This window comes from Tetrao urogallus (assembly GCF_951394365.1).
Source record: "Tetrao urogallus genome assembly, chromosome: Z".
Taxonomy (NCBI): Eukaryota; Metazoa; Chordata; class Aves; order Galliformes; family Phasianidae; genus Tetrao; species Tetrao urogallus.
In genome coordinates, this window is record NC_136816.1 from 74,752,385 (window position 1) to 75,040,742 (window position 288,358).

The 288,358-nt window shown below is 43.1% G+C and overlaps 4 protein-coding genes across 8 annotated transcripts in view; 2 read left to right on the forward strand and 2 right to left on the reverse strand.

The window, feature by feature from the left end:
* Positions 1-5,907: 5,907 nt before the first annotated feature.
* Positions 5,908-35,456, forward strand: ALPK2 (alpha kinase 2; the record flags this gene model as incomplete). Its single annotated transcript, XM_079548405.1, has 10 exons — positions 5,908-7,272; positions 11,089-13,960; positions 17,425-17,572; positions 20,150-20,277; positions 20,369-20,404; positions 22,170-22,444; positions 22,547-22,635; positions 27,083-27,300; positions 29,885-29,933; positions 35,222-35,456. The coding sequence occupies 10 exons, from the start codon at positions 5,908-5,910 to the stop codon at positions 35,454-35,456; spliced, it is 5,415 nt and encodes a 1,804-aa protein (XP_079404531.1).
* Positions 35,457-60,971: 25,515 nt separating this feature from the next.
* On the reverse strand, positions 60,972-194,737 carry NEDD4L (NEDD4 like E3 ubiquitin protein ligase; the record flags this gene model as incomplete). 4 transcript variants are annotated; one of them, XM_079548116.1, is made up of 31 exons in its annotated part: positions 60,972-61,074; positions 61,628-61,700; positions 62,783-62,879; positions 63,423-63,530; positions 64,064-64,123; positions 64,449-64,509; positions 65,978-66,051; positions 67,776-67,871; positions 68,645-68,715; positions 69,495-69,616; positions 70,828-71,057; positions 72,387-72,452; positions 74,125-74,183; positions 78,758-78,812; positions 80,989-81,066; positions 82,349-82,546; positions 83,573-83,692; positions 84,166-84,297; positions 88,746-88,805; positions 90,127-90,201; positions 92,187-92,363; positions 93,129-93,261; positions 95,785-95,951; positions 98,192-98,294; positions 98,397-98,458; positions 101,358-101,408; positions 126,039-126,092; positions 128,204-128,242; positions 133,357-133,438; positions 165,481-165,554; positions 194,690-194,737. In XM_079548116.1, the coding sequence occupies 31 exons, from the start codon at positions 194,735-194,737 to the stop codon at positions 60,972-60,974; spliced, it is 2,928 nt and encodes a 975-aa protein (XP_079404242.1). The 4 variants fall into 4 exon arrangements, with proteins under 4 accessions (XP_079404242.1, XP_079404243.1, XP_079404244.1 ...); XM_079548117.1 differs by lacking the exon at positions 88,746-88,805; XM_079548118.1 differs by lacking the exons at positions 84,166-84,297; positions 88,746-88,805.
* A 6,212-nt stretch (positions 194,738-200,949) lies between these two features.
* Positions 200,950-214,849, reverse strand: TXNL1 (thioredoxin like 1; the record flags this gene model as incomplete). The annotated part of the gene is made up of 8 exons (XM_079548544.1): positions 200,950-200,979; positions 207,490-207,594; positions 208,725-208,897; positions 209,749-209,818; positions 210,174-210,296; positions 212,120-212,293; positions 213,255-213,351; positions 214,752-214,849. The coding sequence occupies 8 exons, from the start codon at positions 214,847-214,849 to the stop codon at positions 200,950-200,952; spliced, it is 870 nt and encodes a 289-aa protein (XP_079404670.1).
* Positions 214,850-225,003: 10,154 nt separating this feature from the next.
* Positions 225,004-288,358, forward strand: part of WDR7 (WD repeat domain 7) — a gene marked incomplete at both ends in the record, with an annotated part of 101,344 nt that continues 37,989 nt past the window's right edge. Inside the window, 20 exons of one of the 2 annotated variants that reach the window (XM_079548647.1) lie at positions 225,004-225,165; positions 226,169-226,275; positions 227,873-227,951; positions 228,239-228,413; positions 229,743-229,819; positions 231,672-231,791; positions 231,965-232,110; positions 232,623-232,725; positions 233,486-233,624; positions 234,132-234,380; positions 235,823-236,043; positions 237,577-237,772; positions 239,227-239,441; positions 243,259-244,028; positions 244,589-244,677; positions 247,846-247,935; positions 249,348-249,466; positions 251,395-251,518; positions 259,818-259,931; positions 277,340-277,561. In XM_079548647.1, the coding sequence (XP_079404773.1) occupies positions 225,007-225,165; positions 226,169-226,275; positions 227,873-227,951; positions 228,239-228,413; positions 229,743-229,819; positions 231,672-231,791; positions 231,965-232,110; positions 232,623-232,725; positions 233,486-233,624; positions 234,132-234,380; positions 235,823-236,043; positions 237,577-237,772; positions 239,227-239,441; positions 243,259-244,028; positions 244,589-244,677; positions 247,846-247,935; positions 249,348-249,466; positions 251,395-251,518; positions 259,818-259,931; positions 277,340-277,561 (3,514 nt within the window). The remainder of the gene's footprint in view (positions 225,166-226,168; positions 226,276-227,872; positions 227,952-228,238; positions 228,414-229,742; positions 229,820-231,671; positions 231,792-231,964; positions 232,111-232,622; positions 232,726-233,485; positions 233,625-234,131; positions 234,381-235,822; positions 236,044-237,576; positions 237,773-239,226; positions 239,442-243,258; positions 244,029-244,588; positions 244,678-247,845; positions 247,936-249,347; positions 249,467-251,394; positions 251,519-259,817; positions 259,932-277,339; positions 277,562-288,358) is intronic. The other variant, XM_079548646.1, reaches the window with a different exon arrangement.

A 288,358-nucleotide genomic window follows, 5' to 3' on the forward strand; every position in this document is an offset into this window, starting at 1 on the left:
TCTTGGAGGTCTTTTCCACCCTTGGTGATTCTGTGTTTTATTCTTGCATAAGAATGGCAGCAGTGCAGAAGATTGCCACTCCTGGGAAGTGTATTTGCATGTCAAATCTCCTCATCGTCTGCTTGCAAGGTCTCTGTTTTTACACAGAACATAAGAAGAAAGGGTAACAACACGGTGGGGGAAAAAGAAAAGCAAGAACTTGGGAATTTCAGAGATCTATTGAGAAAAGCTGTGCAGAAGTGCTTCCTTGAAATCAGCACAGGAAGTCTAGAAGAGCACAAATCTGTTCTGAACTGCACTGCCTGAATTGCTGGACTAAAACTGATGTGTCTGAGAATTTCCACTTCACCTGTCATCAAGCTGTGCTCAGATGCCTCATCAGGACTTGGGACATTCATGGGCTGCAGCTTGAAAAGCATGCAGTTTACTAAAATAGACATGAATGCACCTCTAGTTTCCTTTTGATTTTAGCACTTCTACTTTTCATCATTTCAAGGTTTCTCCTCTTAGTGTCGGCCAGTGGTTTAAAGTTTTATTTTTCTGGAAACTGAAAACTGAGATTTTCATACTCTGGCTGATGCACAGAGCCTTCAAAAATACATCACGGGATTCTTGATTAACAAAGTGAATTAAGGAGTACAGACCAAAAAGTCAGTAGGAAATAATGATTCAACTACAAATTTCATATTAGTCATGACAATGTGCAATAAAAAAACAATGTGCCTGTTGCAGGTGGACTTGCACATTTGTAAGCTTGTGCACAGAAATGCAATCAAATTTAATCCTTGACCAGTTAAGTGAAAAGGGTTCACCAGATGTTGCGAGGCCCAGCAAGTGTTGACAATGGCAGCTAATTTACTAAAGATGCATAAAGTCTGGGGAGGTTACAAGCACTCATTATTTGTTTAGCTAGCCACTTTTCTTGAATTATCAGGTATCCCAGACCCAGTGTCATCCTGGAATATGAAAGCCAAAATACCAGCTGGGGGAAGAGTATTTCTTAACGTGAGGCAATTGAAGGTTGTCAGTTCCGTTCCTTCCATGTGCTGAGTTAAGATAACCCTGCGTGGGCTGGGGCAGGTTCTTCTTTCCCAGCCCTTTGTGCTGGGTGGGCGTGAGGCCGGGCATCTGCAGGACGCATGCAGCTGTACTCACGTGGAGGTTTTGATGTCAAAGCATGTTTGCATCGGTCACTGAACCGTTGTACTGTGTGAGATACAGACGTGGACCAGGTGCTCATTGTGCTTATCCTGTGCTGACGCAGAATGGTCCCTGGCACGAGGACTGGTGTCCTATGATAAGAGGGCAGGCAATCTATGGGCACGGGCAAGTGCTGCAGGCATGGCATGCACAGGTGCCTCTGAGTGATAGGATGAAGTGAGTGTGGGCAGTTGCTGAGAACAGATTACACGGAGAAAGGTAGAAGACAAGAGGAAAAACTTCAGAGATATCAGAGGGAGTTTTTTTGCATTAACTCCAGAAGCAACAAACAGGAAAACACAAATTTTTCTCCTAAACTTATGAAACGCGCGATCTTTTTGTAGAAATACCCCTGTGGATTAAAACTGCTTTGAAAGGATGAAATCCCTTCTGCTCATAATGAAGCAAAGTAGGAAAAGACTGTGATACAGGAGAGGAAAATTAACTTCCACTATTTAACCAAGTTTTGTATATTTCTGTCACTTAAAAAAACTTTGCCAACATTTGAGCTAAGCTTACAGTTCCTTAGGAAATAATTAGGGGCGGTTTTGTGTCCAGGACCAGCTGCAAAATGGCTGATATTGAAAATGAAGGGCAGTTAAGAGATTGTTTCTTCTCGTATTAAAGGGTAATTTTTCAAAAACACGTTTGTCTCAATTGGAATAAATAATCAAATATTTAAAATTAAAAAAGGTTTCAAGACAAGGTTCAAGTTGGAGAAGAAAGTTGATATCTACACGAAAATTAGATCAAAAAAATCTTTTTTTTTTTTTAAATATAAAATTGGAATTTCAAACCAAGTGTTCTCTGTAAATAAGTTTTTAAAAAACAGTATGGATTTGTAATGAAGTATTGATTTTAAATGAAAAAGCATTTGTGTGTGTGTGTGAATAATTTAGTTGAATTTGTTCTACTGTTTTCCTTATGGAAATGTTGACTGACTGTTTTAGTCATTTCTATACTTGTTACCAGCCATTCTTCTGCTTAATGTGTTACTTTATCTTCACGGCCTGTTACTGCCATGTTAATCTGACTGTTACAGATTTCTGCCAGTCCTGTTTGCCCAAAGTCATGTCCAGCTGCAGTTTGCAGCTCTCAAGCTGCCATTTTCATGTTGATGCTTGCATTTCCTTACTCCTAGGGCAGTATGCTCAGTACCATCCCAACCGAGATGCAGAGAGAAACACACCCAGCAACTCGGCCCTAGCATCTCCGGGTTGCCAGGCAGATACAACTTCACCCATATGCTTCATTTCCATGGGAGACTGCAGGTGGTTGTGAAGCACTGTGTAAGGCATGATCTACATGTAGTGGAGGCCAATCTGTTTGATGGGTGGAGGAAGGGGAAAGGGAAAGCCAACTTGTCCGGGTATAACCTCTCCTTTTCTCTACAGCAGGTGGAAATGCAATGGCAGCTCGTTAGAGAACCAAAACAAGAACCTTCTTTCCATTTGCTCTTCAAACCTTAACTACTCCTCCCAGCTCTCCTTCTCTGTCCTCCTGTTATCGTGTACCTGACTCAGCAGATGGTGTCATTGGTGACCAGAACAAGACCTGAGTCAGGCAACCAGAGCACCCTTATGCCTTAAGTACTCTCTTGTCTTTCCACCAAAGATTCAAAGCCTAGTTTATGAGGGGATTTGAGCTCGTTTTCAGGTCGTTAGCCAATTGCTGGTGATAAACTGTTATGACCTCCAGTTCGTCTTTCCTTGGTGCATTTTGTTTAGTCTTTTCTGCGACATGTTCTCTTGAAAAGCAGAGAGTATCATACTAGCAGTTCTTTTTACAGATTTTAAGCCAGTAATTGAAATTAGAATTATATCTAATGCCTCCTATTTTCCCTCCAAATTAAAAAAGAAAAATAATGTTTTCGTCTTTGGTGGAAAAGCATAATTTATTGCCATTTTCCCTATGGAGCATTATTTTCCTTTAGTTTCCATTGTTGGATCTGACAAAATGCACAGCAATCTAGTATAATTTTCATATCAATAAATCTGACAGCATTTTTTCCCCTTAATGTCAAAATGCAGCTGAACTAAGATAATGATAACTGTGTAGTACAATTGCTTTGGTAAAAAGTATTCATGAGCCAATACACGTTAAAAATTGTTGCCAAGGCTCTTTTCATCTGTGGAAATTGCTTTTAAAATAATTTATTCCCTCAACAAAAAAAAAAAAGAAGAAAAGAAAAAAAAGAGGAAAGAGGCATCTGGCCTTCAGAAAAGCAAAGATGAAAGCAGATTTAAAAGAATGCAACAGGGAACATTAGGCAAATATGTATTTATGAGGTGATGCATGAGTGCTGGGGGTTAGTTCATGGCCCTGTAATCAAATGGATGATGGAAAGAATAATCTCTACTGCTCCATCTTTTCCTGTTAAATATCTGTATTTCTCAGAGTTGAAATGGAAAGCAAAATGTGATCATAGATTTGAAAGGTTGAAGATAATGGCACCCATCGCATTCTTCCTCCGAGCTCTGGTTGCATGTAGGGTCTAAACTGATGTTCAGCACTTGCATGGAGCAAGCGTAGGGTATTGGCCCAGTCAGCAGGTGCCCACATAATCTAAAACCACCACAATAAGCATGAATTGTTTTCTTCTTGCCACCTGAGGCAGGGAAGCCTCTGTTGCGATGGATCTTGAAACAGACTGCTTCTTGGGCTCCAAGGTGGCGCGCTGGGAGGCATCAACCTCCGCTCCTGCCCAATGCCTCCATGGAGATCACCAGAACAACCGTGTGGCTTCTCCTCCCCATCCCCCCTCCCTTTCTTCTCTCCTCCCCATCTTCGTCTCCCTTTCTTCTCCCCACTCCCTCTCTTTTTCCCTCGGAGGACAGCATCCCATATCCTTCCCTTTAAATTCTCCTCATCCTGCTTTTCCCCTTCTAGGAACTCTCTGGAAAAGATGTCCACGGTAGGGTTTCCTTGAAGGAAATGAAAATATACCCAGCTGCACTATGCTGTTTACGAGAGGCAGATTCCAAGCAAGCCTTGTGACCACCTTGCTCTTTGGCCATTAGCTCCCCTCGTATTTTCTTACTGACTTTGATGGGTGTCTGCAAGGAGCTGTGGCACCTTGCAGCTGTGAGAGGGAGCAGGGAAATGTCGCAGTGGAAGAAGCTGGGAAGGAAAGGGAGAACGAGCAGAGGTGTCTTCATGTCATGTAGTCAGATGGGCAGAATGGCAGGGAAGGCTTTCCTGCTGTTCCTTCCTTCACATTTAATACTCTGTTATACAACAGAGTTATATGTGTTATACACATTTAATACCTCTGTTAATACAAGCAGGACATCATTTTTCAGAATATGTAGTTTGGCATCCTTTCTGAGATCAAATGGTTTACTCCGGTGGGGGAATTTGTGGCCTACGGAAAAGATGTAGTGAAGAATCACCCAGAATGCCTCTAGCAGTGTACAAGTACATGAAGTACCTAAAATTCTAAGATTTTGGAATCTTTTGAAAAATAAAAGCTTTGTTTGTTTGTTTGTTTTTGCAAGACAGATGTTTGCATACTACTTAGTTTTTTTAGTTATTTTGTTGATGGAAGACATTGGGTGTATTTCACTTTGTTTTTGCCCAAGTTCTGTTTTGCTGTACCATTTTGCTACTGCACAACTGTTTGAAAGAAAGATTTATTCAAGAAATTGGAGTTGGCCAGCCTCATTCCATTTCTCTCACCATAGAAATGGCAAACATCAAGCCACAGAATAGCTCTCAGCACAAGTAGCCCAATAAAATGTAACCAGATGATTTCTCCAGGTATCGCTACAAACATATTTTAGAATTCAGAATCATTGAATCATCCAGATTGGAAAAGACCTTCAAGGTCGTTGAGCCTGTTCATCAACCTGACCTACTGAGTCCCTTTACTAAATCATGACATTTAATGCAACTTTGAATTGCATTCCACATGATACTTCCTCCCCACCTATTTCCTTCACATGTATGTTTATATGTATACACACATACACACATGTCTCTATGATGCCAATGTGACTATCAGCACAGCAGCTCTATGGTACCTGTGGAAGCCACGCTTCTATCAATATTTGCATTGGTCTGCATATGTCTGTTAGCATTTAGAAATGTCTACATGACATGCATGAAAGCATATTCTGTGCTGCCGTGTATTTGTGCAGGCAGGCTGAAGGATTTTGCTTCCCAGCACAAATCACTTTGGACAGCTGCAACGTCTCCCCTGTGAGTGGCTGTGCACAGCTAACTGGATTACAGCTACCGCTGGTAATGCTTGGTCTGGATTTTTAAATCACGGCGACTCCTTTTTTGGAAATGCTTGAACCTGTGTGGCAGTTTACTGTCTGTTAGAAAATATGTCATATCATTTTAAAAATAATTTTAAACTTAAGATTTCTCTTATTTGCAGGTGCACAGAGCAAGATGCTGCACTTTATGGGACAGCGTTTGGGAACTGTTTGACAGCTAGGCTGACCTGTTCAGCTCTTGCTGAATGATGCACAAAAATCGTGGCTTCCCCAGAATTCTTGCTGACCTGAATGACTCTGAGGGAAACTTGAGAGTAAAATGAGCAGAATGAGGAACATTTTTCACAGCACAAGAGTTATGCCTACGAGGAATACCCCACGTTAATTTCAACAAATTTTAGCTCTTCAAAAATCAGTGTTTTATTACGCAAGAAGCTCGAAAGTATTGTTCAGATGTGAGGAATCCTGAAAATACTTGCATAACATGGAAGACAACACAGGTGTTGAAAACTTATTTAACACGGAGGAAAATACTTGCTGTGCAAGGGATATATCACAAAATGGTGATGTCGTAAGTAATTTTAACAGCATGGTCTGTGCCGCTGCTGGAAAAGCAGAGAAAAATTGCAGCAGACAGGTGCATTCCCACCCTACAGATCTGTTCAGTGATTGTACAGACAACTGCTGCCTTCACATGGAAGACTTTGTTTCTGGCCATTCCCTGGCAGATGTCCAGGCATGTGAACAGACTGAACTCCACAGGTCTCTAGCCAGGAGCACCCTGCTGAGTGAGCGGGACGGTCCTGTAGTAAATCTGAATTATTTTGTAACAGATGATTCTGAAAATTGTGATAGTATTCTGGAGATCTATCCCAGTATAAGTGATGACCTTTATGATTATGGCCTCGAGTTCTTAGAATGTTCAGATGTGCTGACGGTACGTGACAATGAAATCTGGGAAGAGAAATTACAGTTTTTATTAGAAAGCGATGATGAAGACGATTTAAAGCTCAGTAAGGATTGTGATGGGTGTGCTTACTTCCTCAGTGAAATGCCGTGCCTGTTTCAAGTGTCAGATAACACTACGCCTATGGATACCACCATTGGCCTCTGTGGTCATCACTCAAAATTCAAAGGAGTAAATGTAAGGAGAGACCCCTCTACTTACAGCCAGTCCACTCTGCAGACGGAGATGACTCTCACTGTTGGACAACACCGAGAGAAAACTACTGGTTTGAAAGACAAAGAGAACTGTAAAGTGCCAGTTGCACCTGCAGCCCTTGAAAATGACTATCTTAAAATGGAAGAAAAAGATAATGGAAGTGTTCAGTCAGCTGCAGGTTTCTCAACCGATAAACCACGGAGTGCGGATAATGCGCATGCAATGGCGGACTTCTCTGCTGGTGACAAAGGTGCTGCTTTGACAAATCTGACTTCAGAAACAATGACAGGAGGCAATATAGACACAGACTTGGTGGGTGAAAGCTCACTGATACCAGAAGAAGGGAGAAGAAATTTGTTGGAAGAAAATGCAAGGCATGCTGTCTCTACCTTAACAGAAAGTCTAAGAAGAAACCTTTTAAAGTTGTTGAATCCTAAAGAGCTTTGCAGATATGTAAGTAATATAGGTCAGTCTTTTCAGACTGCAGCAGAAATTGAATCCAGCGCTCTGTTCCCAAGTCAGGAAGGTGTCCTTTCAACACAAATCTGTGAGGAGACAGAAAGCTTGCAAATGCAGGCTGGTTTGTGTCATACAGAAGAGGCAGATAAGGACTCTCATTGGGAACAGAAAAGGACGTGGGATTTGTCTGAGCAAAATCAGGTGCCATATGAAAACGTCTCACCCAGGGTAAGTAAAGTGTTTATCATTTGATAGTAAGAGCTGTTCTACTGATCTGAATGGTTTTCATCCCTGTTTGTCACAAAATAATGCAAATTTAAATTACTTTGAGAGATACTATTCATGCACTTCTGAATGACAGCTACGTCTGGGAAGGAAATCTGGTTTTGAAAAAGGCCCAAATAATCCATAAGCTGTTCTAATTATAGAGTGAGACTGATAATAGTAAGAGGCACTAATGGGACTCTGGACAGCTGGATAGGGAAATCTGATATTTTGGCTATCGCACAGGTCTTATCAAAGCAACGTTTCTTTCAGCCAGAAAGTTTCTCACATCTCTTTTGTGAGCAGAGAACAGCTTGATTTACTTTAGTTTATATTCAAAGAACAAAATTGTCTCCATTTATGGTGCTGGAAGCTTTAAACATCGACAAAGGTTTACTCTGAATTTATACCAAGGAGGGGAATTTAATCCAGAGCATTAATGTTACGGAAATAAATCGAGCTCTGCTTTTCTTTTTAAAAGTAAAGCAATGAAAAGTTTAGACATTCTAGTGGAAATGTAAAAAGCAATAACACATCAGGCCACCAAATTGATGCTCTCCAAGGACATACATATTTTATGTAGTTGGAAATTGACGTGGGAAATCAGCATGCTGACAGCACTGTATCACTGATACGGTGCTCCACCAAGTTTCCTAAGTGAGAATTGGGTCAAACCTTTTATTTCTGATAGTGAAGCCTGAAGATACATATTTATAAGTATTAAAACATACATATTCTCACTTTACTGATTTTAAAGTACATAGCCGAGTGCACAAAAAAAAATAAAAAAAGTCATAAAAAAATAAACACAAGCTTTTTCCAATTCCACAGCTCTGCCTCATTTATATTCTTTAATAATGTCTCCCAGCTGAGAATCAGAGATTGACCATAATCTGGTCACTGGAGTGCCTTAAGCAATCAAAAGTCGCTAAATTCTTACGCCTGAAAAGCATCCATAAGTTTCTCTGTTTTTATGGTACATAAAATTCCCATCACATTTTAGCAGCGCATAATGTACTTACAGACAGAGAACAGTCCCCTACTGAAATCGACTTACTGATAATTTCCTGATGTTTTGTGCTGCTGTGCTTTGCATGAGGCATTTTTTCGCTTTTTCCAACTGCAGTACAATAACTTAAATACCAGAACTAGTAAAGAGCAGCTTACACTGGTGTAAGTTCCACGGCCAGGTTTCAGATTGGCTAGTTAAGATTCTTTCTACCTGCAGTCAATAGGGATTCTTTGGGCATCCATGACTAAAACTCTATATTAGTTAAAAATTAAGTAGGACAGAAATGCCTGCACAGAAATGGGCTATATATTACCACAACCCCAAATCCGGGATTTAAATCACGAAGAGCATGAGGATTAAATTTAGAGGTAAATTCCAAACTCTGTGATCTTGACAGGGAACCAAATAATCTATCCCATCTAGAACCTACTGTCCACGACACAAGAAATAGGTGGGCAGCTTCTCACAAGACCCGTACAGAAAGCCAGAAACTCGTCAACAATCTGCTACTGTAACCTAAGAAAGGCTAGAGAGAATCAACCTCCTATTGCAGCACAGAGGTTTACGTAGAAGCCCACGGTTGCATTAGCTGGAGATCCGTGTTTGAGACAGATCTGCTGGGGACATTTTGTAGGAAAAATCATCGGTAACCACTTTTGAACAGTTTTCTGCTTTCCTTCTCTGTGGGATGGATCAGATCTGCTTAGAGCTACATAGCAGCCACAGAGCAACAGCACTAATTACTCTAGGATTTACACTTCCTTTCTTTCCCATTCCCCTCAATGCCAAGCAGCCTCTTACTGGAAATTGCAGTCTGTCCTGTCCAGCTGCTGTCCTGAGTGACCTCCTGCCATTAGACAGACAAAGTGGGAAGCTGCTGACTCTTCCTGTGCCCTTCCTGGTCTAGTGCCAGGTGAAATTCTGTATTTATTTAATGTTGCAAAACAACCTAGTAATACAACAAAAAAACCAACGGTATGGGCTGTATGATATTACACACAAGAGAGCCAGGAAGCTTCAGGTCTGCAAAGTTTTCATTCAAGACGCCATCCTTACCTAGTATTCAGCCAGCACCCTCAGCATGAGATCCTCCTGAATTTCATTCAGGGCCGGCATCATCTGGCCTACTGAATGTCAGTGATTTGCATGGAATCATAGAATCATGAAGGGTTGGAAAACCCTCCAAGATCACGTAGTCCAACCATCCACCTACCTCCAATATTTCCCACCGAACCATGGCCCTGAGTGCTACATCTACCCTTTTCTTAAAGATCTCCAGGGATGCTGACTCCACCACCTCCCTAAACAACATGTTGCAGAGCCAGACCACTCTTCCAGAGAAGACATTCTTCCTAATACTCAATCTGAACCTCCTCAGTGCAACAAGAGTCCATTTTCTCTCATCCTATTTCTGTTACCTGGCAGAAGAGGCCAACACTCACCTCGCAACAGCCTCCTTTCAGGGAGTTGGAGAAGGCAACAAAGCCTGCCCTGAGCCTCCTCTTCTCCAGACAAAGCAATCCCAGTTCCTTCAGCTGCTCTTCATATGACTTGTGGTTAAAGTCCTGCTGGAACTGGGAGGTTCAGAGAGATTCCATGGCATAAGCAAAATTTTTACTGTCTATACTGTTAGCTCACGAAGAATGGTATGTTGTGGTACCTTATTTATGGAGGATTTTTTTCCCGCTGTTCATCCTGCCAGATCCTCTGTTCATCCTGCCAGAGATTCTCTTTGCTGATTATTTTGTTCTCTATCAAGTCAGAACAGCTTGTTCTCATAAAGTTTGAGTTACAACTCAGTTTGATTATCCTTAAATTTATATCACCTCTAGATATTTCTGAATTTCATTATAGCAAAGTAGGGAAGGAAGACTGGCACAAATCATCCATGTGATTGGGTAGTCTGGCAGCGAACAAGAGGATTTTGTCAGATTCCAGGGCAGCCAAAACTGCAAGAATTGCATAGGCCAGTGAAATTGTCCACTGTGGTACTGGCAAAGATTTGCTGCTGTGTGATATCCTAGGAGCTGCCATGTGTGATGGAGAACTGCAGTTCCGCGTGTTTTGTTGAGGGGGCTAAGCTTAGTGAGTGCAGAAATGCAGCTGTGCACTGTGTTCCAACACTGCCGTGAAAGAGAGGGTGTGTGCTGGGAGCAGCAAGAAGAAACGTGGGGATAAGTAAGGGAAGGAAGGAATTGGGTTATACATCAGAAGAAGAAAAGGAAATCGAAAGGGTGTCTGTACATCTGTGATAGGAATCAGTTCAAGGGGGATCAGATTGAAATCCAGCAAATGGTTTCTTGAAGGCCAGTGAACAGCTGTCAGATAGGAACAGGTTTAATGGCAAGCAGTGAATACAATGGGTGAGGACTGACGCCCCAAACCACTGATGAGTAAGAGTTACTACACATGTTGGGGGCCTGTAAGGAAGATGGAGAGGGATTTTATCAGAGAATGGATAGGATGAGATGTACAGATTTAAACTAAAAAGGGGAGATTTATGAAGGCAGTGAGGCCCTGGCACAGGCTGCTCTGAAAAGTCCCTAGAGGAGGTGCTCAAGGCCAGGCTGGATGGGGCCTTGGGCACCCTGATCTGATGAGGGACAAGGTATTCATAAACTGTGGGTATTGACAAATATAAAAACTGAATCAACAACAGCAACAAAATAACCAGATGCATTTCAATTCAAGATTCTGGTTTGGGTCTGTGCCAAGCAACAATCCTAATTTTCAATTCCATCATGTTTCTTTTTCTTTCTTATTTGTAGAAGCAAGGTGACAGTCTTAAAACCTGTGCCCAAAATTGTGACAGACAACGTATAGAGCCTGAAACAGAAAAGGAAGGCATCTTCATGACTTGCGAGAGTGTAGGAGTCATCCATTCAGCTTCAGAAGCACTCTGTACCGAGAAGACATCACAAGCAAAAAATGCAGATTTACAGGCCTATTCTCAACACGATGCTCCTTGTGATAAGAGAGAGAGTTGTCACCAACAAGTCTTCTGGGAACAAGGAACGGGTATTAGTAGTAATGACAACAAGTCTAAGAATGACACTCCACCTTTTCCTTTACAGGACACAGACTCTGTTCCTGATAAACAAGAATGTTTATGTGCTGTTCTCTCTTCTGCAAAGCTATGTGATGAGCCAGGGGAGAGAGGGCAAAGGTTTGATTTTGACTCACGTGACAGCAATGACACAGATACTCTCTGCAGTATATCATGTGATGCATCCCTGTTTGAAGCTAATCCCCAGTCAGTTCTGGAATCTGGAGAACCTGGGTGCAAAGGAGAAGCCGATTTAGCTGCAGTGCATGACAAACTGTGGAAACTTTTTCACGAAGATGACTCAGACTGTCAAATCCCATTTGAAAACTGTGGAATCACAAGTTTAGAAATGAGGCCGACAGATACCAGAGTCACAGAAATGAACTTCTTGCAGGAGACCTGTTTTGATCATCCTTTGCCTCAAAATCTGATAGAACGGCAGGAACCTATTACACAACCACCTGCTAGAGAAAGAACAGAGAAAGAAGACTGCAGTGTTTCTAATATCCTACCGAAAACAGATGAAGCATATAATAGTGTATCCAGAGGAAATGTTTTTCTTACAGAAGCAGATGGTACATGTCTAAGTTCTAGCAGTGGAAATAAAGCAGAAACACTACCTGTTTGTACTTCAAAAGATGTCTTAAATAGAGAGGTGTGTTTGGAGAAGAAGCCAAATCAAATAATAACTGACAGTAATGGATCCATTCGAATGACAGTTTCTTGGGAAGGAAAGCTTGCTGTTAATAACACTTTCCAGACACGTGATGTGGAATCCCTTCAAGTATTAAAAAGTACTCAGAGTAGCAATTTAGCAAGTGACAATGAAAATTCAGCCTCTTTGTTAGATAAGTCACACGGGACAAGTAGGCAATTACTTCACACTGAGCAGAACATACCCTTGGTACATAAGACTATAACTAAGAGCACAGATGAAGATGACTGTCATTTTAAAGACTGCTATCCAGCAAGAAATAAACTGACATATTTCCCTGAAGGGAAATTTGTTCTCCCCAGTAGTTCCTCTGGTGAAAATACCCATCAGTTTACACATGGAAAACACACTTCTGTTAACGCCATACATGAAAGTTGTGAAGGTGATGTGCATGAGAGAAGAAATCACTCAGACTTGAATGCACAAAATGGCACTAATTCTGGCAGTTATCATCTTTTTAGAAATGATGGCTGTCAAGATGTTCCAGTTGTTTCTAATGCAGAGAAGTACAGTCACCTAATGAAACTGCCCAATTTGATTAAGACTCCTGAAAACATAACATGTAAGAATCTACCTCACAATGCATGCCAAATGACGGAATTACAGGAAAAAGAAACTGCATTCACTCCCTCTTCTGAGAATCCCTTATTAACACATTTTTGTGTAGAAGTGCCCCAGTATGAACCAAGTGAAACAGAAAAAGAACAGAGAGGCATTTGCATAGCTGATGAACAAAGGGCTGAAACTTCCTGCAGCTCAGGAGTTAGAGACGTTTCAGAGAGTCAGCCTGCAGCTTCCCCTCCCAACATGTCAGAACAACAGGTATTTTTCCTTGACAACACCTTTAAGTCTCACGAAGAGCTAAAACCAGATTCTTCAAATAATGGGAATGTAACATCAGCATTAGTAACTATCCCACTGCCAAGAGCAGTTCAAAATGAGTACAGCAACATAGCAAACGATGATTACAGAGATGTCAGCAATCAGATGGACATCCAGCAAGTAACCGTGGGAGAAACATCACCATTCTTCATACCTGTAAATCAGTCAAAGGGCATGGTTCACAGTTTGTCAGCAATGGGATCGTCTGGCACAGGAAGTCAAGCACAAGCAGAATGCACACAAATTGCTGTCAAAGTAGATGAAAAAATGAGTAAGTTGGGACCTTTCTGCAAAGCATTGCAGGATGAGTTCCACAAGGTACCTGAAGCACACAAGGAGAGAGCAAACTTGAGTGAAAACAAGCAAGAGATTCAAAGAGCTATTGAGTACAGCCCAGACGATGCTGGAAGGAAGTTTCCTTTGCACACTTTAATTAGCTCCAAGGCTCAGAGACAGACTAGCAATAATATCACTAAGCAGACCTCTCCTGATTTGACCTCTTCCAGCAAGCTGACTGAGTTTGACTATTCAATTAAGCCTACTCAATGTCATAATGATGGAGAAGTCATGACACCAGAGACTGCAGCAGATGGTTTAGCTGGTTTGCCACCAGTTGATTCAGGAGACAACCTCTATTTTCAAAGGCAACCACCCTACAGCACTACTCAGCCATACTCCCTCGTGTTGACCGCCTATGATCCATTCCCTGTTAATGCAAAAAGGCTAGAGAATCAAGAAAGATCAAAGTCCTGCCAGACTTTACCAACTGTTGCTGAGCCTGAGCCCATCAAATGTAAACAACACATAGCAAGGAGTGGGAATGTAGCCACTGGGGCAAAGAAGAAATTACCTCCAGCAACACTATCAAAGAAGCCCCGACTGTCAGAGAGAGGAAATGCTAGTAAGGACCCTAGCTGTGTTAAAAGTGAGGCCAACATCGTCTACAAAGAAAACAAAAAAGAGCAAAGGAAGCTAATTTCAAAAAAGGATAGCAAAGGTAAGAGAAAACTGATTTTTGTTTCGGTCCTTTCCCATCCTTCAGTCTTCAGTAGGAAGTTAATAATGGTTAAACACACTGCAAGCCTTCTTCAGTCAAAATCACATCAATCAGAAGTGTCTTGCCATCACTGATGTTAATTTCTCATTGTGATGACTTAACTGTTGGTATCCCTGTGCCACAGAACTGATATCTCCCTAGAATCCTTTTCCTACCTGGCAAATACATTTATCAACTTCATAGCCTTTTTGAATTAGCTACTTCTTTGTCGACTCAAGTCAGTGATTATAGAGGTGGATAGCATGGTGGTAGCACATGACAGCACAGTATAGCAGCTGCTAGCCCAGTACCATCACGTTGTTATGTTCCTACGGGCAGTGTTCCCAGTTATGCTCCTACACGGTGGCTCCTAAATGCAATTACGCTATCTTGATTTCGAAATGGTTTTATTGCTAGCAAAGTATTATTGTTACTAGTAGAGTGCCACTGATAAACATAACGTTTTGCAGTTCTATCTGATGACTGATGGCTGGTTCTGCATTCCTTTTCACTGCTATTGCTCAAAAATGACACTGATGAAATTAGCATTTTTAAACTGACCTTAAAAAAAAAGCACAGAAATGAAATGAGAAGAAGGTTGTTTATCAGGGCTCCTAGGAGATTGCTAATGGATAAAACGAAATGCAGATGGGAGCAGCAGTGTAACAGCTAGACAGATGAGATGTTTGTGGTTTCTATGGATACTTTGCAAGGATCAAGCTCTTTCTTTCACCTTTTAATGTTGCTTTTTATGTTCATATGCTGAAATAATTTTAAAGATCAGATAAGACTGAACGGTGACTCAAGGTAAGCTAAAAAACTGTGACGCTTGTCAGAGATTCTAATTAAAGTGCAGTCTGATCAGACTTTAAAAAGCAACTTTATTCACGTGTCCTTTGCAAGTGTGTTTTTGCCTACAAGAAATGACTGTGAAAGGGAATGATGGGAGATGAGCTACACTGAGCAGGAAAAAAGGCTAGACATGGTGTGAATTTGTACAAGGAGGTCTGCTAATATGTCTGCTGGCCCAAAAAGGGTAACTGGAAGCACAGAGCTCTATCAGAAATTACCAGAGAACCTCGTGTATGGGAGAAGGAGAGACACATTCCTTCAAAGTATAACAAGAAAACAGCTGAGAAGAGCCTAGCTTTTCCAGGTGTCTAAGTCTGGACTTGAAGAATGTTCTAAACATTTAGCTTTTCATTGTTGAGCTGGATTTTCTTCTGCTTCTCACCAGCTGCAGTCCAGATTGAAGTCAGTGTGTGTTTATACTTCAGAGTGTCTGCATGGTCCTTTTCCCAGCATTATGGAGAGGCTGGTATGCTTAGCGTGGCATTCACTGAGGACATTCTCTTTTATTATTATTTTCACCTCTAACAGAAATTGCTCTGTGGCCAGGGCAGGAAAACTGGAGCCTTTCGTTCTATTTCCAGTGCTGTCACATACTCTCTGCGCCATTTCAGCCCTGATTCATGAAGGTTCTTAGGCCTAAGGACTTAAGTGGTTACTAGGCAAACATAGCAGTGAATCCCAGGTGCCTGACCCCTTGGGTCGGATTCAGCATTCCTTGGGCATTAGAGGGGGAAAGTTAGGCTGCTGGCATGGGGATTCCTAGGAGAGAAGTGTCATGCCAGCTCATTCAGCTTGCAGCAGAATTAACACGGCAGGAAACACGACACCCAGCATGTTGCATCCCTTACGCCTGGCAGGGATGTCTCACTCGAGTGCAGGGATGTGTCATGAATTTCCCAAACCTCTCCCTAAGCGTATGTCCATTCCCTCTCACAACAAAAATAAGCAAAACCCATTTCTTAACTTCTTTTCTCAAGGCAAAGAGTGACTCTCCCCATCTCTCTCAGGCTTTGTGACCAGCACCGTTGCCCAGGATACATCATGCGGGCTCCAGCCTACACCCCGAGCCTGGGTTCCTGATGCCACAGCCATGTGCCTGAGCAGGGAGCTGAGCCATCAGGGCCTTCCCTGAGCTGGGCAGGATATTTTCCTTCTGGAACCTCAATAATTGATTGTCTCTGCACAGTGGTCCATCTTTGGTAAAGGTACCAAGTCCTGTGACTGGAAAGTAAGGACTGGAAAGCAAATGGCATCCTGTGCTCCATCCGCAGAGGGGTGGCCAGCAGGGACAGGGAGGTGATTGTCCCCCTCTGCTCTGCTCCTGTGAGGCCCCATCTGCAGTGCTGTGTCCAGGTCTGGAGCCCCAGTACAAGAAAGACAGGGAGCTGCTGGAGAGGGTCCAGAGGAGCCACAGAGATGATCAGGGGACTGGAGCACCTCCCCTACGAGGACAGGCTGAGGGAGCTGGGCTTGTTCAGGCTGGAGAAAAGAAAGCTGCGGGGTGACCTCATGGCAGCTTTCAGTACCTAAAGGGAGCCTGCAAACAGGAGGGGAGTCAACTCTTGGAAAGAGTAGATAACAGCAGGACAAGGGGAAATGGTTTGAAGTTGAGGGAGGGAAGATTGAGGCTGGATGTCAGGGGAAGTTCTTTGCTATGAGAGTGGTGAGGTGCTGGAACAGCTGCCCAGAGAGGCTGTGATGCCCCGTCCATCCCTGGAGGTGTTCAAGGCCAGGTTGGATGGGGCCCCGGGCTCCTGGGCTGCTATGAAATGTGGAGGTTGGTGGCCCTGCGTGTGGCAGGGGGTTGGAGCTTCGTGATTCTTGAGGTCCCTTTCAACACTGGCCATTTTGTGGCTCTGTGACTCTGTGACTTGCTTTAGATGCAGGAAATGAATTATTTGGAGAAGGAAATAAAGGCCACTGCCATTGCCAAGTGCTCTTGCTATTGGTGGAGCCCATATCTAACCGGTGAGCGTGGGTTCCTCCCTCCAGCTGTGTTTGAAGGAAATGGGACCATCGCTGCACCTTACAATAAAAACCAATGCTGGCAGTGTGGATTAGATGTGTCACAAGAGCACCCTGCAGACCGGGTGCCTCATGGGACTTGGAGTAGTTTCTCTCAAAATCTGTGAGTGGGTTAAAAAATGCACCAGTTACAAGAATTCAGCTAGGTGAATTCTAACGTTGTAACCCCATGGTGTGCTGGACCTTTGTGGTGTCTGTTCTTGTACCAACAAAACTAGCTACCCATTCAGTCAGTGAGAATGTGTTCTGAGCAAGAAGTCATTTTATGTTGTTGCCCTTTCAAAATAGAGCTTCCCTTGGTATTATTCCGTAAATTCAGAATGTCTTTGCATTGAAAACATTTCCACTGACTGTGGGGGCACTGAATTAGTCTTTTAAAACCTCTGTATTTTAAACCCTTGGGTCTCTGTACTATAAAAAAATGTGGCTCTTTACCAGTATTGCTGGATTCATGTTGTTAGTGTGTGCAGAACATTCTGGAATTCCATTAAAATTCCAAAACGCTCTCATGATCTTCCAGTCCTAAATTACAGCTCTTCTGTTTCAAGCTCCCAAGCTGCTGCAGAAAATCCAAGCGGAGCTATTCCCCGACTGCTCTGGAAACATCAAGCTGTGCTGTCAGTTTGGAGATATTCATGGAGACTCCACCATTACATGGACTAAAGACTCCAAGCTACTAGCTCAGCTGCAGAGAAAGTAAGTGAACGTTTTTGTCAGGCTGACAGCTTCTGAATAGCTGCTGTGAAAATACTCTATTGGGCAGCGATTGACTCTTTAAATGTAGTAATAGCATCAGTATTATTGGTGAAAAAAATATATTAACAGAGTCATTAAAAAGCGTATCTTCACACAGTGCATTCATTTGTTCTAGTTTGCATTCCATCACTCGTAATTCCTCTCAGCTCATTCATAACCAGTCTCATGGAACTTTCAAGTGCAGTAAAAGGTCATATGAAGTTTCAGTCTCCAGGCCAAGCGATATAAACACGCCTGGTTAATGTGGCAGGCTGTCCTCGTGTGTTGGAAATGAACTGCTGAACCAACTAGCATGCAGTGTAGAGCTTGAAGTGATCACTCTTTGAACTTCATATTCTGTATCAAATGCAGCTTGAAGCTGATTGGACTAAAAGACAGAGTTGTACTTCAGGAAAATGATCTCTCCCATCAACGCAGCCAGTTAACTTGACACCAAGTGACTAGAGGCAGCGCAGCGAGAAGGGTGGAAAATAAAGGCCTCTTGAGGTCTTTATCGGGATCATTTCCAGCGTGTCCTAAAAAACCACATTTTTATGAAATAAGTTTTTTTTCCACTGTGCAGTAAATTTTTTGTAAAACGTAGTTCTTGATATTCGTTTGTGTTTCAAAAAATCAAAATCAACACTACTCAGGGCAAAAGAAGGAAAGATGTTTCCATCAGAAGGCACGATTCTGCTTAATCTGGAATTTTTATAGCAAGGCATCTGCTAAGATACTATTTTAAGTGGAGAGCAAATATGAATTTTTGAGACTTCCCATGTCATCCTGATTCTTGTCATTTTACCCAAACTGTTTTTGATTATTGTGTTATCACGTTGGTTGTGGATATTACCATATAATATTATGTGCTAGGTAATTTCGCTGTGTTTTAATGAAGAAACACTGCAATGATGAAGAATGAATTAGTTTTGCATTGTTAAACACGATATGTGATAACAAATCAGAAGAGACTCGTAGTTACCATATTTATTGCACAATGTTCAGTAAAGTTCTCCCTTTAAGCCTCCCTTTAATCGAAGCTGAAATCCAACCAGTAGTTCTGACAGTTTTGTTTGAACCCAAGCACTGTTTGTTCCATTGGAAATATACATAAATCTTTATGACTACATAATGTGGATCATATATATCTTAACTTTTTCTATCAATAGGAAGTAATTGCAAGAAATTATGCAACAAATCTTTAAAATTTTATTACCTGTCAATATATTGGAAAATGTATTGAAAAATACATACTGATAGTGACATTAATAGACGCTAAGTCAGTTCATTTAGAAACTAGTGTTGGGTAGAATTAGTTCCCCAGTGTTCCAAAGTTCATGAAACTTAATGCTGGCAAGAATACCAACAAAACTGTGCACACCTTCACTAATTCACTTCAAAGAAGACTTAAAACACAGTAGCCCAGTCTCCATAATCCATGTGTGGATTGTCTGCGATTGCTGAGAAGCACTTCCAAGGACATCCAGTGTGGTGCAGTTGAAGATCTTTGTGGTTTAAAAGGAAAACCATGGCACTTAGACATAGCACTGTTTCTCTGTGGTTTTACTGCTTCCAGAGTTAGCTTGCATCTGTAAGTACTGCATCTGCACTCCTGTGCCACTGCACCCTCTCCAATAACATTTGTTGGTGGTCCATCACTGAAGCTGCATACACAGATGTCAGACGGCAAATATCTAGCTTGAAAAATGAAAGCAAATGAGTGGGAAATACTGAGTGAGAAATTACAAAGATGGAATGGGGAGGGGCACAGAAGAAAAGAGAATACAAAGCAAAAACTGGACATTATTGGAAAAATGGGGGGAAATCTGTAAACACAGGGAAAACAGACAAAGTATTTCTAAAACTGACGCCAGCTGAGAACAAGAAAATAAAAATTGTTAAGCACATTGGCTCCAAAGTGCAGCAGAGTAATAAGTACATTCTTAATTAAACCTCTTCTTAACTAACCCGGATTGAATTCAGTCAGCAAGTTTTAATACTCACTCCTGCACAAGATTTATTGATGTACATGCCAAAACTTAATCATATAGTCGGCTAAACTGAAACTTTGCTAACTTGTGCAAAGCCAGGATCAGGCTTGGTTTTCAGTCCGCACAAAGCCTATTGCTTCCAGTCACATCAGTCAGTGCTCCCTGCCACTGCTCAGTGTTTCCAAATATTCCAATGCACAGTTTTCCAAATATTGTATGGATCAACAGGAAGATTTATATTTTCTTGTAGCACCATTGTACTTTATGTATATGCCATGATATGAATGGGAATATTATATTAATATGTGATTTAATTCTTTGTATACAGATTTAGTTGAGCTAGTTTATCTCAGGGTGTAGTAGGAAAATCTATTGTGAAGCACTTAATAGAATGAATGCTTCTAAGAGGCTGAAATAAATAAAATATTTTATCTTCTTGCACCTGTTTTGAATAAGTCTTTACGACATAGACAGAAATTTCAGGGACAGATACATGGAAATATCTTTCAGAAATATTCACATGAAAAATGAACATATTCTGTTCCAGTGCCCAGGATGACTCTCCTGTCTCTTTGGCAATAGCTAAAGCCAGTAACAAAGACCAAGGAATGTATTATTGCTGCTTGAGTAACACATACGGAAGGGTGACTGCTGAGTTCAATCTGACTTCTGAAGGTAAATACTAGTTTATAATTCATTTAGTACTAACGACAATGACAGTTTCCATTCATATTTCTTGAAAGTCTCTTTCTTTGTTTCTTTGCAGTCTTGGAACATCTCTCAAATTTTCAGAATTTTGAAGGTAAGCATGCACATCTAGTAAATTGTGTGACTAAATCTTTGTTCCTTCTTCCTTCCAAATAGAAAAAAGGATGAAAAAACATAGCCAAAATAATTAGCAGCTTAGTCATCCAAAATGTGCAGGCTCTTGATTTTGAGGTACAAACTATTCTCAAATCTTTCTACATTCAGTCGGACTGGGTTTATTGTTGCTTATTGTTATCTAAGAATTTACAAAGTTACTAAGAAGCTGCACTGTCCTAGTGAATTTGGCCCAAGACATAGAGTGAGCTCTAAGGAGCTTTTCAGACGTGGAACCCTTTGAATAAGGAAATGAATAGCCATGCTAAGACAGTTGTAATGAACTGTAGTTGATTAGCAAATAGCTGGAGTGCAGTAGTGTAACCAGTTTCAGCTGAGTCTCCTAATTTGCCCTGTATCATGATTTTGGTTTTTATCTCTCACCCAATTATAGGACTGTATCACAATTCAGGCTGGAAGGAACTCTAGGGGTTCATCTTCTGTTCAAAGCAGAGTTAGGTATGGGGTGAGACCAGGCTTCTTACGGCTTCATCCAGTGAGGTCTTATTATTTTGGGTAATTATGTGAATACAGCTGTTTAGAACTTGGGCTTGAATTCTGTTGAGGAAAGTGCATTTATGAAGGTACAGGGCACTGTGTAAATTGATAAGCCTATGCATGATACTGTCCAGGTGAAAGTTCATTGGAGATCTGAGGAATACTCAGAATTCAGATCTGTGGTTGGACTTGTAGGTTCTTCAGATGATGCGTAGCTTTGGGTTCAGCTGTAGTATACAATCCCTTTAAATTTTCAGGCTGAAATGCAATGACCAAACACGTCCAGGATTCTACAGATCTGCAGACAGTCTGCCAGAGACATTTTAAGAGTTTTGCCACAGTAAACTATGGGAAGCCCATGTTTTGCTAGATATCTTTCCTTTTTTTTTTTGTACTCGACTTTGCTCTAACATCAAGAATAAATTCCACTTGAATTCATGGGAGTTCTGTTGATGAAATACCTTCATATAGGATAGAATGGTTTGTGCAGGGCGTCAGAGTACACACCATGGCAGTCTATTCAGTTGAACTTGTCTTTGTAACTCGTCTCTAATGTGATGCACTAGCATTTCACATTTAGTAAACATCATTGCATCATGGGGCACAATACTGAGTACACAGAGACATAGATGCACACAGTGTACAGAAAGCTGTTTTGGCAGAAAAACTGCATTTGAACACATGGTCTTTGCAAGGCACCTGCTGTGTAACTTTACTCCAAGACACAGGCAGGCATTATGATTTGGAATGCTTTCCCCATATGTTATCTTGTGTTTAATCACACTCGGCATATGTCTCGCTGTGCTGCAACTAAAAATAGGCAGTGCATTGTAAATTGGTTTATCATCCCTGAACATGCTGTACTAGTAAAGAAGTTTGTTCAGCCAATTGTCTGTGGGGTTTTGTTGTTTGTTTGTTTGTTTGTTTTTAATTTTTTTTTCTTGAAGAATAAGATGAAACATCTAGTTCCTGGTTAAAATAAACACAGGGCTTCTCATGGAGCAGGACTGTTTCTTAAAGGAGGGGGGACCCAGGCCCTTAATAATGCAAATGGGGCCACTGTTTCCATAGTTTCCATCCTCTTTAAATATCTCTTTAAATATCTATTTAAATATCTAAATACAGTGAAACGCATTCATCCTCCCATGTCCACCCCCTTCCCCTTGACTGCAGAAAGATGTGCAGAACAAAGTGGCGTTGTGTTTCAGGTGTGGAAGAAATTGAATTCATGCAACTCATGTTCAGAGAAGATTTCATCTGTGACAGCTATTTTGGTGGGAACCTGCATGGAATATTAGCTACAGAAGAGCTTCACTTTGGTGAAGGCATGCATCGGAAAGCCTTCCGAAGTAAAGTGATGCAAGGCCTCGTGCCAGTTTTCAGTCCTGGACACCCCTGTGTTCTCAAAGTGCACAATGCTATCACGTATGGGACCAAGAGTAAGGATGATCTAGTTCAAAAGAACTACAAACTAGCACTGCAGGTAAGGTTTCCCAGCCCTTTGCAAGTGGAAATTGTGGAGAAAAGCTGTCTGGGAAATATTTAAACAGCTGACCTGTCAAATGTTTTGCATAATATTCCTTAGGAATGCTACGTCCAAAATACTGCAAGAGAGTATGCGAAGATATATGCAGCTGAAGCTGAACCTTTGGAAGGCTTTGGAGAAGCACCGGAGTGAGTACCATATGTAAACATACAGATAGATGTTATGGTTTAACCAAGCAGCAGCTGTGTGTCATACAGCTATTTGCTTACTCCCAGTGGGAATGGGGAGAGTGAATTGGGAAAAAAAGTAGAACTTGAAGATTACTAAGATGGAATAATTATATGTGTGTATATATACATATTTATGTACAAAATAAGTGGTGTACGAAACAATTGCTCACCACCCAATGCCCACAGAGTCTCCAAGCAGCAGCTGCCCCCCTGTTTTATGTTGTGGTTTTTTTTTTACATATATCATATGGTTTGGAATCCCTTTGTCCGGCTGAGATCAAGTGTCCTGATTCTGTCTCCCAGTCCCTCACTGTCAAGACAGTATGAGAAGCTGAAAGGTCCTTGTCTCTGTGCAACCCTGCTCAGACACAACTAAAATATCAGTGTTATCAACAGCGTTTTCCTCCTAAAGCCAAAACACAGCATCATACCAGGCACTACGAGAGAAAGTCAGCTCTGCTCTAGCTGAAACCAGGACAACTGGCCCGTGTGTGCAACACCTTCCCACTGTCTGCTGAGTGTGATTTCTAAAGAAGAAAGGGAATAGTTTCTTTCATATCAGAAATTTTTAATTTACCCAATATGTGTACATCAGTCTAACAACTCAGTACGTACTCATCTCTGCTGCTGAGGCTGGGAGATGACACGTAGAACATTTGGCAGTAGATCTTATATGAAGGATTTGCTGTTCCAATCTCAAGCTACTATGTAGGGTTGAGTTTGCAATGGATGGTTGAAATTCCATCTGCCTTGCTTATATATGCTTGACAGCAGGCTAAACCTCCATCTCCTTTTAGACAGTTGAAGATTTTCTCCTGTGCGCTGATTACTGGAAAAAAAAAAAATAAATTAGAGCTGTGTTCTCAGCAGCATCCACAAAAAACTCAAGTTGATTGGCTTAGGGTCCTATCCACAGACAAGGCATAAAACATTTTATGACTCATCTTGCAGACTCAAACTACAAAAAGCTAAGCCTCGCTAAACAAGTGTAGCATGTGGTTTAGTACTGCACCATATCTCCCCCTCTTCACTTAATTAGCAGAATTTCTATTCACATCATCCACAGTGGCAGCCATTTCATGCTGCACCAGAAGGGAACAGGAAGGCTGGACCAAGTCCATCTGAGTACTTTGTGTGCAGTGCACATGCTCAACACGGCTGCATTATTTTATTAGTAGCTCTTAGATTAAACTGTCAGTGCAGTGAAGTGGCAGTGTGTTAGGGCAGGAAAAAAAGGACAGACCAGAGAAAAAAATGAAGCTGTTATGTAAGGATTATAAAGGAAGCTAAATTGTCAAAACGACGTTTCACAGGGTGTCCTTTTTTTTTATTTTATTTTTTTGTAATTATGCAGTAAGTATGGACTAATACATTGACACTGCAACTGCTTCTACACAGACACAAAAGCTTCTCCAAACAAATCATTTCAGCTCTACCTACAAAGCGACCCCTAGAAAGGCTCCTCAGAGCAACCTTTTCAGCATTAGAAAAAGCAGTGGAGATAGCAGTGAAACCTTTCAGGGAAAACATTTGTGCTAATCAGCCTCCTTTTTGGAAATACACTATTCTTTACAGAATTTCTGTTCTAGAGATTTCTGTAGATGTGGGATATCATTTTAAAATGAAAGAAAAAGCATGTACTGCACAAAACCTAGAAGTCTGGCACAAATAGTAGGCACATGAAAGGTTCAGATCTGATTGTTTTATTCTAAATAATTGGTTAGAAGACATCAGCTGGAGAGAAAAGAGGTAAAGTGCATGTGATTTTTTTGCTTTTCTGTTCCTTTCAAAATACTAAGTCTTGATCTTCTTTTTCTAGCCAACCCTTGTCAAAGCAAAATTGTATTTAAAGGAGTATTTTATAAGGAAAATAGAGCAAAAGAAAAGTCATTTTCATTCTCCAGAGTTCTTTACAGTTAAAGCTTTAATCTATCTATGCACGTCTAACTATAATAGAAAAATGAGAGAAGAACAGAGAAAGCTCTGCCCTATAATAATCTGTGGACTGGCATCTCGACACCTATGAAGGGGCAGGACAGAAAGAGAGAGAAGAGATTCTGTGGTCTTAAGGTTACTTTACAGTGGAGTTCTACGAGCACTTCTATTATCCCTGGACCTATTTCTTTTCCTTTCAGAGTTCAGTGATATGAAACTACTCAGAGTCTTCTGTAATTGACTGTGGCTTAGGACTAGGAGACTTACACAGAAGTACTCTGTTTATATATGGTTCTATGACCCATGATTGATTCTTTTAGTTATCCTTTTGGTGTATACAGGACACCTCCATGCATTCATAGCCCTGACATTTTCACCACCTAGTAGAGGTATGTCTGGAAGTAAATATACCACTCCTTTGGAAATGTTTCTCTAGGAGATAAGGCTGTTTGTAAGAAAGCAAGTAACTGGAAACCTGCTTTTGTAAAACTAATGACAGTCATTTCCCCCATTTGTTCTGAGACTGTGTCAGGAGTTCTTGTGAACTGGCTGGAAAACATGGTGATGTTCCGTGACAAACTTCAGCTGAATGGCTTTCCAAAATTATCTTACCTCAAAGCAGTATTTAATTCCACTCTAATACACACAGATGTGATTTTTTGCTTACTTCTAAGATTTCAGTGTTGGAGATTTGTACTGCAATATCAGGAAACTGCCTAATACGGAGTTATCCCAGCACAAACAAAAGCAGACAATCTGTGAAGGCGTTTACTGCTTTCCAGATAGCAAGAGCTCTGCTAACCAAGTATCATAAGCTCATGGAAGCACAAAATGTCCTGGGTTGGAAGGCCCAGGTCCACTCCTAGCATGGACTAATTGCCACCTACCAAATGACTATGACCCCCATTCAGCCTCACCTTGAGTCCCTCCAGGGATGGAGTAACCCACACTTCTCTGGGCATCAGTGCCAGAGCTCCCTGCTCTTTGAGTGAAGAATTTTTCTTCCTAACATCTGACATAAATGTCTCCTCTTTTCGTTTAAAATCGTTCCTCCTTGTTCTATCACTACCTGCCTGTTTGAAAGTTGCTCTCCTTCCTCTTGATTAAAAGCTTCTTCTAAGTTCTGGAAGATTGCAGTGAGGTCTCCCCAGAGCCTCCTCTTCTCCAAGCTAAACAAACTCAATTCCCTCAACCTTTTCAACGCCTCAACCTCTCTCTCCATAGGAGAGGTGTTCCAGTCCTCCGAACATTTTCATGGTCCTTCTCTGGATCCACTCCAACAGCTCTGCATCCCTCTTGTACTGGGGACACCAGGCCTGGACACAGTACTCCAAATATGGTCTCAGAAGGGCAGAATAGAGGGGGACAATCCCCCACCTGGGATTTGAGTACTGTGGATCTCCTGGAAAGAGTCTGGCAGAGGGCCATGAAGATGCTAAAGGGCCTGGAGCATCTCCCCTGCTAGGAAAGGCTGGGTGACCTGAGTGAGAAAAGAGAAAGAGCCTTGAGAAGATTGAGAGGGAATCTTATTAATGTTTGTAAATATACGTGTAGGAGTCAAACAACATGGCCAATCTCTTTTCAGTGTACTGTGGGGACAGGACAGGGAAAACTGCCTTAAACTGGAGCGTGGCAAGTTCCACAGCAATATGCAAAGAACTTCTTCATGGTGAGGGTGACAGAGCACTGGCAAAGGCTGCCCAGGGAGGTTGTGGATTCTCTTTCTCTGGAAATGTTCGAGGCAATGATGATCTCTGGAAGTCCCTTCCAGCCCCTACAATTCGGTGATTCTGTGATCCATCCTGCCCTCTGCCTTCCCTCTGTTGATGCAGCCCAGAATACTGTTGGCCTTCCAGGCAGCAAGTTCACATGGCTGGCTCATGGCCAGCTTTTTGCTCATCAGAACCCCAAAGTCCTTCTCCACAGGGCTGATCTTGGAGCACACAGTAAGAGTTGTTCTCTTACTCTGTACGCATACCTGGGATTGCTCTGACCCAAGCGCAGCAACTTGTACTTGGCCTTGTTGAACCTTTTTTGGTTCATATGGACCCACCTCTCAAGCCTGCCCAGGTCCCTTTAGATGGCATCCCTTCCTTTTGCTGTATCAACTGCACCAATCAGCTTGGTGTCATCAGCAAACTTGGTCCCACTATCTGTCTCACTGATAAAAATGTTAAAAAACACCGGCCTTAAGAGGAGCCCTGGGGGACGCCACTCATCACTCCCTCTGCCTGGAAACAGAGCCACTGACCACAGCCCTCTGGCTGTGACCATTCAACCAATTCCTTATCCGCTGAATATTCCACCCTTCAAATCCATATCTATCCAGTTTAGATCGGAATATTATCCAGATCTCTCCTGTCTTGGTAGCTGTTCCTTCGCTCTCTGTGATCACTGGCTAATTTGTTTGTCTTACTCTTTCACTGACTGAGCTTGGTGTATTTTATTATTTCGTATCCCTTAATTTCAGGATCATTCCTATTTTTCTTGTTCATCGTCCTGCTAACAATATCCCCTATGCAACAGTGGAGGAGGAGCTGATTGGGGAGTTTGTGAAATACTCTGTCAAGGATGGCAAGGAGATCAATTTCCTGAGGAGAGACTCAGAAGCTGGCCAGAAGTGTTGCACCTTCCAGCACTGGGTGTATGAGAAAACCAATGGGAACTTGCTTGTCACTGACCTGCAAGGTGAGTTATCTGAGCAGGGCAATAAAATGATTATATTCATAGTCAAACTGCATAGATGCTGAATTTCCAGGGACCAACTTCTGAATGATATTCCTGGCATTTTATGGCTCCTTCTGTAACCATGTAATGGGCAAAGCCTTCTCCAGATGGGACCAGTACCCTGGCCTATAACTGGAGATGTAATCAGGGCGTCTCTACATGTAGGTGTGGAGACTGAGCTGTTTTTGCTTGGGAGACTTAGGACTGCACTACAGGGGTACCTTACATGGGTTGTATGCAGAAGCAGTATTCCCATGTTCATTTGGTTCATCTTGTGCTCAATCGACAGATCTGTTTTTTTGCTACTTAGAGTGTATGTGTGATTTGAGTCTGGCAACTCTGCACCATGCTTCCTGGAGCTGTGTATGCATGCTATTGCTCTGTTTCCCATGCAGGGATCTCTTATACTCTTAAATCACCTGCAGACAGGGATTATGAAAAAATCTTAAGTACTCCCACAGCCCTTATTATCCTAATTTGTGCCTTACTGGAGAATTTGTCTGCCACTCTGTTAATTTCCTGTCCCTTATCATGTTACTACTTGAATCATTTAGTAGCAAGAGGCTAGAACAATGCTCAAGTCTGGATCTGTTATGCAAACAGAAAAGTCTCGTACTTCAAGTTTTCAGTGAATGTATTTATGCAATAGCTGCCACAGTAAAAAGATAGTGCTGTGTGTGAGCTCAGAGGCATTGCAGCAGTGCAACCACATAACAAAAACTACAAGATTAATTTCATGGTGCCATCCCTCAAATTGAAAAACAAGCTGTTGTACAAAATGTTTTACTATTCTTAAAACTTCAGTTTCAACTACTGTAGTGCCTAAATAGAAAAATTAGTAAAGGGGACACTGAAAGTATTTTTACTGAGATCTTTTTCAGTATCTCATAGACACTGAGATTTACTCTTTGCAAGAGCCTTTGGCGAAGAGGAGGAGTACTGCAAATATAGATTTTTTCAGACAGTTCAGATCACATGTATTCTTTTCATACAGCGTCTCTTGCAGGTCAGAATAAAAGGCACAAGAGAGAGAGCTAGGATATTTTCCTTTTTAGCTTCTTCTGAGTGCAGTGCACTTACCTGTGTGTGTGTTACCCTGGAGAACAAATCACGTGCATGATTCTCCACTGTGTTAGCTGCAGCAAAAATGCATTGTGCATCTACTGTGACATTTGTCAAATCAGCAGAGAAAGGGAATTTTAACCTAGATTATATTCCTGCAAACAGCAGTTTGGAAAAGGAAAAGAATTCTACACCCTTGTTAGAGTTGTTCTTCCACATGTCCTTTCAGTAAATCAGAACACTCAATATGAGTCATTTGGTTTATGAAGCCATCTCCCAGTTGTTAATGAAAGGCCTTTAGAATTAAAGATTTTGGGCTGTAATAACATCCTATTAGTGCACTTTTCTTATATTTAAATACTTACTGTCTGCTCCTCGCTCAGGTCCTGACTAGGCTTCAAAAAACAGACTCCTTAAAAAAAAAAAAAAAGAATGGAGAAGAAATAACACTTGTGCCCAAACACTTGGCAGCCTTATCCTGAGACTGTACACAGCACAACGTGTGCATATGTATTTGAAACAGAGAGAGGCAGGCCCTTGCTAAAGGGCAACAAAGAAAGGTGGAATCTTAAACCTTTTCTCACAGTGTTTAATGTGAGAAGGCAGAAAAATCAGGAATATCTAAACAAGATGACTCCTCAAATAATTTAAAGGGAAAACAAAGTCTTAGTCTGGGGGAAGCAAAATAGCAGAAATGATACCTGAATCTCTTGCAGGATTATTGCAACAAAGACAATACACCTGTAGTTGCTGAAAAGAAACAACCTTGTTCTTTTGCCGTCTTGTTGTTCTAGTATTTGGCTGCATTTTTCCAGGCGTAGCAGTAGAGATTTCCAGGAGTATTCTACAACAAAAAAACACATCATTTTCCTGTACAGTAAAGATGGGCACTACACAAGTGGATTCTGTATATAAACAAGTAAACAGGCATACTAGGGGAAAAAAATGAGGTTTGAAGAACACTGAAGGATAAAAGGATTTTGGCTCCCTCACTCAGCAAGTGAAAACAAGACAGCCTGATCAGGTGGATCAGCAAAGCAGATGAGGTAGTCTTACTGATAAACATTGTGGCACAAGCTTGCAAAGCACCAAAACCACAAATCCGAAAACAAACAGCCACCTCAGGGCATGTGCACAAGGAAAGATTTGGGGTATTTCTTAAAGTACATTCATGGAAGTGTATCCCCTCTGCCAGTGACTGTCCAGCTCAGGAAATGTATCATGCTCTCTTCGTTTTGCTGTCTGTAAATTACTGTGATGAGATTGACATTTAGAAACACCTGGTGCTACAGAGCATAGGCTATTTTTAATCACTGTACTTTAAAATGTTTACAAAGAAAAAAAAGGTGGCTAATATTTAAAATGAAAAACATAGACTCAGTAAAGAATATTGAAGGGCTCTATGTATGGCTTTCTTGAATCTGAAAATATTCCTCGAAGTTCTCATGTAACACAAGCTGTCTGTTTCCTTGATGTCTTGTAGGTGTAGGAATGAAACTAACTGACGTTGGCATAGCAACATTGGCCAAAGGGTGAGTGAAAAACTCCTTCTCAACAGCATGGTTTTGCTTTATGCATCAAACTCTTCACACTGTGAATATTTTGGAAGAAAGTGCAGTGGAATTTATCCTTGCTTTAATTTTGGAATAAAGCATTCCTCGTCTGATGCTTTTAACTCCTTTTTGTTCAGGCTTATGGGAATCCTTCCATCAGGGAAACACAGTTGTTTTACTCTAAAGGCACGGATCTACACTGCAGATTGAGCTTGGGCTTTGCTGTATGCCTCCCTTAATAAAACAGTCCTATTCACAGTGCTTTCAGGTGATTTACAAAGAGACTACTTAGCACATTAGCTGGAGGAAAGTAGGGCTGAAATAAGCAGGGCCAACACTGGCTTCAGTCTGTGCTATGATGGAAGGCCCTGTGTTTGTGCTGTCCAAGGCTTCTGACCACAGAGGAAGTAGTTCTGAATCCAGTGTGCTTTCAGAGCACGAGCTCCAGTTGGGCTTGCAATCACTAGCACCTCCCCCAGCCAATGCAAATGCAAGTTCTTAAGCATACCTCATCCTACTACCAGATCCTGCTGCCTGTGGCTCAGGTGATTCTTCTTCCCTTTGACTCTTTCACTGGAAAAAAAAGAGGAAATCTAACACTGGGCTGGAGGTTGTAGGGAAGGAGATGCCCTGAGCAGCAGGGTCAAATTTGTATTGCCCTTTTTTTGCAAGGAATTTAAAGGAATGGTGCTGGGACTGCATGAAGGAACTCAGCTAAAATCCCTCTTGCAGCTAACAAAAGTGCCAGTGCTTTAGAATACATGTTTACAAAAGAAGCTTTTATGAAAGATTATTTTCTCAGTTTGGAACTCTTCAAGTTGGTTTTTCCGCTTTTAGCCAAACAGAACAGAATGTCTTGAGTTGCAAGGGACTCAAAATGATCACTGACTCCATACGATGCAGTGACATTACCTTGTCTTGAGCCTGTACTCTTGTCAGCTGCATGGTGGAAGGAAGGTGTCTGTTTAGCTTTGTATATACTGCTTATCTGATGAAAGGAGGAAGTGTGTTAAGAGATTTGATGGTATCTCTTGGCCTTCTCTCTCAAAGGTAGCAGTGCTGAGCTATAACAAAAGATCTTTTCATAACCCTTAAGGAGGCCCATTTGAGAGTATTTTTGCAGTGGCTTCAGACCTTTTAGGAAAATTTAAGCACAGGTGTAAAGATTCAAGCTTTCAGTGTTCTAATATTTTTTGGCTTCTGATTATGTCACCAACAGTGCCATTGATAGAAATGGGCAGCAAAGGCAGCTGTTTAGATCAGCTGTATGCTGGAAAGGCAAGGTGAGTGAGGGGGCAGAGGCAACCAAACACCCTGGTCCTGCTGTTGTCCTCTTCATCTGCACAACTGCTTGAAATGTCAGGCCAGGGGCTGCTTGTCCCAGTACAGAGCACAGCAACATTGATCACTGTGGGGAAAGAATTGTCACCACTGTCCTTCCCATTTTTAAGTCACGACAAGAACACCAAGACTATTCCCCAAGTTTGCCTGCCTCCCAAAGTTTGCCTGTTCCCCAGATCTCCCTCTTGGAAGCAACTGAGATAAAGAGTATAGAAAAACACCCCGCTGGCTATTTTTCTTATTCAGAGGCCTTTCACTTGAAAGTTGATGCTATGTTGTTTTTTTCCATGATGCAGTGACATCCAGAGATGTAATGTATCACCTAGTGATTTTCTTTGTGTTATCATTTAAAACTCATTACGAAATACGCACTGATTCAAGCCTTTATTCATAGTGGCTGCAAAATTTTTCATTAGAAAAATATACTTCTTCCAGTATCAATTTCTGTAAGAATTCTTTCTAATGACAATATATTATTCTTCCCCATGCAATGCCAGCTGGCTCTGTTGTGTGTATTGCCACCATTCTGTTTCCTGGCACCGTACACAGCTTTCTGGGTAACTGCCAGTGACAAGAGCTTTTAAATTCATATTTGGTGCAGTAAAAAAACCCTCACAACATCGTTTATTTAAAAATTGACCACAGCATATGCTGGGAAAATCCTTTCAAAACTTACATTGTTTCGCTCTTTTAGCTGTAGATCCAAGATGAAATCATTTGAAACAGCAGATGAAATGAAGTTGCATCATCCTGTTGTAAAACAAAGATCATAAAAATTTTATTTGGGCAGCAGTGTTTTCTGGAATCAGAAAATTTGTGGAAAGGCCTTCATTGATGTCATCTGGCTCAGTATGAGCAATTTCTCCTATAAAAATGCATACTGAACTAAGGAAGAGGAAGGCGAAATGAGAAAATAAGTATACAGGGCAAGCTGCCATAAGGATCACCTTGGACATGCATAAGGGAATATGTATTCCCTTAACAAACAATATCTTAAAAATGTTGATTGTCAGTTTGTTTGACATTTAGCTAAAGATATTGATAGACAATAAATAATGTCAGATCCTGTATTTTTCTTTAAGACTTCTTTCCCAGAAAGGACAGCTTTGCAGTAATAACCTGCCATTTGATGTTTTAATTAAGCAAGCTTGGATGTGGAAAACAAACAAGTACATAGAATGCATAATTAGAAGCTACTGCTGCCTTTGGTAGTGTGCATCCATGCCCGTGGATGATGAAGGAACATTCATTATACACATCATATATGGTGTATGTTGGGGAGAACATGCTTAACTGTTGGATGACATCATTGTCTGATGCATGGGAGTTGGAACTGGATGATCTGAGGTCCTTTCTAACTCAAATCATTCTATGATTCGGTTATTATATAATTCTCTGAACTAGAGTTTAATGTATTATTCGGTTATACTTTTAACTGTATTCTTAGAGAAGACACAAAGCTGATTTTAGTGGTTATTGCCTCTGCAAATTCCTGTAGTCCCCTCAACCATTCTTAGCAGAGGTAAGGAACTCACTGATGACAGGCCCTCTGTCTCCAGTTCTCTGAGCCTGTACCGATGACATCCATGCAAAACAGAAACACTCAGGAAACGCTTCTGTGATCCTTAGTGAATGTAAAAACATCCATATTGTTTCTGCTTGGAAAGGAAACTAAATACAAGGCTAATTTTGCTCCAACACTGAGCTTGTGATCTGGGGAAAAAAGGAAACTGGAAAAAAAATCCTGCCCGTGTGCTTGTATGAGAACCAAGATGACAAGTAATCTAATGTCGTGCTGCAAACTGGTACCGATGACTTTGCAGAAGCCAACGTGCAAACTATCATCAGTAATTCATGGTCATTATTTTTCCCCCAGTTTTTCTTGTAAACCAAGTGTAATAAACAGCATATACTAAAATTTCATACCCATGCTCAGCATTACTCATTAACTTATTATTGTTACAGTCCAGGTTCTTTCAAATCTGACTTCTAAATGAGCATTTACGTATCATCTCTTTTTCTTTTCCCTCTTTCATGTAAGGCTGTGGAGAAACTGATGTTTTCAACATTTAACATCCTCCGAAGTAATTCTTTTATCCTTTCTGTGGTTGTTTTAACCGTAACTGGGAAGCAAAACAGCTGGAAGCACAGTTTATCTGATGCAGTGAATTAGCTGCAGTACAGCTTCTGTCAATAGGGGGCAAAGCCTAACTGAAAACAGAAAAGCATGGAAAATATTTTTAATGCAGCCACTGGGGTGCACCAGAGTCAGGAAATCTGTCCCTTAAGTAAAATATTTTGCATGTTCTTTGGCAAACGTACACGAAAACAGGACAACACAGTGAGTAGCTGTTAAATGCAAGCTGTGAGCTGGTTTAGCAGCTGTGCACAAGTGCCAAGTACTTATCCAAGGATGGTAAATACAAAAATGAAGGAATCAGGAGCACAGTAGCCTGTGCTATGTTGGTTAACACCAGTGCTGTTTTCCAGGTGTGGACCTGAAAATCTGGCTTCAAGATATCGATTGGTTTGGCTTGATCCAACATGGCAACGCCAGGCACTGGGGAGTTTAAGCTTGAGAATAAATTCAGCACTCACCTTTCAGTTTTGTGAAGGATTTAGTTTTGACTAGATTTGGAAGATGGAATTCTGTCCTCATTTCATTCATCAGGCATCTAGTCAGTGAATTATAAGAACAAGTTGTACAAAAATGCAGATTAAATTTTTTTAAGGCCTGGAATAGTCAATAGGTTGCTGTTCTTGAACAGAAAACATGAGAGCAGTACTGTGGAATTTAGAAGCCACTCGCTAGCACAGACCTTCCCCCCTGCTACATGCACCACAGGCTATAACTGCACAAACACTTTGAATTAAGCTTACAAATCCTGCCAAATTATAACAGGGCTGCAGTCGTTGTGCCTGTGCAGAACCAATGATGCAGTCTGGAAGCACACAAGGAGGAATATCTGGAAGCAATGACTGACAAACAGCAAACAGCTGGGAAATCTCAGATGCAAACCTTTGGTTTCACCTGTCTAGTTTTTCTGTGGTCTGCTGTAAGAGCAGGAGCTGCTTGGAGGCTGCAGAGCCAAGCTGGGCTTGATGATGACTCTCAGCTTCCAAAGACGAAAAGAAATGTTATCTAGTGTCTGACAAAAAGTTACTCCTTTAAGAAGTAGGTGCAGCTTTTAAAAAGCTGCTGCATGCTTTGAAAATCTGATGCAGCTTAAACAGCAAGTGTCAGAAATGAAAGACAGCAAGCAGTGGCAGGGTAAGGAGAACAGGGATGTATGGGCTCTGTCCTCTGGGTTTCCCAGCCTGCAAAAGAAGGGTGGGGTAGCAATGGGAGATGGTGGCTTGAGAACTGTGGAGACTGGACAAGGCTGCTGACTCAAGTAATGCTCTAACATCCTTCTTCCCTGAGAGTCTTGGTTCATTGAGGTCTTGTAGTCAAGCCTGGCTGAGGGAAGAGCATGGCAGAGAAGTTATATTTGAGTTTGGATGAAAACAGCCTCTGGTTCAGTTAGCACCTCTTTGTTCAATCTGGTCTCATCACGACAGTCAAAAACACTGATTATAGAGAATGGTGTAGAATGGATTTCATTTGTGTATTTCTGAGAAAAAATTAGCCAGAAGGTAATTATTTTGCCGACTAAATAAAATGATGGAGAATAGCCAGAACACAACCTGCTGACCTGAATCTTCTCAGCCTTTTTCCCTCTTCTGCCACTGCTCACGATCAAGTTTTCTTCACATCCTAATGGCTCTGACTGAATCTGTTAGTGCCTCTCAAAGTGGTATGAGTGCAAGAGACTTGCTTAGTATGTTCAAGTTGCTTATTTGTCAACAGTCATACTCTGTCTCCCCTGTGCTGGAAATGGGTCTGGAAATCCAATTTGGCTTTGTTTTTTTCTTTGTTGCTACAGATACAAAGGCTTTAAAGGCAACTGCTCGATTTCCTTCATTGAGCAGTTCAGAGCCCTCCACCAGTGCAATAAGTACTGTGAGATGCTGGGTCTGAAATCTCTCCGATTCACTCATCAAAAACAGAGGAAACCAACGCCCATGAAGAGCAAAACTCTACCAAACTCACCAACTATTAAAAAAACAGTGTGCAAGAAAGTGAGAGAACCTAGGGACTTCACAACTTCAGAGCACTGAGTAGCACTGTCCCATCGTATGGAAACTCCTTGTGGGGATATGTAATAGTGGTAGGCACCAATGTTCTTACCAGAGAATAACATTTGGGGATATTGTTATGAAGTCATCCTAATGCTGATGCCAGCAACAAAGAAAGGAGATGATTCTGTGATGTAGAAACCAGAGATTTAACACGAAAGCAAGATTTTGAAGATAAACTCAGCCACCTGCCTGGATTATTTTACAACTGTTCTATGCACTGGTATCTGTATATTTTGAGTCTTGGCCATTGAATGAGTCTCTGGGGAACATCTTCCCTTCTGTTTGTGTGTGCATGTGAACCTGTGGTTCAGCTGCAATGTAAACAACAAAATGTTTAAGATGCCACTTAGTAAAAATTTTGGACAGTATTGTTCGGACTGCTTTCTAAAAGGTTTTGTCTCTCCCAAATCTTTGCATGTTGTACCACAACTGTATAACTCTTTTCATAATAATGTTTTTTCCCACTCACATGTCTTCCAATACAAGATAAAACTATTCATGATTGGACATCTGTGCATTCTCCACAAGAAGATTTCTAGGATCTTTAATGTTCTCACAATGTGATGTCATCAGCTTAAAATTCAGTAACGTGTGTGATTCCCCATAGCATTCCATGCTTCCCAAGGAAGCTTCCTTGACTCTACAGTATCCCTGTGGCACAGTACTGGATGTGTACCAGTCCTATTGTAAGATAGAGGCTCAGAGTCTGCATGTTGCCGAACAGCTAGAATGTGAAATAAGCCATTGGAGATGGAGGGTATTTCAATATCTTGCAACATAAAGAATAAGTCAGATGGCTTTTCTGAGTCGTGTGGAGTTGTTTTTAAAGGAGCATGGGAGGTATCTTGGGACAGTACGTGACTGATAAAGAGTTTTGATTTGTCCTTATACCATTTATCCAGCGTACCAGCAAAAGGCAGTGTGCCTCCAGATTCGGCAGGTTTGCTGCCAAAGGAGGGAACTATGCTTGTCAGAAACTGCAGCATGTTTCCTGGATGTTGCCAGTTGGAAACCCAACCTACAGTGCTTAGCACCTGGAATAGAAACACCGAAAACATGGCAGGCTTCTTATCCCTACTAAATAACGGATGGTGCAAGGAACCCAACACCTGAATGCAAATCTGGAGTGCAAGGAAGGTCAGTGCTGAGGGAAAGAAATTCTGGACTACGTTCTGCTTTGTATTGATGAGCAGTGGGTGTCAAGTAGGAAACAAACTGTTTGGGATTAATTGACACTAGGAAAAGAAACTTCTCTGACTGCAGTGGAGATGTAAACGTCTAGAGTTGTTGTCCTCTTGAGTTATTGCAGTTACACCTTCAATTACATTGAAATATATTGACATTAATAGCTGCAGAAAGTAGATAACAATTACCCTTGGTTAAAGCCAACTGAAATTTATAACCTTGCCCTCCTGTGATTCTCACAGGTTTCACAGCTCTGAGGCATTTCTAAGGGTAGTAGAGAATTGAGTCTTTGCCTTTTTTTTTTTTCTGCTTTACAGAACCACAGAATTCTGGGGGTTGGAAGGGACCTGTAGGTATCATCATCCCTCTCTGGGCAGCCTGTTCCAGTGATCCCCTCTGAGCCATCTCTTCCCCAGGCTGAACAGTCTCAGGTCCCTCAGCCTTTCATCACAAGGGAGATGCTCCCCATCACCCTGCGCTGGACTCCTCCTGGGAGATCCCTGTCTTTTGAATCAGGGAACCCAGCCACAGTATTCTGGATATGAACTCACTAGAGCAGAGTAGAGGGGGAGGATTGCCTCTCTTGACCTTCTGGCCACATTCTTTTTAATGCACATCAGGGTACCACTGGCTTTCTTGGCCACCAAGGCACTCAAGGCATTGCTGGCTCACCCTGCTGTTTCCTTGTTGGGCCACCCTATTTCACACTTGCTTAGCTGTCTGTTCTGACCTGCAGTCTGTCTTGTTTGTCTGGCAAGTAGGAAGTCTTTGTCAGGAGTATCTTCTTCATGCCGGTTCCTCTCAAAAAATCCTTACTGACATTTCTGGGTCTGACAACAACAATAAGCAAACTCCAGTGTGCGTATCAGAAATAGGTGGGAAATGGTGCTTGATAGACTAGCTTTCTGCCTGTCTCTGTATTTCCATGTCAGATCTGTGGGGGAAAAAATAGGCTGTTAATAATTGCTGTCCCTTGTAGACTGATAATTAGGCACTCTTCCCACTTACTCCTGCTGTTACAGAACATACAAATATATCCATGTATGCTGTATCACAGAGCATTTGAGAAAATTGTTTGAGAAAGAATGAAAGCTGAGAATCTAATCTTAATTTTATACAAAGACCTGGACCATGAAATCAGACACACATGGATGAAACAAAGCTACGGAATGTCTCTTTTTAAAAAATAATTGACTGCATGAATATCACGTTGGCATTGAGGTTTTAGAGATAACTCCCTGGAGGTGCTCAAGGCCAGGTTGGATGGGGCCCTGGGCAGCCTGGGCTGCTATGAAATGTGGAGCTTGGTGGCTCTGCGTGTGGCAGGGGGCTGGAGATTCGTGATCCTTAAGGTCCCTTCCAACCCTGGCCATTCTGTGATTTTGTGATTTGTGTTGCTATAGATAAACTGATAATTTAACCTGATCTTTCCCAGTTTTAAGCAGATTAAAAATAGCCAGGCTCCAAAGGAAACATTTTCAATAACACCAAATGGATTTCAGAGTGTAAATCCATGTCTGCAAAATACTAGATGTCAGTTATCTTTTTGCTACAGGTGGGTGATACACGCCGTACCTTATCACCAGTGGAAATTGGCTGCCTCAGTTCCTTTTGAAATTGAACCTTTAGACTTCTGAAAATTCCTCCCCAATGGTCAGAAGTGTTCAAAGGCAGCAAGTTTCAACTGCAGGATTTGTGTCTAGTAATTTCCTAGATGACTGTATCACTGCAGCCCTTTGATACGTAATCTCAGCCTTAATGCACACATCAGCTTCACAAATTGCTTGGCCCCAGGTCTCCAGGGGAGGCAATTTTTGAAGGCAGCTGTTTCATTTCGCATGTTGTGCCTTGAATACTTACCCACTTGATGCAGAGACTGAATGGAAGGCAGCATTAGAAAAGACTGTTTCCCACTCCATCCCTCATAAACCATGTAGTAATAGAAAATTGCATACAATTTGTAGCAGGGGAGCTTTTCAGAATAACTCCCACAGCTCAATCTCACATAATCCAACAGTGAACTGTAGGAATACATCTACATTATGTCCTTTTTTATTTTTTTTTTGCCCTTAGAGAAAGTTCAGTGTACCCAACGCTTGTGTGGGTGTTGTAAAAGTCATGTCGCCCTATAATAAAAAGCTCAATAAATAGGCTGTTATTTGGAGTTTCAAGAGCACAGCAGCTGCAACAGGGAGAGAGTGTTAATCTATACTGCTATAGAGTACTAGGGGAAGGTTTGAAACGGATTTCACACACCAGTGTTTGAACACTTTATAATGGATTTTCTTAGTAATATCACAAGTGGAACCTTGGGAGCCTGTACTGCCGTTCCACCAGTGAAGTACCAGCAGTGGTGACTGATATTTTGCATTAAGCTGTGGTGCTACAGCCAATTGCAGAGCTAGTCCAAACTGACAGAGTTAATCTACTGCTCTGTCTGGATGCTGTTCTAAGGCAAGTAACAGATGAGGTTCACTGAGTGGGAGGAGAGAAAGAACATAAGATGTTCTTCGAATAAGAAAAATTGCAATACCAGTAATCGGGAGAATGGCAAGCAGGGCTGGCACAAGCTCCCTAGACTCTGCAGGCATAATGAGAGTGGGAAGGGATTTTATTCATTTCTCTCTCAATCAGAAGTTGAGAAGACAAGGTGCTGCTGTGAAAACATTACCCAGAGGGTCGTGCAGACAAGGTCACTTTCACTTTCCTTCATCAGAGTCAGAGAAAAGAGAAGGAGTTTCTGCTCTCTTGACCGCCCCCCAAGCTCACATGCACAAATATTGCCTCAGCTAGCAGGAAATTGCCTGCAAAGGCCTTTTATAAAATAAACCAGCTCTGCTCATTTCACTATGATTCTGCCATAAAATTCTGTGTGAAATTACTGTGACCTAGTGAGTCTTCGGCAGCGCAGTGCTGGCTCTGGGAGCCTTTCTGTTGCAGCTGTATTCTAATTGTGTTGATGGATGACTGAGGCTGTTTTGTAGCAGTGACAGAACAGTGTGCCTTGTTGGTGTTAATGCTCAGTGCTCTAACAAATGCCCTGTTCTTCTGTGTTTGTGCTGCATGTTTCGAGGATGGCCCTCTGCATTCTGTTCTTCGCCTGCTTCTTTCAGAGAAGAGATAGGACCCAACCTTACACTACATGGTAGCCCAGCCCTTATCTTTCCTTTGCAAAGATCATATGTAGCACTGTAAAATAAAAGGGAACAGAGCCGAAAGCATTTGAAATCTGAATAAATTCCCAGATAGATGTAAAAGCTTTTTATCAGAATTTTGAAAGGCATTTTGTTTGAAAATCACAATCATCTCAGCCAATTATTGTTTGAAACACGTGTGTTTTACTTTGGTGCAAAAATAAGAACCAGGCTTTGAGTTCACCAGGTAATTGGCTTCAGTACTCTACAGCAACAGTCAATCCAACAGGAAAATCTCAGTCCAACCTTGTTTCCCAGAGGCAACCACAGCTGCACTGACTCCAGTGAAATCAACATTCCTAACACCGGTGGTGTGATTCCTGTAGGTGACTCTTGTGTGTTCTGCAATAGGGATCTGGAAAGGCACGTGGCAGGGTGTGCTTTTCCCACGTACAACTGTGGGTCCGTTTATAAAAGGAGCCTTCCTGAAATGAAGAAAGCTTATTTATTCCTCAGTACAGCAGATAAAGGTATTGCTATAATTCACTAACTTCTCTGACTCGAAGTCTCATCTACCAGTAGCTATTTAGTGTGATAATGGCGTTTGATAGATTGGACACAAACACCATTGTCACACTCCACAGCTCTGGCAGCAGATGGTTAGCCCATGGTAGTAGAAGTAAAGGCACACAGCATGGAGGCTTCGGAGATCTGCAAAACACAGAAAAAGACCACGTGTGGGTGATACTTAATATGTAGCACCTCAGTGTTCTCACTGAGCATGAGAAATAGGACTCAGCGTTTTTGTGTCAAGTAGCTGCAGTAATCTAAAAGATAAATATCTAAAAGATAAGTAGCTTTAAGTGTGCTTTTATAGGCAAAGGAAATGGACAGGCGCCTCGAGGAAGTCATTGGTCTGGTCTTAAAGGATTTTGGAGGGAGGGAGGAATCATCCTCCGCAGGGACTGGTGCCTTTCTTACTGATGGACTCAACTCAGTAAGTGCTTTTCTTGTATAGAGTTTTGTTAGATCATAAAGTCAGTGTTTGTTTCCCATATGCATGTCTTTGCCAGCACCTTAAAGCCACCTCGCTTAGAAGGCAGCAAGGTGGTCTTTGCTTCTCCTCCTCATTCATATCCAACAGTGAAGTAAGCAGTGTTAGTGAGGTACACAACTGTTTCCTCTTCCAGAACAATTTCTTTGTTTGTTTGACAGGACAGAGTGCTTTTCCATATTTAACCTGCAAATCAGGTAACATTTCTGTATATCATGCCTATTCATGAGGATTGGTCTAAGAGTACAAAATGCTTCCTGAGGATCACCTTGTGCACAGTGATTTGCTAAACCAGTTCAGCTGTGTGTCACCAGCACATCTGAATATTGCAAAGATTCCGAATATGCAAACATTCCGAAGAGGAAACAGAGAAAGAAGAGCACGGGGAAGGAAGCAAATTAGAAAATAGAGCCTCGATAGCCCTTGTACCTTGCTCTTCTCTGCATCCACTTTCTCCTCAGTCTATAAAGCGTGTCACCTAGTGTGATGCCTCTGCAGGAACATTTTGGGTACTAACTGGAAGAAACAGTGACCTATGCAGATAGAAAGTAGCTTTGTGAGCATGCAAGCTGGGTAGTGAATGTTCATCAGTATCTGTGGTAATTCACTCCCCTGGTACTGTGTGATTCTCACACAGCAACATCCTTAGCACCTCTGCTTTATCCCCAGAACCATGTTGGCGCTCCCATCACGCCTTCCAGCCGAGAAACGAAAGGGAGAGGTACACACCTGTATCACTGACTCCTCTTTAAAATCTGAATATTTGACAGAACTGAGTCATGTTGTCTGAATGCAGTACAGCTGTGAAGGAAAATCACATTTCTGTCCTTGTTCAGAGCAAGCGGTCACTGATCTAAATATCAGCTTCTGGAAGAAGGAGGAAAGGAATTCCCTAGTGTGAAACAGGGCATGCTGAAGCTGGTGAGAAGTGCAGGTCCTTCTCTCAAAAGAAGAGGTTGTGTATGGGCAGCTACCACCACTGAAACATTGGAGCTGGCTGGGGGGAGGACAAGGCTCTGAAGGAAAAGGTTCAGCACAAGAACCTGCTCTTCCAGATGGAGTACACATTGAGGGCTGCCACAGGAACAGCAGCCCTGGTTTGAGAAAGTAATATGGAGTGCAGCAGCAAATGGTGAACTTAATGGCCTGGGGGCTTCCAAACGCTGATTTCCATATGCAAATGTTCAGATAGGGAAGCTTAGCTTGCTCCATTCTACAGCAATCAGCAGAGGAGAGATGCACAAACTGTCCTGCTGCCCACATGGATTGAACACACCTGAACCACCAGCACACCCTTCACAGTGTAACAAGTATTTTTTCTGCAATCCTAACCTTTGGATGCAACTTTTTGTTGTTTGTTTTGTTTTTCTTTTTTTTTTTCTTCTTTTTTTTCAGGAAACTTTCTCATAAACACAATCTATTTCAACCTGTGTGGATCTGCCCATGCAGACTGACAGTCTGTGGAGCTCTGGACCAGCTTCACCACTGATTTACAAATGCATATAATTGAACCGATGAATAAGTGTGACTTGGCAGCACAAGCTGAGTTCTGAACAGCCTGTGGCTGGCAAATAGCAAACCTATGAGTGGCTGTGAGCTGCTTACCGTGTCAGATTGCTTTGGGTTTCGAGCACGATTATTACAACTGCTCTGCTATGCCCACCCTTGCAAGGAAGTATGCCTGTAGATGCTTGAGCAGGCCTGAGACTTATCCAAGTGCTTTTCACCTTGTACTGACTTTAAGTCTCCACGTGCAGAGGGGGAAATGCACACATAGAGTGGTGGGGTGGTTGCAGACCCAGCCACACGTTGTGCCACCAGGAAATCACAGCTACAGAGGAGCCACATCCAAAGGAAAGGAAAGGGCCTGAGCACATCCCATGCATCAGAACGGCACTGAGTGCTTTGAATTAATGATGGGAAATGCACAGTTACACCCGGAACACTTGATATCCAGTCAGGGTGCTGCTTGCATTTGCATACTTGAGGTCTGTGAGGATATTTTTGATGAATGTGTCTCCGCTTTAGCTACTGATAGTTGGAATCAAAGCCAAGGGGATATACAAATACTGTACATTTCTCCCTAACTCATCATGGTAGCAGTGGTCTTTCCCCACCTTTACCAATACACATTTTACTCAGAATTAAATCTGTATCAGAGAAGAAAGGTAAAAAAAATTCTACTCCATTTAAGCCCTCCAACCAAAAGTGAGTCAGATCTGGCATATCCAGAGCCACAAGCCGCAAGGCTCTGGCAGAGGCACCTCAGGGCTTTGCTGCAAAATACAGATGGCAGCCAGATAAAGAATGCAACTGCAGCAAGCAGCTTCATAGTTCCACAGCTACATGGAAAAGGGAATATTTCCAAGAATAAAAGGTAGCGAAAGAAAGAAACACGGCAGCTTTCAGTATTGCAATGGAGCGAGAAAACCAAAGCAACAAAGGAGCAGCAGTACGGGGAGAAAGAGAACACGCGCTGTCACAGAAAAAAATTCTCCTTTTTGCTTCTCTTCTGTTATCAGAATGTTTGAGCGACGAAGAAAATTGCAAGCGTGAGAATTTTTCAAGAAGCATAGCAGCGTGGGTCACAACATCTGTCCTTTTCATACCTTCAGGCTTGGAAGCATCCCTGCAAGCTGTGAAGCCTGGCTATGTTTACTGCCAGCTGTGTTTTATTCCTAAGCCAACCTAATCCTTTAATAGAAAGTGTAGGCTGAGATCACTGTGTCCACGGCATTAAACCTGGCTAAATCAAACAGGCCATTTGCAGATCATGTGTTATTCCAAAGTGCTGCCTATTCGAAAGACACATGCGCTACTCTCTTTCTGTTAGTCCGTTTCATCACTCCTTTCCCTCACGTGAATCGAGCATGGGAAGGCACTTACCGTCGCAGACAGGGGTCCTGTGTTGTGCCATTGGGATCTGTCAGAACTCAGGTGCTGCTGTGTGACGTGTTGCTGAGTATCACTGTGCCCGGGTGGCTGGAGAACCTGGCTTTCTTTTACGAGATCACAGCAGTGGCCAGCTGTTCAAGGCCTCTGTTTCCAGGGGACACCTTTGCCTTGCCCTTTATGGGATCCTGAGGTTTTAAAGTAAACAATTCGTTCTCTTTCTGATAAGTCGTATTAAAATATTGATCTGGGGGGTGGGGGATGGCTGTCACTGCACAGAGCCAGGATCACCTTTATTCAAAAGGAGTAAGGAATGGGGGAAAAGACACTGAAAGCTCCCTTTTCTCTCCTTTTTTAATGTGGGCTTCATTTTCCAGCGTCCCTATGACCTGGGAAAAAAGCCTGACTTCACTAAGAACAGTGATGGCTAAATCTGGAATTACACACAGGCTTCAGGACCTCATCCAGATAATCAGCAGCCAGACCACTGCGTAAACCTCCAAATTTAAGGTGTTTTTAATTGCACATTTTTGGTGTAGGCTATTATGGGATCTGAACCTGAACATAAGCTGGGGTCCCATTTTCAGTACAGTAACCTTCCTGAGAGTTAACCAGCTGGTGCTTCACTGCTAATGTTGACTGACATGCTTCTATTCCACTAGAATATAAATATTTTGTAGCAGACTTGGGGAACATTGATATTGAAAAGAAAATATTGGAATTATCAATACAACGCCTCACATAAGCAAAGAATCAGGTGGCTTTACTTATTTTGGATGGATGTGTCCATTTGGCAGGTGAAAAACACTGGAACATCAGATGTGGAAGGAAATCTTTACCTTGCATTCTTCTTGCATTAAAGCTTTAGTTGCTGGCAGACCTCAAACAGAGCACACATACATTTTCTGTCCTTCTTAAGGACCTCACCACTGCCAGAATAAGATGAAACCATTCAGTGCATATGAACTCCAGGAATCAGAGCTCTCTTTCCATGAATACTTACCACTGCCTTTATAGTTCAAGAATAATTTTTTTCCCTTACGAAGAACTGCAGAATCTATCATAATTAGGGCATTGTGGCGACATGTTTCTCTAACCTTAGTTGTAAAAGCAATGTTGTTACCTATTGCATGTGATATAACAGCATTGCTGTACCATTTCCAGTTTTGTTGAAGATTTTAATTAACAGCAAGCACAAGTGAATAATGTGACAGGTGACAGGTAGTAGGAAAGTGAAGAGTGAATGAGACCAGAGAAGAAAGCATGTGCTTCATCCTCAATGTCAGGGTGTTGGAGAAGGGTACTGAATTAAGAGTTGGTAAGAACACAGTCATAGACTGCTTGTTTTTAGTGAAGAATGTCTCACCTGGAATAAATACAAAGAAGGTGGAATTAATAGTGGCAGCAGCAGCAGTAGTAGTGGTGGTAGTTCATGGTCTGTTCAAATAGTAAAACAGGATCTGGGGAAAATACTTATTTAGAAATTACTGCAAACAGCACACGTTGTTCTCAAAAGGCAGAGATGCATCTACATGAGGTCTGTCAATATGCTTGTTGAAAACAAGAGAGCAAGAACACCTTCATGAAAAACAAAACAGAATGCCACGTGTTCTCCAAACACAGCAGAGAAACCCCAGCATGTCCTGGGATTTAGTCACAGGGAAACAACACTTGCTCAGTGTTTCTGGGGTTGTGCTTCTGAATAGAAGCTCTTCTTGAAATGGTAACCTGCCATTGTAAGTGAAGAACAGCCCACTGCATGCAGAGCCACTGTTAAGAATCTGAAGCAGCACTGCAGCATTCATTAGTGTTGCAGTCCGGTTTTAGTCCAATTCTTTGTAATTAAACGCCAAATTATTTGGAAATTCCTGAAAAAAAAAAACCCAAAAAGAAAAAAAAAAAAACCCAACCCAAACCAAAAAACCTGCTTTGTTCAAATGTCAGCAAAGGGGACACAAGGACAAACAGTGCAACACACATTGCGCGTTCATCCGAGGGCCAAATTCTTGCCTTGAAAATACGTAGGGATGACCCAAATCAAAACTGTCGTTGAATTTCAATCTGACTTCGAAGGTGGCATTGCTCAGAGCAGAGAAGTGGGCCCTCTGACCCCCCAGCGTCCTTTCCAACCTAAAGGTCTGTGATGACTCTGTTTTATGTTGCAGCTGCTGTTGATTTGTGTGCCACTGTGTGAACACTGAGATTTGGCCCATCCAAGGGCTCTTTCCTGTCACCTGTCTCATATAAGATACAGAGGATGTAAAGTGCAAAATCGAACTCTGAGGAATGTAACCATTTCCACACAGAAAGAGGGAAAGAACCCCCAAATTGAAGGAATGATAATGCAGAGGTGTGTGGGTCGCTCTGAAAGTAATGCCTCCTATTTATTTACGGAGAAACAACAACAGACACAAAGAGCACAGTACCACTATTTGATGGAGCAAATTCTCAACTACAAAGCAGTATTTTTCACCATAGTCACCACCATTAGGCAATTCACATGGATGAGATGACCAAGATGCTCTTTATTTCATGGTGTGAGAGCCGTATATGGCTGTCCAGAATATGGCTTGCCTTTCATGTTGCTGTTGCCACTGTTGTGAACCAACATAAGAACACAGGAGGCATTACTTTTGGAGCAGCCCTTCCATAAACAGGGCTTTCCATTCTGGGAAGTTTTTCATGCTGGAAAGTTTTAACAAACAGTAAGAAACTGTTTAAAAATATGTTTTGAAGTTTTATCTCAAACTGGAGACATTCAAATCAGAATTCCTTTACGTATCCTGAAAGGAGCTCCTCTCATCCTGCTTTTGTTCTTTTTATGCTACGCTCAAAGTCAGGATAGTATAAAATTTCCATGAGGAAAAAAAAAAAAAAAGCAACAAAAAGGGCCATGCTGTGCAAGAGGAAGTGAGAGCTTTCTCTTCCCTGCTGGGATGTCCAAACACTTCATGCTATGCAGCTTACTTGCCAAAAGCCTCAGGTCAATGCTGCAATTCTGAGCGATGGACAACTGGGCCTTTGGAGGGGAAGGGCCTTAATGTGAGAGATTCTGACCTGAAAAACACGATGCTGTGAAATGTAGAGGTGTAAGATGGTACTACAGAGGCACCAGCCCAAGGAGAATCCCATTTTGCAGTCTTGTGGAACAGATATGCAGAAATTCTCTTTCCTTGGACTCCAGCCTCAGAACATAGCTATTGCAATGAGGATTATTCACACGTGTGAATTTGAGCTGTGTCTGTACAGATCTTCACCACAGTTCTATCTTTAACGAGCATAGAATCAATACTCACAGTTTTATGCTGACATAGAGTTGGCTAATCCATCTGTAGAGAACCTCACCAGTTTCCAGGTGTGGGCATAGCTTGGTTTAAAACACTCAGACTAATCACAGTCCAAGTTTTAGATCAGATGCTTTGATGTGTGAAGATGTTGAAAACTGACCTGTATTGAGTTATGTCTGAATCTTCCCTTTGGTGTAAGCTATTCACTTCACCATAGCTATGCTGATCTTCGTCTCTTTTGGATATGACCATATATAAACATTGCTACAGGAATTCTTGGTTTGAAAGTGGGCAACAACGATGTTTGTTTATCTTTCTAACAGAAATTCTTACAGTATTCAAGGGGCAACAAACTTCATGAACGTTTAAGGATGTTTGCTTTACCAGCATCACCGCTGTGGTACAAAAGACAAGAAGTGAAGTGCATGTAGTGCTAGGGCAACTTATATCGCAGCAGTGAAAATGACATGACCTTTCTTAGTCAATGGTAGGGGTTAAAGATTACCCGTTCTGGTCATTCTGACTACTAGAAAGATTAACTTAAAGCAGTATAAAGTAGAGCAAAGGTATTTAACCTGGAAGCCGTGATCTCTCCTGATTACTTCTCGGGCTCAGTAAACGAAATTGATTTGAATTTCCCAATCATCAAATTCATTTCATCAGTTCTGGATCATCCTGGCGTTCCCCGTTAAATCTGACAGGTCAGGCATGAATACATAAGGCTAAGGATTCTCTTCAGGTTAAAGGCGTAAAGCCTAAATGTACTGTCCTTAAAATCTGTCTGCTTCCTGAGCAAAATGGCTCTGGATAGAATTAGAATAATCTCTGTGTGTGCAGATCCTCTCTCCCTTCCTGGATGGCACAGGAGGTCCATAGGCTTCCCTCTCTACGTCTGTTCTGAACTGGGGTATCAGTTCATTGTCCTGCTATATGATTTCTTTTGCTCTGCCAGTCCTTAACTGTATAGAATTTAGTCACCGTGCCATGAGGTTTTCCACTCCTTGTACCACCCCTTTCAGATACACTGGATGCAGAAAGTTTAACCTTAGATCTGTAAGTCATAGAGACATAGAATCATAGAATGGCCTGGGTTGAAAAAGACCACAGTGCTCATCCAGTTCCAACCCCCTGCTATGTCCAAGGTTGCCAACCAGCAGAGCAGGCTGTCGAGAATCACATCCAGCCTGGCCCTGAATGCCTGCAGGGATGGGGGCATCCACAGCCTCCTTGGGCAAAGTATGAGATAATTATTTCAGAACTGCAGCTCTAAGTCACTTAGGAGTCCAAATCCCAGGAGCAGTTAATCTTCAGGACTTGACAGAATAAGCCAAACCTTTGCTCAGCCAATGCCACCTACATAAAAAGGAGGCAAAGAAACAAAAAGGAAATAGACAACGAATACAAAAAGATGAAAACACAGCTCGTTCCACCTCCTCTGCTCTTAACTGCTATTTGCTCAAACTTTTCCACAAGTGGTGAAGTTCATTCTGGGTGTGAATGCTTACAATGTGCTGTGCTTCAGGTGAAACTTTTCTGCTAGTACATTTTGAAAGAATTTGGCGTGGGCTTTGACATAATCTTTCTTCTTTTTGTCTTTCTATAAAGGACAATTTCGGGCTCAGAAGGTTCGGGCTAAAAAATCAGGAAAACAATGATTTGGTATTTCTGTGTTGAAAAGATGACCAGTTCTTGTGCCGTCAGTTTGGCCACGTTGATGATGATGGGAAAAAGAATTCCTTTTGTGTAGGGCTATGCACCAGGAGTGCACTGAGCCAAGGGGTAGCCAGGAAAAGGATACTGAATACAGCTTAGGAGTTGCTTTTTTCTCTCTTATTTGTTCATACAATCACAGAATGGCCGGGGTTGGAAGGAACCTTAAGGATTATGAATCTCCAACCCCCGGCCACACACAGGGCCACCAACCTCCACATTTCATAGCAGCCCAGGCTGCCCAGGGCCCCATCCAACCTGGCCTTGAACACCTCCAGGGATGGACGGGGCATCACAGCCTCTCTGGGCAGCTGTTCCAGCACCTCACCACTCTCATAGCAAAGAACTTCCCCTGACATCCAACTGAAATCTTCCCTCCCTCAACTTCAAACCATTTCCCTTTGTCCTGCTCTTATTTACCCTTGTTCCTCTCTATCTGTCATAATTAGTAATATCAATGCTTTGAAGACAAAAAGTCTTTTGAGTTTTGACAAAATCAAGAAGTCTTGATCATTTGACATGAAAACTGCAGACAGCTCACTAGCTAAATGCAAACATTCCATAAACATCATATTTAGTCTTACTGCACAGTAGTGATCCTTCAGGTTACAAATTCATTTACTGTCCCATGCAGCAAGAAGTTGAGTTTCACATGGCTGTTCTAGGCCTAGCTGTCATAACTCTGCTGAACAGCTGTTGCAAAGTCCTGTTTTCAGGACCACAGGTAAATAATCCATGTTTCTTTTTGCTTGTTTGTCTCTTCGGGTAGTTGCATTCCTGTTGGAGTATGTCTGCAGGGGAGGATACAGGAGTTCTGGGTGCAGCTGATTCTGATTGCTCAGATGAATGAAGGTGATGAAAGTCAGGCATCACGACTCTCTTTGTGTGCCAAGAGATTTCTACTGAGGAAATAGGACTAACGCTCATCCTGTGAAAAGAGTTGAAGAGCTCTTGGAAGAAAAGAAGTAGGTTGTATTTGTAAGTGGTGACTGCTGTGGGAAGGATGTTCTTTCGGAAAGCAAAAGCTGGTTTTCAATTTGAAACCTATTATGAATCCACTGGCTGTTGAAAATAGATTTATGAGTTATACACTTGTTGGGACAAAGTGAAAATGAGTAAGTCTTCAATATTAGCCAGCGTGAGAGTGGCTCAGAGACCTTTCTATAAGCCTCAATCCTTGGATCCAAGGTGGATAGGTCTTCAGAACACTCAGTGTTAATTGGAAGTTATATAGTGCGCTGAGTATGAAATAGTGACAGCATTAGACTACCTGAAACTGCTCTTCTGGACTGACTCAGGTCGAGGAAGCTCGCAGTTGATGAGACAGGAAAGACTTGTTCTAGGCTTCTAATCTTCAATTGTAATGTGAACACTCAGTGGTGCCAGTACTCAGCAATTACAATTGCAGGAGTTATTGTTCCCTTGCCATGTATCAGATTTGATGCTGTTTATAGAATGGACATACGTGGGTAGAAAGATGGGTAGAAAATGAGCTGGATTTGAGGTAAATTGCCATAAAACTTGCTTCCCTTCATCTTAATGCCTGGAAATATGCATAAAATTGCTGAGGGTGGAAAAATAAGTAAGTGTGATGTGAACTTAATCAGAGTTGGTCTTACATTGCCTGGGCAGTGAGACAGGCTGGGTGCTGCACCTTGGACATTTCTTGTGGTTAATACTGCAGGAAGGCTTTCCTAGCAAGGCTATTCAGGGCAGAATAGTGCAACTTTCTTGAGTTCAGCTCCTGGCAATCTGTGTGTTTGCAGTTCGCTAACAATGCAGCCTGCAGTGGAGCTCCAAAAGCAATTGGTTGAGGTGCAATTCCAAAGCCAGTGTTGACCAGCGAGGCTTAGGCATTTATATCCCAGCAATGCACAAGGTCCAGGAGGCCTGGGCTTTGCTAAGGACCCATCTGGCCTTTTTGCCATCATTTGCAGCATGTGTACTTAGGTGTTCTTGAAACAGGAACACTGACCTGGAGCCTCAGTAGTTGAGTGAGTTGAGTAGTTGAGTAGTTGAGACGACAACTGGTCGTCTCTGCTGTTAGTGAGTCCTCCTTGCCTATAAACCTCTCACTGATGTGTTACAGGACAGCTGTAGAGTTTCAGACCTCCATGCAGGCACCAAGGCTTTCTCTGTGTGAAAGCAGTCTGGCTTGTGGTGAAGCTGAAGAGGTTGGATTCAGATGGGTTTTGTGGAGGAGCTCCTACAGCCTGTATGGAGTTTTGAGGACCGCTACTTAAGGGTGCATATCTCTGAACCAGGAGACTGAGTTTGTCACTCTCTGGCATGGATTGAGGACAAACAACAGATGTGTCCTGCTGTGGAGCGTGCTGTGTCCTCTGCCGTGCAAGGGACGGCTCTGTCACAAATGCCTACAACAAATTGTTCTGAAGAACCACGTCTGGAGAGCAGAAAAGCTGGCATTTCAGACGCTGAAATAGTGAGAGGGAGGTGATGTCACTGAAGTGTTGCAGGATGTAAGGTGTGGATCGGTTATGTTACACCAACGCCTGACTGCGTGTCAGATTCTTTATGGAGTAATGTGGTCAAATCTCAAAAAGGAAGCTGATTATAAATAATTTACAAAGGTGCACATGAATGAAACACCGGAATACTTGCTGCCAACCCATCCAGCCCACTGGAAGGGGTTGGCTGCCCAGGGAGGTGGTGGGTCGCCGTCCCTGGGGGCGTTCAAGGAACATTCAGATGTTGTACTGAGGGATGTGATTTAGTGGTCAGTGTTGGTGATAGGTGGGTGGTTGGATTGGAGGATCTTGGAGGTCCTTTCCAACCTCGGTGATTTTGTGATTCTATCATCTGTCCTGGGTTGAAATGGGTTTAATAAGGGAAGATCTCAGGAAATAGTGGCTCTTTCCTGCCCCATGGACCATATTTAACTACAGTTCAGTACATGGGCCTTTTATACTGCAGTGGATGGCAGCTGTTAATGTTAATGCTTCTTGGTATCTTGCATATAAATCCTCTGTGGAGCCCTGCTACACCGGAGTCCAAAAAACAGCACCTTTTTTAAAAATTGCTTTTCAGTCTTTAATGGCTGTGCTTTTGCTGATGTTTGACAACATCCTACCCTGTCCCTCACTGGAAACATCTGCCATGAAAACGGAAACATGCAGTACTGTGGCCCTTCCCTACATGTTTTCACAGACACCATTGATGTGCTGTGTGCAAACATAGGCTTGCTTTTGGAAGAGACAAGCTCCACGTGAAAACAAAAGGGTTTCTCACCTCTCCTTGGTGTGGGAGTGTGGTAGGCACTGGTTGATGTAGGACACCTGGTTGATGTAAAGCTATTAGGAATTAAGTGCAGACAGTGGGAATGGGCTGCCTTTGCTGTTGCATAACAATTTGAATGGCCAGAACTTTGATTGCTGTGACTGCACTGGTTTGCCAGGTCATACAACATTGTGATCAGAATGCACTTAAAAGACAAATTAATTTATAACGTCTTCCTTTCCCTCCCCCCCCCCCCCCCCCCATTGCTACATTTCTTAATAACTCATTTCTTTGGTCTCAGTGGTCTAAAGGGAAATAGGTTTGACAAGCAAAACTAGTTTGTAAAATCACAGAGGTAGGGGAATGGGGAAGAAAATTAGTTTGCAATAAACACCCACTTGAAATATTTATATATCAAAAAGAAAAAATGTATTTTTTGAAACTCAACTGAGTTGTGACAGTAATCTTTTCTTAAAGCAGAATTGTTCTACTATTGTTTGTACAGAGGCTGTATCTCGTATCCACAGCACAGCCCCCACAATGCAGTATGATTCTGCTCCTTGGCTGAGCCACTGATTCCATCTTGCTTTTGTTTTGCAGAACAAAATGCCTGCATCTAAGTTACAGTTTTCCTTAAGCTGCAAACTGTTTCAGGTACACTGAGTCTTAGAGGACTCATCTTGAGCAGAAGCATCTTGAATTTTTTGGCTTTTATTTTAAAAGCTAAAGCTTTCCACTGGTGCAAAATGAAAGTACGTGTTCCACTCTTGTAATTTCCCTGTTGTACTGGAAATCAATTCAACACATGCAGTAGTTGTTTCAGTAATAACAATGGATAAAACTTTTGAAAACAGAAGATAGACAGGTTTGAGTTTATATAAAGACCAAGTGGTTAGTCTTATGTTGAAATGGAGACTGGAACTCTGCAATTTGCAGTAATTTCAACACTCACTTTCATGGCTTATTCAGGGATTCAGAGATTGAGAAGCATAATCTGCAAGCAGAAAGAATACATTTTTGATTTTATACTTGCAGAATACATTCTGTATGAAATGAAACTTGCAACTCACCTGCTGCTCCTAGAATACTCTTCAAAACTTGCTTTTCTTCTGAGGAAGTTTATTATGACTGGAAATGAAAAACCATGCCACATGTACCAAGCCTGGTTTCATCCCCAGTGCAGAGCAGGTTGTTTCCTCCTGACTTTAGCTGATGTTTTTTTCAGCTTACTTTCAGGCAGTGTCCTCTGCAGCTGCCCTTAACCTGCATGGCACTGTACAAAGGTGGCATTTGTGGCTGCTCTGTGAGATGAACAGACTCAGTGTGCTGCTTCAGGGTCAGAATGGACCCTTTCTCCAGAGTTTGTTAAAGATTACTCAGTCTGAAATGCATCGAGAGCAAGGCTTCTCTTTGATTTGATCATTACTGCAGGTGCTACAACTGCAGGACTTGTCAGCTCTGCTCTGTTGCTAACTCGTGTGAGAGGGCTTCATTTGCCATAGTGGTGTTTGATGATGCCTGTTCTCTAGCCAAACTCAGTGCACCTCCGACATCTGTGAGCAGGCTCGGTCTATGGGGGTTTGTTCTGCTTTGGCTGTTGAGTTTTATGGACACTGCACTGTTCTTTGTGCCTGTGGAATGAAACTGACTATCACTGCAGTGCCCGGGCTCTCAGCAAGGCGCTGAGCTGAGGTATGCGCTGATGCAACACGGTCACTGGTGCAAGGGGAACACATGTGGCAGTGCTGTGCGACATGCCTTCTGGTGGGGAAAATAAGCATCCATTTCCAGCGTTGCTGATTCAGGCTGTAACATTCTTGTGGGTGTCTCCTTTGAGCCATTTCACGTAAGCAGGCTGGGGAATGTTAAATATTAATCGTTCTTATCGGCCCTCTGTAAGCAGCAAGTCAGAGCCCTGTTTTAACTCCAGGTAAATGAACAAACGGGCCGGGCTGATTTCTGAAACTAAGTGATGTATGTAGCAAGATTCAGCTCGTTTCACAATTCTTAAACGCTAGTGGAACATGAAGTTCCCTTTTAATTTAGGATTGGTGAGTAACTCAGCCAGAGACAAGTAAATTGGATGCGCACAAGCTGCCCTAGCTGCGTGTTGGCATATGTTAGGTACATCACACACACAGTACATTAAGTAAGGAAAAGATGGGATGGGATTGTGTCAGTGTGATCTGGAGAATGCAGCCTCTGATGAGAATGGCACTGAAAAATTCAAGCAGAGTGTGTTGTCTCTGATACCCACGTGTAATTTCCTTCTGAACAAACAGTGAGAAAATACCATCGCTCTGTGAGCTGCACTGTGAGATCGTATGATCTAATGATGCTTCAGCTTGGAAGGGATGTCAGGATCATCACAGAACGGTTTGAGTGGGAAGGGACCCCTAAAGGCCATCAGGTCCCACTCCCTGCAGTGCACGGGGACACCCACAGCTCCAGCAGTGCTCAGAGCCATCCAGCCTGACCTTGGGATCACCAGGGATGAGGCACCACTGCCCGTCCGTGCAGCCGGTGCCAGGGCCTCACCACTCTTACTGCAAAAAACTTTATCCTCAAGTCCAATCTAAATCTCTCCTCTTATAGTTTGAAAACACTTCTGCTTGTCCTATTACAACAGAACTTGCTAGAGAGTCTGTCCCCTTCTTTCATGCCCGGAAGGCCAACTATGTCCTGGGCTGCACAGAGGAGTGGCCAGCAGGGACAGGGAGATGACTGTCCCCCTCTACTCGGCTCTTGTGAGGCCCCATCTGCAGTACTGCATCCAGGTCTGGGGCCCCCATCAGGAGGATGTGCAGATGTTGGAGTGGGTCCAGAGGAGACCACAAAGATGATCAGAGGGCTGGAGCATCTCCCCTGTAAGGAAGGGCTGAGGGAGCTGGGCTTGTTCAGCCTGGTGAAGAGAAGGGAGACCTCATTGCTGCCCTCCGGTACTTGGGGAGATGGTATAAGCAGGAGGGGAACTGTGTTTTTACGTAGTCTAATAGTGATAGAACAAGAGAGAACAGATTGCTCGGAGAAGCTGTGCGTGTCCCATCTCTGGAAATGCCCAGGGACACGGAGAGGGCAACCTGAGCTGATGGGGGGCAGCCAGCCCACAGCAGGTTTCTCCTCCTCCAGGAGAGAAAAGAAAATGGAGGCAGTTGTCAGTTTTGCATGCAGAGGTCTACAGAAGTCTTCCAGCACATTTTACAGTATTGTTGCACAATGATTTGGGATTTTGCCATACCCCTGGCTCGAGGTTTTGGGTGCTTTTGGCCCTACCTCAGGCTGCCAACAGCAGGCAGTAGCCAAGGACAAGCAGACAACCTGGTGGGGACCAGCTGGGCTGACCGTGTGGTCACTGCACCCCTGTCCCCTGTATGGACAGATAGCTCAAACAGAGCTATTTAAACAGATGCCTGCAGCACAGATAAAAGGTGGTATGGGGATGTGTGTGTATAGGCACTGAACCTCAGAGGCCCCAGAAAATGGCATTTTCTTGTTGGCCTCTGTCCAAGTAGAAAGCCTGATTAGTTATTTCTGTAGGTTAATTTTAAGCATATGCAGCAGTCAATCAAGCCCCAGATTTATGCTAAATATGACTCCTGCTGCTGTTAGATGTTACATCCTGAAATATTCTGATTTTCTATTTTCCAAGGTCATTCTCCTTCGTGCTTGTCAGAGGAAAGGCCTCTGACACTCTGAAGACCGTATTTGTTTCCCTTGCAACTGTGGCTTGATGTGGACTGCTGCAATCCCCCTAGCAATGCCTTTGCACCTCAGCCTACAATTTTCCAGTTCATATTCTTCTGGTGCACCAGAACTGTCCTCATAGAGGTGAAATCATGATTTTGACTGATGCTTGTTTTAACCCAGGGGCACAGCTGGGTCTGAGTTGAGGAAATGTTATCACAGCTTCTGTTTACATTACCACTAACTAGTGTATGCTTACTATTGTTGAATGTCTGCGTGCTTGACTAGGAAGCTGCTCAAAATTGGGCAATTTTCTTAAAAATGATTTTTCACAGAAATAATGCTCTGGAATATAGGAAGTGACTGGGATGGCAGAAGATAGAGAATGTTGTTTGCAGCGCTCAGTTCTCAGCTCTGGGAGGAAGGATATGGCTGGATTAGCACAGAATATTAGCCTCCAGCTACTTCAAAGTGTTTTTTCTTTTTTTCTGTACGTAAAGAAACCTTTAAACCTAAAGATTCCACATTGGCATACTGAAAGAGTTAGATCTACAGCAGGGCAGCATCTGTCCACTGCGTGGGACTAATATTTGTCTGGTATCGATCCAGTGTCCATCTCTGTTATTCTTTAACTTTAGGCCAAGGTTCAAAGTTCTGCTTTTAGTTTAAAAACTGAATGCAGGAGGAGGTCACATCCACTGTCTAATCAAGAAGTGACAGAGATCTGGGATAAAAACACAGCGACCTGGAGGGCAGCTCAGTACCCTGTTCTGAAAACCTCTATGCCGTAGGCACATGTAGATGTCTACCCACGCTGCAGTACATAGCCTGACAAAATGGGGCAAGTAATTAGTCCTAATTAGTAGAACAAGCAGATGCCCCAGGTTTTTGGCACCTGTTTTTGCACACAGCAGAAATGAAGTGGTGGTTACAACTTGTGCACTTGTCTTTGCCAGCTTGATCTTTCAAGGCGAGATAGTACTGCACTGCTGGAAACCATGGTACAAGTATTACCTTCTTATCTTTGCTATTTGCAAGCGCTATTGTGCCAGAAGATGATACATTTTTCATGGACCAGAGTGCATCCAGGTCAAGCTCACTGTATTCAAGTCCAAAGGAGAATTTCAATTTTACCAGGCTCAAGCTGGCCAAAGATTAAATTTGAAGTTTCATGGTTAACCTGAGTGCACTCCCTGTTAATGTATATCATTGCCTATTTGATATTCAGAGAGCCTTATTTTGGGGACATAGCTCAGTGACAGGCTCCCTTGACTTCTGCAAAGCCAGTGGCAGTGGGGTGTTTCTCTGAAGGCTGACTGGGGCAGTGGGGTGCAGAGAGGCCATCAAGAGGAGCTGTGTCCTCTTTGTGTCAGTAGGAAACCCAACCATGTTTCACTTGTAGGCACTGACCAGCCATCATGCATCATCTGGGAACTTTTTGCAAAGACCTCAGCTTGCTGTCTGATCACAATACAGCAAAGCAAGGTACAACACCGAATGTCCAGACTTGCAAACCTTCACATCTAGTTCCTGTTCAGGTCTTGTAATTCCAAGAACTGGAAAACTGCATACCCTGATGGTCTGAACTTGGGTAATGGAAAATGCAGCTACAAGAAAGGTGGCTATTATTTTCTGCTGTGCTTTCATGGTGCACCCTTCTGGAGATGGCAGACTGTCTCCTCCAGCATTCTTGTAATGAAACTCAGGAGGTGTGCAGTGGATGGGTGGGCAGTGAGGTGGACTGAGAGCTGGTGGCTGGCAGAGCTCACAGGGCTGTGATCGGCACAGCCTGGTTGGAGGCTGTCAAAGCAGAGCTCACCAGGGGTCAGTGCTGGGTCTGGTCTCGTTCAACATCTTCATCAGTGACCTGGATGAAGGGATAGAGTCCAACCTCAGTGAGTTTGCTGATGATACGAGGCTGGGAGGAGTGGCTGGCACACCAGAGGGCCGTGCTGCCATTTATCAGGACCTGGACAGACTGGAGAGGTGTGCAGGAAGGGACAAGATGAGGTTTAACAAGAGCAAGTGCTGAGCCCTACACCTGGGGAGGAGTAACCCCATGCATCAGTCCAGGTTAGGGGCTGACCTGCTGGAGAGGAGCTCTGTCCCTGCCGTGCTGGTGGTGGGCTGCAGCATGGACATGCCTGCTCTACACTGCGACTGCAAGTTGCCACGAGTTTGCTGTAAGGTTTTGCATGAGCCAAGAAGTAATGGCTCGGGAAATAACATATTGCTGTTTATTAACATGATAGAAAGTTTTAAATTTGAGTCATTTCGTGGTGAATGATCTGAAGTGTGTTCTGTGTGCACAACGCTGGGGTAGTAAAGCTCTGTGCAGCAGAGGGACTGGGCTGAGCAGTTCCCTTCCCCTTATTTTGGTGATGATACTGATGTAGCCATGCTCATTCGCAATCTGAATCCCAAAAGGACGAGGAGAGGTTCACTTTGCAGTGAGGGGAGCTGTTGTGCTCCAAAGCTGCACCTGCAAAGTCAAAAAGCAGTGCTGTGTAGTAATAGTGCAGCTCATGAGGACACTGAGAAGTAATGGGCTGGCTTCCTGTTATGGTCACCTGGGCAATTAGGAATAATTTTGTTGATGAAGTGTTGAACAAAGCTGTTTCTTGAACAAAAGTGACTTCTTTTCTGATGTGAGAGCTGCTGTAGGGGCTGTGACTGCAGTGCTTTGGGCACAAGAGGCGCAAATGGCATTTTTAAACTATTTTCATTAATTGCTAGAATGCCAACATAGCACGGATTTCAGTGTGAGCTGCACAAGGCTAAGGGCACTGCACAAGGGCCCACTCACTGAGACAGAGTGTTAAAAATAATTAAGGGAAGTCATCTCCAATGATCACATGGAAGATTAAAGTGATCCCACAAACAAATTTCCTTTTTAGCCTGAAAGGACTTTAAAGGAAGCATCAGTAAGGGAAGAAGCTGGGAGGGATCTGTCATGGTTTGATGATTATTGGTGATCGGTGTCCCATAACATCATGTAGTGCACCGGGAGTTTAACTGTTTAACTGTTGATGTAAACCGCTGACAGGATCAAAGCACGATCGTGATTCTGAAATATCCTGATTTCTGCTCCCATCTCAGCTGCACTGCTGCTGGGTCACAGCCTTTGCGTGAGGCTGGATTTCAGTTCTGCCAAAAAAAATCTCAGGAGTGCTTTCAGGTATATGGCACCGGGCATTCATGTCTATAGGTCTATAATGTCTATCTGTGCAGATGCTTGGATTTCATAGCATCATAGATTGGCCTGGGTTGAAAAGAACCACAGCGCTCATCCAGTTCCAACCCCCTGCTGTGTGCAGGGTCACCAATCCCCAGACCAGGCTGCCCAGAGCCACATCCAGCCTGGCCTTGAATGCCTGCAGGGATGGGGCATCCACAGCCTCCTTGGACACACTGGTTGCCAAGGAGGTTGTGGATTTACCCTATCCTCTCCATCTCCCCACCCCCAATAAATCATCGTGCTGTTTGTGTTTGTTTACCTACTGAAATGCACTTATTTCTCTTGTTCAAGGGTTTATGAGTGCAAAGGGTTTATAAAGTGCAAAAGGTTAGAAAGGGACGTCAGGAGAATTGGTAAGTCTGGTGTTCAAATGCTAAAACACCTTCATGCATCTGTTAGCTCCTCAAACCTTTTGCTGACATGCACACAGCACTTGCTGAACGTGATTAGCATTAAGCCTTCTTTTCAGTGGCCTTTTGCCCTAAGATACTGCTCTGCTGAGGTCCACAGGGTGGCTGCTCCGTGCCAGCAGCAGGCAGTGCCTCTGGCGGGTGCTGCAAAGCGCTGGGCAGAGAGGTGACCTCCTGCTTCCACGCTGTACCACCTTGCTCCGCAAAGCATCAGGTGGGCTCCTGGGGAAAAGTGCTGCACAAAAGGCAAAACTGACCCCACCTGCTATGCAGCCAATGCAGCCATACCCTCACACCTCCTGCCGCAGTGCTGTAGCCATTTAAGTTCAGCGGGTCAAATACGAATCTTTCACTTTTAATCCATCACACAAGAGATGCAACTCAAGACATTATAGTTTAGGCATGCAACATGTCATAGGTAACAAAACTGATTAGATAGATAGCAGTGTCTATTAAATAAATCTTTGTGATTAAGTAAAAAATGAATCACAAAAACAATTGCTGAGGAACATGTCTGCAGGCTCAGCTCTACAGCTGTTTGTTTTTTTCCTCTTATACATCAGCAGCAGCCAAACTCACAATTGATAGATATTGCACCAGAAAGACATGTGCAGTGAGAAGGAACATAATCACAGTAATGTTTATGATAAAAAAAAACACAGATATGACTTCAGTGTGTTACATAAAGTGCCTTTAGAGTTGGTGCAGTTAGAAACAAAAAGATACCGTGTTTAGATATCATTAGCAAATGCATACAAATAGGAGACAAAACAGATCTGTTTTCCATCACGCCAAATCACACAGTGCCAGGTTTCCTTCAAAATGCCTCCACTGCATACAGTAAAGAGGAAAGGATAACAAAAGAACCACTACACAAAGATAATGACAGGGTTAAGCATATTTTCCTAAATGATTAATGCCAACCCTACCCCAAAATGTTCTTCAGTACATGTAAATATCACCAAGGAATAATGAGGCAATTTCTTTATTGAACATGAGATTTGGCATGCTATGTTATGACTGTCCCTCGACTCATAACTATTATTTATACAAAAATGCAACATAGAATCCATACCTCTTCCAGATACAGAAAAATATTTATGTGCTCTTAATATAGCCAATATAGAGAAGAATTCCAAGATAACTATCTCCTATTTTCCTAAGAATTTGGGAACACAAGGCTCAAAATGAGCTTGAAAAAAATGACACTGGCATCAAGTCTGGTAAGAAATTAAGAAAAAATGCTCATTTATCCCCCACGTACATGAAATTTAATTGTAATGAAATATAATCTGAAAATGTCTAAATCAATTAAAAAGTAAACATGAGCTGTAACACTATCCCTGTAAAATGATTAATTTCATTCATTGTCATTAGAAATTATGCAAAATTTTTATTAAGGGCTCAGCCTACAGAGGCACAACATAAATACAGTAAGTCCTGCTGAAATGTAATCAGAGTACATATAACCCCATAGTAACTGGCTGTGGAAATGCCAAAAAAGCCTTCCACAGACCAGAGTTCAAGATTCTGCATTTAGGCCACGCACTGTCAAAGAGTTTGCTCCAGGAACCAGCGCCGTGCAACGGTTCTGCCACAGTCAGAGTCCAACGTGGAGGAGTGGAAGCGCAGCAGAACGCGCCGAAAGGCGGGAAGCAGTGCCCTAATCCACTCCTTCAAATCCTTGTGCATTTTCAACTGCCATCAGGAGCTTCTCTCGCAGGTCGTCGAAGGATTCGTAAAGAGGTAAGTCTAAGCGATTAAAGCTGAAATTCAGAAGGAAAAGGAAAATGGAGTTAATTAAACACCTTAAGTGCCTTTTTTGAGAGCAATGGAAAAGGTTGAATAACTTGGGCGTGAGACAGGAGCATATATCCAACTGGAGAAACAGGGGCTGTGCACACCTAACCACTGCCAGCCGTTTCCCATGGGTACCATGAGGCCAACCTGAGAGCTTTCGGAAACTATTCACTGTCTTCTGAAAATAGGAAGGTTTCTGCTCTTAACCACCCCTGAAGAGGAAAAAAACTGCTACGTAAAACGTGGAAAATAAATGCATGGATCTGCATGAGGATGAATGAGCTGTGGATACACAGGCAGCCAGCATGCACGTCCATCAGCCAGCACCAACCACATCACCTTTCTCATGTTTCCATGTGTGTGTGTCTGCCTGCCCAGTCCGTGTGTTGATTTTCTATCTGTTAAATAACATCTTCTATTCTTTTTAGGACACAAACATACTGTGACACGCACACCAGACCCACCTGCACTCAAACAGTCTCATGCACAGATGGCTGAACACACACGCTCTGGACTCACCATGTGTGAGCTCTGGGCAGTTTATCAGGAGTTCCCCATTGCTCTATTGTAAACAGCTGAGGACCGTTTGAACCTAGTTGGAAAAAAAAAAGAAACTTGAGTTACTGGACCCTACCGAAACGACTTCACTTGCTGTATGAAAAATCGCATTGCCCCGTTGTACTCTGATTTTAAACTTCCACTTCCAACTGGTACAAAATACTTTGTGCAAACACCGTTAGGTCAAAATTACATTAAAGCAAATAGTGATGTGGATATATACTATTTCCAAATGCAGTTAATTTAGTAAGTTCACCGAGCTACTCTTTGGTTAGAGCACATACCATGTGAAAGAGGTAAGCTAGACTGGTAACACTGAAAAAAAAAAACCAACACACTTGCATAGACCTCCAATCTCCTCTTCTCTATGTGCTATGAGCTTCACTACAGTTGACATTTTCTTTGAGGGATTTGATACTTCCTGGGCAAGGAGAACATCAACAGAACACCCATGGTGAACATGGGGACAAAGGGAAATGGTTTTAAGTTGAAGGAGGGAAGACTGAGATTGGATATCAGGGGGAAGTTCTTTGCTATGAGAGTGGTGAGGTGCTGGAACAGCTGCCCAGAGAGGCTGTGGATGCCCTGTCCCTAAAGGTGCTCAAGGCCAGGTTGGATGGGGCCCTGGGCAGCCTGGGCTGCTATGAAATGTGGAGGTTGGTGGCCCTGCCTGTGGCAGGGGGCTGGAGATTCATCATCCTTGAAGTCCCTTCCAACCCTGGCCATTTTATTATTCCATGATGAAGCACTGGCACAGACTGCCCAAAGATGTGGTGGATTTACTGTCCTTGGAGATATTGAAGGTCAGGCTGGACCTGAAATTCTGAGCTCAGACTCTGAGCAACCTGATCTAGCTCTATGTGTCCCCTTCACTGCAGGGCAGTTGGAACTAGATGACCTTTAAAGGTTCTTTCCAACTCATACGATTCTGTGATTCTATGAACAAAACTACGCTTCCCTTCCAGTGCCCACATTTTCTCCAGCACTGCTGGCATTCAGTGCAAGGCGTTTTATATGGGAGTAAAGGTTGGCCATGCCCGTGTTTCAGCAGTGTTTGTGCTCTCCTGAGGAGCCACCTGCAGCATGTGATCTGCAGGCAGAGGGCAGGAAGCTTACCGTAAAGTTCAGCAAATCCATTCATAGGCACTCGTGACGTCCCAGTAACAAACTGCAGTAACCGAATGCGTTTTTCTGCATCCATCAGTAGAACAGCCTGTGGAGAAGCAGACAGGGTGACTTGTCGTGGCTGAAGGTGTCATTGTTGAAATAAGCAGAACAGAATTTGTTTGTATTACATGGTAAGAAATAGATATCTAGCTTCAAAGGACAGCATGCTACGTTCTCTCTGGTTAAACAAGAATTCTTTTCTGCTTATAGCAAGGAAAGTGACAATGCCCAGGCAACAGCCAGGAACCACAACTGCCATTCGTCTGTACAAGGTGACTCACAGTACTTCTGTAGTACGGGGAAAACTGTTCTCCTAGTTTTCCTGCAAATACACACTATTCATAGAAGTACTGTATTTCAGAAAGATTACAAAGCACTTTAACAAAACCAGAGAGAGAGACTTTGTCAATCATGGGCCATTCCAATACAGACTCCATTAAGGATGACAACTGCCATTTCCAGCATCCACCAACGTGTTTTCCAGTAGTTTTTGAGAAGAAAAAGGATTTCATAACTGACTCCACAACACACTAAGGGATCTCTGACTTCCAGGTATAGTCAGAGAAACTGAACGTGCTGAGAGCCTTACCTTCCAGAACCACTGGATGACAGGATGATTTGGGCAGTAGCCATTTTTGTAGATTGTGTGTTGTCTCCAGTCGTTAACGTCAACATCCCCAAGGCCACACATCAGTAACTAAATATGGAAATAATTGATGCGTTGTTAATTGAAGATAGTACCAGGACTACCCTGAGTGCTCCATCAGAAAAACCACCTCTCCTCTCCCTCTGTTGCCTGACCTCTCAAAGTTAACACTATACAAATGCAAATACAGACATAAAGTGGTACTGAGCTTCTCTTCAGGAGAATTCTCAAAGTTTCCATCACTTTACTGGAGAAACACTGTGCAGTATGCAGTATGTATGCTTCATGTGACAGTGTCTTTTACAGCATATTTGCTGAAACGTGACCAGCATATGTCATTAATGCAGCAAGCTACTTGCATTCTTTACATATGCATGTACTAAACCACCTCATTGAGTAATTGATACTTTCTCTGCTTTTACTTGATTGATAGATTTATTAATTTTGGGGGAAAAAATCCTCATTCCCCACGAACGCAAAGAACCTTTGTCTCCAAACTCCACGACGACCAGTGAACTGAGATTGTCAAACATCTTTGCAATGAGCATTACCAATCTGTCGCCTCTGGACATAAACCAACTCACCTCTAGTTCATTTTCATCAAAAATTTTAATCAGATCGATAGGAAGAAGTTCTGTGAATCCCTAAGGGAAAAAGTAAAATTAGCAAACTATGTATAATTATGGTTTTATCTGATAGAACTTTCGGCTTTGGAGAAAGCTGTGAGCTAAGTAAGTGATGGAGGGCAAAGAAGGGTTTGGAAAACGAAATATGCAGTTCCTGAAGTATTATGAGTTTCTAATTTAAAAACTGCTGTTTCAAGCTCAAATAATGACAACTTGAATGAGAATGATCTTAGGAGACCAGCAGAGCCTGTGTGGTCATGCACAACTTCCCACTCCTCTAACCAGATACTGATGGATGCATACATAGTTTGGGTAAAAAGGAAGACAAAAAAGAGAACCTTACCTCCAAGAAAGCATTCATTTGTTTCTGAACTCTGTTTACAAATCTCCACTGGATGACCAGGCTATGGGAGATAAAAACATAAACACATTCATTAGAAGACTAATTAGCAACCCTAACAATACCAGCTTCTCATTTACAACTTTAGGTGTCTCTCAATCATACTTTTATATTAGAGAAGCTGGGCTGCTTTTTATTAAATTATACAGCCTACAAATTCTATAGTCTAGACCCTGGATAATGTACTTACTGTAAGAATTAGGTACCTAAATTATGAGGGTTTTTTTATACATTCCAGAGCCATGAATATATTTGTGATATCTGTGATTCTGTGATTACAACTGCAGTTTCTTTCCTTTTCTTTTTTTCCTCTTCTTTTTTCCCTTGTGCACCAACTAGAACTCCTCAGTGATAACACAACTCTTGGAAAAAGCACTAGAAAAAATTAAACTGCATCAAACACTAAGAAATGAGTGTATATAACCACAAGCATGGACTCTGAAGTTATAAAAACACCACATTAGCATTTATCTAGAATTACTGAGGTGGAGGTGCAATTTAGCTCTTTGTTTTGGCGCACACCTTTTCAAAGAGCTCTTCTTTATTGCTTTACTACATGGAGATGGCAGAGATGGAGAGTGTTTATGGCATCTAATACTTTGCATCCGTAAACCAACAAAAACTGCCGAATGCCTGAAAAACTAAACTGCTGACGGCGTGAATATAAGCTGCACAGTCAAACTAAGAGCAGAAAACAAATAATAAACGGGGAACTTGTTATTGTTTTGCTGTTACAGTCACTTTGCTGCAATACCACACTGCACAGGAGGTGAACAAAGTGCAGAGTATTCCTCTTAAAGGAGTACTTAAACACGTGCAGAGATCCTGAACCCTTCCTTGAATAAAAACTAAAGGGGAAGCAAATGTGACCTCAGCAACACCATGCCCTGTTTTCACTCTTTTGTCTCATCAGTTTATTGTTCAGATCTGCACTTATTCTTCATTTGCATTCTGTGATAGCACTTCATCAGGAAGAACTGCAGCCCAGGGTGGAAATTTACTGCTTAGGAGACCCACAAAGCAGAGGCAGTTACCTAGGTGGGCAGCCAGTGCAGAAAATGAGGCATGAAATCAGGCCAGATTCATATGCTGCTGTAATGTAATTCTTGTATCCAGGAAATGCCATCTTTGCATCAATTTTGGAGGGTGCTCAGAACGAGTAATTTAGACTGGTGTCTGCAGCCACTGGGGGCAATTCCACGCCTCCTTGAGTACTCCTTATGCCAACACATCAAGAAAATACTGCTTCCTACTACATGACACAGGCTGCCTTAATTAGAGTAATTCATTGAACAAAGAGGTTAATATTCCAACTTCCTAGTAGTGTGAACAAACCGTGTTAACAAAGTGATTTTCTTTTAAAAGGACTTCTGACAATTCTTTGTGCTACAGTAACTGCAGTGAGGTAAATTCCAAAGCATTACCACTGTCTGTTGTCAAACTCAGGGTAAACTCTACAAACATGTACGTACTCGATGTATTCCCTTTTGTTCTCATTTGTTACCATGATTTCTGACCCATTTGGCTTCAGGTCGACTTGATACGTCTGTATTTTAAAGAAAGAACAAAATACAACAGAGCATTATTATTTCAGGACATGCTTCTCATGAAATCCACCACCCCCGAGAGGCATTTTACAAGTAGGACTAGAAAATTATTACACTGCAACAGCTGATGAGACATCAAAATATTTCACGTTTAAAGATGACGTAATTAGGAAGAAATGATTCTATGGTCACTCTTCAGAGTAAACTATTTTGCAACTTCTATTGCAAAACGTCAGGTAAAATTGGGCAAAGAAAACACATCCTCCCATCTTCAAAAGGACAGAAAAATGCCTTCTAATTCTTCAAAGTGCTGGGAAAAGATTATTGGCACAGCTGGGGCAGGGAGGGCTGGAGGGCCTTGCCCGCCCCAGGTTGAGTTTGTGATTAAGATCTGTGAACTTACTAGAAAGAGAGACATCATTCTCTCCTCTTCTGAAGGACGCTTTCCATCCTTTGTATCTTGAAAATACTTACTTACTCATTTGTGAGCACTAGCAAAATCCTATTCTTATCTATCACATATCAGATTCATCTTCTTTTTCCTTTAATTCAAGGAAGATTCTGGTGATAACTGAAGTATAAGCAAACACAGTAGCTTACAGCAATGCAAATCTTTCCCTCTTACATACTGAACATCTGTGTGGAAGCAGTACAATCTCCTAACCAAGTTCCACAAGTTTCAGCAGCACTGTGCTGCCTGAGACAAAACAAGCAGAGAGTGGAGTCTCCATCCCTGGAGGTGTTCAGGAAATGTTCAAATGTTGTACTGAGGGACATGGTTTAGTGGGAAGTATTGGTGGTATGGGGAAGGTTGGACTGGATGATTGTGGTGGCCTTTTACAGCCGTGGTGATTCTGTGGTCTTATGACTTCCATGAGTCCCCAGAGTTTTGGCACCAGTAAGTAGGAAGTAAGAGGAAAATGCAGAAGCAAACAAATTACTCATTATCTGCCATGTTTTACAGCTTCTGAATGGTTGAGAAACATCCTGCAAGCATTTACATGCATGAGGCATTCCAGTCTCTACCCATCTAGCTTACTCTGCAGTACAGCAGATCCTACCCTGATATTACTGAGCTTCAGGCTTTTCTGTGATAAAATCTGTCATGCAGTTCTGCCTCTCACGAGCAGTATGATGGAAACAAGATTGTATCAGCTGCTATTGGGATTTATCTGTAGCTCACTGAGTTAGGTAAGCTGAAACAGGATACAGCCAAGAGGACTTAAAATTCCATCATCATTACTGGTTCTCAAGTGTGACCAGAACATTTTTTGTTGTAACAGAAACAATTGTGAATCTTTGCAAAACAAACAGACTTCCTTTTGTTGTATCATCTGCCTGCACTATTAAAAGAGTCTTAAAAGGGTACTCTGCTGCTTATAATTCTACCTCTTCTCGTGTTCTTTGAGAACATCTTCAACTGTAGAACCCCACACAGTCCCAGGCTGAGTCCACTTCTAATGAGGATTCTGTCTTTTATTAGCCTCAAATGCTGCCTTTCAGCAAGGCACTGTGTTGCTCATGGGCAAGAATACAATCTCCTTCTTTGGCATCTCAAGACTTAAATAGTTCAGTAAGAAAGTCAAAGTCTGCCTGTATTGATGATTAACATGCAGCAGTCCCAGTTAAGTCCACAACCATGAGATACTGCCCAGTAGTTAATTACTTTTTGGCAATGACCAGTAAGATGGAATTATAGACTTCTGGGTTAGTGTTTACACACCTGTCCAAAGTTTTCCTCATCTATGCAGAACATGAGATCCAGCTCCGTAGGGTCATTCTCCAGGATCCACTTCAAGGAGTTGTAGTATTCACTGTCCTACAGGAGATTAAAATTAAACAAGGTTTGAAAATAAAGACATTAAAGAGATAAAGGCGCTTAAATCTAGAACTCCAGGGGGCTGCAGAGAGCTTGGAGTCTGTTTACTGGTACAGCTACTGTAAAGGAGGATATGACTGATCTTTGTGTTTTTCAGCTGGTACAATTTCAGATTTGTGTAAGTTCCCTTAGCTGCTTAGTAACTAAGGGTTATTATGCAATAAACTGATTGTACATATATATTTGGTACATGTGTATATGGCAACATGTAGTAATTGCTTAAAGAATACCTCTGTGATGAAGCTGTTGTTTTCAACACGATACACCACTTGATTACATCAATATTTGTGTATTATAAAATGACTGATTACATTGTTATTAGTAAAAGTTAACACTTCCTGAAAGGGCTGCATCTTTGTTATGTATAAGCTTCACAATTAAAGACTGATGAAAGGGAGGGAGAGAAAGAATCATAGAATCATAGAATGGCCTGGGTTGCAAAGGAGCACAGTGCTCATCAGTTCCAACCCCCTGCTGTGTGCAGGTTGCCAACAGCAGCCCAGGCTGCCCAGAGCCACATCCAGCCTGGCCCTGAATGCCTGCAGGGATGGGGCATCCACAGCCTCCTTGGGCAAAGGTCTCTGTTCTGGGCATGGGTACAGAACAGAGAGAAAGGTGAAGGAGAAATTAATTAATTTATTAATTAAATTGATTTCCTGAAAGGAAAAATCCTCAAGTAATTTCTAGTGCTGGTAAGGGTGAAACGTCCTTACCACTGATTCCATGTCTTTCAGCGTTATTGGCTTCCCCAGCATCATCTTGTAAAAAGGTCTGATGAAGAAGCCTAAAACAGAGGGGAAAAGCATTACTTCCACCACTCTGCATTTCCACCTTACTCAAGGACAGCCTGCTGTAAGACAGAGCACCACACATTTGCAAAGAAATACCCGCAAGAAACCTGAGCTGTAACTGCTCAGGTTAACAGCAGGCTCATTTTTAATTCAGACACAGAAAGTCCTTCTTTTAATCACAAGAATTACACCAATGCAATTAATATCAGTTCAGTGGTAGAGGCACAGAAGATGGAGCGCTGAGCTGAAGGTATTCCACCTGTCCCTCTTCTCTCAAAAACAATGCAGTGTTGTAGGCATTACCACTAACTAAAATGTAGACAGTCTGTATCACTGCTTGCTTGGCTATTCTGGGATTCTGAAACCCAGCAAAAAATTTAATTAATTGTTACATCAATGAGAAACAGATTTACAAAACATGCATGCTGCAGTTGGTACCCATGCAACTGTTCCAGCTTCAGCTGTTTTGCATGGAAAGGCCTGATACAAATGCAGTGGTCATCCTTTACCATAGAGATTATTTAGAAAGGGAGATTAACAAGAGTGAAGAAGGAAGCAGAGCTTTATGAGAAATGCTTTGGGTGAGCAAGATGCTACAATTTTGACAAAATCTCCGTTCAGAGTAGGAATACAATTTCCAAAGCTTCCAGTTCAATACTTTCATTCTAACTTTATTTCCAGATGCACTACACTCTGACACACATTAATTATCAAAGTGATTTATTTAACAAAAGTCCAGCTGCAGTAGCATAGCCACAGTGCAGTAACTCACCATCCAGCAGCTTCCCATGATACACTGCCAGGCCAGCCACTCGTCCAATAAATGTGAAATAAGAAAGGTGATCTTCATTACAAAGACCTGAATTAGGGTTAATCTGAAGCGTGTAGTTGTCCCTTTTTTGAAGAAAGCAAGAAAAAAATCTAAATCATCACATCTTTGAGTAAACAGATATTTAGGCATGTTAATAAACAACGTGAGCTCAGGGCCACTTCTTGTCTATGCTGCATTAATGGTCACAACGATGATCTGACAAAGGTTCCTCATAATCCTCCTGGTTGTGGGGTTAAGTACAATTAATTTTAAATTCACCTTTTCCATCTGTGTGCGTGGTGGAAAGTTCAGGGAAATACTGCCTCCAGATTCACTGGTTATAAGCAGGCCTTCCCCAGTATGTTTTTGCTGAACTTTACAGCACAGAATCAATCCACTGTGAATGTTCACAATTTAAAACACTCCTTTCCATGAAAATGAACTTCACATGAGAACAGAGTTACTTTTAAAGGACCTGCAGCAACTTAAACCACAGTAGTGCTATTGCAAAACACACCACCCAGTAAACTATTAACCCAGGGGCATTCTGAGCTAGCCTGTATTTCTCTAAGCTGAGCTTCCCTCCAAAATCAGAACGTGTTTTTTCCGAGACACAAATGTGAGAAAACTCTCACTGCACAGCCTTTGTTCATCTATTTTACCACTCATTCAACACTCATAAGAGAAAGGAGTGAGTATGACACTGAGGTGAAAACGTAAGAACTGTTGCAATGAAGAAATCCATCCCTCCTGTGGTTAAGCGCACGGTGTGGGATTACAGAGGCAGACACAAAAGGAATGTGCTTTAAGCAGGAGACTTGGCTCTCTCATTAACATAAATGAACCACTGAGGGTTTTAAAATTGGACATGAATGCATCTGAATTCATGCAGGACCGGTGTTGTGCAGCTACTGAAATGTAAACGAGAAGCTGTTTTGTGAGCTAATTACAAAGAAGCAGTACAATTCTGGAAGGCAGGTGTTTTATGATGCTCTGGGAGGGCACAAATAGTCTTTTGTCTGCATCACTCCACTTGCTACTGCTCGCCCCAGAAACTGCAATTTGTGCTGCTGCCAGTAAGGCAACACAAAACACTGTCCTAATAGTGAGAATGCTTTATGTGACATGAAAGGTCCTCAAGAAGGACAAAAGAAATGAGAGCGCAGATCTGATTGACAAGAGTGCACAACTGTGTCACCAAGGATGACCTAACTACTGCCAAATGTAACCTCCCTGCTCATGCAAAATCTAATGCATACTGCTTGCAAATGGAAAGATTTTAATGAACACTTACGTTGCTGAATATTCAAAAAGACCATAATATGGGTTGAACATCTCCTTGGACAAGAGAAAAAACCACTCTCTGGCCACACCTCCATAGTCAAGTCCTTTTTCTGACTCAAATTCAATCCAGAGCCTGGCCTTCAGTACATCAGGTCTTTTCACAGACATAATTCTTCTGTAGGACTCCTCAAAAATATTATTCCTGTGTAGCTTCATCTCAAATCTGTTTGGTATATCAGCCTGTGTGAAAGGAGAGTACATTTTACTTATCAGTCTGAATACACGATCTTCAGGGAATTACAGACTAGAGGTTAAAAACTAAAGGATGGATTTGACATCTGAGTGTGCCAAGTTTCTCCTTATGCTTGTTTTCCAATACAGGTTGACAGATTACAGTGAACTGGGTATGTTCCAGTCCCAGGGATCAGAGATTTCTATGATACCTGGTAAAACACTGAAAACAACATGAAATGCAACAACAAAAAAGAGAGAACAATATTAGTTTTATTGTGTTGAATTTAAAGGGCATGACAGCTGCAAAGCCAGGCTGGATTTGAGCAATCTGGTTTGGTGGGAGGTGTCCCTGCCTAGCGGGGTTGAAATGAGGTGATCTTAAAGGTCCTTTCCAACCCAAACTATTCTGTGATTCCATGATAACAAACACGATGCTTCATGTTGCCCTTTCACTTGGATGCCTGTAAAGGCCAGAACTGTTCCACGGCGCATAAAGCAGAACTGAACAAAATAGAACAGGACTGCCAAAATGCTTGAGAATTTCTGTCTGAAAAACGAGAGCACTAGTAGTCATTAAGATTTAGCCCAGAAATTCAAAAAGGCAGGACAGAACTGGATAAAGCATATGAAAACTGAGGCACAAGACTGGGTGAACTCGTGACAGTTACAGGCAGGTACAGTTCTCCTGGTAAGACTGACCCGACAGCAGTGTGTCAAGAGCTTTGCTTTTTTTCCTGCAGGTGCTTACTGTGTCCATCTGGTCATTGGTCAGAATGCACACGGAAGGAACTACCAGCAAAGAGAGAAAGGCACTGGCGAGCCCCATTGCGTCAGGGCTCGTGCTACAAAGGCTGTCTGCAGTGAATCACCAGTTGACCCCAGGTGTGGGCCAATACCTACTGCTCACTGAAATTAAAGGAGGTATTTTTGCAGAACAGGAACACCAGAAGCTTGTGCCTGACTCAGTAACGCTGTGGGCTCCACTCTACCAGCGTTCTCCAGCTCTGTCCTTCAAATCCACCATTAAAGATGAAGGAGAAATGTCAATCAGTAGTGAGTAGATGACATTTCCTTCCTCTGTCATCACTTTGGGTTTCTGTTCACACCAGAAAATGAGCGTCTTAAAGATACGTAAATGTTTTTGTTCAGAAATCCACCAAATTCAAACTTTTCTTCACTGTCTTCATTTCCACTCCTTTGAGGAGTATGGCAACCAAGAATCACTGGCAAATGTGCTACAGCAAGAAACACTCATCTGTATCTACCCTGAGGACAACTCACTTGTTCTCCCCAGACGTAACAGACCCCAGCACAAAGCAGCACGCTTATACTCACGGGTTTCTTCAACTTCTTCCTGAAATAGTCATACTTCTGTTTGAACTCCCTAGAATATGGAACCGCCTATAGAGAGAATTGTAAATACACATTATTCTAGGTATTGTTTGTTGTGCTACTTTATACTTAAACAAATACGATATAAATTTGAAGACACGCTATCTAGATATGTAACTCACTGAGTCATTAAAAAAAACACATGCATGAAGTACAGAACACCAAACCTTCTCAGTGTGTAAGCTGAGTTAAGATGTACCAAAATTTTTACCCGCATTTTCTGTTTATCTACTTAGCCTCTTTTCTTTTTTATTTTAGGAACAGAAAAGAGCAAAAACTATTTTTAACAAGGAGAAAAATGACTGGAATGCAATATTGTCATCTGTGTGTTTCATTAGGAAACAATAATACGTCATGTGGTATTTTTACGAGTTCTAAGAATGAGTGCTGCTATCAAAAGCTATGGATTTACACAGTTGGAAGTGCTAAGGATTAAAAGGTGTTGCACAAAGACAAAATACAAAGAATTTTGAGAATGCTCCTTAGAACAAGTTGTGAGGCTCCAGGTAGAGCTGTGAAATGAATCATAAGGTACAGGATGCAGCATATACCCACACAGCAGTGCATGTCCATGGCCCTCAGTGAGTGAACCCCATTCTCATAGAGGAAGTGATAAAACTACTATTGCTCAGCTAGTACAAAACTCCCAAGATCTTCTGATCAAAGAATGAGAGCAGATGCCCCTCACGCACAGCTCTGTACCAAAATACACGATTCGAACACAGTGCAGCGCCTAGCACAGAAAGTTTCTGATTGCAGGATGAGAACAGAATAAAATGAGAACCAGTGAACTTCCACGCATCTCAGCATGAAACCCCACTCAGAGTATTCAGCCCTGCAGTTTCAGAGCGGATGGAGCTTTGCACAGAAACAGCACAGCAATACAGACATTAAAAACAGTCACATAAAGCAGTTTCTATCCTGCTAAAGAGAGAGCCCTCTTCTCCTTTTGCTGAAACAGACGTATTCTGAGATTTACTGTGACAAACCAATCAAGAATGTTTCCTAGACAGTCAAAATCATATGGTGTTGGCTTGTGTAGGAAGAAAACATGCTGCAATGCATGAAAAATGCCATACCTCGGTAGCCATCAGTAGGAAAGACTACAAGAACCACCAGCTTTGAACCTACTGCCTGAGCTGGGAATGATGTGCATAGCACACCAGTGACAAACAATGACAAACAGTGATTCCTCATGAACCCCACTCTGCTTTGGACCACTGGCAGCAGGCTGGAAAAGTCTCCAGTGCACCGCAGTGCATGTGAAACAAAATAGGGTTACTGAGTGTCACCAGTTCTGGGGCACCTCACCAGGAGGGCACAGGACAGCAGTTGCCCTGCCCTTGGAGGCTCACAAAATGCTCATCTGAGTCTCCCTCTGGACAAAGAAAGCCAAGGTTGGTCCTGCCTCCTGCTCTATTCACCAAGCTGCCAAGAGAAGTGTGGGTGCCCCATCCCTGGAGGCCACGGATGGGCCCTGGGCACCCTGAGCTGGTGGGAGCACCCAGCCCATGGCAGGGGCTGGAACTGGATGGGCTTTAAAGACCCTTCCAATCCAACCAGGCATCAATTCTGTCATGTGGAATACAAGCATGACCTGTTGCTTATTTACAACTGCTGCCTACACCAAAGGAACATGAGTCACAGCACTTCACGCCAAAAGAACCACAGCAGTACTTACAGGACCAGTAATTGCTGGGTTCTGCAGTCTGGGGTCTTCCCACTGGGTAATTTTATTATCTGTAAATAACAAAATAAATTATATTATTACTACTTTGCTACCGCACTGTGAATTTACGTGTTTGTTGTTTTTTTTTCCCCTACACATGTTTTTCCTACCACCACTTCCACAGCTCAGTATTTCAGGGTCAGAAAATAATGCATTCACCCATCTCCATCAAAATCCCATCACACTGTTTGGTCAAAAAGACTCGTTCAAAAATGCAGAAGTACAGCATAATTCAGTGTAATTACACTGCTTTTATTTCAACACCAGTAGTAGTAAACATGTTCTACTTGAACATGATCTTGGATTCAACTCATATTAAAAATACAGACTTCATGGCTGAGGGGAAAGAAACCCAAACACTTTGTCCAATGGTAGATGAAGTTTACTTATTCAAAATTCTGCATAAAGAGGGCCAAAGTTTAGGAATTTTAAAGCAGTCTGAATTAAATTTGGAAGTGAAGGGATAGCATCTCTTCGGAAAAAAAGAAGTCCTAGACATTGATTTTAATGAGAAATTTATAACATCATTAAGTACACAGTATGGCATAAGGAATCATTCAGTTTAGACAAAGTCTATTTTGGCAGTAAGGTAACAGAATTCAGTTCTTTTCAGCTACAGCTTTCAAGAGCACCAGCAGCATTGCATGGTCATACAGTGAGGTTATACAGGACCACGGTGAAACTCTCTGCCTCCAGACAGCTGCTCCTCACAAGATTCTGAACACAACAGAATCACGACAGAATGATGATGTTGCAACAAGACAATGCTCCAAAAACCAAACTAAATGCCACCTCCAACGGCAAGGCTTGAGTCGTATTTCCTGCACTGCAAGGGTAATAATAATACATCTCTTAGGTACACACTTGGATTTATAAACTGCATATTAAAGGAATAGTCAGGATTTCAGGTTTTGTAACTCTTGGTTTGAGAATAAAAACACTAAGCTTGAAGAAAATTGCTTTTAAGGATACTACAGGTAAAAGCAAAGAGCCAAGTCCACTTGTTTTATAGTAACACAGGCACTTTCCACGTTTCTATAGTCAGAAAAGACCCCTATGTTTTGAGCACCCCAAGTTATTTTTAAAATGGACTGGATTTTGTAAGCTGCCTCTCATTAAAAGTTACTAAAGAAAATTCAAAACCATCACAGGGCACACTCCAGCAAACTTGGCCTAGCAGTTAATTTCACATTAAATTACTGTCTTATTTTCCTTCACACTTTATGGCCATTATGGAGGAAGGCTGTCAGAACGACAGCTCTGGGAGCCACACATTCTGCACAGCTTGCTGCCTGCCAACAGGCTGACTCCTGGGCTGGCCTTTTCATATGGCTGCTTCTTGGTCAGTAGCATCACTTCTGCAACATTTACTGCTTTTATACCAATTCGTTTTTTACACCTACTTGAAAGTGACAAGCACAATGATGGTGGTAAATTTCTGTGACATCAAAGGCAGAGCTGGGAATTACTTTAGAGATTTTGTCCATTCTCTCTTACTGCTCTAGGATATGTTTAAGAGCACGAGGTGTCACTGATCAGTCATTGCCTAAGCTGTTTTTCAGAATATTACAGCAATAGGGACTTCATATTACTTTCCTATGACTTCAATGCCCATACAGTGAGAAGAGCCCAACTCGACCCACTGGAGCTGGAACTGTAGCACAAGACTCCCTGTATTACTGTATTGTCCACAGTAGATGTCAATATCAAATTAACTCCTTTTGCAGCACGTTTTAAAAGAGCTCTCCTGGTTCTTCACACAAACACAATACTCTCTCTCTTTCCTCACAGATCAGGCCTTTGGGCTTTGAAGGATTTCCTCTGTTCCTTTGGTTCCACTATTCCCTTGACGCTTGGGACCCTGCGCTTCATTGCCACAGATGTTACCATTGCTAATCAGCTTAGGAAGATTACCTCTGCTCTTATTTAAGATGCTCCTGCTGATGCACTGCAGGATAAATTAACTCGCACTCAGCTGATGTTTTTCATGTCTCTTTCAAAATAAATTCTGCTAACTCTTCCTATTCTGAGTTGTACCTTGGAATTATAATAAAACACATTCACACCGCACCTACACTTCATCACCACCATTCTGGTTCCTAATCCTGTTCCAGTGAGCTCGTCTTGCTTCTCTTATGTTGCTGTTTTCTACTAATACATTGTGCACATTCTCTCTAATTCATTCCTCAGCATGCTGAAGAACAGGGAACCCATTTAGCACATCCATTCCTCCTTCAGTGAACCACTGGTAACTACGCTGAATTTGGTTGCAAAGCCTTTGTGTTGTTCTTCATGATACCTTCTAAGATGTAGAACATATTTTCCTACATGGCTCCTAAGAAATCAGAACAGCTTACAACTAAAATCTGAAAAGAATCATATTTTCAGACCACTACGTTAAAGTAGCACCTAAATTATCTTTTTTGTGCTTTACAGTTCTTAGTTTGTGACATGCTTCATAACAGCTTGTGCTGCTCCACAGTGGTCCTTTCTGTGCTGGCTGCAGTGAATTTTATTACAGTCTTTCTCAGGGATGAGAAAAACACGAAACAAAACTGGGCAACAGTGTGAAATAATCATGCCTATTACCAATTCAAAAGCATACCTGGGGAGCCAGGACATTAATAGCAGCATAAATGTTGTAAGTTATCTGATTCAGCTGTATTCTAGTAATGAAATGGAGTACATTTGTTGCATCTTAACTGAGCCAGTTTATCATAGTGCTGTACTCTCAAGACTTGCATGCTTCCAGAGCAAGCCCAGCTGGTTGCAGCCACGGCTGACTTCAGCATATGTTCTCAAGTTACTCGTGAAACAATTAAGAGCCACAAGGCTCTGCCACAAAGCTGACATTACGGCCAAACGCCACTGCACTTCCTTACAGACTGTGGATGCCCCGTCCATCCCTGGAGGTGTTCAAGGCCAGGTTGGATGGGGCCCTGGGCAGCCTGGGCTGCTATGAAATGTGGAGGTTGGTGGCCCTGCGTGTGGCAGGGGGTTGGAGCTTCGTGATCCTTGAGGTCCCTTCCAACCCTGGCCATTCTGTGGTTCTATGATACTGTGGGAAGAAATGCTACAATGGTTGTTAGAGTCAAATAAACTGATAAACTGCTGTTTGCAGTCATTTGCAAAGCACTGAGCACAACTTCATCACAAAGTCTGCTGTAATGCCCCTGGCATCACCTCTAATTCTGAAGTCCCCTGGTAGTACAATGGTGCCAACAATGAGATTCAAGGGCAATCTGATAGAAGCAAATAGTGTTGTCCAAAAAAAACCCCACCAAAACAGGCCTAACACCCAAACAAACAACACTCATAAATTCTGCAAAATTGCTAAAGAAGCTCGGATTGGGAACAAAGAGAGGCTTCAGGTGCAAATACACCTGTTTTTATAAAAGCATCAAACTATTTGAGGGAACATATAACATCAGCACCCCATTTTTAGAGACTGAATAACTTAAAGTGAGGGAGTGCCAGCAAATATACAGGTATCTTAAACACTGAAGTTTTATTCTTTGACCTTTCTGTGGCATAACTTGCCAGATTTATTTCCAGACATCTACTGGTAGGAGCAATTAAAAATTAAGGAAGAGATACAGAACACAGCAATGCTGATGTCTGAAAGGGCTAATCTCTTTCTTTGTGAGTGTGCTACTTCTGATTTTTATTTAAAATTATGTAACTCACTTAGAGGCAAAGATGGTTTAATAATGATTCAGTAACACAAAACTGTAGGTATGCTAGGATTTAATGCTACTGAAGGAGAAATCCTATGCTAGGATTTAATGCTACTGAAGTTCTGTCAAATACACAGAATTGCTGGAGGTTTTAGTTGAGTTTCGTGGAGCAAACAGACACTCTTCCAATTGTTCTGAGTTACTACCTCTGTGAAGATTATCCTGTCAGTAGAAATGCCCCATTAGAAAGCCCAGTTCAAATTTTAAAAAAAAAAAAGCTTTTTTGTGCTGCTTTGTTTTTAATCGACAAGAACTAACACAGTTTTTCTGAGGGGCTGCAGTAAGACAAATCTACGCTGAAGCATCACCTACAATGGAATTTCACTAACAGAAGAACTGAATAGATATCAGTTGGATATAGATATCAGGCTGGGTGCCATATAACATGCTTTAAATATGAAATAAGCTCAGAATCAATGCTGCCACAAGACCTCAGATGAGAAGAGAGAGAGTATTACCAGTGTTAATTTACTTGCTGCCTATATGTGGAGCTGTGGCCATCTTACTTTCTATTCCTAATGTACATTTTAATTTATTAAAGTGCAAATAAGCCATGGGATCATCAACAACAACAACAAAGAGTCCAAAATATCAACAAGAACAAAAGAAACCACAAAGAAAAAATGTTAATGCTTCACAAGTCAGAGAGGGACAAAGCTTGATGAGCCAATTATAAGCAAGCTTTTGGTGAATGTACAGTACCGTAGGAGGGCACTAAGTCTCTGGTATCAATGTCTCCACATATCAACACCTGGCTTCCTAAATGAAGAGTAAAATTACAAAGCTTTCACTTCGATATTTATTACCTCCCTTTGTCTAATTGCTGCAGTACCTGAGTGCTTACTTACTATGATCTATATAAAACGTTCTTCCATCCAAATGTATCCTTTCTTCCCAACCAGGCTGGAAATGGGAAACAAAAAAACAGAGAAAATAAGTGAAATACTACCATTCTCATGCAGCACGAAGCAATACATTATCCATGCCAGCTTAAATTGTCTGAAAGATGCCTGTCAAGTAGAAACAGGTGTTCTATGCCAAGGCCAATAATCTGGCATGATTCAAAGCATTCTCTGTTTATGCAAATGATTATATCCAATACGTAAGTATTTTTTTAAGGCTCTGAAGTGGAAGTTTCTTGCATTGGGGTTCACATCCATTTCCTACAGTGAGAAAACAATCACAAAGAATAGGCTGCCCACCATTTTTCAGTTCTGAGAGCTTCTCCTTTCACTTCTGAAACACCTGTGGGTTATTTACTGTAAATACTGAGAGTGAGACAAGGATGGCTCACCTAGTGTTCAATTCTTGCCTTTCTCTCCATTCCCTTTTCTCAATTTTAGTAATGAAAGGAGAATACATGGCACGCTGCTGGTGGATGCAATGCTGTCTGATCTAGTATTCACTGCACCTACAAGCTGTATGCCAGCTTCAGCCCTCTACGCAACACAGAATAGAAATTATTTCACTTCCACCTTTTCAAAATTACTTTTCTTCAACTCTGCAATCATCACACTGGGAAGAGACTGTTAATCAGTGAGTGCAGTAATTGGATAAAGATAATGGCTTTAAACTAAAGAGCACAGAATTAAACCAGATGTGAGGGGAAAACTCTTCAGAGTGCTTGAGGCCATGGATGGACCATGGGTAGCTGAGCTGGGGGGAAGCCAGCCCACAGCAAAGGTTGGTTCCAATGCAACCGTTCCATGGTTCCAGCCTCTGTCAAAAATGGCTTGTTTAAGCCTGTTACTAACTGAACAGTACCAATAATATATGTCAGGCTGCCTTCATTTCGCAGCACCTTTTTACCTCTTGGAATTAACAGGCTACTTACTCCTGTTCAGTGCCTCCCACCAGGCAAATTTGTCCTTGGAGAAAAACTACAAATATCAGTTACTTCCATAGCTGCTCTCCTAAATGCTCCATTACTGCTGTATTTTAAATCAGAAAATTCATTGTAATAAATAGGTTCAAGTGAATATAGCTCTTAATCTGATCAGAATTCTGAGATATGAGCCCTGACAAGTTGCCTAGCTTGACTTAAAAACAAGGCATAACTTTTTGCTAACCAAGACCTGAAGAGGGAGACATCTGGATGTTTCAGAGGAGGATGCCTGTGCCCCTCACTGCTTTTGTCACCTGTTGCCCATAAGCAGTGCTCCCTCTAGTCTGCTGGCAGAGCAGTTCTCAGTTAACTGCAACCCAGCTCAGTGCAGATCAGTACGACCAAAGACTCACTATTCAATCTGTTCAAAACCTAGATAACTTAATGTGCCACATCTGGAACAACAGGACAGCCACCCATCCTAAAGACAAAACTGTCTGCAGACATCATGTCTGCAGTACCTGCTGAGACTGCTGGTGACAACTAATGGCTTACTGTCACTGCAGCTTCCAGTGCTGCAAATACAATTCCAGTGGCAATTTTTCAAAAGCATGTTCAGTGCATGTAAGGCAATTAACATAACACTATTAAGGTCTGCAGCTTAGAAAAAGTGTCAGCTTTCACAGGTTATCCTCTGACATAAAGATACAGCTCATGAAAAACAAAGCAAAGCTCTGTATTCGACGTGCAAATCACTATTATGCACTGGTTACCAATATGACAAAGCCTTTGAGACTAATACAATCATTTCCTCTGCAGAATATGGAAGTTTCATTCAAAAATCAGAATTGATTTAGATTTCTGAACACCAGTATATACTGGTAACAGAAACAAAGTTCACTTTGAGCAATGTGCTTCTTTTTTTTTTTTTTTCCTAAAGCAGTTAATTATCAGCTAGTTAACCATTAATTGTCTAAAATCACATGTTCAGAGATAAAAACAAGGTGAGTTTCTTCAAAGCTCAAAGCTTCAGATAAACAAAGAAATGTTTAATAACCGCAGAAATACTACGGGCTGGCTGCACAGCCTGACTCATTCCCTGATAAGAGTTGTTTTGGTGTAAAAAACATTGCTTTAGGATCTCCATAAAAGTGATGAGAGCAAACAGTATGCATATGCATACAGTACAAGACTGCAACAGCAGATCAGTTCTTACAAGGTAGCAGGTATACACCCAAAGACATTGTCACTTACAGGAAGGGGGCCCAAATCATTGGGGTTCAAAGAAGCTTTTGTTCTCAAATGCACTGGAAATTTCAGCCGTGGATCTTCCTGTAACAGATACATGCAACCATAAATGCAGCATCTGCATAAAAAGTCATACACAGCAGCTGGAACAGCCACCTTCCTACATCAAAATTATCGTTTAAGTTTTGCGTTCCTGAGAATAAAATGCAAAACCCAAACATATAAATAAAACATGTCATGTTTAGCCTTGCCATGTACTTAATTAAAATTAATAAATTGTGATGATTTTTTTAGATGTTAAGAGGTAGGGTGGGTAAGACTTTATTAAGGGTGTTCTTTCCAGAGGCCTGTTCTTAGCAGAGCATGCATTCCTAAGTGCCATTTAGAGTCATCCATACAGTTTTGTCTCTCAAAACCTCAAAAGAAATAAGCCATTCTCTCATGAAAAGGTTGGAAAATGATGTAAATGAGCCTCTTACATTTTTATTAACCCCAGATATCACATGAATGAACAAAAGATGTAAAAAGAGGCAAGTAAAATAGGTCACAGAAGATCAATTTGGAGTCACAGTGATTGAGATCTCCACACATAACCTACCCACACGCATCTGGGAACATGATTAAGAGCCACCATTTGAAATATTTCCTTTAAAACAGTTGCTGCTGGGAATTTGAATAACATCTATAAAATTTAAGTTCCACTCGTATTTAAATGGTGACATGAAATGCTGAGTCAGCTTTGACATTTTTTCCTACTTTAATTTTTCCCCCACTTGCTGACTGAAAATGTAGAATTATTGAAAAACAGATCCTCATGACACAAAACAAATAATAAGATGGACTCTGCTCCAAAGATGAACATACATTATTTAAACAGGAAACTGATTCAAGAATTACAGGCAGCCTCAAACTGAACACCACGCCAAATCTCCATCACACTGTATGCCAGCAAAACCCAAATTTGAGGAATTTAAAAGGCAATACCTGTATGCAATGGTTTGCCAAGTATAAAAAGCTCAAGCACAAAGTGCTACTGTATGGTAGATACGTGATACATAAATCCACCAAAAACGACTTCCAGTGGTTATGTACAAATAAGATTCCTTTCTCTGGGTGTAGCAGTGGCACCACTACAGCCACTGCATCAAATCTGCTGTTTCAGACGGTGGCTATGGTACACCACTGCATGGAGGAGTCAGTCTCACCGTGTTCAGCTTTATGAAACTCCACGTGACAAATCCCTTGATCGGAACTTGCATCTCAAACACAAGACCAATTCCAAAGCGAAATAGAGGGTTCTACAGCCCGGAAAACAGAGCAGCAAAGACAAAGCCATTTGAGGTTCATGATCTCGAATTCCCCTTACCCAGGTAGTAGTTTTAGTATTGTGATCGATGAAGAAGGGCCTGCCGTTGGGTGCTATCCGCATCTCCCAGCCAGGAGGGAGGAAGCTCTGCGCAACTTTGTGCTGTGGCTTGGGAGAGTTGTAGGGAGAGGGCTGCGGAGACTGCGGGTTGGAAAGGGTGTCCTTCACAGCTCTGTGCACCGGGGAGTCCTTCATGCCCTGTGGTGTGGAAGGTACAAGGATTTGCCAAATGCCACTTCATAAAGGAAACTGGATACAACGTGATATCACGGCAAGAAGGTTTTCATTCCAGCTGCAATTTACGCTACTATTAAGCACTATCACTGATTTCCTAGAATGCAGGAAAGTTATCAGTAATTAGCTGTTCCTCGTCACTCATTAAGATTTTCACTTTGAAGGGCAGAGACTTTTATCATATCCCTATGCGATGATAATGTCCGCTTTGATTACATATTTTACTAAAGCTGATCTGTACATGTCAACATTCCGTTTTAAAAAGGAAAAGATACAAGCAATGCTTTGCACTCTGCAGTGCAATAGATGCTAGTTCAAATAGGAGAGTATGCTGAGTGTGAAGTGACAGTATCACAGAATCATAGAATGGCCTGGGTTGAAAAGGACCACAAGGATCATCTTGTTTCAACCCCCTGCCACAGGCAGGGTTGCCAATTATCAGTCCAGGCTGCCCAGAGCCACATCCAGCCTTGCACTTCTTAATGGATGTCTCAACTACAATTTCAGAAAGAACATTTAAATGTGGCTTTAAAACAAGCAAGTGTAGGTTTAGACTTCTTATATCAGCTTGAAATTACAGGTTTTCAACAATTTGTCCAGCAGAAAACGTGGGAAAGGACAAAAAAGGTGCTGCACTTTCCATTAGAAGATGAAGGTTTTCGTAACTTTCTCTCCTCAATGCAGCCATGTTTAATCGATTTGTGAGATCTAATCATCCAAGAAAAACACAAATAATCTTTGATTGCACGTGCCAGACAGACTATTCATTCACATCATTCAATGATCAAAGTTAAGCGACGCTACTGTATGATGTGAAGATTCAGGTGGAAAAATGTTAGAAGAAAACAGCAATATGTCGAAAATAACACTAAGAATGTTATAACAACAGCAATGCTGTGCTGCATAACTGAAAGGGAGCGAAAAAGTTATAAAGGTAACCAAGAGAGAAGTCAGATACAAGTGGTCTGTGCTGCTAACAGTGCTTCTCACCTCGAGTGGAGCAGACAAGGTGACCGTGGGTGAACTGAGGCTGCGGGGCCGTCTGATCTGCGGCTCACTCAGATGGTTGTTGCTGTTTGCTGCTGATCCAACCATGCCATCTTCTGCAAGCTGTTTTAGATGCAAAACCAAGTTAGCCAGTCATCAAGACTGCAGTTCATCCAAAGTCAAAGCAATTGAAAACGACTCCAGCATTCAGGATCGTTATTATGACTACTACAGTCAAGCACATTATTTAATTTTAATTCCATAGCAAAGACACAAAACATCTGGAATTATTAATTAAGCAAAAGAACTTTCAAACTCAAACCTACGGAGACTTTTGTCTTTATTTGTGTTTGGTACCTCTCTGCAAATGCCCTCCCTTGTAGCATCAACTTAATCTGTAACTACTGAAGTTAAGAGAAGCATAAAAACAAAAATCCCAACTGCATTTTTTTATGATTATCCCGAACTGTTGTGACCACGCTTATTTTTTTTTTAAATTTGGAGTTCTAAAGAGCTGCTTCCACTGGAATTATACTCAGTGTGATGCCACCTAAATGCACGCAGTCTAAACAGAGCAACGGAACAGATCTCCATACCTGCATGATGGGCCGTGTCCAGGTTGTGGTGCGATTGTTGTGATTGACATAGTAAGTACGGCCCTTTGCATCCTTTCTTTCCTCCCAGCCTGAAGGTAAGCCTGGCGTGGTGTGGACATAGGCCACTGAAGGCTGCTCAACAAGAAATTACCATATTGTTATTTTTTAATTAGCTTAAGAAATTTAACACCTGTTCTTTGAAAAGAACTTGTTGATGCACGTAATTCTAAGAACTATCAAACATACAGAAAATGTGGTCTGAGAAATCATCTAATACAAGCTCTTCAAACCCCTCTGAGTCAAATAATAGTTTCTCATAATAATCTTTCGATTCACTCTTGCATGGATTCAGGTCTCTTGTTCCAAAACTAGCTAAGCTTACATGCCCTCAAACTTTTAAATTGGCGTGTTACATATAATGACAAAAAGAAACCTTGCATTGTAATGATTTTCCCTTAAGGTTGATTTTTCCCTTTACATTGGTGTGGATAAATAAGAAAAGGAAGTGATCACGCTTTCCAGTCAAGATCTCTCTAGTTCTGACCTCATCTCTACCACGGGATCTTGACTCAATTGCAGCAAACTGCTGAGGGCTTAAAAACTGAAGTCCAAACATCTTCTTAGTTACAAACAATTGCATTTAGGGTTAGGTGTCCTGAAGTAGAGGATACACACTAAAATTGAGCCCAAACTTTAGAATGAAAAGATACCGTTTTTCTAATTTAAAAGTTGCACAACAGAGACATCGCTGAAAAGAAAACATAGAGACAGTGAGGACAATGGCACCAATTATCATTAGACAAATCATGTCACTATTCAACACAATAGTTACGCTACAAGAGACATTGTCTTCTGAGGTTTCTATGGGCAGCAAAATATTCAGTGATTTATACAAGTAGACATTTGTTTCTGGGACATACAGTTAAAAAATACAGCGTACATGAGTAGCAATGCCTTTGGAGGGCAAAAAGCCTAGGAAAAAAATTCTAATACTGAACCTGTCTGCACCTGAAGGCACATTTCAGGAGGGAAGATGCCCAGGGAGTCAGATAACAATTCCAAATCATTATTCATGTCTTTAAGCTCTGTCACTCTCTAGTTTGGGACTCTTTTTCTCTGTAGACATCACTTGCTTGTACTGCTTCTGCATTCAGCAGGACAGCATTCTTGCTCTTGAATGCATGCTCTCTAATGAAGCAGATTCTGCTAACGTCTCATCAAGGACAAGGCAGGTGCAAGGTGCTATTCAGCATCTGCACCTTGCTATTTAGATCAAAATGCATTTATGCACTTGGTTCAATCAATAGATCAATCACATTAAAATATATAGTCACATTTTATGTATCAGGGTTCTATAATGCTAGAGATTGCTCTGCTTCTTCAACATAGCTGCCTTCATGGCAGAAGAATGGTGAAATCCAAAAGATCTCATCACGTGCTGGAATAAAGAGGTGTTTGAGCTTCACTGTTCTATCAATTTCTGCATGCCTTCCTTCTTCATCAGTTTCACTGATCCCTCTTTTGAAGCCTGAGTTTAACCACTCCAGACTCAGCCATTTGTCTTTGCCCAGCACAGTGATGACAGACCATAATTTACAGTGAGTAATGATGACTGCTGTGGGATTTTGAGTGTTTTGCCCACACCTGAAAGGCAGCTTCTGTTTCAGAGCTACTTCATATGCAAAGAACCTAAGTGCAGGCAGGAGAAGTTCAGCAATACAGGCAAATTACTGTAGCAAAGATATATTACTGAATTTATCTTTTCTCCTGCTGTAGAGGACCTGCTTTAGCACAGGGGCTGGACTTGATGACCTCTAAATGTCTCTTCCAACCCCTAAAACTCTGATTCTGTGAAGATTCAGTCCCACAGAGGATCAGCACACAGACATCTCTGAGCTCTTAAATTTTCACTGTTTGAATGTAAATCAAATTTTGTGAGCACTTTTGGAAGGCAACTGAAAGGCAAAGCAGCTGTGGAGGAAAACAGAGCAGGTTAGAAGAAATAACTGTAGTGGAAGAAGTCTTAAAAATACTGAGATCTCTTGCAGGAAAAGAGGATGCTGGAATATGACAGTGAATGTTATTAAGAGACAGAAGATGTTTAAAGAAGACTATTCACATCTTTTGTGTGATCTTTAAATAAAATCAAGGGAAGAATCAGCCTTGGAGATGACCCATTACCTCCACATTTTGAATTGCAAGACCATAGGCATTACAGCACAACTAAGGCAGCTTGGATAACTGCCTGTTTCCCTAGGCTCTCAGCTTTATTCACCATGCCTAACCACAAAGCAAAAAAAGAAATTACTCTTTCAGTGTCCTTATAAACAGTGGTTTGTGTGGTATGATAATTCTATTTAAAAATATTAATACAGTGGAAAACTACTACTTAGGGATAAAACATGTGAATGACACTGCACAGCAGGATTTGGTAACTTCTCAAGTCTCAAAGGTTCTCAGTAAATTATTTTTCTCTGCTTTACACTCTTTGCCCCAGCAAAGTGATTTACAGCAATCCTTGTTCTTGCTTCATATTCTTAAGACCTCTTCCCAGGGCTCTTGCTTAAATCGGTATGTTTGCTTTTTAGCAGAGCAGTGTAGTTGACACAGTGAGCTGGAGAACCGTATGATGATCAAGAAAAGAAATCAGAAAGGAAAATGAATGGGTTAGAAAGCTGATGTGGCACATTAGGAGACAGAAAAAGGAAAACTGATAAGGAAGCTGAGTAATACCCTCTGAAACAAACTCCAGTTTATTAATTTCCAGAGGAGCCAAATGGTCAGTTCAGGCAGCTGATGGTTGTGATAAGGAGAGCACCTTCACCGAGACTGTTCTGACCACTGCTACGCTGTTAACTGGTGGTCATAAGGACACAATAAGTGTTTGAGTACAGTCCACAGGCCAAATTTTAATTAAAAATTAGACAACTAAGGTAGCTGATATTCTGGGTTGTAATAATACAGCTTCTATTTGTGGCAAGATGGCATGATGCAAACAATCAGCTTCAACTGACTTGGTGCTGGGAGTATACAGAAACACTAGAAAGATGCTCAGCTTTATCATCTGATCTTCCCTTAATCAGACTATCAAAACAACTCCAACTGCCAGCAGCCCTTCTCCTTCCTAGTGGCTGGGTTAATGCAACCATGTGCGCCACCTGCGAAACAGAAAGCTTGCCCTTCAGTCTTCCTGCCATACTTCAGATACCAACATGAAGATATTTTACCACACAGAATAGAAACATGGGTGCTTTATCAAAAGGCTTATTTGTGATGAGTATTAGAGGAAGTCTGAAAGTAAAACTGAACTGCCCTAGAAACTTCAGCATCGACAAATCCTACATATTTGTCTACATATTTGATGTCCCTAAAGGACAAAAAAGTGGCAACCTTGGAAGAATGTGCATCTGGATTTAAATGCGAGAAAGAATTCATATTTAAGTCCTGAGCAGTCTGCGGATTTGGTATAGATGTATATTGAATGAAGACAGGGAGGGAAAGGTTCCCATTAATTAAGCTGCAATAAACTTACATTGGAGCTACAAAAAAAAAGAGATATTGATTATAAGATAGGGAAGTACGAACTCAGCTTTAGCAGAATTAGCAGAAAGTATTACAGTTTTAAGAAGTATGATCAACACAAGATCATCTACTAATAAAAAAAAAACTGAAGGAGGATTTTCAAGGACACAAAAAAATCAGAATTTGCAGGAACTGAATACCAGCATGCTCCTCTGATTCTGAAAAAACAGTAAACACAAACACCATCACAGAATGCTGCATCAGAACACAAACTGAGGCCTGACACCACTGCATACAAACAGGAAACATACCAACTTTGATTTACATCCCTGAAGTAAATTATCTAAGAGTGCAAATACTCATGAAAGCCAATTATTACTGTCAGTGGATAATGCATTCTATGCAACAATTTGTTTCAGACTAACGGAATGAGACTTTTTTGGCAAAGATCAATATAAGTGAAATCTGCTTGTCTTTAATTATGCAGAAAAATTCTTTCAGAAAAGCATTTCAAGAACTTCACCAGACGAGCAAAGCAAAATTTCAGCCTTGCAGTGAGGAATAACTGCTGGAAAATGAAAATTGGCTGCAATTAAGACCACTACAATCCATAATGATGTATCATTGCACAGTTCTCAAATTAAGATCAATCTTATGAATCCAAATGAACCAGTCTAACAGAGAGTAAGGGAAGACAGAAGCACAATGAAAGATACAAGTATACTGAGTTGATATCTTTAAACATTGGTTATTTCAAGTTTTAAAGAATTAGGCATTGTATCTCGTTTCTTAGAAGTTTATGGTATGTTTTTGGTTAAGCTTTGTTAAAACTAGCATATACAAGTAATAAAATAGCCTTAAACTGAAGTTAGAGTGAATAGAGCATTATTTGAGCAAATCTGAAGCGTAACAAATAAATAACGAAATAAATGCAACTACTGCTTCAGTGGCTGTATGTCAATTATCGCATTGCTGCCCTGTGAAAAAATGTTAATTACTGTACAAGACCTAAATTCGCCCACATTTCATTTAGAGATAGTGTTGGATAAAGATATTACCGTTGATTCCTCACCACCTGTGACAGTTGAAGAACGAGCTCTCCTAGATTGGCCACTCTGCTGTTAAATGATAATTAATGTTACAGGTAAGTACACTTGGTGTTGAAGGACACAGTTTACTCTTACATCTTGAGGAATAAGGAATCATCTACAATCTAAAATTTATTGAAAGAGCAATTAGGTTTAAATAATTTCAAAGATGATGTAGAAAAAATTAAGCCATCAATCACTGATAAACAAGAAAGAACTTGACAGAAAAATCACCAAAGGAACTAATTTCAAGAGTTCTGGTATGAGCAGTATTGCTAAGGATGACAAGATCATTCACTCTGAGTGTAACATGATTAATTTCCCTTAGAAACAGAATGGATCCACTTTGATCATCAGAAAAAATTAGATCAAAAGTATGAAATCGGCATTTCAAATTTTCACTAAGGATTAATACAGTCAAAATCAACACAATTTAGAAAGAAGGTATGGATTTAGTTGCTGGAAGATAAACTATCATTGGTTCAATAAAGATTGAAATCAAGAAATGTCCTTGTAATAATAGAGCAATGATTTCAATTATTCTGCTAAATAAATGAATGCTCTGCAATAGCAAACTGAAAGGTGGATCACGACAAGGCCCCAAGTGACTGCATGAGGTAAAGAAACTCATACTCCATGAGGTTATATTAAATTAAGCAGCAGACCATCTCTGGATCAGACTTCGTTAAGTGACAGTTTCCTCTAGTATGGAGAGAAGACAGTTAAGGCATAATTGTACTGAAAACCACACAATTGTTTATCCAGGGAAGAAAGTAAAGAGGTGCATCATCCTTCATAAGCACTCTTTTGAACAACAGCCATTGCATGCAACTCCAAGCAACAAATGTGGATACACCAAACATACAGAACACACAGAACAAAGAGAAAAATACTGCAGTTACAGTTAATGTCTAACCAATAACAACAGAAAGAAACAAAGGAGAGACATCAGCTTTAGCAATGAACTCATCATAAGCTCTCTACTTAATATTTTCACAGAAAACTTGTGTAATCTTTTGTGTGTGTGGATTGATATCCTATCTGAAAACACTCATGGGAAGGTTTTCTCTCTCCACCTCATACATCAACTGAACACAAGTGTTTAGTAAACTACATTTCTGTGTTAGGTAACTGAAGTCAAACATGACTACACTCTGTCTCAAAACGTTTTTTCTCTCTTTTGGAATTTCTCACTGTACTTTGACACTATTTTAGTTTCCAGAATGATTTAAGATAGCCACACGTCCATAACTGCACTAGATCTGCCTAGAACTGATCTAGGAAAAGACACCATTCAGAATCAGATGACGTTAAAAGAAGAAGAAATAAATAAAAATTAGCTTTCGTTTACCAAAGATAATTGAGACTGTTCAGCAACTGTATCTGTTACACTGCAAGATCTCAGTCTTGAGGAAGGATCTCTTTGCTGAAAAAAAAAATAAAGAAAACGTCTGTAAGTTTAACTACTTTCAAGTATCTTGGAAGACACCTTAGAAAACCTAGAGGGAGAACAAGCAGCATAAGGAAGAATGCAACTCCTGGCTGAATACTGTCAATATAGTCCTTGGAAAATCAGTACATAAGAGCTACTGGAATCTCACACATGGCTTACTGCACTAGGTAACCCTTGTGTCTGTTCCTTGATGTGGGCACAATGAGATGCCAGTAACACATAAGATGACACCCTGAGCCTGTGGTGGGAAAGCAGGACGCTCTGCAGAACCTTCGCTGGGAGCCTTGCTGAGATCAAAGCACCTCTAGGTACAGCCAGCAGCCTGAGGATCTTAGCCAGGTTCATGCAAAGCCAGACTAGATTTGGGTTTAGGGAAAGCCCTGGATCCAACAGCCTGCACAGTCACTGAGCTGATCTCACAGCTTTTGGGAATTTGGGTCAAGAGGAGATGTCAAGCAGGCACATCCTGTGTTTAGCTGGCAGTGCCAAACCCTTCCTACCACCCTGCTCAATCCGAATGATGTCTTTTTGCTATTAATACAAATCTCAGAACTGGGCAGATTTGCAAGCCCAGAGTTAAGTGCTGGATCAGGCCAGTGAGCTCTCGCAGAGGCCAGAGCCGTGGGAACAGTCACAGACACAAGCTGCTGTGGCAGATCCTCTGGGGCCATGGACTGAACACTGCTGACCCACTTAATCTCTACGTGCAGACAGAATAATTTCAGAGCTGCTTCGTTTTATTCCTTTCAGTAACACAACACCCAGTTCAATGGGTAGTGTAACAGACACTAAATGCCCTGACGATTTCTTCCTTAGTAAGTGTGGTCTTATTAAAATTTGCACTGCAGTGGTAAGTAAGATGTTATTTAATGGCTCATAAAAGAGCTACTTTGTACATTACTACTGAATTATTTTAATTCAGATTATTTTGTAGCTATACCACTTATTATTTTGTATGCACAGTAAATATAGGCCCTGTTCTTGACACTGATCCTACTCGATTAACATCCCACCCTTGAGGTGAAGGTCACTGGAACCTGCAGTTATCTACAGAAGCAGACTTTGTGCAGATGGCTGGCAATCAGAGCCATAATTTGCTGAACTAATCTCTATATAACATTCAAGTCATTGTATACATTGCATAGGTTCTTTGTGAAAAAATTGCACCTAATCAAGATTCTATTTGATCAGAAAAAGAGTTAAGTGTGATCACTCGCACACCAAGGAAATGATTAAATCTCAACACAATGCTCTCTTTTATATTTACAATTGTTTTCTCAATCAGAGAGGCATAAGACATTTCAGTTGAAAGCATGGTATCCTTACTTTTTGTGGTATCCTAAGTGTCCAACTAATAGGTAACACACACAAACAGAACTTATATTCTCTTCTCACCTCAAGCAACCTGCTGTGGTTCTCCAGACTAGTTATTAATAAATCCACAGACATTTCACCATAACTACTTTCTTTCAGTTCTAATCCTTTGTTAGTCTTGTGACAATTAACCAGTAAACTGTGATGGGGATTTGTAAAATTCCAACACATTCTTCAGCATAAATACGCACAGGTAAATGCCAAGCTGTGATAAGTTATCACATAATAAAATGGGTGATGATTGGAGCAGTATTCAGTCTTTCCTCTTTCTTTTGGATATTCCTAGCTTGATGCTCTCTAATATTACATGATGCATTTTGTTTCACTAAAGGTATAAGAGCAGTAGGCTCTCAAATTAAACTCATGTAGGAAAATAAAAAAACATTAAACCTAAATAAAGGTCTGCTTCTACAGTGAAACTAGGCTGATTTTGTTTTTTTTAAAGATGCTTTTAACAGAGAATTCAGTTTTTCCTAAGACCAGCAATACCTACTCATCCACATAAACAATTCAGGATTATGTAAAGCTGGCAAAAATCAGTAAAGTAGTAAAGATGTATACAGAGAAAGCAGCGTGTCACGTACAATCAAAGAACTCAGCTGTTCCCCATTAGAGTCTGGAGTGATCTGAAGCCTTCTGTTCAGTTCCTCAGATAGCTCCTGAGGACTGCTACGGGATACAGGAGATGCAGGAGGTGGTGGCAACGATAAGCTTAAAGAATCCCCAGTTGCACTCGCCTCCTCTGAAATGGCTTCCCAAGGCTGACAAAAGAAAAGAAGCTGCATTAACTATTTAAAGTCAAACCAAGCCTCTCCTTCCCCGTGTGTTCCAGGCAGCCACCTCACTGTGGCAAACGCAAGTGTGATCATCAGCATTAACACTTAATGAAATAAACTAACCCCTTGTGCACACAAATAGTTGTGTTTCTCAGTGAAAACATTCATAAAAACATTCAACATAAAACATTCCTTAAGGCTGAACGGGATCAGAGCTTTACACAAAAAGTTTACTTAAAAACATCTACCAAAATTCATTACGTTGTTCTCTCTGTAGATTAAAAACACTCATTAACAAGATCTCTTGAGTTTTAAATAGATCCAATTATTTTTCGGGGGAAAAATAGCCTGTTTTCCTTCTAAATTAAGACACAGAAGAAAACTCAAACAAATGGCAGTTCCATTTGGTACATTTCACTTCTTACAAACTTGTCTCATTGTTATTCAAAGCAGATTATTGAAAGTGCTTCATCTTCTTGGAGATAAGGAGCAGTGCTTGCTATTACAAATGCGTGTCATTTACATGGTACTTAACACAGTGCATACTCTACTGGCCACCTACAAAAGCGTATGTGCAGGAAAGTGTAACTGTCTAGGATTTTTACTGTGTCTCCAGTCTTCTGCTCAGTCGATTTCCTTAAAAACCATGCAAAACCGTTCCTGTTCACGGTGCATAGTAATTAGCTTACAAAATGGGAAACGTTTTGGCCTGAGATTGGTGCAATTCTTAAAAGGAAGACCTCTATATACCTCAGGAATGTCTCCAGTCTCCATAGGTTCCGGTTCCAAATCCTCACTAATGTGTCTTCGAGAGCGAAACCGCCTATGGGCTGCTTCATGGTTTATTTGTCTGATGTTGTTATCTGAATCAGATCCCACATCACTGGACAGTGGGGAAAAGAAGCGAAGGAGAAAAGAACAAGAAAACAATGAATCTTAAACTCATTAATGCTTTTGATTATAGCTAAAAATTCATTACTCTTGCACATGTCAGGCTTCATAAACAGGAGGAAATTTAATTCTTTAATCCAAGTGAAATAAAACCAAAAGCATTTCACGAATGCCATGTAAGACTGGAAATTAACATTCTTTGTACAGCGGAGTTGTTAAACCAGAAAAATGAGTCCCCACTGTAAGATGTTAACCCCTTACAACTTATCCTTTCCCAGCATGACTAGAACCATTCCTGACACAGACATTTTACTTCTGCCCCCCTCTTTATGCCAACTATTGCTTTTCTTTTTGCAATAGCCAAAGCAATAACGAGCTGTTACTGGCTACAACCACTAGTTCAGCTCATATCTGCAATGGTTGTAATGGGGAAAAAAAAAAAAAATTCCCTTAATGGTGTCCCTTCCTGACTTGTGCAGCTTCCCCCTGTGCATATCTCTGCATCACAGTACTCAAGGGCTACAACAGGTTGTTAAAAGGCAGTATTCCATTTAAAGGTCTCCTTCGGGATGAGGGACCGTAGCTTTTAAAGAGATTTATGTTCAGGAAGCATTTATTTGAGAAAACATTTTAGCACGGCAAGACAAATTACTCAACTGACACAGACTATACAATAATCAATATTCTCTCTTACTGACTAGATTAGTATCTGAGTTACTAGTCTTAAACTGAGAGGCCAACACTATTGATTCTACTATCAACCCCACAAGAACCTTCCACTCCTAGTGGTCTCATAAATTTACAAAATCAGAATCACTTAGTTTGGAAAAGATGTCCAAGATCATCAAGTCCAGCCGTTAAAAACCATCACAGCCAACCCTAATGCTCAACGAGGCACCTAAGTGCCACATCTGCACATCTTCTGAATACCTCCAGGTATGGTGCTTCAACTACATCCCTGGCCAGCCTCGTTCAATGCCTCAGAACCCCTTCTGAGAACAAATACCCTAATATCCAACCTGACTCAGCACAACATGCGGCCACCACCTCCTGTCCCATCACTGTCACCTGAGAGCAGAGGCTCCCAGCACAACTTTCAGGAGTTGTAGGCAGTGATGTGGTCTCCCCTGAGCTTCCCTTCCCCACACTGACCACCCCATTCCCTCAGCTACTCCCCACAGCACTGTGCTCCAGAACCCTCCCAGCTCCGTTCCCCTCTCCAGAGATGCTCCAGAGCCTCCATGTCTTTTTTGTATGAGAGCCCAACAATGAACACAGCACTGAGGTGCAGTTTTCACCAGTGCTGAGAACAGGGGAGCAATCATTTCCCTGCTCTTATGGCTACACTACTTCTGACACAACACAAGATGCTGTTGGCCTTAATGGCCACCTGGGCACAAGGCTTGAAGCATCACTCTCAAATTTTCCTTTGTTTCTATCTTAAAACAAGAGACAATAAAAACCCCAATGTTACTTAATTTGCATGAGTATGGTGTCCACCTCATTCTTTATCAAGCCTAGTAGTGATTATGCATTCCCAAATCACTTGTGATACTGACTTTTTGGTCATCTTAGCTACTCACCAACCTGAAGCCTTCAAATTATACACCCATCTGATGCCATTTTCCAATGATTATTATTTTTTTATATGTGTCAGTAAAGCATTTCTGAAGCCATGTAATCTTCACTTCATTTACCATAGTCAGAATTAAAGGAGGTGCTAAATTAAATAATTTATAAAAACTGAAGTTTTATAGGCAGTTACTGATACCGTTGTGAGATGGATGGCATTCACTTGAGAAAAGTAAAAGCTGCTTAACAGATAGCATTTAAAAAAAAACAGTTCAAAATCTGCTGGACAAAAACTAATTAAATTCTAATTAATTAACCTAAGATAATCTAATTAATCTAGGATAAACACGTCAGGCAAAAATAACAAAGTTAAATACAGAAACACACACATAATACAACTATGATAATGAACATGCAAGAAAGAGCAAACAGCACTTGTAATAAGCAACAGTGGGAGAGTAGTAGCTACAGAAAGATAGTGAAAGATCACAGAATCACAGAACTGTAGGGGTTGGAAGGGAGCTCCAGAGATCATTGAGTCCAACCCCCTGCCAAAGCAGGTTCCCTACAGCAGGTCGCACAGGTAGGCATCCAGGCAGGTCTTGAGCATCTCCAGAGAAGGAGACTCCATCTAACTCATTATTTCAGTACAACTCTTAACATTTTCAGTTAAACACTGCTACAGCATTATAAACCTATTTATAGGCAATGTACAATGAAGGCTTGAACAGGAACTCCGCATTAGCACAAGCACAGAAAAGCAGAAGAGGATCTCCTTAAAATCAGTCACTCTAACTTAATTAAAACTTAAAAGACCTGAAATGCCTGTGCTTGCATTTTTAAAAAAATACTTTGTCAATAGTCTCTACAGAAGAAAATAATTTATTCTCCTTAACTTTTGCACATACCCACAAACAGGACAAAGCACTACAATGCCACTTACATCAAACTTGGTCGGTGCCATTGCGTGGTTCTGTTGTTGTGGTTGACATAGTAAGTCCGCCCCAGGTTGTCAACCTTTTCCTCCCACCCAGGAGGCAGTGGAGGAGGTGGCAACTCCTCCTGGCGCTGAGACGCAGAGTCACTGGAATCAACCACATCCCATCCATGCTTAGGAATGAGAGCAGAAGAGATGTTAGAGCCCAAGTCGAAGAGAGAAGTTGTATCAGTATTGCTCACAAGGGTAAAGATTCCTATTTTTTTTTCCTATTTTTTAAAATCTAAGGCAATGAGAAACGGAAGAAACTTCATGATTACAGCGTGTGCTACATTTCAGTGACAAAAACACTAAACTTCTACCATTCTATTGAATCTATAAGTTTGGGATTCCCAAAATCATTTGGGTGGGTATTCCTCCTGGTAGCCAGGTGCAGATCTCCAGTCGTGAAGCCAAAGAGAGCCAACTGATAACTTTTGAACTCAAGCTGTGTCCTTTTCCTCGTAAAGGATAACCACTGGTTTTCTTTTTGCTTTCCCACTCTCCCAAAGCACACAGGAACTTCTCCTGTTCACCTCTGTCCTGTCTTTCCGACAGACTCATCTGTGATTTGCCAAAGGGTCTGACAGTTGCTGACAGCAGCAAAAAAGTCCCAAGAAGGTATGTAAAAAGTCCCAAGGACAACAGGCAGATGTCCTTATCAGTCAAACATGCCTTTTCTGGGAAAGATTAAAAAACAAGCAAACGGAACAACCTAAAACTAATTTTACTTCCAAACGTGTAACACAGCTTTAAGTATCCACTGCAACAACATTGTATTTTATTCCTGTTTCAGAAGACTTTAACACATAAATCTACCTGAATTCAAACTAAAATCTAATTGCCATAGGGTATCCTTTCCAGGTAAATACTGCAATTCAATTACAGATAAGAAAATTCCTTCCCTGCTGCTGTTCAGAAATTAGAGTTAGAAGTGTTCTGTTAAATGAAACACAGAAGCTTTTCATTACCACTGATTTACTAGAAATGCTGTTTCTGTGGGACACTGCCAGGGCCTTGTGGCATTATCTTATGCACTCGAGTCAGGAGGACCTTACTCACACAGGTGACAAAAAGTTATTTTCAACAGCAAAACAGACAATAAATAATGTTCAGAAATAGAGACCTGTGGGTAAAGAGAGCATCACTGCATGCATGCTGCTGAAATTTTTTTTCTATATGGGAGACTCTATTCTTGAAACATACTTTCCAGACTAGTTTTGTTAAAAAACTGCTAGTAAGTTCAAGTCAGTTATTTAGGCACCAATTATGAGATGTATTATTTACATGAAAGAATCCATTCACTAACGAATTTAGTAACTGTAAGCACAACGGAGCCTTTTACAGTCTTTTTACTTCAATTATCACAGAAAAATCAGATTACATTAAAAATATGGTCATTCTGTGAAATTCACAGTTAGAGATTACTGTTTGTTTTATAAAATATGTCTGAGTGTGACACATATATATATATGTATATAAACTTCTCAGATTTTTATGCAAACTGTATTATAAATACACATACACACACAAAATACAAGCATATTTACACACACATACACACACCATTTTTGTACATGATGAGAGAGAAATTAAGCTGAGTTTTGAATTTGAAAAGTGCTGAAGGCGATGAACTGAGGTGCTGCATTACTGCGTGCCCTGAGACACCTCAGCTGCCTCTGCACCAGCTCTTGGGCAGACCTCCTGAGAAGCTGCACAACACAGATGTATGGCTTGGGACAACAGCCCTCCTTCTCCAATTACAGATGACTGCCCATTATTAGTAATTAAAGCAAACTTGGGCTAACATCCACTCTGTCAGCTCTAATTACAGTAATTCTTAAAATGGATGATGGTGGTAGGAGTGCTGGGAAGTCTTTAAACCTGCTGTACCCACATGAGCACTATTCTCTGTAAAGCTGGTGCTGCCAAGAAAATAAAGAAAAATGTTCCAACAGCTAACTTGGACACACTACAGAGGAAGACATGCTTAGATATTGAAAACAGACCATCACACTTATGTCAAATATGAATTATGTGGATAGACTTTTCAAATTCTTCTGCTCTCTTGGCGTGACTTATGCAGCCTTGGGAATGCTCATGAAAATGGAAAAAAAAAAACCACACCATAACTGAATCAGAGAGACTTCAGTATTCATTGTGCCACTGGAAACAGTAGAGAAAATATCATCCTATGGTTTTGAAAGCATGGGAGGGGAAGAATATGTTGAAGCTAAACTAACACCATCATTTTATCTTTCAAAACCACAACTTCTTCTAAGATTCTATCTAAAACTCTAATAACTTGCACACCTCCAGATGCATAAGAATGACAAAAAGAAGATATCAGATAGTGACCTCTTGATTGTCTTACCTCAGACTCATCCCTTTGATCGCTATTTTCTTCCTCTTGGCCACCATTCTTGGGCATGTAAGCCATCTTCAGTCTCAAGAAACCCTTTACACGAGACTTGTGACTAGAAGAAACGAAGTTACATTTAATTGAATAGCTCTTCAACAGCTGCAAGTAATAAACCTTGAAGCAAGAAATGTTTTAAAATACAAGTACAAATCCTCACCTTCTTGGTCTGAGAAGGAAATCCTTAAATGTATACGGCCTTTCCATGGTTGGGTCTTCAGTCTACAAGCATGTAGGAAAATGACAACTTAAAGGGCTTGCCCACAAGCACAGTAGTACATAAGGAACATTCACATTGCAGACATTGCTAGAGAAGATTCTACAGTATGGGTTACCCTGGGTGGGTGGGTGGTTAATATATAGCTGCACAAGAGGTCCACTAGATGTCACTGCAAATACCAGCAATGGGCTGAACTCTGCCTCATCGCTGCATGGAAACCCACACAGCAAGATCTGGAAGATCCCATAAAGCAAACCCCTGCCAACTTTCTGCTGCCACCCAACAGCACTGCCAGAGGAGGATGCATCCACCTGAAGGGCTGTTTGTTATGCATATTAGGAAACTATTAAAAAAAATACAGCTCAGCTAGCTTTTGTTTCTTATTTCAAAGCTGTTTAGACTTTGAAAAACAGTGAGAGGTTGAAATTCTTTATGGGGCAGATCAGTAATATTTGCAGGTTGACAGGCTGCGTCGTCTGATTTACATTCAGCTGGAAGTTTCATAAAGCTTTAAACCTTAAAAGAAATTCAGATCTGCTGCACTCGCCATGTCTGTGAAATGAGGGCCATTATTGGTGCAGAACTAGAAATTTAGAAATGAGAAGGCAAATACGAGAGGCAGAAATCCATACACAGATTAAATCTTCTGATTTAAGGGGTGCACTAGTTACTGTATGGCTGGGGCTATGAAATTGGAAGTATGGCCTGTGTTATACTGAAGATGTAAGCACATGCTACAATGAAGACCACATTTACAGAAAATTTTCTTAATATGAGCACAACTAGAAGAATGTTGCTCCCATCTGCCAGCAATTACAGAAAATGATAGCATATCTACAAAGCCCTTACAAGCCCTATCTTTACTGACAGGAATACTACTTGTGTGCAATTCCTTTACTAGACTTTTGTAGACACAGGATAATCTATCTCCCAGGTATTACCTCAAAGTCAATAAACAGTAAATTAAAAATGAATTCCAACTCATAATCACAGATTTTACGTCCAATGCCATACAGATTAGCTTGTCACAGAACATCCTGCAAGGCATTTCCTGCATTAAGTTTCTACTTAATCTGTCTGAGACAGACTTCCCATTTTCTCAGAGATAGCAGCTTTTAATCAAACCAACAGCACTGTAAAGCATGCCTGATTATATAGTATTGCCTTTTAGTAGTCTCATCTCTATTCAATGTACATTAAGTAAAAGGTGTGTACTTTAACCAAGTTTTGCTGAGAAAGGTTGGATAAGGTCAGAGAGAACCAGGATTCTGCCAAACAATTCTACAGCTAAAAGAAAACATTTGCTAGTGAATATATCACAATCTCTCCTATCAGTGTATAGGAAGGATGAATGAGGAAAACACTGATTAAAATAAAAAGTCACAGAGGATGTTTCCGTGAGCATCAAATTAGTGCAGACCTTAGAAAGCACAATGTAAGTCACTGTTACAGAGTTTGAATACATCTGCATGGGCAGGAAAGCACCCTCTGCAGACACTGCTGTGTGCCTCTCAGTGCAATGGTTCTGAGATACAAATTGCAAGTATTTGCAAGGGAAATTTAGAAGAAAACACTTTCTGGAGCTAAAGAAGTTATCTGCAAACATGCAGAGAAGGGATTTTGTAAAGGAAGCACGTTCACTTTCTAGTGAGCCTCCATGGAAAGAAGTGGGGGGTACTAAGTATAAACTTTTCTCATCTTAGCACAGTTGAATTTATTCTGCAGTGAAGCAGCTAGGAAATTTTAATTTATCAGTTTCTATGTAAAGACAGTAGAAGTCTAAAAACGATTTGAAAGAGTAAGTGTAGCATTCCATTGTTTTGAATTAGAGAGATGCAAACTCAAGTGCCAGCTAAGACCACAGAGAGGACAGTGAAGCTTCCTGTGTATAGGAAGAGTCAACCTCTTATGCAGTGTGGAAGGAAGAAAGCTGCTAATTTCTCAAGACAGTTCACAGAAAGTGTGTGACATGCCTGCAGCTCTCTCAACTTTCGTTCATGATTTGTAATAACTAAAACTAATGGTCACTAAAAACAGAACTGTAAAATACTACCTGACTCTGCAAAATAGGCACACAGTAAAACTTACAGCATCATTTTATACTTTGCAGCACATTTCCTCATAAATACCCACCATCACAATCACAAACATCCTGATGTTTAGTTATTTGCCTTTCATTACAGCATCCCTGTCTCCAATCCAGCACTGTCTCTGGCCTTTTCAGCACGTGCCAACCCGAGTGAAACAGAAACAGATGTGATCGGGGCCCACCTACTGACAGCAGAAGCACAGAGCTCTCCCTCAAACTTTTTCAGTACTGGCACTGAAAGCTTTCATGCACTGCAGTCTGTAATAATTCTGCCGCCGTCTTCATTGGACTAAGATTACATTAAGGACAGTGTTGAGCAGTTTCTGAATGTTGAACATGTTATATGAAAAGGACATCTATGAAAACCTGATGATAGAGTGATAATCTTATCCCATAACCTTAGCCACGCATTACGTAGACAAATAAATGGGACCAAAAAACATTTTTATTTTCTTCAACACTTTCAACAGAAGTTCAGGAAGAAATGGAGCTTGGCTGTGTCATTCATCATCTGACTAAGGCCAGACAAGGATTTTAAGAAAGAATCAGGATGAGAAATGGACCAGAAGAGAAATCTAGATTTTGGAAACGTCAGTGGGCACCAGAGAATCACCACCTCCCTAGCCTCTGCAAAGGGGACAATTGCAGACACCTCTGCAGAGCAGGGCTCTATTTTTGTGAGATTTTTCTTTCAGCTTCTGTGGCTCTATTGGGAATATGTGCTTTAAGTTGAATTTATTTCAGTAAATTGTCATGAGCTTTTAACAGCTGGGGATGACAAAAAAAAGCACACGGACCAAAGCATTTCTTACCGGAAGGTGGCTAAGAGGCACATCCACCTGGCCCAGGAAGTCGTCTCTAGTCTGTCAAAGAAAAGAAAAAGCAGAAAATAAGCAATTTTACCCATGAGGTCCTCTTTACACCAGAGAAGTACAAAAGGATGAACACCAATCCAGTCACAATGAAGCAGGAATAAATACAGTTCTGAACAATTCAGCTATTCCAACAGAACGCTCTGACACTTCAAAATGGCTTTTTAGTCCACAGCGTGGGTGTTGAGTGCTGGTGAAATTCCAGTGCCTCCTCTAATGACCTATGCATAATTCAAAATACAAAATGATAATCCACTCTGTGCATGAATTCTTGGCTCAACACACATTTAAAAAGCAGGATGACATAGCAGTTCAGCATGTGTTCCTGTCCAAGCTTGGTTACTTTTTTACCTTTAGTTTAAGGAGAACCTCACATTCACAACTAATGGGGAAGGAAAGAAAAATTAATGTCCCACCAGTGAAGGTACAGCTGCATGAGTTGCAAACAGTTTCCCCTCAGCTAAGAGCTTGTAATTTTACCAAAGAGAAAGCAAGAAGTAGAACTTGTTGGCAGCCTCATCCCTCCAGCGCCCAGTGACACCTGATGACGTCTAAACAGGTGGTACCCAAGGGCCAAACCACCCATCCACACCTCCCACCTCACACACCACAAACACTGACACAGCGCTTCTCACAGCACTTCTGGCAATCACGGAATCACAGAATGGCCCAGGTTGGAAGGGACCTCAAGGATCACGAAGCTCCAACCCCCTGCCACACGCAGGGCCACCAACCTCCACATTTCATAGCAGCCCAGGCTGCCCGGGGCCCCATCCAACCTGGCCTTGAACACCTCCAGGGATGGACGGGGCATCACAGCCTCTCTGGGCAGCTGTTCCAGCACCTCACCACTCTCATAGCAAAGAACTTCCCCTGACATCCAACTGAAATCTTCCCTCCCTCAACTTCAAGCCATTTCCCCTTGTCCTGCCGTTATCTCCCCTTTCCAAGAGTTGACTCCCCTCCTGTTTGCAGGCTCCCTTTAGGTACTGAAAGGCTGCCATGAGGTCACCCCGCAGCCTTCTTTTCTCCAGGCTGAACAAGCCCAGCTCCCTCAGCCTGTCCTTGTAGGGGAGGTGCTCCAGCCCCCTGATCATCTCTGTGGCTCCTCTGGACCCTCTCCTTCAGCTCCCTGTCTTTCTTGTACTGGGGCTCCAGACCTGGACACAGCACTGCAGATGGGGCCTCACAGGAGCAGAGCAGAGGGGGACAATCACCTCCCTGTCCCTGCTGGCCACCCCTCTGCTGATGGAGCACAGGAATGTGCTTGCAGGGACAGAAGAAAAGGAACAGAGCATGTTAGCAGAGGTGGACAAAGAGGATAACTTCCAGAGGGAGAACACATACTGTCATCACTCAGTAAATCCTAAAAAGAAACAGCAGCCAACAGTTTTCTCACCTCACCTCACGAACAGTGAGTCCTGATCAATACATACAGTGGCAGTGGGTGCAACTGTTCTAGCAGAAAACGTCTGCATCCTGACCACACAGACATTTCTGTTTGAGCTGTGTGCCTTCTGAATGCTGCTCAGGCATTACCTTTCTCACTTAGGGACACCTCAGAACTGACACAACACTGAGCAGCTCCTACAGTTAGCAGTTGCCAGCACTATATACTAACGCATAAATAAAAAATAATTCCCTTTGAAACCAGTTTATCTCAAAACCAGAAGCAAACCATGCCTGCGCTACCCTATGCTTATCCCCATTTTCATACCTCACCTAAAAACGATGACTTCCAGCACCTCAATCTAAATTTGACTGCTGAATATGACATTTCCAAAGGAATGAAATTTTGGCAACAGACAAGACATACAGTAATTAAATAACATACATGCATTTGCTTTGCCAATCACTGTGCTGGATTTATGTCTGGTATTCATTAATCTTCTAAGATATTGATTTTCAAAATAAAGCATCTTGCATTAATCAAAAATCAACTGTCTGTCAGGGAATACAAATTCTGGCAGATCCTGTTAATGACACCAGATATCAGCCCCACTGAATTCCAAAGAACCTGCGTTTATTTATACCCCCACTATGCACAGGATTCCAGGAAGTGCATGCTGCTGCTCTGAAGCCAAGTTTACATATTCCTCATAGCAGAGCATTAAGTTTAATATTAAAATCCATATTTTATATGATAACATAATAAGAATGCTGTTTCTGTTACAAAGATAGCATAACCCTCTGACCCCTGGAGACGGACACATGGCTGTGCAATATACTCATACAGCAATGCAAAAAGAGCACCTGTACAAAGGAGCCTGTCTTTTCCATATTTAAATAAAAACAGCAAACAGGCTTTTAATTATGGAATTGTGATTATTAACTCACTCACTAACTGCTGGAAAAACCTGGCAGCATGCTTTGCTTTTAGAGAACCAACACGCTTCTCACTTAACACTGGCAAACACCACCCATCTTTCACCTCCCTTCAGTGGGATTTCCCCAGTGTCAACTACTTGGAAACAAACACCTATCCCTATATCTGTTCATGCAGCTTTTTTTTCAAGAAAAGCAAATCTCACATGCATGGAAAACCTCCAGGCTGGTTACTGCCCCTCTGCTTTGGGACAAAGGCTCCTGCAGCTGCAGCAGCACTGCGTCCAGCACTCTGCGCAGGCAGGGCCAAAGCTTCAGCTCCTCCTGCTGTCCTGCAAGACAAGGGCTGGGGGTGGGGGATACTGAGGAGGGACAGAACCATGACAGCTGACCTAAACTGGCCAAAAGGATACTCCATACCAGGTGACATCATGAGAAAAAATTACAGACGTGAGGGAAGGCGGCTGGGGGTGGGCTGCAGCTGAGGGGTGGGCTGGGCATCAGCCAGTAGATGGTGAGCAATCGCGTTGTGCATCACTTATTTTGTAATAGAGGAACATTAGGGCTGCTCCAGAAGTAATGCCTCCTATGTTATGGTGCTGGTCCACCATGTCAGAGGCAGATGTTGGTGGGAGGGCAGTAGAGGTTGAGCCTTCCCACCAATATTCCCCTATATCCCCTTACAACAAAGGGGCAGACTGACAAAATGGTGAGACCTCCTGAAAGCTTTATTTTTATTTGGCACTCCACATTGCAAGTCAGCAAGTATTTGCCACTGTCCTTTCTCGATTGGAATTAATAGAGGACCAAAGACTAAAGATGCCTGAAAGTAACAGAAAAGCTCATGATTACTGAGATAGTAAATCAGTATTATTTTTTAAAAGCCATATTTACTTTATGTGGTTTCAAAGAGAATGCAAAATCTCATTACTCCAGATTCTGCCCTATTTTCCTGCTAGTTCTCTCATAATGAAAAGCAATCATTTCTGTTCTGTGTCGGAGGCAGAAAGACACCATCTATTTAGGAAACCCGAATCTGTCCAACCGTCCCCCTTAGTTATGCAACCATCTTGTAGAAAAGTAATACTAGTGCAGAAGTCCTTAAATTTCTCTTCGGTGTGCTCAAAGACAGCTGGCATATTGGGCATTCTCTACACTACATTTTCTTGAATGCACACAAGCTGCTCCAATTACATCAGTCATCAAATCCCAAGTGCAGACACAAATCTCACACGTCCAGCCAATCACAATGGGAAAAAGGATGTGTCACCTTGTTTGTACTGATGATTGCTTAATGATCACCAAATGCAAACACTATGGCTGAGAGATGTGTCCAAACACTACCTGAGCTCCAGCAGCTCAGGGCTGGGCCCACTGCCCTGGGAGTTTACTAAGTGGAATTGTCTGTAGTCACCTGAGGAGGTATAGAAAGGAGTCCGTGCTTTTTACATACAGAAGTAACTCGCGTTATTTCTGGCTTTTGAGACACCACCTAAAGTTGAATTTATCTGATTAAAAATTATCAGAAATAATTACTTCTGAAATGGCTAGAACTCTTCTCTGATTTTAAAAGGTCGCATTTTTACTTGCATCCCAAATGCCGACAAAACAGACGCTCAGAAATGTGGTGCTCTTAAAGGCGTAGCCAAACAGAGAGCAGCAGTTGCAGAAGCTCCAACTGACTGCTTTCAGATTTGGAAAGGCATCGCACTGTAAGATGTTTTTCTCATTAGCAAAGCTGCCCTCACAGGGAGGTGCTCCAGCAGCAGAGCAGACACCCCGCTTCCAGCCCCTGCGCATGCCCATACATTATTCATATCTTCTGCAGATCTCACCGATCAAAAATTAAAGACGTTTCAGTAATTCTTCCTACAAAGCAAAATGTTTTAGAAAAAGTATTTCATGTTGCAGAATTGCTTTACTGTTGAATGCATTATTTACTTATCATGAATGGCTCTACTGAATATGAATATCCATGAAAGTTTGAGCCAGAGCCAGAGCTCAGTACCAAATAGTGACATGGAGATGGTCCAGCATCTGTGTCCACCTGCGAGCACACAACCACAGAACACAGAACACATCCTGGCAGCATGGGTTTCTTACTGTAAATCAAAGCAAACGTATAGCAAAACAGCAGACCGTCAGTTCATTTCCTCAACACTTACCCAGTTGTTCATTTGTGCAGTAATAAAAGGACATTTACTGTTCCTTTAATGGCCTTCACAGAAACTTCATGCAGGAACAGCCACTGCAGCTACTTTCATTTAAGTTTCCATCTTTTCTTTCTCACTGCAAATCCAGCTCTGTTGTCATAACAAATTAATCTGAACGATGCCTTTAAACTATGGATTTGGTTTTTCAGGAGGAGTTATTGGGGAGCAGCGCACTGGAACACCAGGTAAAGCAGGCACATTAATGAGTGCCAGTAGATTTGTATGCAATATTCTGCACTCGCCAATGACACCCCACAGAATACTGCTGAACATCCAAATGAGCCTGTTCTCATTCAGCCGTATCTAGCCCATTAAGACTTCATTACTGAAGCCCTCCGGTACTGTTTCCATCCATTATGGGTAGTTAACGACAAGTCACTGCACAGTGGCTCCCGGGATATCGTGTACACTTGCACAGGCCTCCTCGTGGCTGCATCTTATCTCTGACAAGATAAGAGCACTAACACCCAGGCAGAGGCCCTTCCCTGTGCTGCACATAGCAGCACTCCGAGCAGCTGTTTCAGAAAGCAGGCAGCACCACTGCAGTTGCAGATGAGTGAGAAAAGTCTGTTTCCCAGTAAGCACAGACAACCGTGACAACCAGATCCTTATGGAAATGGATTAAGTACATAAGCATAAACGATTTAAATTCTAAAATATTTGCATTCTGCTGCTACTGCTTATTTAAACCCACTCAGAAGCACTGGGCACTTATGCCAAAACTTGATGCATTCCTGAAACGTGAGCAACATGCCTAAAAAGCTGTGGACAATGGCAGGGTAAAGGCAGCGAGTTAAAGATTTATTCCCTTAATTACAACAACAAAGCTTCTCTGCTGGGTCCTGGCTGTATCCAAACGTGGGCACATGGGAGCTCTGTGTCCCGGTGTGTTTCTCAGTGACAAATGGCACCCTGGAGCCTGCAGCATGCCACAGGTGTAAGAGGGCTGCAATCATGAAGAGAGTCGTGTGGAAGGTGGAAGAACAGGTGGACAGCCTACCAGAAATTGAATACCCTGGGACAGTTCTGTTCCATAAAATGGGAGGGGACAAACGAAAAAAAACAACAGAGAACACTGAAATTTGCTGCAGCAGTGGGTTCTACTCGCCGTGCTGGGCTGCCTTAGCTCTCACAGATTGCTTTCTATGTTAAATCCCACTTAATTTTCTGTTTCTGAAAGCTGATTGTTTGGGATATTTCAAAATATAGTTATGAAATTGACACAGAACTGTGACTTTTTTCAGTGGCTGTCAGGAACTTTTGTTAGCAATCGTATCATACCTTATCAGGACGGAGCAGTACCAAGTGTAAAGAACATGGGAATCTTCCATTTGGAGGATGACTTAAAATGGCGAGATCAGGGCTACTGGATGGTGTCACTCCCCTACATCTATGAGCATCTGCTGGAAAACAGCTGCTCCTCATTAAAAGGATTTATGGCTTTTGTTAAATAACAGACATACATACATAAATATGTCAGGAACAGACACACAGACACCTCCAAGATAGGAACAACCAAACCACGGGGAAGGTGTCCCAGCTGCCTACTGCTGTGCTATTCACGAGCACTCTAGCAACTCTACAAACATTACTGAGTGACCCAATGCTTTCTGCCCTCTATGCTGTACGTCTGTGATCCTCTTGAAATTAACTGTGCATTGGCAATGGAGCAAGAAGTGGAGGCAAAAGCATTTTTTACACTGGGCTTGTATAAGACCGCACAGGATTCACTGGGGAATGACTGCCACGTGTCTATGAAAGACATTAAAATTCTTCACTCTCGCATACTAAGAGGGATTGAATCTAGAAAACCAAATTCAAAGTCGAAAGACTTTAGGTGGAAAGCTAACCTTGGTAAATCAGAGAGCAACATCCAGCCGGGCAGACAGCAGAAGGGCTGTGACCAGAAGATTATGGTGTTCCCCAAAGCACCAGGAGCTGCACTTCATTGCTGGGACTTTCTCAGAGGCCCAAGTTCTGCATGTGCTCAAACTCTTTTTGCAGTACCTCCTGCCTGCACAGAGCAACACATGTCCCATGGACAGAGATGCTTCCAAGCAATGCCACAGGGAACTGATGGAACAAGGATGCATGAACTGGCTATGTCCTAGCAAGCATACTTTCTCCTTTCAGACTCACTTGCTGTGCAGGAGAGCACAGGTAACACTCAGAAACACGCAGCTCACAGAACTACAGTGAATCAATTGCTGAAAGAGAGCACACCTGCTAATGATGGGAGTGGGTGAGGTGTGCTTGGGACACTCTGCAGTGGGGTACGACATTCAGCAGATTAAAAAGAGAAAAATGAGCTGACACACTGCTCGTTAATACTGCCTTGTACTGCAGACACCATGAACTGTGCAAAAGACCCACACCTGCTGCCACGGCTTCTTCTCCTACCAGCATTGCTTGGATTTCCCCTGCACTCACCTGCTTATCCTTCCAGCCATGCTCAACCACCAGCAGGAGCTCCTCCACCATGAAGCCCAATTGCCAAGGAGACAAAGAAAACGTGGAAGCATCAGGAAGCAGAGCGGTGAGATAGCAGCAGCACAGCAACTGCAAGCAGGCTGGCATTTAGTCAGGCGAAGCTGTTCAAAGCCACTCAGTAAGTTACTTTAACAGCCTGATCTGAGCAGCACTTGTGTTCAAGAAGGCATGCACTTGGCAGTATCTGAAGTAATACTTGTTCTTTAATGATTTTCCTAATGTTTAGAAAAAAATGCAACGGACAAATAACCTTGCAAGAATGCTAAATGCCACCTATACTTGGCACAGGAGCATTTTGTATCTGCTATTTGCACTGAGCAGGAGCTGCCATTCTCTGGCCAGAGAGAAGCTGAAGGAATGCCTGTGCTGAGGCATAGAAATGCTGATTAATGGACAGTTAATGTGGGTTGGCTTCATGAGCTCTTCAAAGAAATGAGCAATTCACAAAGACACATGCTCAAACACCTCCTCTCCTGCCAAAACAAAGAACCTCATGAAAATAAGACCAGCTAAAACTCAGAGGTTGGAAATAACACCTTTGTTAGTATCGGAAAGGAGAGCCAGTGTTCCATTTGCCTTGCTGGTTTCTCGTGTTTTCAGTTCTGAAACACATGCCCATGCCCACATGGGTCCTGTGAGACCTTGGGCAGGAGCCACTTCCCCACCGGGGCTGTTGTGCAGAACGCAGTGCCCTGGTTTGGAACCATGGTTTACGACTCCTCAGAAGTGACCTTTAGGGGAGCTGACATAAACCAAATCTGTGTTATTTCCCTGGCTCACGTATTATGTCAGGAGATCAGAAACACACTATTTTTAACTACTTCATTTGTTAAACAATTTTCTTCTCTCCCTCCTGGTGGAACACAGGAAGTCATGAAAATTCAACTTAGAATACTGACAATCCCAATTAATTAATTCCTTACAAAAAAAAAAAGAAAAAAAAAAAAGAGAATTACAAGTTTATGCTGCTCAGTTCAAAACAGCTTTTCTAAAGTCTTTGTGGGAGCAAATTATCCACTTAGATGGCAGCCAAACAGTATGCATGTGGCGATACAATTTCTCAGGGTGAAGAAAAAAGACCGGGGTGAAAATGTTGAAGGTATTCTTATAATCAAATACCGACTTCTTGGTGTGTTCCCTGCATGAAGAGTGGATGCACATACGGCTACTGTGGGTTATAACAAAAAAAAAAAGAATGGCATGAGGGCCGGTGGCTGCAGAAACACTTGCTACGTATGCCTGGCCTGTAATGCTGCTTCCCACAGAACTCAGGAACCATACAAAAGCAGTAAGGGCTCCCTGCAGCTCCAGGCTCTCAGAAACACAACAGAAGGGGGAGAACATCACATCAGCTCCGTGGCGAATGGCACCAGCACTGCACATCCAGGGCTCCGCATTCCTCTCTCTCTCCTCCTCCTTCTGCATCTGCTTTGGCACCCGGCACAGCAAACCCAACCGGTGGCTCTGCCCGATCTGCACAGCCCCTGAACCTCAGTGCTGCGGGGCAGGAGGGCATGGCTGTGAGGCTGCTGGTATTCTGTCCAGCACCTCTCAGGTTCCCAAGCACTGTTCACTGGCTCTTTAGCAAGAGGTATGGGGGCTGCGTGTGATAGTCTGCTGACTAAAACAGGTGTAAATAAGTAAGTGAGTGAAGCAGCAAGCATTTCAAGCTGTTTGCAGAGAGCAGGTCACATGGCAGCTCTCAGAGACAACAGGCAGTGCAAACCCTGCTCACAGACCTATACAGGAAGCCCCTGTTCTCCTACACTGAAATGCATTCTCCAGTTAAACTGTCCCCTCCATTTCCATGTGCCTCCTGCTTGCGAGAGGAAGCGTCTGAGGTACGACCATACAGCTTTCCCTGTCATAATACCAGATCAGGAGCACACTGAATGAACACTGAAATAATGCCTATTTTTCAATATCTGGATAAATTAAGGGGGATGTTTACATTCAAAAGATACTTGCTCCTACCGTGTCATCAACACTCACTGATTTAATAGGAAACTGAATTATCTCACTTTTTTTCTGCAGGCATACAGCCTGCAAATCTGGGCAATTAATTGATCCAAAGGCATAGCATCCACAAGTCTGCGCAGAGAGAAGCAGCAAACTCTGCATATAAACCCTTCTCCACCCCGTTTGTTTTTATCTCTCTTTACAGGAAAGTAAATAAGAGAATCCTGGCCTAATGCATTGCTAGTTCTCTGAAACAGAAGCACAGCAAGGCTTCCTGGTGGGAATAGCAAGGCACTATGCACATGGAGCTCTTCCTTTCAGTTCTCCCATTACCAACACAGTGAGCAAGATTTGCTTTCACTCTGAGATTCTCATTAATGTGGCCGAGGAATATGAAAAAAGAGTGACATCAGACAAAACAGCATCAGCTTCCCACATCCAAGTGGCTGCCATAACGGTTCTCAGTACTCAGTTACCTACGAAGAACAAAAAATTGTATTTCCCTCACATAGCTAATATCCAGCATTCTAATACAGAGAATTGAAAACGGGCAACAGGCCTAAAGCAACTCCAGAAATGCACGGATTTCTGAAAACCCCTTTTGTTTTGGCTGCAGGCATCAAATAGTAGCTGCTATTTTGCATTTTATAATGCATGTACTACCTACAGCTTTCAGAAATTGCTAGCATACAGCCTCACTTCAAAGGAATAGCTCTTGGATGCGATTTATTTCATTGTTGATTTTTTTAAGCCTAGAATTTGACTCACAAAAGCATATCCTGGATGCAGATTACATCCACAATGAAAACCAAAGTTTTAAACTCCACTTTCATTAAAATTCCAAACATTGCTAATATTTACTTGCTCTTTTTCAGTGCTATACACTGAGAGATGAAAGCTGTAACAGAGTTGGTGCCAACTTCCATCCGCTGAAATCCAGAATCTAAACATTCATCTTACAATGCCTGTCTTTGAGGTTCTTAGGGAACTGTAGCATCATTCATTGTGGGATCAGGAAAAAATAACATATTTTGAATAAAAATCAATGCATCCAGCAGTCAACTTCATCACATCTCCATCAGCAGCATTTAACAAATCCTTAGGGGCTCAGTCACACAGAGAAGTGTGCTCATGAAGCTTTGTTTCCACACCCAGCAGGTTGCTCTGTGCTTTGGGGTGCACTGTGCCAGCCCCCACTGCCCACCTCCCCTTCTGCCCCTCCATATCCTTTTAAAAGGGCTCTTTGCTGCTCTGCCTGGCATTGCACCTGGGCTGGAATTACTGCTCTGCAATCAGTTGGGGATTTCATCCCCACTTTAGTAGGTACACATTTACACATGTATACATTTACATGTATGTTTACCTTGCAACTTGTGTTAGCAAGAAAACAAAATACAATCCCCACGTGTGTACTTGCATTCATCTGCTGTAGAACACCTGAAAACCAGCTGCACTGGTGACAAACTTACAATTTGAGGGAGGCAGCCTTCCAGATCTCTGCAAAATAGGCCCTGCCTGCCAGTGGGCAATTTTCCCACAAAGACAGTTTATATGAAGACCTGAACAGGCTTCTTTAACACAGCACCATTGGTACCTGAGAACTGGACGGCTGATCCTGGATCCTGGGCTCCATCAGCAGAGGGGTGGTCAGCAGGGACAGGGAGGTGATTGTCCCTCTCTACTCGGCTCTTGTGAGGCCCCATCTGGAGTACTGTGTCCAGGTGTGGAGCCCTCAGTACAAGAAAGACATGGAGATTTTGGAAAGGGTCCAGAGGAGGGCGACTAAGATGATCAGGGGGCTGGAGCACCTCCCCTATGAGGACAGGCTGAGGGAGTTGGGCTTGTTCAGCCTGGAGAAGAGAAGGCTGCGGGGCGACCTCATGGCAGCCTATCAATACCTGAAGGGAACCTACACCCAGGAGGGGAGTAAACTCTTCAAAAGGGCTGACAATAGCAGGACTAGGGGAAATGGATCCAAGTTGAAGGAGGGAAGATTTAGGTTGGATGTTAGGGGGAAGTTCTTTACGAGGAGAGTGGTTGGGCCCTGGAACGGGCTGCCCAGGGAGGTTGTGGATGCCCCGTCCTTGGACGTGTTCAAGACAGGTTGGACGGGGTCCTGGGCAACCTGATCTAAATGTATATGTTTGGTGGCCCTGCTAGGCAGGGGGGTTGGAACTACATGATCCTTGGGGTCCCTTCCAACCAGGGTGATTCTGTGATTCTGTGATTCTGTGGATCTTGGTTCTAACATCCTGCACGGATTTCAGATCCCTGCATAGCATCATCTGTTGCAGAAGATGAAGTCCTGACAATACAAAAACTGTCTACTGTCAACTAAGGTTTATAATAAATGAAGACCAACACGGCAGCACCACGCTGCTGGGGATTCAAACATCCTTTGGTTTATCAAGTGTGCTTGTGAAGGGACCCAAGCCCTGCACTGGGGAACAGTGGCACTGCATGCTTCCACTGCCTATCATAGATTGCACTCTGGCAAAAAGATCCTAAATTCCCATTTATGCACACTGCAGTTCACTTGGAGAAATCCATTCATTTCATCTCTCATACTTAATTTTTGCAAAATACAAACACTTCCTAACTTTGGACAAAAAACAGCTTGTTTTTTGACACTACATAACAGCTTGTTTTTTGACACTAATACAGACCTGGAAGGCCAGAAATTCACCACACGCAGCTTATTTGCTGCTCCCGAGAGAAAAAAAGGAATAACTTCTATTAAAATCTCCTTTGCTGCAAAATCCAAGTGTACCAACAAGTGGTGTTTGACCAGGTGCATTACATGGATGCAATGCTAATGCAACTAGCATCTGAGGACATCTCTGTGTTGAACTTCACCTCCTCCTTAAGAAGACCGAAGGTTAAAAGGTCACAGAGTATCTTGTGAAATTTCTGAACCGGAAAAGAAATGCTGGTGATCTGCATTAAGGAGGCAACCAAGAGCTCCTACCAGTGCTTTGGAGCATGAGCATATTCATGTGGTTTTTTTTTTGTTTGTTTTTTATTAACTTAAAAATGCAGAGAAAACTGCAAAAACTCAGCTTGCAATTCACACATTCAGAAAGATGTTCTGCCCAGCGTTCAAAACACATAGTACAGCCTGCTGAATTCTGGAAAGCTGCTTGAGAATAAACACACTGCTACATAACTGCAAGCTGCATCCCCAAACACACTACAGTCACTCCCAGCAAGTATGGGTCACTTGTGTTTATAATAATTTAGCGGGCTGGCAAGCTGTCTCTGATGGGGCTTCTAAAAATAATGAAGTGTTGGTAACACGGGTGCTCCGCAGCCCCACTTCCTGATCCTCAGAAGAGCCACGTGGAGGAGGTTCTGCGCCAGCAACAGAGTTCTGCTCCATTTATACTGAATCTGAAACGAGTGAATGTCTTCTGGTAACACTACACCACGCTTGAAGCAGATTTGAGCTAAATGGTTGGGATATTTGTAACCGAAAGACTTTTCATCGCAGATGTACTAAAATATAAGGATATTACTGGTAGAATGCACAAAACATGAGCTGTGGGGTGTGTGTCGACATCCAGGATACGTGCAGAATGTAGTGGGTGTAATTCTTGACTTTGATGATGCTTTGAATTTTATTTAGAAGCATGGAAACATTTAAAATAACTGATTTAATATAACTTCTTCAGATAACATTGCTATAAACTTATCACAGAATCACAGAATGGCCTGGGTTGAAAAGGAGCACAGTGCTCATCCAGTTCCAACCCCCTGCTGTGTGCAGGTCACCAACCAGCAGCCCAGGCTGCCCAGAGCCACATCCAGCCTGGCCCTAAATGCCTCCAGGCCTGGGGCATCCACAGCCTCCTTGGGCAACCTGTGCCAGTGCCTCACCACCCTCTGTGAAAATCATATGTGGATATGTGTGCTTTGTTTACAAGGCATGGAGCAGAAATAAATTAGTAACAGCTCAAAGCAGAAAATCCTTTGGATAAAAGCAATCATGAACTGTTGTAAACTGACTCCTTGTGGAGGACAACTGTTGGCCAAATGCATCCAGGCTGGATGTGGCTCTGGGCAGGCTGGTCTGCTGGTTGGTGACCCTGCACATAGCAGGGGGTTGGAACTGGATGAGCATTGTCGTCCTTTTCAACGCAGGCCATTCTATCATAGAATCACTTAGGTTGAAAAGACCTTAAAGATCATCGAGTCCAACCACGACCTAACCATAATACCCTCACAGCCCTCCGTTAAGTCATGTCCCTGAGCACCACATCCAAATGGTTTTTAAACACATTCAGGGATGGTGACTCAACCACCTCCCTGGGAAGGGAGGATATATGAATAGGCAAGCCTATCCAGGGCTTAACAATCCTTTCTGTAATGAAGTGTTTCCTGATATCCAACCTAAACTTACCCTGGCGCATGATTCAGATATCTCAAATAGAGATATTTGACAAATATCTCTAATGCTGAAGCAGCTTTGTATAATACAAGCATTTGAAAGACATGCCCCAGTGTGTTGTTTCCAGCGATCTGCTGAACACTAAAACTGATGCTGACAACACAACCTGCTGTTGCCTTGCCTCTGTCTGTCACGATGCTACTGCTCTTTGGGAGTGCAAATTCCTTCTCAGCAATAGGGTTAAGAATACCAGCGAAGACACTGCTGATCTCCTTCCTGGAGCACTGTCCACACTGGTCCTGCTGTGCTGCAGGCTGAGAGGCAGCACACTGCACACCTGAGGACAGCAATGCTGCTTTGGGAATGACGATACCAAGGTCTTCAGCCTCAGAATTTGCTTTTCCCACACTTCCTGGGCAGCGCAGCACCCAGCTGGGTGCACACAGCAGCAGAGGATTTGAAGAGAGGGAAAGTGAATTTTTTTTCCTTCGTGTTTATTCATTCTTTTTGGCAGCAGAAAGCTGCACAGTCACACTGCTGGCTTTATTAACATCATTTTTTCTGCACAGAACAGTAAATAATGCCATCCTCTTAAATGAAAAAAGCAAACCAAAGCAAGAAGATGAAAGCACCAGATTTTAGATGGATGCATGCAGCAATACATTTTGCAACAAGTTTTAATCCAGAAACAAAGGCAATGGGATAAATTTGGATTTAGGACAGTGTGTGAATAACAACAGTCACAAAACGTGTGACTTCAACTCAATTTCTTTTCTCAAGCAGCTGAACAGTGCAAAAAGCAGTTAACACCGTATCTGTTTTATTACGGGTGGTTTTCTGTGCCCAGTGCCCTGGCTGGCACCTCCAGCACTACAGCTGTGTCAGCATTTCCATTGTAAATTGTGGGCCTTATAAACTCAGCTTTACAGAGATCACTGCATACTGGAACTCAGCATACAAATTTCCATGTAGGAGCAAGTACTTTATTACTGCTATGAAACCAAAGGTGGTTTTATTTCCAGCTCTTTTCTTCAAGAATTTTTTTCCCTGTTTACTTTACAGAGAAATACTGAACGATACAGCCTGTAGCAAGAAAACCAAGAATGAAATCCAGAACAATTTTCCATGAATCTCTGGGGATGGGTAAAGACACTGTGGTTAATTCCTGACTGTACTGTGTATCTATGTGACTGAAGTAGATACACAATATACATATCCTAAATGTGCTTGCAGCAAATTTCCCACAGCTAGATAGGATATCACAGAATCTGTGGCCCCAGGGGAACAGCAGCCTCACCCCTACCTGCAGCTGCCAAAAGCATTCTCATCTGCACAGCACTGAGGCACTGCAACCATCTGCACTCCTGGTGCAGAAAGCCCAGGGCAGAGCTTCACAGCTCTATTCACTGAGCTGATGTAATCATCTAGCTAGGGCAGGTAGCATCATTACTGCTCTAGAAATGCCCGTTAGGGTCCAGACAGCAGTCCCTGAAGGAAGTCTCCAGATCTGGACAAAGGATGTAAAAGGATGGAATTACTGTGTGTAGCACCAGAAGGCAGAGCAGCCTCTGAGGAGCAGAGCACGTCTCACACTATCCATCCGCCACTGTGTGTGTCCAGTGAGTTGTGCTGGTCCAGGATCCACGAAGGGACTCAGACAGCTTTCGGTTTTCTGTGCCAGAAAAAGCTCTAATTCCTCACTATGCAAACCCTACAACATAATTTAGCAGGTAAGCAGCTAACAGTGTGACTTTCCTTGGTGCCTGCCATATCGAACCACGTGGCTCTCAGTAGCTGCTGCGAGGAGGCAGGCAGCCCAGGGACACAGAGCAGGACAGGGCAGCCATGTGCCAGGGGGTTTCAGGTGGGGCACAGGGAGCAGAGTGCTGCTGGGAGCTCCCCACGTCTCATGCCGTGCTGACACTGGGTAGAAGCAGAGGAGCAGAGGTAGCTGGTGTAGTTACACAGAATCACAGAATCACAAGGTTGGAAACGACCTGCAAGATCATCTAGTCCAACCACCCTCCCATCCCTGTTAGGAACAGGATGAGTCTCAGGTCCCAAGAAGTATCAGCCTGGGGCTAGTTAAGGATGACGAACCTTACGCTGTGCACTGAGCACTGTGTGAAGGACAGCACTAAAAGGAAAACTGGGATTTCCCTCCTCCAGGGACTGGGCTAGCACTAGATCCTGAAACAGAACCTCCTGAATGGTTCCTTGAATGAGGGAGGGCGAGTGGGAGGTAGAAATCTCCCTTTCATTTTATTTTATTTTTAAATATTCCCACCGGTTTTTCTTGTGAAGATCAGCAACACATAACCCACTTACTGTCCCAGCACCATCTCAGGAAAGAGATTTTCAAGGCATTACCATAGTTTACACCAAAACATGGAAGGATCTGTTTCATTGAAACACATAGATCAGTTTGCATATGAAAGAAAAACAAATACAGCCCAGAAGCAATTTTCATCCTAACCCAAATGTCCCATGGTTTGCAAATTCCATGGTAAAACACGCAGTATTTATTCCTGTTCTGCCTCTCACTGTCGTAAAACAGCATGGACAGCCCTGGTATAGCTCTGCCAACTCCTGGGTGGAACTGTCACAACCCAAAGGGATCCAGAAATCTGAAACAAATGGAAAGCAAAACCACGGAGGAAGCAGTGCCTACAGATGGGGTCAAAAGCAAATCCATCAACCCTGAAGGACTGTAAACGATACATTTATTTCACTGACTTTCATGCCTTGCAGTGATTTGGAAGTTTCTTCCTTAAATATCACTGATAACCCACGTGGCAATGATACAGAGGAGCAAAATTACTAAAGCAGTCACTGACAACTGTCCTGAAAGATACATAATTCTGGAGACTGACTACAGAATTAGTGCTCAAGCTAAAAAAGCACAATGCTTGTTTTCATTAACTAGTCTGTATTTTATATTTGAACTTTCTCTTCCAGTGTGTAGAACTAAATAAAGACTGTATTTCAACTGTCTGATTCTGGGTCAAGCAAAAACATCCCAAGACTTCCACATCATAGACTACAAGCATGTGGAGCACTGTGTGGCGACAGCTTCTGACCAAAAATAGGGAATAATACAAGCTCACAAAAAGTTAATTGACATTCTTCCCGTTCACCCCTTTACTTGACAGTACATGATACTGGATATCACAATCACATCTCTTTTCTGACAAACTGCTGTCAACACATGCCACTGATGGCTCAGCTATTTGTGCTTTCATGGGAGATCCATACACGTTTACGTAAGTTCTAACAGATGTGATATTAATTTGAAGTCAAACTGCGGCAGAAATATTGTTGTATGGCTTCACTGAAAGAAAGTCACTGCAAGCACTGTGCTCTTCAGACATCCACTTCTATTCCTACACAGAGAAGTCTGTCTTTACCACAGACTCAATTTAGCATTATAAGCTACCCTAGTAACACAGCTGAACACCAGCAAATAGTCCCCGCTTCGATCAGAGGGTTCATGGACATGCATTCCCTCAGGTCACACCAGTGATGAATAACCCACAGCGTGACTGGTCAGAGAGGTCAAACTCACAGTGCTTCTGCTGGGACAGAACCAAGGATGGTGCTGACACGTCAGAGCAGCAGCAGCATCTGACTGTGTGGGTCGCTACCTTCCTTCACAAAATTTTGTCATCTTGGAATTATTTTCCAATTCACGGAAGCACTGTGGTAAGAAGTTAATAGCAGGCACTTACACTAAGCTGGTATCACAAGTAAGGAGAGTGGTGAGGGGAACAGCAGAACGAAGAGAAGCTCACAGCTTTCCTCTGCAGAGGAAACAACTGTCAATTGAGGAAACTGTCATCAGAGGAAAAAACTGTCAGAGGAAACAATGTCAAAAGACATTGTGTGCCATCATCATATAGCAAGGCATTAAAGCACTTTATTATGTAAGAGTTGAGATTTTCCTCATCAGCAACAGCACTGTGGTCACCTAACTGTCAGCTGCTAACTGCTGATTTCACGGGAGGGCTCCTGCAGCTCTGCCCCAGTGCAGTGTTCTGCACACAGGAGCAACCGCTGCTCTGTTGATGAGAACTGCTCCTGATAGGCACGGACCTCACCATGGCCACAGCTGAAGGCAGTGCCTTCACATGAGAGTGGCTTCATTAAAATGCTGCAATTCCCCGCTGACATCCCAGACATCACCAAGTTGTGAAAGGTGCACAATGTGTAAGTAAAGGGCAGAAAAGTGCAAGAAGCAATGCTGTTGCCTTCAGGAGAGCACTCTGCGCTCACAACAAAGCTCATCCCAACATTATTTTTAAGGAAGGAAGGAAGATACGTGCCGACTTGTGAAATGTGGGCTGGCAGAGCCAGGACTTGTCTGTGCTGTCTGCCAGCTGAACGCAGCTCAGCACTACCACAACATCAAGCACTTTCCATTTTTTCAGTAACAACAAAGATGCCTTTGTCCAGTCCCAAACAGCCATCCAATACTTTGGATTTCTGAAGGGTTCCCCACAGACAGAGATATGCACTCCGATCCCAAGCTACAGACAGTTTGTTTGCTCTGTGCCACAGGATATATGTACACAGCATGTAAAATATCACAGCAGTCAAAGGAGTCTGCAAGCATGCTGCCACAAGAAAGACAACTGGGCATAAGTGTGTCCCTTAATATTCTCTGACAACTCATTATGAAATGCATCCTGCTTGTCCTACGACACTGCAGACAGCAGACACAGAATGGCCATAACCACTCAGGAGCAGCAGAACTGCCGACGCGCGCTGAGTGTTTCACTGCAGATAAATACGGCAGCAGCAGCTGCTGCCTGCAGCCCCAGGCCCTGGATCCACCACGTACACACAAAGCCATGTAAGTGCAGGGTGCCATGTGGTACCCTCACAGCTCTAAAGCATGGCAGTGTAACAGAGCACACGCTGCAGGCACAGCCCTCCTCAGCACCTTGAGGTGCATATCAGCAATGGCACACACCTGTGGTTTATATGCCGATAAACCACACCAGACTTTCAGCAGAGCACCCTCACTGCCTCCACTTCCAATGGACCTGCCAACCAGCCACCCTGGGCTTGTTAGAAATAAGAGAAACATCGCAAGATTTACACTGCAATTTTATTTTATTTTATTTTTTTGTTAATTTGATTTTTTTGCACTGAGGAACACACTTTCTCTCAGAGTGAGTGCCCCTGCAATTGCCATGCTTCAGGGATGGCCAAATTGATTTCATGCGGTAACTAAAACCAAGAGCATGAAGGAACAAATTCCTTAATTCTCTTCTGGAAACAGTGAAGCACATCTTTGGTATGTGACTCATTACCAGAAAAGTGACTCTGGGGTCTGTCACCTTTCAAAACAGGAGGATCCCTGCAGGGGCACAGGGTGAAGCTATGGGCACACCTCCACCAGCTGCCCCAACTGCCAGTGCTTCCACTGGACCTGCCCTACTGCACCGACTGATAGAGCCAGCTGTGGTGGTCCTCCAGGAACTGCTAGTACCCAGAGATCAGTAGGAAAACCAGACATATATTTTTAGTGTGAGATAGAACACAATGTACTGCACCAATGAAATTCAAATGAAGAAGAAAAATCAAGAAAGATTCTGCACACCAGAGTTTGCTGCTGAAATGTTCTAGGTTAGCAGGAAAGAGACTGTGTGCTACTTGTGGAGCTGCTAGCTGAGAGAAAGCGAAGTGAAACCGTACTTCTTTGTTTAAAGATCTTTTTCAGTGTTTATCTTTGTTAACACTTCGCTGTAATTTGTGATTTTCTATGCATAATAATAACTGAAGGGCTCAAAAGAAAGTTACACCAGAATAGCTCGGAGATGCCAGCTTCTTGACAAGAAAGCTGCAGAGTCATCATACGGCCTTGCTGCTGCAAGCAGCTGTCTCTCCGTACTGCATTTAACTGAACAAAAGCACAGCAGAATGAGAACATAGGCAGCGAAGACCCAGATCTTCCCCAGTGAATCTGTTTTCACAGCTGGAGACAGAGAGCTTGCTATTCTATATACAGCATCACTGAGCTCAGGAACTCAAGTGGGCAGTGTTAAATTGCACAGTAAAGCAATTTAAGCAAATGACTAATCTAAACCCTTCGCTTTCATTCCTGCTTTGGTCTTTTAAAAATGGCTTAAAAACATGAAACTTCAGACTTCATTTGTTACAAAAAGAAGGACCAGAAGATGAATCTTGGCACCTCAAAGTAAAACCAAAGCAAACAGAACTGACAGCACAATTTCCTGAGTCGTGACAAGCTGATTCTATAGCAGTTTGATCAGGACTTGCAGCACACAAAAAAAACACGACATGCTCTTGACTTGGAGAAGGCCAAAAGCAAGCAAAAAAGCCCCTAACCCTCTTTTTTTCCCAACTTCTTGATACCTTACCTGCTAGGCCACTGTCTTCATTAGACTTACCAGGGGATTTCTACAGCCTTAGCTCCTACTGCACTACAATGCAAATTTTTAAAGTCACAGAGGTACACACATGAGCACTGTCCTTAAACTTTATCAAAGTATTTGTTTTCAGGCTACAAAGTGCACAAAGAATGCCTTATGCAGCAAGGTTCCAGCCAACGAAATTAACACGATCCCTTAATTTCCCATTTGATTGTTCTGATTATAAAGAATCTGATGTGCAACATGTGACGTTAGGATCTCAAAATATTACAAGGCACATAATCACAGCCGAGAGCAAAGCTAAGGCAGATCTGAAACAGAGATCACTGGCGGCCGGTTCCAGAGAAACAGCGAACATTCTAGCACTAAGAAGGGAGCCCTCCAGTTGCCTCAGGTTTAAAAGCCTTTGCACAGTGATTCGGTACGTTGTTATGAGCAGAGCACACTCAGCATCGTACTCACCGTGGTGCTGGCTGCCGCAGGACCAGGGGTGCCACGACACTCTGCACCAACAACTGGACTTTGCTCCTCGGGATTACGGGTGACAAGGATTCGGAAGTGCTGCTGCCTCGTGTTTTGATCTGGTCTGATTTTAAACAGGCATCCCTTCCCCTGAGGAATCTTCTCTACTGAATTGCTTCTGGATATTTCTGACCCGCTCCTGCCGCTTCCATGCAGTTCTGAAGTCCGCCCATCACCTGTGGGGCGGATTTCCTCCGGCCGTGGTTGGACGGGGTAGGAAGCGCTCCTCTCCAGCTGAATGCGTGGGTACCTGACCAATCTGTCCCCTTTTGTCCCAGTAAAGCCGAAGTTATACTCACCACCTGTACCACTCGCCTGCGGCTGCTGTAACTGGAGAACAAAGAACTTTTTCCCCGAATTTGCTGACATGTCTGGCACGTGCTGCAGAGACCAGCGCCGGGGCTCAGGGGTGGGAGCATTATTTTGAGCCTCGGAACCAAAGGGCAGCAGAGTAACCTGAGGCACATCGGCGCTTGAAGCACGATGCTGAATCCTCACGCCGCTGATGTTCAGACCTGAAGCTGTTTCCTTTGCCTCATTCTCATGGGCGGCGGACAGAGCATCGTCGCTCTGGTTATTAGGAGGAATAGTACGGAATATCCTACGGTTACAGCGAAGGGTTCCATTCATCTGCTGCCCCAACTCCTCCGTCTGCCTGGGTGGAGAATCCTCAGGAGTCGCCTCTGGGCTGCTCTGAGAGGAGGAATGGTTTTCAATGGGGGACGCATAATGCTCCCTAACATCTGAGGCTTTGCACAGGGGAGTCTCCTCGGGGGTCTCCGGGGTCGCGCACTCATCTGCAGCCTTGCGCTGGAGAGAGATCTGCATCGAGGAGCTTCTTGTGGGACGTGCGCTGATGCTGTTCAGCAGCTGGGGAATAAACATGGAGGTGCTCCTTTTCAAGGAGCCCACTTCTTGGAAATCGCTGCCTCCGCCGTAATCTGCTCCGTGTCGGGAGAAAGCGTGAGGGCTGCTTCTTCTCGGCAAAGTGTGGAATGCCATGAAAAAGTCATCTTCTCTCTCCCGGTCGAGGATCTCGGATTCGGGGGCTGTGTTGCTTCGTCCAGAGCCAAAATGAAACCGCAGCCGATGGGCCATGGTTTTACAGAGAGAAGAAAAGGAGAGGGAGAACGGCAACAATTCAGGCGCTGCCAGAAGTTAAAAACCAAAGACATAAACTCCAAGAAAAAGTGTCCCATCTGCCAAACTGTTAGCACTGCAGCACTGATAGCGACAGATAGCAGAAATAGCCCAAGTGGCAAGCAGCATTCCAGGCATGATTGGGTAAGAGCAATCAGCGCTCCTACACACTGTGACATGGGGTAGGATGGTGGCAGTCACGTGGCCCGGTTCCCCCTCTCCAATCTAAGCCAGTGGGGGTTCTGTTGTTTTTTTTTAATGCCAGCGAGAGCCTGAAACAGCACCTTCCCAGCTGCTCCTTTTCCATCAGAGCGCAGCTGACCGAGGCAGCGAGCACACTCGGCGCCGCTATAAATCTAAATCACATCGTACCGCACGGCGCATTCGCACAAGGAGCAGGAAAGTTAATGACAACACAAACGCCGCGGTTTGGTTTTAGGGCTGTAAGTCAACGCCACGTGCAAATAAGGAACAATATTTCAAGCTTAACTTTTTGGTGTGTGTTACAGCACGAGGCTATCATGGCAGAACGTGAGTAAATATAGCACCGTTACGCTTTCAATTTTAACTGCGCTTGTGGCACAGTTAAGTAACAAGCTCCTTGCCTTTAAAAAGCCACAACTTTCACACTGCCCCTATGAGTGCAACGCAGCCTAAGCGAGCCCGCGCAGTCCCTTTTAATCAGTAAAAATTACAGCAAACGAAGCAACCCTATGCACGGCAAAGATTTCTCACTCAATAAAAACAGCAGAAACGCGCAAAATGACAGGAGGCAAAGTTCCTTTTTCAGTTTTACTGGGCAGTAAAGACGAGTGAAAACCAGGGACGGGTGTCGCATTGCCGTTTGGTACCGATTTGTCTTAAACAGCACACAGAAACTCTGCCCATTACTGGCCGGCCTCCAGTGGGAAAGTTAGCAGTACTACCACGGGCGTGATCGCAGGCACGGAATACAGTTACACTGTGAGAGCCAAGAGACCTCAGAAGCAGAACAGACGGACAGGATACATCCAACTGCAGAACAAACACCCTAAATATGCTCCACTGCAATGCAGGAAATTGGTGACTGGGGGATCCTGACAGCCAAAGGGCACCCACCATCGCAATGGCTCGCACGTGCTGGGGATGCACGGTTAGCTAAAAGCACATCTACAAGAAGAGACAGCGTAGGATCAGCTCAATGCACAGACATCTGTTCCTTAGGAGAACTCTGAGAAGTGCTGTCAACAAACTATTGGTGGCAGGTCAGTGCTCTGTCTAGATGTTTAAACCTCTGTTTGCATGCAGCTTGCTTTCAAAAGACAGAAAGTGACCAATCAAAGAGAAATGGAAGCATCGAACATGGCAACTGCCAGCAGGCAGCACAATCCCCTATTGTTCTAAATGGACCAGGAGCCAACAAGAAAAACACAAATAGCTTCTACACAGCCACAGTGTTGTGGAGCTGCCTTGTGCAAGCACAGGTGTTGATTTTATCTTATTTTTCAGGTAAACCGTTATCCACAGTCTCTTTTTGCTCTGAAGAGGAAGACGCACCATACATCCTCTGCTCCGATGGGGGAGAGAAAGGATATACTGCAGAGAGGAAGTGCTCAGATAATTTTGGAATGTGAAGAAAATAAAGTTTTGGGGGGGTAAAAGACATGAAAGTGTTGACAACAAGTATTTCACATGAAATCTGCAATTATTTGCTCGGTGCCTTGCTCTGTCAATACAACACGATGGAAATTTGCCACTATAAACTTGTGTACTTGTTCTCCTTGGCCAACTGTTCCACAACGCTTTCTGAAATGAAACAGCAGCTCCTCATCCCCAGGTTACAGCCTGCAGAAGCAGGATCACACAAAGAACAACCAGAAAATGGCTCAACAACACAGTAACACTGAAACGGTCAGTATGTGGCCAGTGCCACAGAAAGGAAACCCAGAAATCCTATAAAGTATTTCAGAAAAGGGTACACTGAACCTTTTGGTTCTCAGCTCTCAGTGCACAGCCGAGTTGTAGTCTTTTTTCTAGGCTGTCACCTCTTTACTGACACACATGGACATCCCCATGCATGCCACTGCCCTCTGCAGGCAGAATGAAACCTCTTCCATGAGCTTCTGCTCCATCCTCCACATCAGCACAAACTCACCCCAACCACCCTTGCAGCTGCATGCACGCCACACAGGCTTAGTTTGGAAGGGATCTCTTGAAGATCAACTAGATCATCACACCCCCCCAGCCATGGGCTGGTTGCCTGACATCCAACCAGGCTGCCCAGGATCCGGCCCTATCACATGGCCTTGAATGCCTCCAGGGATGGGGCATCCACTACATTTTTGGAGATCAATAATTCCATTCTTTCTATTTTTGTTTGGAATAAAAAAGATCCTCACAACACCAGTCCAACAAGGCAAGCAGGTTCAGTAGACAGTGTTCAGTAGACAGTGACTGCTCTGAACCAAGAAATCTAAGGCCTCATCTCATGAGCAGGAAAATGGTGCTCCAATTTTCAGCAGACAAAAATTAAAAGTCATCCACACAACTTGCCATCTCATTTAAAATCATGTATGCAGAAAGTTGTCTATTTGGCATGTCTGTGTGAAAAATGTACTCACTTCATCACAACAAGAGCAACATGCAGTAAGTTTTGGGAAGACTTGTCATCTCAGTAATAGTGGTTGTATCAGACAAGCGAGCTTCAAGGCTAAAAGCCCTAGCAATATGTTGGGTGTTACCAGGGGCAGAACTGAACACAAAATGCAGAGCGTTACTTTGCTATTAACTAAAATCTTCAAGGACCCACGTCTTGTGTAACTGACTATCTCAAAAAGGATTGAGTATTAAAATGTACAGGAAAGAGATGCTCAAGTGATCAGGGGATGAAGCAGTTGCTTTATGTGCAAATAACAAGGCTAGGACTGCTTTTCAGCTCACACCAGAGAAGCTTCAGGAAGAGTATGATATAGTTTCCACCAACAGAACATTTAGCTTAAGGAGGACCATTCTGGTCTAAACCAGTAGTGAATTTCTGTGGTTAATGTTCCATTAACCCATAAAACAAACACTCTGTATGCTTCAGTCTGTGCAAACCTTTTTTATGCTTCAACCATGTAAACAACAGAAAACATACACCTTTATGGTGTGTTATGTTTCCATCAGCTGTGTTGCACAGCTCTGGGAAACAAGCAAGACAGGTACTCACCAATCTGTTCTCATCAAACACTTCAAAGAGGAGGCGATGATTGGTTGGGTTTACCTAGGAGAAAATCCAAATAATACTATTTTAGCTTCATTCACTCAGAACAGTATATGGACACAAGTTTATAAAATGATTAAATGAAGGCAAGCAGAACAGAACTGATAGATTTATATAAATCCTTTGCTTCAACTGACTGTGAGAACATGAACACAGAAGCCCAGACTGGACAGAACACCAGAGCTCAGACTTCTGGGTTCCATACCTGGAAAACTCAACTAAAATGTAGGGAGCAAAAGCTTTAATTCATTTCTTTCAGAATTTAACCATCATCTCTATTTCAGCCTCTCCATCTGTCACTGTTTCTGGCCCATTTGTCACCAGTGGGTGACATCCCATGATCATGTCCCTGGGGAGAACCCAATGGAAGGCAGAGAACCTACCCTGCTCATGTCTGGCATACATGTCTAATACTTCTTTACACAACTGTACCTCCTGGAAATAATTTACTTGGAAGCAAATTTAAGCAAAGAGACAGCTTTTCCAGAAAAACCTTATATGCCAGGTTACTATGTCTGCTTGTTTAATTAAGCTGGCCAGGGAGGGGACACCACCGTCCCTGGAGGTGTACAAGGAACGTGTGGATGGACATGGTTTAGTGGGGAAATATTGGTTGTAGGTGAATGATGGGACTGGATGATCTTGGAGTCTTTTCCAACCTTCATAATTCTATGACTCTGTGATTATAAGGAAATTTAGACAAAATATTCCACAATGGACTCCGTGGGAGTGGAAGAAGAACTCTCAGTTCTGAAAAGATCAGAGAACTTTGTCACACAAGGGAAGGTGCATCACTTTAATGTTTGCACTTATTTTTAGCATTTTCCAGATGTTTTAACAGAACTTCCATGAAGTCTATCTGTAATTTAAACAACACAAATTGTGGCTGTTTTGGGTATTCTCTTTCTCAGGAAAAACTACACAGTGAGCAACACAACCTTGAAAACTATCAGTAAAAGATGATAAACATGAATAAATTTTCTTGTACTTCACTTTAAAGCATTTGACTTTGTCCCTTACAGTCTGTCTCACAACACAGCATGCTGCAGACCAGGGTCTACCAGGACAGACTTACGGAGGCAGTCATTCATTCCTGAAGCTCTGGACACCAATCGGGGTGAGCATCAGCTGTCCTTACATACAATAGCAGTGTAAAACTTCCTGACACCCTTTCCTGTGCCACCTCTGTGCTTTTTCCCAGCAACACTGGGAAAGGCATGGGACCAGAGAAGTGAACTCAGTGCCTGCAGACTGCATAGCTCAAAGAAACAGGTACAGGTCAAATTATACAAATGGTAAAAAATATTTATCTAAAGACTCTGTTAGAGATTTAGGTGTGTATTAACCAGTTGGCAAACCTTGAAATGCTACCTGGAACACATGTAAAAATGATAAGAAATCCCATCTGAACCTCAAAAAAGCACTTACTAATAACTACACTGATGGGAACTATTTACATATTCCTGTTAGCAAGAGAGATGAACGCTAAGGCTGTAAACAGTGCTTGATGGGTCACTCATTTTTAACAATCTACAATGACTACGCCTGTTCTCAAGCAGCTGTTTAAGATTAAATTTTAAAACCAGTGAAACTTTACCTAACCTACTTCTGTGAAAGCTGCAGCTGCAGTAAAATAAATCCATTCTTCCTCAGAAAATATTTTCAGCAACTAAGTTATCAGTGTTCTCATTTCTGTTATGTTGGTTTTGAGGATCACCATTTCAAATCCTCTTTTAGCACTGTCAAATATTAGAAGTGATCACTTCTTATGAAAAGTCACCTACAAACTGAAATGGTATCACTCAGTTTTAAGTGAAGGTTACCTTCATTTTAGGAATAATTTGAAAAAGACAGAAGTCAAATAAAAGAAAAAAAAAAAAGGTGTGTCCTTGTGATTTTATTTACTTATTTACCGTAATAGCTTAAATTTCATACGGTTCTTGGAAATGGTTCTGATTATCTGCTACTACATTAACATTTTAAGACCACAGGAAGCATCAGGATGAACATTATTTTTCACAAAAACATATAAACAGTGAACAAAAAAACCATACAAAATACCATGTGATTAATTGTACGTTACAGTGACTGCAATTAAAAGTGATACTTACTCTAAAATAAAATTCTTCATTCCATTTCGGATTTAGTGTCTATAAAAGAAAATAACATATTAGGATGCTACAATATCTGCAGGTTTGCAATTTCGCAGCCATCACAACATGCATGCAAGTGACAGTTTTTTTAGAAAACACCAGGGGAAAAAAAAGTGTTTCCTAACAAAACAGCTCCAACACTGCTGTCAAATGACTTAGAACCGCTCTACTAAATAAACCAAATGTGGGAAGGGATTTGAGTCAGAAGAACTGAAAATAGATGGTAAGTATAAATGAATCATATTCACAGAATGGGACCCCCCTGCCGTGGGCTGGCTGCTCCTCAGCTCAGGGCTGCCCAGGGCCTATCCACGACCTTGGGCACCACCAGGGATGGGGCACCCACAGCTCTGGGCAGTGTTGGGGTCTCTTAGAAAGGAGAATGAACAAAAGGGAAGGTTACTGCCTCCGAACAGACACCATACTCTTCCTAATTGCCCCCAAGCTTGAAGAGGATTATAATTTTGCTCTAATGATCCAAATAAAACCCACAGAATAAATGATGTTCCATTTGCAACCTGAAGGGAGCTCCAGCATAAAACCATAAGCTGATAAAAAATTCAAAGTAGGAACACTGATAACTGCCATACTTCAAATCTGGATAAGTTGAAAATCAAGCACGGTCTGTCCCCAGGTTTTGTTTCCCTGCTGAAATGTTAAGAGCTTAAGCAGAAGAGCTGCTGGGGTGTAACTGGCTCTACCCACCAGAGGTTTGTTGGAGCAGAGAAGGCAATCGGGCCGTTCATCCAGAACTCCTTAGCACGGATGCAATGCAATTACCCAGCACACAGGGGCTCAATGTGCACCACTGCCCTGCCGTGTGTCCCACATGCACCCGTGGTCGCAGTGCTGACAGCCCACAACCTGCCTTTCCCCTTGAGTTTGGGCTGAATCTCAACCCAGCAGATACACAATTAAGAATCTGTGAATTCAAATACTGAGATTTGAAAACTGCCTCCTAGAAAATCTACAGAAATAAACAAATTATTTAATGAAAAAAAGTCCAGCTATTAGAGGACGGGGTAAGGGAGAGAGAGAAGTTTCCTGCTTTTTTGCCATAAAGAGCAAAAATGCATTCACTAAAGCAATGAAGCAATAAATAAAACAAATACAATGTTTTAAATTTGCATTCGTTCACTGCAGTTGTTCTTGGCAAGGGAAACTTCTCATCTAATCTGGCAACTGGAATTAAGAGCATTACTGCTAATCAATAACGCATTAATTCTGAGTACTGCTTAACCACAATTACCAATTTCAAGAAATAATGATGTATTAGGCAGCACAATTTTTAGTAAACAAGCAGGTGACTATCAGAAATTGCTTTCACCTTCACTAATCCAACAATTGATAGGTTGAGCCAGAAAACACAAGAGCTGGAATCACAGCCGAGGAGAAAAACATTTGTACAGAAAGCCTCCAGAAATAAATGGGTGAATAACTGCTTCATAAAGGATATTAGCAGGGAAACAACAACAAAAAGACTCACCAGCAAAGAGCTACGTCCTAAAAAGGGCAAGTATTGCAGAGATAAAGGACTGCCAGGAGTCAAGCTGAGTTAGATCTTCCACGGGATATTAGAACAAACACCAGGAGGGTTTTTCAACCATATAAATATACAGCAAAGAGATGCTGCAAAGCAATGAAGCTTTAAGAGGAGATGGAGGAAATTAAGCTTCACTTTATGGTAAGGGCAGAAGAGCTAACAGGGATCTGCTCGAAAGTATCTGGTGAGACGAAGCTGATATGAAGCCTTCAAAGCTCAATGCAATCAAATTGAGGAGACCACATGGTCACCTTCAGAAGTGACGTGTGAAGTCACAGGACCAGGGACAAAAATGTTAAGCCATACCTTACAGGACTGTGAGGCCACAAACGGCAAACAGATGTCCTGCTACAACAACAGGCAAAGAGCCTTTCCAGCTTTCAATCCGAGCAGAGCTCCAAAAGAAGCAAGGCTTTGCTCAGGTGTTGCAGTTGGAGGAACTGACCGTGTGGAGGGAGGTTAAAAGTAAACAAAGCACCTCAGAAATGCAACACAGCCAGATCGTGCCAGATGAATCTGAACCTTTTCTCTGATAACTTTACTTTAGCAGAGTGAGGAAGCAGTTTAAGTTGAATCCCGCTTGGCACAAGAGCAGGTCCAGCATCACACAGGAGGAGGATGAAAGTGCACCCTTCTGCCTTCCTGCCAGCCCTCCTGCAGGGCTGGACAGTGCCACAGAACTCAGTCCCTACACCAAGGGAGGCAAAACTGAGTAGAAAATTAAGGATGAGATGAATAGCGAGATACTACCATGATAACAGACCAGTTATGGACTCGGAGGTCACTGGCAGCGTCCTTCAGAATCACTCAGGGGAATGATTTCGCTCAATATTTTAACTCAAAATGAAGGCATGCCACAATGTTTGCTGTTGATGAAATAAACAACAGAACCTGTGAGCTGCAAAGAAAGAGAACTGCTCAGAGAGCAGACAACTCGAGGTGAAATTCAGCAGCTCAAAACAAACAACTGACGAGAAGTTTCCGCAAGATGAGTTCACGTTTCTATTAGGGAAATGACTGAGAAAGTGCAGGCTGTAAGTGATGGTTACAAAGAACAGTGAACAAAGGCAGATGCAATCCCAGGAGCACCCTCAGCTCACCCCCACCTCTGCAGCAGCTGAGCAGTGCCCTTCTCTCCTTCCCAGGGCAGCGCTGACACCCATGAGCTCACCACTGCCCTCGGCACAACCAGCGCAGTGCTCTCACATCCTCACCACGTCTTGTGCTAATGGTGGTCTTCTCAGCTGCTTTCCTATTCTCCTGCCTATCACACATCCCCAAAGCTGGTAGTTATCACCTCAGCAATGAGGTTACAATCTTATTTCCAATCTCTCATTCCAATCACTCATAACTCTCTGCACTAAGGCTTTGCAGCCATCACTTTTCAGACACGTGGGAGCCAAATACACCATCTCTTCAGGACTCATGCTTTTACACCAGCAACCCATCCAAACACCCATCCAAATAAAGGCAGCGTTATTCTAGTAAGAAAAAAAAGATATAAAAATAGATATAAGGCAATCTGCTTTGGCTATAACACCCAGAGAATAAGCACATTGCTACTGGAAGGAATCAGGAATTTATTAAAACCCTGGATGGGATCTCCATCTTTTCCTAAGAAGAAGGAAGAAAAAATTAAGTATCATCCCTGCCACAGCTCCCACTCCAGCACGTCCCTTCACAGCCTAGCTACAAAGGCTCTCTCTCCAAAGCCAAATGATCCCTGCACCTTTCTGACCATCCTGCATCTCCACTGCCTAACAAGTCCTATGCTTCTGAGTCACACAATAGTTGAGGTTGGAAAGGACCTCTGGAGGTCACCCAGACCACCATCCTCCTCACACTGAAATTCATTTCATTGAAGGGAAAGATGAAAGAAGAGAATCTCCCTCCCATCTACAGGCATCTGCCTGTTACCAATAGCTACCATACTATTTTAAGAGAACAAAAACATGCAGCAAGGACCGGACTTGCCTAATGAGTTGTCTGCAGGGCAAAGCTGCTCCAGTACTTCTGACTTCCACCCAGTTCTCTGCAGTGCAGACGGGTGGTTCAGTGGCAGCCCCAGGTCTGCGCCCGTATCACTGCTGCTCCAAAATCTCTGCTGAGAGCAAAGTCTGAAGACGAGAAGAAACCTTCACCCGCACCCTATTTATTCTCTTCATCTAACCTTTGCGGTACACGGATACAGGTGTACTGATGTCAGAGTTTCTGGTGAACACAGTTGTTTTGTAGTAAACAGTCAATCTTGCATTCCAGCAAGAACATGATGATTATTATTATATCACAGGTAAAACAGTCAGGTATTATATAGCCTGAAAGTGACCTAAGTATTTTCCATCAATATGACTCCACAAACAGAATCAATTCTGTGCAAACACGCTCCAGGAAATGGCACAACAACAGACACAAGCTACCAAAATGAGATAAGAATATCGCAAGAAAACTTCCCACATTTGTGTACAGAAGTGGCAATAAATCTTTCGCCCCTAATGAGGAAAAAAAAAGCACAGTCCACATTGTTGCTGTATTAAGTAAATAGGTACAGCTGCTTTTCAGAAAAAAATTATGTTTCTCACAATTCTGTATGTTTAAACTTTAAACAAAACAAAGCTAGATAGGCTATGAGTAGTGAGTAAAGCATTATAAGGAAGTCTTTAAAAGGAGCATGTTTAAAAGGTATTATGAAACAATCTTAAACTGGAAGCCTGGAAACTTTCACCTTCTGACACGATGCATGTCCTGAGCTCTGTGAAAAGCTCCAACTGAGCCCTTTGTGGGATGCAGGGTGTCTCAGCAGCGACTGTAAATGGCACTTCCTTGATGGAGGTGTAAAATCCAGACATTTTGCTATTTGGGTGACAAAATCTTCCTCTCTATTCTGCTTTGCAATAATAACTTAAATTGAATCACTGCCCATCCCAAGCATCTTCATAAAAATGCAAGTCACTGTTTTCCTCTTACTTTTCATAAAGGTTGTGACTTCATTCCTCTCTGCTATTATTACCAGTAAACTTTATTTACAAAAAACACTTTTTAAAATTTTAGGGCATTTCTGTCTCTGCTTCATTTCAAAGGAAATGAAGAAAAAATGCATTTTCAGTACATTTCCACACTTTTCTGACCATCACCTCTCATTTGGTTATTTTAAACCCCCGTGCAAATATTTGGAAGACTGAAATTTTGGAAGAGGGCATTTAAAGAATGGCCTTTTTGCCAGAAGTCAAATAAATGATGACCAGAGCATCTTGGTTTTTTTACTTCAAATGCTTTTCATGAAAACAGGACTTTGATAAAAGAAATGGGAATGATGTACATGAGAGTCGGTAAGCCAAGCTTTGGAGAAAATGCAACATATTTGGTGTTGGTTTTTGTTTGTTTTTCAAACAGACACATTACACATACTGAACATATGCTTGCACTTATTTTCCCATTTTGGTGTGAAGGAAAAGTGCATTAAGTTTAGATACATGTACATAACAACTTAAGTAAGAGTTGTACTATATTATAGAAGCTTGTTCTGATATTCTTAACGTTTCCAAAGCAAAGAAATAAAGTATACACATACCTTTTTAATAGTTTTTGTCTGCACCAGGGCAAGTTCTCTGTTCTCATCTGCTACATACAAGGAAAGTTTCACGTAGGGGTCACTGCAAAAGAAGATAGCATTCAGTGGGAAAATACTTTTACAGCCAAATATACTTTCAGTCTAAACATCTCAATACAAATTTGTCCCTTAACTGAATAACTGAGCATCTTTAGTGGAAGTGTTTTTTACTGAAACGTCTCAAAGAAGTGTTTCCACACACTCTGCAGACACCTTTCACAGCTGTGCCACGGAAGGAGCTTGCCATCACCCACCCTCCATGGCCTATCACCATCACTGCACTGCATCACTGCCCCTCCAGCCCATGCTCCATAATCAGCAGGGAGACAGCAGCCACCAGGAAGGAGTGATGTGAACAGGAACCCCTCCTGCTGGTACAGACATTGGGAGCTCTCTGCCTACAGTTCTGAGAGTTTGTAACATTAATTTTGGGACAGTATTAATAAAAAATAATCAGCAACTGAGTGTTCATTATACTGGCTGCTTAACTTACTTGCAAAATAAAATTATATGGTAGGATGAAAACAATGCAAGCAATAGACGAGGTGTCACGATGGATTGATTATCGTGTCTGTTCATGCACATAAGTGCATCTACTTACCCTGCAATTAAATTAATCATCAAGCACCAAGGTCTGAGAGAAAACAAAGCATCACAGTGATTACCAAGAAATGCTACTGCTACTCTGAATTCTTAACCTACTGTGCTGCCTATATTTACTGGCAAAATTGCATACTGCACAGAGCAATACGAAGCAGGCATTCATCATAGCAAATCATGTGCTTTCCAGCTTTTAGAGATCAGGGCTAACAGCATCCAGCCAAACGCCCAACTCCTACTGCTGGAAACCCAGCAGCAACTATTGGGTTTGTATGTTCCAGACTGTGCTGTCACTGAACTGTAGATGGGGAGTGATGCAAGAAAAGCATCATGGCCACTAACAGCTCATAAACGCATTCTCATCTTGATCTCCAGTAACAAAAGTGGAGAAGTAAACATATTCACCCCATAAGTTCCAGGTTACTCTCATCCTTCAGTGCTGAAGAGTAAGAAAACCATCGGAAGAGCACTGTGAACACCCTCTGGAGGAATATCTGGTGAAAACCATGACATCTTTTCTTTGGGAAAAAGTCATCTACAGATTGTGAATAAAAGAAAGGTCTACCAAAATAAAAACAAGGCATGGACTGTGTGTGGGAAAAAGAACAGAACTCTTCTTCCTATGTTATCTTCATTATTATCACAAAGTTCAAAACAAAACCATCTTTAATGATGAAATTCTTCATTACTGCTCCTAGGAACAAAAGAGGACTTCAAAAGAGTACTGGATGGATTGGAGAGGCAATGCTCATAAGGAATGCAGCTCTAGTGGAACAAAGAGCCAGCACTCTATGCAGTCATAGCCATGGGAATTTCAGTCCTCTAAGTGGAAAACTGCATCTTCTGTGAAAGATTTTTCAGTGATTAAAGTGCAAATGTCCTTCTGGAGAGAGGAAGCTGTTTTTCTGATGATACACAGAGTATCCTGTAGAAGTCATCAGTCAATGTCACACAGGCACTGCATATATATTGCGCTGTATTGTGTATAGGCAGAGGTCTGGGTGTCTCTGCACAAACAAATCCATTTCCCCACTTCTGAGAAAAAATACACATTTTTGCTGTGGTGAAGTCACTGGAATTATACCTAAAATTACTATGTAAAAAACACAGTCAGTAGCAACTTGTCCAACCCTAAGGTTTCCCAACTATATGTTTTAATGCAGACTGTGAAACCTTCGGTGCAACTACTGCTTCCACACGCAGATGCACATTTTCTCATTACTGTGAAATGACTGCCATTAAATTGAAACATATTCACTGAGCAGGAAAAAAAAAGAACCAGTGCAGAAAGTAATATGCTGAAACTGGTCTTCAGGAAAATACATTTCCCATTTCCCAAATTCATGGCAGCTGCAGCCAACCCCTCTCCCACCTGCAGACCCTTCCCAGCACAGAACAGCTGCCCACAAGAATGGAATCAGGCTGAGGAGCCCAGGCATATCTCTAAAGTGACTTTATCTGCCCAAAAGGAGGACAGCTAACTACGTAAAACTCTAAGTGCCTTTGTCACGGGACTAGTCTCAGGTGCACGGACCCCTAAGGAAGGGTATCTAGGCTGTTCACACAGCAATTTCAAAACAATGCTGAGGACAGCTCCACATACATCCATCGCCAATCTGCTCTCTGAGCAGGAATTTCATTTTGCAGTGGGACAGCACTGAAGATGAAGCAGAGCACTTGACAGTAAGCCATGGTGGCACAGACACCAATAGACCTCATGTTCTCAGTATGGTTTATTATTGTATCATTTGAACGACTACTAGAAACTGTTTCAGGCTCTATGGAAGCATCTGACCCTACAGATTAGTGGCTCTCAGTGTGCAGTACATAAAGCAAGAAGAGGCAATAGTTTTATCTAAATTCATACTGTTAAATTATTTATCTAAGTAGACCAGCGGTATTTTTGGTGATTGTTTAAAACCACAGTCCACTGATCACCACTGATAAATAGACCTGACAGCAGAATGCTGCGTGGCTCCCAGGCGGATCTGTAAAACCATTTCTGCAATGGAGGACGTGCTGAGCAAGGCTGGCAGCAGACTGGACAATGTGCATTTCAGGAGATGGAGCTGCGAGCACCATTATGGCTGGGCAGCTCTAGTCCCCTCTGCCTTGCTCCTTGTGTTGCATGCCATTTGTCAGACGAGTTCTGGTGTTTGGAAAATATTGCTGGTAATGCTGGGGAGGCGGGAGGGGTAGTATTGTAGATACACTAGAGCACTGTAAAAGAATACGCTTACAATTGAGACCTTGTTTACCATAAACTGAAAAACAAGACATAGATCAAACAGATTCAACCAAAACAGAATCAACCCCAAACCTAACATGGTGTACCCAGCTTTTTCCCAACTAAACTCACTTTGCTTTACAATTTGAGATTATCCATCAGGTCTGGATGGCAGATGTGCTGAACAGTGCACTTTCAGAAGACAAGAACATGTACGAGTCATGGCTGAAGACAATGTGTGTCAGTTACACCCCAATGCACAAAGCAGTGCACTATCTGGTCTCTCGCTTTGAGCTGAGCAGTTTTCCCTGTGACGTTCTACCAGGTGCATTTTATGCACCAGCGGGCAGCATGGACAGAAAGAAACTCACAGTGTTGTCAGGTAGCTCCCATGACCTGAATTAAGCCAGCTCAAGCAGCTGAATGCACAACCAAAACACAGCAGTTATTTCCCAAACATCCATACTTCTCCACAGGGGCCTGGTAATGCTTTTTGGCAAAAGAACTCTCAACAAAACACTGAGATACACCTGTGTACGTTATGGTCCTATGGTTTTAGCCAAGCACATGTGTTACCACTTGCTGATCCCAGAGTCCGTTATTAAAAAAAAAACACACACACAAGTGGGCTGTTCCTGTTCCCCTCAACCAACATCTGAAGATCTCTGCACTTGGTATATTGCAGCAGACGCTGAAATTAACAAAGCTCTTGCCCCAGTTGTAAGCTTGCATGTCACGCCACATACACGACTCATTAGCTTAGATTGTCTTCCATGCAGAAAATGCTAAAATGTGAAAACTGGATATTTAAAAGTATATGGGTGCTCAATGAACCGCCTAAATTTTCTTTTAATTAATACATCGGACAAAAAATATCGGAGTAGTCTGCATCATCGTACTGCAGACTTGTCCCTTAATCCAGTAGATATAACCCTTTTTTTTCCTTCTTCTTCCAGTTTGGGGGCCACTCCCTGGCTCCCAAACACTGGTAATTACATTTAGCTCCTCTGCACTGCATGCTTCAGCAAGCCAACCCAACAGCATTGTGAACATTCTTCTGCATACTTCTCAGGGAATGCAAGAGAGTTTGCAACAGTCATAAATACAGTTAGGCAATTCGCTGCAGTTACATCATCTCTTGTTGACTCGAATATATCTAATATCTAACTTCTTGCATTTGGAAGCCTATAAATAAATAAATCAGTTAAAACTTGTTACTCATATCTGTCTCAGATTGCAGTTTGGCCTCATTTCTCTGAAAAGACGGCAGAAGCAGAGCTCTGTTAACAGAGCAAGGACATGAACAAAGCCCTGTCCAACTCAACATTAATCTTTCCACAAGGATAAGTCCCGGATCCAGTCCCAGATGACTGGAGGAAGAGTCACATCGCTGCCATTTACAAGAAAGAGAGCAAGGAGGACCCAGGGAACCACAGGCCAGTGAGTCTCACCTCTGTGCCTGGGAAGATCATGGAACAGATCCTCCTAGATGACATGCTTGATCACATGAGGAACGACCATGTGATCCGAGACAGCCAGCATGGCTTCACCAGGGGAAGGTCATGCTTGACCAACCTGGTGGCCTTCAATGATGGAGGGACAGCATCGGTGGACAAGGGAAAGGTGCCTGATGTCATTTACCTGGATTGAGCAAGGCCTCGGATATGTTCCCCCACCACATCCTTATCTCCAACTTGGAGGGATGTGGATTTGATGGGTGGACCACTCGATGGGTAAGAAACTGGTTGAGGATGGTCATCAATGGCTCTGTGTCCAGGTGGAGGCCAGTGTCCCCCAGGGCTCTGTCTTGGGACTGGTGCTCTTTGACATCTTTATTAGTGGCAGCGATGACGGAATCGAGTGCACCCTCAGCAAGTTTGATGATGACACCAAGCTGAGTGGTGCGGTTGACACGGTGGAAGGAAGGGATGCCATTCAAGGGACCTCAACAGGCTGGAAAGGTGGGCCCATGTGAACCTGATGAGGTTCAACACAGCACAGTGCAAGGTTTTGCACTTGGGCCGGAGGAGTCCCAGGAATCCATACAGACTGGAAGGAGCGGTCCTTGAGAGCAGCCCTGCAGAGAAGGACCTGGGGGTCCTGATAGATGAAAAGCTGAACATGAGCCAGCAGTGTGCTCTTGCAGCTCGGAAACCAAATGGCATCCTGGGCTCCATCAGCAGAGGGGTGGCCAGCAGGGACAGGGAGGTGATTGTCCCCCTCTGCTCTGCTCCTGTGAGGCCCCATCTGCAGTGCTGTGTCCAGGTCTGGAGCCCCCAGCACAAGAAAGACAGGGAGCTGATGGAGAGGGTCCAGAGGAGCCACAGAGATGATCAGGGGACTGGAGCACCTCCCCTACGAGGACAGGCTGAGGGAACTGGGCTTGTTCAACATGGAGAAAAGAAGGCTGCGGGGTGACCTCATGGCAGCCTTTCAGTACCTAAAGGGAGCCTGCAAACAGGAGGGGAGTCAACTCTTGGAAAGGGGAGATAACGGCAGGACAAGGGGAAATGGTTTGAAGTTGAGGGAGGGAAGATTGAGGTTGGATCGGGGGAAGTTCACAGAACCACAGAATCACAGAACTGTAGGGGTTGGAAGGGAGCTCCAGAGATCATCAAGTCCAACCCCCTGCCAAAGCAGGTTCCCTACGCCAGGTCGCACAGGTAGGCATCCAGGCAGGTCCTGAACATCTCCAGAGAAGGAGACTCCACAGCCCCCATGGGCAGCCTGTTCCAGTGCTCCGTCACCTCACCGTAAAGAAGTTCTTGTGCACATTCGTGCAGAACTTCCTATGCTGCAGTTTCTGGCTGTTTCCCCTTGTCCTGTCTCCACTCACCACTGAAAAGAGTCCAGCCTCGCCATTCTGCCCCCCACACCTTAGATATTTATAGACCTGGATCAGGTCCCCTCTCAGTCTTCTTTTCTCAAGGCTGAACAGACCCAGTTCACTCAGCCTTTCCTCATAGCAGAGATGCTCCAGGCCCCTCACCATCTTCGTGGCCCTCCGCTGGACTCTTTCCAAGAGATCCCTGTCTTTTTTGTACTGGGGAGCCCAGAACTGGACGCAGTGCTCCAGATGAGGCCCCACCAGGGCAGAGCAGAGGGGGAGGATCACCTCCCTCGACCTGCTGGCCACGCTCTGTACAATGCACCCCAGGATGCCATTGGCCCTCTTGGCCACAAGGGCACACTGCTGGCTCATGGCCGACCTGTCGCCTACCAGGACGCCCAGGTCCCTCTCCGCAGAGCTCCCCTCCAGCAGCTCATCCCCCGACCTGTACTGGTGCATGCAATTATTCCTCCCCAGATGGAAAACTCTACACTTGCTTTTGTTAAACCTCATCTGTTTTTTTTCTGCCCAGCTCTCCAGCCTGTCCAGGTCTTGCTGAATGGCAGCACGGCCTTCAGGCGTGTCAGCCAAAGTTCTTCGTTATGAGAGTGGTGAGGTGCTGGAACAGCTGCCCAGAGAGGCTGTGATGCCCCGTCCATCCCTGGAGGTGTTCAAGGCCAGGTTGGATGGGGCCCTGGGCAGCCTGGGCTGCTATGAAATGTGGAGGTTGGTGGCCCTGCGTGTGGCAGGGGGTTGGAGCTTCGTGATTCTTGAGCTCCCTTCCAACCCTGGCCATTTTGTGATTCTGTAGGTTAGAGAAAACTAGAGAAGAACCACCAGAAACCTGTGTCTGGGTAACATCCAAATAAAATCACCAAACGTGATTTATATTCTAATCTGCCTTTTCATCTGAATTCCACTTCTTAAAATTAAATTCCACTGGGAAATGAACAATCTTTTGAACATTTGGCCAACAAACTGCTTTTGCATCCTCATATCCAAGAAAAGTACTTCACAACAATTTGTTTTGTCAAGTTTCTGATAATTCTGCATCTGTTACGAAACTAAGTCATTACTAGCAAGCATGCACTCTATTCAGTCAAAATGGGAAAGAAGGAAACCGTTCTACCACCTCAATGTGTTCCTCTCTCTTGTTGGAGAGCTGATGTAGTAACACCAAGCAAAGAGGTGAAGAAATCAAAGAATGGGAAAGCAAGGAAAGAAGTAGATCCACAGTCACTTACATAACCACAGTAATGAAACAAAATATAAATAGAATCCCTGAGAACAGACAAAATGTCAAAGTTGCTACAGAAGCAAAAACTGAAGGAACTTTCTAGTAGCAAAATACACTGTGTACAGTCCGACCTAAAAGCAAATATTGTATGTGATATTCTAGGTGAGCGTCACCTTTGCAAAGCACAACTGCTACTGACAGACAAGATTCATTAGACAACAGCATGAAGATCTGCAAAACTGTTCAAGGAAAATCTGCACGAGGACAAATATAGCACCTGATCTGTTCACAGGTACTGTGACAAGCAAATTGGAATGAAATATACGTGGAGATGAGGAAATAGCAGACTTCTGTGTAACAGCAGTAGAGGCACTAAGGAGACACAGTCCTGGTTATGTGGATCACAGAAGATACAAAAATGAGACACCTGCAGAGACTGCTGACAAAAAAACAACCATGTGGGGTACAGGGAACCTCTGTGCACAGCAAGCATACTAAAAACTGTGCAAAGTTGTATGGGCCAGCTACTGTCACCCTGAAATGGATGGATACAAAGGGACCTTCAAAGGTCCCTTCCAACTCTAAGGAAGAATCCCTCCTGAAAAGGGAAGGGGGGAAGCAGGGGATTTAAAAAAAAAAGAAGTATTTCCTTGATTTTCATATGGGAGAAAGTTAATTCTTAAGACAGCACTACAAAACACCCTGTATGGCACTCCTGGTAACCACAATTATAAAAAAGTGATGTATGAGAGTTTCCATTGTGCTCTAAAAATAAGTTGCTAATAAAGTATGTCATTCCACAGTCCGGTGTAAGCATCAGTCTCTGGCTTGAATCACTACTGATTTGCATCAGGTTTTAAAACTGAATTCTACATAAATTTAAGAGCATGACACTAGATGAGTAGAAATAAGCCCTCCAGGTTGTGCCGATGACATCACACATCTGGCAGGTATGTTTGAGTTAATAACAATTCCATAATTTGCTTCAGAAAATTCCTGTGGAAGTCGTTTTCAGACAAAGTACAGAGTCTGTGCTGAGAGAAGGTAGGAGGCCCAATGAATAAATGCAGCAATGTAATAGCACAAAAATTAGTCTGCGTGGATTTAAAGCAGTATCAGTGCTAAAAGGCAATCTTAATGAAGTCAGCTACATGATAAATTGAACAAAATCACAGACTTTGGGAAAGCTGTTGAAAGCTATTAACGTAGTTAGCATCTAAATGAAAATTCACAATGGTGCTCCGGTAGCATTACTGTAAAGACTGGAAGTGGATTCAGGAAATGGAACAGAAGCCTGGGGACAATGCAGATGGCAGCTCCTATAGACAGCCTCTCCTGACTTGACATGGCCAGCTTTCAAATGGAAGGGTTACAGCACCAGGAACAACAACAAAGAAAGATGACGAATCAACACTGAAAGCCACAGAATGCAAGCAAGGTCACCACAACCAGGAGGCTCCCCATTAATGAGACAGCCCATTATAACCGTTGGGCATAATGAACCTGCATTTAGTGGAACAAAGAGTGATGCTGCAATACACTGTTCAAAAATGATGCGTCTTAACAAAAGAGAAGCCATTTTTATAAAGGAGATAAAGGGGGAGGGGAGGAAGTACATGCAAGTTTATTTTACCTGCTATAGGACTCCTTCCCAGATGGTGCTAAAGAAATTATGTCAAGTGCCAACATCAGATTCATTTGTAATAAAATACAACAGCAGCAAAAGGCAGAGGAACCATCAGCAGCAGGGAAGGTGACTGGCACAGATATCCTTGCAGGCAGTATCAATGCTCTGAATTTCTTCTACAATGCCATCACCCACTAATACCACCAATACCAGTGGATATACTCAGTGTGTGCTATCAGGTATTCAAGGATCCAAGAAAGATTTTGTACAAAAAAAAGAAATGAGCCCAGTCACAATGTTAATAGTGACCAGAGATGAATGGGAGTTGAATCCTTAGTCACTCATCTATAAATATTCCCTTTTACAGAAGTCCCAAAATGCTTAAAAGCAATCTATCTTAATGTGATTTGCCTAAACCTAAGGAAAATGTCAATACCTGCCCAGATCAGCAGCGTTTTGCAGCTGGTCACAATTCTTAGAGAATAAACCGGAATCCTAAGATAATTAGTTGTGTACACAATGTTATGTTAATCACAATCACAAGGCAGAGCAAAGTGGGTTTGGCAGGAGACATCTGAAACATCTTAAATGCTTTTCCTGACCTTCCAAAGTCACACACACATTTGGAATTACCCATTTGTCATCTTTTCACCAGCTCCCATTGTCTGGCATTCTCTTAAATCTCAGACAAGTGTAGATTTATAATTATCATTTCTCATTACAATTTCAGCTTGAAAAGGCACAACCGAAAAGAGGACACCTGAAAGCACTGACCAACACCCCCTAGAAATGGCATTATTTCAGAGTATATAATACTGGTGCCTATGACCAGTTTGTTATTCCTTTACCTAGTCTGCAATCACATCTACTATTTGTTCTTGAAACAGCTTTGAAAGCAGGTCTCGAAGAACCCTTTGCCAGCGATCCAATTAATTATTTCTTCATTTTAAGGCCCAGAAGGGGGTGGAGAGCACAGGCATACATGAAAGAACAATGCAACTACAGAGCCCCGCACTGCTCTATTTTTGCTGAAAAACATGAAAACGCCTCCCCAAGTATAACATTTAGTTTCACTTGTTATGCAAGTGCATGCCAAGCTTCTCACATGGAGGCAAACTCCACCCTCCAAAACAGCTGCCTTCTTCCAAAGGAATCAGGTCCTGAACAAGCTGATGATTTAGCTTCTGTAAACCTTCCACTTGTGCTACCCTTTTCCCAGCTCTGTTGCACATACTTGTAAGGAACTAATTATCATCCCCTGTAATCATGTATAGAAAATTACTAACATCTTCAAGCTTAAAAGCAGAAAAGGCTTTTTTTCTTGGAAGCAGGTCCAAATTCCAACTTTTCTGAGGTCATAATGGGCCATCTATCTATCTTACTAATTATCACCCCATGTAATCGTGTATAGAAAAATACTAACATCTTCAAGCTTAAAAGCAGAAAAGGTTGGAAGCGGGTCCAAATTCCAACCTTTCTAAGATCATAATAAGGCCATCTATCTGGCTGTTAGTCAGAACTCACCCCATTTCTTCTCCCAGTTGCTGAGTCCCACCAAACCTACTTTCTCTCCTTCAGTGCCCAGCGATAGGAAGACATAAAATCCTTCCTGAGACACTTTGGGACTTGCCAGCAGAATCCTTCACATCCCTTTGCAGGAAGAATGAAGCATACACCACCCACCCTCCTGCAGCAGGCTGAAGCTCTAAAGCACCTCTGCCGTTGGCAGAGCAGCCACTGCCACAGCTGGCTCCCACGAGTTACACTTGGCCATACAATAATGCAGCACAGAAGGCCTACAACTGAACTAAACCTCGGCCACATCTGAAGAGAGGAGCATAAGCAGAATGCATTTGGAGCAGCTGATGTCCTAGGCAGTTGCAGCACCACTGGAGAGCACTGCACAGTATTCACTGTACTCATCCCCTCCCTACAGGGGACAAGGGGACCAAACCAGTCTGCCACCTTCCATGCACGAGGGATAGAAGACAGGGCAAACAAAACACACAGGTATGATGGGAGGGACACCAGCACAATTAGACTTGCAAGAACTCACCTGTCAGGTTCTGTTGTTGTTTTTCTTTTTGCATGCACATCTGTTTCCCCAGTCCCAAAAGTGGCTCGTATTTATTCTCACTTTGTAGAAAGTAGAAAATGCAAGCACTGGCACAGAAACATCATTCCAATTACTCAAGAGAAAGCAAACTTAGGACTCCATGTTATACTGAGATTTGTGCCTTGAGAGCAGCACATGAAAAGCCATAAGATGTGCTTGCTGGGCAGACAGCACCAGCTTGGGATGTGGCTGAAGGCTGCCGTGTGTTTCTCCAGAACTGCTCTTTTAACCTGGTAGGACTGAAGGGTATTACTTGAGAGAGCTTTCTTAGGGACAGGCTCAATATTTCAAAAGCTGTGCCATACAAAACTTCAGTGCTAACAACCATGAACATCATCTGCTACAAACACCTCAAGGTACACATGCTACAGGTACAGAACTGGATCCACAAAGCTACCAGGATAAGCCCAACCCACAGCAGCTCAGCATTCTGCACGAAGTCACTGACTCCAAGAGGACACCCAGATCAACTTTTTGTAGGCTGCAGTCCCCACATTCTATTACAAATACACCTTCATAGGCAATAAGCCTTCAGAAATAATTTACAGATTTAGATCAGTAAAATGCAGTCTTATTCTCCTCACAGAAATCCGGAAGCCAGGTGAGCAGCCTTCATCCCCAACACCAACTGCTGATTGCATCTGGCAAGAGGAAGGAAGTTCCTGGAAAAATGCTTTGCAGGAACATGTAAAAACACTTAGAGACAACACTGCGCACACAAGTAGAACAGCAAGAAACAATCTTAAAAGATCTCTACCTTTTGCATGGTGATTTTGAGATTTAGACAGACGATAGACCAAAGTTCAAAATCCACACTATTAAACAAGGTTAGGAGAGGAATTAAATACTTTTAGCAAAGTTATGTGAAGAGCAGTGAAAACTGAATCTTGTAGAAAATAGTATCTTTAAGAGTTTCTATCACTTTCATCCCAGTAACCATTTTCCCCGATGAATTTTTCTATTCCTGCCACCGTAAGTAGAGAGAAGTACAACAAGGACATATAGAAAATAACTACAGAAGATGCTTCCACACATATTAGCTGTTCTTTTTTTGATGAGCTTTCGGGGGGGGGGGCGGGAGGTTCATCTTTCTGCGCATACTTTCTAAATACAACTAAAATGTTTTAGGAGGTTTTCTAAAAGAGAAATAAGGCAGATTTTGTTCTCACAGTCATGCAGAAGGCTCTTGTACTGTGACTAAAGCAAAGTGCTACATTAAAGATAGTTCTGTTTTCGGGAGGAAGAGAATTCCTTACCTTACACTTCACCAAAACGCAAAACTTGCAATCCACTGCACGTAAGTAAAAATTTCACCTCTCTGTACTGAGACCCATTTTACGGGCCTCCCATTCTCCTCCCATTTTTTTATAATTTATTTTCTTTTCCAAAGGAAGGCTCACACCTCAGCTGGCACCACAAGCCGTTTAGCAGGGCTGCACTCAAAGAGCTGCCAGAGATAATGGTGACTCACATCATAGACAGCTGCAAAGAAGTGCCCGTGGGTGAAAAAGGGAGTTAAAAATCATATAGCAAACTCCACCTCCACATACAGTGCCTCCACCTTCCTTGGATCTTACTTTAAAATGCAGTGTTCTAGTAATGAGTAACAAGATTTTTCTTTTTTTTGCCAGAGCATGTAAGTTCAGCTTTGTAAATGTTGTAAGAAATATATATTATATATATACACACACTTTTTGATGTTATATCAAAGATGGAAGTGCAAACATACAGTTTTTACCCCATTTTCCTTGAGTCCATTTTTTGTGACCATAAGCCAAAGGTAAACGAATTTTCTCTAACGGAGAACCTGCATACATCAGTCTCAATCTGGATTCCTCCTGTATTGTTACATACGAAAACAACTCACTAAGTTTAAAAAACCATTAGAAAAGAGACAAAACCACAAGAGACCCCTCTGAGTGGCACCTGACTTTTGGAAGAAGGAGTTCCCAAGAATTCCAGGCAGCATCTAAAGCAATGATGCTGCATGCTATCTGTGCTGTGGAACAGGCTTAACCAGCTTTGCACAAGCGGACCAGGCTGCAGAAGATTGCTGTTTTGGTCAAATCTTCTGCTGAGAAGAGCAAAGACTGGTGTTAGCATGACTGGGACCTCTTAGAACAATGAAAGCCTTAAAATGTCCCTGAAACCATAAACATCATGCCACATGTGACAGTGATGCTCAGCCAGAGAAGGAACTGCAGGTGTGAACTGTCATCCCACGTAAACCCAAATGCAAAGTGTCATCTCAGAAGGGAAAGCCTGGCCCTGCAGCAAGGCTGCTGACCTGAGAAACACATCATTTTCTCGCTTGAATTCACTGGTGGAGATCACTGTGAAGACCAATCCATCAACAGCCTCAGATGAAAAATCCAAAACTCAGAGGTTTTAAATAACAAAAGGAAACTCAGGATAGTCTGTTAGTATGGGCTTTCCACTGAGAAACTGGGAGCTGGTTGTCATTTATCTATAAACATTCAGTAAGCCTTCTTCTGCAAGAAGTCACTGGGAAAGTAAATAATAGCCTCACAGCAGAGGAAGGCAGGTGCTCAGGATGGGCTCTTTTCAGCAATCCCATTCCTTTCCCAAAAGAAGTCTTCACCTGAACAAACAGGTCTCATCTAATGCTTTTTTTTTTTTTCAGTTCCATTCAAATCCACCACGTAGGTTGAAGAGCACTAAGAAACAGGAGAGAAGAACACACTGCTGGAAAGCAGTTGTGCAGCTGCCATAGCACAGCCTGAACCGCTGCAGCACACAGCTGCTGCCTGGTGGGCCTTGCTGAGTTTATTTCCTGCAGATGGAACATGGCTTATTTCCTGCAGTTGGAAACAGTGAAGCACTGACCTCTGAGGTGACAGAAGCTGGTAAGTTCCACCGAATTTCAAAAAGAGGCCTGCTGCTCTCTTTTATTAACACACACATTTACAAATCTGTAGTTCTTATGGATTGCAGTGTCACATGAAGCAGCTAAATAAAGGACCAGCTTATTCTCCCACCTAGTATAACTGATCATTAGAAATTTAAATGAGGATTCCAAATGATACTTAAGTCTACTGGGACACCTTCCAACACTGAGGTCTTAAAATGTGTCCCTGAAACCACGAACATCACACAACAGGGAACACAGCAAGAGAGGCAACGACTGCACTTTGTTATGCTCCATGCAAACAAAACAAACCACAGAGAAGGCAGCAGATGAAACACAACACCTGTGAAGCGATGACACCAGAGATCCCATAGCTGCAGATCCAGCCTTCAGCTATTTCAGAAAAGCACACATGGTCACAGAATGCTGTGTGTTTCTCTAACCAGAAATGGATGTTTTAGCAATATCAACTTGAGTCATAACCAGTCACATAACCAGTTTTTATGGAACCAAGTCAAGCGCAAGATGAAGGCAAGTTAAAGGAACCAAGAGATCTTCCAGCAGCTTCACCCGCACCTGTGGCTCTCTGCACTGCCTCAGACACAGCTGCACAGCTAACTGTGCCTGCTCCTTGTTACCCACATCACCTTCCAGCACCCCCAGCAGTGAGCAGCACGCGTTGGTGCATGCAGAATTGACACAGCAATGAGAAATGCGCTCACAGATCCCCCAGTCCTCAGCCAGATCCAGTGCTCTTCCCTTCAACTCATCCCCAGCTGACATCGGTCACACTTTTTGGTTAACAAATGAAAAGAACAGGTTGCGGAAGCTACTCCTTTCCCTCCACGGCATTGTTTTCTATGTAGGAAAGTGCCCATGAGAGGAACAGCCCTGAGGTTGCTCGTCAGACTGGACTCACTGTTCTGCAGCATAAAACACAACACAGTGTTACTCTACTGGGTCATGGTATAAGCCATATTGACAGAATGCAAAAACACACAAAACATAACAGATAATCAATGGAGATGAATTACACACAAATCAGAGATGTCAAATTCATTATACTGAATACCAGTACGAATGACAGCATAATGCAGCAAAGAATCAAAAATGAGCTCATTACACTGTGCAACACAACACATTTTAAACCTTGTCTTTACACACACAGACACAGAGAATGTGTGCGGAGATATAAACTAAGAATTCCTAAAATGAATGGCATTCCCACTACAGTTAAATTCTGAACTCAACCTTCACAGTTCTTGGGTTGTGCTGTACAATGGCAGTGGCCACATTACTGCACAGTGCTTGAACAGAACACAACCCTCACCTGAGGAAAGGCAGCTTTTTCTCCTGGCACAAACACAGCTACCAATTAAAGGCAGCACTCATTTACTACCTACAAAATAGATTCCAAGACTGCAGTTTAATTAATTTTCCTTTCAGACTGCAGTTCTATTAAATTGCTTTCCACAGACACAGCGGACACCAACCCTAAGTTGCCGAAAGTTCCCAGAAACCAGCATTTGTGGGTGCCAGGGGAAATTACTTAATTAAAAAGGAATTATTAGTAAACAACAGAGTACAATACTGACTGCTATGCCAGGGCAGTGTAGTACGGCCCAGGCAGCAGCACTCTGATGGTTGCCCCTTCCCCCAGCCAGCATCTCCGCCTGGCCATGTCAGAAGCAGTGCCCCGACCACTGCTGCTGTAACCACACTCACACCATCAGTTTCTTCGAACTACAGCACCATCTATTTCAACGAGAAGCAACACCTGTACAAAGCTGTCTGGCCCTTCTCCCCCACCCCACCACAAGGATGCCAGAGGATGCCCACAGGGACACAGCTGTGATGGCTGCACCTTTGCTGGCTACATGTGGACAGGGTTACCTCACCCCAGCCATGTGTTTTACCCATGTTCAGCCTCGATTTGCAGATGGAATGATTAATTTCCTCACAGCCTGCTCTCAGGCTCCAATTTCCATGGTGTTGCAGTATTTCACAGGCACTAATCCCACCCTCCCCGACGCCCATGGAAACCAAGCGCTGGTATTTTTCCACACACTGACAATTAACCCAGACGCTGAGGAGAGGAGAAGGAGAAAAAAACAAAAACAAACAAACAAAAAAAAAACAACAAAAAAACCCACTAGTAAATTTCTGTGCCTCTTTCTCCCGCCTGGATGCTCACAGGCCTCTTCCTCACACTTTTCACTGCTCTGCCCCTTCTCCATCGCACCCCCATGACCTGGAAGCTGCCTCAACCCTTGGAGCTGGTGGCACCGACATGGCCACCCTCCACACAGCCCCTGCACCAAGGCAAGCTCAAAATCCAGTGTTTGAACACCACATGGCATCCCACAGCATTGTGTGATTATATTAACGCTGATTTGCAGATTGATGTAAGCACTTTCTGCACTCCGAGCTGAGCAGACATGAACTGCAGTTTGCGTCCTCTCTGGCACTTGGCAGACAGCACTGTGAACCAACTCCACGCACAACACTCGACACAGAGCTGTTTTCTGCTCTGTCTGTCACCCACAGCTCCTCTGCTGGTTAGAAAACTGGCTCAGCACATGCCCAGGAAGATCGTTGTGCAGTCTCCAGCCACGAGCACACCTGGATCCGCATCTCTGCAGCCAGCACTATGTACAGAAAGTTTTTCCCATGTTCAGACAGAAATTCCCTTGTTTCAGTTCGTGCCCTCGTCTAATCTCATCTCCGGGCATCACCAAGAACAGTCGGGCGCCATCATCTTCCTGACACCCCCTTCCAGATACTCCCACGCAGTGATAAGATCCCCTTCTCTGCTCTGGGCAGTTCAGACCCAGCTGCCCCAGTCCTTCCTCACATGAGATGCTTCAGGCTCTCAGCATTCCAGCAGCACTTTGCAGGAGTCTCTCCTTGTCCCTCTTGCACTGGAGGGCCCCAACTGGGCCCAGGACTCCAGATGTGGCCTCCCCACTGGGAGGACCACCTTCCTTGACGTGTTGGCAACGCTCCTCCTAACACACCCAGGGGACCCACTGGCCTTCTAGGCCACCTGGGCGCGCTGCTGGCTCATGCCAACCTGCTGGCCAACAGGACACCCAGATCCTTCTACATAGAGCACCTTTCCACCCACAGCTTGTCCCAGGTAGCTGTCACCACATCCCAGCATAGTCTGTTGCTGCAGTCACTCCTGCTCCTGCCACAAATGGTCCCAGAGGCCCTGGGCAGAGCGAGCCACTTTCAGCAAGCCATGCATGGGCTAGAACAGCTCGGAGGGCAAATACACAAGGACAGTCAACAGCAGCAACAATCCTCACTGCGGAGAGCAACCTCTTCAGTTGGGATCGCACCAGTGACACTCAAAATTCCCATTCTCCATAGCTGCATTAAGAAGGCAGCTATAGGATGAATAAGCAAACCTTGAAATGCACACATGCGTTTCTAGTAACAGAAACACATTCCTCAGAATTACACTTAATGGCAGCGTTTTGTATGCAGGAGATGGAGAAAAAGCTAAATCGAACCAAGAAAACTATTCCCTATTTTAGAGTTAAGAAATTTGCCATGAATCATCACAGAAGATTAAGTTCTTAGCTACAGAGATGGTTATTTGTCGTAAGACTGCGTGTATTAAGATAGATTTGAGAAGAGCTTATGTGTACAGGGCTTCGTGGTCGCCTGTCAAAGCTGTGCAGCTACATCTGTAAAAGAGAAGGCAGCTGCTTTCAAATTAAGGAAAGAGACTGCAGAAGCGAATTATCAGAAAGAAACGATTCATGAGCATCAATCAGAATTCACCAAGAGGATGAGCTTAGCTTTGTCCATGCACGCTATTACTCATTGCTGCATGAGGTTCTGATTAGGTTCACCATCAGACTTTCCAACTTCAAGAAGGGCCTGGGGAAGACTAGGGAAGTGCAGTGCTAAGATAAGTAATTTCCCCCACACAACTACTTCACAGCCTTCAGCTCTCTGCTCAGTAAACAGACGTCTCCTTGGGCATACCACTAGGTGATACAATTAAGAAGCGTGATCTCCTAAAATGATTCATTTTCCAATTCTGGTCACAGAACTCAATAACATTTCTCAAACACAGGGCTCTTATGTAATCCCAAACTAACTGGTCTAGAGACTAATGGATCCCAAACATAATGCTGGATCGCCACTTACAAAATCTGTATGCTGACAAATAAACCAACCTAGTTTTAGATTGAGAACAGACACCACGAAAAATTATCCCACACAATTTGAGACAGGTCTAAGGAGATAAGTTTGAGATCAATCTATAGATAGTGTGTATTTGAATTTTGAAGCCTAATTTAAGATAACCAAGATATGTAGTGATACTAAAAATTAGTGAACTTTGGGGTAGGGAGAGGTTTAGGTTTTCACACCCCTCTATGTACTTTTATCAAACTGAAGGAAAAGGATGATTTTACATGTTTTATATATCTACCTCAAAGGAGGAGGTTATTCAGTTCAAACAAAGATCATTACCCACAGACTTCCTTGAAGAGGTCCACAATTAGGAACATTTAAACAACAGTAGCAGGCTCCCTCCAGACCAAAAAAAACTGGATGCACAAGAGAAACACACACAGCTGGTAGAAAAACAATACAATTATTTTCCATTATCCAATTAGAATCAGCTCTTGAAAACCAACCCTGGCCTCAGGTTTCAATTCCAAAACAGAAGTTTGGGGAAATCCAGTTTTGACCGAAATCAAAACCTTGTCAAACAAAAGAATATTCTTAAAACCCTTCCATATGCTATGAGCAATGCACCAGCCTATGCTCACTTCTTTGGTAACGTATTTAAGTTCAGAGAGATGCCACATGCCTACTAGAAGAGGCAGAAACACTTCATTACTATCAGTGGCTTAAAGAAATAAATGTAATTGCATTTATTATTCATTGATCTGTTTCCACATCAGTTCATTCATTCAGCCTTGACTGAAATAGAAATTCATATATACATATTCACAAAGACACAGCTTCAGAGCAGCACTTTTCACGTATCAGCTTCAGGGTACAGTACACAGGAGCCCAAAACCGCAGTCCTATTCACACCACTTGGAAAAGAAACAGACCAGGAAAGCCCAACTTTGCTCTCCCCCAGGGGTCCTCTGCTCTTGCTACACAGCTTAAAATGCAATGCTAAGATTCCTGATAGAAATTACTGAATTCAATTCTAACTCATCTATTTATGGTAGAACAGTTTGATGATATAATTACTTCTCAGAACAAGAACAGCACCTTGCTTTTGTGTGTCCCAGAAAGCACTAATCTGATAGACCGGCCACTTCTTAAAGCCGTAACAAACACCTAAGCTAGTTTTGTCATAGGTGCAGCAAGAAAAAGCAAGGACACAGCATGCACTTTTCCTGTGCTTCTGCCTCCCCCTCTCCTTAGGTTACACCATGAGGGCAATGCACTTGCACATGCTCATACACTCTTTGTGGTTCTAATAAGTCTACTAAAAAAGGGAACTGAAAGCTCCGTCTGCTGCCCTGTCCTTAACACACCCGATGATGATTTCACAGTGAAGCCCTAAGAAAGACAGATGGGCTGCTTCTTGGCAGTGTGTCCAAAATAAAGCTCCTGGCTGAAGCACATCACTTCCCCCTGCCCTGGTACAGGAATGCTATCTATAGAGTATGTAATAACGCACAGATGCCTGGGGGGAAAAAAGAAAAGAAAAAGACAAAAAGAAAAAGCTTTAAAGCAAGAGAAATGTCAGCTGGGCAGCCACACAAGCAAGCACCACTCACACTCAGTGGCATTACAGGTGCTTGGTCTAAAGGCAGCCTGTGCCCATAACCCATCCCAAGCAGCAAGCCCCATAATTCGGGAGCCGTGCACAGGGAGCATGCAAAGGACTGCCTGCACCCTGGCACCCAGCCACAACCAGCAGCCTGGGGGCAGGAACAGAGCAGAGAGTGGGTACAGTTCCCTAGTTAAACTTCCACCAAAAATCAATTAATAGGGCTAATCCACGATTCATTGTGTCCAACACGTGGAGGGAGGAACCCTGGTGGAGGCTTCTCCTGTCTAAGGTAGCGCCAGCCGGCATGAAATAATGATTTGTGTGCCATTAGGTTCAGGATCATTAAGATATTATTTAAAAACTCTTTCAAAGGCGGAGCTCACAAGCTTGCACAGGCCAAGATGCAGTTGTATCCTGTTGTTTATCCTTACAAAGATTAACAGGGATAAAGGAAACTTCCTCTACAAAGTCATCCTGGCTGAAACATGCCTTCTGCAAATATTACACCTTCACTAGGGTTTTCCATAATGGAAACACACAGGGAAGACAACCTGGTTCTTTAACTCACTGTCAATGACAAAGACACAGAGAACTTGCTGTATTTCAACTCACACTGGGTCAGCACAGCCCCGCAGGCTACACAACAACCAATTGTGGAAAACACCAAGAAACTGGCTCCCATTAACCAGCAGGAGGGCACCCTTGTATCCACAGATATGGTCCTCCTGTCCACCCTGCTGCAGCCAGGTGATGCCCCGTACCTTTGAGCTAGTGAGCAGCTTTATTCTCATTCATTTTCAGTCCAATCACCTCCCTGAATCCCCCTGCAGGACACAGTGCTGCCAGCTTCCTGTACACTCGATGGCACTCAGCAGTGACTACTGTCTTTAAAAAGTGGTTCATAAACAGGAATGTGCAGTAATTCAACTTTGTATGTGCATCGGTAGCCAACAGCTCTCTCAGACTGAGTAGCAATTCCTTCACTTGAAATTCGGTGCTACTTCTGCTAATCAGAAGTACTGATCAGCGTTACCATCAGAAGGCTCTGGGGTGAAACACCTTCCACCCACATCTGTGTGGAAACAGCCTGAGGTGCAGAACTCATAGTGGAAAATAAGTTCTCTATCCCCACCAATTACTTGTAAGTAGCACAGAAATCCTTGTAGGGGAGCTCAGGCATGTTGGCAAATGGTAACCATTGGACAAGGAGCAAAGACATGAAGTTAACAGCATTTTATCTGCTCTCTTAGAACTCCTTCTGTGCACCAAGAGCCCACAGTAAGCTTAATAAAAGTGAGGTGAAAACTTCTCACACAAAGGTGTTCAATGAATCTAGGGAGGAAAGTTACCAACTTCACACATAACTGCTAAGGAGCAACCACCTACTGGCAACACATCTATGGGAAGGATCACAGAATCACAGAATGGCCAGGGTTGGAAGGGACCTCAAGGATCACGAAGCTCCAACCCCCTGCCACACGCAGGGCCACCAACCTCCACATTTCATAGCAGCCCAGGCTGCCCAGGGCCCCATCCAACCTGGCCTTGAACACCTCCAGGGATGGACGGGGCATCACAGCCTCTCTGGGCAGCTGTTCCAGCACCTCACCACTCTCATAGCAAAGAACTTCCCCCTGACATCCAACCTCAATCTTCCCTCCCTCAACTTCAAACCATTTCCCCTTGTCCTGCCGTAACCTACCTTTGTGAAGAGTTGACATCACATTTCTTTCCATACATCTTCCTCAGTATTTTCTGTGAAGCACACACTGCAGCAAATGCACCTGTACCTGCTCCAAGATGTAACCATCTTAGAGGCACTTGCAGAACTGAGTGGAAAATAACCACTTCAAAAGGTTCTTAAAGATGTTTATTTATGTTCATTTTTACAAGCCTTTGAAAATTTGGAATTACTAATGTTTTTATTGAGCAGCTCCAATGTTATTAATGAGTTCCTGCATCTATAGTTCACTTCCCTCCTCCACACATTTCTGATGTAGTTACTGCTAAAATAGCCATATTTGTTTGCAAAGCAACTTAATTTGCCACCTTGCAAATGAAGAGTGTTCTAACATGGTTCACACCAGAACTGTTGCTTTTCCACTCTACACAAACAACAAAAATACTGCAGAATAAAACCTCTTTGCTTCCCTCAAGTGCTTTGCTTCTCTCGAGCATTGCTCCTTTAGCACTTCAGCACATCCCCAGGATACAAAGCTGGGTATCACAAAAAACTGTGTGACTGAACACCATTACTTCTACTGGCAAAACCAAGTGCCAATCCCCTTGAAAATGACCAAAATATCACCCTTTAAGTGCATCAAGAGCATTGCTCATTGGCTGCTGTGGTTTCGAGGTTGTTATTGCTGGCACTGAACACATACACTGACCTGGCTGCTCCAGTTCACTGGCAGCACTGAAGCTTTAGGAAAAACGCTTCTGGCAGCTTCCTCATTTTTGACATAGTCACATTGGTCAGCCATCGGTCACTCAGATCTATTCCACTTAATTATTTCATGTAATGAGTACTAGAGGATGAAAAAGCAGAAGCTCTGACTCAAATACTTTAGAACAAAAAGGCCTTTCCCTAGAATATTTTGTCCATATGCTCTTTTCTCTTTTAAGATCAGTTTCAGGTGAATGTGAGGCTGTAACAGATACCAGGCAGCTGGAAAAAAACCAAACCCAACAGACTGGCTGAGTACAAGCACTCACTTTGTCGATAAATGAGGAGTATTTTAAATGCGAATACGTGTTTGCAATTTCTCCAACCACAAACTAACGTGCCGAGCAATTATACGACGGAAATTATTTGCACCACATTATCCCGTACCCTCAAGCAACATCGGAGTACAGTACAACAGCTACTGAAGAAGGCACCCGGTGCATCCTGACAGACACCAGAGATAGGAGTAGATAGAACACTTCTGACAGAAAACACTGCTGACTGAAAACCCACCTTCCTCCCAGTACAGGTGAGAGGTAAAACCTGAGAGCATTCTCTGGTGCCCTCTGCTGCCAACTACCAAAACGACACCAAAAACACACCAAAAACACATCAGGGTGCTCTTCCATGCCTCACTCCATCCCCACATGAGACCCAACCACTGCGGAGCCCTGCAGGAGCCTCACTGTGAGACACAGACCCACTGCCCCAACCCCAGAATCACACCCCTGCACCCCGCGGGGCTTGTACTCAGTGTCCAAACGCTCCCACACCTCAGATGAGGCTGAACTGCAGTTTCTAAAAGTCAAGATTTTACACAAGGAAGTATCTATTCTCCACCTTATTTCTTTTTGGCAAGTGCAAGGCTGGGGTCTCTTTTGGAGCATCCCCAAAGCCGCTGGGGCTGAGTACAGGGCTGGGGGGGTTCTTCTGGTGCAGGGGGGCACACAGGAACCCCCAGGGCCCTACGCAGCCATTCAGGCTGCAGTTCTGCCAGCATTGCCCTGCAGTTGTTATTTAACTGTGCTCAATCTGACGCACAGAGATGAGCAGAGCGCTGACGCAGCATGAGCCTGCTTTGCTGTCCAAATGCATTTCCACAGGGTGAGCCTGCACGCACCGCTGCTCCCCTCCGCACGTCGGATCCCTCTTGGTTTTGTCTCACTAACAGGTACAACTGGAGCACTGATGAGTAATGCTGGCGTACACTTCCTGCCTTGTTCGCCGATTCAACACAAATGTCAGCATGCTGATCGTCCAGCAGGGTTATCTGATGGGGAATGGATCGACATTTGGAGCTATAAAGCATGGGAAAAACCATTCTGCACCCACACAGCCAGGCATACTTGGGACCGGGTGAGACTTACCGACAGGCTCCTCAAACGATCAGTACCGATGGACCAGACGCTTCAAAATGAGCTCATACTTCACACAGGCTGATATTTTTTTAAGCTCTCTAGTTCTGTTAAAAAGAAATCTAAAAAATGCAAAAGAGCTGCATGTTTTGACACCAATTTTCAAAAACGTCATGTTTTTTCAAATTCTAACTTGAGCTAAATAGTGTCACAGAATCACCGAATGGCCCAGGTTGGAAGGGACCTCAAGATTCACGAAGCTCCAACCCCCTGCCACACGCAGGGCCACCAACCTCCACATTTCACAGCAGCCCAGGCTGCCCAGGGCCCCATCCAACCTGGCCTTGAACACCTCCAGGGATGGACGGGGCATCACAGCCTCTCTGGGCAGCTGTTCCAGCACCTCACCACTCTCATAGCACAGAACTTCCCCTGACATCCAGCCTCCATCTTCCCTCAAAGAAAGAACCTATGAAAAGTTTTGCAATAAACACTTCACGATACTTCAAGCATAGGACAGAGGGCACCTTTCCCCCAAGATTTTAAATATTACAAGGTTTTAAGATTTCTAATTGTAGACACAAACTCCTTACTCCGTAAGAGAAACAAAATCCTTTGTCAAATTCTATTCAAGCTTTTTGTTGTGGCAAAATAAAATCATGAAATTTAAATCACTACGCACACAGCAAACAAGCACTGAACTCAAATCCTTCGGGTTAATCCACCTCCTAGGGCAGAATATAAAGAAGACTCAGCCCATTCTTTATATTTTAGCCTGCTTTTTTTACAATATTTCAATGAATTTAATAATTTTCCTCTTTCCTAACAGTTTATTAGAGCTTTGCTTAGCATCTGGAGCATTCTTCCTGCTTTCAAGAGACAGCAGACAGCAGCCTCAGACTATCAGCTCCACAGACATCATCTCTGAATGTCCACCTACACACCCTCAATGAATAAGAATTCTGAACAGTTTTGCTTAGGGGAAAAAAAAAAAGACCAGATCTGATTTTAGTTAACTAGTGATCGTGCTGCCTTCCTCCAGGACAGCCTCACCACGCAGTGCTTCACCATCAGCCTCACTAACCAACTTCTGAGTTTTTTGTCCTTTGGAATGCAAAGGAGCAAGTTGGTCCAGATTTGGTGTGGCTCTGTGCTGGTTTCGTTCTGTTCCCTCTGCTCTGTAAATAACACCTTCGTTTCCACTGCACTACAAACACTTGCAGTTTGTCATTGGTATCGAGCTGTCATTTAGAAGGCATTGCCCACAAACTCTTCCCTGCTCCCTGCCCCATACGGTTCTTTAGCAGAGTGATTCAACATTCAGCAGTGCTGAATCACTCATCATTAAGGGAAGTAGAGACGGTGGTAACAGGAACTCAGCAGAGTTTCACCCCAGTGCTTGACAGAGCGCTCATGTGAGATCGCAACATTCAGACAGTCTTATTTGATGCTTATTCTTGTTCAATTACCATAGCACATGAAGATGTGAAACCCAATCTGAATTGCCCGGCGACCCACTGAAACTTGGAAAGTGAGAAAAATAAATAGCTGCACTGCACACAGAGCAGTGGTACAGAATGAGTGTACCGCTCGCTGAGCAAGGCGAAAGACTTCCACTTATCAGTGGCACTGCCACTGATAATAACTAAATTCCAGGGGAAGATTTGTATTGCCTTGAAAAACACATTTCTCAGTGCATTAAACCAGCGGGAAAGTAGTTATCTGCACTTTTTTTCCCCCCAACTAGAGAAAGGAAAGAGAAATGCGGTGTGCATATAGGGCTGTGCATAGTGAGCACTGCTGTCCTCTGGTGCCCTTCCCAAACCCTGTATGATGACTACTGTTGGGCAGGACCCATCCTCCATCTGGCTGAATGCTATCCCCAGAGGCATTCCAGAACCATGGAGATGTGGCACTGAGGAACATGGCCTGTGGGCATGGTGGGGTTGGGTTGATGGTTGGACTTGATGATCTTAGTGGTCTTCTCCAACCTCTGTGATGATATAAATTGACATGATAGTGATAGGTTGATGATCTTGGAGGTCTTTTTCCACCACCTGGCCAAGTGGCTTTGCTGAATTCAGTACTTTGAAAGATTTGCCACGCAGAGATCTCCAGCTCTGTTCCACCTCCTGGAACTCCTTGAGCAGCACACATGCTGTTTTCACTCAGGAACATATGCCCTTCAGCGCTTCTGAAACATTCCTCCATAACTGCCTCTACAACTCTGGACTTCTCATTGGCAAGATTTCTGAATCACAGAATCATACAATGGCCTCAGTTGAAAAGGACCACAGTGCTCATCCAGTTCCAACCCCCTGCTGTGTGCAGGGTCGCCAACCCCCAGCCCAGGCTGCCCAGAGCCACATCCAGCCTGGCCCTGAATGCCTCCAGGGATGGGGCATCCACAGCCTCCTTGGGCAGCCTGTGCCAGTGCCTCACCACCCTCTGTGTAAAAAACTTCCTCCTAATATCTATCCTAAGCCTGCCCTGTCTCAGTTTAAAACCATTCCCCCTTGTCCTATCACTATCCACTCTATTCACTCTTGTAAACAGTCATTCTCCCTCCTGTTTGTATGTTCCTTTCAAATTCTGGAAGGCCATAAAGAGGTCTCCCCGGACTGATTGTTGATATCGAAAAGCATTTTTGTTGAGCCTTCTACAAAATGTAACAGCCTGGGTTCTATCTATTCTTACATGCAGCACATCATTTCAAAGAAAACACAAGATATCGGCAGGTTCCTATTCGGCTGCTTGCCGCAGCATCCACCAGGGGGCGCACCACGGAGCGCCGGGCAGCGCTGCAGGGCAGGGCGCTGAGGACCGGGCTGGCACCAGCCAGGTTAATTAACGAAAACTTGGGTTAATTCCTGAGAGCAACTCATTGCAGCTGATTTGTCGGTCTCCTCCGGTAGAGGAGGAACAACAGACAAAACAGACTCCATTTGACATTCAACCCAACGGTGCATATGTGTTGGGTCTTCCAAGGGTGTAGCTTTTCCACGAGCAAATGCAGCATACAGCATGCATCCAACTGAGCTAGAATTAGTGACACTGGGCATGACAGAATAGCTGGAAGGTAAAATCTGCTCTCTTTGCCATGTTCAAGGCACAATCACAGGTGTGGGCTCTGCTTCCACTGCCAATCTGCATAACAGAAGACGCATGAACCGAAGAATTCAGCCTGGTTTCAAGCAGCCTTCCTCCCAGCAGGAGCACACTGTGGTTTAAAGAGCCACCAGAAGCCTGGAGCCTGACCGACCCAGCACTGACACAGCTAAGTGACATCACTGCCTTCAGACACAGCAGGCAGGAAAGGAGGGCAGGCCTGCAGCCGGCCTGTGCCACTTATCACTGCACTAAACTCCAGGGGGAGATTTGTACTGCCTTGAAAAACGCATTTCTCAGTGCATTAAACCAGCAGAAAAGTGGTTATCTGCACTTTTTTTTCCCCTCCAACTAGAGAAAGGAAAGAGGAATGCGGTGGGCATGTAGGGCAGTGCAGGTACAAAGCACAGAGGGATCCACACCGAGCTGCCGCAGTGCTGCTGGAAGCACGGCTTCCTGCTAGTCAACAGCACTCTGCATTTTATCAGAGAAGCACTTCACCTTTCTTCACTTCCCGACAGCCGCATTTCTCACTTACATCACGACTTAGGAGGCACCAGCAACTAATTAATTCAAATAGACCCTTTTACACAACGCTGCTGCCTCCCAAAGCTGTTACTGTGATCTGCCAGTGCCCTACTGCACACAACCAATAATCATCAGAAGACATTTTCTTCTCATTTACTCATATAGCGTTCACTTTATTACTTGTGAAAGCATTTATGTGTGCATGCAGAAACTGCTTTTACAAAGCGTGCCAGGACTGTGCTGAATAACCCAGCAGCCAGTCCAGCACTGCATTTTTAATTTATTTTGGGGTGGACGAATTCCAGTCTTAAAAAGTTACTGAAGATACACAGTACGTAGTGATACAGTGATTTATCTCTTTCTCCAGTGTGGTTTAAAGGTGTACAGCAAAAGGGTAAAAAAACTTACGAGTAAAAGGCAGAGCACTGCTGATTGCAGGTTATGGCAGATCTGTTCCACCAGTCAATACAAAACTATTCACTCATCACAGTGGCACCAGGAGCTGCCTTCTGGGCATTCTCAGAATCCATAAACCTATGTTATAACCAGAAAAGGACAACCTTGCTGCCCATTCCTTTCCCACTATTTTGGGACAAAACAAATCAAAACCACATTGGAAGTACCTTCAGGAAAAAAAAAAAATGTATTCATCCACTGCAGCAGGCTGCTCAGCAAGTGAGTCCGAGTCATGAGACAAGAGCTTCCAGCCAGAGTTCAGCAGTATGGGAGCACATACAGGATTCAGGAGAGGAAATGCCCTTTTATTCTGCACAAACTGTTCATGCTCTAACTGCATTTATGTGCAGCAACTCACAGAGAGCAGCTTTGGTCATGATGGCACCCATGGCATCCTTGTAGAGTGCAAGTAAAAAGAAAACAATAATTTGTTCGGTATGTTCTGCAATTAAGATTAATTACGTTATAATTTGTATTACTTGACTGCACACAAGAGTATAAATCCTAGCTGAATTAAGACTTAAGAATGTTTGAGAAGTTTAGAGAGGGAATTAAGAGGAAATAAATGTACAGTAATGTTTACATTGTAATACGGAATATGCCAGGTGGTAAATATTCGTGCCAGTGCACCAAAGAACAATGCAATGCAGTACTGCTCTGAGTTAAGCACGCAAGACACGCTCAATCCTCAAAAAGCCAGTGTACAGTTGCTACAGTCCCTGATACACTGTGATGTGATACATCTGGCAGTGTTGCAGGGCAGAACACAAGGCAAAGGGGGGCAAGCTGCACACCAAACCACCTCCATCCACCAACCACCACTGCTCTCGGAGCAACCCCAGCTGCACAAGGAGCTCACCACACCAAGCCCTCACCTTGGGGAACTTATAGCTGTGTCCAGCAGTACATCCTGAATGAACTGTGAGTATCAGTTTCTATTCTATCAATTTCCATCAATTGATGGAAATTTCATCATTTCTGAACACTCGTAAACCACTCTTTACTATGAAAATGACTTCGTAAGCCAAGAAGAGCCTCAAAGAAGAAAAACCAGAAGTACCTGGTCCTTTATTGTTGCTGCCTTCAGAAGAAGGCAATTGTTTTCCTCAGTGCTCTACACTGTAAATTTTCCCTTGGATTTAATCAGGCAAGAAATGGCCTTTGCACCCTGTGAGGCTGCAGCTGCTGTTCTCTAATGGCACAGCTGATTAACAACTGTAAGGAAAGGCAGCTTGCTTTAGTTTCAGCTGGGACAGAGCTGTTTTTCTTCATAGTGTCTGGTTTGTTGCTGTGTTTTAGAAGAAAAACACTGTTGATAACACACCAATGTTCTAGTTGTGGCTGAGCAGTGCTGTGTGGAGCCAAGGCTGTTTCAATCTTCTCAGTTTCTCCTATTGTCCTGCCAGTGAGGAGCCTGGGAGGCACAGGGGGACGGAAGCAAAACAGCTTATCTAGATTGGCCAAAGAGATATTCCATACCACACATTATGACATGGAAGGGAAGTTGGAAGGGTAGGGGGGGCTCATTGGAACACAAGGGCAGGGCCTGGGACTCATCTTTATAGCTGGGTGGTACCTTGCCATCCTGCCCCAGAGCTCAGAGCTGTGCAACAGAGCCGTTGAGGGCTCACTGGCTGCTGGGCTGTACTGTGCTGTCCCAAAAGGTCTTCAAGTGATATTTGGATTAGTTTATCACTTGGTGCAGTCATTTGTCCAAAAAGGAACACTGCAAAGAACAGGAATTTGTTCTTAAAGATTGCTATCATATGTGAAAAGAGACCAAAAGACCCAAAGCCATGCTTACCCATAACCCAGGATGTGCCCACAGACAGAACAACACACACAAGTCCTCATGTTATTATTGGGGTACACCACAACCACAGCACACACACAGGGTGAAGGTCTCAGCCTGCTGCACCGCTGTGCCTTTCAGCACTGACAACTTCCCTTTGAGACAACAGTGACTGCACAGCCCATAAATTAGCCTTGTCTCAGTCTGCAGCTGGATGCACTGCTGGGCATTTTTGGGTTTTGCCTTTCCCAGTGCAAGGCCCATTCACCCTCACCACATCCCTCAGTTATTTCGTCCTGTCTGAGCCCACTAACAGCAGTCCCAGCGATCCAGCAGCCAGCACATCATGCTTGCCACATCAGGTTATACTCTCTTCCACCTCAGAGACCCATGGCTGCATGCTGAAAGCCACGCCACCACCACCAAGCTCCTTCAAGCTGATGTTTGTTGCTCCTAAGAATTATTTATGGGAAACAACAGCATATAGGCGTTAACATCTGCACAAAAGAAGCACGTGGAGAGAGACTTATGGCTATGGTTATTTCTTAGGGATCTTGAATGCACTCCTACACAAGGAAGAACCATTCCTCCCAGTCCTGCACTGGAGTTGGTCCTGCACCACAGCGCTGGAACGACGTTGAAGCTCACACTAAAGATGCAATCAGCATGAAACTTTAATATCTCTGCAAGGTAAGCAAGGCTATTAAAGCAAACAGAAAAACAGATGGAAACTTCAGCCAAATAAGAAAGCGTACTGAAAACCCGCCAGCGCAGCAATACAAACATTTCACTGTGTTTATAGCCACGATGCTGTTAGTTTCACTTCTACTGCTTGAAGTGAGAAACATTCCCAGCTTCTGTTTTTAACTCTCAGTTTTGTGGAAGTCCTGCTGGCTTGAGACCAAGGCCCCCACCAACAGAACTCTGCATGAATTTTACACATTTTTAAGGTTTTGCATTTTGAAAGATTTGTTTTTCCTGTGTTTATCAATACCTGTATCAATACTGTGCACATTTTAATTCTCTTGAACACAACACCCTAAATATGATAGAATTACAGAATGGCCCAGATTGGAAGGGACCTCAAGGACCATGAATCCTCAGCCCCTCCACCACACAAAGGGCCACCAACCTCCACATTTCACAGCAGCCCAGGCTGCCCAGGGCCCCATCCAACCTGGCCTTGAACACCTCCAGGGATGGACGGGGCATCCACAGCCTCTCTGGGCAGCTGTTCCAGCACCTCACCACTCTCATAGCAAAGAACGTCCCTCTGATATCCAACCTAAATGCTCCCTCCTTCAGCTTAAAACCATTTTCTGCTATTATCTACCCTGTGAAGAGTTGACTCCCCTCCTGTTTCACAAAAGTTCACAAAAGTTCTTGGAGGAGATGACACAATGCCAGGGATTCAGCAGGGAAGTTTCCAGTGTGTCCTTCAGTGAATCCTGTGACCACTGAAAAGATTCCCACTTCTCTCATATTACGTCTATGGATTTGCCACTGCACTTCAGTGCTTGTGTAAAGTTCCCTTTAATGAGTTGATTGGTTATTCCAGCCACTGGCTCTGCTTTCTTCCAAAGAAGCAATGAAATTTAAAGCTCTGTAAACAATTCAGAAAAGTTCCAGCCAATTAAATATATCAAGTTAATAAAAAATCTGTATTAGTATGTCTAGGTCAACCCAGCGCCTGCTAACAGCACTCCTCCTGCAGTGTGACCCAGCACACTGCTCACAGAAGGGCTTTGGGTCTGCTCTGCAAACATATATTAAGGACAGCTACACGTATGCTAGCACTTTGCTTGAGCTCAGAACATAAAACAGCACATTCAGGAGAAAAAAATTAAAATATAAAAATACAAAGTTTTGTCTTAGCGTGCTCTGCACACAGCTAGCAAGGTAACTGTTGTAAATTTCACCAAAAAAATTAACGGTGATTTAACTTTTATTTGCTTGTGATACAGTCAGAAATTAGAGTAATTTCAGTAAGGGCTACATTGGATACCACTGGTTTCAAAGTGATTAAAAATGTCTGTCAATAGATTGTAGTGTCTGCAGTAATGAGCTCCCTCACAGTTGAGCGTGAGACAGCAGGAATGCCAAAAAACCTCAATTAACCTCCAGAAAAAAAATACAATGTTTTCTGGCTACTTCTGGCTTCAGAAACAGCCTCTCTCCGTCACTCTGTGATTCAACTGTTGAAATCTTTATTTGCACAACAAGCCCAGACTGAGAGAAAACCTATTCCTGAAGCCTATGACTAATAATTTCAAAACAGAAGACTTGAAAACACAAAGTGACCATATCTGCATCTTTAAAGGGTAGACTGAAAACTCAGTTTTCTTGTTTGACAGCTGTTATTTTGGCCTAAAGTCTCCACGTCAGTCTGTTTGCTCCATATTTTAGCATACAGACAAACAAGAAGCTATCATAGGAAGACTGCCTTATGCACAGCAAAAACTTAATCCTGGCCCTTGTGCCAGGTCCAGAGATCAGGATGATTTAAGACAACTGGAAATAAAGCCCAGACTCACCACTACCTAACAGAAAAGCCCTAGGTCTGCAGAGATGTCTATGCATTCTCTCCCACATCAGCACGTAGGGCAGCACAGGCTGGTCAGGAGGAAATACTCTCATTGCCTCACTCCTGTAAGAGGTACCATCCTTAAGAACTGCAGCAGCAGCACCTGGACATGTCCAAGGGTCCAAGAAAACTCAAAGTGCCTTTGCAGTCACCTGGCACCAGAGTCCTGCAAACCAGTGGGGAAAGCAGAGCTTTCTCCCATTCAGACAGAGGGAGCTGCTGGCCTTCAGCCTTTTGTGCATTATGGGAGCAGGCAGCTGGCAGTAACATCAATACTGCAAACACTGCTGCAGTGTGAATGCTCACACAACCAAGGAACTGAGATGGCAGCTTCCAGGGGCAGAAAGGGCTGTGAGTGGTCACCTACTGCTAACTGCAACCCACTGTGACTAACAGCTGTCCTGCCAGCACACACTGCATAACTTGCACCAGTTGTGAGCAAGTAACGGGAGCTCTCATCGTATTTACCAACAGTTAGACAGTAAGTTTCCCTGCTCTGCTAAGTTTATTCTGTTCAAAATCATGAAATACTCCATGCAGAACACTCACCTGGCTCCGAAGATGTCTTTTTTCGCCAGATCAATGCCAGACACCACTTTCACCCTGAGGATACGAGACTCCTCCTGGTAATAAAAGAGAAAGAAGGTTTAATACTTATCCTGTTAATGACTGTGAAGATCAGCCGTTCACAGCAGGTTACCCTGTGAATGAACTCACAGCCTTCAGATAGCAGAAGTCTTTGTTAGGTGGAAAAAACCTTCCCAGCAAGAGATACACACTGATCTTCCCAAGAATAGCAAACACGAAGAGCTTCCAGTTGCACCAGGAATTAAGAAAATAATAGCAGATACCAGTAATAACTTAATAGTAATAACAGTATAACAATATTAAAACCCAACGAAAGCACTGCTTATCGAAGCATCTTCAAATCCTAACTGATCCCCATTCCAAATTTGAAGTGATCAATTCTCCACGTTCATTCATTCTGCTCAGACTCTCGGTGTGTCTCTTCAGACACAAGGGAAAATATCTGTAAGCTTTTTGTCCGACAGTGCGAATAATCCTCGCAGGAAGAGACGTCTAGGGCTTAAAAAATACATACAAGAATAAGTCCTCAGAACGCAATGGTTTAAACCTGTCCCACCTGCTCAGTAACACTGTCCAAAAACCGGTTTCAGCTGCAGGTGGTGGATTCAGCAGACGCACTTTGCCCACTGCACTGCCACCAGGACGTATTTCTAGGACAGACGGTGTCCCAGTGGGCATGGCTTTGGTTTGTGCCCTCGTGATGCTCCTGAGGAGCACAGGCATCAACAGTATTTGCCTTCTCTCAGTTCGACCTGTTTATTTTTGTTACCTGGAGGCCACTGAAATTCAACCTGGGAGGGGTTCTATAGAAACAGGTTCTGCAGTCACCCCTATCAGTTTTGCTTTTTTCTCCTGATAAGCGCTCCAGAACTGAGAGACGTGGGATTCAATTACAGTAATTTGAGACTCCATTCCTTGAAGGCCATTTGGGAAACAATAATGCTCCCCCACAGGTACCTCCTGGTCATGCTATACCTGCCCTGTTTGCCTTGTAGAGCCAACAGCAGCTGTGGGCCTGCGGGCCCTGATGCGATATCCTAAAGCACCCAGCATTCCACCAGCCAGGAAAACAAGGCAGTGTGTCAGTGGAGTCACAGCAGTGCATATTGAATTGATCATATTTTTTAATGTTTTAACTCTTTTTTCCTTCAGTCTGTTAATGTCAGTAATCATATTTGGATTACAGGATACATCCGACCTTTACTTTCAATAGACGAAAGGCAATGGACTTGCAAACTGGGATCGAGGGCATTCCTTTGGTAAGAGGAGGAAGGTTGGAAAAGCCATCAGAACCACACAGTTCTGACCTCGTGGAGAAACAAAGGATAAAAAGCTATGATAGTAAATGAAGAGGGATCAACAGAAGGGTTTCTAACAGCAGCTACACCACAAATGCTCCTCACACTTCCTCCATGTCATGTGCTGCTTTACTGTAGCACACCTCATTTCTGCACTGACACCAGCTCAGTGCATCACCTGTATGGAAAGAGAACGCCTGCATCAGGAGGAAGGCCAAATGCTGCAGGATCTGGGCTGCAGGTCCACAAGACACAGCAGAAGCTCCTTCGGGCAATCCAAACACATTCTCAAAACTGTACTTTAAGTCACACTTCATCCTTTGAAAGAAACCCCGTTCCCTCTCTGCATATGCGCTCTGAATCTGCAACCCTGCATTTTACTAAGCAGGAAAAATGTTTTGGCAAGTAAGCGTTCAAATTTCCAGAAGCATGAAATAAACGCAGCACTTTAATTACATTAAAAACATCTCAATTAGTAACAAAGCCTCATCTACCTACACTCAAAGTCCTTCCCTCACTCAGCAAGGTACCTTCATCACCCCCGCTGTGTGCAATGAGCGAGGCACGTGAAAGGCAGAGAACATTTTCTTCTTGTGCCCCTTTTTCTTCCCTTATCCCCAGTGTGCTGTGCCTTGATAGAGGAAGGAGTTAAACATTCACAGCAATAGTGCCTGCCCATAACAATTAGATACAGAATTGCTTGATTAGACACAGTGGGAGACCTGGAACAGATTACACCTGACACAGGTTTCTGCTCACCCTCCTTTGAAAGGCTGTACAAGAAAAATAGATTTTCTCTTTTGGTTTGCTTTCCTGAACACCCAGGGGACTGCAGAACATCATCACTGAACACCAGAAATCTCTGAGACAGAAGATGCAAACCCCAAAGACACTGCTCCCTTCTCAGCATGGAGTCGGGGCTAATCTTCAGCTAAGGAGCACCCGGGCTCACTGCTGCTGAGTGAGCATTGTTTACAGACACAGTGATTTCAGCAGGAGGTGTCAAGACACACAGCTCTCCCTGCAGTTCACTCCATTCCCACCCAGGCATTTCTGCAGTGAGGTCAGTGTGTGGAACCAGCACAGCCCACAAGCCGTGCCTCTGATCACCTACATCACCCGACAATATTCAGCGAACTCAGAAAATGCTGACCTGCCTTTTAACTTTAATCCAAACATCTAGATTTCCAGGGAAGTTGTCACATAGGAGCACGGAAAATGTCTCAGCTCAGTTACATGTCATCTGAATTCGGTCTGCAGATTAAATAATACTTAAACGGCTCAAAGTGCTCATGTATAGGCACACGGGTACCCAGCCTGATGTGCCCTGAGAGGGCTGGTCTGTGTCTGGTGTGCAGGGAGAATCACAGATCATTAATTAAGGCTGAAAAAGACTCCAAGATCCCCAAACCCAACTCCAACCCATCCCACCATGCCCACGGACTATATCCCTACACAGAACTATAGAATCATCAAGGTTTGAGGAGACCTCTACGATCCCAAAGTCCAACCCTAGAACACCCCCACCATGCCCAGCGACCACGTCCCCAGCTGCCACATCTCCATGGTTCTGCAATACCTCAAGGGTCAGGGACTCCTCCACCTCCCTGGGCAGCTGTGCCACTGCATCACTGCTCTTTGGGAGAAGAAGTTGTTCCTAATATCCAACCTGAACCTTCCCTGATGCAACTTGAGGTCATCACCTTCCAACCTGAAGAATCCAGCACAGAAAGGGTCAAGGGAACACATCTGGAAGGATGAGGAGAAGAAATACCTTTGGGGAGCTCTTATTGGATCACACGCGTGAAAGCATGGGTGCAGTGAGGGTGGTGGATATGTGGTGGAACACACAGTTCAGGACCTGGTTTCAAATTGAGTAAATGAACAAGACCATGCAGAGTGGGTAAACAGAGCTGACCTGAAAAGAGGGATCTACGTCCAAAAGCTTGTCTGCTTTTTCCAATTACAACCGCAATCAGTGTAACAAAATATATCCCAATGAAATGCTGTAATAAAACATATTGATCCTGCTCATAAACCTCGGTCTGCTGAGAACAATCAGCCTTCAGAAGAACTTCTGTACGAAGAGCATCGGCAGCCTTCAGCGTAAGCAGACAGATGGAGAAGGCATGAAAAGCGCAGGAACTCGGGGATTATGTGGGGAAGGTCAGCAGTTTGTTACACATTACATACTGCTCTGAAAGCATCTACACCAGAAAGCGCTGAGTTCAAAAAACTAAAGAAAATGACATGATTTTCTACATAAAATCATCAAAACTTGCCCCCAAACACTCAAAACTCCGGAAGCTTGACCAAAGGCAAACCATTTTTTCTGCTGAACCTATAAAAGCTTGTTTAATTGGCCAGTGCTTATCCTAAAGTGAAAGAGATGCTATGCCACAAGAGAATACTGTAATCACAGGAGTCCTCTTCAGATAAGCAGCTTTGGGTCCCACAGTGGTATGCCATGGAGCAGAAAGACCTTCTCCTGTCTGAACATCACCGATATCAATCCAGTAGTAGAGTACTAGTACCATTTATTTGGCAGCAAAACATGTTAACTGAAAAAACTGTGTGAGCCATTCATCATCCCATAGCGGTGTCCCCTAGCTCCCATTTTTGGTGGCTCCAGCATCCCTGGATTAGCAGGGAGGGGACACGGAACCAGGCTTTTTTTTTGTTCCACAAAAGCACTGTGGAAGAAACAGCCAGTTCACACCACTCACAGAGACTCCCCCGGTTACCCAAAGAAGTCTGGTGCTCCAGGGGCCCTTCACTCCCCTCTGACAGCACAGCCCTGAGAGCAGCCATGGCCACACTCACACGGTCGCACACAGGAACGCCTGAACCCTGCACTGCCTGGCTCCCTAAGCCAAGAGTGGGAGCTTCAACCTCTCGTTTTGCCCTCAGTAACATACAGAGTGCCCTTGGATATTTCAGTGCTATGATGCTGGCAGTGATTACCAGCACCATCCAACCTGCCATGCCCATCTTTACACCGCATCCAGCACTCCTGCTGGGTGGCTGTACAAAGGGCCCTCCCTGCTTTGGTGGAGCACACCCCAAGCAATCTGCAGCTGGGGGGGAAGCATTGGGCTCACCACACAGCACATCTTTCCCTGCCACACTGTGGGACTACTGCTGGCAGCACTGCAGGATGTGCTCCTGCTCTCCATGCCTCACTGTCAGAGCCGTATCCACACTCCCTGCTCACAGCCCTCACCTCAGCCTCGCAGCTGCTGCAGTGGGGATGGATGCCATAAGGCACTTGGTCAGGCATTATGTTGAGTTCCCCTGCTAGACCCATTCACGCTCACTTCTGCTTTGCCCAATGATTAACACGCAGTTTACTCGTTCCTGCCTCCCTGAAGATGTCAGAGGTTACATACTTTCCTCGTATGCTGTGGGAATGGTTTACAGGGGCAACATTCTGCCACCTGCAGCTCAGGCTGCTGTTCTGGAGATGGCAGCTGGGTGGGGGGAACCAATACTGGGCTCAGTGCAAGGGAGACCAGAGCCAAGTGTGCAGCAAAGCAGCACCAACAGCAAGCAGGCCCCAAGCACCTGGGGAACAGGGTGAGGGAATATAGCATGCAGGTGTGTTACAGACCTGTGAGACTTCGTATAAGCATACGTATGCTTATGTACGTGTATTTATACATATGATTCACATTTTAAAATCTGCATTTAAATGAACACATTTCTTCTCTTCAGGCACTCTGAAAAGCAAAGCCATTTGTAAGACCTATGAAAGCATGCACATAAATAACCAAGCAGCCTTCCAATCCTCAAGATGCTGGCACCAGGGGCACCACACCATGCCCCATATCCTCCAGGTGCAGCTGTCCCATACAGCAAGGAGGGATGACCTGGTGCACACACAGCATGGCACAATGGCCATGTCACCCAGGGCCACCCAAAAGACAGATTCTTGAACACAGACAGACAGTAATCCAACCTGACAGAAGATGAAAAACTAGAAGTCAGCTTCCCATGGGACAGAAAATCCCATGACACGTTTATAACGTGCATTAAAAGAGCGGTGCTGACATTATTGGTTCAGGTACAAAAAACGAACAGGCAAGTTTAGAATGCACTGCAGGTCTGGATCAATGCAAACCAGGACTGGAGCAATGCCCTACGGAGTGGAAAGGAACAATGGCACACTGGATGGATGGAGCATTTGGTATACTCTTCCAAACCACCAGTGAAATGCTGACCAACCCACCTACGAAACAGTGACCAAACCCCAACCAGCGCCCTCAGCAGCAACACATCCAGCTCTCCGGGATGCCACTGCTGCTCACTCTGCTGACCCAGCCCTGGGCAACCCCACTGCCCACACCTGAGGCCCTGGAGCGAGGCAGGTGCCTATCCAGCCCTGCACACCCACTCGCACTTACCGGAGGTGCTGGCGGTACCGGTGACCGCAGGCCCAGCCTGCAGCTCAGTGCTGCACCACGGCCCTGCAGCACCGATCAGGACACGGAAGCTGCACTGGTGGAGGCCATAAATTTCCATCACCGAGGCAACGAGGTGAAAGGACAGCAATCTAGTGTTTCACCTGGGGAACATGTAACGTGAAATGCTGGTTGTTTTCTTCCCCTCTATAGAAGAGGCAATTTTGATTTCAAGCAGAGATAGGAGGCAGCGAGGTAAGTTTCCACTGAGGAGAAGGAATTCAGCCAGCACCAGAGAGCTCACTGACACTGCAGGGCTGAACTCCCAGCCTGGTGTCACCCCAAGTGAGAAAACTCACCTGGAGCAAGGTGTGCTGGGCACAGAGGAACTGCAGCAGCACCCAAGCAGAGTGTTCCTTAATTCTGTGCTACAGCACAGAGTCAGTGGCAGTCTGCAGTTTCAAAGCAAAACAGAATATGGCTCACCTGCTTAAACAACACAAGTATTTTCCATAAAGAGCAAAACTGATGACGTTAGAGCACCCCTAAGTCTGTCAGCACGAGGCAGGTGGATCAGCCCACAGAAAAGCCACACTGATTTCTGTTCTCCTTTGTGGGTGGATGGCAGCAGCCCACACCAGAGCTGGGCAAGAAGAGCATGGGATGCAGCTGTGTCTATGACGGAGGCATGCAGAACAACAAGGATCCAAAGCTGTGGAGCTGGACCACACGGCCTTGGAAGGTCTTCCAATTCTGCGTCTCTTACCACAGTCCAGGTCCTGCAGGGACACCATGAAGCGATTTGCTGGGGACAGTGCCAACAGCACATCATGAACCGCACTGTGATTCCTGTGCTGTCTCACCAATGCAGGGGTCTGTGTGGGCAGCTCGGCCAGCAGCCCCTGCTCAGATCCCACTGCTGCAGTGAGCACAGGTGCAGGGCATGGCTGCACCTCCACTCTGCTCAGCTCAGGGCAGCAGGTCTGGGTTGCTGTTTGCTGGTTCCAGCACAAGCCAAAGCTTTGTTCAGCAGCTCAGCATGGAGCAGCTCCTCCTGCTCTGAGCTCAGGATGAAGCCAAACGCTGCCTACTTTCCCTGCAGAATTCTTCACATGCATGGCACGGAGCAACTTATTTCAAAGTGGATTGACACATTTTGTCTAATACTGATCTCAGAACTGCAGAGATGAGCACTGGAAGCACGAGGAGGAAAGAAGAACAGCTGGGAGCCAAGGGGCATTTAGGGTCAGGGAACGGCTGCACAGCATCACAGGGTAACTACAGCCCTCTCGAGCTACACTGAAAGGGCTCTGGTTGCCCTGTGCCACTACAATGACACCGGGCCAGGTTTTGCTCAACACGGCATGGATGTGTCCCAGAAGCAGCAGGGATGAAGCAAACAGCAGTGAGTACTGCAGGAACAACGGAGCGTGGGAACCCGCAGCTTACACAACACAACCTATCTGATGTTTTGCAATAACACTGCCTACTCTTAGGCCTCAGCACTTGGAGGCAAGGTGTTCACGTTTTTCCTGGCCAGACCTCCCAGCCCAGTGCCACAGAGGGGGGCTCAGACCCCCCACCTCCTAGCCCAACCCTGCAGAGAAGGGCTCGGAACAGAGTACTGAGCTCACCAAAACCTGTTTACAGGGTATTTTTAGCACACCAGAAAGAAAAGAAAAAAAAGGAAGGTGAGCTCCAGGTGAACTGTATTCTATTTTTACAAAAAGCAGTAGATATTTTTACTCCTCACAGCCAGTATGCTTGAGCAATTTTAGCCAGCGTGCTGAACCAGGTCACCTGAGGTCTGCAGCAACGCCCAAATGGATGCAGAACTGCTGTCAGGAACGCCGGAGCTGTGCTGCAATGGCTGAGCTGTGCTGCAGCACCTGCCCTGCTCTCTTACCCTACACTCAGACCTATTTACGCCACTCACCGAGGAATGATACCAGCAGCAGCACTGCTTTCTGCACACAGTAACTCACCAGGCTCCAGCAGAGCCATACATGCTGTACTGATGTCTCTTAGACCGAGTAGTGCCAGCAAAGTAAATAAATCTCCATCCACTGTCACCCTGTGCTTTTTAATTGCCACATAGGCAACCAGATCCCCTGTCCCCAGCTGGGCACAGACCTGCAGTTCCACCATCCTCCACACCAAGCACTGGCTCTGATCGTCCCAACTACACCAAGAGGGACCTTCCAAAAACTTGTAATAGCAAAGCCTGGCACAGAAAGCACCATTTTTTGTAGTATTTTCTCTTGGAAGATACAGAAATTCAGCTGATTTTAAAAACTTGAAGCTTTTATTTAACAAATACCTAACTTACTGGCATGCAAAAACAAGCACAAACTACCATAAAACAAAACAGCAGTGCTATTACAAGTGGGATGATCACATTATGCTGCCTGACAGTCATAAAAGCTGTGCCAATCACAGAGAGTGAAAGGAGGCCAGCGGTGTTACCTTCAGATATTCATTATCCTTTGGTCGATGTCTGGACAGATCTATTACCTTCGAGCACACAGAAGAGAGCAGTACTTCAGAACTTATCATTCAGAGAGAAATACAAAAGCCCAAACTGTCAGCACATGTCCAATAATTTCACCCAGTAATAAAGAATGGCTCCAATTCCCAATTAAGCACTTGCAGCAAGATGTCATATGTTGAAGCATGAGAGCTTTCACAGCATCTTCTACAGCAGGAGTAGGTTTTTACTTCTCACTAACTCAATCTCACATTGGATTTTTTTTTTTCAGCTTCTTTCGTGGGTGCTTTTTGGTATGGTGAAACCCTGGATTAGCTCAAAATTGAACCTATTTTCAAGTTAAGAATTCTGAAAGGCACTTAAAACAACTGTGATTAGGAATCAAGCCAGAGGGCAGAGCAGGTCTGAAGTAACTGTGCTAAGTACCATGCAGGCAGCAAAACATTAAATCAGACTTTATTTGTAGGCAATAACATGCATATGACTTCAAGGAGACCTATGCTAGCACGAGGGACAAAGAGCAACCTGCATGTGCTCACAGCAGAAGGGTGCTAAGGAGGGCCAGCTCCTGACACCAGGCTGTTCCAACAGCACCGTGCCCTGCACCACCTCCCAGCTGGATTTCCTCTGGGTTCTGCTATGAAGCTCAAATATTCACAGTACGATGATATCAGTACGATTGCTACACAGCAGGACTCACAGTCACTGACAGGTAACCAACATGCAGCAGCACCGAGATGGCTTCAGAGCTGCTTCTCTGCACTCATTTTCTCCTATCTTGGAGAAGAGAAAGCTCTATGGAGACCTCATTGTGGCCTTCCAGTACTTGAAAGGAACATATAAATGTTCCTTTTATATCCTTATAAAAAGGATAATAATATCCTTAATAATAAGGATATCCTTTATATCCTTATAAAAAGGATGGAGAATGACTGTTTACAAAAGTGGACAGTGACAGGACAATGGGGAATGGTTTTAAACTGAGAAGGGGAGGCTTCGGTTGGATATCAGGAGGAAGTTTTTCATCCAAAGGGTGGTGAGGCACTGGCACAGGCTGCCCAAGGAGGCTGTGGATGCCCCATCCCTGCAGGCATTCAGGGCCAGGCTGGATGTGGTTCTGGGCAGCCTGGGCTGGGGGTTGGTGACCCTGCACACAGCAGGGGGGTCAAAACTAGATGAGCACTGTGCTCCTTTTCAACCCAGGCCATTCTGTGATTCTATGATATTTCAATTCTGTCTCACAAAGTCTGTACAGACCCAACGTCACACAGGCAAACACGAGGGCAGGCTGTGAGGAGAGCAGCACACTCCCATGCAACATGGAGTTAAGGACCTTCAAGAAGCCCACCAGCACCTGCAGGAAGCATTCCCTGCTGCATTCTTAAGGATGTTAGAGGAACACCTCCAAAAGCACAGTAGCTCTGGCAGAACACTCTCACTTACTGCAATTACTGGAATGCAACACTGCACTGCTTTGTCTCGCTCCTCACTGCACTGCTCTTCCCCATGTGCAACTGTAATGCAAAATGGAAACCGTAGGATTCACCTGACGGCTGTTCCAACCTCAGAGTCTTTATGGTGAGCCAGATGGGTGAAGGCCCAGCAGACTTGCACTTGGCAGAACAGCAGCAATCAAGGAGAAAGGAATTACACGTAAAAAAACACATAACTAATGGTGAGTTGCATATGTCTGCTTTAACATTTATTCCTCAGACCGCGTGCAAGATCTCTTAGAAAAAAGAAATTCCTTATAGGAGATAGCAGTGAGATGGGCCCACATGAAGAAGAGGCAGAAGCCACATCTGTACCCAGCTTACAGCATGCTTGTTTCACATCCTGAAAGCTTAAATTTAACTTTTGGTGGCACCTGCTTCTGTACTATGCAAATATTCTGAAAGTCATTTATTTAAAGCAAGTTTTATAAAAATTTGAGTATCTGGACCATAGGTATATGGACCATAAATGGGCAGCTTTATCACTGCTGCATTGTTTAATGAAGGGATGAGCATTCAATAAAAATGTAATTCCACTGATAAACTGTAATTGGAGGCTCATTTCTAAGGCAGATAACATTGGTGATGTGTTTAACTGTATGTGCCCACAAAGTGAAGCTGCAGCACGATGGCTGTGTCACGTGGAGTGCTGCACCAGGCAGTGCCGAGAAAGAAAGACAATAAAGGCCACTCCAAGCAGCAATAAAATACCCGTGAGGCTGTCAAAACCTCAGCTGCCCCTGAAAGGAGAGCTTTTTACCGCAGCGCTTCCATCTCAGAAAATACTTTATCAAGCACATTTCCAAGAGAACTATGAGAAGGCATTTGTCACTGTGGGGATCCGTGGCTCTGAGGACCCAATGCTGCTTTATCAGCCTAGACATTTTATCATGGCTCCAGCAATGCAGACATTAAAACCAAGGAGGGGAAAAGCTCTTGCAAGCAAACAGAAAAAAAAAAAGAAGATGTAAAGACACAGAGATCCAAGCTTAAAAAAAATAAATAAAAAATTTGATTTTCTCCTCTTCAGCTCAAACCAAAAATCAAATGCGACTGCAATGTTAATAATTCTGCCCTTCTATTATAAAGTACTAACACTGGGTTGTGACATTTGCTGCAATTCATGCACACGTATCCCACCACGGCGATGCTAAGCACAGAGAGAACAATGCCATAGGCAATTAGTGCTCAACTAACAATGTGGTAAATTCAGCTGTAGGTAATGCGATGTAACCTGATTCATCACAGTTTGTGCAAGGACAAGCGGGGATGTTATAAAGCAACGCACAGTACTCCCAAATCCTCAGAGCTACCCAAAAGCCATTTTGGAAAGATGAGTGAACTTTGCTGGCACTAAACTTCATTCTACAATTTCAGCGCTCAGTGCATTCATTTACTACAAAAAGACTTTGTTTGAAGCTTTGTTCACAGCAAGCCTGATCAACTGTGACAGTAAAAGGGATGAAATAAGGCTGAGGTTCTAGAACTTCTCTGGGAGCTGGGTTCATGCTTCTTAAGAAGCCTCACCCATTCCTTTGATGCCCTATGACTGCAGCCCCCGAGCACATCAAAAAAAATCTTTGATTTTACTCATTCCTACCTACCTTTCTATTGAATCAACAGCACTGCAACACGATTCCACAATGCATCTCATTTTATTTTTAAGATTTTCCAAAAGCTCTGAAGGCCTGAAAGTCGTGCTCCTCTGGAAGCTGCATGCACCTTCTGCTCCTTGAATAAGTTAGCCTTGTGGCAAAAGTAATGATCATGTGCATGTGGGACCTTCAAAGAACAGAGAAGACAACTTCTGAATATGAAGGTCAGCAAATAAGCAATCTTGCGTGCCTCTCGACAAGCACAGCCTGAATCCACGCTGTTTAAACGTTAAACAGTTCTCTTGCCCTTCACTTGAGAGCTACATTACCCAGCTCTCACTCAGTCTCTGCATCAATACCTGAACACTAGAAATAACAAGTGAGAGTTTGTTGGGGTTTTTAAAAGCATACTGATGGGAAAAAAAAAAAATAAGTCTTGCACTTCATGTTGACCATGGCTTGCCCCAAATGCAGTGGATTTTATGTAATGAATCAGGCTTTAAGGTCCTGCTCATCCAATCTCAGCACAACGCACACAAGTGTTTTTTTGTTCATTATGGGCTGCATCCACTGGAATGGTTCCAAATACTGTTCCTTAAGAAAGCATTCCATCTAAAAGATCTTAAAAAGGCAAGAATTTGGGGGGAGGATAAGGGGAAGAACACTGAAAAACCCACATTGCAAAGTATTGCATTGGGGTGGACCCCAATGGTTCACACCTCTTTGCTGTTTGTTTTTGTCTTTTTAAACAAACACCAAAACTTCTCTTCAAAAGCTAAACAACACCAGGGAAGCACTGTCTGATGCAACCTCCTTCATTTGCATCTCATTTGCAGAGCAGGAGCAGCCTACTTAAAGCATCCCTAGGTTGTGCAAAAAGTAATGCCTCCTATTTGTTTTCACAGAAACTACAATAGCTACAAGAGCGCCGCAACACTATTTGATAAAGCAAAGTCTCAGCTGCAGCACACTGCTCTTCTGCACAGTCACCACCAATAGCTGCACATTTTCACCAGTGATGAACACTGTGTGCTCACACAGATCTGCATCCACAGAATAACATCTGAGGCATCACTTTTTGAGCAGCCTGACAGTGGGACAGGTCTGTGTGCACTGAGAGGGGAGAGCTTGACCTGGGTCACCCAGGCTGGACCTAGCTGCTCCTGTCACCTCACCATCAGCTGCTGCTTTTCAGAGAGCTGTCACAGCTCAAATGGAGCAGGCTTCGCTTTAAGCAGAAAGCAGGAATGCTGATTCTCAGAGAAAGATTCCATTTTCCATTTGCACAGTTTGTTTCCCTGCATGAATCACCCTATTACCCAACAAGAAACGAAATTAGATCCTTCAGCTCTCAGATGAAGTTAATAATTAACGTCACTGTGAGAGTTTCCAGTCTTCCCCGGTGAAGGAACTCCTTCCAACACATCCACGTTGCTGCTGCCAGCCAGCCCAGCAGCCCGGCCCTTGGCCTCTCCACTGCTGAGCCACTGTTGTGAACCCCGTTTCAGGCACCAGGCTGTATCCTGCAGCAGGACTGCCGTGTGTTCTTAAGGCACGTGTGGCTGCATGTGCTGCTCCCTGAGGGCTTTGAGGTGTGGAGATGAATTACTGCAGTGGCGGTCTCTGTGCCGATTAGAAGAAGAGAAACCAGCCCTTAAGCTGAGCTGATGTGCACCTCCATCAGCTCAGAGGGATGCACTCCCACCATAACTGCATAGTGCTCTGGTATCCTGGTTTTGCTTTCCTGCTTCCAAGGTGGTCTCAGCACCGTGGCTCAGAGGTGCACAGGCCAAAGTCACTGCCCGTGAGATGCAGCCTTCTCCCAGCAACCGGCTGCAGGGGGCAGGGAGCAAAGCTGGCCCCTCACAGCTCTGCTTCATCATCTCCCCTGCCGCCCAGTGCTCCTCCCAAGGCTTTAGCCACCAGCTTTTTTCTCAGGCCATTATAAAAATGCACTTCTTGGCACCAGAGCCTACAGGGATAGAAACACAGGGTGTCTCCAAAGAGCACTCACCGCAGCAGGCCAGGACCACAGGAAGGGTCTGACGCCAGCTCTGAACTGCGTGCTGCTTCAGCTCCCCTGCTGCTAGACCTGTATCTCGCAAACAGGTGGAGCTGCATGCTTGGTCAAAACTAAAAAATCACCTCTCTGAACACCGTAACATGGATCCACAACCTGTAAGAATGCAAAGATATGCAGTTTGCAGTCAGATGGTGTGCCACTCTACTCAGAATTACTCATTCCCCCCAAAAACGTATTCTGAAGATGTACAACATCCACACTGTATGGGCTTTAAAAAGATGAAGTGCTGGGTGCTGCCCTTTGGGCACAACAGCCTCACACATCGCTATAGGCTTGGGGTAGAACAGCTGGAAAGCCAAAAGGAGGACCTGGGGGTGTTGGTCGGTGCTCAGCTGAACGTGAGCCAGCAGTGTGGCCAGGTGGCTGAGAAAGCCATCGGAATCCTGGTTGTGTCAGCAGCAGTGCAGCTCGCAGGAGCAGGAGGTGACCATCCCCTGCACTTGGCTCAGGTTTGGGCTGCACTTCAGTGCTGTGTGCCGTGTAGGGTCCTTGCTGCAAGAAAGACATTGAGGCCTTTTAAAGACCACCTGGTGCCACTCCCTGCAGCGCTTAGAGAAACCCACAGCTCCACCAGGTGCCCAGAGCCCCTTCAGCCTGACCTTGGAAATTGGGAAGGATCAAGCACCACCACCTCTCTAGGCATCCTGTGCCAGGAACAACCCCAGGAACAGCTGGAGATGTGGATAAAATTCAGATAATGCACGGGACCTGCTTTGCTAAAATTGCATTAACACAAACATAATCAGTGCACGTGGCCAGCAGGGACAGGGAGGTGATTGTCCCCCTCTGCTCTGCTCCTGTGAGGCCCCATCTGCAGTGCTGTGTCCAGGTCTGGAGCCCCAGTACAAGAAAGACAGGGAGCTGATGGAGAGGGTCCAGAGGAGCCACAGAGATGATCAGGGGACTGGAGCACCTCCCCTACGAGGACAGGCTGAGGGAGCTGGGCTTGTTCAGCATGGAGAAAAGAAGGCTGCGGGGTGACCTCATGGCAGCCTTTCAGTACCTAAAGGGAGCCTGCAAACAGGAGAGGAGTCAACTCTTGGAAAGGGGAGATAACAGCAGGACAAGGAGAAATGGTTTGAAGTTGAGGGAGGGAAGATGGAGTTTGGATGTCAGGGGGAAGTTCTTTGCTATGAGAGTGGTGAGGTGCTGGAACAGCTGCCCAGAGAGGCTGTGATGCCCCGTCCATCCCTGGAGGTGTTCAAGGCCAGGTTGGATGGGGCCCTGGGCAGCCTGGGCTGCTATGAAATGTGGAGGTTGGTGGCCCTGCGTGTGGCAGGGGGTTGGAGATTTGTGATGCTTGAGGTCCCTTCCAACCCTGGCCATTCTGTGATTCTGTGTGTGATTCCGTGCAAGAGAATAAGTTGAAGTAATTTAGTAGAGAGGTTATTTCCCATGTGAATTCAAACCGCATTTCAGGACAAAGAAAAGTAGTTATCACCTTATTACATAAAGGATGTAAGATCAGTGCTCAAAAATGATGGTAATTCTATGGACAGCAAAGGAATTGGCCTTTATAACACACACATTATTTCTGCCTGGCAGCAGCATACTTGTGAAACAGTGAACTGGCTTACTTGGGGAACAGTGTTTGCTTGTTTGTTTTTAATATTCATCTATCCAACTGCAGAGCTGCGTCAGCATTCATTAGTCTATATGCTGCGTAGAGTAGATGAGCTGCATCCAGATCCGTGTCTCACCTCCTGCATGCAAACCAGTGAGCCGTGTCCTCCTCGCTCCCACGGCACCCAGAACCACTGGTGGCCATATCTGCACCACAGAAAGGCTGTTAATAGCCTTTAATGGGATACACTCAGCTTACTGACATAAATAACAGGATTGTTACAGGACAGAGCTCAGAGATTAGCTCAGCCACTTGTTCCTAAAACGGTACTTGATGTTGACTAGACTGAGAAACACTCATTAAAATATTCACCACTCATTATCCAAAACAAAGGACGGACTTTGTGTTCTGCCAGGCATTCTGGATGCAGAACGTAGCTCAATGCATGGAACAAAGGGCACATTCAGAATCCATGTATTGCAGGAGATGTGTAATAAGGTCAGTCATTCATCATATCAGAGCAGGACCTTGTCCGGGAGAAGCACAGATGCAAGTTCTTGAAAGAGTCAGAAAAAGACAGGAGCAGAGGGCATGGCAATTCAAGATTTCTTCACCAAGTTACAAAGCAAGAGAACAGCTTTCACCCTATTTTTTATGGTCTCCCTGGTACTGAAGGGCCCAGAAGAACTGGGCATAGCACTCCAAATGTTGTCACCAAGGCTGAGCAGAAGGGAAGGATCCATTCTCTTGACCCGCTAGCAATAACATTTCGAAGGACTTTTAAGAGTGAGAACAAGAGAAATGGAGCACTTTACCTTGCATGGGCCACTCATGGACAACTCGGTTAGATGAATTTGGTAACACAATATAGAAGGATAAATGGAAACACTTGTAAAGTGAAAGGAACTTCAGCACAGTATACTTTCCCCAGGAGATCACATTGACTTTCAATCCTGTAAGGTAACCTACACAGATATCAACAAATTACAAGCAAAAAGACAGCTTCCATATTAATAACAAACAAAAACACTGACTCAGATGCAGTGGATTCTGAGTGACTAGGCTGAAATATGTTGGGTTAAGCAAACTGCACTTACCATCAAAGGGTTCCTGCCTTCACCACCATGCATTCCCAACACCTCCCAGCATCTGATCTCCCTCTCCTGCAGCCACAAAGGCCGATCATCAGGCATGTCTGACAGAAAACGTGCCCAACAGAAGAGATTAACTGTACGCCAGCTCAATCCATGGAGCTGATTGGGTTTGCTGCCTCGTAGTCACTACACCTATGGATGGGAAAGGGTCAGGTCAGACTGATCAGCTGCAACCTGAAAAGACATGACAGCTGGTCAAGCTGATGAACTTAAGCAGGGAATGGCATAGCTACAGGCTGGAGAAAACAGCACCAGAGAGGAAAGGCACGAGTCCCTCCCAGGAAGCAAAAAACCAAAATGGGATGAGAAAGTGACTAACACAGTAAATAGGCCCAACAGGCAGGCTGCCAAAGATGCAAGGTAGTAAATAAGAGTGAGATATTAGCATTAATCACTAAGCTTGTAACCTTTTGCAACAACCTTGTCTTCTTCCATTTTAATTATCTCTAAGAAAAAAGCATGGCAGCTTTGTAGCCCAGTAATTTTCCAGTTAGCTCACACTCCACTCAAGCAGCAGCATGGCCAAAACAACCAACACTAAAATTGCCAATCAGATGAAATAAAGCAAGGACTCTCACGAGCAGTTTTTCCTGAAAACACTGCTCAAATGAAAAGGGTCTGACTTTCGCATGTTGTTACTCTTCTCAGCAGCAGTTATTTCTGATTCTGATGCCCCTGAAGTCCCTTCATGGCTGTTAACTTCCCTAGGAACTGTAGGGGTTTGGAGAGATGTTGAAGTGCCACCACCTCCATGTAGAGGTGCAACATGCATCGGCCTTTTGTCTTCTGACACAGCTGCCATTTGAGCTCAGAAAACTAAAAGGAAGGGGACAAACTTTTCCATTCCTTGCTGCTGCTGGAAGGTCCTTCACCCACGCCTTCTCCATACAGCAGGCCACAAAGAATCACAGAGTGCAACCACCAAATATGCAAAGCTGAACGGGATCGCCAAGTCCAGCTCCTGTGCCCACAGAGCACCACCAAACCCAGTGTCCAACAGCAGTGTCCCAGCTTCTCCTGGAGCTCCAGCAGCTCGGGGCTATGTCCACTGTGCTGGGGGTGTGACTCCATGCCCACCACCCTCTGGGGCAGTGCCATTTCCTAACCTCCACCTGACCATCCCTGCTGCAGCTCCATGCCATTCCACGCATATTCCTTCACAGTGTTGGTCAACCCAACTGTTCTACTGGCATGCAAAACCTACTAGAGTATTTGCTGCTCTTTTCCAAGTATTTCAGCATCCATCAGCTGTAAAGTACCATCGCCCAAAAGCGAAGTCAGAAAATTGAAAAAAAGAAAATAAAATACACACCTTGCCCTGTTTTGATGCAGCTTTCAGCTATTTAAAGCATTTATGTAATACAAGGCCCGCACAAAAAATCTCTCAAGGCAAAATACTTCTCTCAAGTGACCACCTACTGCAGCTCATCCCCTGTATCCACTTAACAATATACACGTCCTTCCATTTAACTCTAAGCCTCCATTTTTCTAACGGAGTAATCTCTACAGTCGATAAAGCATTCACTAGGCTCCATAGGACCGGAGGCTGAGGCGACACTAATGGCCAGTCCAGCAGTGGTGAGGAGCTTACACCTCTTCCAAAAAGAACAATGACTGCTGCCTTTGTCTAAAATATAAAGAGAACAGAATGCAACCAGAGATTGGGCACCAAACCCAAAGGTTAATAACTCCTTTTCAGGCATCAAACTTGAACAGTAAAGGCCAGATAAGCATCAAGCATTTCTTCATAACCTGGCATTTAATAACTACAGGTTCCTTGTTTATCTTAAATATGTAATTGTCGTTAATTATTTTGTTTTACAGAAACTTTTGTTTCCCTCAATTAAAAGAATCAGAATCTTTCTTTTAAATTGTTATTTCTTAGTTAAGAATCTTGGCAAATTCTTACTGCCTTTGTTTCTCAGTGCAACCAAGCAATAAAGTTCTTGATACCCACGATCCAGCAGAAGTCTGACAAACACTTGCCTCCTACAGGGCCACAGGAATCACAAAGCAGCTCACTGCAAGCCTCCAGCCCAGTTCTACAGACCGTGAGAGGGCTCTGACCCCTCCAGCCCTCACCCACCCAGGCATGTGGAAATTCCTCTTCAGGTGGAACCTTCCTGGTTTGCTGGTCGTTTCTCCTTTCTTCTCCCAGAGGGGTCAGCACTGCCCACATGGATGGCTGCTGTGTGGCAGAAGGTGCCCCTCTGCCTTCTCCTCCGGCCTATGGGGCAACCTATCCCCATACCACATGCTCCTTCCTGCAGCCACCCTGACATCCATGGCACTGACTGCCTGGACAGCAAGGATGAGACTGAGGCACAGAGCTTCAGACACATGTGCCAGCCACAAGCTTGGTGAGAGGGAGCACAAGGGCCTCGTTAAGCTGAGAGTTCATTAGTTACCACGTGTAAAGCACTGCTGTTGTTTGCTTCCACTGTTCCACATCACTCCGCAGCACCTCCTGCTCCCCACAGCTCCCCACAGGGTCAGCCATTTCTGCAGCTTGCATGCCAGGAGGAAAGGAGGGGCAGCTGTCAGAAGGCAGGGACAAGATCAGGACATCCAGCAGGAAAAAATACAGACAGCACTTCTACTTGGAAAAAAAATAAAAGGGGGAGGGGAAGACTGTTGTTAGGCAAGCACATGACTTATGCGAATGTCAAAGGAGGAAAATTCAGGAAATGCAGACAAGATCTGTAGATGGCTTTTCTCACATAAGGGCCCTGGATTTCCAGAGACATCACGGAAGAAACACAAGAGCAGCTCTCAGTGACCGCACACTGCCCTTGCCGGTGACACGCTGCAGTCTCCAAGTGCTGGGGAGCACTGAAGTTCCCCCAGTGAGGCTCTCAGGCACACTGCACCCAGGGACAGGGCCCAGCACTCAGCACACCTTCCCATGGCCATCCCAGTCCTCCTCTCAGTCCCCAGCAGCACGGGGAGCTCAGCAGGCAGAGGGCATCTGGAAAGCAAAACGAGCCCAGGACATGCGCAGGGAATTGACTGCCTGACCCAGGTGGGAGCCTCAGGTCAGACCCTGGCACGACAGAGTCAGCAGGGTAACAGCCCCAAGCCCATTGCTAGGATCACCTCCAGCCACAGCAGTGCCTTGGCTCCCCGATACCATTGGGACAGCACTGGGATTCCATCACGATGCTGAGCGCTGCACGCCGAAACCAGCTGGTACTAAAATGCAAGTTTCCACAGCAACGCCAACAAGGACACACGGTGCCTTTGTCACACATTCCTGTGCTGTCACATCCTATCAGCAGATGCACTTCAGCTCACATTGCTGCACAGGGCTGAGGACCCTCATTTCATTTCCCAAATGCTGCAGTTGCGACGTTCGAAGCACACATCCTAAGCCACCGAAAATCAGAGGTGACTGTGATGTCTAGTGACACCCATTAAAGATTACATCCCTCAGACTCCCCTTCGTGGGTATTCTTCTGCACCGCGTAATGGCTGGGCCTCTTGTGCAAGCCTTGGAAATCCCAAACAAAGCCTGTGTCACTCATAGGGCACGGACGAGCCAGAGCAAGCAGCACTTGGTTCATGAGCTGCTCACCATAGCTGGGAGGTGGAAATGCACTCACACCACTTACATGTGCTGAGTTACATCTGACTGTCTCCAAGTGCAGGAAATGCAGCCCGACAGTGTGGCTACAGCACTCAGAACAGAGCTGGCTAGGCTCAAAATAACATCACAGCACATGGCAGGAACACAGCAGAACAACAGTGCATTTACGCTGTCAGTAGGACAAGAGAAGAAGGCAGATTTCTGCTAGATCCACTCACACAGGTGTATAAGCATTTTCTTTTTAATTACTGTCATTTAAATCAATCAGAATTCAATGATGTGAAATCACGACTGAGGTCCTTAAAAAGATGCACCAGTTCCAACCCAGGTTCTGGACACATTCTAAGAGGAAGAGGTACATTTCTGCCATATGTGGTCAAAAGATAACTGAAGTGTTCCACAAAATTTAAAAAAATATTAAGCCATTTTAACTTTCTTAATTCTATGGATTATGTGGACGTCTGTTAGAAGTCAGTTCTGAAGAACCCATGGCTCTGACAGCTTCCACGAGAGCTCTCCCAGAATCTTGCCTTAAGAGAAGATACCCAATGGGTGACAAATGGCCTCCCTGCTAATTAACACCTGCTTAGTTAAGGCTTATTCACAGCTCTTTGTCTTTGAAGTCCCAAAGGAAACCAGCAAGACAAACCCAGTCCTTCACAGCAGCACTTCACACCCACCTGCATCTCCCAGGCTGCCCCTGAATACAAGGCTCCTCAGCCCCAGGCTAGGTCCTGGCACTACCCACCCCATGCTGATTGCAGATCAGGCCTTTATCCCAGCCTTACTGGTGCTCAGCTGGGCCCCTTCCTCCTGCCCAGCTCCAGAGGAGCAATGTGCCCCAGCAGCGCCACAGGCCCATATGAGCCATATGGACAAGGAACCAAACAGGTCCATCCAAAACCCCTGCAGATCTTCTGAGCAGATGGTCACCGGATCAAGGAGATGCCACATTATATTTGTATTTTCAGCTATTACTAATGGAGAAGAACACACAAATCCATAATCAATCGGTTAGCCAACACAAAGCTATCTCAGGGGAGCCTTCCAGAACACAAATTCTAGGAAGGAGAAAAACAACGCTCTGAGAAGCTGCTGCACTACCTCAGCAGCTCTGGAGACTTCAGTGATTATGCACGTGATTAGGACTGGAGGTCTCTGCTGCTCAAAGCACAGTCAGTGCTGACCTCAGAGCCACTGCTCTGTGTCCATCCGGGCCGTGGCAGGCTCCAGCCATGCCCCAGCACTGAGCTGTACTGCGCACTGAGGAACGGATGCACAAAGATGTACGTGGCAGGTAGAACACTGAGCATTTCTTTGACAAGTTAAAAAAAAAAAAGCTGCACAAAGTGCACGTGCAATTGTTACTCGTCAAGACTTCAGTGAAGCTACAGTGACAGAGCAGAGGAAGACTTCTAGTCAAACCACAGGTCCCCGGTCAGCACCAGGAAAGAGAAAAGCACCGAGGCATTCTCAACCTGCTAATGCCCTGATAACGACTGGGCTTGGCTCATACCGAGTCTCTTACCAACCATGACTGTTAGAAGACGATTAGCTTGACAACTGCCAGCAAAAGGCCACAAGGAGACCTAGCCAGGGAACTGACAACGTGTTGATGGAGGAGACTGTAAGGTTCACAGGCGGGGAGGTGTTACTGGTGGAGAACTGAGGAAATGAGACACATCAGACTACCTCATAAGCCTGCTCTCAGTGATGGCTGGTGAATCACCACTAGGGATATCACCAGGACACAGATGTGTCACCATTCAGACCAACCCGCCCTGCAGGGGGAAACGGAACTGCAAAGCTCCCCGGCACCTGCACCAGAAACAACGCGCCTCCTCAGGCCAGAGCCCTGCCAGCCAGCCTTACTCACCCACTGCTTCCACAGGAGCCTGCAGCATGGTGTCTGCTATTTTTCCCACACTTGAAGAACGTAACTTTGCTCTAAGGACACTGGAAATGAGGAATTAAACATTAAATGGTGCGCCTTGACCAGGCGGAACCGGAACAAAACCAATAGATGGCAACGATGAGAAGTAATGCCTTCTACCTCCACAAACCCTACTGCTGATATTTGGGTTTAAAATATATTTGCAGTCATTAAAAACAGTGCAGGTTCCTACTCAGAAATGCAGTGTATTGTAAGCAAGGCAGTAAGCTGCTGCTTGCTGCTTCAAAAGCAGCAATTCTGCTGCTTTGATTGAAAGCTGAGCCACCATCAGCAGGAAGCAGAGATGCAGGTTTGTCTGCACGCTGTGCCTCCCGCCAACCACTGCCATCAACACGAACATCACAACGGGAGCCTGTCCATTTACCACCACTCCTCCACCACTCCTTTGACTCCACATCTCCAACAGCTACAACTCTCCAGCACAGCCAGGAGATGGGCAGCTGTCTGCAAACAGCAATGCATATTGATTCACAAAGGGCCTGAGATGAAAAGAAGAAAGCAGGCACTCCCTTCCAGCAGTGGAAATCCACTAGGCTGGTATCTCTGATAAACTGCATGCATCTGGCGGCTACTGAACTGATCCTGATGCAGGGAGAGCAATCAATTTCAAGGTCTTGTTTGAATGCCATGCAGCAACAGATTTCAAGTCCCCAGCAGGCAGCAGTTCAAGCCTGTGCCCTGGACGAGCACAGCACAAAATCAGCTCCTCACACAGCCACCACTTTTCCAACCCTTTTCCTCCTGGTCACAGCCATCCTGTTCCTTCCCTGCAGGCACACCTCATGCTCCTCTAACAACAGAAGGAACTCTCCCTCCTTTACCTAGGCGAATTTGATGATCAAGGGGAGAGAGATGCAGAACAGAACCTCTTACAGGAGAAGCCAGTTCAGCTTCATTTCAACCCATTTTCTTTCTCCACCACGGATGGTCACCTCACCTCCACTGAGGCTTTTCCCCAGCAGGAAACTGTCATTTCCATCATCTTTAGACTGCACTATTTTTCAGTAGTGTAAGGCCTGGAAAGCACTGAAAAGAATGCTGAACTCAGCAGTGACATTTGGTGATGTACTAGACACAGTGTCAGACTAAATCTGAGATGACAATCTTCTTGACCCCACCAGGCCCCACATCCAAACCCTTGGCAGAAGTAGAATACATTGCTAGAAGTACTACAGCTGGGCAACAACAGCAGATCCCCACATGGCACTGCTGGACACAATTCAGCATGCTTCACGGGCAACCACATGGCAGCACCTGGAACCCACCTGACTGCCTCCTTCCAAAGTCCCACTGCAATGTTGCCTGAGTCCAAGAGCTCATCCGGAACAGCACACAACCACTGCAGCTTTACTGCCAGCCAGGAGTTGGCTACTATACAGCTGATTTCAACTCTAAACATCTGTAAGATACAACAAAGTACATATACAGGCGTAAGAACTGGAATAATGAAGAAGATACCCCTTAGTTCATAAGAAGTATACAGAAGTATATACCAACCAAAGATAGACCTGGGCCAGCAAAGGGCTTCCTATACTAAGAGGAAACACAAAGAGTAAGATAGAGACAACACTAAAATGCTGCTACCTCCTAGCTTCCGTGCACTGAGAGCTCAAGAACCTGTCAGAGACAGGAACTCTGTACCTCTGGACTCAAAACCAAGGCAGCGAGGCAGTCTGTTTGCAGCGGGGAATTGGGCTTCACTCAGCTGTGCTGGTTTGACTGCTGCGGTTTGATTTGCAACCACAGAATTGAGGTCTGATGACTGCAAGACTTCAGCTGCCACTGTGTGACAGTCAAACCATCTCATAGGCTGGGCATGAGGAGGTGTGAAGACAAATCTACAGTTCAGCCAGTACTGGGTTTTTTTTTTCCTCAAGAAGAAATATTAATCTTTTGAGTTTATTCAAATGGACAGAAAAAATAGTATTGAGTGAAGTGCCTCTGATTGAGCAAAAGAAAAGAATGGATTTTTCACACAGACACAGCGAAATTAGGGAATAAATGTAGTGCTTAGAACGTGCAGAAGTGTTCCTACTCCGATTTCCTAACGAGGAAAAAGTGAAATATCTTTATTTCAAAAGCTGATGTGGTAAAGTCAGTGATTTCCATCCACAGCATCAGGCAGGACGTGGGGCCGATGCTCTCTCATCCTTCCCCGGCAGGGCTGACTAAATAGATAGGGGAGACCTGCAAACAAAGCTCAGCAACAAAGCCTTTGGCTCTCCTCCCCACAGCACTAATTCCTTGCTGCCTGTTTATCTCCCGCATCATTTCATTACTGGGAAATAAAATGCTGCCTCTTCCTCTGAAAAACTTCACCGCAGCAGCAGAATGGAGCTCAGCGCCGCGATGGCTGCACAGTGCACGTGGGCACCGCGTCCCAGGGCAACGTGCCCAGGCCCTCACATTGGTCCCGTGAGGAAGGGGACAGCAGCAGAGCAATCAGGAACCACCGCAGGCCTCCTCCTGCTGGAGCTGCCCCCGTCCCCCCCACCCTCCCCACGCAGTATGATAACCTACACAAGGGCATTCAAAAAAAAAAAAAAAAAGAAAGAGTAAGACTGGGAACAATTTTCAACTGAAAACAAACACAAAGGCACAAATTACGTTAGCATGCTTCCAGCCTCAAGCCAGGATTATTCAAAACTGAAAATCATCACGGGGGATGACAGAACGCTTCTGCATCACTCTGTAGGATTCTGTTACTCTGCAGCAGACAAACTATATTAGAAATAGAAAATCTATCCCAATTGGCACAGCACCAAGAAAATAACACCAGTCCATGAAGTCAGACAGGAAAATAAGGCACCGTAGCGTAACACAGCGCTGCTCATTCATGGAGTCATTCCTGCCTGCATTCTCAGAACTGCAGAGATTTCTTTTGATTAAGCAAGGTCCCTAATTCCTGGAAATCAGGATTCTGACAATTACCTACATCCTGCCAGAGCATGGGAATTGGGGCTGAAAGCACAGAGGGAGGAAAAAGGCACCACGCTTGTTTCCCAATCTAAACATCATTCAGTAAGTCAGATTTTACAATAGATTTTTTTTTTTTTACACTATTTGAAGTGCAGTTGCATTCCAGGCTTGTAAAATTTAACCACATCTCTTATCCTACAGTGCATTAGCAGGAGATTGCTGCTGTTCTGAGCAGAACACCCTTTCGTGAGGTTTTCTTCCTTCTTCTTGGGAGGGGAGAGGCGAAAACAGGGCAGCAGGAGATGGAGCACTGCTGTTATTCATACGAACCTCATGCTGTCATGCCATCACGACAGCAGGACAAGCACTGGGAGCACTGCAGTTCTGAACCCAGCAGAAGGTGAACCACTCGCTGATTTTCACGATGAGATGGCAGCAGCTCACATGCCGAGCGGTGCTGTGCACCAGCAGTAAAACCACATTCCTGAAAGCATTTGACCTGCCGGCCACATTCTTACCAAGCTTATCTGAAAATAACTGAGTGTTCACAGGGTTGCACTTCAGTTCTTTCAAAGAGGGACAGCGTGGCCGAGGAGCATTTCTTCCAGCGCTATGGAATAACCACCTTCGATGTAATAAAAGCGAGCATTTTAAGAGGAAGTAGCCACAAAAGCAGAAGATGAAGGCCTTTATGAACAGGGCTGGCATTTGCTGTGCTCACTGACACCGGGTGAGCCTGCAGAACCGAACAGATCAAACCACTGCTGCACTGATACTGCGTCTGACTTTCATTGAGCCGAGCAGCCAGCAGTGATCCAACCCCACTGCTACCCAAAGGACAGAGACTGCAGCTCGGAGAAAAGCTCCAGTTCGTGTGGCACAGAGTTTAATTAAGCGAAAGGTTTTAGCCCCATATAATCCTCCAGGATAATGAAAAGGGCCAGGTTCAGGCTGACAAAGTTGCAACCAGAGTTCACCCTGCTAGTTAGCTACCAAGGGGTGCATCCACTCATCACAGCAGCAGCGCACAGCTGCCCCACACAGCCCCATGGCAGATGCTCATTTCATCTCCATCCATTCTACAGATGGATGAGAACAGTGGCACCAAGCCCCAGCGTGGCCTCTGGGATCACACAGCACCTGTGGAGATGGCCTGTCATAGAAGTGTAGACCCACAGAATGGCCCGGGTGGAAAAAGGCCATAACAACCACCTAGTTTCAATCCCCCCCCTGCTATGTGCAGGGTCACCAGCCATCAGACCGGGCTGCCCAGAGCCACATCCAGCCTGGGTGAGCCTGCCTGGTACACAAAGCTGCATCTGGCCTTCAGAGGATAATTACAGCACCCCATCAGACCTCTCATCACCGGAAGACACAGTTCCAACCCAGAGCCACAACGCCGTGCTCTTTCATCCCATGCCACCCTAGGATACCACTTCCCTCATCAGCTCATATGGTACAGCCACCATCACCGGCTCTGTGTCCAAAACAAAGACGACAAGAGGCCGTGCCCGTCATCCCGGTGCAGCGGGACCTCCTGCCGCCCAGCACCGCGGCACAGCCTCGCAGCGCCGGGCCGGCTGACATTCAGCACCGCACAGTGCCCTCCAACGGCCGGCCCGCAGCACCAGCCTCGAGGCCACGGAGAGCCCGCACCCCCCCGGGGCTGGGAGAAGCGCAGCCGATGCGTCTCACTGCCGAGCCGCCGCTGGTGCGCAAGCAGGGCCGTCCGCTGGAGGAATGCTTCCTTATCTGTACTTCCTAATCGTCATTTCAAGCTCTACGTGCTGGCGATCAAATGCTCTTGCAGTCTATAAGAACAATTCAGGAGGGTTTTGCTTGTCCTTCTAAAAAGTAAACGCAAGGAGTGAGAAAGGCAAAAATACTGAGGATTGCTGATACCAGCCAACGCCACTGCTGTGCCCTCCTCACTCTGATGAAAAAGAACCGATGAGCTCAGAGCAGAAGCAACACAACGCTGCTATTCAACAACAGAGCAGCTCCTCTGGATGGGGACCATCGGGGCACAGCACTGATGGCACTGCAGTGCAATGCCAGCACGCTGCCTCTGATCCCATTCAGCCATGGTGGATAGATTCCTCCCCACACGATTCCTCCCCACACACAACGCCTTGCCACGCTCATTTCAAGTAATGTATGCTTAGGAAATGTATGGCTCGACCACCAGGCAAACCTGCAGGAATGCAGTGCTGAGCTCCACCAAAACTCTGCCTTGTCAGGGAATCAAGCAGAGAAAACACAGCCTTTTTTTCCTCACTAATCAATCCAGTTAATGGGTAACCCGTGCCATAACATGCTCCTTCCAAAGCCTTCACGGCCCATCCCACACATGGGTGTCAACAACAACAAGGGTGGCAAACACCCCTGGGGACACCATCCCACAGCAGCAAAGCCACTGAGAACACGTGAGTGTATCTCTCTCACACACACACCCCACTGCCACAGCATCACCACGGCAGGTCTGTTCAAGTCACAGAAGCTGAACGGAACTTGCAAGCAGAAGAGCACTGGAACTCTGGAGAGCAATCAGTAGGAATGTCTTCGCTTCTACCACAAGATAGATAAGGACACAGGGAGGAGACAAGATGCTGTTTTCTTTCACACGTTCAAAAGTTACAATGAAAAAATACTTTCCTCAAGGTTCTCTTCTGAGGATGCATTATTTATTCAACTGCATTTTCAACTAAATTTCTTCTCCAAAGAGCGGTGATGCAGTGGCACCCAGCTGCCCAGGGCAGGGTGGAGTCCCCATCCCTGGAGGTGTGCAGGAGCTGTGGGGACATGGACGGTGGGCACAGTGAGATGAGCAGGGTTTGAAGGCTTTCTCCAGCCTTACCGATCCCACAAGCTGAATGGTCCTGATGCATTCAGCAGCTCAGGACCTCCCTGCGCAGTGCTAGAAGCTGGGGCAATTTCTGATGCCTCTGCACACCAACTCGACCAATGCTTCAGTACGTGCTTGCCTTCAAACCTGCTAAGTCCTGCTGACATGTACATTATTTATGTGGAAATTAAGCCTTTGCTTAATTATTTGTAAGAGATATTAACATTTTATGGGAAGCATATCAAGCCAGTCTATCCCACATTTAAGCATCTGCTTTTCCAAACAGAATACTGGGACAGGCAGCCTGGTATTTATAAACAAAGTAGTTCTAGCATTTGTAAATGAACTACATAAAGTACAAAGTATGAAAGGGAACAGCAAATTATATTTCAGACTGAGGTATGGATAAATAAAAATAAATGACTCTGCACATGGCTTGGCCCCCCAAGACAAGCAAAGACATCTTGCTTTTCAGAACAGATGAGGCCAACCCATCTGGGCTAATGGGCAGCCGTTGGCCTCTGCAGCCAACACTCAGTGAAGCCCAGAACACACGTGTGGCTCGGCTGCTCTGCACGTACCTGCAGGAGCTTGCAGCCAACCTCAGGAGTTTCTCCTCTTCTGGGGCTCTGCGTTCCAGCGATGGCTCTGCTGGGCTGCACAGCACCGCCTCCGCTCCCTGTGCGTTCCCTCATCCTTTTTCCTCTTTCACCTATTACCATCTGTGGTCTCTTCTCGTGTTTTTAGAGTACCACTGCCCTACTCTGCCCACCGACAGCAGCACAGAGAACCAACTCTTGGTGCACGGGCACAGAGAGATGGGGCGACCCGCAGCCATCGCTGTAGTGGGACATCACAGCAGTGCCGAGGAGGGAGGCGGGGAGCAGAGGTGTCGGTGACAGAGGCAGAGTAGCAGCCAAGCAGCACATTCTCAGACACCCATTTGGTGGTTTTGCTCCCAGGTTTCCACGTTCCCAACTCGCCGACAGCGTCCCGCACCCACCCCCAGCGATGCGCTCCGGGATCCCGCGTCGGAGACCCCGCGTTCTCCTCTCTCCGCCTTCACCCCACACACAGCATCACACACGGAGCCCCAGCCCTCTCCAAACGCCCACCCCAGCCGGGGAGCTTCACTTCCACCGGCACCCACCGCGCCGCCAACCCCACGGCCATCCGCGCTGGGCGCAGCTCCAACAGGACGGCGCGCAGCCGGGAAGCGCCCGCAGCCGGCAGGTTTGCGCGGAGCCCCAGCCCCGCGGCAGCAGCCGCCAGCCCCGCGCTCAGCCCAGCCGGGCCGCCGTGCCGCTCCCATCGCCGCTCGGTTCCGCCGCGGATCGCCCGTCCTCTCCCGGCTCGGGGACACCGAAGCGAAACCGCGCATTATCCGCGATGTTCAGCGCTCGCGCCGGACACACGGCACGCTTTGTTCGTGCGCCTTCAGCCCGGCAGCGGTGGAGTCGGGCCGTGGAGCTGCCCCCGACCCCCGAGCGGCCGCGGACCCCCTCGGCTTCGCAGCGCAGCGCCGCTCGGGGTGCGGATTGGACACCGCGGGAGCGCGCAGGGGCGCGACCCGCCAGGTGCCGCACGGCATCGGATACGGGTACGGGTACGACCCCGCGGGGCGAGCAGCGGCCCCGGCACCGCTCCGAGGCACTGCGGCAGCGCTACAGCCGCTCCCGGCGCCCTCCGCATCGACCCTCGACCTTCGCCCGCGGCTCGCGCCGGGTGGGGGTGAGATCCCCACACCCTCCCCCACGGATGGGGCGATGGACCAGATCCGACCCGACCCACCTCCTCCTCCGCCAGCCCGTACACCGGCTCCACCGCTGCGGTCGCCATGGAGCCGCCGGGCGGGCGTCCCGCGGGACCCGCTCCGCGAGGGGGTTCGGCGGGGGATCGCCGCCCCGGCCCAGGAGCGCCGTCGTCGTTGTCCTCCTCGTCCTCCTCCTGCTGCTGCAGCTGCTGCTGCTGCTGCGGCGGCTGAGGGCGGCGGTGCGGCCGAGCGCCGGGAAAAGGGGCCGGGGGCGGCGCCGGGACCGCCCGCGCCGCCGCGAGGCCGGGGCCGGGCTGGGGCTCACCGCAGCCGCGCCGACGCCGCCCGCCCCGCGCCGGGGAGCCCCGGCCGCGGCCCACGGGGGCGGGGAAAGGACCGAGCAGCCCCAATGGCGAAGGCGATCGTCGGGGGCGGAAAAGCCCCGCGTCGGCCCGGCCCGGGCCGCCCTGCCCCCGGCGGCGGAGGAGGCGCGAGCGCCGCACAAAGCGCGCGCCGCCGCCCCCGCCCCTCCCACGCGCCGCCGCGGACACCGGCGGAGGGACACGGCGCCCCCCTGCGGCGGCGGCGGGGAGCGGGGCGGGGGGCGGTGTCCGCCCCGCGGGGGTCCCAGCGCCGCGCCTGGAGCTCTCGGCCGCGGCCCCTCGGGGCGCTGCGCGGCTGTGCGGCGTCCCCGGCGGCGGGCCTGGCCCGTGGGGAGCGACGCCGAGGGGCGGTCGTTCTGGGGGATGAACGGACGGGCAGGAGTGCCGCCGGGAAGTCGGCGCTTCCCTTCTGCCGGGTCCGTCGCTGCTGTGGCCGCGGTTGGGCCGTGTGCCCGTCCGAGCTCCACGTTTGCTTTGTGTCGTTTTTGTGACCCGCCACGGGATCGGAGAATGCTGCTCACACATCTCCCAGTCCGTGACTTTTCGCTCGCCTTTTTTTCTCTGCTTCGAAGAGTGTTTTTGGAGGAATCGGAACGTTCTGGGCACTTGAGCTGCCTTACGTCCGAGCAGAAGCAAGGCACGCTTCAGCTCCAAATTACTTCCTTATTGGATTCCTGTTCCTTCCTCGATTGTCCCCCGGCCCCATCCAGCCCGGCCCCGCCCGCTGCTGCTCCCACCCTTATCACCCGCCTGCTATCTCCTGGCAAGGTGCGGCGCTATCGAGCCGCGTTGGGTGAAAGCTGCTCCCGTACCATTTATACCATTTATTCTTTCGTAGGGCAGCAGTTCCCGCCGCGCTGACATGGACATAACGCCAAAGCCAATGACGAGGGATGGCTCTGCGCTGCCGCACCCCAAAGATGGCCGTCCGCGTGTCACACACCTGGACGTGGCCATCCTTGTGTCACGCACCTGAAACGGAGCTCACAGCGCTCCGTCACTCACACACACGCCCAGCGGTCATCAAACACACGCACGCAAACCCCCGCTTCTCCCTCAGGGACACCTGTGTGTGTGTTGTGTGTGTGTGTGTGTGTGTGCGCCCCGGATCTCTGATGGCACGGCGGATTCTGAGCGCTCAGCTTCACGCCGACCCGAATGCACTGCAGGGCTGTGATGCCACACCTGGATGGGATCACCTGTCGTGTGCTCAGCGCAGTGTCTGGAGCAGCAGACGGCCCTGTGGGGATGTAACTCATCTGTCCAAAGTCTCCAGGTGCAGCTCAGATGATTTATAGTGGCCTCGTTATGCAACAAAGGCCGTTCATTATTTAAAATTCTCAGAGTAAAGATAGGTTAGGTGTACATTATGGGTGGCAGTTCCCATCTCAAGATGCCGCTTGGTGTGTCAGGGATGTGAGCAGCCCTGTGCCCATTCATCACAAATCCCCGAACGACTCCTGCACAAGTGTCTGTAGGAAAAAAGGAGAACGCTTCCTCTGCTTCCCTGCATGAACCCCCAGTCTGTGGGCAATGGAAGCCACGAGGCCGGCCGAGCAGCTCTGATGTGGGGGTGATGGAGCAAGAAAATGCGGTAGAACTCTTCTACCAAGGGTTGGTTTCCCTGTGTGTCATGAAAATCATGTCAGGGTGAAAAGGGGAAAATGGAAAAAGGAAAAAGGGAAAGAGGAAAAAGAAGGTAAAAAGAAAACAGAGAAAAGAGGGGGGGGGGGGGGGGGGGGAAGAAAAAAGAAAATTGAGAAGAAAAAAAAAAAAGGAAAAAGGAGAAAGAAGAAGAAAGAAGGGAAGAGAAAAAAGGAGAAAAAGGGAGAAAAGAAAACAAAAGGAAAAAAAGGGGGGTGGGAAAAGAAAGGGGAAAAAAAAAATAGAAAAAGAAGGAAAAAAAGAGCTCAAAGCATGCTGCTGCTGGGCCAAGTGGGCCAAGGGCTGCAGATGACGCTCTGTCCCACCACCCAAGCCTCACTGTTAGCTGATTCATCCGTGTGCTGCCATCATCCCAACGGGATGGGCTCCATCGAGTGCAAAGCAGTGGGCAAAATCAGTTTGCATCTGTCTTCAGAGCACACGTGTTGTTCAGCACGTCGAGCTGCAGGGATGGGGAACAGGCAGCTCTTTAGGCATGTAAAGAGATCCCGACTGCTCCCAACACACACTTGTAGAGCCACCAGCTAGGCACAGAGGGAGATGGTGTCTTAATTGTTGTACACTAATTTGAGCTTTTTGTTTACCTTTTCTTTTGCTTGGAAGAAAGGGGCCACTGCAAATAGAGGTAATGCAGCTACGTGCACCTCAGCAGCCGTGCAATAAGCCCAGGTATAACAAAGGGAAAGCAGCACCCAGGTCTCCAACCTTTTGCTCAGTGCTGACGTATGGCATAGCAAAATTAGAGCCAGCGAAGTTTCTGCTTTGTGCTTGGTGCATCCCACGGTCCCCACAGAAGGTACCGAATCTCAAGCAGGTATTTTAAATCTCTTCTTTGGAGCACGCACGGAAGATTGCGGAGGAGTGGGTCAGACATGAAGTGCTCTCTGAGCACAGAAGGCACCCACACCCCGTCCCGCTCCCCACGCTCTGGGCACATTCTGTTACTGCATTGCATCATCGGCATTCATTCAAATCAGAAATGTGTTTCTTCTTTCATTCTTAGCTCACGTTGAAACGTAACACTGCAGTTAAACTTCTGTGCCGCTGTTGGCTTTCTCCCCCGTTGTGTGTTTCTGTGCTGCACTCAGTGAATTGCTGGTACCTGGTGTTGGCATTTATCACAGTCCGTGAGCTGACAGCTCCCCCAGTGCAGGGAAGCTCACAGCCCCGCTGTGCTGAAAGTGAATTATTTCCAATTACAGTTAAATGTCCCAATTGTGACAATTGCAATAAGTGTTTTTCCTGCTGGTCTCCAGCATTCCATTTCCTACAGACACAGGGATGGAACGTTTCAGATCAGTCATTCCAGGATCCTTTTGTCCCCAAGGAGAGGACTGTGTGCTTTTGAAATGCACTTCATCTCACCCTGAGTCTGACATTTGAGAAAAGGCAAAAGAATTTCACCAGAAAAGTGCTTTTTGTCTCTACTGCCTGCAGGGCGATGTGCTCCAACAGAGGCCTCATAGCATAGGCTTCTGATGCAGGTGAGCAGTGGACCACCATTTGCAAGCAGCTGAGATTCTTCTGACCTCATTTTCCTAATTTCCATTCCACTTGCAGAAATTTGAGGATGCAGCACTGAATGTTTAACTCGGCTCCCCAACCTGCACAGCAGCACCAGGCGGCACAGAGGCCCGCTGTGCAGAGTGCAGGCAGAGCACACACGACTGCCAGGTGCGTGGGACCGTCCTTCAGATCAGTGGCACCTGGGGAATGCACCCCACAGAACAGCACTTTCCCCTCCGAACCGTTGCCAGGTTCAGCCAAACACTGAGTGCCTGGCTGAAGAGAGATGAGTTTAAGCATCTGCTTAAGTCAAAGCATTTGCCGTGTTTCTGCCGCACCATGCAGCTGTGAGAACACCTCTGTTTTCACACTGACTGCTGAGCATTTCACACAGCACCACATCTCCAGGGAGCCGTGCAGCGTGGGTCTGTGTGATGAAGTCCTGCTTGGGGTCCCCACTGCAGGCTGGTATGGCCCGTTGGGGACTTGGAGGCATCATTCTCCTAGAAAAACCATACATACTTCTCGTCTGATGCAAAAACATGAGCTAGCCTTTACTGTGCAATTAACAAGAAACGTGAGTAACAACGAGTGAAAGCCTCGTGAGCAGGCTGAGGCTACGACTTCACTATTTCTGCTGTCTGTACCCACGCTACACTTCCAAAGCACAGCTATTGCCATTCGATGGAACTGTTATTTGCTTTGCTGTTGGACTTAGCTGTACTGCTGTTGCTCAAATATTAGGAAATGCTCCTTAGAAGGTCACTGTAACGCCAATGTGTGGATTGGCACTGCAAATCCCCATACTTTTCACCATGCACTGGCAGCACACAAAGAAAACCCAAATAAATTGTGATCTTCACAGACACAGATGAGTTTTGCAGGATTGGCTTGAATGGATTAATGGAGCCACAGCCTAAGCAGAAAATGCTCCTTCGGAGATAAAAAAAAAAAAAAAAAAGCCACTTCTTTGGCTTACCGAACAGCATTATGAGGATAAACTGCTACCAGCAGCCTTCCCAATGATGTTCTCTTAATGGCCCTGGGGGTCTCTGAGCTGTGGCTGCGCCCCTGACTCATGGTGCTGCCAGAGCACCAGGGCTGCTGCGTGCAGAGCAGTGCTCAGCACCACGGGAAAGAAGGAGCACAGCGAACACGATGGGACACGAGCTGCACGTGGGGTTCGTCCTATCTGTCTGCTGAGAAGTTATTGCTGCCTTTTAATGAGTCCAAAGGGGACTTCTTAAACACGCAATTCACAAGGCGCTGCTGGTCCCACTGTGCCTAACGGCTCGTGAAAGCAGTAACGGAAAGTTATAGATTTTATCCCACTGTCTCATCAGCTCTCAGTTTAAAATAGAAACTCATTATCTCATTTCCACAGATGATAAAATAAATCCACATCACACCAAGCAGAAAGCAAGCACGAAGGACGCGAGGTGCGTGAACAGCTGGGAGCTCTGCTCAGGGATAGGACTAACTTCAGAGGCAGCATTGAACCTGAGCTCCAGGTTCATGACCTACAGCTCCTTTTGCACAATTCCACACCAAATCTTCCATCAGCTCTATCAGCCAGTTCCCTCTAACCACTGATTCAGATCTATTGCAGTACTATTTGGCAGGTACGCGCCATGCAACTGATGGAGTCACAGAAGAGTCGCATTGACAACACAGATCTGACACAAAGCTGAGAACCACGAGGGTGTCACAGCTCTTGGGTTATCAAGCACGAGGTGAGCAGTGCTTGCAATGAGGCACTTAAACCAGAACCCGAAAGGTAATTCGTGTACAAAGCCATCACCAGGTACAGTTACTCACACTGCCCTCAGTTCTGTTTAAGAACGGCTGTGTGTTCTATGCACAGTGTTAATGCCCGACTGCCCCCCCAGAAACAAAACATTAGGAAAGTAGGAAAGAAACCACAGCACCATCACACAGTGTTAAACAGAGGATGGGTAGAGGAGCGCTCAGTGTGGGCAGGTACAGTGAGACGATTCCAAATGGTGCCTCACACAGCGCTGTTCCAGCCAGTCCCCAGCTCTGCTTGGAGAAAGGTCTGTGCTAACAGAATGCTGATGGTACAAATGCTAGAAAAGGTCCACCTCTCTGTGCTCAAGCAAGCAATGCCAGCGAGGATGGGATGTAAGCCTTAGTGGGATTTACAGCAATTAGAAATGTAACCAATTTAATTCTGCCAATTAAAATACTTAGCCCACACCAGCATGCTGTGTGGAACAGACCCACAGGTCCCATCCTGTGCTGTTGGAGGTGGGAAGTGGAAATTCCCAAAACAAGGCAGCGTTGTGCCCAGCTGAGAAATTTCTGCATGCTGTGCAAACAGTGGCTCCTTCATCTCACAGCAAATCTGCTCTGGGTTGGACTTCCAACGGCAGTGAAGAGCCATCTCTGGCTCTTCGTCCTGCACTCCCTACACAAAGGAGCTCCACAACATCTGCTGTCTCTGCCACTCCAGCCCAGCTGGGCAGTTTGAGAGGAACAGGGAAGAGTCACAGTTACCAGAACAACAAATTTAAACTTGGCAAAAGTAATGAATTTTATTTACAAATACAGGTAATGAGGATTACAACAGAAACACTACCGAAACTCCATCTCAAAAACAATGATTTATTGGTAATGGCATTAAATGGAGTCTCAGGCTATGGTCAAGCAATTATCCAGGAGCTGTAGAGAGAAGTGAAGATCTCAGCTGGCTGCAGTAAGGCCTTCCAGTGTCTTGCACATCCTTAGTGGCTCTCTCCTTTTTTGCCAACTACCTGATAGAGGAAAAAACAGACAGTGGCAATGAATGAACCCAGCAAGCGGCACTGAACTTTTTTTTTTTAGTCAGCATCAAAAAATCAACAACCACAACATTTTTCAACTACATTAGTGCAGCTGAGCATGCACTGCTGCATGTGAAGAAGCTGTGAATCCCTCTGAGGTGCTGAGGGCTGCAAGACACAAGAAACTCTTATCTTCAGTGTGAATAAAAGCAGCAAAGTATCAGTCTCACTTGAGAAGAGTTAGAAGACAGGAACTGCACAACACATCACATTTAGAAATGTTATACACCAGCATTGGACCTCAGAATGCTCTGTGAAATAACACAGCAGGAAGAGAACCACGGGGTGCTCCAATAATGTTTGTTCCTTTCCCTTGGTGACCCTACTGTGTAAGTGCCTGACAGCATCTACCTTACCATGCAGCTCAAACCTGAGGAGAGATCTGGATTTTCAGTTATTCTTAGTGAAAACATTATTCCTTAGGAAGACTACTCCTAATCTCCAGTTCTACAAACCCCACCAGCCATCTCAGCACTTCTCATTTGCAGAGATTACCACTGCCACCACCAGACTTTGGTGAGATTTGCCAGCCAACAGCAAGGAAAACACCAGCACTCTATATTCTGCCATACCAGCTTACAGTTAGCACGGCTCATTAAGGAAGGGCGTTGGGTCCCGTTCGTTACAGATACTGGACACAAGCATCAGACAGCAGGAAGTGATGCAATTTTAGTCATTTTTCTGAAAAGGTAATCCCAGTGCTCTTCCCAACCCTAAAATTAAATACCCATTTCTAAGTCAAAACAGAATAAAAAGGAAGCTTTAAAACTTTGGACTTGATCTCTCTTGCAGGAGACCTTTGTCAAGACACCAATTCCCAACTCATTTCCATCTAACCAAAGTAGCACTTGGAGCTACGACAACGTTTTGTCTGAATTAGCTTGAATAGAGGTTACAGAATTTACATTAATGGAAGATAGGATTTCCAATTACTACTCGAAGTTGAAAACTAAGGAGTAAAATCTCTCTTGTGCTCTGATGGACTCCTACAGCCAGTATGTTGAGCGTTAATTACCTCTGCGACTGAATGACAATATACCACACAAGATTCCCACAGGCAATAGTGACATACAGAACTGTAGGAGTACCATACCACAGACAAAGGATGAAACCTCCACAACCCTGACTTAGAGAAGTCCCACCTCTGGAAATAATTCTTCCCAATTCTTCCCCTTTTCTTCCATGCCTTGGAGGGAGCACTTCATTTTGTCTTTAGAGTATCCAACTGCTTTTGGTGAACTGAGTTATCACTGTCAGAAAGTAATTCGTATCTACTGATGAAAAGCACTTTCAAGAGACCAATTTCATCTCCCAGGAACCCTTGACCAGAAGCCCTTCACCATGCTGTGACCTCAACTTAATGCTCAGTGTCAGGAAAACTCCACTTGTCAACTGAAGAAAAAAAAAAAAATCAGAAATCCAATCATTCACGTTAAGATCCAATTAATCAAGTTAAAAAAAAAATAAAATAGTTAATCTGACAAGAAGCAGTATTTATTCCTTGTGTTTCCAAAGCAAACTGTGTTCAGACACAGAAAAGCAGGAAAAAAAAACAACAAAAAACCAAAAAAAAAAAAAAAAAAAACCCAAAAAGAAAAAAGAAAAAAACAGTTGGAAGATTAAAGATTAGCTGTTAGCAAATGTATAACTTCAGTGAAAAGTATTGCAATACCAGTCTGAAGTGGGAATTGACAACACGCCCATGTGAATTATCTGTGAAAATTAATCATGTTGATATGGATACTTTGTCAACACAGGTAAAAGAAACATTTTCTGACCACCCCACTGTACCTTCCCAAGAAGAAAGTGTGCATACAAACTTGCACCAAACAATCATCACTGATCCTTTTCTCAGGAATGGATCAATTTTCCAGCTGTTTACAGACATAACTGGCACTTAGCACGCTCCGAGATACTGGTCACAGCCCTCATTTCCCCTACAACAGAGGAATCTTTTGAAGCAGGTCCAGCAACTGGACTCACGCTGCTGCAGCATGATCAGGCCACCCCTGTACAAACACCATTCAGCTCCTTACTCTGCCTTCCCTGCTTAATTTCCTTTGAGCAAAGTGGGGAACAACAAAGAGAAACTGGCAGCCTAACTTCTTACTGCAGTCACACCAAAGTCGGACATCAATCTTGACCGAGATAAAGAAAAAAAAAAAAATAATCAAGTTTTCTGTAAAGCATTTCACAAACTCCATTACAGAATTGAAATCAAGCTGAAAAATGAGTTACAGACAAAAAAAAAAAAAAAAAAAAAAAAAAAAAAAAAAAAAAAAGCTGTAAAAGTGTTAGATGGTGTGCTTTTAAAAATGTCAACTTTGGGACAGAGTACAGAGTTTGTGAAACTGTAAGAAAGGGAAGTGTTTAAGATAAGATTTGGATGGGGAGAGAGAAAGAAGACAGATGAGTTGATGCATCAGAAGGTAGAGAAGGCCGTCCCTGATTGCAGAAGGTACAGACATGGGTCTTGCATCAGTGCTGAGATTGTGAAAAGGGCGAAAGAGATGCTAGATAAGCAGAGGAAGCAAGGAAAGGGAGTATGCCACACCACACCAATCTGATTATTACTTTTTAATGTCTTCTGCATTTTTAGTTCTTTAGAAATGGGAAGTTACGCTGAAAAACAAACAAAGAAAGTGTTACAAGAAAAACAGCAGCAAAGTGGAGAGCAGTAAGTTGTTCTGAAAAGCCTTGATTCAGGAGGAGACCAAGAAATCCCCACCTGATCATATCCCCAGCCTCTAAAAAGGGGCAGCGAAGTTAAATCAGACATAAACAAGAACTCTACTGGCATTGAGTTGCATGGTCTTCCACAATTAATGAAATTTACCAGTGCATCACCTGGCTCACAGGATTTATGACTAAGCTCCCAGTCAGGAGTCAAAAGGTCACAGAACTTCACGGATGTCACTCAGCATCAGTTGCTTGCCTCTCAGTAGTTTGAGAAGCATCTATGGGCATTGGAAACAAACCTCAAATGTAACCTCCTATATCTTGAGTGCGGTCTGGTATAGGGCTGGGATTCTTTAATTCTGCCTTAAATCAGATCTCATGAAGATGAGAAGCAGAAATAACTTGGCTTAAATTAAAAAGTCGTACATTTACAGCAGGCTTTTCAAAAATTACTTCAGAATGTGAAATATGCATGGGAAGAAAATGTTAATTGCAATCTTCTGCTTCTGGGGGCCCTTTATTTAAGTAGGGCAAAGAGCCTGAGCTGTTCCCCCCATCACTTTCAGCTCTTACCTCACAGTTCTGCAGTCAGTTTATACAACTTCTTTCCCTTGTGACCCCCTTTCCTGCAACTCCAAAGACTTCCTTCCTCCCAGAGGATAAACATCAAATTCAGCAGTCTTACTGATCAGGAAGAGGTCATGCTTACAGCCCTGGTAGTGTTTCAGAGCAACATGAGCAAATTCAAATCTTCCTAGACTGAAGGACACAGTGGTTGCTGTCACATACCTTAATAACCAATTGCTGAACAGTGAGCTGCTACAACCAACCCTGCGTTCACACCCCACTACATCTAGGTATCAAAATACGTAGGCCTGATCCTCAGCAGAATCACTGAAACCAATGTTTTGCTCAGTGGTGGGTTTCTTTTTCCAAATTGAAAAAGAACATGTATAGTATCACCTGAGCAGCAATGATTTGAACAACAAAAGCATGGCTGGACTCATGCTCATGTCTACTTTCACATTCTAACGCTTCCATCTGGAAATAAGTGATTTTTACAAACTCTTAAAAAAAAAAAAAAATCAGGGGAAAAAGCACTCGCCCCCTCTTGTTAATTATGTTTCAATACTGCTTCTATAACTAGAAGAGAAATATGCATTGCGTAAGTGGACTGAGCTAAGGCAGTGAGGCACCTGAAAGCAGTACGGAGCGGGTCTTCTCGTCGATCATAGAAGACAAAAAGAAACATGAGTTTTCCCTGTTGATCTGTCAGCCTAAATATAACTAACACTCAACACTACATTAAGGTTCCATAGCTGACAGGACCAGTGGAAGTGAAGGAACAGAAATTCAGATTCCTGAGTACATTGGCTTCCACGTCCCATTTGCTATGACAACATATTTTAACATCCTAACGTTAAACTACACATTCCAGAAATTAATATTCCTATTTTGTACAAAGTTGAGGAGTACTTCAACAAGGAAAGGATTAGCAGCCTCAAAAGCTAGCAGTGTATGCTCTTCCGTGAGGAAGTTCTGAGCAGTTCTAGACATTCTGATACTACCAGTGCAGTGCTACCCAGCGCTAACATTTAAGAAAGATACAGGTCCTGTAAGCTGGTGCTTCCCTCCCTGTCCCTTCCAGTGAATGTCACAAATCACATTCCTCAGCAGTGCAAAGACATTCACACGTGAAACCAAAACAGTACCTAGTGTGGTATTTAACAGGCTATACAGCAGCTTTCAAGCAACTGCACTGCATTTAAAACCAACACAGACTTAAAAATCCCCTTGTTAACAACAAACAGGTAAGACTCATTCTATTTTTTAATACCTTCATGGGATTTGTGTGTAAGTCAGAATGACAGCCCAGGCTGGAAGGGGCATTGAGAGATCATCGGTTCCAGCCCTTCGTGGAAAGTGTGCCAGGATGAGACCACCTGAGATGCCCTGACCCATGGATTCCACCACGTGCCTGCAGAGCCTGTTTCAGTGATCAGTCGTTCTCACTGTCAAACCATTTATCTCTTCTTGAGATGTAAACTCTGAGTGGAGCTGCATCTGTTGCTGCCTGCCTTCTCCGTGTGGCTCCTAGTGCAGAAGGGTCTCTTTGTTTAATGATTACCCTTAAGTACTTAAGGGTGAACTACACACAGACCTTAAAAAGTCTACCTTAGCTGACACTGACAGGAATAAGGCTGTTACAGCTTCAGACTAAGGAAGCATGTGAGCACTGCATCCAATTTACTGTTTTGTTCTCACAATTTAAAACATTGTAGGAAACATCATGTGGCTCACCACTAGTCACTAGTGCTCATGATATCCCACAAGAACTATACACTGCTTAGCCAAAGGCACCTTTGTAAAAATTATCCAAGGAAAAAAATAACAGATTTAAAAGAGTGTGCCTTTTAGAAAATAAACTTTCGGAAAGCAGAGTATTTACGGAGTGTACAGAGAAATGGAACTGAGACAGATCAAATACTGAAACTATCAGTGTAAGAGTGCTACTTTCTTCCTCAAAATAACAGAGAAGTACTGCAGATTAATCATGTGACATTAAATAGTAATGGCAAAACCCACTGCAGGCTACAGTCCTGCTATCCTAAGTGCTTCTAAAAAAGGCTGTACACAACAACAAAAAAACACAAGCAGATTCAAAATGAATTAACCTATCTCTAGTTTTGAGTAGAACAGATGTGTTCCTTTAGAAATTTCTAAAATTGGTATCCATTAAATTTAGCATATTAGAGCATCTTTTTCAATGGCTTCATATTTCATTAAGTTGGCAAAACTTTGTCAGGCATCTGTTCATTAACATCATTACTCATTTTATGAAGTTTTAGAAGAAGATGTTAGATCAAGTTTTAACGTAAAAAATCAGAGTACATAACGTGGCAACTGTTAGCATTTTTAGCCTTCTGAAGACATAGGTGGCTTGTGGAATAAATTCTGGGTCTTTCAATGTCAATAGTCGCATGGGCCGCCCAGTTTGGAAGCAGTGGTGTTACAGCTCTATTTGTCTTTGTAAAGAGGGTAAGTCTTAAAGCAGTTTGTTTTTAATAGATACTACATTCTAAAGGAAAGCTGTAAGTAGCTTTAAAAGTTTCAATACTTTCAAACCCATTTCACATTCTCAAAAAAAAAAAAAAAAAAAAAAAAAAAGGGAAATGAGAATGCTTTATCCTTCAGCATTTGTTGGCCTGAAGTCATACCATAGCAAGTTGTTTCATTCCCTGTTCAGTGTTAAAAAAGTGTGTTTAATGTCATATTTACCTTGTGATCAATAATTTTTTGGATCTTGAGTTTACGTAGTGCTGCCTACTGAATAAAATCCATAAAATCCTTCACCAAAACAGCCACCAAGCCAATCACAAGGAGTCTATCTATTTCATATGGAGACTTGCTTCCCTGCTTCCTGAGCATCAGCAGCATACAAGTTTTGAAATCAAGGTACAGATCTCTCAGCTGTTAAGAAACAACACTGTCTATAGTGCAGATAACTGGACAGTTCCTCGTGTTTTCAGTAGTTGATGGACACATTCTTACCTTTTTAAAAAAGACGAAGAAGCAGTCGATGAACAAAAACAAAGGCAAGACCAAAGAGCTGTTAAGATATAGCTGCATGTTTTGTTTTGGATGTTTTGCTTTGAAATCTACCTTAAGTTGCAAAATTACAACAACTGAGTGTATTTTAGTCAACTCTTTTCTGGATGAATTTAAAACATTTGTAAGTGCTTTTAAGAAACAAAGACTTACTCGCTTGAAGTCATTCATATTTGTTGCTTGGACTGGAGTTCCAATAAACGTGAAGTACATAATTCTTGTTGTCTCTTCATCCCCATGATTAGACTGGACAAACAACTGAAAAATCCCAAAACACAAGCACTAAGGTGTGATGAATTCCCGAATTAGTGCATCAAGTGCTAGGCTCTCAAGATCTTTGAACTAACCACAGAAATGCTTTTTCCAATCATAAAGGCCTCATTACCCTCTGGAGAAGCAACTGTCCTCTTATTTTAAATGATTACATAGAATGCTGTTATTTTCCCAGTGGTTTACTTAAAAACATACACAGCTTGGAATTTCCCATCTTCCATTTCCAATCTGAGGACATATTCAGCAATCAAACAGGATAAAAAGTCACAGTTCACTCTTCATTTAAATCTTACTCAAAATAAAGTTCAATATGAATAGTCTTAAGGCCTCCATTTCTAAGTGCACCTTATTACTACAGTGTGCATAATTGCAAGCTTTACAGCATAAACACTAGAACTACAAATTTATTTTAGCAATTGCTTTACTTACATGTCTTTGCAAAAATTTCTTTTACTTCATTACCTGTACTGAAAAGTCACAAGGTGGACAAAATGACTTTTTTTTTTTTTTTTTTTTTTTTGAATTCTTGAACACAAAATCCAGGTTCAGCTGGGAAACTTTGGAAACATTACCATGGGGTACATAAGCAGAGTGCAAACAAGCAGAACTTTTATTTGATCGCCCTATCACTTGCCTAGTGTTTGCACACTGTCCTGCCAAAAGCTAACACGGGATTTGATTAAATAATAAATACGTGGCTTGTATTTAACAGCATAGTTTTGTGGGGTGTAAGTCTACATTTCATCTGGGAGAGCATAAATTTGGGTTGCAAGGAGGGTGCCCTATCTGCACCCTACTTGCACACCACTTCTTGCCTCCTGATCTCTCCAAAGACAAGATGCCTCTCATGAAGGTATGACTGTAAAAATGCAGTAGGATTAAGTACTATGCTAAGTCCTGAAGAGGTGAAATGAACCATCTCTCACATAGTGGGTGAGAGATATGGCATGCACGTTGCCCTGGTTCACCCAAACTTTCAGAAATCCTTTGAGCACGAACAAACAGTACGCCATCAATGGTGAGCAACTAAAGACATCTGCAGAGAAATCAACATCACAGTGCTCTAGAAGCCTATAAAGTTTTCAGCCCCAGCAGATCATACAGGATTTACTTACAGTTACACTGTTAACATTCTGAAATTTAACATAGCGAAGTTGGATAATGCCATCTTCTTTAATATCATCTGGTGTTAGCTCCAGGGCTTGAGTTGGTTCACTTCTTTCTGCTTCTTCAAAATCCATAGATCGAGGAAGGTTGATAAAGATTTTTATGTACTTTGGACCTTGTCCTGTGTCAAAATACAGAAGCAGGATTCAGATGCTTTAGTGTTTTTTTCTTTTTAAATGCTGCTCAAGAAGCCCTTCCTTATCTCACCATCTAAGTGCTATTCAAAAAAAGGCACAGACTTGAGATGCAAAAGGTACAGATCTGCCATCCTCACTCCACCACTCCAGACAATGAAAGATATCAGAAGTTGAACTACTTGCCTAAGCTTCAGTGACAGAATACCATGTAACAAATCCAACAAATGTCTAAAAAAATTGTTTTTCTGTGTCACGTGTGACATTTATGTACACTGTATTCAATTTTGTAATGTAAACCAACCAAATATCAAAATTAAGCAGTTTTTTCACTACTCTCACACTGAATTCCTGAACAGAGGTTCCCCTCACAGCATGTCCAAATATAGTGAAACTCTATTTGTCATACCAAATATAAGTGCACAAGGACAGAATAATGGTAATCAGAGAATCATCACAGACTCATAGAATGGCCTGGGTTGCAAAGGAGCACAGTGCTCATCAGTTCCAACCCCCTGCTGTGTGCAGGTCGCCAACCCCCAGCCCAGGCTGCCCAGAGCCACATCCAGCCTGGCCTTGAATGCCTGCAGGGATGGGGCATCCACAGCCTCCTTGGCAACCTGTTCCAGTGCCTCACCACCCTCTGAGTGAAAAACTTCCTCCTAAGGAATGTGAAATAATTTGTTGTTGATTTACACCAAATTTACCTTCTGCAAATCCCAACGCAATTTCAGTAAAAGGAACTAGGGACAACAGTAACATCTTTCAACATTTAAACTAAATGTGGAGAAAGCTCAGGTTTCCAGGACACAGTTAGAGACAGAGATACCTCACTTACCATTATCTGGACCTTGAAGTTTCATAGAATAAAGCTTGACTGGCTGACTAAAAGCAACAGTAATAAGCAGCTGAGGGGGAGAGAGGAGAAATTTGTTGTTAAATACTGTTTTCTTCATTCTCCAAACAAACATAGCACAATAAATAAGCCTAAACTTACAAATAAAATGTCGTGTGTACATTCTCTATATTCCATACATGCACTAGTCTGCCACTTTAAAGTATCAGTAAATGCTACTCTGCTTACAACTTTTCTTCAGAAACATGTAGAAAATTGGAAATGCTACAGTGAACTTTGAATACCTACTTTACTTCATCCACCTACTGTCTCCACTCTTTTTTACACTGCTACAGCAATATAAACCCAAGTCATTAAAAAAAATACCTGCAAACCAGTCACTGAAAATATCTTAATATCCAGTGTACCTGCTCATCACAATCCGATTCCAAGTACGTAGAATCTTTACGTAAACAATTATCAAATCCATGCTCATCACTTTCATTAAGACATTCACAGCCAGCTTTGTTGATAAACGGCATTAAGTCCATCTGAAAGGAAAAACAAGAGAATTGCTGACTGCACACATCTGCCACAAACTCACCCAAAAGTAGAAGGAATAAACGAAATTCTTCTCTGAGCTCATTATTAAAAAAAAAAAAAAAAAAAAAAAAAAAAAAAAAAAAAAAAAAACAGAGCACACAGAAAACCTCAGGGATTTATATAAAAAAAACACCTACAGGAACTTGTTGGATGGCAACTTAAACCACCCTTCTCACAGATATATGTTTGGTCCCAAAGAATAATGTTCTACTCATAAGGAAGCCCCATATACTAGCTTTAAAATTACTACGTATTACAATTCAGGTTGTAGCTTCACAATATAAACTAAATTAAAAAATAGGCTGCTTAGAGAATACAGCTCACTTCCTGTATCCTACTTCCCATAACACTAAGAACTATGTTATTCCAAGTTAAACTACTTACTGCCTTTTACCTATCCCCATCCACATCATATAAAGTGAAGTACAATGCATACAGTGGAATATTTAACACAGAGTGGAGCTGCAAGAAAATTCAAGTGACCTATGCCTTTGAAGTTTACCAAAAAGAGAAACATCCATCTGGATTTTGCTCACATTTGTCTAATGGATATTGTCAGCACTGAATTTAAAATAGTTAACTTCAAAAAAAACCAACAACCAGGTGTTGGACTGCATTTCATTCTACAGATGCTCAAAATCAAGTTGAAGATGTTTGATTTTCTAACATGAAGGGATGCACACTAAACTGTGACATGACTTAGTTATTTGGTAAATTACATTTCACCTAACTGGGTTTTATTCTGTTGGCAAAACAGCAGGCAATCTCATTTAAGGAGTAATACTACACCAAGGACTGCTTGAAGAACACCATCTCAGATAACGGCTCTAGGAAAGTGTTTTGTCACATCAGAGCTCTCACTTACATGTTTCTAAGCACAGCTATCAGGTAGGCTTGTAATATGAAGCACACAATTGCCTTGATCCAAGAGGAAAACAAGCAGGACATGAGAAATAATCTCCTGAGAGAGCAAATATTTAAGTGGATTGCTTTGCTCCATTGAGATTTCAGCCAAAAATTCAATTATCCTTATCAAGTTTTGATTTTTCTAGAATACAGGTCTAGATCATGCGATGGTAAGAAATCTATTCAAGAAAAAATATTTTAAATTATTAGAGAATGGTTAAGAACTAAATTTTAGTTAACTGATTTAGATGCAAGGTTTTAAAAATATCTTGTCTGAGAACATGTGGCCCTCCATTTTCACGGCAAACTGCTATGCAGCTGAACTATTGTGAAGGTTATTTCCTTCAAAGGATTTTTTCTTATATAAATAAGAAAGAACATTAAAGTGGCAAGCAAGAAAGAAAAACAAACTCCCAAACTACAAATCAGCCTACCACCACAAGAATAACAAAGAGGACTTCTTAAAGAACAACCAGAGCAACTTTTCAACGGCTATGTCTAACTATGTTCTTTACCATGGAAGATCTTGCACTTCAAAAATGTTTTGGGAAGACATACTGTGAAGCTTGAGAAGAAGAAAGAAACATAACACAAAGCTGCAGATGAATCCTTATCATAAAATACGAAATCCATTGCTTTAATCACTTATGGCTATGTGCAGACATTTGTCCTAATATATTTTACAATTCTGTCACGTACATATTTAGTAAGCATGGTTAACTTTCAAGTGCTGTCCCTTAAAGCCATGGGAGCTTGTAGGTTTCCCTACAGGAGCATTATTTGACCAGAAGATGTTTGGAAAGGAACAGAAAGTTTTAACAAGTCACGTAAATTTTAAAAAGAGGCTCAGATAAAATATGCTTACATATCCTTTGGGAATATCTGTATCTTCATTGTTTCCAGGATCATTCTCCAGGTGCTGCTTGATTTTTTCTTCTAATCCTACAGCATCTGCTCCTTGATACTGGTCAATCCGCACTTTGTTCCGAAAGAACAGAAACGTCGGTGTTGCTGAGATATTGTTGGTAGCAGCTGTTCCCTAGAATGCATAAATTAGTTACCAGTGTTCTCTAGCACACTATTACCAACATCAGGCAAAAACACTGTTTCACATGGATGGGAACGTACACATTAATATTAATCAAGCTACAGCAGCCCCAACATCACAGTTTTTCTTATACTGCAAGCACCTTCAAGTCAGACAACAACCTGAATTGAAATGCTTCAGATCCTCCTAATCTCTCCTACATTTAGGCATTCTTTCAAAGGATTTTGTGTTAGGTTGGTCAGTCCATCATAAAAATCCTACTACTCACATGCTCTTGAAGGTGAAAATCACCTCATTTCCCATGTTACAAGCATTCTTTACACCTATGTTACTTCCCTTTCCAAAGGGATTCATGCACACCTTGAAGGCTGCAACCTTCCACTGTAGAAGGTGGCTTCTATTTCATTTCTACCTGTATCTGTAGCACCCAGATGTTTTTTTCCCCAAAACTTGCCATAATTCAGTGTTGTTTTAAACAGCGTTGCTACTTCTACACTCATCTCTCTTCATTATCATTTGCTTTTCTTGAACATGTGCAAGTTCAAGAAGCTTCCTTTCAACACACCACTGTTGATTTTTGCTAACAACCCTTAAGTCAATCAACAGCTTGTCTGCAACACTTGTCTGTTAAAAACAGACACATAGTACTCGAGAGAAATTACTGGCACTGACTTTGTAACTGTGTTACATCAGTAGAACACACAGCAGGAACTGCTAAATGCCCTGCACATAAGGAAGGATATCAAACTGCTAATTGCAAGAATATTTTCCTAAATGTTTGGTCACATCTCTGTGAATATAATAATTTCGATCAATAAAATTTCTTGTTAATCAGGAAACACATAAATGGACACTTATTATACTGATCAAGCAGCTTTCCTTCCAGTTTCTCAGTCACTGCATTATCTAATTTTCCTCTTACAAAAGCTGAAATATGCTTAGGAATACTAACCTGGCACTGATGCACATCCACTTCCAAAAATGTTGCCTGAGGGTACTTGTTACTCAGAGCATTGAAAGCTGGAGCTATCCTTAAACAAGGACCACATCTGTGAAAACAAAATAAAATTCAACCTATTTAAAAAAAAAAAAAACTCTTGCCTCAAACTGAATGTTGTATGTTCATTTTCTTACTTTGGTACATGTTGGGTGAAAACAGCCAATAATCTGAATTGCACAATGCTATTTGCTACATAATACCACGTCATCATTACTGTGTCGTTATATGAATTACAGAAAGCTATGGCTGAGCTTTACTGCAGTACATATACAACAACCACAACTGCCTGCGGATCCAACCCAACCCCAATGACAGGCCCTGCAGCTGAAACAGAATCAACCAGCACCATTATCAGTTACCCCTATAAGCAAAGGTAAAAAATGCCTACTAAAGTGAGGTTATTTAGTAAATAAATCCTAAATCAGATGGAAGAAAATGAAACTGAGCCACCGCTAGTCCAACAGCTCAAAGAATGAGAGCAGGGAGAGGAAGAACTCAGAAGAGACAGAGACTGTCTAAACCCTGATGTTGGGTGAGCTTCTAAACATATAAGAAGATTGTAACCACTGTCCAGTAAGCACGTTGTTATGTGGCTGCTCCGGTGCTGAAACTTTGGGGTCAGGGGCCTGAACTTAGTGGGCAGTGAAACCAAGCAGCTGCAGCTGTGATCCCTTTCTAGGGAAGGAAGCATTGGCAAAGCAGTTGGAAAAGAGGCCTTGCCCCTATGGCAGTGATGTCATGATGGGAAGATATCCCTGCAAGGATGAGTCGGTAAGTTAGCCAGGCAAATGGGCCACCATGAACAGAGATAAGCAGTACCTGAGGGAATCTGCTGAGCTGGCATTAACATACACCATTAAAATGAGCAATACCAATTCTTAAGATCCACACAACATCGCTTTTTTGACTCAACAACAATATTACAGTAAGAATCACCCAGACTAAAGGAGTGAGTGGCTGTGTGGTGCTTGGCTGACAGGCTAAACCATAGCAGAACCCTGAGTAAACTCTCTGAAACTGAATGCAAGAAATCCAGTGCCACCTGTGGAGGACAGCTACATTAAAGTCCCTGCACAGGACGTGACATCGTGATGGCATACTAAACCCTTAGCAGGGATCACAGGAGCTACTATTCACTGTGACAATATCGAGTCACAACAGCCGATTTCGCTGCGGGCATGAAGATGCAGCCACCTCAACATAGGAAGATCTTGACAACTTGTGCAAACGGCAGCGCAGCACCAACCCATGAAGAACCGCAGGCTATTCCTGCAGCAGCGCACAAACATCTCTCAAATCTCTACCAAAGGGCTCCGGCTCGCTGACGGACACTCAGCCTCCCCTTCCCACCCTCACCCCGAGGAAGATCGGCCCCGCCGCCAGCGCCCAGCACGGCCCCACACCGACAGCGCTCCGCCAGCCAGGCCCGCGCCTCACGGCGCCACTCACCCCCGCATGGTGAACTTCACCACGGCTAGGCGAGAGCCGGCCGCGCTCAGCTCAGGCTGGAACTCAGTGTCGTTAGCGATCAGCTTCACGCCCACCATCCTCGCCGGACGGGGGGAGGCAGAAGGTGCCACAGCGGCGGCGCCGGCCTCTATCTGCAGCGTCACGGCGGGAAGGCGCGGCCGGCGTGCACCGCGCGGCGAGTCGCGCTCAACGCATGCGCGCTCTGCCACGCCTCTCCCTGCAGCACTTCCGGCCGCGCAGCGCAGCGCCTCTCAATTCGAGAGTAGAAGGGAAGCGAGAACGGCCATTTTGAAAAATGGCACGCCGGAAGCGAGGCGGCCATCTTTGTAAGGGGCACGCCGGAAGCGATGCCACCATCTTTGTAAGGGGCACGACGGAAGCGAGGCGGCCATCCTTGTAAGGGGCAGGTGTGAAGGGAGGCGGCCATCTTTGTAAGGGGCACGACGGAAGCGAGGCGGCCATCCTTGTAAGGGGCAGGTGTGAAGGGAGGCGGCCATCTTTGTAAGGGGCACGCCTGAGGTGAAGCCCGGTCCCCCGCGGCCCCGAGGAGGACGAGGCGGCCGCGGCCTTTGCCATACAGCTTAGTACCCGCAGGAGGCCGGCGGCGTTGATATGATATAACACGATTCAGGTACGTTTGCCGTCTCGGTCTTTGTCGCTTCTGATCCCGCCGCTGGGTCCCGTAGAGGTGCCCGCAGTTCTGCTCTCCTGTCAAGAGAGGTCCGTCCCGTTGATGCGCACACTGATGAGGCGGAACCGCCTTTCACAGAGGATTCAGGCCGAACGCGGCGCCTTCCGTGCCCGCCGCAGCCCTCCGCCTGCGCCGCGCTGTCACGCTCCGCCGCTCGTCTCTATGGCGACGCCGCTGTCTTTGCGTGCCGTCAGTCGCGGCGGCCGGGGGGCGGCTTTACGACACTGGGCGCCGCGGCGGCCGGCCTCGTCAGCTGCTCGAGGGAGCGCGGCGCCCGGGGGCTCCTCTGCAGAGCCGCGGCGGGGACAGGTGAGCGCTCGCGAGTCGGCGGCCTCCTCCCAGCCGCGGCGCGCCCTCCATCAGACCCCCGGTGCGCCATGTTGTACGGGGGTGGCGGCGAGCCCCACCGGCCCCCGAGGATCGTTCTCGCGGTGCGGGCGGGGGCCACGGCGCGGAGTGGCGGTGTGTGGGGGATGGCGGGGGGCGGTGTGTGTGGGGGCGGTGTGTGTGTGTGTGTGTGGGGGGGGGGGGGGGGGGGGGGGGGAGCGGCTGCACCCTCGGCGCTTCGTGGCATCCCGAGGCTGTTTCCCTTTTCTTGTGCCGGCCCCGATGCCACTGGTAAATAGGGGTACGGGTTGGAGTTCGCTTTGCAGCTCATGGGGTAACAGTGCTGAACGCGGTTGTGACAGCTGGGATCTGGAAAAACCTGTGTGGGTTCCCCGTGTCGCCCAGCGAGGTGCCAGGGCAGCCTGCTTCTGAGGCGTCTGCTAGCTCTGCTGCAGGATCTGGATGGAGCCAGAGAGCCATTACGGCTGAAACAGCTTTCTGACACCATCACAGAATCACCACGGTTGGAAAAGACCTACAAGACCATCCAGTCACAGATGCATAATACTAATCACAGAATCATAGGGGATGGAAGGGACCTCCGAGAGATTGTCAAGTCCAGCCCCCTTGCCAAAGCAGGTTCCCTACACCAGGTTGCACAAATAGGTGTCCAGGTGGGTCTTGAACATCTCCAGAGAAGGAGACTCCACAACCTCCCTGGGCAGCCTGTTCCAGTGCTCTGTCACCCTCACTGTAAAGAAGTTCTTGCACCCATTTGTGTGGAATTTCTGGCCGTTTCCTGTTGACCTGTCTCCACACACTGCTGAAAACAGTCTGGTCTCGCCGTTCTATCCCTCTCACCTTAGATATTTATAGACCTGGACCTCCCCTCTCTGTCTTCTTTTCTTGAGGTTAAACAGACCCAGTTCACTTAGCCTTTCTTCACAGGGGAGATGCTCCAGTCCAACCGTCCACCTATCACCAATAGTACTGACTGAACCATATCCCTCAACACAAAATCCAAGCATTCCTTGAACACCTCCAGGGTCGGTGACTCCAGCACCTCCCTGGGCAGCCCATTCCACTGCTGGACCACTCTTTCAGAGAAGCAGTATTTCCTAACGTCTGGCCTGAATCCCCCCTGGCACAGCTTGAAGCCACTCCCTCTAGTCCTATCACCAGTTACATGAGAGAAGAGGCTGACCCCCAGCTCACTACAACCTCCCTTCAGGTAGTTATAGAGAGCAATAAGGTCTCCCTTGAGCCTCCTCTACACCAGCAGCATCCAGCAGTGCATCCCAGCTGACCATGTCCACCTATGTGGCATTATCACTTCCTTTATCTGGTTTTGCATTCATCTGTATACCCATGAGGTGGATTTCTGTGGGACAGCCCACATTACCTTCCTGCTGTTAAGTGCTTTTGGGTTGATATTCTGCAATCCTGTGCTTGGCTGCGGAAAGCAGTAACCTGTTATTGGAATGCCACAGTTATTGGCACATCGTGAAGATTAGGAAGGAGTTTGTGTCTGAACTAATTGGATTTTTAATGTCTGTTTTGGAAGGCAAGTTTGTTTTTGTACTGTTGCATTTGTTTTTGATTTTGATTGTGTTGGGAAGGTTTGGGACCATGTTCACAATACTTTTCTTTGTGTTACAGTAACACATCGTGGCCAAATCAAGTGCTGTGTAAAATATCCGAGGAGAGCTTTGTCACAGGGCTTGAAATACAGCTGTGCTGTGTGATGCCCAGTGCAGGTGAATGAGTGAGAAGAAAAGGGAATGCATGAGGGATAGAGGTTCTGCCTGCACACGGCTGTGGGAGAGCTCAGCAGATTACAGGGTGGATGAAGGAAGTCCAGGTGCCTGTACCTTTTTAATCCTTGATCAACGTAATAGCTTGGAGCAAGCAGAGGTTAGTTCCCTCCTGCAGATACGCTTAATTCTGATGTAATGAGTGGGTTTATTGAGGTCAGTGTGAATATTCAGGGCAGTAAAATGAAGTGTACTGTGTTTACTTTGAGCAGTCCTTGCACCTCTTGGCTGTGTTAGGATGCATTGGTTCTCCTTGATAGCTACTTGCTTTTGTTTTTGTCTTGAAATTGGTATGGTTAATTACCAAGACAAATGCACCTGGCATTTCAGCTCACCATCTTCTGGCCTGTTTTGCATGCATGTTTGTCCACGTGCATGGTGATGGCAGATTTGCCTGGCTTTTTGCTAGGCTGGTTGCCTGACATTGCTGTCACCATGATGAATTTGTTTCATGCAGCATTGATTGCATTCTTCACCTGTTTACTCATAACTCTCTCTTAGCGAAAAATGACAATTCTGCTTTCTTAATAAAGACTTTTAGCACAGTGTTGCAATAATATTTTTTTTCGTTTGCAAAGCAGAAAGTTGAGCTTGGATAAAGCTGTATTTCAACCCTGTGACAAAGAGCAAAGTTATTGCTCTCTAAGTTTTGTATTCAGTGCTCATCTGATGCGAGCTGGAATGAAAGTGTTAGATGTGTTGGAGTTAAAGAACTGAGCACGTAGATCCTTTTCCAGTGTTTTGTATCATGCAAATGTGGCCCAAAATGTCATCTAGTAGAAAAAAACCTACAAAAATAGCCACTCAAACCCCCAGCAGACAAACATGGATTTATTTGCTGAAGAAGTATTAGCTTTTTAGAAGTGTTCTCTGACTTTCCAGATAGCATGGATTTACAGAGAGGAGATTGCCTCCCACGCCGAGACTGATGGGTGAAGAGGAGCAGAATTTGGCACAGCTCCCATAGCATCCTCATGGACAAGCTGCTGATACATGCTTAGGATGAGCGCATTGAAAACTGGTGGAGCATACAGCCTCAGAGGGTTGTGATGGGCAGCTTGATGTTCTGCTGCAGGACAGTCATAGTGTTGCACCCCAAGGGCTGGTACTGAATCCTCTGGTGTTTAATATCATCAGAGGTGGCACAGGTGATGGACAGGGCAAGTCTACAGGTGGTACAGAATGAGGAGGGAGGCTCATAGAGGTGTGCTGCCTCAGCCTGGAGAGATGAGCCAAGAGGAACCTTGTGAATTCAGCAGAGGGAAGTGCCAGGAAGTTTCTTCCTGACAGCAGTTGAGCATTTGGGTAGGTTGTGTATATGCAGGAGTGGACGTGATCCTGGGCAGCTGTATCTGGCCCAGATCTTGTTCAGCTTCATTGTGATCTGCTGCAGTGCCTTCCTTCCACCCCACCCGCTCTGTGGTTCTGTTGGATTTGCAACAGGCTTGGAAGGCAGAAATACTTGGCGTTTGATCCCTTTATGATGAGTTGAAATGCATTTTGGAAGCCTCTGACAATTCCTGACAGGCATTCAGAAACAAGCAGAATGTTATTAACAGAGCAAACGTTGTTGACCATTTGTGTTTAGTAACGGATTTGCTTATTCACCATCTACACAAAGAAAGGTGTGAATATCTAAATGTGTGTGTTCTGACAGTTGAACATTTGTGCAACTCTGGATACGGTATTTTGTTTTCTTCTCCCTGCTGTGTCAATCCTCTACTTTCCCAGCTGCATGTATTAAATGGAAAAGGCCATTAGTAATAAAATTGTAATCACCATTGGGTAATTCAAATGGAAGCCATGATGTAGCAGAAAGGAGCCTCTGCCATGGATACGTGAGTGCATGCGGGTGGCTTTAGGAGGGGTATTGCAGTGCTTAACTCATGACTTTAGGAGAGAAAGATTCTGTATGTGCAAAAAATGTTAGGCGTAAAAATTACTGTTGGTGTGAAAATACGAAATCCTTTTAGAAGGCTTCTCCTGATGTCATGGATGGCAGCCCTCTCTGTGCTTGGTGACAATCTGAGGAATAAGGTAATTTAAATTCTACTGAAAATGCAGAAAAAATGCATTAATATGTGGTAAACATTGATAGGGAAGGGAATGGTTTATTATTAATATTTCTGAACTGCTTTGTTTGAGCATAAGTTACATTGATTTAGAAGCAGATGTTCATTTGGCAGACTTCAGTGGTTCATTTTGGAGCTGTTACAGACCGAGAGTGTACATGATAAAGAAATAGTCATTTCATAGATGTTTTTTTCACAGATTCTTTTAGCACCCACACGTATCCTCAGATGCGCTGGGGACAGAACTGGTACCAGCTGGATGGTTAGGGAGCTGGTTTTATTGTCCCAACACAAGGCAGAGGTGAAAGCTCCTCACCGGCTGCTGGGCTTCCTACCAGGAATCAGTTCGCTTTGGGTGCGTTTTTTGGTCCTACAAACTGTTATCAGAGAGCTGTCTCAGGGTAAAGACCTCAGGGTCTTGATTTTGAGGAGGTTCAATGATATCTCTAGGCTGCGTCTCATGGCTGAAAGGTGTGGGAAAGCTTGAGGCACCTGCAGGTAAAGTGATCTTGCAGGAAGAGTTTGCGTACAAGCAGAGGAAGGTTTGTGGCTCCATCTTTGATTTCTTGCAGCAACCATTATCATAAAGCTCTCTGATCATACATCTGACCTTCATCTTCACTCCTATGGTCCTCGTAGGTCATGTCCCTGATTTTCTTGAGCAGTGCACTACTGTTAACTGCTAAAATCTTTTCTGCAACTGCTTTGCCTCTTCTTAAACAGGCTTTCATCTGAAGGCAGCATTTTGTTTTCTGCTTGCCGTTTTGTTCCCTAAGTTAGCTGTGAACACTTTACCAGTGCTATACATGTGAAAGAAGTACTCGATGGTGTTGATGGTGTCGATGGTGTTGTGGTTTGGTGAAGGTGTTAAATGAATCTGCGATTCAGCATTTAAGCAATAAATTGTACTTCAGAAAGCAGTTTAATAGCCTTGCTCAAATAGGGATTTTTTCCCAGATTATGGAATTTGCCTGAACACCAGCCTTCTTAGTGCTGCAGAGAGTCAGTGACTATTCCACCAAGTTAGTACGTTATTTTCTATTTTTTTCATTACTCATGCAAGGGCACGTTAATATTGATATTCTTTCAAGTCATATTATTAAATAAACACAGATTATTTATCTTTTGGGGTTTCTTTGGGGGGAGGGAGAGGGCAGGATGGGGTGGGGGGTTTTATCTGGAAATCTAAAGTGTCATTTTCACTTTACAAAGCACGCAGTTGAAGACACTGAAGAAGAGGTTTGAGAGTCCAGAGACATGAGATGAAGTGACTTCCAAAGTCAGTATATGAGAGAGTGTTCTTGGATCCACATTACAGCTCCCACTGCAGGAAAAAGCAAATGAAAAATTTCAGATCTGGGGAATATTAGAGAAAATTGAGAGCCTCCCTTTGGTCAGGTCTTTTCAGTAAGGTCTTTTCCAGCTGTTCTGCGTCTGGGCATTCATTGTGACTTTGAGAGGGGTGGTTCGGAAGTGAAGCGCAGTAGCACCCTACAGATGGCTTTCTGTACTCACGTGGTAACGCAAGGTCGTTCTTTCTTTCTGTGTGCTTGTGGAGGAGGGCACCAAGGCGCCTGTGGAAGTGGTATGGAAAGCCTCAGCCACCTCTATGATGACAGGGCTTTTAAGGAGGAAGAGCTCAGTTTGATGTCTGCAGTTCATTGTCCAGTTAAAATTTCCAGTCCCTATTTCTGCAAAAATTCTAGAGAGGTACAGATAAGTAGAACACAGGGTTTCCTCTGCAGTGGTTCACCGTGTGCTTTTTGACCATTTGTCAATAGGTACTGTGTTTATTTGTTACTGGAGTTGTCATCACTGATGTAAAAAAAAAATTCTATATTGATTGTTTCCAGACATTGAGTGACTTTTGGTTTTTACTGGGAATGTATTTGATGCTCGGTGGCAGTAGAGAACTGTTCTTTGCAGTCTGAATTCCGCGCCAGTTGAGATGAGTTTGTGGTACTTCCTGAAAATGAAGTTTTTAATGAAGGCTTTGCGATGCCATACTAAAAAACTGGAAGGCAAGAGGTAGCTTTTCTTTCTGCTCTCTCTCTCCCCCAGGGGTTGGTATGAGAAGTTCTAAGAACTGTCTCTCTTTTATATAAAAGTTTTGGAATGTGAATATTTGTAAGCCTTTACATATGATTTCGCTGTTCACGTTTGCAGTGCTTCCTCACTTTGGTCTGCATGGAAGGTACAAGATATATTAGATTACTTATATGTGGTAATACTTGTGACTGCTGTAATATCCTCGTGAAAATTCACTATTTTAAGTATATTTATAACGTTGGTTTGTGTTTGTTTGTTTTAATAGCAATAGGTAAAGCATCAGGCTTACTGCAGAATTTGGTGAAACAACTGTGTGCCCTGGTAGGCGAGCTCCTTTATTATCCCAGCATGCAGTTGTTCGCGTCGCTGAGACGATCACAGAGATGACTTATGGAAATGTTCTGATGCATTCCCTGATCTATGAGCAATAGGAAATGAAAAGCATGGGAAGAGACTTTATGTTGCTTATCAGCATTTTTATTCCCAGAATTTTCCAGCTCTAAAATTGTTGATGGATTGTCTTGTTATCAACTGAAAGTTATTTTGTAGGTTAAACTGAAGGTCAAATATTTATATATATATAAAATAGTAACAAACAAAGAAAAAAACAAACCCCAAACAGCAACCAAAGCAAAAAAGCACCTAGGTATAGTGTGTGCCAACAAGCTGCATCAGGGATACTGCAGTGCAGTGTGGCTCCCAGCCATGAAGGGCGGCTGTACAGGCAGGATGCTGTGGGACTGACTTTGGCAATTCCGTATTTCCAGCCCACAGCTACTGCGCCCCAGTAGTTGGCTGAAGTAAAATTGGTGCAGAATATTGTGCCTTCATTGTGATTTAAATACTTCATCTTAACAGAAATTTCTCAGCTCGCCTTTCCCAGTGTGTCATCTGTTTTATTTCATTACAAAATGTGGTAAAAAGTTGACTTTGTATTTCTGTGATGCATCTTCGTACTGCTTCTGGACAATCTTCATTTTAGGATCTCATTCAATTCTTTTTATCATCTTTATATCTGTAAATCGAGTACCTTTAGGCCAGAGGTTTTGTAATTCCTCAGCTGGCAGGTACACTGCCTTTATTAAGGTCGCTGCATCCTTTATGCCTTCTGAAAAATATTTTGCAGTTCTGTGTTCTGATCATCCAGACACGGAACAATTGATCCAGCATTGTGTAACAGCACTGCATTTACAGCCATGTGTTACAAACACTCGTCTCAGGGTGGTGTGTCAGAACAGAGCGCGTGCTTGGTTGTTGGTCTGTATTTGTATTCATTTACTAAGTAATATTGCTCAATTTTTAATAACTGTGGTCCCATTGGGTGCAAAAAAAGACGGGGCATAAGATGACACTTTGTAGTGACTGCTGTTACTGTTCTCATCCTTTGAATTTACTGAAAAACCATTCTGCATCCCAAGCTTCTCAGAAGCGTGAGGCTTAGTGCATCCGGCTTGCCTGTGTCCTCTGTTCCAAGACTCAGGCCAGTTTTCAGTTGTCACTGCAGTCTGTAGCACCAAGCTGTGTTATTCAGCTGTTTGCTGCTTCCCTTCCCCCCTTTTTCTGTATTTATTAACGTGCTCCATCGCTGCTGCCACAGGGACTGTTTGCACTAGAAATGGAGTCAGTGTTTGTCCAAATTACTCTAAAACTATGTGCTTGAAGAGATTTCAGTGTAATGTTTATACAGATGAGAGATAGCATTAATTTGTTTTGAGCTCCCTGTAGCATGGTAGAAAAAAGATTTTGAAATAGAAGGTAAAAAAGTGCTATCTGCATTAAAAAGAAGGATAGGGGTTGCTGTCGGGGATGAGCACATTTGAGGATATTTCTTCTTCTGCTTATTTTTCCATTGTAATCAATCGGAATTGCTTTCTCCATATTCTAAACTACTGTAGAAAGATTTGTTTGTCTGCGAGCACACACCTGTACTACAAGATCATGCCAGTGGGATGAGTGCATATATATTAATATAAAGGCAGGAAAGCGTGCTGAGGTATTCCTTCAGTGAATTCTTCTGCCGTATTTACACTTCTCTACATGGGAAATTCTGCTGGGAAATAGTGGGAATAGCTGGGAAATGGGAAATAGTGATTTGATCTATGCGAAGTTCTGAACAGAAACCTCTGTTTGGAAACACTAGGAGCGTTTCCTCCATTCGTTTAGCACACTGATTTTCCCATTCATTTCTCAGTAACTTTCTGTAGCTCAAAGTTCTTCCACAGGGTAGTTGAGCAACTGCTACAGCACTATGTGAATTCTCAGTAAGAGATGAAGAAAACTTTGGTCGTATCTGTTGTAAGCGTTCTGCTTGCTGGCTATGTGCTCTGTTTTTCCATTTATTCTTAACAAGTACTGCTAAGTGGAAGAGTTCTTGTGTCTGAACATTGAAGTGTTTGGTAAACTCAGGGTATTGCTAACAAAAACAGGCTTGGTTTGGTGTTCAAATCTCCTGCTGATCTCAGAACTGGTTTTTTATTGGCCTTGCTGTTGCTCAGATCCCTGGGTTGTGTGCTGCAGCTTTCCCCAGCTCACATTTCCCCTTCCTGCTCCCTACTCATGGCTGGACTGCAGCTCTGGGCATCTGTGGGGACAGCTGACATGGCTGGCAATGAATGGGATGGGTCCAGAAAAGAATTAAAAATGCAATTTTTATTTTGTAACAGCTGCAGCAAGCGACAACAGAAATAGATCAGTTCCTCCTCTTTCAGTCTCAGACTTTCAATCAGTTCTTGTTTAGGATCCAGCTTCAGAGGGCTGGCAGTGGTGGAGGATTGAGAAGTGCTTTGCCCTTGCTGTATTTCCTTTTTCTAGCTTTTGTTAGTTCTAAATGTTGATAATTCTAGCAGTGACTCTTGTCTCACAACTGAGTCACTTGTTACACGTTCCAGTTCCTTTTCCCTCACTGCCTGCCCCTCTTAAGAAGCTTTTCTCACAGATTTCCCTCCGAGGAAGGCTGTAGAAGTACACCTTCAGCCACCAGTGCTGCAGATGAGGGCTTAGACACCAGAGACTGAAAGGTTCAGAGTTGTGTAAATATGTTATTTGGTGCATCTGTGAGGATGAAAATCTTCCTCACTGAGAGAAGAGATGATTGTATACTGTGTTTTAATTGAGGAGCAGCATGTTGTAGTGACTGTTTCTTTAGGATAAAATGTTCATAAAGTCACTTCAGACTCATCTTTTACTGCCTCATGAGATAGGAGGGTGTCAGCTGAAGAGCAGGCATATCCATCGAGACCTAATTAATTAGTATTGCTGAAATTGGCAGGTGTGAAAGCAGGATGGCTGGGAACAGCCTCGTGTTGCCCATTGTCCTGTGGGGCCAGAGGGCTCCCACCCACTGCATATCAACCCTGCTGCTCATGGATGACGCGTCGATGATCGTCACTGGCTGCCACGATGGCCAGATATGTCTCTGGGACATTGCTCCAGATTTAGAGGTAAGATGCTTGAGTTCAGGTTGTGCCTAAGGTGTTTATCCTCGTTACCGAAGTGATTTTACTGTTCAGTGTGGCGGCATCCCCTCTGGTCATTTTGTACTCGTTCATCTGTCCTTTCTTCATCACTTCACATGATGGGCCTTGGATGTCACGCCATCCACTTCCGGTAGCAAATATTTCACAATAGAAAGAGAAGTGTTTGCTCTTGAATTCTGTTACTGCTCCTTCAGTAATTTATCTTAAATAATTATTTCCTCTTTTTCTGAAGCTCTTCTAAGCTGTTTTCAATGCAGCTGCTTTGTAAAAACCAGAGATTGGAGGATTGTATCTAGAGAGTTTTTTAAGGTTATTACTTGATTAATCTGCTGATTTCCATGAAAACTGAAAGAGAAAAGAAATCTAGTAGCAAAGATGAAGATTGATTAATTATTTTAGATATGGATTTTACATTACACATTACTGTACTGAATACCTAAAATTCTCAATATCCGAGTTATTCCCATAAATTGTTTGTTCAGTATGTTTAAAACATAAAGAAGGAGGGGCCAGTAGAAAATGACTATTACCTTCTAGAAAGGACAAATTAAAGTCACTTTTTCCTTTTTTTTAATCAATGAATGCAATGTATGTAGTTTATAAATAGATGTATAGGGCTGTGAAATGTACTCGACTGGGGGAAACTTGCTGCAGTATAACAATTGTTTTGAGTTGGGTCAAATTCAATCTATCATTTAAAATCACTGTTAACACGAGTATTATGCAAAGTAAATTTTTACACAGATTTGTATTATGTTATTGGGTAGAATTTTTTTTTTTTTTTTTCATGCAACATCCTGTGCAAATGCTTTCAAGGTTATATGTCCACAAGTGTGCTAATAAAATGTGCATGTATACATGTAGCCACATATTTATATAATGTATAAAACAGAAATCTGGAATATGCATATTCTAGTTAAGTAACACTGTGTTATTTTTCTCTCACATTTTGTTTCCCTGATTCTAGATTAATCCCAGAGCTCTGCTGTTTGGTCACACAGCCTCAATCACTTGTTTATCAAAGGCCTCTGCTTCCAGTGAGAAGCAGTACATAGTGAGTGCGTCAGAGAGTGGGTGAGTTCTCTGAGCATTTATTAATATGCAGATCTGTTAAATAATGGAAGTTTCGAGTAGAGTAGAGATCAGGTTGCTTGCACCTATGTCTTCTCATTCCACAGTGCTTTTTACTTAGTCCACTATCTGTAGATATTCCAAATGATGGGACTTCTCCACTGCAGGTACTGAGTGTGGTCATAATTTGGGGTACACAGTGTGACTGAGTGCTAAGGGGTGGAAAGAGAACCTGAGCATAACGATGGCTTTGGAGATAAGGGGAGCCCTGCTGAGACAGCACCCTGCTTTCCCTCATTGCTGCTCAAGGCCAGATAGCTACTTATCAGAGCTGGCCATGAGCCTGGGCAGCTGAACCCCATGTGGAGAGGGTGCAGTCACTGTGCCCTTGTATTCATTTTCCTACCCTGGCCAACTGTGGGACAGTACATCTTAGATGTCAGCAAGAGGACCATAGTTCGTTACTCTGACTAAGCGACTCTGGGAGGGCAGAGGTTTCAGGTAGTTGAAGAAACTGCTCTTGTCAGCAGGAATCTGGAACAGCTTTCTAAGAAGAGAGATGAGCATTTCAGTCAGAACAAATAGCCTTGGTTTGTTGACTTGCATTGAGTAAGATGGGGTCATGTTTCACCTCTGTTTCTTACTTTCTGCCTGCATAAGTGCAGTTGGAGAAGTATAGGTTAGTTAGCTATGCAAAAAATGAAATCATTTCTTTTTATCCAGGGAATATGTTTAAACAATCTTTTAATCTGAACACTGTGAACGTAGTTTGTCAGAACTTAGAATTTCCACCTTGTAGTGATTTCAGTACTAAGTAGTTTTTTTGGGGGGGTTTAGGGCAAGAACAAAAAAGATTTCTTTGTGAAATGATACATCTGATACATAGGGGAAAAGTCACTGACAGATTTTGTTCTGAATAAATTTAGGCATAACATTTCGAAAGTCAAAATGTAGGGGGAAAAATCTGTACATAGGGGTAAATGCTTTTTTTTAGCTCTCTGAAGTCTGAATTAATTCCTAGAGGTAACTGTAATATTTTCTTATCAGGTAGGCCAGAAAAATACTCTCTGATACTCCTTTTTGTTAGTTGTTCTTTGATTTCAAGTTGGTCTTAGAATTGCTGGAGAGTTCCAGGTGATGCTTCCACCTGTCATCAGCTTGGAATCTCTGAAAACTTTCAGAGTTCACTGCTGTGTGATAAAGTTCTGGTTTTCTGTAATACATTTTTCTTCCTCACAAATGTGGAAAAGACAAGCTAATCTTCAGATATCTGATAGGGTGCCATCGATGTACACAAATGACTTGAAATAACTGTGAGAGAAATTGGAAATCCTCAGTCACATACTTGCATTTAATTAATATTGATGTTTTATGATGTAGTGTGGTATTTTATTCATTTCCTTTTGTCTTTGTAGAGAAGAACAGTCTGCACAGATTTGGGTAGCGCTGGATGCTCAAGTAGATTTTGTGGTTTCTTTGTCTAAATGCAATTCATACAGTCAATAATAAGCATTTAATTTATTCCAATGTAAATAATTCTGAAATCCTTGGAAGACTGAAATACTTCGGATGTAGTTGTAATCTGTCTTTTGTATTTTAGGGAGATGTGTCTGTGGGATGTGAATGATGGCAGATGCATAGAGTTTACTAAGCTAGCCTGCACACACACTGGCATACAGGTTGGTATTTGTGTATGATTTGGTAATCCTATTCTGCATTGTATAGCATGGATATAGCCGAGTTATTGAAACGGGAATGAGAACATTGACTCTATCAATAAGTACCCTGCGTTTGAAATAGGAAACAGCAGGTGGGAGCCTCTGCAAAAAGCTCCTTCATCACAACACAGCAGCAATTTTGGAGTATGTAGCCACTAGGATGTATTTATGTAATAGTGATCTTGGTTAAAAATGAAATAGTGTCTTGCATGGAGTGTAACTTCTGTGTTGTGTTAATGTCCACTTAGTTCTACCAGTTTATGGTTGGGACTCAGCGTGAGGGGAGACTGTTATGCCATGGACATTATCCAGAAATTCTTGTTGTGGATGCTACCAGCCTTGAAGTTCTTTATTCTCTGTTATCAAAGATATCTCCTGATTGGATCAGCTCCATGACTATCATTAAATCCAACAGAACACAAGGTAAAGTTTTTTGTTGCTTTTATTGTGGCTTTGCCTCTCTGCAAGGGAATACATTTGCTTCAGCTTTTCCAAGAGGCTGGGGAGGAGTCCAGAATGTTGCTTCTTGCTTTTTTCTGCCACGTGGGGGATGAAGGTGATCTTGGGCAGTACCAAGCCCTAACTTTCTGTAAAAGTAACAGATGTGTAGTTATTTCTATCTCTGAAAATACAGCAGGAGAAGACTTGATAACGTTGTGGGTATTCTTTCTGTTGCTGTTACATCAGATGAGAGTTTAGGCTCTGGCCAGATTTAAATGCTTTTTCATGAGCTGAGCATAAAATACAGCTAAATCAACTCAACAAATTGCTCACCTGGTAAATTGCTAAATTGATTCACATTCCTTAGGAGTTCCTGTGAAAGACGGGAAAAGTCTTAATTTTTTATGTTTTTTTTTTTTTTTTAAATAAAAGCATGTTCTGCTAGAGTGAAGAGTGGTAACCTGTTTTCACTGAGAGTTGTGAGAGTTTAGGAGAGCACTGTGATAGTAAGGGCCTGAAAACTGGCTTGAGACTGGAGGAAGAGGTGCAAGCACTCCAAATGCTAAGGCTGTTATCTGCATAATTGCATTGCAATTGCATTGTTATCCATTGTGATGTGTGGTGTACATTGAGATCATTTGGCACATAAGAAATTGTGATTTTTGACAAGATATGTACATGCCATGAGTATTTCTTTTGATTAGTAGCTTTATAAAAAAGCACTGGCATAACATTTGCAAAGCTATTATTGCAAAAAATATATTTAAAATCCTGGTGTGGGCAAGCTAAATCACTGTCCCCACAACATCAAAGTTACTGGAATAACTGGAAGTGAATTCTGATTTTAACTGTTGTCTGGACTGATTTTACTTCTTGTTTTGTAATCATTTTTATATTTTGTAATCAAGGACTTACCCCTTGGCTTGATGGAATTTTGTTCTGCACTTGACTTGCCTAGTAGAAACAGGAATTTCTAGAAGATTTGGCACTGGATGTGGATTTGGAGTGTGTGGTTTTCTGCCCTTCTCCTCATCACCCTCTTTGTATTTTGAGCCCTAGATAATCATTAAGAGTGCTTGCTTCTCTGTCATGAGACTTGCAGTGATTCAGCGCTTTCACGTTTGTGTGCATGTGCTTCTGGCATGCTGTTTTGCAAAGTAATTTCTTGATTCTGAAGCAAACGTTTCAAGATGGTTTTGATACACTTCAGTGTTGAAGTATTGTCAGATGTGTTTGTACTCAGATACGCACAACGTGTAACACAACGAAGACTTCTTGTACTTATCAGCTTATTTTTTGTTTTTTCTCCAGAGGACACTGTTGTAGCAGTTTCAGTGACTGGCATCCTCAAAGTATGGATAATAACATCTGAAGTTAATCGCATGCAGGTAAGCAAAGGCTTTTGTATTACTGGTATGTCCCAGAAGTCTTATAGGACACTTACTGTCGGCTGTTGATAACCAGAATTTTTTTCTGGGACTCTGTTCTGATGAAGATGTAAGTGAGATGTGAAGGTGTCTGAAAGACTTACTGACCAGAGAGCATAATACTTCCCAGTATTCATTATTAATTATCCACAGCTCAGTCTTACTGGTAATTTCTGCTTTCCTATGTACTGATCAGTAAAACTCTTAAAGGAGATTTAACAAGCTTTTCTTGCGAATGATCTATTAAGAGAAACAAATTGAAGACATAGATTATTATACTTGTTTAGCAACTATGAACAAAATAACATTATAAATAACACATAAACAAACTAGTTCCATTTTTATGTTTCAGGAGTGTTTATATCAAAAAAGCAACCAAGTCTGAATTAGGTTGGAAGACAAGTGTAATGGAATTACTCACTTATAGTCCTGTCAGAGGATAACAAATACATTATTAGTATTTTTTGTTTTAAAATTTTGAGATTGAAGAAGCCATTTGCTATTGAGGCATTTCTGAAAACACCTGTCATGCAACTGATCAGTTTAGCTAATATCACATTTAACAGTTATATTAAGAAAGTAAAAGAGTGAGCAGTGAAGAGTATATAAGTAAAAAACACAAAGGCTTAACTAACAGGTGTTGATCACAACATAGGCCATTTGGAATAGTGAGAACCTTGAAAGAAAGAGATGAGCTGAATCTGCTTAGTTTCAGCTGGCTGTTGAGAAGCCAGGTAATTCATCGAGGGCGATCACACTAAGCACAGCTTATCACATTAGCACAGCTAATCTGTCCATCTGAGGAGTTCACTAGGTTTAAGTCACAAAGGAGAATGCTGCATGCTCTTGCAGATCTAAGAAAAATAGAAGGCTTGGTTTCTCCTTAGAAGTCTGCCATCTGGCATCTAATGAAACTGCCTAGTCCCTTTTCCATCACGTTTTCTGTCATGTTCTAAGTTCATTTTTAGCTAAGAAAAAATCAGCTGGGTGTCATCTTGTTATCTGATTGCCATATGCATGTTTTCCTGTGAAAAGACTGCCAGTTTCAGGGGCTGGTTACTGTCACACTGTCAGAGTATTTCAGTGGTTTGTCCTGTAGGACAAGATGTTTTTTCCTCATTTTTGTAAGATGGGGAAATACAATTTCAGGAAGATAGTGTTATGGCAGAGAGATCTGTAGCAGAGTAAGGAACTGTAATCTGGGACTTTTGAGCACCTGTTTCTGTTTTAACTGCATGACTGTCCTAATCGTCTCTGCCTCTGGTCTTGTTTTTTTTCTTGTTGTTTTGTTAATGGAAGCCTGCACACTTCTGGTTGATTCAGTCAAGCGTTTATAACCAGCCTGGTGAGAGTGCTCAAACATTCACCAGGTGGCATGATTCTGTGGCTGGAGCTGCACAGACTCAAGAGAACAGGAGGACATGGCCAGACTTGGCAGGTGGGGAGTGGCAGCAGTGTCCCACCTTCCTGCAAGGTGTCCCATTTCTCATCACTTCCTTACTCCTGCTCCTGTGTATGTGCTACTCGCATCTGCAGGCTTGACTTCTTAATCACAGAGCTAAGATTTGAGATAGGTTTTAGCAATAGGAATATCAAAATGAAGCCTAAGTACTTGTTTCAGTTAGGATTCACAGAAATGTTGACCATCTCATAATTTGAGCAAGATTGAAACCATCGGTAAATGCCTTTTTTGAAGTTGTTAGGACAGTAAGTAATAGCTTGGTTTAGTTGCCTTTTATTTAAAAATATGTGTGACGTTAACGTTACTTTTTTATTGTTTTTTTGTTGGTTTTGTTTTGTTTTTTTCTTTTAGGATACAACACCCGTATTTGAAGAGGAGTCAAAACCTATTTATTGTCAAAACTGTCAAAGCATTTCTTTCTGTGCATTTACCCAGCGGTCGTTGTTGGTGGTGTGCTCTAAATACTGGAGGGTAAGCTATCTTATTCTTACTGCAGTAGCTGATGTAATTAAATTGCCAGTAAGACACTCAGAGCAAGTTGTTCTCAGCCCTTTTAGGTTGTCTCTGTTGAAACCAAAATTCATTGCCGCATGGACATTTTAATCTGTGATTAGCTGGTGATAGACTTTTCTGTTTCTTCTCAGGTTTTTGATGCTGGAGATTATTCCCTTTTATGCTCGGTCCCTAGTGAGAACGAACAGACCTGGACTGGTGGTGACTTTGTGTCAGCTGATAAAGTGATCGTGTGGACAGAAGATGGTCAAAGCTTCATATATAAATTACCAGCCAGGTACTCAACAATGAACACTGCTTTTTTTGTTTTTAGATGAGCACGTGGGAAATTTTGAATAAACTCTGTGTATCTTTGGCTTGTATTATATTACAAGATCATGTGGAAGTTATGGGAACTGTTATTTCACGAGCAAACCTGAAAGTGTGTGTCCTGCAGATATGTCACATCAAAGCAAGGATCTGTGAATGAGGTTGTTTCAGCCAGGCTTGTCCCACTGTTTTCTAGCGTTTTGATAACTCTTTCACTTTATGGTAGCTGTTGGAGAATGTGTGATGGCAAGGAGCGTGTTTTGCATTTTAACAAGTCAAAATATCATTTAAATATTTCCTTAAGCAGTGATTACAGCAGTGGTCTGTAATGTATTGTTTTGACAAGTGAAAAATATAACATGTTAGGGCTTGGACATTGTTTTTGCTTAAGAACCTAGCATTTCATGTAGTTAGCTAATGATTCAGCAATTAATCTTGTCACGAGGAATTTTAATCTTTTCTTTTTGTTCTTAAACTCAGCTGTCTTCCAGCCAGTGACTTGTTTCGTAGAGATGTGGGGAAAGCAGTAGAAAATTTAATTCCTCCTTTGTTGTACAGTGTATTGGACAGAGCAGATAAACAGGTAAAATATGTTTCTTTTGTATTTTCCTTTGTGGATAACACTCCTTCAGAGTGTTGAAGTATGCAAATGTCATGACATCTTTTTTCTCTTTACAATGTAGACCTTCAGGATCCTTTTTTTTTTTCTTTTACTAGAGGAAGTAGACATTTGCGGAGATGAGTCTGTGGTCAAATGAGTCTTCAGTTCTCATATGACAAGAGTTTGTCATTCATCAGTGCCTGATGTTCTGATTCTGAGTTGAAAAGCTTAGATTTTCCCAATGTGAAGAGATGCCAGTTCTGGCTAAAATCCTTGTTGAACTGTGCTTTGTTTTCATATTGCATTGTGAACTGCATCTGCTATAAAACAGATGTGTGATATGCCTAATCATGTATTCTGCTACAAGTATAAGTAACTGTCTGATTTACAAATACTGTCATTGCTGAACTATTGTAGGAATCCTTTCTTTATCTTAGCTATTTAAACTGTTGACAAATTTGAGCATAAATTTTAAACAAAAATATATATTTAGGATATATATGTATTCTAGATTTTTTTCTTTCCCTTAGAACTGATTTGTTTTATAACTAATCATGGTTTCCATCTGATTCATGTTGCTATATTTGGCCTTTCCTACTAGAAAAGTGATAAAGCATATAGCAGTTGGTTTTTGTTCTGCTTTCTAAAATACACAGTGGACTCTGTGGGAAAAGTAAACATTCAGATTTGTGCATAGAAGGCCTGTGTCTGAAGCTTTTCAAATTTATTTTCTTTTCACCAGTTACTAATATGTCCCCCAGTCACCCGATTTTTCTATGGACAAAGGGAGTTTTTCTCTAATCTGCTGATCCAAGGAGACTCTTCAGGGAGGCTGTGCATTTGGAGTGTTCCTGATACGCTGGAACAAGACTGTGCAAAAGGTGGGTGTGACAGAGTCCTTTGCTAGGTCTGTTTGTGAGTGTCTCTGTTTTTTGTGTGTTTTGTTGCTGGATAAAGCACTGTTGCTTTTCCTGCAAATGCGTGAAGCTTTTCTGTTGTTCTTCTTCCTTTAATTGCTGGCCTCTTGTTAGAGCTCTAGTAACTTGAAGTTTTTAATATATGATCAAAATCTTATGCTGGACACCTTTCAGTTATTACTTTTTAATTGCTTTCTCCCCAAATTCCAGCTATGATGTCTGGAAGTGCCATGTGCAGTCTGCCTGTGTAATAACTTCTTGTAGCTTAAATCGTATGTTTTCCCAGTCTCATGTATTGCTTCCTTGTGTAGCTTCCCTGGCCCTGGGGTAGCCAGTGAATTGATCTCAAAAATGTATCTTTTACTTTGAACAAGGTGTTGTGACACACTAAAAGTTGTGACTTTGAAATCTCTTAATGAAGGCATTCCTGTTCTGGTTCTTCAATTATTTTTTTTCTTTCCGTTCCAACAGGACTGCAAGCAACAACTTCGATATCCCTCCAGGAAGCTTTTGATAAACTTACTCCTCGCCCAGCTGGAATTATAGACCAACTGAGCTTAATACCAAACATCAAGGAACCACTGAAGGTTACAGCCAGCGTGTACATTCCAGCCCATGGGCGGCTGGTTTGTGGTCGGGAAGATGGAAGCATTGTCATTGTGCCAGCAACCCAAACTGCTATAGTTCAGCTTTTGCAAGGAGAGCATATGCTTAGGAGAGGTATGCTAACCAGCTTTTGAAAGGCACAACTGCATTACAGTGTGTGCTTCTCTCTTATTACATACACTGAAATACAAAATAGTCCTGCAAAGAGAGCAGTATAGACAGGAGTTGGATAGCTATACTCTTCATAACTCTGATGTTACGTTGTGATGAGGAAGCTAGGTAACGAATTAACTGTGGACAGTCTAAATGTATTTTTGAAGGAGGACTCCTTCACTGGAGGAGTTCACCTGTTTCACCTGGGTTTCTGGGGTGCCAGAGAACAGACAGGCAGCACATTCAGCTGAGTACTGAGGTGTCTGTGAGTATCTCTTTGGAAAAATAACACACTGAAATGAGAATTCCTCCTAGTGTGGAGTGTAGCTGGTGGACGTGATACATTGTCCTGCTGTTGCACTTTTTGATGCCAGATAATGTTGCTTTTGTACTTTCATAAAGTTTCCAAAAAGGTGTTTTGAGTCCAGGATTTTTTTGCAAATGCTGGCAACTGGAAATGATGTGTGAATGTTTTTCAAGTGTGCAAATGTGTGTGTGTATGTGTGTATGTATATATGTGAGGTTGTCAGTTATGTCATATCGTTTATACAGATGATTATTTTTAAATGTGAGTTGTTTTAAGTTGATGTGTTATTCTGCAAATGACTGTTGGTGATTCTTACACTCATATAAAGTACAGAAGTGCTTCTATGTTTTCTGTGTAAGATTTGCAGTGTTTGCTGGAAAGCATAATTATAGTGAGAAACTTCAACTATGTCATACGCACATTCCATAGAATACTTGACTCTGGTATTTAATTACTGACCTCCTTTTGTTAAATTGCCAACTAAAAAGGTAGTTTTCATTGGTTGGAAGGTTACAGTGACAGTGGTTTTTAACTGATCTCAGTAGACAGGACTCATTGTTCCTGCACTGTGTTCACAAAAGTTGTTTTTCTTCTAAATTTAAATTTGTCATTTGTACCTGTTCTGCTCAGGCTCTCCTGTGGCTACTGCCAAATAAGATTTTGCAGTTTTTCTGATATTGGTCTCATTTGATTACATCTCTAGATAAATTAATGATCAAGTGGGAAAAGCTTGGTATTTTTTTTTCTTTTTCCAGACCTTTGTGGAGTGCGGTGGTTTTGGTTTTGTTTGTTCTGTATTTTTGTTTCTGATGGGATTATCTTAGGAGGTAGGCTGTTTTAAGACAGCTGAAAATTGTGAGATCGTGCAGCCAGAGGAGTCATCAAGTCCATGTGAAGTTAAAACAAAAAACAGTGAATCTTTTAAAGCAAGGCAAGGCAAATTCTTTAAAAACATCTGGCAAAAATGTAGTATATGTAATTTTTTTTAATCACAGGCAGTGCTCTGTTTTGTTTATTGTATCAAAATTTAAAATGTTTTTTATCCCTCTTTTCCACTTTTCTCCCCCCCCGACCCTGACTTTACCCCATTTCTCAGGTTGGCCACCTCACCGGACTCTCAGAGGTCATCGAAACAAAATTACTTGCTTACTGTATCCTCACCAGGTTTCTTCTCGTTATGATCAAAGGTATTTGATCTCAGGTGGTGTGGATTTCTCGGTCATCATATGGGATATATTTTCTGGAGAGATGAAACATATCTTCTGTGTACATGGTGGAGAAATTACACAGCTTCTAGTTCCACCAGAAAACTGTAGTGTAAGTTTTAAATAATATGTTCTGATAACCTGTCATACACTTCCCATAAATGCTGCAGCCTCTTAAATCCTTCTTGAAAACGTGAATGCAATGTGAAATACCAAAGCTCCAGCTCTGAGCTCAAGTATGACCCTTATAGGCATTTAAAAATAATGTGATCGTTCTGCTAATTTTGGTTGTGTTTACACCATGATTTAGCTATAGAAATGACTAAAAATAGAAAAAATGGATATTCAAACATGGCTAGCTAAGGAAATGATTGGCTGTATATGATTATACAGCATTAACAGTGGGAGAACATTTCTGCCACATGAAGTGAGCTTATTTCTCTGATGAGGTTTGAGGCTAAGGCAAGACGCACTAAGTTAGCCCGTAGATTTTGAATGAAATTTCATTTTTCATAGCTTGGATGAGCAGAAAGAATTTAATGCATGTAATGACATTGATTTACTTCAGAATCATAGTTTCTCTGTTTTTGCTCAAGGCAATTTCTCTGCTTTTTGTTTCCTTGTTTTTTCTTCCCTTCTTTTTCTCTTTTTGAACATTCTTCTGCTTTGTTGCCCTCACTTTCATTCCTGTGTTTCTCTAACACGTTTCCTGTACCTCTGCACTGCCTCTCTCTGCTGTGATGCTAATTTGCCTTGGATGTACCTTTGAAAACATTTGTGACTTGACAAGTTAATCTAAACTGAATATAGATGTAAAGTTTTGAATTTAAACTGAAATATTAATGCACACTCCAAGTCTAGGAAGAGTTGGAAGAAAATACAAATTTTCTATTCAAATTGTTTACGGAATATCTCACAGTGACTTCATCTGTGGGAGTATTCATAAATGTGTGCCAGGGACCTGAGTGTTCTGTCTCATGCATCACAGTGCCTGGCCTTTCTTTTTTTTTTTCCTTGTTTTAATAAGGATCACACATCACTGTTAGGTAAAATATTTCAGCCTCTAGAGTAAAAAAAAAAAAACAAAAAAAAACCAACAAAACAAAAGCGATTATATAAATGTGATGAGATTGAGAGTTAGTATTCAGAATTTTATTTTGTCAGATGACTAGGTCTTTTTTTTTTTTTTTTCCAGATAAATAAACAAATTCACAGTTGCTTCCTATTCAGATTTTAAATGTTTGTAAAACACTGATAGAAAATAATTAGCCTTTTGTGGAAAATTGAAAGGTTTCTGACCATTGTAAGACCAAACAAATACATAAGTGCGTGGCTGCACTGAACAGTTTTTGGTTCAGAGCATAACATTTTTTCAAGGTAGAGATACTCCTCAGCTCTGCAGAGATGGCAGGCTGGTCTGACAGCCTTTTGACTTTACAATTGTGAGTGGCTTGCTCTTGGAAGAGTTTGGTCCAGTGGGATTCTGTTCCTAGTGATGGCAGCAAGTTCTGCTGTGTATTTCTGTCCCTGTGTTTTTCTTAGAAAATACATTGTTAATCGTTACGCTTGATTCAGCGGAGATGAGGGTATTAAAAGCAAACTGCCTCCATTAGGATTAATCTGTATCTGTTTGTTTCTTTTAAAGGCAAGAGTCCAGCACTGTATTTGCTCTGTGGCCAGTGATCACTCTGTAGGTCTTCTCAGTCTGCGTGAGAAAAAATGCATCATGTTGGCATCCCGCCACCTCTTTCCTATTCAAGTGATCAAGTGGAGGCCTTCTGATGACTACCTGGTGGTGGGATGCTCTGATGGGTCCGTGTACGTCTGGCAAATGGATACTGGTATGGTTACAGTCAGATGTTGTTTAATCAATTTTCTTAATAATGCTTGGTAATCTGTGTAAGTTGCATCTGAGAGAAGTGTTAATTGTTTCCACGCTTTCTGTCTTTCCCTTCCCATGTTCTCAAAGTTTGTAGATTAAATAAACCTTTGTTAAATATGTACTTCAGTGTTTAAAATGACTTACTTGGTTTTGGAGAAGCCTAACTTGCTTTGGCCTTTTTCTTCATGTTTGCTTTCCCACTTTTCAGTTTGTCAGCATATATGCTTCCTCAGTTTGCCTGGAAGTTTGGCGTAGAAGTTCAGCACCTTAAGAATCATTAGTATCTTCTTCTGTAAAGTGGAGGATAGTGCTAAATTCTGTTTGTTTATCTGGAGTTTGTTTTCCTTTGTTATTAAAGGGGCTGATCTTCCCTTTAGAAGACAGTGATTAAGACAGATTAACAGAATGGGCAACAAGGCATGAAATTGCAAGCTTGATTGTAAGAAATGTCTTTGTTGAAGGGGAGAAAGTGAGGAAAAAAATGTCTGTGGTGTATGTAACTACCTTCTAACGCCTAAATTCACGTAAGGAAAAAAATCCCAAACCTACAATAATACCTGAATATTATTTTCAGCTTATTGATGAAATAATCCTCCCAGCGCTTGAAGGGAGGATATAAACAGGGAGGGGAATGGCTGTTTAGGTGGATAGTGATAGAACAAGGGGGAATGGTCTTAAACTGAGACAAGGCAGGCTTAGGTTGGATATTAGGAGGAAGTTTTTCACCCAGAGGGTGGTGAGGCACTGGCACAGGTTGCCCAAGGAGGCTGTGGATGCCCCATCCCTGCAGGCATTCAGGGCCAGGCTGGATGTGGCTCTGGGCAGCCTGGGCTGCTGGTTGGTGACCCTGCACATGGCAGGGGGTTGGGACTGGATGAGCACTGTTGTCGTTTTCAACCCAGGCCATTCTGTGATTCTGTGAAATCGAGATGAGAATTTCAACCCTGCTTGCAGCAGAGAGTTGCAACTAATTGATCTTTAAGATCTTTTCCAACCAAAGCCACTTGGTGATTTTTTGTTTGTTTGTTTGTTTGTTTCTGAAGCTTTAGGAAACAAAAAGGAATCTGATATCCATCATGGGATGTTTAAGCCATGATAGTTGGAGGATGGGAAAGGGAAATCAAGGAGCTGAGAACAAGATTCTGCTCCATGCTGGGCCCATGCAGTCTCCAGTGTGTGCAGTGCAGGATCACACTGTTTATTTTTGAACTTGTTTTGATTTTTATTAATATTTTCTTTGCGCACTTCAACCTGTTAGAAAGTTGGGGAAATCCCATTCCTTGAGGAATATTACTACTAAAAATAGCTGTTAGCACCTCTGAAATTTCTGTGCGTTGCATCCCGTTGTATTGTGATTTTGGGGGTATTCTGCATTGTTCTTGCTTAACCTGCTGTTTTTCACAATGCTCGAAGGTGCTCTGGACAGATGTGTGATGGGGATAACAGCAGTTGAAATCCTGAATGCCTGTGATGAGGCACTGCCTGCAGCTGTGGACTCCCTGAGCCACCCCGCTGTCAACCTGAAGCAGGCCATGACACGGCGCAGCCTGGCTGCCCTGAAGAACGTGGCACACCAGAAGCTGCAGACCTTGGCCACCAACCTGCTGGCTTCTGAGGCATCTGACAAAGTAAGCTGTGTTCCTCTTGGTCTGCTTCCAGTGCAGCGTCTGAATCGGTCTTCATTTGAAAGACTCTTATCCAAGCCACTCTGATATTTTAATAGAAAGACCTGAGGTTGATCTGCCTGGCCTTGGTAGGGTCCTGCATTCATAGGATCAATAAGGTTTGAAAAGACCTTAAGTTAGTTTATCTGGCCTATCTTTGTAACTTGAAAACTTTTTATGATTTGTTTTTTTAAACGTGGCTCATGAAAGAAATTAAAATATTTTTCTATTACTGTCCTTTTGAAATGGAAAATACCATTCTTCTTGCTAAGTATGGGTCTATGTAATTGTCATGTCAGTATGTGTTTGTTAATATCTCAATGTCTGTTAAGAACAAGTAAGATTATGAGTTCATATTCTTCTGCAAATGTTTTCTTCTTGCATATGAGAGGACATTTTAGGTATTTAAAAAAACCTCAAGACAAGCAAAAGAATATTCTGACAAGAAATGAGAACCCTGAGGTACCTATGTTTTTATTATTTCAGTCTTCTTCACGCCTGGGATTAAAATCTCCAGACAAGAGAGCAGTGTTAGATTTGCTTGTGACCATATTAAATCCTTTAGCAGGAACAGTTTTTTTCCCAGACTGTTTAAACCTAAACAGTTACGTCTGCAGAAGCAAATGCGAGAAGCTAAAGGTTGATGGAGGAGTAATGTGTGCTGAAAAACTGCTGGGATTTCTCTTGCTGATCTTTGCTCGTTAGGGATTTCTCTCACTACTCTTCTGTACAGAAGTTTAGGACCTTTCTGAGGGAAATCCACCCAGAATCACCTTTCTGACTACAGCTGCCAGGATGTAGCTAGATGAAAGAGAAGGGCTTTGTTTTTTGGGTTTGTTTATTGGTGTAGGAAGATAAAGCATGGATAGGCATCGGTGTATAGCAGATGTAAGCATCTGTAAGTAGAATGGTCATTATTCCTTGCCTCTGCTAGGGAAGCTATGATTCTTGAGATATTTTATTTCACTGACAGACATTTAGGGATCATAATGATGAATTTGTTAAATTGAGATCATCACAATCCAAATATTGCTTTCTTTATTTTTGGTTTGGTTTTGTATGAGAGCAAATTTTATTATATTGGAAGGAGTATCCAGGAAACTGGAAAAATAGCCTCAGAGTTGTATGCTAGAGAAGTATGTAAGAAGCTGTCCCTGCCCTGAACAGTTTGCTCTTCTTTGAGCAGATATTGGGATTAGAGGATTTCTAACCTCAGCATTGCTGTGACTCTGTCCCTTATATATATGTAAAATCAATTAATAAAGATATTCTGATTCCAATGTGCTGCAGTTCATCATTTTTCCCTTTATAGTAGTCTTTAAAGCTATGGAATTTGATTAGCCTGTAACTCAAAAATGTTACTGGCATCCTAGGGAAAAAAGCTTGCATTTTTCTTTTTGCTTTTCTCTTCACGCAAAGTGCTGGTGATGTTCTAGTGGGCCGAGATTTGACCACCAGGGAGCAGCAGAGAGCCGCTTCCAGTTTCAGGTGTTCTATTTTGTTTAACTTTTTTTCTCTATTCTGGTTGGAAAAGAGCTGTCACTTACAGAGGTCATTCTTCAGAGCAATGTATGCTCAGATTTGTGCACAGTATTTCTTCTGCATCCTGTATGACTGTCACATCACTTAGTAATTAATGTTGTGCTCGTGCATGCAGTGCAGATATTTGTGCTTTGTGCACAGGAGACCCTAACAGGAAGGTACTGCTACCCGTAGAGAAATGGTGCATAGCACTGCAAAGTGTGTTCTGTCCCACAGGGCAATGAGGATTAATAACCAAAGGAGTTTGATTATTTTACTTCTAATTTTATCGTTTGCATCATTACCAGAGACCTTGTATAAAAAGTTTCCTACATTGCATTCAAAGAAATTAACTAGGTTTTTGTGGTAAATAAGGAACATGTTAATAAATCAATGAATTTTAGAACAGGATTTGTAATTATTTATTGACATTTAGTTATTTCCCTTCTGGTTCCAATTACCTGTTATTTGCTTCTTATGGAAAAGTTATTTAATAAGCATGGTTTGTGCGTTCTCAGGATTTACCTGAGAAAAGCAGGAGGTCTTGTCTTAGCATTGATTGAAACCTTCTTCAAGGCAGCGAGTTGTCTTTTGGCGGAGGCAAAAAAGAAGAGTATAAATTTTAAGGGAAGGCTAGTCTTTGGTGCGTGCAGTGCCTGGAACTTGGCTGAGGCTGTGGAAATGACAAGTACAAACAAGTACAGCTCACTACTGAGAACTGCCCGCTGACAGGAAAGTGGGTGCAGCAAACTTACCACAGGTTGTACTTGCTCTCCTCCACTTCTGCTCCATGGAATAGAATGTGGGCATTCATCAGAATATTAGCAACCTTAAATTAAGAGTCTGAAAATTTAAAAAAAAAAAAAAAAAAAAAAAAAAAAAAAAAAAAAAAAGTATTATGTAGAAAAATGAAGATTATAATATCAAATACAGCAAATTGAATAGACAATTAGACTAGTTCAAGGTAAACAAACTCTGGGCAAGTTGTCTTTGAACAGAACTGAAAAAGCAATGAAAGGGCACTTAAAAAGCAAAAAACCAAAAAAACTTATTTTATATATATTTACAATTTTTTTCCCCCCTGTACATCTTGCTATGAAGCATAGAGAGGTTGTTCTTGTTCTGCTCATCAAGGAAACTGAGTGCTTCAGACAAGTGATTTCCAAACCTAAAGCTCACATCAGGAGGTCTAGTTTTTCCTCTGAAGATTTTTCTATAAAAAGCAATCTCATTTAAAAACAAATATTCTGTATCTGGAGAGTGTAAAGCGTAGTAGCAATAGAAAATGCAGAGTGCTTTGAGATACAAAAATCTGTGGATGTAAACCTTGGGGTTTAAAATAACGTATTTGTTTCTAAACTAACTTCATACCCTGAAGCAATCGGTGAATGTGAGATGATGAATATTATATTCCTTTGTGCTAACAGCATTTTGATGATCTTTACAGGTGTAATGGAAAAATAATATATGTACATCATTTGTGATTTCAGACACCTGTTAATGAAATCCTGTATGAAATCGACAGTAGCCAAGTAGTTGTAGGACTGAAAATATATGTCCAATTTTTCAATTAGAGAGTGTTAATATGTATGTAGAGGTAAATATGTTTGCCTTTGTGATTTGTCATGATAAATGCACCTGTAAGTGTTCCAACTGTTGAGCTCAGGGGTTGAAACAGACCAGATAATGGCTGTTTTATGTATTTTTATTGGTCAACAGGCTTTCAGTAAGGGATGTTCTTGTGGTCTAGGGGATATAAGACTTTTTAAGATATTCTCTTTGGTTCATGTCTGTGGAATATCAGGATGCGTAAAGAACGGAATAGAAGTGTGTCCCAAATTAGTGTATGTACAGAGTGTGCAAATGTTTGTACGACTTACCAGTTATTTTCACAGTCTGGCTTATACCTCTGTAGATATGCTTGTGTGTATTTGTAAACACAGTGTATGTGTAATAGCTGCAAACCTTGTTAGTTTCAAAATAACTGCTGTGAAATCTGCAGTTTATCTAGAGTTCTGTTTATCTGATAAACTGAAGTAAATGAAATTATTGTATTTTAGGATTGTAAGATTTGATCACAAGTCTGAAATTGTTGATGTTATGAGAATGGCAGGCAATAATATAAGAACATTTTTCATGTTTTATGCCCATGTGATTTTTCTAACTTTCATCACCTTTGATTAAATACAAAAAAATGTATAAGAACAATTATCCAGTGACAATATCAAAATACTTTCTTTTTTTTTTTTTTCTTTTGTAGGGGAATTTACCTAAATATTCACATAACTCTCTGATGGTTCAAGCTATAAAGACTAATTTGACAGATCCGGATATACACGTGCTCTTCTTTGATGTGGAAGCACTGATAATTCAGCTGCTGACCGAAGAGGCTGCAAGACCCAACAGTGCCCTCATCTCTCCTGAGAATTTACAGAAGGCCTCTGGTGGGTCTGACAAGGGAGGCTCCTTCCTGACTGGTAAGCGAGCAGCTGTCCTCTTCCAGCAGGTCAAGGAAACCATCAAAGAAAACATAAAGGAACATCTTCTCGATGATGAAGATGAGGATGAAGAATCAATGAGGCAGAGAAGAGAAGACACTGACCCAGAATATCGTGCTAGCAAATCCAAACCACTAACTCTACTAGAATACAACCTAACCATGGATACAGCAAAACTTTTCATGTCTTGTCTTCATGCCTGGGGCTTGAATTCTGTTCTAGATGAGCTTTGCCTTGATCGTCTTGGCATGCTTAAGCCACACTGCTCAGTGTCCTTTGGCCTTCTGTCTAGAGGAGGCCACATGTCTCTGATGCTTCCCGGCTACAATCAGCCTGTAGGCAAACCATCCTATGATGGCATGGAGTTGGGCAGGAAGGTGTCCGTTACAGAAGGATTGGGAAAGGGGACATACGGCGTGTCACGTGCTGTCACCACTCAGCATCTCCTCTCTGTCATATCGCTGGCAAACACACTGATGAGCATGACCAATGCAACCTTTATTGGAGACCACATGAAGAAAGGCCCAACCAGGTAGAACCAGTGCCCCATTTAACACGTGATGACTTCTGTTTAGAGTCTCTATTCAAATATGGTGTTTAATTCTGTTTAATTTTACTGTGGAGTTTGCTGTATCAAGTGGCTATAAGAACTTTAAATACCCAGGCAACCAATGTGTTTCTTCTTTCATGGCAATAGTATTTTTTTTATGCCAAGGTAATGTTGCTGTATTTAATCAGGTTGCAGAAGTTACAACGTTAATATAATGGGGGCTGATGTTAATATGGTATGTTAATGTCAGTGTTAATGTAGTACAGTGCTGAAAGCCAGTTTCTGCTCTTCTTTTTAATATTTATAGGATTTAAATAGATTAAAAAGTAGGTCAGATTCTAGATAAATCAAAACATACAAATGCACATAACCAGGTAAGCTAGGAATTGTAAATGAGATACTTCCATGATGGCAGCACGACTGTTCTTTGCCCATTGCCTTTCAAAGTTTGTTTAGATGTGGGATCTTAGCAAATAATCTTTCTTCATTTCTCTCCCCTTTTTGCCTTTTCCTTCTTTATGTTCCCTCCTCTCCTACTTCAGGCCACCCCGGCCAGGCACTCCTGAAATGTCAAAAGTGAAGGCCCCTCCGTCGATGGCAAGTCATGCAGCCCAAGGACAAATTAAGCAAGGTAGAAATCACTTTCTTCGGAACAATTTCATATGTCTTCTCAGCTCCATGTGCTGAAGTCATCATGTTGTTATCATGTGATAAAAATGTTACTAGCTTCTATGTGGTTTACAAATGTACTGTTATATTCTAGATAAAAGTTGTAGTGATTAAGAAGTTTTTAAGAATCAATTTAAAGTTCTCATATTGACATGGAGTCATTCCCTGACATGGAATTTTTGCGTATTTTCAGTGCTCCCTAAAATTCAGATATTGAGGTGTCTGTGAGGCATTCACAGTTATTACAGAGTAGAAGAAAAATGTATACCATGCATATAAGCTGAAGTATAAAGGTGAAACATATGTAAACACATAAATATTTCCTCTTTCTTTTTGAAAGGAGAAAGAATTTTTTTTTTTAAACACTGCTTCTACCGCTGCTGCTGTTTCCATTATCTGTATTTATGAAAGATGGCAGTGGATGATACTGGATCCTTCAGGAGTCTGCATTCTCTTTTATTTCATGAGTACAGTGGCTAAATATAAAACATAGAACAACCTGTGATACAAAAGAAGGATGTACATAAGGTTAGACTTCAATTCCTCAAGTGGTGAGAGCAGCACAGAAGCAGTCCCACAGAGAATGGAGGGAGGATGGAGGTGCCTCCACCTCTGCTGAATTAAAGAGCTGCTGTTCACTGGAGCAGATGAGTTATTCATCTTAATGGAAAAAACAAGTAAATCTGTGACAATGTGGCGTAGCCTTTTTACGTTGAGTGCAGAGCTAAGGAGCAGTGAGATGTTTGCTGCAGCTGCTGGGGACACAGGCAGTGTCTGCTCATGTAATTTCTCCCAAAATTATAGTTAAAAAAAAAAAAAAAGCTATTAAAACTTTGCCTCTTTGAGGTATGGAGCAATTTGCAATTTGTAAAATGGTTGCATTTTGCAGAAAACGAATGTTTACTGTTGTGGTATTTTTTATGGATATTTATCTTTTGTATTTTGGATATCCTTACATACGTCTTTAAACTATGAAACTGCTTTTGTACTAGGAAGCTGGTAAGCACAACAGGTAACTGACACATCAATTGTGATTTTTCATCATTTGCATCCAAAAGTGAGGTTGTGTATATCCAAAGAAGAAACTTGCTTGTCAGAGGTGCTTGTGCTTGTACTCTTGTGCTAAATACAAATTTGTTTTCATCTGTATTTTGAAAGAGGAAGCCAATTTCAAGAATGATACGCATCAGGCTTTTGTTCTCGTGTAGGGATGCTGCAGAAGTAGAGAAGTAGCAGTCAGTAACAAAAAAGTGGAAATTAAAAAAGACCACAACAGTGCAGTAGGGCTCTTGTCTCTAGATCTGTTTTTTTAGCTGTTTACTCTTCTTTGGAAAATTTGTACTAGAGAGGCCAGTGTTTCCCAGAGATGGTATCTTTTGGGCAAGTTCAATGCCAGAAGAAGCATATCTGTCAGAGATAGCATATACTTTTGTTTTTAACTGTACAGTTATATTGCAGTTATTCTTTCCTGAATGAAAAGAATGTCAATTTTCTTTTGAAACAGCTTTGCTCATTATGATGGTAGACATGCACAGTGCAGGGTACTCACCGGAAGTATTTTTAACTTCATCAGAAATAACTGATAAAAAGAGAAATTATATGCATTCTATGCACAGTTCCTTTACTGTGATGTTTTGGGATCTTTTGCCAGTGTTTGGCAGCATGACTAGAATGCTCCTGGAGGAAGAGTTTGAATGCTACCCTTAGGTCATACGTTTACATCCCATTGCTGCTACTTACAGCATCTTGCTGCTCATAAATTACCAGTGCTTCTTAAAAATCAATTAGTATAGATACGATTAATGCATAGTATGACGTGCTGGATGTCCTCCCATTTGACCTGTATTTGTCCTGAGCTCAGCACATCTCTGTGCTACTCTGCTATTGGGCCAGCTGTTTCCATCATAGTGATTGTTATGATTATTGACACTTGCAGGCAGAGAACAACAACAGGGAGAAATTTCAAAGTCTTCAATTTTGTTTTGAGAAACAAACAAACACAAAAACACATAAATTTGAGTTTATTTTCCATAAATTGAACAGCTTCTTTTATACATCTGCTGAAAGCAGTCTTCGTTGTGAAGTGACTTCTGCTGCTCATGCTGTCACTGTACACGTGCCATCGTGCTGCATTCATGTGGAAGGCATGGCAAAGTGTCCCTGATGCAGATGTCCTCCAGTGACAATAGAACTTCACTGCGTGAAAAGCAAACAGAAGACAATGCCTAATCTGTTCAGGAGCTTGAACCCATTGTTGTTCTGCAACGGAATAAAAGAGGGGGATGACATATGGTAATTTCTCAGCAGGAAGGAGGTGTCAGATAGGGACCTCTAAATCTCACATTGACCTCTGGTTCTAGCGTGTGTATGCCATAAGGTCTGCATGTCTTTTCATGTGATAAAGTTCAACAATGAGCATTACGGGAGTATAATGTTTAGAACTGATTTTAAATTGCATTTGCACAAGAAATTACACAGTTTACAAAGCAAATACATCACAGCTGCTGCTTGGAGCACGTGCTTTCCTGTCAGCTTGCCTGTAGTGTTACCCTGGATGCCTTACATCCATCTGCTTGATGTTCTCAGCCCTTTCCTCTGGTTGAGGTTCAAGCTTGTTCGAATAGAGAAAAATTTAAAATGGAACTATATTGAAACTAATCATCAGCAGTATGTTCTGCAGCATTTTAGATGAATAAGTGGGACAGCCCAGGTTTGAAAGGGATTGTTTCTGGGTTGTTACTGTTTGGTTGTAATGAGCAGTACAAATTTGAAATCCGTCTTCAGAAAAAAACCCCAAGCAGAAGCAAAACTCCTGCTTTGAAATGCAGTCAACAACTCTGCTGAAGTGAGCTCAGCTTTCAAAGTCCGTAGTTGTGATCTTTTCATCTGCAAATACCTTCTTCTCAAAACATGCACAGTTATGTTAGTGACTGTTTTTCTGTAGTTGCATGCCTTCTCCTCACTGACACACTCCGCTTCTTATAAAGCCTAGAAGTTTTTTTTTCTTTTTAAGTTTAATATTATCACGGTTTTGTTTTTCATTCTTCAGTGATACTAATCTGTTTTTCAGAAGCTGCTATCCTCACTTTCCTATTTTTTTCTCTTTATTTCTTCTTCTTTCCTCTGCAAGTTGCTCCTGCTGTTTCTTCTAGCACTGAAGCTGGTCACTCTGGCTCTGACACTGCTCCTCCTTTACATACCTGTTTCTTAGTAAATGAAGGTATCTTTCCTCATTTTTTCTATCGTCTTTTACTTTCAACTAATGTTCCTTATCATTGTTATGATGTGACTTTAATTTGTTCTTTGGAGGTATTTTTCTTTTCAAGAAATAGAGGTGATGAGTTTATTTTTGCATATTTGCTGCTAGAGGGTGAACAGATGGGGTTTGTCTGTCCGGGACTTTCTGTCAAAGTTCAGTTCTCAGTGACCACATCAAAGGTTGGATTTCAGACTGTATCTTGTTTTGCTGTTGCTTTTTGACGAAATAATGAACCTTTTTAAAGTAGGAAGAATGTGAGTGACCACACTGCGGCTACACCATGCACAGTTCATGTCCCACTGCTGTACTTCCACGTGGGTATGGCTGCTGCTTCTCAGTGCAATGGCTCGGCTCCATCTGGAGCTTGGGGATCTTCTGGGAGTGCCTGTAGCACAAACCAGGAGGCTAAACCTTTTGTGATGCTTTATATGCAGAACTGAACAAAAATGAGCTTCACATCGCTTAAATCTGATTTGTAGTGCATTGAAGACAGAAACTGTTCAGTTAGACTACTTGGGGTTTGTGTTTATTTTTTTTCTAATAGAGGTTCATCTCCATAGTGAAGAATGACTTTCTGCCCTGAAGATTGGCACACGCACAAATAACCTAACACAGACCAAACTAACCCACAACTCCTGAATTGCTGCAGGGAATTTGCTTTAAACCTTTGCTTTGATGCCTTATTGCTAAGCCATAAATTTGTGTTTTTTCATAGGAATTTCAAGAATTAGATCTTATTATTTTCCTTGTAGCATCATGAAAAACTATGGTAGTTCAAATACTGAGATTTTTGTGTTCACCATTGCTGACAAATTAAAAATGGAGATCTATATGCTCATTGCAGGTATTTCTCATGCTTCTCAAGTTGAAGTAGATCATAATACTAAGAGCATATTTTTGGCGTGTGTTACAGAACTTTTTAGGTTGTGTTGTTTGGGGTTGATAGATTCCTCTTTACAGCTCTTAACTAAGTAATATTTCAGGCTTCCAGTGTGAAGCAGGATTTAAATGGGAAGAGTGAGGGTAGTGGACAAATGTGTGCTTTGATGTGCTGGCATACCTCCTTAAAACATCTATAATCTTCCTACTGGTAATTTATATGATTAGCTTTCTTTAAACGAATGGCATCAAACTTGCATTTAGGACACTGTGTGAAAATAATGGAAACTACTGTTTCAAAAAGTCATTGAAGATGGTCTTGAACTCAGGACTGTGGCTTGTGCTTAGTAGCTTTTCAGTATTTAGTGTGTTGAACATGCTCTGAGGGCTGCAAGCTTGAAATTCAAGCCCATGATTCAGTGCAGTTATACTTCCATTTTGAGGGAGGATGAAAAGAAAGAGTGTTTTTGATGTGTTCTTCTGTGTTTGAACAGGGTGGAGCCAGCTTGCTGCCATGCACTGTGTGATGCTCCCTGACCTGCTGGGTCTGGACAAGTTCAGGCCTCCTCTTCTGGAGATGCTGGCTCGCAGGTGGCAGGACCGCTGCCTGGAGGTGAGTTCATAGGATCACAGAATTACAGACTGGCTGGGTTGAAAGAGTCCCCAGAATCCCCCAGCCCCACTCCACCATGGTTGCCCTCTCCAGCTCAGGCTCCACAGGGCCCCATCCGTGTCCTCGAGCCCTCCAGGGATGAGGCACTCACACTTTTCTGAGCAGCCTGTGTATCAGTTCAGCAGTAATATTCTGTTGATTGTTTTTGTTTTTCCCCCCTCACCCCCAATGCCCAGTTCTAAAAACCCCAAATAACACGCTTTCAAATATCAGTTTTATGTTTTTAAGTCTTTGTTTATTTAAGTGACACATCGTTTTAGATGAGAAGCTTCCGTGATGTGCCACTGGATGGCAGCCTTGCTCCACTGCATCAGGAGCAAATCACTGAGGGAGTCCTCAGGGAAGCTCAGTTCCCAGCAGCAGAAACTTGGGGCAAAGGGAGAGAGGATGTATGGAGGTGTGGGAGGAGAGGCAGAAGTGATTCATGCGTTGCAATATTTGAATGTTTTGTTATTTTGGTTTTTATTTACGCAGAGTGCAGCTTTATGTACCTGTCCGATGTTGATGGCTTTTATTAAGCTCATTTTTCCTTAATATAAAAAGTACTTTCTGACAAAAGTTCTTGTAGCTGCTGATTCTAGATTCAGCAGGTCAGTTTTCCCGTTAACCTCTCTCAAAATGTTGAAAAAATGATTGCATCTCTCTATATTTGTTTGTTTATTTGTTTTTTCTTGGCTTTTCTGTGACATATACTGTATATACATTTTCCTAAAGAAATTCCAGGATTAAAATTTCTCATATTCCACTATGAATCTCTTTAGGATCAAAAACTAACCTATGTGTTTTTTTTTTTTCTCAAGAGACTGCTGAGTTGCTTAATTTGTTGGAGCTTGTGTACAGCAGTCAGTAAGTGGTTTGTCACCAACAGTGTGATAAATGACTGCTAGGCCTTAACACTGCACCTATGCTACTGTGGCAAAAATTTAGTTGACTGTGCAGCTTTCAGAGTAGGAAAGGAGGAACAGAGCTGGATTATAGGCTGTAGGACTTGAGCAGTCTTGTAACTTAATGGGGAATAGGCTTTTTGCTAGCTGGGTGCCTGTTCTTCTGCTAGATAGGATATACCATGAGATGGTTTTCTGAGAGGATAATTGCCTTGAAACTAATTAGGATTTGTAAGCAGTAGGAGTCCGTTTTCGGGATATCCTGAGGTGTCAAGCTAGCGTTCTGCTGATCCCTGCTTGCCCACGGTTTTCTGTCTTACCTTGATCGAGTTGCATAACTTCTTTGTGTGTATACATTGCCCGTTCTTCCACACTGCACACAAATGAGATTATTTCATTTGAAAGCTGTTCCTTGGGGATTTTTGTTCTGCTATGGTATTCCAACATCCACCTTTGATATTAGAAAAATTATTTATTCGCTGCATATCTTGGAATTCTGGACAACTTTTGTTAGAAAGAAGGCTGATCACAAGTTGTTTCTAGAAAATTCAAATTTTGGTGATATTTTAGTGCATCAGTGCTACTGTGACTGGCAGTAACCATTTTACTTGATGTAATGTGAGCCACCTTATTTCTTCCAGTGGTAAACCTCACTTTCTGTTCACTTCTGGGGATGTGAAGTAGCCTCTTTGCTGGGGAAGGTTTTCTCACAGTGCCTATGGCTCTGTTATGTCCTGTGTTGGGAGTCACCATAGTTGGGGGTTGTCCTGTTTGTGGCCATGTTATTTCTGTACTTAAGTTGGAAAGGAGCAGGAAAAAATATGGGTTTTCTAAAAACTACATTTAGTTTTTCATACAAGTTTTTTTTTTTCTTTTTTTCTTTCTTTTAAGTGATTCTTTTTGTGGTGGTAGCTAAATTATACTGATAGCATATTGATAAATATTTCATGATTGAGTTTCTGTGATGTTTTGGTTGATTTGTAGGTAAGAGAAGCTGCCCAGGCCCTGCTGCTAGCAGAACTGAGGAGGATCGAACAGGCAGGCCGGAAGGAGACCATTGACGCTTGGGCTCCGTATTTACCACAGTACATTGACAGTGTCATATCACGTAAGTAATTGTGTGACTAATGGTAAAATAACTCCACTGATTGATAAAGGGGAAAAAAGGAATGCCATAAACCGATTTGTTAGCAGTTCTGCTAACTTAGGGAAAGAGGCATTTGAGTTATGCATGAAAATTTCTGGAAATTTTCAAATTTGATAGTCATGAAATTGCTTGGGATCCCTGATGTTGATTAGATAAATAGAGCATTCAGTGCATTTCACTAGGAATGCAGTGTCTTTTGCAAAGGCTTTCCCTAGTATTGAGGGGTAGGGCTGTAGTTTGGAGATTTCAGAGAAGAAACCTACTTTGGAAAAGGCTGGTATAGTTACCAAAGAGTCTAAGATTATAGAAATGGTTATGAAGGGATTATTTGGCATCCCAAAAGCATAGAAGCATTCTGAAAGGAACTAATGCAGCTGCATGTAGGAGTTGACCTTCCCTGTATGTTGGACATTTGGTACAACTCTTGCCTCATTGAGTGTTCAGAACCAATGGTTACTCAGGCTGCAGGGAGATTCTGGGTGAAGATGGCTCTGCAGTTATCAAGGATTCATTAGGCAGTAATTTATGGTGGTGAACATAAGATTACAGTATTTCGCTTTGAAATGCGGAACATTTTTCTGCCTTATCACATTCATAGAAGTCTAAAACTGGAAGTTAATGGACTTTAGGGCATTAGAAGGTTAAGCTCATTTTGAAGAGTGGGTGTGAAAGACGCATCTTGCAATGTTCTGCCAAGATTTCTGAAACTGTACTAGAAGTATATAAAGAATGAGAGCTGTTCCTTTCTAATCTCTCCTGCAATTTATAAAACGCGTGTAGCAGTAAGTCATTTCCTCCAGCTTTCTGCAGTCCCTTTTTGGTAATTTCACACCATTGTTCACACCATCCTCCTGACTTGGCTTTGCTTATTGAAATGCCAGATTAGATGTGCTGTTACCAGCTCCTTTGAATCACGTACTCTTCCCTTTTCTATTTTTCTCTATATGTTTCTTTCCCCTTTCCTGATGTCATGTGTGTTAACACAACCACCTTATTATTTGCTAGGTCTCCTTTCTTTGCATATTTACTAAAAGATAATTTAAAATACTGCTGCAAGGGCGATTCTCTAACTATTTTGGTTGTTTAATATGTTTGTAAGAGAAAGCACTGGTTTTTGTAACTAGTTTTTTGGCATCTTCGTGACCTCATTTCTTTTTTTGTTGGGTAAAGGCATTTTCTGAAGAAATCAAATGAATTACTAAAGTACAAATTAAAAAACAAACAAAAACCCTTAAAACTGAGACAAGTTGTGTTTTGATTTCATGATGAATCTGACTGAATTAATTTTAAATAACAGCTGATCCCTTTTGACAAAATACTACCAGTTGAAATGTTCCGCTTGTAAGTGAAATGATAAAGGGAACTTCTTTTAAGTACATTTCCTGCAGCCTCTGAAAGTCATGTGTAGTTCTGAATGATTGACCATACTTGGGACACTTGGCTCGTGGGCAGAGAAGGATTTTAACAAGATCTAATGTTATCAAGGGCACGGGTCTCCTGTGTACTTTGAAACATGAAACATACATATTTACCAAAACATCAGGCTTCTGACCATGATTGTGTACAAACATCTTGCAGTAATGCACTGGTACGTTATATAATATTTCTTCTTCACATAAATTAAACCACCACGCACCACCGTTTAATCTGTTACATTTTTCTCCAAAAATACATCTCCAGCTATTTTCATACTGTTCATTCTTATTAAAGCAGAGATTGTGCAAACTCTAAGAATGTATTATTGCAAGGTCAGTCAGCATCGTGCAGTACACCATTCACTTAACTGTCCATAGTCTTTCCTTTCCAGAATGATGTACAAACACATCTGCCATTTGTAAGAAAGCAGTAAAAATATAAATGTATTTTTATGAATGAGAATGTTGCCTTAAAAGTAAAGTAGTACACGTTCATTTTCCTTAGCTGTGATTTTCCACTGAAGGATGTAGCTTCTATTCAGGGAAGGATCTCTATCAAGCACAATTGATTTTAGAGAAATGTGTAATAATCTTATTAAATCTAAATTGAATGCATAAATTTCACAGGATGTGGTATGTTCAGGTGGTGCTGAGGCAGAGCTGCTGTTTATTGCAGCCTTTAGGCATGCAGCCTTTGCCTTACAAGGGTGTTGCTGCTCAGCCAGATGTGCAGCCAGGCCATCAGTGAGGAGTGGGAGTGTGCTGTACGTACTGCCAAAGAGCCTCCGTTCAAACTGGTGGAGATTGGTGCTGTTCTGAATGTTTTGATTTATTTTTTAATTGCTCTTCTGGCGAGACTGCTTGTGCTCAGTTTGTGGAGTACAGCTTTAGCTGCCCTTCAGTCTCACAGTAGCTGCTGTTGATGAGCGCTGATTTCTCTGCAGTGAAACAGAATGACTGTGTTAGGAGCAAAGTTATGGGCTGTTGAAGTGTATGTAAGGCACTTTGTAGGGCCTCTGCTTCCAAATCAGGAATTACCACTTAATCAAAGTCACACTAACCCCAGCATTCTCTATTTGTGGTTCTTCTCATTACATAAACTCTGCTGTGTGGAAGACTGAGAAGAGCATGTTGTTCCACGTGTGCATAGCTGGAAGCAGAATGTTTAGTTCTGCTCTTGTGCCTGTGCTCAGGCTGTAGGCATGGTATGTGTGTGTACAGCAACTGCCAAAGATGGGCTGGTAGGAAAAAGAAAAGCTAATTTTCTGTACATGTTCAATACACACAGCATGAATACATACAGCAATACTTTGGCATTTTTGTTAGTTATTAGCAGATCAAAACATAGCATTTGTTTTAACACTAGATTAGAATGCACTTAGCTATCAGAGCAAACAAGATTTACAACATGAAAAAGTAGGGAGAAATCAGATGAGGAGTGTGGGTGAATGAATGACTTGAATGCAAACGCTCAGTATTTTGAAAGCAGTGATACAGAAAGCGTATAGAACACATAATGATTAGCACATTGGAATTATGCCTGAGTTTGTGGTTCTGAATGGCAGGGCTGGAAGGCTGTTGTGCAGCGGTACCGGCCGTGTGAGCATCCACAGAGGTGCTGGCACCCTGAGGAAGAGCAGTGATTGTGATACCAGACTGGAGTAATGAAATTAATGAGGAGCTGCAGAGCTTGCTTTTGTAGGCAAAGTGTACAGATGTTCCCTTAGTTACAGTACAACACGTGATATAAGTTTTGAAAAGATCTTTGAACTTTTTTCAAAACTTTGAAAAGTTTTGAAAGATCTGGGGAGGGATCAAGGGGATAAAAATTACTTGGAAAAATGGACGTGATGAGTTTCTGAAAAACATGGCTTAGAGCTGGGAAGGCAAGCAGAAGGAATATGGTATAGTTCAAGAAATACTGCTCTGCCTCCTTCATCCTCCATGTCTTCCCATGTCCTCACTTACTAGGGAGGCATAGAATACTATCAGCACATTTCCCTCCAGCCCATCTTACTACATTATGAGAGTTCTTGTGTGTGTGATGTGGAGAAAGTGCTTTTCTTTGACATGGCCGGTTGCTTTATAAGTGAAACAAACGTAACCACTAATAGAAGCTTGGTGCTGGTATCTTTAGCCATATGCATTCAATTGGCTCTTGAATGTCTCAGGCGTGCAGTGTTAGCAAAAAGGTGAGATCTCTCCATTTGTATACCTGCACAGATCCAAGAGGAACTGGGGGCAGGACTGTGCTCGCTGAGATCTACTGGATGTGCGTGTCTCTCAACTCCTTGATGTGTGGAAAGCAGCAATGCAAATTTGCACTGGATTATATTCTAATAATCTTTTATCTGATGCGGGAGAGAGCACTGTGAACCATGGAGATACAAATTCTTTGAGCTTGTGTCTGAATCATGTTGCCATTTAATGGAAAAAATGTACGCTTATGCAGGTTTTATTCCCATACCTCGTTTTGAATTTTGAGGAACTCAGTAGTGTTGGCTGATGCCCCAGAGCACACTGAATAGTGCAACTTAGGAGCAGAAATGTAATTGGTGCTTGGAGGTATGCTCATTTCCTGATCACTTTGTGTAGTGATTGTGCAGGAGTGCAATTGCAGGTAGCTCTTACCAGAGAGATCAGCAATTTGTATCATGTGTATTATCCCTTCCTTGTTTCTGAGTAGCCAGCTGAGAGAATTATGGCTTTAAAGGATGGGCAGCAGGGTCAGGTGGATTCCTTCTTAAAAATTCCTTCTTAATTGCTATTTCATATCAATTTCTCATTTCCAGCCAAACTTTTTGATGAACAAAAACAAAGGGGAAATACTGCATTATTTATTCTCAATCCAGAGCACGTTTGTTGAGCTAGCCGTGTAACCCTTTACTTTTACATAGAATTACATCATAGATATGTTAACGTACATGTTACATTTGTAGTCTTTATATTCAGCTGTTAAGCTGTGCGTTATGAACATGAAATGGGTGAAATGAAGGTGGCGTCATGATTTGAAAGTGTTGAGTTGGTTTAGCCATTGATATTTTCAGCCTTGCACGTGAAGGGAAGCTTTGGAAGCTTCATGTTCTGTCTGCTAGGGTTGTCACGTAGCCATTACCTGCTCCTTGTTTTCACATGTGATTGTTTCTGCGGTCTGTAGTGCATTCTCCATGAGGAACAGTGTTCAGTTCAAAAAGAGAAAAATGTCACCTCTGTTACCTGCTTATTTTGAAGAGCAAAGACTTCCTCAATGCAAGATGGATTCTGCAAATGAATTTTTTCTTTTTTCTTTTCTAACAGATTTCGTTGCTGAATGTTGTGTTCCTATTAATTTATTTTTCTGTTGTTCAGTGTAATGTCTTCTAAAAATGCTGAGGCGGGTGTTTCATGAGCCCCGTGCAGTGGAACCCCCAAATGTTCCAGCATGAAGTCTGCCCACCCAGCAGTGCAGAGCCTGATGTGTTTTAAAATACGTGGTGTTACTGCAGATACAAAAATGGTTCATATGTCTTTAATGGAAAGCAAAAGGTTATCTGGCCGTGCCCTTTGTGTGCATGCTGCAGGCAGGCAGGCAGTGTGCACTGGGAGCTGCCAGATCGATCGGGTGCTGCGTACTGAATTAATTCCAGGCAGGAATCTGCTGCCAGTGAATGCTGCCTAAAAATTAGGTCTGGATGCTGCTGGTGCTTCCCATATTGTTAAACCTAACGTCTTCATCAAATTATGACTTCTTGTAAAGTGGAAATCTTAAACAATGTGGCAACATGAAATTCAAGGGAGAACAGTTTAAGAATGTGTTTCTAAATTTCTTTGCTTTGATCATAACGCATTCTGATAACAAAAATAAGCATGATAATTCTACAACAAATATGGTGTTGTCACTCTTATTAATATATTTCTGGTAAATGTATATGTCTGTAAGAAGTTTTACTTAAGATTAACTGAGTAAAACGTAATTGAACTTCAGTTGATTTAAATGGGAATTTTCACTCAGTAAGGACACTGCAATCAGACCTCAAAGACTGCTGTAAATCCACATGGCTGGTCACTCTGCTCCTGCAAATTCTTACTTTGCCGAGCACAAAGGAGTAAATGAAACAGATTTGCACGGCGCTATTTTGGTGTAGTAATAGCATAATCAGTTTATGATGCTACAGTAAATGATGAACTGTAATCATAGAGTAATAGAATCATTTGAGTTGGAGGGAACTTTTAGAAGTCATCAGGTCGCACTCCCTGCAGTGCACAGGAACATCCACAGCAGTGCTCAGAGCCCATCCAGCCCAACCTCGGCTGTCTGCAGGGATGGGGCACCATCACCTCTCTGTGCAGCCTGTGCCAGGGTCTCGCTGCCTTTATTATTGATAACTTCTTCTTTGTATCCAATTTAAATCTCCCTGCCTTTAGTTTGAAGCTATTCCCACTTGTCTTGTCACGGCAGACCCTGCTAAAGAATCTGTCTCCTTATTTCTTAAAGCCCCCCTTTTGATTTTTGAATGGCTGCTCTCAGGTCTCCCTGGAGCCTTCTCTTCTCCCTGCTCTCAGCCTGTCCTCACAGGGGAAGTGTTCCATCTCTGGCACCACTTCTGCAGCCCTCCTCTGGATGCGCTCTGTCAGGCCCACGTCTCTCCTGCGCTGAGCACTCCCCATCTGGACACGGGACTCCAGGTGAGGTCTCACAGCTCAGGGCAGAGGGGCGCATCCCCCCCTCGCCCTGCCGGCCATGCTGCTGCAGATGCAGCACAGGACACGGTTGGCTTTCTGGGCTGTGAGGTGACACTGCTGGCTCGTACCCAGCTGTCATCCAGCAGCGCCTCGCGTCCTTTTCGGCAGGGCTGTGCTCCATCCTTACATCCCCCAGCTTGTACTGAGGGTGCAGGTTGCCACGGCCCAGGTGCACTCCTTGCATTTGGCTTTGTAGAACCTCTCACAGGCACTGCTCAGCCTGTCCAGGTCTCTCTGGATGGCATCGTGTCATCCTTGGGCCTGCCAAAAGCACCAAAGCTTGGTGTCATCCACAAACTGCTGAGGATTTGCTCCGTCCCACTGTTAATTTTCCAGTGTTTTCTAATGCGTCAGCAGGCTTATGTTTCATACATGCACTTTCCTTCTGACCTTTTCATTTCCAAATCATGTTTCTGAGACACTTTGGTGAATTATGTAGAAGGTAATTGTGTACAGGAACACATATCCCTTCTTGCTGGATTTTCATTTAGAGGAAGTGATAATGTACAACTATTGCCTGACTTTTTTGTGTGATTGTTATCTTCCTCCCCCCACTTTTTTATTTTTTTGAGAATCGTTCAGATTAAATAATTTGTGCTTAGATTTTAATTTTAATTCTGTAAAATTGTAATTGTAAATTGTAATATTTCATATCCTGTTCTTAGAACCAACTCTTGCAAAATCATTTCTATCTTTTCATTCTATTATCACTGGTCTTGCTAAGCTCTTTAGGTGTAGCACATCTAACATGAAAGCTCAGCTGCTTTTCTTCAACCTGAGGATAAAATGCAGTGGAAGAGGTGATGTGGGAACTAAGGGACATGGTTTAGTGGGCATGGTGGGGATGGGCTGACAGTTGGGCTTTTCATGATCTTTGAGGTCTTTTCCAACTTTTTGATTATTCAATGATTCTAAACAAATCCAAGGTGTTGTGCTTTGGCCCATCCAAAAAGCATTTTGACAGTGCAGTGCTGGAACTACCAGGTCCTTATGGGAGCTGAAAAAGACCACGCTGGGAGACAGCCATGATCCAACCCCTGGGAGTGCTCCTCTCCATGTAGTTTATTAAGAACTATTGTATTTTCACTTATAAACCATATTTTTGCATCTGGGGAAGATGAGTTGTTTATCACATCGAAACTGCTCCAAACTGAAGAAATGTGTGTGTTTGTTATTTTGTTTTTCATAAGGATGCTGAACAAATGGCAGAGGAGCAGCAAGGGAATAGGCAGAACTTGGTCACCCTGTGCTAGTTGACAGTCTGGGGTAGCAAAGGGAAAGGCATTCCAGATTTATTTCTTTCTGAAGCTTGGCTGGTGCTGACAAAGGGCTGTAGTCCTTTTTTAATGGGATCTTAATGCCTCTATAGATGGCAAGCCTAATGCCACAATCAGGAAAGCAGCAATCTCTTCATATAATAAGATTTTTGATAGCTGACATAAAGGATACATCAGGAGGAAAGAAATCTTATCTGGGCTCTCTTCAGTCTGCTCCTTCAGCTTTCCTAAAGCTCTTTGGGAACACTATTTGTGAGGCTGTGCTTTTTCACTCTTAGCAAAACGCTTCTTTTGATAGTGCCTTGATGGAATTGCAGTAAGGTCTGGGCAGGGGCTCATAAAGGTGAAAGCTGGGCATAGTACACCGATGAATGATAGCCTCCTGTGGTGTTACACGGCATGACTTAGTGTCCATACCACAATTTGCAAGAGCAATTAACTCGTACATCACAACCAAGTTATGCAGAATGGCTCAGATGAGGGAATGTACTCTGAAAGTGACATGGAAAGAGCTGTTTTTTGGTGGGAGAGATGCAGGATTAATAGATGTGAGAGAAGTTCTGCTGAAGTCAGTTTTATGGCTAAAGAGGATGTTGTGTCTTTCTTTTGATTGTTTTAATCATATTAGAAGGTAAAAAGGAAGTATGTGAGATATCTACACCGTGGAGAACGTTTATAAAGGAAAGGTTTGTATTATAGGAAGTCAGAAAATAGTTTATCTTTGCTTTATCTGCATTTCGTAGAGCTACATTGCAACAGAAGATAATTTTATTTTTCCCTAGTGTAGGGTTGTTGTCTAAGAAAACCATTTTGACTTCTATGGGTGTTTGGCTGTTATTTTTTCAGCTGGAGTTACCACGGAAGCCATTCAAACTGCTACTGCAAGCCCAGATTCATTGGGAACAGAGGCAAAAGTTCAGGAGGAAGAGCATGATCTAGTGGATGACGACATCACAGCTGGTGAGCCTAACAAAACGTATTTCTTTTTTTTTTACTTACTGAGTTCAGTGCAAAAGAGATGGAACACTTTATTTCTGACTTTCCATACTTCTCGTGTGAAAATGAAACATATGCTTAACTCTAACTACTGTCTTTTTACTGCATTGCTTCTGAAACAAATATTCTTCAGTGTGTTTTGAGCTTTGTTGTCTGCCTGCAGCTGACATACTTAGCTCTTAGGTTTGATTCTTTATTGTTACTTCTTAAATGATTTACCGTGGTGAAAAGACTGATGCAGAGGTGCTGCCATCATAATCCACTTCACTGAATTGTGTTTTTTTTCAGTGAGTAAATGCTGTTAGTGTGTCATACATGGAGTTCAAGTATGTTTTGGTTCTAAAAGACTAATACAGCTTTTTACCGTTGCTGTATGTTTCTGTAGACTGATGGATGGTTGAGAATTCCGGCCCCTCAAGGCATGTTCTGAAATGACAGGCCATACAAAAACAAACATTTAATTACAACAGTTCTCTTTTGATTCTTTTGTTCATGCTTGTCTGTGCAGCATCGTGGGGAAAATACTTGTATGCTCAGTATCAGAACCCTCAGAATTTGAATGACTGCAGCATGTATTTTGGCATAGCATAGCACGGATTATAGAGCGCAAGAGCTGTGCTGTTCTGTCAGCTCAGACCATGTTGTCTGAGCTTTTTATAGATTTTTGTGAAAGTCAGAAGGAAAGCTATTCCTATTGACCAGAAGACTGTTAGTATGCCAGATGGAGTTTTGGGTCAAGTCTCTGGCTGAAGGTGACTGAGACAAGATTCCTGCTGGTTGAGGAGTAGACTGTTTGGAGCACAGAGTATTAACACAGGCTGTTTGGAGAAGGCTTGAAAGAGCTGTGGGGGAGGAAGAGTGCTGGAGGTGCTTATGGGGTCTATTTTTATTATTTATATTTAATTATGGGGGAATATGTGGGAATTGTTAAAAACAGCAATGGATAGAGGCTGAAAAAATGGAAATAAAGAACGGGAATTAATGAAAGGGCTTACAGTACTCTGAAATGCTTTTCACAAGATATCCATTACATTGTGTTTCTTTGAGAAAAGTAGCATCTACTTGGTCCCACGTCTGTCAGCGGCCAACTGGTTCCTCTTCTGGAAGCCTCAGTAACAGCAGTTACCAATTATATATATAACATATTTGCAAAGCACAATATATATATATTAACATATATATATAACAGCATTACCAACTATAGAATACATCTATAGGCATGAGTTGCATCATTCCCTCATAGCCCTTTGATGCCCTATGTATTTTTCAGGGGAAAGATGGAAAATGGGCTGCTTTATTGGAGGCAGTTCCAAATGATGTGCGTTTCCCTGCTCCCTGCCATTCTTGATCAAAGCAATTGAGCTTTGAACGCTGTGTTCTGAGTAAATACAAAATTTCAATCTACAATTGAATGCAATCAGTTTAGTGTTTGTGGAATATATAAAAAATTTAATTCAAACAGCTTGAAGCTTACCTTGTCATCTTTAAACATGATGCAGCTTCTTTCTATAGTGGTCCTTTTAGAGCTAATACTTATTGATTGACTGCACAAAGTAATACCAGTGTGCAGTGGTCAACAGGATTTTTTTCCAATTCAAATTGGTATTCACCAAATGCTCTCATTCCTTCAAATAATTTTTTTAAAAGGATCGCTTCCACATTGGTCCTTTTAGAGATTAAAGCAGTTTAGCTTAGCTTGCTGAAAAGCACTGAAGCCTATTTCTGGGAAACAGCACCACAGTGCCTGTCAGGCATTTAACAGCACACAAGCAGGAGTTATATGGGAAACTGAATGTTGTTGTTCAGATGTACTGAAAAGACATGCAAGAACAGGCTTCCAAGCTGTTATCTTTAATGCCTACAAGGCTCTTCTGGATAACTAAACCTAAGGAAATATCTTGCTTAAATCATTCACATTAGAACAGTACTGTTTTTTTGTTTTGGTTTGGTTTGTTTTTTTGGTACTTGGGCGGAGAATCTTCTGATTTCATTGACTGAACTTCTCAAAATATATTTCGTATTTAATATCTTTTATTGCCTTGTAATTTTAATCTTAGTTGCTAACCTAATTTTAGGCTCTAAGATATCATCTAGCTTTTTTTTTTTTTATTTAGAAGTATAAATCTGTTTTTAAATCAGTAAATAAAGGAAATAAGGAAGAATAAACACAGTGCTGTTACGTGTTTGGAGATGTGACTGTCTGCATTTGAGGTGTGCCTGGAACCTACACAGCAGCATCTGCAGGGATAATAAAACAAACGCACTGCTGAGCACATAACAGAGATAAAGGGTCAGATGTCACCAGTGCTGTGAAAAAGGCACTGTTGTGGCGCCTCAGTACCTCTGCTGACAGATTTATTTACTAGCATAGAAAATGGTGTAACAGTGCAGATAGACTCTTTAGGAATTCAGTGAGTTTCCCATGTTCAAATGAAGGCCTTCAAGGAAGTAACTTTTAGGTTGCGGTAGTGTGTGCCTCTGAGCTGTGCAGTGTTGCCTTAGTGCTGGACATAAATAATGTATTGGGACACAGTAAGGCGTATATTCTAAATCTTCTATGGATTGCTCTTGCACCTAATCAGCAGTACTTCCCCAGGCCCTGCATGTGGGGCTGGCACAGCTCTCGGGGCCTTGCTGGGGCAGGGGGAAACTTGAGGACCCTTCCCACCCCAACCAGGCTGTGACTTCTGGAATGAGTGGGGGCTTTGGCATTGCAAAATGGGGAATTTTTCCACAGCAGTTTCTTTTTGTAGCAATGGCTTTGCTCGGATTGGCATTGACAGTGATGCTTGCAAAGCACAAGCCCTTTCCTGGTACTAATTAAATATTAATTTGTTAAACATTTTTCCCCTCTTTCATGAAGTCTAGATATCATGTACCATCACCACAGCTGCAGAGATTACAGAAGTACTGACTGCCTTGGTTTTATAGCTTAAAGGCTTGCAGAAATACAGTGGTGCATTACGTTTGTGACTGAGCTGGGCTTCACACAGCAGCAAGCTAAGCAGCGCTCGGTGAACTTTGAGGCTTCTGGTAGCAACGTGAATGTAATGCTGGGAGATTCCGTTGAGCTGAATGCAATATGCACTGCTTCCAGGGAAAGGGGCTTGGGTGGCTAGAGACCATCACAGAATTGCACGGTCTGGGGGGAATAATCTAGCTAAAGTAGGTTCCCTACAGTAGGAAAAAGATTTTGTGCCCTCTAATTGGGTCGATTACACGAACTGGTGGATTTTTTGGGCTTTGTTTCTAGGAACTATTCAAAACAAGCTGTAGGTGGTAGGGAAGCTTGGGGCAAAGGCTTCTGAGACAACTCCTGGAGCCGCTACGGGATGACAATGACAGCACTGATAGTTGCCCTCAGCTGCCTTGTTGTGAAAGGGTGAGATTCCAACAGGAGGCCTGATAATTGACAAAGCTGGGTAAACTCTTGTCAGACCCATTATTCCTGGTTGGTATTCCTCTACATAAAAACTGAATTGAAACGGAATTTATCCCAAAGGATCTGATATTCCGAAAAGCTGGAAGGTAGACGATGGAGACTGCTTTAAATACGGAAATAAGGATTATTATTTGTCTAAGAAAGTTTCAGAAAAAAAATCTAAATTTATGAAAATATGTGTGCCCTGGTCCAACGAGGGTTGTCTTGGTGCCTTCAAGTATGAAGCAAGCTGCTGTGTGAGACCTATGCATCCTTAGCTCTGGGCTCTGCAAGGGGTCTGGCAGTTGTGCTTCCAAGGGCAGAGCAGCGAGCACTGCTTTTTTGGGGCTCCTTTTTGCAGAAGCACTGTATGTGAAGCAGCATTTCCTCCTACCTGCTGTTGTGATGTGATAGTAGGTCCTAGGGCAGAACAGAGGAGATCAGCATGCTCCTTGTTTAGCCACGTGGCCAAGGGAGCCCCAGCCAAGAATTCTTTGTGCATCTTGTGCAGGTTGTAATTTCCAGTATGCCAGCAGAACTGCAGCAGTGACAGCAGTTCACACGCAGAAGGTCATATGGAGAAGAAAAGCTGGGAGTGTTACTGATAATGTTTGCTAACTTGAAAGCTTAATCTTTTGAATAACTTCCTGTAGTACTACGAAACCTATTTTCTCGTGTAACGAGTAGTATTTGTTAGGCAATAATTATCCATTAGCTGGTAACATCAGAAGCAAGGAGTATTGTTAGTTTATCTCATATTCTAAAACAAAGAATGACTCTGAAGGCACCAACAGTATGTTGTCTGTGTTATGTTGAAGGTTCAGCCATTTGCAGTCGTGGTTTTTGTATTGTACCTTAGCACAACATTTGCAGAAATGTTGAATTTCCAGTGTTTTCCCATATTTTGAGTAATAACTATTTTACCCCCAGTGTCTAGATGTTCTGATGTTGGTACAGTCAAACTATTTTAAGTAGTTTTAATTTAGTTCCTAGTTGATATATTATTTTTCTTCTGTTATAATGGAAGTCTTCGAGCTAAAAAGAGTAATAGCAAAAAATATTTCATTTGTTTACCAAAAGTAGCGCGCGGTCATTTACTAAGCCATATGCTGTGCTTCTATTTTGCATTTTTTGCTCCCTTCTTACTCTTGTTAATGTGTTGAGTCTCTGGACTGCTTTGGTGGTTTCTGTGCATCCTCTAGTGCAGTTGGAGCCAGACTTGGAAGCAGAAGCGACAGGTGCCGTTGCCCAGTGCTGCCCTCCCCTCCTCTGGCAGCCTTCCCCGTAAGGTTTGCTGTGAGGTGGAGGTGCACAACAAACGACACCATCTGCCACCCCCAGCAGCCAAGCCAGCAGCCCACTGTTCAGCACAATGTGGGTGCCAAAAGAGCCGATCTCTGGACAAAATTCCTGCTGGGTTTCTTTCAGGCAGCGCAGACTGAACTTGAGCACCTTCACCGCGTCACATACGTTTGTGTGTCTCTAAAGTCCACCGTAGAGAGATAAAAGATGCACTTAATTTGTATTTAATAACCCATTAGAAAACCACCTACCACACTGTGCACACTGATTATTATGTAAAACACCAGAAAAAAAAATGAGGTTTTACCATCTAAAGCAAACTTCATCCTGTGCAGATGCTGATGAAAAAAAGTCAAAATGCACACCTCTCTTTATCTTTTCCATTACAGTTAAAAGTGGAATGTGGATGCCACAAACACCAGTTATTTAACATACAGATGTTAATTGTTAATGGAGTATTCTGTGTACTAACCGGAATTTTGAAGCACCTTGAGAAGTTTGTCTAATCAGATATGTGCATACAGAACTGTACAAAATTAAGAAAGAATAGAGTTTCCTGCAATGTGTCTTTGGTTGTCTACAAGAAAGCATGAAGTTGTAGGTGAAATACTTAAAAAAAAAAAAAAAAAAAAAAAAAAAAAAAAAAAAAAAAAAAAAGCCTTTTGTTTATCTTTAAGAAATGTAAAGAAATGTAACTCATGTAGAACAAGGATTTTTCACCAAAGCTGTGTGCAGTTGAAGAGATGTGGGCATCTGCCATTCAAGCAGATGTCACCCAGTAAGTACCATTAAGAAATGTGTTCTTTGTGAGAGGGTGATGGGCTGGACATCTGTCTGAATGGCATCTGTCAGTGCTGGGCAGTGCCGTATGCCTTCATTAGGGAAGTGCTGCAGAGAACTGATCTGTTTGAGGTGTCAGACATGCTTCTAATTAATAGCAGAAGCACACAACAGAGCAGTTACAGAGTTCTGCCAGGCTCAAGCAGTGGCTGTGATGCACACCAGCATGTCACTTTGCGTTTAGTTTAGTTTCTAAAATGACGGTTAATATAAAAATAAGAGCCTTGGCAAAAAGCTAGCAAACTAGTATAAAAATGTTTGAGGGAGGTAAGTCAAATGAAGGGCTGTTACATACTTTGATTGCAGTGCTGTGAAGTATCTTTGTCCTCTACTAGAAGAGAGGCATCCATTTCAATTCATCTTCTGAGCTATGGAGATGGGAAAAAAAGAAAACTCCAGACATTTGGATGTGCATGGCAGCCGTGCTTTGCTGAACAGCTGTTTGCTCAGCAGCTGGAATGTGTCATCTTTGTAAGCTGGTTCTGAAAGTCCAGGCAAAATCTTACTGTGTTCTATCCTTCGTGCAGCATAACTCACTGTATCGGTCCTTATGCACTCTTGTTTTGTAGGTAGAAGTGAAAAGTCAGCCTGTCAGTGTGCGTTACTATGTGAGCATGGATCTGGACTCATCTGAAGTCGTTTTGTCTGTGCTGGTGGCTGATGTCTTCTTCCAGCTCTGCCCATCCCCCTTTGTGCTGTAGTTCCTTTGGAAAGTTTCATTAATGTAGGAAAAACTAGTTCTCGTTGTCTTAGTCTGACGTTTGCGCCTGGTTTGTATTCTTTCAGCTACTTGTCTTTTCTCAGTGACATTAGGCAGAAGTGCTTCAACTTGATGTTTTCTTTAATTCAGTTAAAGATTTATGAAAGATTAATGCAGTTAATTTTTTTTTTTCCAGAGTGATCTTCTCAGATGTAGCACAGGTTGTAAAAGCCACGTATAAAAATGCTATTTTACTAGTATTCTTGAGTCCTGATTTCCTTCTGTTTTTATTCAGTTAACATGTTAGTTAGCATTGCAGTCAAAATCTTAGTAATTCTCATGCTTTTTCTTTTTTGTTCCAGTAATGGTGTAATGGTGTTTGAAGTGTGTGGTGGGAATATGCTTAAACCCGTGCAAGGTTTTTTTTGATTATTGAGGCAACTGAGCGAATCAGCAGTTTGTTTATGCTCTCCATTTGCTCGCTGTGGGCAGTGCGTTTGGGAAGTGGGAAGGCCACCAATTTTGGAACAGTTCTTAGCCAACTTGTTTTAGAGCTGGAGCAGGTGACAGCACTCCTGCAGGAGGTTCTTGCTTCCAGGTATGTGACAGCATTAGGGCAGCTCCTAGCAGGAGGTATCTCTGGAAGTTAGGGAGTGATGAGCAGCTGCAGAAACCTTCTATACTTCTTTAAATTTAAATTGGGTTGCATTTGCTTAAATAGTCCTTGGACTGAGGAGATGGGATTAAAAATCCTGGAAATCTTTGTTCTGTTCCTTTTGCATATTAAATTTTAAATTTCTCATGATAACTTGGTGCCTAATCTTGTCATATATTGCCTGAACACTTCCTGTAATCCTGGCAACATGCAGCAAAACTGCTGTTTTGGGGTAGTCCTTTCAGAAGTCCCCGCTTTATCAATTTATAACCCTTTCTCTGTGTACTACTGTTGTGACTTTCATGCTGTAACACCTTCTCTGACCTATTTCCCTCCTCAAAAATAACAAGTTTTGTCTCAGCCATAAGTAATTCTTATGCTGGACTTCAAAACGAGTTGAAATCACAGAAGTAGCTACAGGCATCCACTACTGCAGGAACCTGCAACCGTAAACATACAGTGTAGAAGCCCCTATCCTTTGCCTTCCCCAAAGCAAGTCATCTGGTCATTTGGTTGTGGTGAGTGGTTGTTTCATTTCACACCTTCTTCTTCTGGTCATATCCCAGCAGAAGCACCCAGCAGGACAGCTTTGGCTAGCTGATGTGTCTCTTTCCTGCAGCCGCTCTGGTCTTTCCGTTGCCACAGAGGAAATACAGCAGTGCGGCATCTTGACTGGTATGAGATGAGAAGTGTCATCTTAGTCACATCATTTCTGTGTGTACATCTCTTCCAGCAATGGTTTTGGCTGTTTTTTCCGTCATTGATGGATCTTTTTCTCCTTTTTTAGTTACGCATAGCCTTTCATTTTTGACTTGTCACCCACCCCTCTCCATGCATATTTTGCAGGACCCGATGATAAGAAAAACATAAAACATGGAGAGTTTTGGCTGGGGTCTGTACCCAGTAGAAAAGAGAGCTGTAAGCTTTATCACAGTTTCAAACAGTGCATCTTGCCAGAGAGTGTTAGAAGCAGTGAGAAACAAAAGCTCCAAGAGGTACCAGACTGACATTTGGAACAATCAGCAGTGGGTACCAGTGTGCACCATTAGGCTCCTGACGTTGGTGTGCTGGAGTTTCCTTCCATACCTCTTTCCATTAACCCGGGGAAGTTAGACTTGAGTCCCTCCCCAGGTGCCTGAATGCAGCATTCCCCAGGCTGCCTTGCTCCGTGGGTAGGGTTGGAAAGTAAGGAAAATCTTCCATAATTTAACACAATGAAAATAGAAGCCAGTTGGCCCGTTCTTGTTTGAAAAAATCTTGTAGTTTATTAAAAAAAAAAAAAAAAAAGTTCATGTTTAATAATTCTAGGTTTTACTGTTTGATGTATAAATAAACACTGCGTTAAGAAAACAGTTTAACCTTCTCTATGGCTAACTATACTTTAAGCATCTGATTAGCCACAGCAAAATCAGAGAATGTTGGTCTTAAACTTAGTCCTACTGACACATTTTTTAAAATGACGTTTCCTTAATTTGCGTTGCAGTTTTTGCAAGTGGATTGATGAAAAGAGTTTTTAAGTTTGAAGACCTGTTCCTCTTGTTGTTTGGCCTCATTCTGCTCTAAACTATTTTACGTGAAGATAGAGATCTGAGATGTGTGGAAGGTTTTTCTTTTAACATTTCAATAGCAGCTGGCTTTATACTTTTGTATAGCCTTTTTCTATAACCTTCTTCTGCACGGATGATTTTTCAGATTAGTAATTTAAAACAATATTTGTCTGTCTGGCACGTGGAAAAATCTGTAAGAAGGTTTAAGATATATAAATAAAATCCAACTAGCAATAACTTCTTGTATTGGAAATTACTTGTTTTCACATTTCAGATAGCTGTATTTTGGGCAGCGGTAATTATTCAGGAATAAAATATAATGTAACCCATACTGAACTTTATTAGAAAAATGAGTGCTTCAGTAGTAGCTTGTGTATGCAAAGACTTTAATTTTATCTGCTTAAGCCAGAGGGGAAGAAAGTGAAGTTTGTACGTTGCTTTCTTTTACCAGTCTCTGCACTTTGATAAATAAATAGATCATCTAAGATTCAATAGGCCAATTGCAGCATATAATAGCTATTCAGAGGCAATTAAACTGCCTTTTTTCATGCCGGCATGTGAGAGTGCCCTTTCACAACCTTCAACTTGATTTGTGGTGATTCAAAATTAACTTAAAACTCTTGTTTGCTGACAGCTTAAAGCTTAATTGACTGAAAGCCAAATAGAGTGTGTTCTGCATTCAGCACCAGAGCTGTTGTTGGAGCCACGCGGCAGCGCCGGGTCCCTCTGCTCCGTGGGCCTGGTGCTGCCTGCACTGAGCTGTGTCCTGCCTCGCAGCGAGCTGGGTGCTGCCTTGCACTGAGCTGGGTGAGATTGGAGGTGCCTGGGAGCCGCAGCGTTGGTGTTCAGGGGGTTTACATGGCAGTCCTAAGCAGTGCTGAAAAGCACGTCATCGCTAGCCTGTGCGTTGTGCTGCTGGAAAAATTCACTGTGAAACGTAACCCTGATCTCAGTCTAAACGCTTTTCCTTATGCTGCTGGAAGCTTTCAATTTCCCTGAATTTTTTCATAGAGGGAAAAAAAAAAAAAGAAGTGTTTTGTCTGGAAGCTGTGATGCTTAGCTTGGTGCTGTTCATCAGCCGCAGCTTCCTATGCGCACATCTCCCGCCCCTCCCGGCAGGGGCTGATGCAAAGCACCCAGCAGGGGCCAGCTGGAGACAAATGGGGAGGTGGGCTTTGTTTGTTACAGGATGGTCGATAAGGGTGTGTGTAATACATCTAGAGGGTGTATTAAATCGTTGCAAAATAATCTTTAAGCAGTGGGAATTTAGATCAGTCACAATCGGAACGGTGCTAAAAGCAAGGTAGCTTAAATTGTAGGCAAAGGGTATAATAGGTGCATCAGAAGCATGTAACAACAGCTTACGTGTTTTCTCCTGTAAATTCTTACCGTTCCGTTCATGTGAAAGTCAGATTTTAGTGTGTAAAAGATTAAGAATGTGGATTTTGATATTGCTATATTTCTTATTGATTTCTTGGCAAATCGTAGCTATCTAATTTTTTCTGCCTCCCTATTGATTTCCAATAGGAGCAACATCTTTTTATAACGCATCAGGAAAAGTTACCATTTGGTTTCAAAATGAATATAATGTAAAATAGTTTTATGTTCCTTTCAATAAAATTGTAATCATGCTTCAGAATGTAAAGTTGAGATTTGTACTGGTTTTATTGAAGTTTTACCTATGTCCAGAGTGATCTGAAACTTGAGAATAAATTTCTTTAATTGACTCTTAATCAACAACTTATTGAAATCTTCTTTGGGAAAAAGATTTCTTCTGTTTACATCTATCTCACTTTATTTATATACAAGCTAGTTACTTCTAATACAAACATTGCTAATGTAATCTTTATCTGTTTTGCAATATTGGGTTTGCCCGATGGAATTATGCTCTGTTTATAATGTAGTGCAGAGTTATGTAGGTGCCCGGAGTTGCCTTGTGTTTGTAAAGCTAAAAGATAAATGTCACTGTAATTTTCCTAAGGCTGATAGGCACATTTAGGAAGCGTGCTTTTCTGCATACAGTACACACTTTTTGTTGCCGTCGTTCTGATCAATTGCAGTTTCTTATCTGTATCACTCCTTTTACTACTGAATACTTCACTGTATTCTGCAGCTCTGGGAACACAAAATGGGCGAGGAGCTTCTCCTCGTGCTGCTAAGAGCAGTGGAAAATAAAGACAAAATGGATCCTCTGCTGTTCAGATGGGAGAATATAGAGTACCTCTTATTCAGTGTGATTTGCTTTGATTTAAAGCACAGCATTTATGCATCAAAACTTTTCTCATTACTGCTTATAGTGATCGTGATCAAAATTCTGGAAAGGTATCGTGAACATTTAAAGTGCTTTTGTTTATGACTCATTTATGTAGGCAGTAGCACAGAGGGATACGGATTTCTGGAAACTGCAGCACAAAGCTCCATTTAAAAATTAAAGCGATGAGGTTAGGGGACAATTAATACTTCATAAACGTGTGATTGTGGTTTTCAAATGTGATATGAAACAGCCAAATGTTGCTACGGTAAAATTTATTCCCAGGTTATTAAAATTCGAGTCTATGTGGCTTTCAGTGGAATTAAATTAGTGTAAGATGTTGATTGCTTACTTGAGCTTGTTGGTGAAAATGCATGCTGAAGAGTGTAGCTAATTGGTTTCCGTGCTGTCTGGAAGGAAATGGGACATTTCAGCACACAGCTCACAGTGCAGTGCTGAGAAGGGATAGGGTTAATGCAGAGAGATAATAGGTTAACCCTGTGTTCCAAGAAAGAAATTTGCTGCTTTACACGCTGTCAGATATTTAATTAGCTTCTTAAATATTTTTTGGTTTTCCGTTGATGTGCTACAGATAGAAAATGACTGACAACAGCAATTTCAGTATTTGCAGGTAGATGGAATCCATTTGTTTACGAGTTCCACATGGCCTCATTGTAAAGTAATAACTGGCACACAAGTCAATGCTTCCAGGAGCAGAAGCGTTGCAGTGGTGCCAAACAGAAATCTGCAGGTACATGGAAGTAATGAATAAATATCATCTATCGCTAGCTTTAATCTGAAGTAGGCTGCGATTTAGGCAATGCTGCACGGCTTTTCCAAGGCACAAAGCATTTTTGGTAAGTCCCGAAATAACTGTGCTCAAGTTTTTCTTTCCTTTTGGTGCAAAATAAACTGAAGGCTCGCATGAGCAACTTGTAAGGCATGGCTTGGGCATGGAGCAGGCTGAATTTGGGCACGGCTGGCGTTGCAACGAGGCTGCTGCTCCAGGTGTGTGGGTGCAAGGAAGAGCGCTGCATGGTGTGCGTGCACGTCCCCAAGTGCTCATAAGCATGGCACGCTGCACGGACGCTGCGTGGATACTGAGCAGATTCAGGCGTTGAGCTTTTTAGGAAGAATGAGTGATGGCTAATGATTATTTAATGACAGATCTCTGGGCTGAAAGGCACTTAGCACTCAAAGAGTACTGCAAAGCCTATTTCTCAAAGCTTCCGACAGGTTTATTTGGTCTCACCTTGAGTAGAGCAGTGCTGTATTGATTTCATTGGTGTGGATTTAAACACACTATTGGCTTAAAATAGCACCACCTATGCAGAAGAAAATCAGGGCCTTAACCCTTCGGCTTGCCAGCAGCAGCTCTGTGGTGTTTGGCTATGGGCTAACAGATTACTGACGGCCTTTTGTACCCCGAATGCTATCATTTTAAATTATGCACTGCAGTTTTTCAGTAATGTCTGTTTCGTAACTTTCAGTGTGGATAAGGCACGGGGATTTGTGTGTGGGTTCTGACCTCCGTGTTCCTGAACCAGGGGTGGACGGTGGAGTCGGAGCCCTTGGATCTGACATGGGGTCTCAGATGAAAAATTGAACTACGTGAATTTTTTTTTATTTCAAAATTTGAAAATCTTGGTGGCTGCAACAGCGTTCTCTAAATAATAATGATAACCGTCATCGTCATCTATACTCATCTAATAAATGTTATTATTCCCCATGAGGGGTTTTATAATTCTCTTTCTAAAGTGCTGCAGCTGGCTGGCTGCATAAAATCAGGTTACTGGCACCACAAAGGGAATATGTTATCAAAAAGCAAACCAGAAAAATGCCCTGGCTTTAATAATACAAAGCTATGTGACTTATTGATATTTAATTATTAAACTTCTCTGTTGGAAGATGCTGTATGAAAAATTAGGAAAATGAAGTTTAAACACTTCCAGTTTCTACAGTAGTAACAGTGTTCTGTTATTTCTCATGCTTTCCTGCAGCTACGAAAACAGCAGGACAGTCATTATCAAACAAATGAGACAGCCAATAGGAAGGAGACCTTTTGGGGAGGGAAATTAAAAATGGATAAAAACAAACAACAAAAAAATCCCAGCAATTATTTAAAAAACAACAGCAAGAACAAAACAACCTGCTGTGCTTAGGAGCAATTCTTCTGCAAATTCTTATCTGAATTTATTTTCAGGTGATGTTATCAAGTGTTCTTTCATTAGCTAAGCCTACATATCTCCTTAATAATTGTGAGAACAATGGAAAAGGTGCATGAAATCTTTGTGAGATGTACTGGTTTCTTCTTATGCAGCTTCCTTCCCCGTCTGATAGTTCGGTGGCAGATACCTAATAAAACACAGCAAATGATTCATTTAAAAGAAAATACCAGATGGCATGGCACTGAAATGCCTTCATTCAAACTCTGCATTTCAGCTATCTATAGGTAATGCCACGGGTGCATCCTGTTACTAATCTTTTATATTCTGGTCTAAGTGATAGGAATAGTTACAAAGGAGTTGCAGAATATGTTATGTCTTAATGAACAAGCTGCTATTGAAGTCTGTTTGATTCTCCACCCTTTATGTATTTCCTGAAACAGCCCAGCTGAAGTGCTGCAAAGGCAGCAAAATAGAAACTGTAAACACCCTTCAGATAACCATAGGAAATAAAAAATAAAAAATAACATAGGAAATAAAAACTAGCAATCCCAGTCAGCCTCTTCAACTTGCCACACGCTGCCAGATTTCTGCATTGTGCTTTACTGACTTCCGAGCTGTCAGCTAAATTAAAAAATAGATGCACAAAATGAGTTTTCTGTCTGCAAGTTTGTACATTTTATAAATACTTTGAAGATTATGGAATTGATGGTAGAAACAGAGATGGCTCACGACTTAAAGAATTTGGGAATTTTCTGTATTTACAGATGTTTTTTCCACCGTTAATGAGAATAAGACTGAAAATAGAAATAAATGACTCCAGAGAGCAAAAAACTTGTTTGTTTGCCTTTTTCTTGTAGTAAGGGAATGCATGCCCTGCACCCGACACCCTGCACCCAATACTCTGTTCTGCTGGCCAGAGGAGGGAGCCATGTGTGTAGGAATAACAGAAGTGGCAGAAAGCACCTTCTTGAATCCTGTCAGGTTAGCATGGAGACGCAGTGGCTTTCGTGAGCTTAAATGAAATAGATTATTTTCAGCCTTTTCCTCATGGTCATTTCATGTTACCAGTATTTCTGTATATTTTTCAGTTCTGGATTATTTTCAACACTGTGGCATTGTAGGCTTCCAGAGGTGCTGAAATTACTGCAATTATTCTTCAGAGTACAATCTTAAAAATTGAAAATGAAGGCAGACCCGCAGAGTGGCTTGACTGGTTAAGAATCCTGAAGAACTGAAGTGCCTTTCATTGGCACGTTTAATTCACAGCAGTTTTTGTTTGGTTGTCCTCTTTTCCTTCCCTTCCTCCCTCCCTCCTTCACTCCTTATTTTTCTTTCCTTCCTTTCCTTTTTTTCCTTCCTTCCTATCTTTCTTTCACATTTTTTGTTCACTTCGTTTTGTTTTTGTAGTTTGAAATCTGTGTTTTTTGCCATTTCCTTTTAGAGCACCATTTGAGTAAATTTATTTATTTACTGTAAGAAAATAGTGCACCTGACAGGAAAAGATATTTGAAACTACTGATATGGAAATACCAGGCAGTTGCATGGATTATTGTGAGCCAAGATGCGTGTAAGCAAAACTGCCTTTCCCCATCATAGCTCTTGAATGTTCTTCTATAATATTCTCCATAATGCAGAGAAACTGTTACAGTTTTAAAAGTAAGCAGTTTCAGTGCTGGCTTGCCAGGAAGTTTTGTCATTTGTCATTTTGCAAGGTTTCATTTATAGACAGTGACTGCTGACGATGTTCACTTTGTGCTGTGAAATATGGACTGTGACAAAATCATGAGGGGTTTAGTTGTTGGTTTTCTTTGCATCCTTCGAACACCAGGATGGCATCAGAATTCCCTGCCAAACTGGTGCAAGCTCTGCTGTGGTCTTGAGGAAATTATTTTATTTCCTTAGGTGAAAGTTGTGGGCTTTTTCAGTCCACTCTTCTGTGCGTATGTGTGCATGTATCTATGCACGCACAGATACGCACACATAAAGCAGATACGAGGTAGCAGTCCATCCCTTACAAAACCACCTTCAGTCTTAATTCAGATCCATTGATTTCTATTCCAGTTAAACCTGAAGAACTTAATTTGTCTTTTAATCCTTTTATTGTAAGCCAGGATAAAATTAATTTTACCCAAGAACTGTGCAAAGCCAATTAACGTGATCTTTAGAGTTATTTAGTAAAGTGCTCCAAACTGTTAAATTCACCCTGACCTCGTGGCTGCACTCTCTGACTGCTTTTTAAATGAAGCGATCAATAACCTGCAGCCTTTTAAACAATTTGAACTTCTGAAATGCTCTACCTGTATTTTGAATGCTTTGTGAATACCCTCTTTGCTTTGTGTTACCCGTAAGGCTGCCTCCTCTAAACGCTGTTCAGATGTAGTTTTCAGAAGGCATTGGAATATTTAACACAGTCATTTGGTCTGAAGTAAACCCAAGTATAAAGAAATGCTTGGATGCATTATGCCCCTCCAACACTGTGCAGTGCTGGAGGCATGCTGTTTTCCAAGGTACACATGCACTGTTTTCCAAGGCACACGTGCACTATTTGCTGAGGAAAATGTGCAACATTAGTGTCCTTCCTCCAGCAGGGCTCCTGCTTCCACGCAGAGCTCTCTGGGGTTATTAATTTCCCCTCCGTGATAGGGTGATCAACTGTCCTGTCAGGAAAATGGATCTCCGTGTCACCCATCGCATGATTAAATGGAGCCACGGCGCGGTGAGAAAATACCAAATTTTCTCGAGACAAATGGAAGTGGAGGAAGGACGACTTCCAGAGACATCATTTCATTTTAGATTCTCCCAAACAGCTGTCAGTTTATTTGTAGGAAATCGTTGCCATTCATTTTACGCTTTTGTGAGTAATTTAAAAAAAAAAAAAAGTGAATGCAAAAATCTTTTATGTATGTTTTTTTTTTTTTTTAAATTTCACTTGGAAGTTACAGCAAAGGAACGTTGTGGCCGTTGTGCCGTCTGAGCGAGAGCCGTCGCGGGCACCTGGGTGCTGCTGTGCAGGGTGCTGGGGCCGGGTCGGGGCAGGGCCTGGTGTTTGGCTCTGGCTGCCGGCTGGTTTGTTGTGTGCTGCCTGATGAGAACTGAGAGCCCTGAGGAATCAGGACCGGCATTTCAGGATGCTGCGATGTCTGCCTGTCGGGGACCCCGAGCCAAGCCAGCTGTGTGGCCGTGAAAGAGCAGAGTGCAGGGTGATAGGAGCTGCTGTACTCCCTGCTTTGTCTGTGCAGCCCCTTTCCAGCCTTCTCCCTCTCCAGGCAGCCCCTATTGATTTTTTCCCCCTCTCCTGACATTGTTCAGCTTTCCATTGGATTTTTCCTCCCCTTCAGCTGGCACGTTTCTGTCGCTACCGCAGTGCTGTCTCTGAACCACGATGGCTGCATTTGCTTAAATGTAGTCAGCTTTCTGGAGGTAGCATCTCATTTCCGATGGAGCACAGGTAGACCTGCACTGGGCATGCTAATTAGCCCCTTCTTAACCTGTGCTCTGATGATTCTCATCCAGTGCTGTCTGGCTTTCCTGAAAAGGTTTGGTAGAGGAACCTAAGAGGAGTGTTAAGGCTTTGTTGTTATATATCGGATTTGTAGGTCTTTTTCTTTTTTTTTTTTCCTTTGCACTGGGAATTAGCTGAATGTGAGCTGTACTTGTCTGGCTGTATTTCAGTCTCATAAACTTCTAAGATTTGGCTTCTTTACTCCTAAAAAAAAACAAGAAAGAAAAAGAAAAAAAAACACCCAAAAACCCGAAATTGATCCACCCTCCATCAACCAAATCTAATATAGCCCAAGAGTTTTTAGCTTCACCAATAATATAAAACTTAGAGTTTTATTTTAAAATTCACACTACAGTGAGGTTTTTCCATGATTACAGAGGATGTTCGTTAAAGAAACATTTGGGATACTGAAATGTAATGGCATATATCCTTATGCTAAAATTTAGTAAGAACTAGAATATTGTGATAGATCATAACACAGAAGGTTGAGGTTTTTTTGGTAATAGAAATCCAGTATTCCAAAATACACTTTGTGAGGTAAGGAAACCAGAGAGGATTTACATTTGTTACAGAAATTTAGGGTGAACAAAAATCAGGCCATATATATTACTTTTCACAAAAGCAGATAAACACAATTCTGTTGGTTATGCTTTTTTCCTCTGCAAAAGAGTAAAGATCTATAAAATTTGATGGTTTTCTGCCTCCCCCTTCCTTTTTTTTTTTTTTTTTTCTTCAGCAGGGTCGTGACAGTTTTTGAAGGATGGGTGAGATAGCAGTTGCAAAAGTAGCTATTTAGACTTCTGTTGTGCATTTTGGGAAGTAAAAGTCATTATTTACAGCAGCTGAAAATTCTGCTAAGGGAAATAACTGTCCTGAAGATATGCTCTACGTTAAATGGAATCTCTTTTATTTTCTCTGGAAAACAGAATGTTTGGAGTGTTACGCCTTGCTTTTGTTTTCCTTACAGCTTCTCCTTCTTGTTCCAGGCTGCCTGTCCAGTCTCCCGCAGCTGAAGAAGATCTCCACGTCCTATGAGGAGCGCAGGAAGCAGGCTACAGCCATCGTTCTGCTGGGTGTGATTGGGGCAGAATTTGGGGCTGAGATTGAGCCCCCTAAGCTGCTGACACGGCCACGCAGCTCCAGCCAGATCCCTGAGGGCTTTGGGCTGACGAGCGGTGGGTCCAATTATTCCCTGGCGAGGCATACCTGTGAGTATCCCTGTCCCTTGTTCTGGCATTTAGGGTAGGGTGGGTTTTAAAATATCATCATGTACTAACGTTCCAGTATGCATCAAGTCATTAAAAAATTTCCTTTCGGAGGATGGAATAAAGTTGAAATGTGGAATGTGCAAATAAGCAGTGTCATAATAAGAGGTGGGCAAGAAGTTGGTGCTCATACAGAGAGCAGAGAAGTGTCCAGGATGGCAGCACAGCTGCAGGCAGTGATGCACCAATAGTCAGCAGCAGCCCAACTTTCACTGGCACCGTCCAGCACTGCTGTTGGCACTCCTTGTTCTCTTCTCTATGCTTACACTAAAATCTAAGACTGCATTTATGTAATTCATACTTTTTTTCCCATGAAAATATATCTTGGGCTATAAAGAACAAGAGGGTATGAATAGTGAGCACCTGTCCTGCCTCTTAAATTGACAGATCTTCATTGCAGCACTTTGTAGCTCTTACTCACAGTGCAGGAGTTCTGCCTCTGCCTGAACACTGTCACAGTTTGCTTGCTTCATGCACGTAATTCTGAGGAATAGACTGTATAGGATCAGTAACCTATAGGAAGACATACTTGGCAATGACTTAAAAGAAAGAAGTATCTTAAGCAAGAAAAACAGACACAGATGAGTTCAGTGTAAAATGCTATATAAAATGTTACATTCTGGGCCTGTATGAAATGTAGTCCTGTAATGTTGCTGTAATTACACTTCCTACAAAGAGTGACAGTGATCTTATATAAGAACGTAACACATCTGTGGGTTGTCAATTTGCTGTTAATATTGCAAAATGTAATGGAAGCAGATGCAGCTGTAGTGCTGTAAGCCTGTGGCTGGGTTCCTAAGCACGCTGGTGTTTGTTTTAGGGGAATCTGAAAAATGTTCCGTGTGTCATCTCCCTACCATCTCTCTGAAGTGCTGTGGACTCATTGCTGGTATTGCTGGAAAAACCACCAATTACCTGGTTAGTTATAAAATAACTTCATAGGAGAGGATTTCTCCTCCTGTACTGGTTTAGTCTTCACGTGATGCCCAAGATGTCAGAGGAAAAGAGGACAAAAAATGCAAATATCTGAAAAGCAGTGTATTGTCTGAGCTCAGAGCTATTAGCAGGAGACTGGTTCTTACGAGTGGGAGGAACGCTTTTGCTAAGCCTGAAATGGCAAGAAGACAAAGCAAGGATCTGCACTTGTGCTGGGTCTAGGATCCTTTGAGCCCTATGTGCTAAATAGTCAATGCTCCAGGCCTGAAACTGATGTGTGTGAGGTCTAGATTATCACAGAGCAGTGCTATTCAGCAAAGTCTTGAAGGCCTCAAGTACCAGGGCATGACTGGACATTTTTCATTTCCTGTGTATCTGCTTGTTTCTGTTAGAGGATAGTCTTCCTCCTGGTGTCTGTACAAGCTACAGGGACTCCTCTTCAGAAAAGATACATAATTCATTCTGTTTTTTTCTAGTAATGTTTTACTCCAACTTATTTTTCAATAAAATATGCAGAAAAGTAGTTTCAGAATAGTAAATTAAACATTTTTAAATGAAATTTAGGAAAAAAAAAATTTTTTTACTTACATGTGGTGCAATACCATAACAATCATAAGTAGAGCTTAATTTCTCTGCTGTTAGATTAAGTACCCTGAGAACTGCTGGCATGGCTGCGTTGGTGCCCAGTTCACAGAATCATGGAATGGCCAGGGTTGGAAGGGACATCAAGGATCATGAATCTCCAACCCCCTGCCACATGCAGGGCCAGCAGTGCTGAGCTAGCAGCCACTGAACTAAGTTGTAGCAGATTGTACTCAGAGCCCAGGAACATCCTGCAGCATTACTTGAGTCACCAGCATAGCCTCCACCATTCAGCTGGTGGGCAAACTGCCCCAGGGTTTGGAAAGCAAAGGGATGGTTGATTCTTTAGAGCACATGCGTGTGATGTGCAAGTGGAACTGAAACTGAAGTCCTGTAATTCATAGACTCATAGAATAGCCTGGGTTGAAAAGGACCACACTGTTCTTCCAGTTCCAACCCCCTGCTGTGTGCAGGTTGCCAACAGCAGCCCAGGCTGCCCAGAGCCATATCCAGCCTGGCCCTGAATGCCTGCAGGGATGGGGCATCCACAGCCTCCTTGGGCAGCCTGTGCCAGTGCCTCACCACCCTCTGAGTGAAAAACTTCCTCCTCATATCCAACCTAAGCCTCCCCTTCTCAGTTTAAGACCATTCCCCTTTGTTCTATCACTGTCCACCCTCACAAACAGCCGTTCCCCCTCCTCACGCTCCCTTCAAGTGCTGGAAGGCCACAATGAGGTCTCCCTGGAGTCTTCTCTTCTCCAAGCTAAACAAGCCCAGTTCCCTCAACCTTTCCTCACTGCTCCTGCTCCAAGAGCTCCACATCTTTCCTGTGCTGGGGGCCCTGGATGCAGCGCTGCAGATGGGGCCTCACAAGAGCTGAACAGAGGGGGACAATCAAGGGGGACGATCCCCTCCTTCTCCCTGCTGGCCACCCCTTTTTAATGCAGCCCAGAACACAGCTGGCCTTCCGGACTGCAGGCGCACACTGCTGGCTCGTGTCCAGCTTCTCATCCACCAGGACTCCCAAGTCCTTCTCCACAGGGCTGAAAACTCCCAGTTGGTACAGATACCTGGGATTGCCGTGGCCCAAGTGCAGCACCCTGCACTTGGCCATGTTAAACCTCATTAGGCTCACATGAGCCCACTTCTGCAGCCTATTCAAGTCCTTCTGGATGGCTTCCCTTCCTTCTAGTTCTTTATTTTCTCTTCCCCTTTTACAGTTTCTTGCTCATCTACCACTCCCAGCTGCTTTCAGTCCTGGTGTTCTTCTCAGCAGTGTCGCCTGGTCAGAAGCTTGGCTGAGGGCTGGACCATCTGTGATCATCATAGCCTCTCTTCTCCTATGTTTTTATTCAGCTATCTACTTGCTGCTTTTGTTACATTAGGCTTAGCAGAACTGTGAGCTCCATCTCTGAACTCCTATTAATCATAATGTCAGGAACACCACACAGCTGTCGGGCTGACTGATAGGGTGAAATTCAGGCTTTAATGTAGATGAAACTTGACACAGTAAAATACTGAAGTTTTACATCTGGTCCATAAAGTAATTTGTAAAGTGCTTAAAGAGCCAAAGGAAGATCAGGATACTTTTGCCTGTAGTAGTTTGGATTGTGAAAGGCAAATGCCTTATCAGATGTTAGTGAGATCCCCATCCCATCCAAACCAAGTAATCTAAGTTGGAGGTATCAACGTCTTCTCATGAGAATTTGTCAAATGAGAGCATTGTTACAACTACAAGGAAGTGAAGAGCAATTGGCATTTATGAACAAGGAAGACATCGTTTGCTTCTGGTATTAGCAGTAAGCTTGAATCATCATAGAATCATAGAATTGTTAGGGTTGGAAAAAGCCTTTAAAGTCTCCAAGCCCAGCTCACCCCCACTGTGACCACTGACCATATCCCCAGGTGCCACGTCTCCATGGTTCATGAACACCTCCAGCAGTGGAGGTTGTCAAAGTTACGAGAGAAATTACATGTAGCCTAACACCATGGTATTTTCTATTTAAAAGCAAGTTATTCAAATGAATTAGTTCTTCATTTGCAGTGTTAATGTGTGCACATTTATCTAAGTTGTACACATTGTGACTTACTGTATTTAAGAAAATAACTGATAATGTCTTGTTAAGCGAACAGAATTCTCCTGAAATCCACCCAGTGACCTTGCCTGCCGTTCCGCATTAATCTCTGTTGGCATTACAAATAGTTCATGAGATATTTAATTACAAAATGCCACCCCAAAGTTTTCTCATTATAGATGCGCCACGTTACACTCAAACTGCAGCTAATACTGCGTTTATAAAGAGAATGGGCTAATAAACCTGAATGGCAGGTTGGTCCTCAAGATGAAAATATTCGATTCTGTTGTTAATGCAGGATGTTTTGCAAAGCATCTGCCATCAGTACAGTTGTTAATGGTAAGCATTCTGCCCTTTAACTCAGAGTCATATGTGACAGCATGCTATGGCAGTGAGTTATGCAGATGGGTTTTGCAGGCTGTGTTCACACTTGCTTCCTTCCTAAGCAATTTTTTAGTTTCCAGGTGGCAACTTAGGGCAGTCACTCCAGTTTGGCTGACCTGTTTAGTGTGGGAACCACCAGCACTTAGGTTCCTACAGCAGACTGGTAAGGAAGACACAGACCTAATGAGGGAACCCAGCAGGTGCTGGCAGCAATTAGCACAGAAGAGCTCAGGATCCTCACCTGGAGGAGCAAGAAATCATCTGAGCAGCAGAGCAAATTAGGGAAGCTGGCTCAGAAACCAACCAACCAAAACTCGATGCAAAGAACATCGGGATTAAAGCAAATAACTGATGGTATTGCTCCTAGTGAGAGACTGCTTTTAGTGCTGGCTGTTCCTCTGTATCAGTCATGCAGGAAGAGGCTGCCCTGTGTTTGGTGACATGGGGCTGGTTCTGCACTTATCAGTCTGCACATTTGGAAATTCAGTGCAAGACCAAGATGTGCCCTCGATAGTTTTTTCTGAGTTGCGATTAGATTAGTCTAAACAGAATTTGGCCCTGAAGGGGAAAAATAATAGGAGAAAGGAACAGAGTAGTTTATAAAAATCTTTATGTTAGCCTTAGAGATAATACTTAGAAAAAGCAGTCAATCTGTATGGCAGAAAACAGTCAATTGTTGTGGCAGATATTATGCCCTAATTTAAATCCGTTGGACTTTTCTTGGTTTCTTTTTGAGCAACAAAATCCAATCTTAAAACTTCAATTCGCATCAAGCATGCTATCTGAGATTCCTTCCTTCCTCGCAGGGTGGGTGGTGAACAGCCCTCTCTGTTGGAACCTCTGACAATTCCCACCTGGCAACAACAGTGGACTTGAAGATTCGGTTCCCTAATCTACATGCAATGCTACCGATGTAAAATCTATATTTTTTTGTATGTCTAATGGGAAAACCAAAATTGCATACGCTTTTTGCTCTTTGGTGTCTGTATTAAGAAATAGTGCCCAAACATTGTCAATCAATACTTTGCATGCTTAAAAAGAGCACTTCAAAATAACTTCTTTATGAAGTGCTGCTTAATAAGCTGTGACAGGTCAATAAATCTGCCTGTGCTTGTGTTTGTAATGAGTGAGATGAAGGGAAGCTCAGAAACTAATTTTATTCATCATACAAATTAATATTATTCCTTCATTAGGCTTGTAGCTTCCAAGTTAATCATTCTTCCCTTAAAAGAACAGGAGGGAATTTAGAGTTTCCTCATCTTACACCCATATGTGTAAGTTAGAGCTGTGTGTGCACAAATGATCCCAAAGCCAGGAAAGTGCTTGGGAGATGTGAGATGTTTTGACTCTTGTTTTACAGAGCAGAAGCATGGGAGAAAGGTGCACAAAAACAAGTGATACAATGTTGGCTTGGAAACAACCATCAGGGTTTTCAGTTCACTGTGTAGAGATGGATGAGCAAATTCCACTGCATCCACAGAGCACGTTACCTCCCTGATGTGAGTGCATGGCTATGGCCATGTGCTGGGAGGTGTTTGTTTTACGTACGGAGACCAGTGTGACTTCCCAACTTCAGAGCAAATCCTGGCTGTTTTCACAGGCAGCGGAGTTGTCTTGTGTCACAAGTGGTTGTACCTGGTCCTGACCAACCAAACAAGTTAAAATCTATATGCATTGTATTTTGTAAGTGTTTACATTCGTCTTAGCTTTATAAAAGATCAGTGCACAGGACCATGTGGTCGATTCGTGTATGACGTGAGCACAACGTAGGGTGATGATGTTCACAGATGAGTGTTCCTAGTTATCACATCTGCTTAAGAAAACTAGCTACGGTTGCGTGTGATGGGAAAATGTCTGAGATTGGCATAACGTTTGGGCAGGCTGCAGTGTGCTGGAAAGAAATGCTGCTGCCAACAAACTGATGGTGGGCTTTGTGGAAATGGCATCATTGAGAAAGCATGCAATTTAGATGAAAATAAATAGTATGGCTTAATGACATTATGCAATTAACAGGAATGAAAATAACAGGTGTACTGCACAGTTATCAATCGGGTTATATTGGCTTTCTCCTTCCTGCTGGATTATAAACAAATTTTGGATTAAAATAATGGTGGTTTACTCTTTCTATATCACTGTAATATAATTTCATAGTTAGAGGAAGAAAGCATTTAAGCTAGCAGAGTTGGGTTCTCTCCATAAATTGAAACAAGTCTGATCTAAAACTCATTTACTGTCTTGGAACAGAATTGATCTTGCTTTCACATTTGATTCCCCCACTGCAGTTTTCGAGAGGAAGAAAAATGGCATTGTTAGGTCACTTTAACTAGGCCATGGGTAGGCAGCGAGGACTGGGAACCTGCTATTGCCAACAGCTTTTTTGTTTCTCCTTTGTCTCCCTTTGCAAGGATTTATGTAAAATTGTATGGAATTTTGGTACAAAATAGGGGCTGTATTGGTTTTGCCCACTTGCCAGCACTCCTTGCTGTTTGCTCACTTAATGTTGACAAGCACTATTAGGCTGTTCTGTACAAATGCTATGAATTTACTGCATCTAGAGTCAACTGTTCTGACCTTCTAAGCCTGTTACATTTGCAAAATCTAGGTTGGTACTTATCATGGAGGAAATATTCCCTTTATGATTAAATATTTCTGAAGTTTGTGAGTCTTCAGAGTGAACGAGGACACTTCCTTTCTGATCAGATAAATAAGACAAAAGTATATATATTTTATTGTAGGGAAAAAAAAGAAGTCTTTGCTGTTCCAAAAAGCATCCAGTTATATACATGCTGCAGAAGCAGCACTCAGTAAGGAGCCCTTTAATTTTCAAAGTTCTGAAGAGTTTGTTGTACATTTCCAGGCAAACGTTGCTTTCAGGTGTTGGCACAGTCTGCCCAGGGAGGTGGTGGATCACTGTCCCTGGAGGTGTTGAAGACACACAGCGATGTGGCCCCCGGGGTCATGGTTAGTAGGCATGGTGGGATGGGTAGGTGTTGGGCTCGATGGTCTCGGGGGTCTTTTCTCGATTCTGTGACTCCTCTGTGGTTATTTCTCAACATTGCAGCAGTCCCTGAGCAGAAGTGATGAAAGGGCTGTTCGTGTAGGAACGACGCAAATGTCTTGCAGGTCATTTTTTGTTCTGACTAAATAAAATGCAACCATGCAAAGTAACTACTTCTTAATACATTGTAAGACCGTACTTTTGGAAAGAGATTAAAACCCTCCGTGCCCATGCCAGTGCTGAAATTGCTGTGGGAGCTTCACCTGTTTCACAGATGGAACATAAGTAACTTGAGAGAGCATCAGGAAAATTGAATCCTCTCCTAGCATAAGTTCAGTTGAAGAAATGAAATGTGCCACAGTTAGATAGAGGGCAAAAAAAAAATGCTGGAAGTATGTTATGTAAAAAGCAGGAGATTTGAGATGTGCTCAGTGCACACTGTTCAATTTTTAAAGTGTCCATAATTATGACTTTAGAAAAGTTATTCAAGTTTTCATTGAGGGCAGAAAATATCCTCTGTCTGAAAGAGAGCACAAACTCTGATAGAAATTTGCAGCTCCAAAATGAGGAGTTCATGGGATGTGGATTTTTAACCAGAATATCCAAAGTTAAGTTTCTCTCTTTCTGCTGGTATTTCATCCAGGTGCATGTCAAATCAGGACCAGTAAAAAAAAAAATCATCCAAAAAAGGTGCTGATCTTTTTTAAATTTCTGATTAAAAAAACACTGTGTCCACGACTTAGAGAAAGAGAGAAGACTGAAAAAATCCCTAAAGCTCTTGTCCTTCACTTCTGTTCTTCTGTATATAAAATCAGAAAAAGATTGAAAGCAAGCTGAACCACATTCTTGGAGTCCATCATTTTTATTTAGTCCAAACTGGATGTTGTGGCAGATTATGAGAATGGGAACCAGAGTTATCAGTGTCTTGTTCGTGCCTATACTATTGATTTTCCTGAGCGAATTATTTAATTTTTTTAAACCTATCTCCAAAATGAGGATAACAATGCTGATGGGTGTAATATGTTTAAAACTCTTGAGATTCAGCAAGGAAAGACATCCAAGAAATTCAAAGGTGTACATGCATTCAAAATAACTGAAGTCTTTAGTATTCAGGTTGCATTCCCATCAGCAGAAATGGAGTAGGCATCAAAGACTCCAACCTTTATTTTCGTGTTCTGGAAACGGTGGGGGAAGTGGGCAGCTCAGTACAGGCCCCGCTGTGCTTTGTGGATGGACGTTTTGCTGCCATACAGATGCCTTCAATGAGGGCTTGCAAGGATGAGTTTCCAGTCCTTGCCCTTGATTTGCTTTGCTTGCAGCCTCAGTGCCTAACTTTGTTGCCATGTACTTGTGGCATATGTGTCACCACGCGGAGTAAGAGATGGGGACAAATGCTGATGGAGATTTGTACATAGGAATGACATTTCTCGACCTCTCTTTTTCCTCTTTTACTGCCTGAACTCTGTCTGGTTAGTCACACCTAATCTTTAACAAGAGACACTTTCATTGCTTTATCCTTAATAACATTTAACAGCAGAAGATGCATGCAAATCATCACATCTTTCCCATGGCTGAATTTTACTGCTTTTATTCAGATTTACAGGAGAAAAGCCGAATCTGCTGCTCGCAGCCATTTCAGCTTGTTCTTCAGTGTACCTGCACTTCCCAGCAGCCATGGACTTGGGGTGGGTGTCACGATGCAGCCCCCTGCCCACAGAACAGGGTCGGTGGGAGAGGGGCTCTGAGAGCATCCCCACTAACAGGGCTTCTCCGGGACTAATTACCTCTTTACTGCGCTGACTCTAATGTGACATGTTTATTGCCTTAACTAACAACTCATTAGCTTAGTTGATGTTTTTGTCAATATTAATTCGTTCATTTAAGCCAAGTCAAAGCTTAAACAAAGATGTCCAGGCTGAGAAACGGGCAGCAGGATGACTTTTGTTCAGTTCATCTTTTCTTCAGCTCAGTGTACACAGGGCAGGTGTCAACAAGAGCAGCACTAGGAGTATCCGTATGAGAAATGCTGGAGTGCTTCACTGCAAAAAAATGTTTGTGATGCTTCTTAATAGGTTCTTTCATTTGAGACAAAATTCATGCGCATTGAAGCTTCATAGAATCATTACTGTTGGAAAAGTCTTTTAAGATTATCAAGTCCAACCCCAAACCATCTCCACGATGCCCGCTGAACCACGTTCCCAAGTGCCACATCCCCATGGTTCATGAATACTTCCAGGGATGGGGACTTCACCACCTCCCAGGGCAGCCTGTGCCACTGCATCACTGCTCTTCTGGAGAATAATTTTTTTCTTAATATCCAGCTGTACTTTTTAAGAAGAAACTTTCAGCTCGCATTACACGCATCCAAGTTTGGTGTGAGTTCGTGTGCACAGCAAGACTATCAGTAGCTTTCCAGGATGCTAAAATGTCAGGAGCTTTATTTAATGAATCACACAACTCGTAGGAGACAGTTCTGAAAACCAGGGAAAACTGTGTTCAAATCAATAGGTTATCATTACCGCAGAGGCAAACTAAATGAATGTTATTAAGAGGTAACAAATAATTATGTAGTGATAATGATAAATTACCTTTATCTGGGAGCGTTGTTTTAGTGTTCCCTCACATTTATATATATGTATGCAACTACTTTAATGAAAAACTAATCTATTGAATGAAATAGCGGGAGGGAGAGAACTCTGTACGTGGGCAGATAGTGACAGGACAAGGGGAAATAGCTTTAAACTGAAAGAGGGCAGATTTAGGTCAGATGTGAGGGGGAAATTCTTTACCCAAATAGCAGTCAGGCTCAGCACTGCTGCCCAGAGCTGCCTGGGTGCCTGTGGCAATGGATGGCATGCCCTGGGCATCCTGGGCTGGTGGGGGGCAGCCAGCCCACGGCAGGGGTGGGCTTTCTGTGTGTATGCTATGTAGCACGTCTCTGTCATCTCAAGAGCTGTCAGTGAAACTGAGTTATTAGTTAGTGTCTCATCCTTCTATTGGGACTTCTGTTCTGCTTCCACCCCTCAAGCTGTGATGCTGATAGCTTTGCCAGCAGCAGTGACCAGAGTCAGAACAACACGAAGGCTTTGCAATCATTTCATTTCGCTCCCTAAATAAATGGTACCAGTCCCGACATGTTTAACGTTGAGGAGCTTTCAGTAGGAAGTATATTTTGAGAACAAGGGAAATCATCACTGTAAAACTGGAATACTTTACAAATAGGCACCGTGGTTTGTGCAGGGCATGGGAGGAGGCTTGTGGAGCCCTGGTTGTCTGCACTGTGCACAGCTGCTCTGCAGGCCTGGCAAGCAGCAAGTGCTCACCTGGAGCTTGTGGTGGGTTTTGTGACTTTATTTTCTCACTGTTTCTCACTCAGTTAAGCATACCTGGCTCAAACTTATTTTAGCTCCAGCAGGATTCAAAAATGTGTAACCTAAACAGGGCCTAATTTAACTGCTTTCTTCCCCATTTGTTTTCCTGAGACATTATTGCAAAATTATTTACCTTCTTTTCTGAGAGGTTTTTATTACTCCAGTAATATTATCACAGATTCTGTTTGAGTGATTTTTAAAATTTTTTTGCAACTCTGTTGAAGGGGAATTTCTTCATACAATTCCTTCCATCATGATTCACCCTGATTTTTTTTTTTTTAATTTTCTACACACCATTTTCTGGTGTGTAGATTGACTGTTTTTTTGCATAAAGATTATTTCTAACGTAGTAAAAACATTGTGATTAAGAGTCAACAACAGCAGTATTAGTGGA